The sequence below is a fragment of the Dermacentor albipictus genome, unplaced genomic scaffold, assembly GCF_038994185.2.
Source record: "Dermacentor albipictus isolate Rhodes 1998 colony unplaced genomic scaffold, USDA_Dalb.pri_finalv2 scaffold_16, whole genome shotgun sequence".
NCBI classification, from domain to species: Eukaryota; Metazoa; Arthropoda; class Arachnida; order Ixodida; family Ixodidae; genus Dermacentor; species Dermacentor albipictus.
Genome location: NW_027225570.1, coordinates 7,485,660 through 7,774,017, shown reverse-complemented (window position 1 = coordinate 7,774,017; position 288,358 = coordinate 7,485,660). Strand labels below are relative to the sequence as shown.

Sequence of the window (288,358 nt, the reverse complement as noted above, 5' to 3'; positions counted from 1 at the left end):
CTCCGACGCCGACTGTTTATCGCGCGCCCCCATCGATCGCCCGCCGCAAGACGACGAGGACGACGACGCCTTCCTTGGGATAATAAGCGCGGAAGACTTCACTAAACAGCAACGAGCAGACCCGGAGCTAAAAGGTCTCGTCGAGTATTTGGAAGGGAACACCGACGTTGTCCCTAGGGCATTTAAGCGCGGGTTGTCGTCATTCACGCTACAAAACAACCTGCTCGTGAAGAAGAACTTCTCACCAGTCCGCGCCAGCTACCTTCTTGTTGTACCGTCAGCGCTGCGTCCAGAAATACTGCACGCCCTACACGACGATCCAACCGCTGGGCACCTCGGATTCTCCCGGACGCTGTCGAGGATACAGGAAAAGTATTACTGGCCGCGTCTGACCGCCGACGTCGCCCGTTACGTCAAGACATGCCGAGACTGTCAACGGCGCAAGACACCACCGACAAGGCCAGCAGGATTACTACAGCCGATCGAACCTCCTCGCCGACCATTCCAGCAGATTGGAATGGATTTGTTGGGGCCGTTTCCGATATCAACATCCGGGAATAAGTGGATCGTCGTGGCGACGGACTATCTCACCCGCTTTGCTGAAATTAAAGCTCTACCAAAAGGCAGCGCAGCCGAAGTGGCGAAATTTTTCGTCGAGAACATCCTGCTGCGACATGGTGCCCCAGAAGTCCTCATCACCGACAGAGGAACGGCTTTTACAGCAGAGCTCACCCAAGCCATTCTGCAGTACAGCCAGACAAGCCACAGGAGGACAACTGCCTACCATCCGCAGACGAATGGTCTCACGGAGCGGCTGAATAAGACCCTCGCCGACATGCTAGCGATGTACGTGGACGTCGAACACAAGACGTGGGATGCCGTCCTGCCGTACGTAACATTCGCTTACAACACGGCGGTGCAAGAAACAACACAGATCACGCCGTTTAAGCTGGTTTACGGCAGGAATCCGACGACGACGCTCGACGCCATGCTGCCCCACGTCACTGACGAGGAAAATCTTGACGTCGCCAGCTATCTCCAGCGCGCCGAAGAAGCCCGACAGCTCGCCCGCCTGCGGATCAAGAACCAGCAGACGACCGACAGCCGACACTACAACCTCCGACGAAGCTTTGTCGAGTACCAGCCCGGTGACCGTGTTTGGATTTGGACCCCTATACGCCGACGAGGACTAAGCGAGAAGCTTTTGCGTCGCTATTTCGGACCGTACAAGATCATCCGACGTATTGGTGCACTGGACTACGAGGTCGTGCCAGACGGCATTTCACTGTCACAGCGGCGCCGCTCACGACCTGAAATTGTCCACGTTGTGCGGCTCAAGCCGTACCACCAGCGTTGACGAACTTTGGGAGTTCGCGTAACTGACCCTTGGACTTTATTTCTTTTCGTTGTTTTGTTACTTATGTTTAATAAGTGTCCCTTTGTGTTTCTCTCTTTTTGTAGCATCGGGACGATGCTTTTTAAGAGGGGGGTATTGACACGTGTATTTATATTTATCGGGCGACCAGGTTTCGCCGCCTAACAAATCTTATCGCACAGCGCGGGACGCGCTTGCATGTATCCGATGTTTCTGGAAAGTTATCGATGCTTCTATCCGCAGCCTGTTGTCGCCGAACCTTGCGTTATCTGATTTATTCGTCTGACGCGAATGATGTAGAACTTTATGGAAGGCACGCGGGTCCCAACGATTAGTCTGGAACATTCGACGATTGTGTATAAAAGCCGACGCGCTTGAACCGCTGATCAGATTTCCGACGATCGCCGACCGTGTTCGCCGCTATCGTTGTGCTATAAGTGTAGCCTGTTTTTGTGGGCACAGGTTCGCCCAATAAAAGCTAGTTTTCTATTCCACCGTATTCTTGCTTTCTTCACCGTCACTACCCCGTGACAATACGAACTGCGTAAAATTGCTGAGGCAGCAAACTACTCCCGAATGCTCTATGGCCTGCCATACGTTGCACTTACACACACGCAGACCAAACGGCTCGAGGCTTCTTTGCGGAGATGTCAGCGCATTGAAATGGGTGTTCCCAGGTATGCGCACAGCTTCGATGTTGAACGCCTTGGATGCAAAGGTTCAAGCCTACCGACAGTCTCAGCATCTCCGTCTGAGCACCTCGTCCCAGAGACGTGTCATCCGTCGTATGTTGGGACACGCCACTGCATGAATCCTGCCTCTTTACATCGACTAACTACCACTATCCGTCGAATCGAAGTCGGATCGATATCCCGGAATAAGCACCCCGAACACAATGCAGGCAGGCACGGGCAACCGACCTAACCCGACGCCGAGATCCTTGGAATACTGGAAGCCGTTACTATTCCCCCTCACTCCACACCAACCACTACCGTTCGCTCAGACAGCCAGGAAGCCCTTCATTCTGTCACAAACAACCTCTGTCAACACAAACAACCAACTTCCCTGTCATATTCGGGCACCCCTCGCACTACACATGCAACAGCATCCCTCGCTTCACGTCCTCTTGGTGTCAGTGCCGGGCCATCAGGTGATACAGGAAAATGAGCGTGCCCCTCCCTCGCTCGCGAACCTAAAATACCGAGCGCTCCTATTCCATGGCCCGACACCTATTGCGCCAGAGTGCACCGCGCTGAACACCGCAAGCAAAGCCGCGCTATGCTCCGCGAACTGCGCTCATCTACATGTACCCTTCCGGCTTCCGATCCCTCCTTCACCCGCCATGATGCCTCCCTAATTCGTCAGGCTCTAACAGTGGCGAATGACGCCATGCAACACATTATTAATGGACAACTCCGCGGCCAACCGGCATGCCCAGTGTGCGGTTCCGACGTTCGCCACGCGTACTGGACCTGTCCCCGTGCACAGTCCTCGCCTTACTATCTCCGCACCTCTTCGCTGAGCCCGTTTATTCATTTCTGTTGGGAGAGCTGGACCACTCCGCCTGAACCCCACCAAGCCGCGTTTTGGTCACTCCAGGTGCACCACATAAGGCACGTACAGGGCGCCACCACACAGCCCGCTCCGGGTGCTACTACATAATCACACGGCACCGAAGCGGCGGACGGCACCTGCAAGTTCCTTCTGGTGACATCACTTGGTCTACTGTCATACTTCCAAGAAGGTCTAGCTGCAAAAATGTCAGCATTTTTACATCCGCTGGTTAGTTTGGGCTTAACATAACATAACATTGCCACAAGGCAGTTTATATGACAATTTCGTTGTCCTGTGCAGTGCTCTCAAAGTTGTGCATAGAATATATATGAAAACTTGCATGAAAGTCTCGCGTACACACACTGATAAAAGACAACGTAGATGGACAGCACAAGTTTTCTTGTGTCCACCTTCTTGTGCCCGTGTCTGCATGTCTTTCTTGTAGCATAAATGAAACTTGAGCTATAGTTGGTACAAATAGCTCAAGTTTCTAACGTACTCCTTATATCTGCCGTTTGTCTTATGGTACCTGTGTCACTTTAGGTTTGATCTTTAGGTTAGGCTTTTGGTGGCTCAGCTTGATCATGAAGAACATCTATGTGTCCATATATTGCAGTTGCTGCAACAAGGTTCCTGCATTCTTAGTGTTCTGTGTCAGGATCTACATCATGTCTGCTGTGCGCTGTGCATGGTATTGTATGATATGCCTGTTGGCACAATTTATGCCTGCTGGCATAAGTTATGTCTGTGTGCGCCCTTGTACGATATATGCCTGTGTTTGTTATCTGGGTCCCAGATGTACTCAAGCTATTTTTTTATAGTCTTTCTTGCCTGAGGTCCGTTCCGCAGTTGACTGGGACGAATAAAGAACTAATTTACTCTCGCATATTACTGAACAGCGTCTCAGCAGTTGTCAGTCCTGCCATCAGCCTGTAGTAAAAGCTTATGCCTACCAGCACTTTTTATGCTGTCATCCACTGTGAAAATGTATGCGATAACACCTTGAGGATTTAGTGCAGAAACTGTCAAAGCAGCTCCATTAAAAATGGATGGCACCTGTAGTTTTTAAATTCTATTTGACGTTTCAATATATTTGGCATTTTATCTGCCCTTCAACCACAGATCGGTTAGACGTGGATACTTCCAATAACATTTGTTCTTCACCTTATAGAATGCAGCAAAGTCTCTGGAACATCTCTCTGGCTGCAAGTACGTGTTAGTCTTGCAATCTATATGAAGACACAACAAGCCACCTTGGCTGAGGCTGCAAAAGAATGGCTTTGTCAGTTTTATCACTGCGCTTGTCTCATCCATGCCTTGTGAATTTCGCAGCGGCAAGCCCGGCCCAAGCCAGATTGCTTTGGTTGGGCCAGTCTACTTTTTAACTGACCATGGGCGTCAGCCCGATCAACCGCCGAGCCCCCCCCTCCTTTTTTTGCTTAGGTCATGCTACCCCATCTTAGCTTAATATGATGATGCGGTGCAGCCAACGACTACTCAACTGAGTGATTGGCCGCTCAGGAGCTAAAGATTCTGGGATGACTCGCTACATCGAAAGACACCAGGGCCTGTATTTTGTAGCGATGCCTTTTCCGACTCTATGCTTTTTCAGGCTTTTCGCGCTTGGCCAATGGTCAGAGCGATGGTCTGCCCACATTATCAACGGGATCAGGCGGCGGTGTGTGGTGGATGATAAGAATAGCATAGAATAAGACATAAGGCATCGCTACAAAATAGCGGCCAAGAGGTGTTTCCACTAAACGCATTTCCGTCGACTTGCATGATGAATTGCATTTTGTTCGGTTGCTGGTTGCCATGGCACTCCGGCGATAAAAACACAGTAACAGTGCAGGATAATTTCATTTCCCCGGTGCACTTTGGAAACTAGCCATGTCGCGGGTACTGGAAAAAGAAAGACGACGCATTGTAGATCTGTGCCTACAAAACTATTCTCAACGCGTTATATCAGAGATGACAAAAAGGCCCCTGAAAACTGTAAATAGAATCGTACTTACAAGAAGGATAGAAGAATTGCGGATGCTCCCCGTAAAGCCCGGCAAAGAGTGACTATTGTTGCGGCGGCTGCTGCACACCCGACCTCCACCGTTCGAGAAATTAAGAACAGCCTCAGGCTGGGTGACGTCCCTGACAAGACTATCAAGCGTCGCCTCTACGTTCCAGCCTAATAAAGAGCGCGACAAAATGACTGTATTTTTACCCTCATCACTTATAAAAAACATGCTATGTGATTTATGTGGTGAAAAGCTTGTTTCTGTTTATGTATATTGATTAAGCAGGCTGTTCACAAGCTGTTGACGGAACCAGCTGGAAAATGATCTTGTTAGTGAAGTGCACCTTCCCGCGATTTCGCCTCGGGCACTCAGTCACCTGGGTCTAGTGAAGTGTACGAGTGTACTTTACAGCAAAGCAAGAGGCGGCGCGCTCCAGCGCTGTAGCAGACTACGCGACGCACCTCCCCTGGGTCCGTGTGCGCATGCGCAGCTTCGCTTCGATGCGCAGCTTCGCTTCGATGCGTCGCCGCGCCGGACGCACTGGCGCCCCGTGGAGCGCGGACACGGTGAGTAAGAGTGGACGAGACTACATAGCAGACGACGGAAGCGAGAAGCGTTTTCGACGGAGTAATCGTTGGCTTAAAGCTAGCTGCTTTATTTTTTACTGAGGAGGAAAACTGTTTTGCTTTACCAAGAACGTCAGGCTAGGTGCCTTCATTTCAGTTTCTTAGGCAAAACTTCTAGTTTGCGTCACGTTGCGAAAGCAAAACGGGGCTATCATCGCCATTTTGAACGCGTCGCGCCTACGTCACGCCTCGAAGAAAATGGCGGAATGTTCAGCATAGAGCTCCAAAAGGCAGAAGCCAAAAACTGAAAGCGGTTGGTTGTGGCTTGAAGCACATTATGCATCCGGTGAACTAGGCCGCAAGCGTTGTGTAGTCTGCTGCAATCATGAGGTCATGCCTACATTGTAAAGGTGGGATTCTCTATTAATGCGAAATTAGGGAGATTGAGGACCATGAGTCACTTGTGTCAAACAACCCTACCTCACACATTGTCAAACACTGCAAAGAATGTGGACTTGTGTTCCACGAAACTTGCGTTGTGGCCAGGTATCATGACCAGGCAACATGCAAGGTAATTGTGGCTTGAAACATTTCAAAAGAATGACAAATGCATTAAGATCCATCAGTTGCACTGACAAAAAAATTTCTTTTAACAGATAAGACTACATCATGTCTCCACATGTTATTAAATATTGCCTGTTTCCTGATTTTAAAGCTTGAGGTGAGAGCCAGTGCTTGTGTCATATGTGTAGATATCTTTCTTCGTTTACTTTCTGTGGTGCCAATACATCCGAATTTGTATAACCAAATGGTCACACACTGCTTTCGTCACGTTAAAGTGGTGCTCACAAAGCCTCGCATACATCAGCCTATTTGGTCGGAACATGCTTTTGTACATATGCTTTTCCAAGAAAAGTCGAAAAGCTGCCAGGCCAAGAAGGTAACAAGAATCAAGAGGATTAGGTTAAATCCACTGCAATGCTTTACTTTTTCACCTGTATTCCTTATACGCAAGTGGATAAGCCAGACTGTGAATATTGCAGAACTGCGCCAAATAAGTTCTTGAAATTTTGCAAAAATGGTAATGCTACTAAGCATACATTTACATGCAATAAAAAACACCAGTCTCGGTTTCTTTCTTATGACACAGACATGGTATATTTTATTCTTTTGGCATGAAGAAGAAGCTATGAGGACAAGACAAGTCTATGTTTGAATGAGAGCCTTCACAATTAAGCACCATTATATTGTGACCATTAGGGTACATACATTGTGCGCAGTGCTGATGACGGCCTGAATTTCAGAAGTGCAACTTGTTAACAAAAGCCGCAACCATTAACCCAGAAAGTAATCGAACCCAACAAAATAACAATGAAAGAGAAATGTGTCACTGCAGCATCTCTTTTGTGAAGGCATGCTGGTTGACAAACCTACCACGAGGGCACATTTGTGTGTGACTACCCCTTTTATTTATTTATTTATTTCAAAATACTGCAGGCCAACGTGGTTGCCCAAGCAGGTGTGGGTTACATCCAACATGAATGTACAAAGCAACAGACAACAAAAAGCAAGCAAGAAAGGAAAAAAAGCAAGAAGAAAAAAAAGAGAAATAGAGCTTAAGAGAGAAGGTGACACTCCAACTCAGCGAGGAAATTATTGGAACCAAAAATATCAGACGGCAAAGAATTCCATTCTTCCACAGTTCTTGGAAAATAACTGAATTTGAATGATTTTGATCGGGCAAAGTTTGGGTTAGTGCAAATTGATGGACATGGCGTGTTAGGGGTTTTATACTGTCAGGCATATCTATTTTTATGTTACCAAACATACAATTATAAAGAAATGAAAGGCGACTAAATTTTCTGCGGGCTTCTAGGGTAGAAATACAGTTTAATTGCATTAGGTTGGATGGGGAATCAAGTCTACGATGTTTGCCAAATATAAACCTAACAGCCTTTCTGTTAATACGTTCGAGTTGCATGATATCTTTCTTTAAATAGGGATTCCAAATGATAGAAGCATACTCAAGTTTAGAACGAACACACGTATTATAAGCTAAAGGCTTTGATTGCGAGGGTGCGAATTTCAAATTTCTTTTAAGGAACCATAACTTACGTAGTGCAGATGTTCAGATATCAGAAATGTGGTTGACCAAGTTAAGTTGCTTGTGAGGGTGACACCGAAGTACTTATATTCTCCTACAATCGAGATACTATTGTTTCTAAGGGTAAAACAGAACTGGCTCGGATTTAGTTTCCTGGTGATACGAAGTAGTACTCTTTTCTGAGTATTTAGTTGCATGCCCCATTTTTGACACCAGTCGTCAATAACATTCAGTGCATGTTGCAATTCAATGTGATCTCTGGGTGATACAATTTGTTTAAAAATGATACAATCATCCGCGAACAAACGTACAGACACATTTTCGGGAATAACATCAACCAAGTCATTAACATAAATTAAAAACAAAAGTGGTCCCGATACACTTCCCTGTGGAACTCCAGACGTGACATGAAGAATAGCAGATGATGAATTATTAATTACCACATACTGTTGTCTGTTGTGAAGGTAAGCCCCAATCCATTGAACTGTTTTTCTTGGTAACCCCAACCACTGTAATTTGTACAGCGATTTCCCATGTGGCACTTTGTCAAAGACTTTACAGAAATTTAGAAAGCGAACATCTATTTGACCTGGTGCATCAAGCACTCGTGAAAATTCATGCACAGTTGTAACTAGTGTAACAGTGGATAACCCTTTTCTAAATCCATGCTGAAATTTTGATAGTACATTGTTATCACTAAGGAATTCATGAATGAAGTTTGCAATAACCTGCTCGAGAAGTTTACAACAACTGCTTGTAATAGAGATAGGACGCTAATTCTCAAACGACAAGTAGTCACCTTTTTTATGAATCGGCTTAACGCGTGAAATACCCCAGTCAGCCGGTATTTCCCCTGAAGACAGTGAACAGCTAAAAAGAGCAGTTAGAAACCCGGATAAATACTCAGCGTATCGGTTAAGAAAGGCATTAGGGATACCGTCAGGCCCAGCAGATTTTTTAGGATCAAGTTTTAACAGCATATGTATTACTCCTTCCCTCGTTACTTCTATGTCAGTATCAGTTTCAACGACTGAATTCTGAAATTCGTAATCAACGGTTTTAGTAAAAAATTATCCGACGATTACGATACTCCCTAATGCGAAATTTGAGCGCAGCTCTATACGTGTTTCCATTTCGCGATATTTTGAAGCAAAGAATTTGAGAGAGACATGTAGCAGAGTCGGTAATGGTCGAAAATTTGATCTGCGGATCAAGCGAGCCGGCGTTTATACATGACTCGTCAAAGATTCCAGTGTGATCGCTGGTGCCGCATGGCTTCCAGAAAGTACTATACAATTCGCATAGCGCATACAATCAGATTAAGAAACAATCTCACACAATAACAACCAAAACAAGCGCGAACGAGACCGACCCAACAGAACCAAACAGGCGCGGGCGAGAGCTTTGGCGCGAGCAGACGATAGTACGAAACGAGCGGATCGGCTGAGACCAGACACGAGTGCGCATCGAGCCGTAGGGAGGGTCCGCATGACACCAGCATCGCGCGCGCACGTCACTGAAGGGGCCGCTCTCATTGGTCTCCGCCATTCGCGGCTCGCGTCCTTCGTCTCCCACTCCAGCGAAGGGGGGCGGAGCTGGTTACGAGGCCGACGCCGACGACGACGCGAAACCCAGGAACGGACGCCAAAGAGCTGCGCTCTAAAACAGTCTGGAAATATGCATTAAAATGTTCAGCAATAGCACAGGAGTCAGTCATCACCAAACCATCGATATTCATTTTGCTAATCCCGGTTTTCGACTCACTTAAGTACCGCCAAGTATTGTATTGAAACTTAAGTATTGCCTCTCTGTGTGGTTTGACAAAGTGTTCCTGCATATTTAATTGCCTGTCTGTTGCAGAAAAGCTGTATTACCAATCAGTGCACAGTGCACCGAGCCATTTTTCTACGTGGACTAACTTTGTGTCCTTAGCGCTGCTCTCACCAGTTGAAAACTAAGAATCACAAAGAGATTAGTTCTATGCAAATATACATGCCAGAATATGTGGGTTCTGCAGTTGAAATAGGGTAAATATAAGTGAAACGAATGAGAATATTCTGATGAACTTTGTTTTCATAATCTATTTATTTATTTGGGCACCTAGTCAGTCTCATCATTCGTGCTAAAACAACAAAACAAATTCAACAACACACAGGTTTATACTGGTTCGTGCTTTATTGACTTTAGCGCACAAATTGAGCAAAGGACAGGGAATAAGAAATACCAACAACTACTAACTTCCAGATGGCATTATTAGTCACACTTGCGCATCATGCAGCTGTGAAAACCCAAACGAAAGTAAACAAAGGGTGAAGTGCATCGTAACAGAATAGGAACTGGATGAAACAAAGAAAACAAAAATTTTTTTGGTAGCTAAGTCACAATCAAGATGCAAATGAGAGCCGTACTTGGGCAAGCGCATGTTAAGTTATTTCTATGTCCCTCGATATCACGATAGCTTCTTCGACAGCAATGCAAACGAGACATTTCTGCATATATTTATTGCACATGCAATTCTTGCTGCCTCAAAAATCTTTCTTTTGTGGCTATTTATTTAGTACCTGCTTTGCTTGTACTGGCATTGCAGTCGGGGTCATACATTCTCTGTAATGTAACGAACAGTCAAATCAAACACAAAACCAGGGAGGGAATTATTATTGGACACTATGCAAACATTTGCAGGCGGAAAAACATTCCAGTTCCTTATGGCCCAAGAAAAGAAGACAACGTAAGGCGTCACTTATACGTAAGAGGGAATCAATAAATTTATTTAGTTCCGTATGTAATAGCCTAATATGAATTTCTCTATCTGTACATAGTGTAAACAGTATATGCATGAAATAATTTTATTTGAAGCCATTTTCTAGTATTTTAAATTCTGTCATTGCAGCTTACCCTTACTCTCAGTAATACAAATCCTTTTAGTATAACTTCCTATTACAAATCAACTGCCATATTGTGAACCTTTTCAAGCATGCCAGCTAACTCAACAGTATGGGGATCCTAGCAAACATATGCTTATTCGAGTACTGAACGCACATAAGCTAAATACAGCTGTTTTTTAGGTTTTCGGGTAACCTAAAAAATGTATCTGGGCGGAGACATGACAGCTGCTACATCAAGCAATATATGTAGCGAACTAAAATTAAGTTTATTCCTACAGGCGCGGGCACGGCAGAGTGTAAGCAGATGATAGCCGGCTTTTTCTGGAGGTACGTATTGTTAAACTCCGACATAACGAAGTCACTAAAATCAGCAAGCTGGTTTAATGTACTGGAATTCCAACTTTTTTGTCAAATAAGTACATTTGCAAATTGACTGTTTTCACTCTGAAGGGGTTGCAGTCGGGAAAAGCAAAATTGAATGAGAAAGAAATTTGTATATCAGAGTCGGCGACCAAAGATATGGCTTCATGTTGTGTCAACGATACCTTCACATAGACAGTATGAAGCGAACCCAATTCTGCTTTTTCACTCACTCTGCCCTCATTGATACTGTCACGCGCAGTGGGACGACGCCAGCAGCGAGGGCGATCCTTTGTCTCTCGCTTCAATGCATCTCTGAAACTATAGATTAGGCATCCTTCATCTGAAACTTTAGATTATGCAACCTCCAGTACTAAACACGCGGGAAGACTGTGCACATAATGCCACGCCATGTCAGAATGTCCACTCTTTGCACACACAGCAGGTTGCATATGTGCTCAGCTGTGCTCGCAGCCATGTGCAGGGACGGCTGCACTGGAAAAGAGGATGCACACTGATTGGGCCCCTCTGAAGGCCCCTTTGAAATTGTTTGTCATTCTTTGTTTCTGCTATAGGCTAGTGCTAAAAGTGAATTTGCTTCATTTTCATTATTAATTTTGTACATAACGTAGAAAAATTATGAAAGCATACAACATTCCATTACTTTTCACCTCCCAGTCTTAATATTGTCACGTGGTAGTGACGGTGAAGAGAGAACACAGTAGCAGTACTGTGAAAGGCAAAACTAGCTTTTATTGGGCGAACCTGTGCCCACAAAACAGGCTACACTTAAAGCACAACGATAGCGGCGAACACAGTCGGCGATCGTCGAAAATCTGATCAGCGGTTCAAACGCGTCGGCTTTTATAGAGCAGTCGTCGAATGTTCCAGATTAATCGTTCGGACCCATGTGCCTTCCACAAAGTTCTACACCATTCGCGTTACGCGATGAAATCAGATAACACAAGGTTCGGCGACAACAGACAGCCGGGTAGAAGCATCGATAACTTTCCAGAAACATCGGATACATTCAGGCGCGTCCCTCGCTGTGCGATTACAGTTGTCAAGCGGCGAAACGTGGTCGCCCGATAAAGATAAGTACACGTGTCAATACCCCCCTCTTAAAAAGCATCGACCCGATGCTACATACAAGCGAAATAAAAACACCCGTAGCAAAGAAAACAACAACAAAAAATAAAGAATTTCGTCAGCGTCCGTAAAAGGGTTTAAGGCGCACCACGTGGACCACTTCAGATCGTGCGCGGCGCCGCTGTGAATGCGAAATGCCGTCTGGCACGACCTCATAGTCCAGAGCGCCAATACGTCGGATGACCTTGTAGGGTCCGAAATAGCGTCGGAGTAGTTTCTCACTGAGTCCTCGTCGGCGTATCGGTGTCCAAACCCAAACACGGTCGCCGGGCTGGTACTCAACAAAGCGTCGTCGGAGGTTGTAGTGTCGGCTGTCGGTCCTCTGTTGGTTCTTGATCCGTAGGCGGGCGAGCTGTCGGGCTTCTTCGGCGCGCTGGAGGTAGCTAGCGACGTCAACATTCTCTTCGTCAGTGACGTGGGGCAGCATGGCGTCGAGCGTCGTCGTCGGGTTCCTGCCGTAAACCAGCTTAAACGGCGTGATCTGTGTTGTTTCTTGCACCGCCGTGTTGTAAGCAAATGTCACGTACGGCAGGACGGCATCCCAGGTCTTGTGTTCGACGTCGACGTACATCGCTAGCATGTCGGCGAGGGTCTTATTCAGCCGCTCCGTAAGACCATTCGTCTGCGGGTGGTAGGCCGTTGTCCTCCTGTGCCTTGTCTGACTGTATTTCAGAATGGCTTGGGTGAGCTCCGCTGTAAAGGCCGTTCCTCTGTCGGTGATGAGGACTTCTGGGGCGCCATGTCGAAGCAGGATGTTTTCGACAAAAAATTTCGCCACTTCGGCTGCGCTACCTTTCGGCAGTGCTTTAGTTTCAGCGAAGCGGGTGAGGTAGTCTGTCGCCACGACGATCCACTTATTTCCGGTTGTTGACTTCGGAAAGGGTCCCAGCAAGTCCATCCCGATCTGCTGGAATGGTCGGCAAGGAGGCTCGATTGGCTGTAGTAATCCGGCTGGCCTTGTCGGCGGTGTCTTACGTCGCTGACAGTCTCGGCATGTTCTGACATAATGGGCGACGTCGGCGGTCAGGCGCGGCCAATAATACTTTTGTTGTATCCTCGAGAGTGTCCGGGAAAAACCGAGGTGTCCAGCGGTCGGATCGTCATGTAGGGCGTGCAATACTTCTGGACGAAGTCCTGACGGGACAACAAGAAGGTAGTTGGCGCGGACTGGTGAAAAGTTCTTCTTCACGAGGAGACTGTTTTGAAGCGTGAAGGAAGATAGTCCGCGCTTAAATGCCCTGGGGACAACGTCGGTGTGCCCTTCCAAATATTCCACCAGGCCTTTTAGCTCCGGGTCTGCCCGTTGCTGTTCAGCGAAGTCTTCCGCGCTTATCATGCCAAGGAAGGCATCGTCATCTTCGTCATCTTGCGGCGGCGGGTCAATGGGGGCGCGCGACAGGCAATCGGCATCGGAGTGTTTTCGTCCGGACTTGTAGGTTACAGTGATATCGTATTCTTGTAGTCTGAGGCTCCACCGCGCCAGTCGTCCTGAAGGATCCTTTATACTCGCTAGCCAACACAAAGCGTGATGGTCACTGACGACTTTGAATGGCCTGCCATAAAGATAAGGGCGAAATTTAGCTGTAGCCCAAACGATGGCGAGGCATTCCTTTTCGGTCGTAGAATAGTTGCCTTCCGCTTTTGACAGCGACCGGCTAGCGTAAGATATCACCTGTTCGACTCCGTTTCTCCTCTGGACTAGAACGGCACCGAGGCCTAGGCTACTGGCGTCAGTATGGATTTCTGTATCGCCGTACTCGTCGAAGTGCGCAAGTACCGGCGGCGACTGCATGCGTCGTTTGAGTTCTTCAAATGCGTCGGCCTGCGGCGTTTCCCACTTGAACTCAACATCACATTTAGTTAGACGTGTCAACGGCTCGGCGATGCGTGAAAAGTCCTTGACAAAGCGCCTGTAGTAGGCACACATGCCAAGGAATCTACGCACTGCCTTCTTGTCGGTGGGCGGCGGGAACTTTGCGATGGCAGCTGTTTTCTGCGGGTCGGGGCGTACTCCGGATTTACTGATGACGTGGCCTAGGAACAGAAGCTCGTCGTAAGCGAAGCGGCATTTTTCTGGCTTCAGAGTGAGCCCTGATGACTCGATGGCCTCTAGTACTGTGGCAAGCCGCCTAAGGTGATCGTCGAAATTTCCGGCGAAGACGACGACGTCATCCAAGTAAACGAGACAGGTCTGCCACTTCAATCCTGCTAATACTGTGTCCATGACTCGCTGGAACGTTGCAGGCGCCGAACACAGCCCGAATGGCATAACCTTGAACTCGTAGAGGCCGTCTGGCGTGATGAAGGCGGTCTTTTCGCGATCCCTTTCGTCGACTTCTATTTGCCAGTAGCCAGACTTGAGGTCCATCGATGAGAAGTATTTAGCATTGCAGAGCCGATCCAATGCGTCGTCTATCCGTGGGTGGGGGTATACGTCTTTCTTCGTGATTTTGTTCAATCGACGATAATCGACGCAGAAACGTAGGGTTCCGTCCTTTTTCTTCACTAAAACAACTGGAGACGCCCACGGGCTTTTCGACGGCTGGATGATGTCGTCGCGCAGCATTTCGTCGACTTGGTGTCTTATAGCTTCGCGTTCTCGCGTCGAAACTCGGTAAGGGCTCTGGCGGAGTGGTCGAGCGCACTCTTCGGTTATTATGCGATGCTTTGCGACTGGGGTTTGTCGAATCCTCGATGACGTCGAAAAGCAGTCTTTGTATCGTCGAAGCAGACTTCTGAGCTGCTGTTGCTTAATCACTGGGAGACTTGGATTAATGTCGTAGTCTTGTTCGGGAACCATGGTCGTCGGGGTAGATGCGGCGGAATCCGAGAGGACAAACGCATTACCGGTTTCCAGAATTTCCTCGATGTACGCGATCGTCGTGCCCTTGTTGATGTGCTTGAACTCCGGGCTGAAGTTTGTCAGCAACACATAAGTTTTCCCTCCATGCAGTCGAGCGATCCCTCTTGCGATGCAAATTTCACGGTCTAGCAGGAGACGTTGGTCGCCTTCGATGACACCTTCTACGTCAGCGGGTATTTCGGTGCCGACCGAAATAACAATGCTGGAGCGGGGCGGGATGCTCACTTGGTCTTCGCGCACACTCAAGGCGTGGTGACTACGAGGGCTCTCTGGCGGTATCGCTTTATCTTCCGACAGCGTTATTGACTTCGACTTCAGGTTGATGACTGCGCCGTGTTGGTTCAGGAAGTCCATACCGAGAATGACGTCTCGAGAACACTGTTGGAGGATAACGAAGGTGGCAGGGTAAGTCCGGTCATGAATGGTAATTCTTGCCGTGCAGACTCCAGACGGCGTGATGAGGTGTCCTCCAGCGGTTCGAATTTGAGGACCTTCCCACGTAGTCTTAACTTTCTTCAACTGGGCGGCGATGTGTCCACTCATGACGGAGTAATCAGCCCCTGTGTCGACTAAGGCAGTGACTGCGTGGCCGTCGAGAAGCACGTCGAGGTCGGTGGTTCTTTGTCTCGCGTTGCAGTTAGGTCGTGGCGTCGGATCACGGCTGCGTCGTGTTGAACTGAAGTTGGAACGTCGCGTCGTCGAGTCGTCGTTCGTCGGTGTAGTCTTGCCTTCCTGACTTCGTCGGGACGGCGGCGTGTCGTTGTTATGACGTCGAGATCGTTTCGTCGTCGTCTTCGTCGGCGGCGGAGGATCTTGGTCAGTTCGACGAACAGCAACCGCACCTCCATCGGTTGCTGCTTTTAGTTTTCCGGATATGGGCTCGCTGACCGGCCCCGGGCTGGGCCAGTGTATGGTCGGCGCTGCGGCGACAGGTAGCGGCCTGGTGATGGCGAACGGGACGGTCGTCGAGGGCTCCACTGAGTAGCGGCGAGGTAATCGGCGATGTCACGTGGGCGCTCGCCAAGCTGTGGACGCGGCGCGTTGACGGCGAAACCTCGCAGTCCCATCTCCCGGTACGGACATCGTCGGTAGACGTGACCCGCTTCTCCGCAGTGGTAGCAGAGCGGGCGGTGGTCAGGAGCACGCCAGATGTCCGTCTTCCTCGCGTAGGTGCGCTGGGCGACGGGTGGTCGTGCTGGCGGCGGCGGCGGCGGACGACGAAACTGTGGCGTGACAGGGCCCTGGCGCGGTCGCGGAGGGGGGCCTTGACGGCGTGCGACGGCGGCGTAGGTCATTGCTTGCGGCTCGGGCTGCGGCGATTCAGGGGCTACTCCAAGTTGTTGTTGGAGTTCCTCACGCACGACATCGGCAATCGAAGCCACCTGAGGCTGTGATGATGGGAACAGCTTTCGTAGCTCCTCCCGCACGACAGCTCGGATAGTCTCGCGCAGGTCGTCGGTAGCCAGTGACTGAAGTCCGGCGTAGTTTGTCGCGTTCGTGCGGCGGTCGAATTGCCGGTTTCGCATTTCGAGTGTCTTCTCGATGCTGGTTGCCTCGCGAAGGAACTCTTCTACGGTCTTCGGTGGGATTCGTACCATTGCGCCGAAAAGTTCTTCCTTCACACCACGCATGAGAAGGCGGACTTTCTTCTCCTCGGGCATATCCGGGTCGGCGTGGCGGAAGAGACGCTTCATTTCCTCCGTGAAGATGGCAACGTTCTCGTTCGGTAGTTGCACTCGGGCGTCCAGCATGGCTTCGGCCCTTTCCTTGCGCACGACGCTTGTAAAGGTGCGCATGAAGCCGGTACGGAACAGGTCCCATGTTGTCAATGTCGACTCCCTGTTCTCGAACCACGTTCTGGCGGCGTCTTCTAGGGCGAAGTATACGTGCCGCAACTTGTCGTCGGAGTCCCAGTTGTTGAAAGTCGCGATTCGCTCGTACGTCTCCAGCCAGTATTCCGGGTCCTCAGTTGCTGCTCCATGGAAAGTTGGTGGGTCCCGAGGTTGCTGTAGGGTAACGGGGGACGCTGGGGCAGCCATTGGAGTTGTTTTGACCACGATCTTCTTTGTCGACTCAGGTAGAAGTCCGTGCTCTGGGGGCAGTCCTTGCAGTCTGCGGCTAGCACGCTGGTCTTCGGCGATGTTAGTTTGGTCCTCGGGCTTCGGGCTCGGATCGCGGCTTTGCGGGGGCGTTCGGTACATGAACGCACTAGCACCTCCACCAGATGTCACGTGGTAGTGACGGTGAAGAGAGAACACAGTAGCAGTACTGTGAAAGGCAAAACTAGCTTTTATTGGGCGAACCTGTGCCCACAAAACAGGCTACACTTAAAGCACAACGATAGCGGCGAACACAGTCGGCGATCGTCGAAAATCTGATCAGCGGTTCAAGCGCGTCGGCTTTTATAGAGCAGTCGTCGAATGTTCCAGATTAATCGTTCGGACCCATGTGCCTTCCACAAAGTTCTACACCATTCGCGTTACGCGATGAAATCAGATAACACAAGGTTCGGCGACAACAGACAGCCGGGTAGAAGCATCGATAACTTTCCAGAAACATCGGATACATTCAGGCGCGTCCCTCGCTGTGCGATTACAGTTGTCAAGCGGCGAAACGTGGTCGCCCGATAAAGATAAGTACACGTGTCAATATAGTACAAATGCATAAACCGTACTTTTCGCCTTGTTTCATCTAGCATTTCTTTTCCACGCAGAAAGAAAGGCACGTGTTTAAAGAATACGCTTGGTTAAAACGTGTGAAGCAATTCTGTCATGTCACATGAAGGGTTGCTGAAATCAAAATATAGTCGCGACTTCTTTGTGACTGAAACACACTAAAAAGGAAAATGACCTTTTAAAAAACAGCCTCACAAAAAAAAGCCACAGCACATGCACCCATACAAAGCCAGGGACTGTATCAAGCTGAGATAAGAAAAGACTTTCCAAGAATGTTGTCTGGGTTGATAATATTTTTGAAACGGTGGCTAACACCTAGCACCACGCCTTAAACCTATAGGGAACGAAGTTTTTAGGTTACTCTGTGTTGTTTCTTGAACCCAAAAAAACGTGCCCAGAAAAATGAATCACGTCTACACCTGCGGCAAGGAGTGAACAAGAAACTCGCTGTAGCTGGCTGCAGCGCTCCCTGCGATGAATATTAAAGCAGAAAATTGTTGCCCCAATATGACTGTGCCAAAAAAATGTAGTAGATTACATCACATGCACATAGAAAAATCTTTAGTCTGTGCTTGCCGGTACCCTGTGTCTGTACTTGCCTTGAGGAGACATTGTGGCACCCATCTGCTGAAATATTTCCGTGGCATAGAAAACAACATTGTGTGATACCAGCTGCAAAGTGTTAATCAGTTAAATCAGTGGTTCGTCACGGCAGCAGTTTAATCACGGTTACTTTCGAGTGTTTCCACGTTTTAAGCGTTTCACGTGGGTGTCTTGGTTACAGAACAACCTAGATCTTACATCCAAGTCTAGTGTGTAGGGCAACAACAGCTTTTAATGAGCAACGTGATGCTTTTATATTGGTTATTCAGTTGCCATGATCTTTCACAAAAGAGCTATAGGCAATTTTGCTGCAATAACAGTATTGTTTTCACAGAAATCGTCCCGAAGAGTGCGGCTTGCCCCCTTTGCCAGAATTATCACTAAACGATGACTTATTATCGGTCATATTGGAACTTCAACAGCTTATATTTTTGTCTTCTCAAACAACACTTCTGCCAAACTTATGCCAGCATCTCTGCACGGAGTGTTTTGACTGATCCCACACCAAGTGAGCACACTACAAGCCGTGTGTGTATCGTTTGTATGACTCTTTCGATGACCATATTATTTCGTTTTCAGTGACTTTAACGAATATGCATCTAGCGGCGGCTTCAATTTGAGAACGCCTGAGAACTCATGCCAGGCTTGATCGAATACGCCCGACACTACGGCACTGAGCAGTAAACCATTGTGTAAAAGTTGGCAATTAAATTGCTGCATTGGGAATGAAATGTTAGTTAATACCTTACAATCAAGGTTTCAACTGCCCAGCCAGCGAGCTGCAGCAAAGGTGTGAACTTGAGTCATGTGATGTCACACTCCATACCATAATGGTAGCAACCGACCTCTCCAGTGGTGGCCGTCAAGGCGAATAGGCATCCCTTTTCTGTGCACGTGCTTGTGTAAGAGTAGGAAGATGGTATCAGTTTGTTCTTCAGTATTAGCGCTGTGTTGACACTGTATTAAAAACACATTTTTTTGCACAATTCGGTAGACCTTGTACCTATATATTTACCACCAAGAGCCCTTCCTCCACCAAGCTTTCCTTTTCTATGTCTTTCGCTTCTACCTTGATGTCATACAGGCACTTCAGCTGTCTGAAGCAATGATGGTGTTTGAGTACCCACCCAGCCTTGCTGTTTTCCAACATGAGCATTGCTTCAATAAAAACTCACATGACTTGGTCTTAGCAGACAGAGGTCAGTTAAACAGAACTCTCATAAACTTCTTTTGAAGTCATTCTAACCGTGTCAATAATCTCATGTCTTTTGATGCGTCCATTCAGCAGTGGCCAAGGCAAGTTTTCTCTTAAAAAATCAAAATAATAGCTTTGCAAGGCCAGCTACTAGGCTACCACTGTCTCTTCAGCCTGCCTGAAGTGTATCGCTGCCAGCAAGGCAGGAGTGCAAAAAACGACAAAGGAAAGTGTGGCAGACAAAACGTTGTTCGTGGAAATCCCATATGTATGTGGTCTATTACACTGACTGAAAAAGACAGTGGCTTCCCAATAAAGTCTTGATGTACGTAGTTGTTTCGGACACGAACAAACCACCAGTTGCCCAGTCCCGCACAAGCACTGCATACAAATGCCCACAGATTAAAGTTTGTTGTGTGTGCATGTGGTGCAGTGTCATATGGTCACCATCAGCCTGTCTTATATCCACTGCAGGCCAAAGGCCTCTCCCTGCAATCTCCAATAACCCCTGTCATGCGCCTAGCGATTGGAACTAGCGCCCGCGAATTCCCTAATTTCATCGCCTCACCTAGTCTTCTGCCTTCCTCGACTTCGCTTCCCTTCTCGTGGTACCCATTCTGTAAGCCTAATGGTCCAACGGTTACCTAGCCTGCGCATTACATGACCTGCCCAGCTTCATTTTTTTTTCTCTTAATGTCAATTAGAATATTGTCTACACCCGTTTGCTCTCTGATACAAACCGCTCTCTCTCTGTCGCTTAACATTATGCCTAGCATTTCTGTTCTATCACTCTTTGCGCGGTGCTTGTTCTCAAGCTTCTTTGTCAGTCTCCAAGTCCTTACCCCATATGTCAGCTCCAGTAAAATGAACTGATTGTACACCTTACTTTTCAATTATAATGCTAAGCATCCTGTTAGGATCTGACAATGTCTGCCGTAGGCGATCCAACCGATTTTTATTTCTCTATGAATTTCCTTCTCATGATCAGAGTTCCCTGTGGATAATTGACCTAGGTAAACGCACTCCTTCACAGACCCTAGAGGCGGGCTGACGATCCTGAAATCTTGTTCCCCTGCCCGGCCATTCAGCGTTATCTTTGATTCTGCATATTAACCTTCAACCCCACTCTTACACTCTCCGTGTTAAGGCCCTCAATCATATGTTGTAACTCGTCTGCAATGTTGCTGAATAGAACAATGTCATCTGCTAACCGAAGGTTTCAATAGTAGGCTACTTCAGTAGTAGGTCCTTATAGTATCGCAGCCCCTTCTTCACATTTTGCTGCAAAATGTACCAAATACGAATGCCAGTTGCTTTGCAAGACAAATCAGTTAAGTTCAAGCGACGTGACAGAGTAACCGAAGAAATAGTTTAAACCTCCAAAAATACTTCTCACTCTTAAGAAACGGTCTCTCTCATGACACTTTAATACAGTCCCTAGTTTAGTAGAGGTTTTCATATGATGTTTAGCGGTTCCAACTACGGGCTCCGAGAATGCTGGAGGACGTTTTCCGTCACGAGCTCTAGTATTTGTTGCTGGTGTTGACTGTTTCTCTGCTCGAGTTCCAATATATTGTTATAAGAAAAATGTCTTGCGCTCTCTCATATACTCGGCCTTGTTCGCTCATGCTGGTCGTACACGGTTACGTTGTACCGCCGATAGCAAAAGGTTGTTCGTGAGCGTTTTGAACAAGGGATCATTGCTCACCTGCAACAGCGAACCGTCCTCCGTGGAAAAGGCTTGCTACGCTCGTGTGTCTGTCGCCGTCCGTGCAGATTTGCATAACGTCGAAGCAAATGGTCCTCGGTGAAACGAAGCGGATGAGGTGCAGAACACAGGTTAGAATCCTCTCGGCTGCGCCAAATTTGTATTAAAACTGAGATACGTCAATATGACAAGGCAGCCATACTTGTTTATTGGCACTTCTTCCTCTCCTCCCCCCACCTTTCTTCGTCTCCCTTACAACAGTGACTGCTGTACTATATGACTAAGGATTGTACTGGGAGGGACTACTGTATGCGTTATGATTTTCGTGTTAATACCATCAAACCGGAACTTGCCGATAATTTGAGATTGTTAATCTAGCGATTCCAGTGGTTGTTACGGTAATTGGAGTCATATATTGGTGATCAAAGCCTGTCATCTTTGGCATATTGGAATGGCCTCCCTTTGTGAACGTAGAAAGGAAGTTGTCGAAAACAGATGGCGCAGTGCTCTCGCCGTACGAGAAGACCAGTGCTATTCACCAGTGCGGGAGGGTCAGTGCTGTTTGAAGGAGATGTGGTTTTCCAGAATTTCTTGGGAATATTTTTGATTGATAAGTGATTGAAGGTGATCAGAAAAGAATTTATGCTTTGCATGACGAAGGGAACTGCAGTAGGCTTTTTCACAGATTTTATGTTTATTCCACGAATCTAGCGTGTTGATACTTTTGGCTGCTCTGTATAAACGTTTCTTTTTGTTTTTTAACGCATTCAAGGTTTTATTAGGCCATGGTTTGGAGCAGTTGGCGCGAAATGAGATCTGAGGTATGTATTTATTTGCTAGATCTAGTAGTTCTTTAAAAAGGCACCGATTTTTGTTGACTGATCGTTGAGAAAATGCTGCAATAAATCTAGATGAAAAGCTTTGTAAATCACAGTTGATGGCACAACAGTTTGCTCTCTTATAGTCAAATATTCGTTTTGCACTCAGATTACGCGTACATGAAGGTGTGACAACTGTAAATTCCAATAACGAGGGGTCACTGAACCCCTCAGTGATTGAAATGGCGCTTACTCTTTCAGGTGCTGTTGTTGAAACAAGGTGTAAGGCGTTAGTAATGCGCGTTGGTTGGAGAACTAGTTGCTCAAAGGAAAAATCGAGGACGAGCTGGACAAGGTCATTACATGCACGCGAATTGCCTCTCATGTTAGGCTAATCTACATCCGGGAAATTAAAATCGTCAAGAATGAATATATCAGCTTTAGGGAATTTGGAACAAACAACAGTAAGGTTCTCACGCAAGTTAGAAGCAAAGTTATCAGTGCTCTTAGGAGGCATGTAACACACTCACTCTAAAGTGCCTTTGATAGTGTCGATGTTATAAAAACCCACACTACCTCAATAGCGGAGGGTATCGGTGCTATAAGCGAAGTGATGTGTTTCCTTATTGCCAACAAGAAACCACCTCCCTTTCGATTATGCCTGTCTCAGCGATAAATGACATAATCCTCCGCATCAGGAAAAACTTCGCTGTCATTCACGTCGCCCCAGAGCAAAGTTTCCGTTAGTGCCAAAATGTCCCAGTTATTGTTTTCTAAGTACGAGACGGTTTCGGTGCGTTTAGAAATTATACTAAGAATGTTCGTAAATGATAAAGCGAGGTACTAAGGGTCGATGTGTGTATGTTCCGCAGCAGAGGGGTTGTCAAATACGCATGTTACCGGGTCAAGTTCTAGCTATCGCGAAAGTGGTACCACGGTATCGGACGGGGAGTCATACCTGTAAGTAGCGTTATCTACTCGCAGTTTTTTCAAGGGTTAACTTCAACGGCATGCCCCTGATTTTTGCGAAGGCACTGATCTTGCGTCGGGCGATGCGCGTTTGGAGGGAAAATCTTCGCAAATGGCGAATTTCAAGCCTTTGAATTTATAGCCATTTTTTATTATGCTTTGTTTATCTTTCAAAAATGTAAATTTAACAGTTATTGGCCTGTTTTTCTCTCTATTGAACTAGCCAAAGCGGTGTGCGCGTTCTATTTGGGTGGGTTCGATGGCGATGCCAAGGTGTTCACTGCGCAAGTAGATAACTTGATTCAGATGATGACCATGATTCGTTTCGATCATCAGAGATGCGAAAGACGAGTACATTACGTCACCGAAGTCTATTTTCGGCATCCTCACAAATCATCTCTATTGTTTTAGGCTGCCTCGATATAGCATGGTATTTTTCAGAAGACTCGGGGGACGAGGTATTGCCAGAACTTTTAATCTATACCAGATCACCCTCAACAGACTGAAGCCTAACGAATAACTGCTTCACTTGATCGGCGACAGATGCCTGCCAATTTTTGAGGGCTCGCAGGTCGTTTCGAATTTCATCCTGACCGGTTTCGACACGCCGCAACGACTTCAAAATGGTACCTAGATCACCGGGACCAGGATTTGTTTCGACATCTCCGGAAAGAAGTAAGCGTACCCGACATATGAACAAGCACACCTAGTTCTTACAGCGTTTGATAGCAAGTGGCAGCTCGCTGGGGCAGGACACCACAAAAAGACAGTGATTGCTGCTCTTTAGGCAAGAACAGCGATTCAGGTAACTAACCTGGAACAGAAGCATTGGTGAACGCTCCATGCCTAAATTGGTGTCGTGCCCCAGCGGGGCGGCGCCAAATGATGGCTTATAAGCTGCGTATCCCGTGCAGACAGCGGTGGCATGTCGTCTTGATACTCCTGGTTGCCAGCAGCAGGCAGGAATGAATCCCAACTTTTGCGATGGCGGGCATTTCACGGAGCGATTAGTTGCTGGCATGCTGACTGCTTCCCGAGTGGCAGATGATGCGGTAGACAAGGGCAAAGCCAGTTGAAGAAGGTGCACCTGGAACAGAAGCATTGGTGAATGCTCCATGTCGAAAACGTACCCCAACCTGCGAGGACTTTAGCAAATATGCACAAAAAATAGTTTATTTCATGACTTTATTTCAACGCGTTGTGAAGAAACTGTGCATCAATTTAAGGTTCACAGGAATAAAGTACATAGTATTCTGCGTCGCGAGAAAGGGATGTACTTACAAAATTGATTCAATGTTGACGTTGTGAAAAAGACAGATATTGTTTGCGAGCGTATTAACGCAGTTCTTGGACGACGCTGTTGTAATGAGACTATTGGGGAAATTAGAATTGATGGCAATGCAATATCAGAAAAGGAACCAGCCGAATCTTTTAACAAGCATTTTACCAATTTAGCAGAGTTCTCACGATCCAAATTGTTCGCACTGTCTAACTACAAGGACCAGCCAATCTGCATTTTGACTCCTACGGTAGAAAAGGAAATATTATACACTTTCTTATCTCTCAGAAATAGTAAATGTTGCAATGCCGATGGTTTTGAAATTGGGCCTGCAAAGTTTGTACTAGATGAGATGCAATCACTTCGGCGTTGACACACATACATAATTTTTTTTCATTTATTACACCCCTCAGGGCCAATGGCATTACAGAGGGCGAGTGGTAAATACAAAAGAATGAAGAAGACAAATACAGTTGGTTACATGAGTGTCTAAATGAAACCTGTACATACAATATTAGCTAAGGCTTCAAGGAACTGTTCATAATTAATAAGGCCTACAACTTCAGCGCGAAGATGGTTCCGGTCACGTGAAGTTTGCGGCAGGAATGATTGTGAAAAACGTTTAGTGTTGCATGACAAAATGCCGACTTTGTACTGATGATCAAGGTGACGGGATACATAAATTGGATGGGGGATGAGGTGATCTCGTAGAGTATGATGATGGTACAACTTGTGGAAGAGGGCAATACGAGACACTTTTCTTCCAGATGCCAGCGATGGGAGACAAAGATTAGATTTCATGTTAGTTTTACTCGCTGTGCGGATGTAGTTAGCAAGAATAAAACTTGCAGAGCTATTTTGAAGCATCTAGAGGTCAGTGATTAAGTTTTCATGAGCAGGGTGCCATACCGGAGTCGCGTATTCGAGTTTGGCTCGTATTAAAGTTTTATATAGCAAAAGTTTCAAATTAGTAGGTATGTTGAAAAAGTTGCGACGTAGGTAGCCGAGCATGCGATTAGCTTTTTTAATTATGTTCTCAGTATGAAGAGACCAACTTAGGTTAGAAGTGATGTAAACACCAAAATATTTATATGAAGGAACTGATTCCAACGACATGTTGTTAATGTAGTACGACGGTTTGGCAGATCTTTTCCTAGACACACGCATGACTTTGCATTTGTTAATATTTAGCTCCATTAGCCATTCATTGCACCACTTTCCTATAGCGGTAAGGTCCGACTGAAGTAATTCCATATCGTTGGCATTGGCAATTTCTCTGCAAATAACGCAATCATCAGCGAACCGATGTAAATGGGAGTTGATAAGCGAGGGAATATCATTAATGTAAATTAGGTTGCAGCGGTGGCGTAGAGGTAGAACACCCGCCTCGCGTGCAAGAGGTCCGTGGTTCGAATCCCGGTGCCGGCAATTTTCCACCGGAATAAAAAAAAGAAAAAAAATCCGCGTGTTGATAAAATTGCACAAACAGGCCTGGAGTGTGGCCTGATCCCGGTGACCGGAACCGGTAACGTACTCCCTCACCAGAGCAGGGTTGGCCACCCTGGTGCAGTACTTGGCCACAACCTCCTATGAACACAACAATCAAACCCCGGCCCTCAGTCCCCAGCAGCTGCGAAGCAACTGACCACGGCGGCGGTCAGACCTGCGACGCTGCACAGGGTGCTAAGAATCACTGGCTCCGGACAGGCCGCCATTGGAATATGAACCTGACAACGTTTAATGCTAGAACGTTATCTAGTGAGGCGAGTCTAGCAGTGCTACTGGAGGAATTAGAGGGCAGTAAATGGGATATAATAGGGCTCAGTGAAGTTACGAGGCCAAAAGAAGCATATACAGTGCTAAATAGCGGGCACGTCCTTTGCTACCGGGGCTTAGCGGAGAGAAGAGAACTAGGAGTCGGATTCCTGGTTAATAAGAATATAGCGGGTAACATACAGGAATTCTATAGCATTAACGAGAGGGTTGCAGGTCTTGTTGTGAAACTTAATAAGAGGTACAAAATGAAGATTGTACAGGTCTACGCCCCTACATCAAGTCATAATGACCAGGAAGTCGAAAGCTTCTATGAAGACGTGGAATCGGCACTGGGTAGAGTGACAACTAAATACACTATACTAATGGGCGACTTTAATGCCAAGGTAGGCAAGAAGCAGGCTGGAGACAAGGCAGTGGGGGAATATGGCATAGGCACTAGGAATAGCAGGGGAGAGTTATTAGTAGAGTTTGCGGAACAGAATAATATGAGGATTAAAAGTTATTGCGCGACATAAAAAACGACACGGACGTGAAAGAAGACACACCAAGCGCAATGGTGTGTCTGCGCTTGGTGTGTCTTCTTTCACGTCCGTGTCGTTTTTTATGTCGCGCAATAACTTTTAAGCAATGGATTACCAACTTGCCCGGAATGTTGCTCTCAATATGAGGATAATGAATACCTTCTTCCGCAAGCGGGATAGCCGAAAGTGGACGTGGAGGAGCCCGAACGGCGAGACTAGAAATGAAATAGACTTCATACTCTGCGCTAACCCTGGCATCATACAAGATGTGGATGTGCTGGGCAAGGTGCGCTGCATTGACCACAGGGTGGTAAGAACTCGAATTAGCCTAGACCTGAGGAGGGAACGGAAGAAACTGGTACGTAAGAAGCCGATCAATGAGTTAGCAGTAAGAGGGAAAATAGAGGAATTCCAGATCAAGCTACAGAACAGGTATTCAGCTTTAACTCGGGAAGAGGACCTTAGTGTTGAAGCAATGAACGACAATCTTGTGGACATCATTAAGGAGTGTGCAATGGAAGTCGGTGGTAACTCCGTTAGGCAGGATACCAGCAAACTATCGCAGGAGACGAAAGATCTGATCAAGAAACGCCAATGTATGAAAGCATGTAACCCTACAGCTAGAATAGAACTGGCAGAACTTTCGAAGTTAATCAACAAGCGTAAGACAGCTGACATAAGGAAGTATAATATGGATAGAATTGAACATGCTTTCAGGATCGGAGGAAGCCTAAAAACAGTGAGGAAGAAACTAGGAATTGGCAAGAATCAGATGTATGCATTAAGAGACAAAGCCGGCAATATCATTACTAATATGGATGAGATAGTTGAAGTGGCTGAGGAGTTCTATAGAGATTTATACAGTACCAGTGGCACCCACGACGATAATGGAAGAGAAAATAGTCTAGAGGAATTCGAAATCCCGAAGGTAACGCCGGAAGAAGTAAAGAAAGCCTTAGGAGATATGCAAAGGGGGAAGGCAGCTGGGGAGGATCAGGTAACAGCAGATTTGTTGAAGGATGGTGGACAGATTGTTCTAGAGAAGCTGGCCACCCTGTATACGCAATGCCTCATGACCTCGAGCGTACCGGAATCTTGGAAGAACGCTAACATAATCCTAATCCGTAAGAAAGGGGACGCCAAAGACTTGAAAAATTATAGACCGATCAGCTTGCTGTCCGTTGCCTACAAAGTATTTACTAAGGTAATTGCAAATAGAATCAGGAACACCTTAGACTTCTGTCAACCAAAGGACCAGGCAGGATTCCGTAAAGGCTACTCAACATTAGACCATATTCACACTATCAATCAAGTGATAGAGAAATGTTCAGAATATAACCAACCCTTATATATAGCTTTCATTGATTACGAGAAAGCGTTTGATTCAGTCGAGACCTCAGCAGTCATGGAGGCATTATGGAATCAGGGTGTAGATGAGCCATATGTAAAAATATTGGAAGATATCTATAGCGGCTCCACAGCCACCGTAGTCCTCCATAAAGCAAGCAACAAAATCCCAATAAAGAAAGGCGTCAGGCAGGGAGATACGATATCTCCAATGCTATTCATAGCGTGTTTACAGGAGGTATTCAGAGAACTGGATTGGGAAGAATTGGGGATAAAAGTTGATGGAGAATACCTTAGTAACTTGCGATTCGCTGATGATATTGCCTTGTTTAGTAACTCAGGGTACCAATTGCAATGCATGCTCACTGACCTGGAGAGGCAAAGCAGAAGAGTGGGTCTAAAAATTAATCTGCAGAAAACTAAAGTAATGCTTAACAGTCTCGAGAGAGAACAGCAATTTACAATAGGCAGCGAGACAATGGAAGTCGTAAGGTAATACATCTACTTAGGACAGGTATTGACGGCGGATCCGGATCATGAGACGGAAATAATCAGAAGAATAAGAATGGGCTGGGGTGCGTTTGGCAGGCATTCCCAAATCATGAACAGCAGGTTGCCATTATCCCTCAAGAGAAAAGTATATAATAGCTGTGTCTTACCAGTACTCACTTACGGGGCAGAAACCTGGAGGCTTACGAAAAGAGTACTACTCAAATTAAGGACGACACAACGAGGAAAGAAGAATGATAGGTGTAACGTTAAGGGATAAGAAAAGAGCAGATTGGGTGAGGGAACAAACGCGAGTTAATGACATCTTAGTTGAAATCAAGAAAAAGAAATGGGCATGGGCAGGACATGTAATGAGGAGGGAAGATAACCGATGGTCATTAAGGGTTACGGACTGGATCCCAAGGGAAGGGAAGCGTAGCAGGGGGCGGCAGAAAGTTAGGTGGGCGGATGAGATAAAGAAGTTTGCAGGGACGGCATGGCCACAATTAGTACATGACCGGGGTTGTTGGAGAAATATGGGAGAGGCCTTTGCCCTGCAGTGGGCGTAACCAGGCTGATGATGATGATGATGATGATGAGGAACAATAGGGGTCCAAGGCCAGAACGCTGTGGAACACCTGAACGGACCTCTGTAAAATCGGAGTTAATGCCGTTAGTTCAAAGAAATTGCGAGCGGTTGAGAAGAAAACACTCGATCCATTTCAGAAGTTTAACGTCAATGTTAAGTTGTTTTAGTTTGTGCAGCAATAGTTTGCGACACACCTTGTCGAATGCTTTTGAAAAATCTAAGAATATACAAACAGCTAGTGATGGTTTGTCAAGAATATGGTGTAGTGCATGTGTGAACGATATTAATTGGTTTCACAGCAGTAAGACTTCCGAAAACCGTGTTGTGCTGACGTAAAAAATTAGTTCAATTCAAGGAAATTAACCAGGTTGGTAAAATGATATGTTTGAGCATTTTACACATGTACTGGTAAGAGGAATTGGACGATAATTATTACGGAATACTTTGCTGATGGATTTTTGCACAGGAATCACTTTGCCTATTTTCCACTCATTAGGCAGCGTACAATGGTCAAGGGATTGCTGGAAAAGTTTAGATAGTACGATATAAGAATAATGTGAAGTGTTTTTTTTAAGAATTGCGAGTTAATACAATCGTGTCCGGGAGCCGAATGAATGCATAGTCCATCAATAAGCTTACTGACACCGGATGCAGCAACAATTATGGAGGGCATGGTAACATAGGTAAAGTGCTGTGTACTTGGCATATGTATGCTAGATGTTACTGTGAAATTTTCTGAAAATGTACGGTTTAGTATTGTGGCAGAAAGGTTGGAAGGGAATTGGAACACTGGAAGAGTCAGATAAGACAACGCTATTGTCAGTCGAAGGAATAATTGCACGCCAAAATTTTTTTTAACATTAGTGGTAAGCATTGAAGGGAGAACATGTGAGCGGAAGTGCTTTCTGGCGTCTTTGAGCGCTTGCGCACATGCGTTTGACGCCGCAGTATGCGATGCACAGCGTTCAATTGTGGGTGATAGCTTTGCAATGCGGTAGAGACGCTTCTTCTTAGTTGATAAGCGCTTAATGTGATTGTTGTACCAGGGAGAGCTTGTGCGAGTTGTAATGGTGCGTTGAGGCATGTACTGTTCAGTTTGACGGTTGACAATAGCTGTGAACATGTTCCAATTAGTTTGTACACTAGGGTGTTCAAAGCCATCAAGGAAAACGCCGATAAAAACAGATAGTGAATTATTTATGGCCTGATAATCTGCTCTGTAGTATTCTCATATTATTTTTTATTCTTCTTAGCTTTCGGATGGTCTAGTTTAATATGAAACTGTAGAAGCAAGTGGTCGCTAATTCATGGCAGGTGCATTACAGGCAATACTATGTCGGGTCGATTAGTGAAGGCTAAATCTACTGTGTTCGCCGTGTTAGCTGTTATTCTAGTTGCCTGAGCGCAGATCTGCACGAGTGAGAATACGGAACACACAACTAGAAAGTCACGAGCTTGAGATGAGAGTGGGAATAATAAAGGGGGGTCGGTATTCCATGTGATGTTTGGTAAATTAAAATCACCAAGTAGGAACAGCGGTGATGGAGGAAAGCGACTTGCGACGATGTTAACAGCTTCATAAAGTTCGTTACTAAAGTTAACAGGGAGAGGCGGGCTAGTTGGTGGTCGGTATTGGAATGCATCATGTAACCGCACAAACGACAACGGAGGAAGGCGGAAACCACGCCTGTCCTGTGTATTTCCTTCTTCGTCCGTTGTCGTTTGCGCGGTTACATGATGCATTCCAGTATCGTTACTAAAGTTAGGGGACGGCGAAGATGGACGGTAGCATGCCCCTAATACAACTTTCTGATGATTAAGTGTTATGGCTGACGATACTAATTCTAGTTAAGTCTGCACGTGTATACATGATGATGGTATATCATTGGAAATTGCGAGAAGCACGCCGCCGCCTATCTGCGTGCTACGATCACAGCGATAGAATGAGAAGCGATGAGCATTGACGAAGATATCAGCGTCGCAGACATGTGCAGTAGCCATGTTTCCGTTAGTGCAATAACTTTAGCAGAACATGTATCGATTTCTGATGCGAGTGAGTTGTACTTGTTAAGGACCCTTCTGATATTAGTCAAAAGAAGCGATACTGAAGCCGAGGATGTCTGGCCACTACCCCTCACTCGTCCTTAGGAAGTGTTGGCAGAGATAGCGGCGGAGGGCGAGCTGGCATGTGCGCTTCTCGTATCAGTGAAAATGACAGCAGCAGTGATAGAGTCATACATGTAAGATTTCTTGTTCATAAGTAACTTGTGGCGCACTTGGTGGGTTGGGGATCCAAGTTGGGTTTTCGCAAAGTCGAGCAACTTTTTTCGTGCCAGACATGCTGCTACCGAGTAATCTTCACTAACGGTGACCTTACTTTCCTTCAGGCTGTTGCGTTTGGCAAGTGTTAGGTCTTTCGTTTTGAAGTTCAAGAGAGAGAGAGAGAGAGAGAAAAGAAACATTTATTCGAACCATCGAGGTAGTTGCTCTTGAGGTCGAGTGGGTGGTGTCCTCATTCCAGGACTCCACTGGTTATGGCTGCTCGACGTACTTGCTGGACGAGAGCTTCTTGTCCCGCCAGGGTAGCGCCGGTCAGCTGTACCTCCCACCGCTCAAATGACATGCTAGGCGTCTTTAAGTGTTGAGGTTTGCCCCCGCACCCCCACGAGATGTGGAAGAGTGTAGGGCGTGTGTCGCCGCACCAGGGGCAGATGCCGTGTAATGTATGTGGGAACATTTTACTGTATTTGTGTAGGTTAGGAAATGTGTTTGTCTGAATAAGTCGGAGAGCTACGGCATCTTCAGTGCTGAGCTTTCTGTGAGGCGGACAATAAATCCTCCGCCTCACAATTTTGCAAGGATAGGACGGCATTTGTTAGGTGTGAATCTTCCTAAGCGGTGCGCGAGTTTGATTCCGTGAGGGGTTCAGTTAGGCAGTCACTAAGAATAGAAGTAAATTTTTCCTCAGTCGCCTTCCAGGTTTCATCGAAATCTGGGATGCCATAGAAATTAAACTGACCTCGTTAGTTGCTGCAAGTGTTGCTGCAGTACCGCTCTAACAACTAACTCTAACTCTTACTAGCAACTAACGAGGAAACCAGACGTCATAATGATTCAAGAAACACACAGCGAAGAAGCGCCGAGGCTACCAGGCTGCCGGTCGCGCGATAGCCCGCCGGGCAAAAGGGACACGTTCAAGGGCAAGGGCAGAGGGGTCTGCACTTTCGTAAAGAAAGGGATGACCTTCATGGAACACAAAATGGTCGGAAGAAGCGCTATCGAACACTGCACGGTGGAAGTAATCACGGGCAAGAAGAGGAAGGAGAGCACTTTCCTGGCGAACATGTACAGCAATCCGTCGCACGGACAACAGAAATTCAAGGCACTATTTCACAAGGCGAGTTCAGTCGCGGGGAGCAATACGCTCGTAGTGTGCGGAGACTTTAACGCTCCCAACCAAGACTGGGGCTACCACATAACGACGGTCAAGGGGAGAGAGCTGATGCATGACGCCACCGACGTGGGACTGAACCTAATCATGGATCCGGCCTTTCCCACCAGGATCGGCACATCGCTTACGAGAGACACCACTCCGGATCTTACCTTCGTCAAAACCAACGGAGGATGGAGAGAAGCAAAATTGAGAAACACGGGCCAAGAGCTGGGCAACGATCACTACATCGTGGAGGTCGTCGTACCGATCGAAGGCCAAGGCAACAGCGGCATAAGGAAGCATCGCATTACGGAATGGGACGCCTTTCGAAAGGCGCTACCCGCGGTGCAACTGCACATTACGGACATCGAGCAATGGGCGGCCAACGTTGTTGAGACAATGGAAGGAGCCACCAAAGAGCTGGAGACGGACGAACGGATAGACAACATACACAGTCGGCTGGCCCACCTGATAGAAGCCAAGCAGTCCATAAAGGCGAGGTGGCAGAAGCAACGAACCAATCGAAGTCTAAGGAAGAAGATTGCCGAGCTCAACACGCAGATCGAGGTCCACTGCAGGGTGCTGTGCACACAATAGTGGAACGAGGCCTGCAACGAAGCCGACGGACAGATGCACAAGGGTAAGACGTGGAACATGCTGCGGCACCTCCTCGACGAAACCAAGACCAAGGGCCACCAACACAACAACCTGGCCAGGATCCTACACAAGGCAGTCTGCGAACACGGGGAGGACGAGGTCAAGCGGCGCTTGGACGCCAAGCACTTGCAAACCACCCCCACGGAAAGACACCCGGATTACCAAGGTAACGAGAATGAGACGCCAGATCGCGACATCCAGACGTGGGAAGTCAGAGTTGCCCTGCAGGATCTCAATGGCAGGTCCGCCGTGGGTCCCGATCGAGTGACCAACAGCGTTCAAGAACTTCAACGAAGTGGCCATCAAAACGCTCACGAACTTCTACAATGGCAAGAACGAAGGCTGCCCAAGCAATGGAAAGCAGCGAAGACGATCCTCATCCCCAAGCCTGGCAAGCCGCCCAACATAGAGAACCTCAGCCGATCTCGCTCACTTCTTGCGCGGGAAAGGTCCTCGAGCACGTTCTCATTAACAGGTGGCAGCGTTACTTGGAAGAATTGGAGCTTTACCCAAATTCCATCGTCGGGTTTCGGAAGAAGCTCGGGACGCAAGACGCCATGATCTTACTGAAGAACGAGATCATCGACGATACGACGGGCACCAAGGACAACAGAGCCATACTCGGGCTGGTCTTGCAGAGCGCCTTCGATAAAGTGAGGCACTCGGCTGTCCTGGCCCAAGTATCCAGGCTAAACATGGACAGGAGGACATACCAGTACATGAAAGACTTCCTGACGGAACGGGCCACCGAAATCAGCACGGGAGACCTGCAGCTCGAAGAGAAGAAGCTGGGCAGCGTCGGAGCTTCGCAGGGCTCAGTGATCTCCCCGCTACTCTTCAACCTTGTGATGATCGGGGTGGCCAACTGGCTAGGAAGAGTAGCGGGAGTTCGGCACACCATTTACGCCGACGACGTTACGCTATGGGCGCCGGGAGGAAGCGACGGACACATCGAGACAACGCTGCAAGAAGCGGTCAACGCCGTCGAGCAGCAGCTGGGCTGGTCTGGACTCGTTTGCTCTCCGGCCAAGTCAGAACTGCTGGTGATTCCACCGACAGGAGCGGGTAGGAAAAGAATATGGAAGTCAAATGCGATCGTACCAAGATCACGGCCAAGACAGCAGGAGGACAAGTAATACCGGAGGTCGAGAAGATTCGAGTGCTCGGGCTGCTCATCCAGCGAAACCGAGTCAACGGTGAAACGGTCAACAAGATCGCGGGCAAAGCGGCCGCGGCAATCAGACTCATCAAGAGGGTGTCCAACAGAAGAGCGGGGATGAAGGAGGAGAGCCTGACTAGGCTCGTTCAATCCTTCGCAGTTAGCCACATAACGTACGTGGCCGCCTTCCACAACTGGAGGCCGAGCGAACGTAACAAGATAGACGCCACCATACGCAAGGCCTATAAGGCGGCACTCGGTCTCCTCGGGAGCATGAACACCGAAAAATTCATGACGCTGATAGTCCACAACATGCTAGACGAAATAGCCGAAGCACAGAAAACGGCGCAACTCGAGCGCCTCTCTGAAACGAGAACTGGAAGACAGATACTGCGGGACCTTGGCCTCGAGCCGAGGGAAGGCAAGCAGCAGAAAGACGTACCTATACCGGATAGCATTAACAGAATGCTCAGAGTCTGCCCGATCGCGAGGAACGTGAACCCCGAGCACAACAAGGAGCGGAGGTTGGTGAGGGCCAGGGCTCTCGTGGACCTCCACGCCAGAGAAGAAGGTGCCGCCTACGTGGATGCAGTGGAGTATCGAGGGAGCAGCGACGCACACGCGGCGGTGGATGTCGGGGCATCGACGGGTGCAACGAAGACCGCGGCGAGCGTCCAGACTCGGGAGGCGCACCGGGCGGAGGAGGTGGCCATCGCCTTGGCCGTCTCCGACCCCGGATGCACTACAGTGTTGTGTGACTCTAAAACGGCAGTGAAGAACTACGCCAAAGGAAGGGTATGTAGTGAGGCCGCGCGCATACGGCGCAAGGCCGAAAACATCGGACGCAAAAGTGCTGCGGTGATCAAGTGGTTTCCGGCCCACATGGGCAGTGACGTGTCGGAACGCGGGAACGTGAACCACAATGAGACGGCCAACTCAGCCGCGCGAGGACTAACCAACCGCACAGCTGCAAGCACGGCCGACTCGGAGTGTTGGTCGTGGTGCAGGTGCCAAGGACAAGATGACCACCTTGAACAAAATAGTGATGCGGTACAGACTGAACAGACAGACTATTTCGCCACCTCACCCGGGGCTAACCCGGAAGGAGGCAGTGTTATAAAGACAGTTACAGAGGGGGTGGGGTCCCTGCTCACCCCGGTGCTAGCTAAGCATGTGTGTCCGAGTGTGTACGCGAGTGACGTGTGTAGACTGTGCGCGAAGGAAAGAGCAACCGCGGCTCACATCCTCTGGGACTGTAGCATAAATCCGCGAGAAGCCCGCGAGAAGACGACGATCCCGCCGCAGCTAGAGGCTGCAGCGAGGAGTTATGACCAAGAGACACAACTCAAGGCTGTCCAGCAGGTCTCGGCAGCTCTAGAGAGGCAGCGACCGCACGAAACCGAGGAGAAGGGGAGTAGCACCCTCAGGAAGGGGGCGGCGGCCCTCTCGGACCCGCGGAAGTGGCGAGAAACCAAGACCTCGAGGAGCACAACGCACGAGACTGACGTAGTGGCCGCGTCACGGTAAAAGCTTGTCCTCCTGCGTGGAGGGAGCCTAACCGACTCTGCAGGCATTTTCACTAAAGTTGTTCTCTCTCTCTCTCTCACGCCGTGACCCGGTCGTCAAGTTCATCTTGCCGTGGTTGCAAAGTGGTGGCCAGTGCGGAAAGCTCGTCTGTTTGAGAGTGAATGGTGGCAATATCCTCGCTGAGTTCGTCTAAGCTTTTACAGTTTTCCTCTAGCTCATCTAACCGGTTTTTATTCGCTGCGATTTTGGTTTCAATGGATTTCTGTCCCGTTTCAATAGCTTTAACGTCAGCCGCCGATTCCGTTTGTGTTGTAAAACTATGCAGCGAACGATTCAGGACAACATTCATTTGGGCTAGATGGTGCATACTTGAATTAGGAAGGAACAGTGCCAACTAAGACGGGTGTGCACGTCCTTTAGCAAGTTGCTTTCATATGTTCAGTGGAATCGGAAGGTAAAGATTCAATGTCCAAAAACGCTTCCGAGCGGCTGGTGGTGGGCCCAGAGTTGCTCTCAACATAAACCGCGCGCAACAATAAAAGGGTCAGAGAAATATTCACAAAAAAATTCCCGTAACACTTGTGGACACGGGAACAGCAATAAGCAGACGTGATTTACTTATTTATTTATTTATTTATTTATAATACTGCCAGTCTCATATCGAGACCATAGCAGGTGGGCATGTGATTATAAATATAAGTCTTGTTTCATATACCGAATCGTAACAACATGAAAACATGTAAATGGAAATACATCAAACCGGTTCAATGCACAATTTTACAACACTAATAATATGAATAACAAGAGAAACTCACAGAAATAATACGCTTCAGGTTACATATACGTAAGGATTATTACAGTGTAATTAAAACAAAGAAAGAAAAAAAGGGGGTAAATGTTTAGCTATAGGTCATAAAATGGGAGTTGTGACGATTATATGCGCATAAGAACTATTCTTTCCTAACTATTTCATCTTCTTATAACTTAACAAAATTAGACTGCGATACTGTGTTAGTTACAGATGCATCTAGGTTATTCCACTCGCGAATAACTCGGGGGAAAAAGGAAGACTGAAAAGTATCGTTATTACAAAGAAACTCGTTTAGTGTATAGGCATGATTATGACGAAGTACGTGGGATTTAGGAAAGATAACGTATGCAGAGGCATTTATTTTTAGTTGGCTGTGTAATATTTGATGCACAAATTTTAGACGTGCTCGTTTTGCTCGTACAGCCAAAGTTGCAAGCCCTGACTGTGTTAGAAGAAGATTAGGGGAATCACTGCGCCGGTATTTTCGGTGGATAAACCTAATTGCCTTTCTCTGGATCCTTTCCAGTTTAGATATGTTTGTTTTAGTGTACGGGAACCATACGACATTAGCATGCTCAAGGACAGGTCTCAGAAATGTAATGTAAGTTAAATGTTTGACGTTAGTTGGTGCCAACCGCAGGCACCTTTTGAGAAAGATGAGTTTTCGTAATGCACAAGAAGTAATGTCGGTAATATGTGCTGTCCAGTTAAGGGCGGACGTTATTGTTAAACCAAGATACTTATACTGTTGAACTCTAGTTACGAGGCTGCCGTTAAGTGTGTAGTGGAAAAACGATGGGTGCTTTTTTCTCGTTACTGTCATGCAAGCCGTTTTGTTTGTATTAATGGTCATTTGCCAGTTACCACACCATTCGGTTATTTTTGCTAGTGCATTATTGAGCAGAACTTGATCTTGGTGGTTACGTATTTCTCTGTATATTATGCAGTCGTCTGCAAACAGTTTGATTTTACAATCAATGTCATTGTCATTGATAAAAAGTAAAAATAATAGCGGACCTATTATTGAGCCCTGTGGGACCCCTGATGTGACAGGCACCGGAGCAGATGGGATGTTTTCGATGACAACAAATTGGGATCGGTGAGATAAAAAGTTTTTTATCCATGCAGTAATGGGTCCATTGCCAATCGCAGCTGCAATTTTGGCAGTTAGTTTAGTATGGCACACACAATCAAACGCCTTACTGAAATCTAGTAAAAGTACGTCAGTTTGATTATGATTATTATACTTAAAGCAAGATCGTGTACGACCTCTGTTAGCTGAGTGACTGTCGATAAGCCTCTTCTAAAACCGTGTTGAACATCTACTAGAATATGTTCTTCGAAGTATGCGGTTAAGTGTTTGAGGATAATGTGTTCCAAAATTTTACATGATGTGCTGGTAAGCGAAATTGGTCTGTAGTTAGATGGCAGGTTAGTATCGCCTGACTTATGAATCGGTACAATTTTGGCAATTTTCCAATCTTCAGGTAGCTCTGACGTCAAAAGTGACTTGCGGTAAATAAGGCCAATATATTTAGTGTTACATTCAGCATATCTTTTCAAGAACTCGTTGGGAATGTTATCGGGACCGTTTGATTTCTTCGCGTCTAACTCAAGTAACTGCCTAAATATTCCGGAGTCGTTCATTGTTAATGTGTCAATAGCGTGAAACGATGACGGTGGCGAATATGGAATTGTGTCGTTATCTTTAGTAAAGACTGATTGAAAGTGTTGGTTAAATTTATCAGCGAGTGCCAGCTTTTCCTTGCATGGAAGAGCTGGTGTCGTTGTGGGGCGTGCGCGAAAAAAGTTCCAAAAGCGATTAGGGTTGTGATTGATAAGGTTAGGCAATGTTTCATTGAGATATATATGCTTCGCAAGCTTGCTCTTTAACTTGAGTTCGTCGGCAGCGCGGGAGAGTTGCGATTTTGTCTGTGTACTTGCAGCGTTCTTTTTCATCTTACGCCGCAAACGTTTTATTCTGCGCTTGACGTGAATTATATCGCGCGTTATTCAAGGATTCTTTTTTTATTTTTTACTTTTTTTCGGGATGTATTGACGCATGCAGTGCGATACTATACGCTTGAAATGAAGCCAGAGATCATTAACGTGAACAGAACTTTCGTAGGCAGTTTCGCAAAATTATTGATATTCATGCGCTAAATAGGTTAGTATAGCGGAATCATCTGCTTTTTCAAAATTAGGGACTCTAATTTCAGTAGTTTTTGCTCTTGCAGTGCATCCGAGGGGCAGCTGGCATTTCGGTATGTTGTGGTTTGAGATACCGTTTATGATCTCCGAGTTCAGTAGATCAAGGGGGAAGTGGTCACTAATCAATATTAAGTCTAGGATGTTAGCGCTTGTTCCTTGTGTTCGCGTAGGAGAGGTTACAACTTGATGAAGCCCGAAATTCAGCATCACATCAATGAGCGAATTTGATGAGAGTGAAGTGTGGTGCATGGTATTCCAGTCAATATCAGGTAAATTGAGGTCTCCCATAAGAATAACTCGGTTATTTGCTAGCATGCTTATGCATAAACTCCTGTACGGCAATAACACTTTCGTGACCAGAAAAAGGACTTCTGTAAAAGCAACCAGTAAATATAGCAAAATCATCGCAAATAATCCTGCAGAACACAGCCTCGACATCTGGAACGTCGGGCTATAATACAAAGGGTAAGTGCTTCTTAATAAGCAGAGCTACGCCACCGCCTCGAGTTGGTCGATCTTTACGGAGAACTGAGTAATTTGGGGGTGCTTTTTCGTGGCTGTATATTTCTGGTGAAATCCATGTTTCAGTAATAGCAACAATGTCAGGGCTGTGCTCGAGTAACAGGTTTTCGAATGCTTCAGTTTTATTTACAATACTTCTCGCGTTCACATTTAGCAGTGTTATTTCTGTGAATGTTTGTGGCTTCGAGTTACTGGTCGACTTCTTTCGGTGTTTTTTTGAACTGCGACCCTCACATTTCTTTCGTCATCCCAGACAAGCATGCCATCGTTTATGTACAGTTTATCAAAGAATAGGGATACTTTTTCGCCTTTCTCACGGTTTGATTTAGCGCTTTCCCAGAGATTTCTTCTATTTCCCGCACTCTACGACTGAAGCCTTCACCTATAGAGTACTTAGTGTTCTTGAATTTATAGCCTTTCTTCAGTATCGCTGGTTTGTTACTTGAGTCAAGTAGGTTTAAGATTACTGGTCTGTTTTTGTCTTTATTCGGCCCCCTTAAGCGATGTATTCGTTCGATGGCAACTGGCTCCAAGCCAAGGATTTCCTTGACGATTGTTTGATTAACACTGTGTTCCAATGTAGAGCTGTTTTCACCCTCATCTTCGGGAAGTCCGTAAACAATAAGATTTGATCTTCTGCTGTGGTTTTCTAGGTCATCAACCCTGCTTTCTAATCTCTTAAAAGCTTTTTCCAACTGCAATATGTTCCTTTCGTATGAGATTACTTTTTCTTCAAGTTTGGAGAGGGCGTCTATCTCCTTTGCAATTTCGGTTAGCCGGTGTTCTTTGATATCTTTTATATCGGTTGCGATATCCTTTAGATGTTTAGCAATCTGGCTTAACTCGGGGCCTGGATTCTCTTCTACATCCCCACCTACTAAAAGAAGTTTCCATAGAAACAATACAGCATCGGCAACTGCAACAACAAGCCGCTGGCACGGCAGCACCAACAAGAAGGGGTTACTAGATCTAAAGCACTTATCATGACGCCTCCTCACCTGCATGAAGAAGGACAGCGGGTCAGACGTCTGCATTCTTGTGGTACTGCCGTGCCCAATGGCTCCCGCTGGCGAAGAAAGACCATATATAGACGGTTGTATAGATGGCGCTCTATGCCGGTCATGTGTCCAGCAGGGCGCGACGGTCGTTGAACCACCTGGCCAGTTGTTCCAGCACGGATGGTAGGAGCAATCTGCCACGTGGCAACCGGTGTTGTTGATATGCGTTCCGCTGATCCCCTCCGGCAGCAGCCCGGTGTGCGCATCCCCACCGACAAGGAGTATGCTGACCGCAAACTGCATGAAGAAGGACAGCGGGTTAGACGTCTGCATTGTTGTGGTACTGCCGTGCCCAATTGCTCTCGGCAGCGAAGAAAGACCATATAAAGACGGTTGTATAGGTGGCGCTCGATGCCGGTCATGTGTCCAGCAGGGCGCGTGTGTCGACGAACCACGTGGCCAGTTGTCCTAGCACGGATGGTAGGAGCAATCTACCACGTGGAAACCGGTGTTGTTGATGTGCGTTCCGCTGATCCCCTCCGGCAGCAGCCCGGTGTGCGCATCTCCACCGATAAGGAGTCTGCTGACCGCAAACTGCATGAAGAAGGACAGTGGGTTAGACGTCTGCATTCTTGTGGTACTGCCGTGCCCAATTGCTCTCGGCAGCGAAGAAAGACCATATATAGACGGTTGTATAGGTGGCGCTCTATGCCGGTCATGTGTCCAGCAGGGCGCGACGGTCGTCGAACCACCTGGCCAGTTGTTCCAGCATGGATGGTAGGAGCAATCTGCCACGTGGAAACCGGTGTTGTTGATATGCGTTCCGCTGATCCCCTCCGGCAGCAGCCCGGTGTGCGCATCACCACCAATAAGGAGTATGCTGACCGCAAACTGCATGAAGGACAGCAGGTTAGACGTCTGCATTCTTGTGGTACTGCCGTGCCCAATTGCTCTCGGCAGCGAAGAAAGACCATATATAGACGGTTGTATAGGTGGCGCTCTATGCCGGTCATGTGTCCAGCAGGGCGCGTCGGTCGACGAACCACGTGGCCAGTTGTCCTAGCACGGATGGTAGGAGCAATCTACCACGTGGCAACCGGTGTTGTTGATATGCGTTCCGCTGATCCCCTCCGGCAGCAGCCCGGTGTGCGCATCCCCACCGACAAGGAGTATGCTGACCGCAAACTGCATGAAGAAGGACAGCGGGTTAGACGTCTGCATTGTTGTGGTACTGCCGTGCCCAATTGCTCTCGGCAGCGAAGAAAGACCATATAAAGACGGTTGTATAGGTGGCGCTCGATGCCGGTCATGTGTCCAGCAGGGCGCGTGTATCGACGAACCACGTGGCCAGTTGTCCTAGCACGGATGGTAGGAGCAATCTACCACGTGGCAACCGGTGTCGTTGATATGCGTTCCGCTGATCCCCTCCGGCAGCAGCCCGGTGTGCGCATCCCCACCGACAAGGAGTATGCTGACCGCAAACTGCATGAAGAAGGACAGCGGGTTAGACGTCTGCATTGTTGTGGTACTGCCGTGCCCAATTGCTCTCGGCAGCGAAGAAAGACCATATAAAGACGGTTGTATAGGTGGCGCTCGATGCCGGTCATGTGTCCAGCAGGGCGCGTGTGTCGACGAACCACGTGGCCAGTTGTCCTAGCAAGGATGGTAGGAGCAATCTACCACGTGGAAACCGGTGTTGTTGATGTGCGTTCCGCTGATCCCCTCCGGCAGCAGCCCGGTGTGCGCATCTCCACCGATAAGGAGTCTGCTGACCGCAAACTGCATGAAGAAGGACAGTGGGTTAGACGTCTGCATTCTTGTGGTACTGCCGTGCCCAATTGCTCTCGGCAGCGAAGAAAGACCATATATAGACGGTTGTATAGGTGGCGCTCGATGCCGGTCATGTGTACAGCAGGGCGCGTCGGTCGTCGAACCACGTGGCCAGTTGTCCCAGCGTGGCAAGAGACATACCTCGAGGAACTACTTGCGGGCACTGTCCGAAATTTAGGATGGGAAGACATGTCTGATTGTCCACAACAGAAACGATGGTGTGTGGGAAGGAGACATTGTGAGAAAGCAGCACTGACGTCGCGGGAGTAAGGACATTGTCTCCGTCAGGTACAGGTGGGCTGGCTAAAACAGGGATGAAGGTTGCTGCAAGAGATGGCAGGCGTATAAAATCCGCGGAACAAAGCTGAGCTGGAGCTTGAGCAGGAAGATCACTGGGAACAGTAATAAGGTAGGGGTAGGTCAAGTTGTACAACACCAGCGGAACAGTCAATCAGAGCAGAATGGGTGGACAAAAAGTCGAGTCCGAGGATCATATTGTGAGGGAAACGTTTAAGCACACTAAACAAAACGGACGTGTGGCGATCGGTGACCCTGACACGAGCAGTACACATTCCAAGCACAACCGGAGTTCCACCATCGGCGATCTGGAGCAGTCGTGTCGGAGCAGGAGTAAATACTTTCTTCAAGCGCGTTCGAAGCTCCGCACTCATGATGGAAATTTGGGCTCCAGTGTCGATGAGTGCTGTAACGGGCAAACCATCCACGTTCACGTCCAGAAGGTTCCGATTAGTAGGCAGGGTCAGGAGAGGAATTTCAGGCCGGTGTTCTAGAGCAGCGTCACCTCTAGGAGCTGCCCCAGTTAGTTTCCCGTCGGAGAGCGGCGACGGTAAGCTGGGGATGGACAGTGACGCAGCTGGGGCGAAGGGGAGCGGCGGCTGTGTGGTGATGGCGATCGGCTGGTCGCAGTGGCTCGAGCGTTGTCAGGTGCGTATTCAACCTCGGTGGAGAGTGATGGCGGGCGAGGATTCAGTGGGGAGTGGCGGTAGGCGGGAAAGCTTGGTCGAGAGTGGGCTGGCCAGGAACTTCGACAGTGGCGAGAGATGTGGCCCACACGTCCACAGTAAAAGCAGATGGGTCTATCTTCATGGGTGCGCCATTCGGCCGGGTTGCGACAGCTCGGATATGGACCGTATTGGCTCCGGTGAACAGGGGCAGAGGGAGCAGACGAAGCAAAGTCAGGACGGCTGGCAGAGAAGATGGATGGAGGACCTACATTGGCAAGCACGGCGTGACTGGCGTGGAAGGAGACGCTGCTTCGATATCTCGCCGCAAGATACGGACGACGTTCTCGCAGGAGGTGGATTCACGCGGTGGACAAATGTCTTCGCACGTCGACGAAGCTGCGGTATTAGGTAGACGCGTAAACTGTCGAACTATGCGGCGACTCTTCGCGTCTTCAAAGCGGCGACATTCGTTAATGATCTCATTGACCGTTGTGATGTTCTTATATACAAGCAGGTTAAACGTGTCGTCCGCGATGCCTTTTAGGACGTGGCTGACCTTGTCTGCCTCTGAAATATTGTTATCTACTATGCGGCAAAGAGCAAGAACGTCCTGGATATACGCCACGTAAGATTCAGTGGACGTCTGTACACGGGTCCCAAGGTCCTTCTTCGCTGCACGTTGGCGGCCGACGGGTATGCCGAACGAATCTCTCAGCTTCTGTTTACACTGGTCCCAACTCGTAATCTCTTCTTCGTGTGTTTCGAACCAAACCCGTGCTGTTTTCTTGAGGTAGAATATTATATTAGCCATCATAAGCGTGTTATCCCACCTGTTGCGTGCGCTGACCCGTTCATAATTCTGCAACCAGTCATCGACGTCAACGTTGTCAATCCCAGAAAGCATGCCAGGGTCGTGAGGCTGGGCCAGGATGGCCGTCGGTGGCGACGACGGGGCCGCGGTTGAACTCTCTTTTTCGGATGACATGGCGGCCAGTTTACGTCCGCTGCGGAGCTCCGTCTTGCTCAAGTGAGTACCCCGCACGTCCACCAATGATGTTACCGGAAGGAAGAAGCGTTCGTCTATTTAAAGATGGCTTTTAATGGCTGAGCCAACAAGCGTAGAGCATCGATACTGCTAAACACTTCTTTGTCGTCTCCAAGACCACCATCAGCGTCGTCTTCTTTCCACATTACCGACTGTGACAATATGATATCAGCGTGTCATCCCTTAAGAATGACTCTGGTCTGCCCACTCTTTCGTCTCGCCGCAGGATCGCCACACTATCGCTTTACCACAAGTTGTATCACAGTTCTTTCAGCCATCCACCTTACATCGCTCCCGCAGCACGCACTCCCCCCCGCACGGGCCATCCACTTCAAGTCACCCGACCCCGTTCTGGCACCACTACTTTTCCTGCATCATTTTTTTGCCGCGCAGCTTTAGAATGGAACGGCCTTCCCCACGACATTGCTTCAATCACCTGTCCATCGCGTTTTATTCAAAGTGTATCCATATACCTGTCTTGTTAAAAACCTGTGGCATTTGTAGCATCTCTGTACAACCCACCCCGTATGTAACACCCCTTGTGGGGTCTTTAAGGAAATAAAGTGAAGTGAAGTGAAGTGGTTTTATTCCCGGTAAAGGTACCCAATCGCTTCTTGAAGATGTGTCTGACGTGTTGAACTTGTCTTTCGAACGTAATCAGATCGTCTGTGCTGTCCTCCTTGACGTCAGCAAAGCTTTCGATAGCGTGAGTCATGGCATTCTGTTAACCAATCTTTCAATATTAGGATTTCGTGGCACATTCCTGACGCTCCTGGAAAACTTTTTGCATCACAGGCGCCAGCAAGTTTCACTAGGGCGGGCTAAGAGCGATTTCTTTGTAATAAAATGTGGTGTCCCCCAAGGGTCTATACTCAGTCCACTGTTATATAATATTTATGTGAATGACCTTGCTGATATGGTGCCTGTTGGATTGTATCAATATACAGATGATACTGTCATTATAGCTCAATCAACAAACTTTATGCATGATATTACTTTCTTAGAAGCAATGGCGACTAAAGCTATGGACTGGTTTTGTGGTAACTTATTCAATAATAATACGTCAACGACAAAACTTATTTCTTTTCACAATCCTCTGAAAAAAGTGGACATCGATTATCCGTTTGTGCTACACAATTCAAAGTGTTCTCCATGTCTGTGTAAACCTTTAGATTATGTGACTTAGAACGACAGAAAGCTGAGCTAGTTGGTAAGGATTCATTATGCAAAATGAAGTGAGGCGTGCAGACAGGACAGAAGAGTAGAGAAGTCCACTTTTCTACTCTTGTGTCCTGTCTGCACGCCTCATTTCTTTTTTTGCATAATGAGATTATGTGACTTCTGTAAAATACCTTGGTTTGTACATCGACAGTGATCTTTCCGGGAATTCCCACTTAGATTATGTATGCAAACGACTTCGTGCGGTATCTTGTGTGTAACACCGTTTGACATATTATATGCCCCTCTCTGTTCGAAACGTTGTTGTACATGCGTTGTGTTACAGTGTATTAAGGTACGGCATAACAGTTTATGGTCATTGTGCAATTCGTTGGCAAACTAGGGTCAACTCTATTCTCCGTTCTATTCTGAAGAACATCAGCTATGTTCTAAATCTTAATGACAAAAGCGACGCTTTCAAAACCGTATTTATGCCGGACTTTAATCAACTAATGTTGGAAACTTGTGCTAAAGCATTTCTGGGAAAGTAACTTCAAGGACAAGTATGTTCCCTCGCGTTGTTTGCGGCCTAAGAATCTTTACCTCGTACCCAGGGCGTTGTACAAGATAGGACAAGAGAATACGAGACTACTATGTTCCTGTATATTTTAACAAATTGTCTCAAACCATCTGGGGCGTGCATACCCAATACAAGCTAAAAAAGGCACACAGGCGAATTGCCAACTAGTCGCCCCAGGGAACTAACTATTCGTCTCCTTTTCTTTTTTTTCTTCATAGAATATTTTAAATGCGAATTGTCAATGTCAATTAAATAACTGTTCGGTTCCGCTGCCTGCCAGGCACTGCCGCTCAAGCCCTGTGTGGCTTTGGCAGGCCTGATATGTACGCTGCTTTCTTGTAACTTTGTGGAATAAAGTATTATTTTTATTATTAAACAAATCGCCCAGGAAACAGACGAAAAGCGTGCCGAACGACTGGTTAAACTCCGCAACATAGCTAGACAACCCGAGTAACCTGGACTCGCAATCCATATTAACCAAGGCTAACCATGCTACGCCTTTGCTTTCGCTACGTATATCCTATATCTAGCTTTAGCTTAGCCTCTAGCTATGCCTTAGCTTTCCTACGCATATCCGTATTTTTGTACTGAACGTATAAACTCCTTCTGTATATGTCACCGTATGAAAGATTTTCATATTGAGTCTTATAATAAAGAGGCACATAATGCTGCATTTTAACGCGACAGCGTTAAGGAGCTCGTGTCGCAGAAAAGCCGGTGTCGTCGGTGGCGTTGGCCGTGAGCGAAATACAGTGGACGGCAATTCATAAATAAAAACAACTTGCAAGATGGGCTGGGTGGGAATCGAACCAGGGTCTCCGGAGTGTGTGACGGAGACGCTACCACTCAGCAATGAGTTTGATGGTCCAAAGCGGGACACAAGCGCCACTAGTAAATGCGGTCTTGCCTTAGAAACGTGCCGTAGAAAGTTATACTGCGGTGTATATCGGCAATTATGAGCATGTAAATTACAGAAGTCGCAGTTAAACGCGTAGCGAAATACGTTTCCACTACATTTCTTCTGTGCTTGGCGCACACGCAGAGCAATCTTGCGGCAAACCCAGAAGACCCCCTCCTCGCAATGTACTGCGCTGCCCCGACAGGTGGCGTGCCACTCGCTCGCTTTTCCCCTTCATCTCGTATGAGCGCATTGGGGCCGCGCGGGGACCGGTGCGAGGATGCCCCAATACCTTTGCGTTTAATAAGTTTTCTCGCTCTCTCCCGTTCCTACTTTCAGCGTGCGTCACTCGAACCCTCGTGTTTAGGCGACGCGGCTCCTCTTTCCGCTCGCAGCGCGATTCCTAGGTGCAGCGTCCGATGCGGGACGCATCTGACGTGATCGCTGCGCCGTAGCGCGTCTGGTGGGAAAGCGTCCCCTGCGATGTGTGCCGTGCTATTGGCGAGGAGTCATTCGTATGCGTGGTGCGCCTAAGCGAGATAGAGACCGATCCCACCAAGGCGTCAGCCCCATGACCACGTCCGCCTTCATGGCGCGTCGCGGCCCGGCTGTCCGTGCCGATCACGACGTTTGGCTCGCGCAGATCGTTTCTCCCTCCGAGACACCGAGTTCTATGGTTCATTCCGCTTGCTCAGGCGCACGTTTCGTCTTTGTGTGACTCAAGAACACACTGGACGAATGAGTCGGCGGTGCGAACGGGGTGCGATAATGCTATCGCGTTCCACTCTTGAAGGCTAAGCTTAAGCGTCCTCTAAGTTTTTTATTATTTCTTGTGCATCTTGTGGTGGATTCATGACTAGCTGTATTTTTGAGAATTACTCATCATGTATGCTTTACATTTTTTCTAATACTTGCTCATAGTTATCCTGAAAAATGTTTCGCAGTTATTAGTGCGAGAATACTATTTTTCTAATTTATCTTGTATTTAACTGTGCTCATCCTTTGCTGTATTTGTTGATACCTGTAAAGCGGGGCGATGGACCACGTTAAGCCTTCCTGGCTTTTTGTCCACGGTCCTCAGCATCAATTGTATGTTGAAATAAATTTGATTTGATGTGATATTGATGTATAGTAATTGTATTTGTATGTAAAACAGTTTTGCATTATAGCTGAGCAAGGTGAATGTGACGTCCTGTGACTGTAAGCCAGTGCTACCCATGGCAATGGTTGCGAATATGGCACATCGTTTAAAGCGCAAATGCGGGTAACGAATTCAAAAGAACTTAGGCTCACATAATACATGGTACCTGTGGTTATAAGGATGTGTTGCATACAACACCAAGGCCACAAGTCGCACTGCGTAAAACTTCCAGTGTCAGACTTTGCGCACACAATGTGCAACAAAGTGAACAGGAGGAGAGCTGCTGCTGTAATTCAATTATTCAAAGATTGCATGCATTATGCAGATGTGAATGCAGCTTCCACCATAACCGAGTTGTCCTTTGGTCCACTTCTCTTCCTCTTTGGTCTTAATTGTTTACTGGTCCCAAACGGTAATGACGAACAAATACCAAGCACCTCAGTTCCCATTCTTGTTTTACTACATGCTATAAAGTCATCCAAATGTGCTTAAGACTGTTACGGGTATACTTTAATCATTTTGTTTTAACAATATTTTTCTCTTCGTTTCACTACACCTTAATATACAGCGAATTCTAGACAATGCTTTACAGAAAACCCTATATCCACACAATGACAACTCCGAATAATATGTGTACATACACACTTTATACACGCCTAAAATAAATATATAAGCGACTGTCCTAATACGCACACTTTGCACAATGCATAACAATCACCTGGTTCCAAAATGTTTTCTTTTTGTTATCCCACATAGGACGGTTACAACTACAAAGTTAATTCTGGAAGGGATTCAAGACACTCCCAAAACCTTCATAAGTGCAATGAATGAAAATTTTCGAATTTAGAGCAGATAGACATAAATAAGGTAAATAGTTGTATAGTTTTAAATAATGAACTGTTATGGCACATGGCGGTGAAAAGCCATGAGGCTGAAACATAGGTACTGTTTATCATAAATTCACATTCTTATATTTTTACTTTCATAGTGATTGCATCAAACCATTTGCTTACGTGTAAATTTTGCTACCTGGCTGTATCATGTTGTCACTTGTCTTTTCACATTTGTCTTAATGCTAATTTATGTGCGTGCAAATGGCCCAATGCTACGAGGGTTGTTGTAAAATATGGCCCGAAGTGTGATCACATGTCATCACCTTGTCACATCTTTTTATATCTCCCCCTTCAGCGCCATATCTCCTTGTATATAAGCGCGTTCTTTAACAGTATTAAACAGTTGGTAGTTTGCGCTATGTACGTCCACGTCTTGTCCTTCACTTGAAATCGTCAGTGTAACACTAAGCGCAATATAATCATGAACGTCCACCAACTAGCCCCCTTCATTGCTTTATTAAATGTAAAATATGGTTCCCAATACTTTCTCACAACGAAAAACATGTTTATTGGCGTTGAATAAGACATCTTGGAAAGCTTTGACTTTCCTCTACCTTTGAACATAATCGCCATTGAGATCAATGGATTTTTTTCGTTTGGTGCACAATCTTTTTCAAGCCTCAATCGTAGAACTTTCCCGCTGTGCCATGAAGGCAGCTTAAAACCTCTTCTTTGAGCTTCTCTCTGGTTCTGAAATGCGTCCCACCCAGGTGTTTCAACTAAAGGAAGAAATGGTAGTCATTTAGGGCTATGCCTGGGCTGACAGGTGCGTGACAGTAACCCATCCAAATTTGTTGATGAGATCGTTTGTTACATGGGCGATGTGCGGACGAGCTTGTCTTGATGGAAACGCACTCCCTTTGTGAGCATGCCTTTCCTCTTGTTCTGAATCCCGCGGCGAGGGTTCTGCAATGTCTCACAGTAGCGGTCCGCATTGATTGCTGTACCGGTAGGCATGAATTCGCACAACCTTAACCCCTTCCTGTCCCAAAAGACGCTCACCATCACTTTGCTGGCGTTAGAACTTCCGCGGCATCGGCAACTGGATGTTTCCACTGATGAGATTGTTGTTCTGTTTCCGGTGTCATGCAATGGACCCAGGCCTCGTCCCCAGTGACAATAGAGTCTAAGGATTCGTCGCCATCGGTTCCGTGGGCCTGAACAAATTCATGGACCGCTTCAAGACGTTGCCGTTCGTAGCCTTCCGTAAGCATTTTTGCGACCCACCTTGCACAAACCTTGGCATACCCTAAAGGGTCTGTCAAAATTTTGTCAACGTAGGAGTGCAGATTTTTGATCTAGTTGGTTCACTGCATCAATTGAAGCCATAGCGCTGGATTGACAGGGACATGAAAGACGACAGGACGCGCGCTAACTATCAACTGAATTTTATTTCAGAGAAACATGGTATTTATACCGGCTCACACAAGTGAAAATCATCGCACGCGCAACCTTTTATATCCCTTTTACGTGCGGCAAAGTGTAGGTAGGGCAGACAGGCAAATGCGCCAACGACAGGCTAAGAGAACGCAAACAAAAATTGAACTGTTATCGAGATGGACATATATCCGTGCATTGTGATGATTGCGGCTGTAAATCACTGTTTAATAATCGTATAATTGTGTTTAGAAATGCAGACAAGGATAAAAGAGAGATTGTAGAAGCAAGCTTGATTGAATAAGGTGCGAACTGTATCAGCGCCCCGTCGATCTCTCTGAGCAGAAAGGAAATCACTTATCTGGAGAATGCTGGGTTGCGTGTGCGATGATTTTCACTTGTATAAGACGTTATAAATGCCATGCTTTCCAGAAATAAAATTCACTCGATAGTTAGCACACGTCCTTTCGTCTTTCATTTCCCTATCAATCCAGCGCTATGACTTCAATTGTTGTCAATGTAGGTCCTGCTGACGCCAGGGATCATCTCACAGAGCTCCCGAACCATCACCCTTCGATCTTTCAGCAATGTTTCTTCGACTTTCCCAATCCTATCGTCCAAAACCGATGGCCTTCCAGAACGTTGTTCGTCATGGACATCTCTGCGTCCGTCTTTGAATTCTCAGCACTATTTGCGCACGTGTTCTACGATCATACACCTTTCTTCGTAGACTTCACACACTTCATTTCATTTCACTTACTTAACCCTCAAGGTACACAATACATTATAGAGGGGAGGGGCTAAAAGAATACAAAGTAAACATCGGTAAAAGTAACTCAAACAAAATAAATAACAACAGTAATGATTCCAACTTTCGAGTTGACATCCGATGATAACAAACAGAGCTACAAAAGATACAAATACAAATGGGATGTACACGATGGTAAAGAGGTTCAAAAACATTATGTACAGTAGATTTACAAAATGCATTGTTAACTTTTTGATTACGATGCTGATGAAAACCCTGCAATAGATACATACACATAGGCAAGAAAAATGGTAAGCACATTACAAAAGTTCGTTTTCAAGTGCGCTTTTAAACATAAGTGGACTAATTTTACCTGTTTCTAGTCTTTGCTAGTCAGTGGTAAGACTGAATTCACGCCCATGATAGTATAGAAATGCGCCTGCTAACTTCCTGATTATGATCACGGCGAGAAGAAATTAAAGGTACTTGCCTGATGCAAAGAGTGTGTAAAAAGGTGTTGTGATAATAGATTTTGTGAAAAAGAGAATCGCGTGATTGTTTTCGGTGGTCGGATAAGAAGAGAGGTTTAATAAACATTTCATGTATGTTACCCTTGCTGTCCGTTTGAAGTTATTTAATATGAAATGGGCTGAGCGGTGTTGTATTGCTTCTAGAGTAAGTATTAATGTTAAATGCCAGGGATCCCATATTGATGAAGCATACTCAAGTTGCAAGCGAACCTAAGTGGTATACAGTAATTGTTTTAATGACAATGGTGCATGAGAAAAATTTCGGCGCAGGTACCCTAAAGTGCGGTTAGCTTTGGACACTATATAGTATCAATATGAGATTTCCAAGACAAATTGTTAGTTATGGTCACTCTTAAATAGCGATACGAGGTCACACATTCCAGTGATATATTAGTGAGAGAATAATTGGGAGAACTAGAGTTAGTACGAGAAACCCTCACAGTTTTGCACTTCTTAATAAGTTGCGTTTTCCACGTGCTGCACCAATCAGTTATTTTATTTAAGTCAGTTTGCAGACCTGTTACATCACAGTCATTGCAAATTTTGCGGTATATCACACAATCGTTTGCACATAAACATATATTTCATGAAATATTATTAGGTAAGTCATTATAGCATATTAGAAACAAAAGTGGGCCCAGGACAGACCTTTGATGGACGCCTGAGCCGACAGGGGCTAAAGAGGAATTAGATGCATTAGCACAAACAAACTGAACGCGCGATGTAAGGAAGCTACAGATCCAATTAAGTAGTGTAGGGTCCATGTTTAAAATGCTTAGTTTGTGTAAGAGCAGCGCATGACACACCTTGTCAAATGCCTTAGCGAGATCCAAAAATATACAGTCCGTCGTGAAGCCTGCGTCAAGGTTAGAATGTAAATCGTTTGTAAATGTTAGAAGGTGTGTTTCGCAAAAGAAGTTTTTTTCTAAACCCATGCCGGTGAGGAGCAAAGAAATTATTCTCGTCAAGGAAGTTAACACGATGTGTGTAAATTACATGTTCCATAATTTCACAAGGTACTGAGGTAAAATAAATTGGTCTATATTTAAAGGGTCATGAGTGTCACCTGATTTATGTATGGGAATGATTTTTCCTGTTTTCGAATCTAGCGGAAGCATGCCAGAGTTATATGATTGCGAGAATGGATATTGCAATATGATAGACGAGTATTCAACTGCGCTAATTAAGAATTTGGGGGTGATTTCATCGACACCGCAGGAAGATGTAATTTTCAAATTTTCGATTATTTTTTAAATTCTTGTTGCATCAAATATAATAGGGTCATAGGACGAAAGCTACAGCACTGAAGGACGGGACAGTCGTTGTTAGGTGCGGGAAACGAAAATAATTGCAGAAACGTGGTGTTCAAGACGTCTGCGCAAAGAAAGCTGGAAACCTGATTGCCAGGCTGTGATAATGCAATCTTATTCTCATGTTTCCATTTTACTACACTCCAAAAGCGCTTCGGATTGGTTTTTAGTAGTAATGGCAGAGTTTTGATAAAATATGTATACTTAGTATTGTTAGCCGTAATTGAGTAGTTAGTAGCAGCGTTCTTATATACAAGCCAATGTGCACGCTTTTTCGTCCTTTTAGCATTGCGAAAAAGGTGTCTTTTCCTATTTGAGCGCGTATAACAAGGAAGCAGAACTGCATTGTTCTATCTCTAGTTTCTCTTTTTTGTTAGACGCTGTCATGTTAACTGAAACTTGGTGTAAAGACGACCAGGATAATTTCGGTTTTGATGTTATCAATCCTTCTGCTTAAATCGGAAAAATTGTCGTGGTGGTGAAGTCATGCTATTGATGAAGCCGAATGTAAAGTGTGAACTGCCTCCTTTATTTTCTGTGCTATGTGATGATTTTGAAATATTGCCAGTTCGTGTAAATAAGCATGTGTTTTCTGTTTGTTACCGGCCCCCACATGGAAATGTGTCAAGCTTTCTTTTGTTTTACGGGCAGTTTCTCGATTTAGTTTCTGCAAATGGTTACTCTGTCACGTCAGCCGGCGACTTTAATATAGGTATGTTAGCAAACACTAACGAACAAAGAAACATGACAATGCTTATTAGATCAAATGGTTGCGATAATGCAATCACACTACCGACCCGAATTACGAAAGACAATAAAACACTGCTACACCTTTTTGTGACAAATTTTGATAATACAGACATCACAGCAGAAGCTATATCATATGGCCTTAGCGACCATCTTCCGATATTTGTTATGGTAAAGAAGCACAATTTAGAAGGATGCAAAAGGCGACCACCCAATCTTTTTTCAATCTATTACTCTGTCAAATTTAGACAGCTTCAGGACTGAACTACGGAAGTCAGATTTTACATGGGTAATGGAGATAAAAAATGCCGATGAAGGGTATGAAAAATTTATGAACCAGTTCCTGCAAGTTCCCAAGCGACATTTTCCAATAAAACCTTTTAGGCTGGGTAAAAAAATCCGCAAACCTTGGATAACTCGAGAACTGCGCCGAAAAATCAACAAGAAAAATATGCTTTACCATCAGTTTATTAAAAGAAAAGATCCTGATACCTTAAAGCAATTTAAGGCATGCCGAAATAAATTAAGCAATAGGTTAAAAAAAGCAGATCGAGTTACATTTACTCTGAATTCCAGAGTTGCCTAAAGAAAAGTGTCCTCGCATGGAAAAAGTTGAACAATGTTTTTAAACGCACGAAACTTTCACCTTGAATCGAGCAGTTGTAAATAAATGACTGTGAAGTGTCTGGCTGCGCCCTTGCAGATTCCTTTAATGAGTATTTACTTCATTATTCTGATCATGGTATACTTGAAGATTTTTACAATTTTATGCCTGTTAGAAATAATTCGTATGCTTTTCTAAGCCCTGTAACAGAGGATCAAGTTACATCACTTTTTTCTTTTTTAAATAATAGTTCAAGTTGCGACGCTGAAGGAATTCAGACACGTCCGGTGAAATATGTGTTGGATGTCTTATGTCCATATGTAACCCATATTTTAACCTTTGCCTAACAAGTGCATGCTTTCCAAAGGGAATGCAAATCGCTAAAGTAACTATGCTCTATAAAAAGGGTGATCCCAATGATATGAATAATTACCGACCCATCTCCGTCTTACCCATATTTTGCAAAGGCTTGGAGAAAGTTATCCATTATCAGCTCTTTTACTTCTTTGATTTACACAAACTTATTTCAGATGCTCAATATGGATTTAGGAAAAACAAATCGACCGAATTAGCTTTGCTGGAAGAGAAAGAAATTATTTTGTCCGAATTTCCAAAAAAAGAACTTTGTACTAGGTATTTATGTCGACTTTTCTAAAGCATTTGATTGTATTCACCACTTAACTTTGCTGAAGAAACTGGAAATTTATGGAATCCGAGGTCATTTTCTTGAACTCATCAAATCATATCTCAGTTTTTGACAGCAGTTCGTTCAAATCGAAACGTATCGTTCTGATTTAAAATCCATAGTTAAAGGTGTTCCTCAGGGCAGCATTCTTGGTCCGCTTCTTTTTAACATTTACATCAATGATCTCACTAACCTCTCTACTAAACCTAAATATGTTTTGTATGCCGACGACGCTACTATATTTCTATACTGCTCCAGATTGCCATATCTTACACAATGACGCGAATTCCTCCTTACCAAGCTTAAAACGTGGTCAATAGTAAACCATCGAAACATAAATGTTAAGAAGACGAAAGCTGTAATATTTAGACCTAAGTCGAGGCAGCTAAATTCTCATGTAAGCTTAAGTTATGGTGACGCACCAATAGAAATCACAAATAATATTAAAATTCTGGGTGTTACATTTTCTCAGAGCATGCTATGGGATATTCACATTGATGCTGTTCTAACTAAGTTAGCTCGAGCAGTCGGCAATATTTCACGTTACAGATCTTATCTCCCGTATCAAGTAAAGATTCTGCTTTATAATTCCCTTTTTTACTCTCATCTTAATTACTGTTTCTTGGTCCGGGGCACAACCACGTATACAAATTCGCAAAAGATCTTTGTACTTCAAAAAAGCTTTTCAGAGTACTTTTTAATCTACCATACAACAGTCACTCACAATATCTTTTCTCCAAAGCATACATAATACCAGTATTCAATCTTTGCAGTTATAAGCTAGCACTTGCATTCCAGCGCGAACTAAAATATCATCTCTGCACGAGTCGTCATTACTGAAAAAGAGCACTGTGTTTTACCCTACCCGTCATAAAGAGGAGTGTATTGTACCAACTCCTAGAACCAATTACACAATGGAAAAATTATCCTTCACACTTCCAACTCTATTAAACAACTGTAAAAAATCTGGGACTGATCTACTTAAAATACCTAAACGTGAATTACGACAGCTTCACTGCACACATTCTTAGTAACTCCACCTGTATTCCTATAATCTGTATACTTAATCCTGTGTTTATTGTACAGCTTTATACCCTCTGTACTTATTGTATTGATTGTTGTTCTATTTTCTTTGTTTCTATTTTTATTTCATTTATGAAATGTTCCTGTTATTTTTGACTTTGCTAAATTGCGATGAGATTATATGTATACTTTTGTGTGTCTTTCCCTGCTTTGCTGTTGTTGCCCTGTAGAAGGGGGCTGTGGGCCTTTGTCAAGCTGCCGTTTACGAGCACCTTTTACCCACAACCTCCTCCATCATCCCGATGGAAATAAAAATTATTATTATTATTATAGAACCTGTTACACCAGAGGGCTTGATTATTAGAATAAACACGCTCGACTGGAACATGCTGACGGATTCATTTCAAAATTTTATTCTTGAACATACACCAATTTCTTTCAACTGATCGTTCGAAAAACTTCGGTAAGAAGTCGTCAAGAAATACACATAGGCTGGAGTTTATGGCAAGAAAATTGGCTCTTTTGAAGTTTCTGATTGTCTTTAATTGTTTGCATTGATACTGCGGGGGGAATGTAAGCGTAAAGTGCAAAATGTCGTGATCACTGGGACCAGGTAAGTGAGTTATGGATGAGACGTTGTCGGGTGAAGATGTGAGCACCAGATCAAGAAGTGAGGTTGAGTGCCGAGTTATTCGCGTTTGAGAGATGACCATTTGTGAGAATCCGAAGTCAGAACAAAGTGTAATGAACTCATTCCATTCAGTAGATGAGGGATCACAAAACGGATTGATGTGGAACGATACGATGTTTGGAAAATTAAAGTCACCCATTAGATATATTGGCACTCCAGGATAACGTATTGTTAGCTGTTTCAAATTGTCATACACGTCATTGCAAAAAGACGAAGGAGTTGAGGGCGATCGGTAACAAATTCCTATTAGTAGATTTATAAAATTTTATTTTAAGGCAGCACCAGATGATTTCTAAATCTGAAACTACCGTCAAACAAAAGCCCTCAAATCGGTCACTGATTGCAAGAAGCACACCACCGCATACTTCCCCGGTGCGATCGCTCCGAAAAACAGCGTATTTATTTTTGCAAAAGAACAACTCAGAGTGGGCTATTTTAGATATCAACCAAGTTCCAGTTAACTCAATATTGTCAGTGTCACAGTCATCAATAATGGCACACAGTTCGTCCTTTCTTGGCAGACAGTTCACTCAATAATGTCAGTGTCACAGTCATCAATGATGGCACACAGTTCGTCCTTTCTTGGCAGAAGACTACGCATGTTCGAGAAAGGCACTGAGCGAGAACAAAGCCGAGAACCGCCTCCCCGTTCGTTCCCCTATATTTATTTCAATGGGAATTCGCGTCCAGAGCGAAGAGTACGAGGGCTGAGGTCGTTATGTGCGTTATCGAAAGCTTCTATTTCAGTTACAGTATTATCAGCTTTATTGTAAACATGTTTTTCCACTGAGAATCAAGTTTTTGTAATGCAACTTGAATGACTTGGTGTTTTTTCCAAATTCGATCAACTTTTTGCGGCAGTGTCTTGTTGCTGGGAAGTAATCTTCGCTTACGGATATTTTCTTTTTTCATCCTTTAGCACTTGGCGCTTGGAAAGGACTATGTGCTTACATTTGTACGTCTCAAATTTCACTATTAGTGGTCTTGCTTTCCCTGTGGCAAATCGCCCGATTCTGTGCGCTCAGGAAATGTTGTTACTTGAAATATCTACTTTTAGAGTATCGGCGAAAATTCTCAGCATTTTCTCTTCTGACTTAGAATACGTTTCATCAGTGGAGTAAGGAACATCGTAGAACAACAAGTTATTCCGGGGAGCGCGGTCTTCGGCGTCGTTTAGTCTTGAGTGCGCGCATGTGCTTTTCAGCGCGGGCTACGCAATCCCGCACGTCGTCGAGATCTGTCTGCTTTTGCTCAATAGCAGAAGTTTGCTGTTCAACATTTTCTAATCTTGCTTTTATATCTGGTATCATCTGACAAACTAATTCCTGTTTTTCTTTTAGGTCTGATATTGACGTAGCCATAGATTTCTGCAGGGTTTCCAGTCTTATAGATCGCTCGTCTAGATCCGTTCTAGATCCGTCTAGAACCGGGATTGCTCTCAACGTCACCACATAACTACAAAAGCAAAGAATAGAAAATATCAACCAAGGCTTTTGGGCACCGAAGCACGACATGCAAGGAACAGGTCATCAGATTCAAAAGAAGCGTGAGGTAATTCTGGGAACTTGCTAACCTGCACAATGAAGAAAAGCGTGCGTAAGCCCATCGTTGTTTCTCTGTCGTACCACCATGCCCACTGACAAGGGATGCAGCCGGGCCTGGTTTTATGTCCTCCGCCCCCAATGCTATACACGATGTTGCAGCTGTGCAGTCGTGAACATTCTGCACATGTACGAATGCGCGCATGTGCTGTCTGGCTGTCGGTAGTATGACGGGCGAAAGATAGGCGAAGTCGCTCTCGCTTTCCAGCAGAGTGGATGCGTTGCCGGTGGACGGGCCCCGGTGCTGGAGAACCGCAGCGGAGTCGCACTGCCGTGCAGGCGCCAAACTGACGAACTGTACCATGAAGAAAAGCGTGCGTAAGCCCGTTTTCCCTGTCGTACCACCATGCCCACTCAAGTTGGGAATGAATGTCCACCGGCGCTGTGTTTTTGCACACACATACACAAAAAAAACTTGGAGGAAGCTTAAGCTTCGCCTTCAAGAGTGGAATGCGATAGCATTATCGCACCCCGTTCGCACCACCCACTCATTCGCTCGAAATGCTCTTGAGTCACACAAAGACGAAACGTACGCCTGAACAAGCAGAACGAACCAAAGAACTTGGTGTCTCGGAGGGAGAAACGTTCTACGCGAGCCAAACTTCGTGATCGGTATGGACAGCCGGGCCGCGACGCACCATGAAGAACCAAGCTACACGCCCGTGTCGCCGGATCCAACCGAACAGCATTCCTCACGACTACGGCTCCTTGGGGAGATGCTGTAAAGCAGTGATTTGGGCTTGTTGGTAAGACATCGTGAGGCTTATAGCGCGTTAAAAAAGACAAGGACGAAGGTGAGACGTGACACACACGTCCTTGTCTTTTTTAACGCGCTATAAGCCTCACGATGTCCTTGGGGAGCTTATTTTACGGACAACCGTCATACCTTCAGCTGAAAGCCAGACAGTATGCCAACTGTAGCGTCGCGCCCCAAGCGCGCTCCCGATTGCAACGCCAGCACCGCGTTGCGCAAGACGCGCGAAATAAAGATACGTTGCACCTCTGCGTTCGTTGCGTGCTGACGTGTGTTCCACCGCTCGTATATACGTGGCTGTCTATAAGCGTCGTATATCGCGACCCCTATAGCTTGGTGACCTGGACATACGTACGTGATGGCTACGAAAATAAGTCCCACGTCGGCGGACAACGGTATTCAACAGCGACCGCAGTCAACGCTGAGCAACGAGAACCATTCCCTCGCCATCGACATGGAAGTAGTCTCAAACGGGCAGGCGCGTCTAACGCCATTTTGGCCGAAGAATTCGGCAGTACGGTTTACTCAAGTCGAAGCGCTCTTTGACTTGCGCCGCATCACTGCACAGCACGTGAAATACCTTCATGTAGTTTCTACACAACCATCTGAAGTTGCGGACGAATTCGACGACGTGCTGAGCCTTCACACGCAACCCACCCATACGACCATTTCAAGACCATTGTTCTGACGCGCAAAACGGTTTCGAAACGAAGCCGGTTGCACCAATTTCTCAACACGGAGGAGCTGCGAGACCGACGACCACCTCAGCTGTTGCACAAAATGCGCCAGCGACTTGGCGACAGCATGCAAGATTCCGAAAATCATCTACTTCATCAGTTATTTCTGCAGCGTCTGCCACAAGACCTTCTTTCTGTCCTGGCTGCTGCAGGCGACATGCCGTTGGAAACTAGCCGAGCTCGAGGATCGCGTTGCAGAAAATTGGCAGTGGCTTAGCTCGGCTATGCCAGGATATACGTAGCGAAAGCTAAGGCATAGCATAGTTAGCCTTGGTTAATCTTGGTTGCAAGTCCTGGTTAGTTTGGTTGTCTAGCTATGTGGCGGCGTTTTGCAAGTCGTTCGGCGCACTGTTCGTCTGTTTCCTGGGCGATTCGTTACCTCTTCATATCGTTCCGATGTCGATTCCAGGCCTCCTCCTGCTTATCAGAATTGTCGCCGTCCATACCGCTGCCTCAACTGTGGTTGCGGAGCACGCGAGCTCTCCTTTTCAATCCTCCGACATGTTATCAGGCATGCGACGCAGCTGGGGAAGCGAGCGGGGGCGACCGCAACGACGATGAACGCGTTGTGACGTCATACCAAACGGCGGTGGCGGAAAGGCGCGGCGCTGCGCCGCGGCGGAACACCTGTGACTCGGTGCTACTAGTGGCGCATGCGCTGTAGTGATTAGGGAGTGAGAGAGAGAGAGAGAAATATCCGCGGTGAATAGCGCGTTGTGACGTCATGTGCCTCCTCGGAGCACCGCGACGGCGAAATCACAAGTTCGCGGCGAGTAAAGCTTCCGCTTTAATAATCCATCGCTGACCCCATGGTTGCAGCAGCGACCTCCGTGACACCGGATACCCAAGCGTGGCACTTTCGCCTCGAAAGCCTCGAAAAAAAATTGAGCAGCTCACTGCCTCCATCGCCGCGGTGCGGACTTCGACCCATGTCTCTCACGGCAACGCGCTTTCGCGTTCTCGTTCCCGCACTAGAAACAACTGTAAACGGCTACTGCTGGTGTCATGTCCGTTTCAGCGCCAGCGCTAAGAAGTGTCGGAAGCCCTATCGCTCGCAGGAAAATACGAACGCGAGTTGCTAATGGCGGCGAGTGACTCGCTTGACCTCACAGCGAAACGCAGCCGCCTGCTATACGTATGAGACAGAATAACGGGACGTCGTTTCCTGGTCGACACTGGCGCTGAGGTAAGCGTTATCGCTGCCTCACGTCACGACCAACAACGCGCTGAAAGGACTGCGTCGTTACAAGCTGTAAATAGTTCCACAATTGCCACATTTGGACAGCGTTCACGCACCATCGACTCTTGACTGCGCCGCACATTTCGATGGATATTCACCGTCGCTGATATTCGCTTCGCCATTCTTGGAGCGGACTTTCTTAACTTCGGCATGAACGTGCACATCCGCTGACAGCGCCTTGTGGACAGTACGACCAATATGTCCGTGCAGGGAATCCTCGCACCTTTGTTGACCCCTGTGCAAACGGCTCTGAACTTACAAGCATGCTCGTTTGGCTCAATTCTGTCTGTTTTTACTGAACTTACAAGGTCCAGCAACTTAGAACTACCGCTGCAACACACAGTCACGCACCACGTCGTCACAACCGGACCTCCCGTGTTCAGTAAACCACTACGCCTCGCGGGCGACCGCCTTGCCACGGCGCGCAGTGAAATTGAACATATGCTGCAACTTGGCATCATTCACCCATCTTCAAGCGGCTGGTCCCTGCACATGGTTCCGAACCGTGACCCAGGTGATTGGCGCCCCTGTGATGACTACTGTGCACTGAACGCGCGCACTCTGCCTGATCGGTATCCACTTCCCCGTATCCACGACATCGCCACCACACTATCTGGTACGACCATATTCAGCAAAATCGACTTAGTCAAAGCTTACCACCACATTCCTGTTGAGTCATCGGACAAACGTAAGACTGCCATTGCGACACCTTTCGGCCTCTTTGAGTACGTCCGCATGCCATTCGAGTTGAGGAACGCCGCCCAAACGTTCCAAAGATTCATCAGTGAGGTGACCCGCGGCCTACACTTCGTCGTCGTCTGCCTCAACGACTTACTTGTGGCTAGCTCTTCACCTGAACAGCATGCCGATCATCTGCGTTTGCTTTTTACATGACTCCACGAACACAGCTTGAACATTACCACAGCAAAGCGCGTTTTCGGCGTCAACAATATCAAATTTTTCGGCCACCTCATCACACCTGAAGGAGTCCAGCCCCTGGACGGCAAAGTTCAAGCACTGCGCAATTTTCCTCGTCCAACTTCACTTCGAAAGTTGCGCGAGTTCCTAGAACTGCTGAACTTTCACCGTCGCTTTATACCTAATGTGGCTCGTATTGTCCTACGGCTGACCGACATGCTCAAGCCAACTAAAGCACCGTCAGCACCTCTCGAGTGCACAAGTGCAGCTGACGCACCATTTGAGGAAGCCAAGAATGCTCTGGCCAGTGCGACAATGCTTGTGCATCCCTTACCCAATGCACCAATGCGGCTGATCACCGATGCTTCCTCCAACGCCGTTGGTGCCGCCCTTCAGCAGTTCCAGCAAGACTCGTGGTTCCGTCTAGCCTTCTTCTCCCAGAAAGTAAAGCCAGCCGAAACTCGCTACAGCACGTTCGACCGTGAACTTCTCGCCGTCTACCTCGGAATTCACCATTTTCGCCATCAGCTGGAAGGTAGCGTATTCCACGCGCTCACCGACCATAAGCCACTGATATTCGCTTTCCGTGGAAGCCACAGTGTTTATACATCCCGGCAAATAAATTCTGCATGTAAGTTTCATTTCGGAGTTCACCGTATACCTAAGGTACATCGAAGGCCCCGCCAACGCTGCTGGCGACGCTTTTTCCTGCCTAAGTGTCGCAACATATGATGCTGTGAACTTCGAGGCAATTGCAGGGGCACAGCGTAGTGAAAATGAACTTCGCGACTTGCGCGCAAGCTCTCATTCTTTCGCATTGTCTGATGTGCCGCTGCCCTTCTGCTCCGTACAGTTGTGTGCGATGTGTTTTCTGGCCGCACGTGCCCTTTTGCGCCGTCCGAATATCGTCGTCAAATCTCCACTAAGCTGCACGAGGCAAGCCACCCTGGCATCCGCGCCACTCAACGCCTCATCACGTCTCGTTTTGTGTGGTCCGACGTCAACAAAGACGTGCGCCGCTGGGCTCCGAGTGCCTGCAGTGCCAACGTGCGAAGACGACGCGACACCAAATCTCGCCTTCAAACCTTCCGCTCGCCAGACTGTCGCTTTAACCACGTGCACATTGACATCGTCGGTCTACTCCCATCATCGCGCGGAAAGCGCTACATATTCACTTGTGTCGACCACTATACATGCTGGCCCGAGGCATTCCCGCTTCACGATATCATGGCATCCACCGTATCCTCATATTTCGTTGCCGGATGGATCTCTCGCTTCGACTGCCTCAGTATTGTTACTACGGGCTATGGCTGTCAGTTTGAGTCCGAAATATTCAGAACACTGACACGTATCCTTGGTGTACGGCATGTCCACACAGCTCCATACCACCCCTCAGCAAATGGAATGGTCGAACGACTGCACCGACAGTTGAAGGCTGCAGTCATCGCTCGCAACGACCGAACTTCATGGGTTAATAAAATAGCCTGTGGTTTAGCTCTAGTTAACCCTAGTTAAATTGCGAAAGCAGAGCTGCATGGCTACGCTTGTGGTGTTAGCTTGTAGTTAAGCATTTGGTTTAGCTCCATTGTATAGACAGGACAACACACACTGTTCAGGTAACGACTAGGCTAGGAAACGACTAGGTAACGGCTACGCAGTGTCTCATTCCGACGCTCTCGAGAACTCAAAGCGGTCTCTTCCGCAGTTGAAGAGTCTCGCCGGGACGTGGCACGACTTCTAGCCGCATCTTCAGTTGTTTTTAACGCGACAGCGTTAAGGAGCTCGTGTCGCAGAAAAGCCGGTGTCGTCGGCGTCGGTGTCGGCGGCGTTGGCCGTGAGCGATAAATCCCACCAGGCACTTCATTATTAAAAAATTACCGACGATTACGTTACTTCCTAATGCGAAATTTGAGCGCAGCAAATAAGCTGTTTCACCTTTTCGATAGATTGAGGCCTCGGCGGTGCGAACGGCAGGGTCTTCTCGGCGGCGGCGACGAGCTTCTGCTTCAGCCTCGCTTACTGCTGGTTGCTCTCGACGGCGGCGATGAGCCTCCGCTTCGGCGGCGCGAACTGCAGGGTCTTCTCGGCGGCGGCGATGAGCTTCTGCTTCAGCCTCGCTTACTGCTGGTTGCTCTCGACGGCGGCGATGAGCCTCTGCTTCGGCGGCGCGAACGGCAGGGTCTTCTCGGCGGCGGCGCTTAGCCTCTGCTTCTACGACGCGTACTCCTGGATCATCTCGACGGCGGCGACGGTAAGCTTCTGCTTCGGCGGCACGCACCTCTGGATTCTGACGGCGACGGGCCTCTGCTCTGGCAGCTCGTTTAGCAGCAGCAGCAGCAGCAGCAGACGGAGGACTTCCATCGGTCGTCTCGCTCATGGCTCAGAAAGAACTGGCAGATAATTTCGCAGTGGCGAACGGCAGCGGCAATTTCGGCTCGGGCGGTGCACATATACAGATCCGCCGCCACCGATCTGGCTCTCTGATTGCCACCGCACAGGGGTTGCATTGGAGGAGGAGCGAAGAAAGGAATTAAGTTCGAGCCGGCGCTTTGACAACCGGAGACTCGCAGGAAGAGGGGGGAGGCGTGTACACCCAGCGGCAAACGATGGGGGCAGAAGCGCGCGCAGCAAGCGGACAACACGATAAAGGGAGGAGGGAAGAGATAGCAGTGACTGACTGATGCCGATAGTGAGTCAACCCCAGCTGCGGAGTTGGTTTCAGGGACAACGCCGCCGATGCCGACACAAACAATATGATACCCTCGCTTCCGCAGCGCTAAGAACCAGGTCTAGCCGTGGGAAGGTGGTCACGTATTCGTCGACGTGCAGGGGCCTACGTGAAATAACCGGCGCGTCGGCAACTGAAGCGCACCCTATCCGCCACACAAGAACAGGGGGGGGGAACCCTTTCCTCCTCTTTCTGCATGGCGGCGACGGTGTTCTATGCAGTCACGTTATCTTGACTCTCTAGCGGCGTCAGCGGCATCCAGCGGTATCAGTCGGTCGCTGCTAGCGCTGGGGGGATGAAAGGGGGGCGGAGCTGGTTACGAGGCCGACGACAACGCCGACGACGACGCGAAACCCAGGAACGGACGCCGAAGAGCTGCGCTCTAAAAACAACTTGCAAGATGGGCTGGGTGGGAATCGAACCAGGGTCTCTGGAGTGTGAGACGGAGACGCTACCACTCAGCCACGAGTTCGATGCTTCAAAGCGGTACAAAAGCGCCTCTAGTGAATGCGGTGTTGCCTTAGAAACGAGCCGTAGAAAGTTATACTGCGGTGTATATCAGCAATTATGAACATAGACTTTCTAGTATGTCTTTGAACAGTAAGCAATGTTCTTGGACACTGCGGGAATGAAAACGTGACGAGAAGACTTGAAAAAACGCGCTAAGTTCATTATTTATGGCGGTATAATTTCCTTTGTCATAAACACGGTTCGTTTTATGGTATTTGCGGCGCCGGTATGGCGTAAGGAGAAGGTTAGCGTGAATTACTTTCTGGTCGCTTATTTCAGGTAGCTTTGTAATGCTCGGAACGCTGTCTGGGTTATTGGTTAATAAGAGATATAAAATATTTGCACAGTTTTGTGTTACGCGGGTAGGTTCAAGTATTACCTGAGTAAGGATGAGGTTATTGCAAAAATCTAGGAATTTCCTTGTTTCTCTATTGTTAGCTATAGGTGCGGGCGGGTTATGCCAGTCAATATTCGGAAAATTATAATCGCCGAAGAGGAAGATATGTGAATTAGGATGCTTTGTGCACAGTTGACTTAGTACGTTATTAAGCTGACGGGAAAAATCCTAGCTACTATATGGCGGCCTATAACAAACGCCTAGTAAAACTGTATTAGATACTGCGTGAAAGATTAGCCACAACACTTCGAGGTCAGATGAATCTTGTATTAAGGAACATGATAAATCTTGGCTGGCGGCAATGAGTACGCCCCCTCCTCGTGAATCTTTACGGTATTTCCGAAAAACATGAACGTTTGGTGGATGAGTCAGTATTTCGTTGTCGGTCGTCTCACTGCTCAGCCAAGTCTCAGTTAGTATAAGTAGGTTGCTGCTTGTTGACGAAACAAGGCTAGAAATAATTTCACGCTTAGGAATGAAACTACGAATGTTAGTGTATATAACGGAGAGCGAGAAGCTCGATAAAGGAGCGTTCTTGGCATGGTTTGCAGACGGTTCACAAAGAGTTGATTGTTAATCTGATTGTGAAGAACCAGTTACTATTTCCTTGACTGTTTGCGTGGTTTCATCGAACACGTAGCGCTTGGGGCCAATATGTAATGTCGCAAAATTCCGTGCAAACTTTGTTGACCTTGCTTTAGCGAACGCGACTAGGTGCTTTCGCGCATTACGTATTTTGAGGGAAAAGTCTTCGCCGACGCTGAAGTTTGTTTCCTTAAACTTATGACCATTCGATAATATGGTGTCTTTAATCATAGATTAAGTAAACTTGACGATGATTGTACGAATGTGGTTAGATTCTTAACGCCCAAGGCGATGGGTGCGTTAAATGTTCTCATGGTTAATTGTTATACTCAAGTTCTGACAGCAATGGTTGGTGACTGTTTCCTCAGAGACTGCAAAATTTTCGGATGGGTTAGTATCGGGAATGCCATAGAATATAACATTATTGCGGCACGAACGATTTTCTGCGTCCTCAACTCGCGCATCTAGAATGTCTAAATGTCGAGCAATCCCAGCACTCTCCGATTTAATTGCTTCGAAATCGGTTTGAAGATCTGAAAAAGCTCAGAAATAGGCCTCCAGATTGGTCATTCGCTTAGTCAAGCCGGCTATGGCAACTTCAGTGGAATTGATATGAGTTTTGAGGTCTTGTATTTCGAAAATTAGCTTGGTTTGACCGGCGGATATATATTTTAGTTCAGCGCGCACATCGTCGATAGTGTTAGGGCCTGGGTTAGATTCGACACCACCTGCGAAAAGAAGCAAGGCACGCAAAACATTGCCGCAATCAGCTACAAGAAAAACGCAGCACTGCGGGCTCGGCAGCTGCACTAAGAAATAGTTTCTAGTTTTTTTTTGCGCAAACCGTGAATACTTGTTACCAACCTGCATGATGAATACCACAGGATTAGTGACTTGTGCGGGAGCACAGCCACCGAAACCACAGAGCGGCGAAGTTGGTTGTAGCGCTGTTATATCGGCGGGTGATGACTGTGGTTATGCGGCTTTCCATTGAGCATCCAGGAATAAAAAACCGGGTAGTGGCGTTGTCGGACAGGATGAAGCGTTGATGTCGGGCGGAAGCAGGAATAAGGTGCCGTTATAACAGCATTTCGGTGCTGTAGCCGGCACAGTAGCGGGGCAAAGGGCGAGGAGGACAGCAAAGAGCGCGTTGGCAGCGACGGCAAACACCTGCATGATGAAAAAATTGGAGGACGCTTAAGCTTCGCCTTCAAGAGTGGGACGCGACAGCGTTCCCGTCGACCCGCCAAGTGGTATAAGACAATGCGCTACGGCACAGCAATCACTTACGATGCGCCCCGCGTCGGACTTAGCACCCACCTATCACGCGGTGAGCGTCGAGCAACGCAGCGTTCGGCGCGGCAACGAAACGTGCGCCTGAGCGAACGAAACGAACCAAAGAACTCGGTGTCTCGGAGGGGAAACGATCTACGCCAGCCAAACGTCGTGATCGGCACGGGCAGAGAGATAGATAGTAATCTAAACCGGGAGCACGGCGAAGCGTCGTCAGGGGAGAGGGAGTCCCGCGACGCGCCTGGCAGCGGTCCCAATGCGCGCGCGGCGCGCTTCCTGTCGGGGCAGCGCCGTACATTGAGAGGAGGGGGTCTTCTGTGTTTGCCGCAAGATGGCTCTGCGTGTGCGGAAAGCGCAGAAGAAATGCAGCGGAAACGCACTTCGCAACTCGTGTAATTGTGACTTCTGTACGTTACATGTTCATAATTACCGATATACACCGCAGTATAGCTTTCCACGGCTCGTTTCGAAGGCAACACCGCATTCACTAGAGGCGCGTTTGCACCGCTTGGAAGCATCGAACTCGTGGCTGAGTGGTAGCGTCTCCGTCTCACACTCCGGAGACCCGGGTTCGATTCCCACCGGGCCAATCTTGGAAGTTGCTTTTGATTTATGAAGCGCCTGCCGTGATTTATTGCTCACGGTCAACGCCGCCGACGCCGACACCGACGCCGACGACACCGGCTTTTCTGCGACACGAGCTCCTTAACGCTATCGCGTTAATACGACCGGATTAGTGACTTGTGCGGGGAGCACAGCCACCGAGCCCACCTGGAAGTTCTGGAACCATTACACCTTTCCATATACCTGGGCGCACATCGTACCTATTGTATCCGCATAGCGCTCTGTGCTTCATTATGGCAGCATTTCTCTTCCCCTTCACTCTTATTGTTTTTTCATGTGTTTCCATATACATATTGCATTCGTTTCCCCATATACCATGGTATTTATATTCTGTTACCCGAGGTATTTCTTGGCCCTGTATTTCCACTGTCTGTTCACTGTTTTCATTGAATACCATAACACCTGATTTTCTAACACTAAATTTCAAACCTAAATTGTTGCCTTCCTGTCCACAGATATTAGCCAGACGTTGCAAATCACCTTACTAATTAGCTAGGAACACAATGTCGTCCGCATAAAATAAACCTGGGAGTTGCTGCTCTACTACTGTACTCGCCTGTTTGTATGAGAGATTAAACCCGGTGTTATTACCTTCTAGCACCCTCTCCATCCTCACCATGTACATCATAAACAGCAGCGGGGATAGAGGGCACCCCTGCCTCAGACCCTTGTTGATATCAACTTCTCCTCGCTCCTCATCCCTTCCCATTCATGCACAAACGCTTTTTTCTAGGTGAATCTCTCGCAAAAGCTGTGGACAATCGTCACCCTAAGCCTTCCCGTTCCAGAATATCCCACAAAATGTTACTGTCTACGTTGTCATAGGCTCCTGTAATATCCAAAAAGGCAACATTCAACGGTCTGCTTTCTACTTTTGATATTTCAATACAATGAGTAAAGACAAATAAGTTATCATCTAAACGCCTACCTATTCTGAAGTCATTCTGAAGTTTTCCCAAAATGCCATTATACTCTGCCCAAGTTTGAAGCTTTTATTTGATTGCCTGCATTGCTAGCCTTTACATTACCGATGTAATGGTCAATGGTCTATACGAGTGAATTCTCTCTCTCCCCCTTACCTTTATAACTTAAATTCATTTTACTTTGCCACCAACTGTCTGTTATTAACGCGATAGCGTTAAGGAGCTCATGTCGCAGAAAAGCCGGTGTCGTCGGCGTCGGCGTCCGCGGAGTTGACCGTGAGCGATAAATCACGGCAGGCACTTCATAAATAAAAAGCAACTTCCAAGATGGGCTGGGTGGGAATCGAACCAGGGTCTCCGGAGTGCGAGACGGAGACGCTACCACTCAGCCACGAGTTCGATGCTTGAAAGCGGTACAAACGCGCGTCTAGTGAACGCGGTGTTGCCTTAAAAACGTGCCGTAGAAAGTTATACTGCAGTGTATATCGGTAATTAATTAGCCTGTAACTTACAGAAGTCGCATTTACACGATAGCGAAGTGCGTTTCCGCTACATTTCTGCGCTTACTGCACACGCAGAGCCATCTTGCAGCAAACACAGAAGACCCCCTCCTCTCAATGTACGGCGCTGCCCCGACAGGTGGCGCGCCATACGCACATTGGGGCTGTGCGCGGTCTGGTTCCCTCTCCCCCAACTCCCTCTCCCCTGACGACGCTTCGCCGTGCTCCCACGCAGGTTGCAGAATCAAGCACCGTTCCTTTCTTTAGATTACTATCTATCTATCTCTCTGCCCGTGCCGATCACGACGTTTGGCTGGCGTAGATCGTTTCCCCCTCAGGGACACCGAGTTCTTTGGTTCGTTCCGTTTGCTCAGGCGCACGTTTCGTTGCCGCGCCGAACGCTGCGTTGCTCGACGCTCTCCATGTGATAGGTGGGCGCAAAGTCCGATGCGGGGCGCCTCGTAAGTGATCCCTGCGCCGTAGCGCATTGTCTTACACCCCTTGGCGGGTCGATGGCAACGCTGTCGCGTTCCACTCTTGAAGGCGAAGCTTAAGCGTCCTCCAATTTTTCGTCTTTCTTTTAAAGTTTTTTTCACTGCTTTTACCAGAGCTTCCTTACTTTTTGGTCCTAGTCTAACGGGAACCTCTTCCAGCCCTGTGGCTGTGCGCTTAGGAATTTTCTCTTTGGCTTTCTTCAAGTTGACATTTGTCAGCACCAGCTCCTTTTCCACCTGGGTCTCTTTCTTGTTTTTCTTCTTCAAATACAACCTCGTCATTTCCTTGGAAATATTCGGCTGCCATTTTTCGTATGTGATTGCCACTTCATCTTCCAGTCTGTTTCCGTCTTCGTCTAGGATATATTGTATTGTTGTTGACTACCTGCCTAATAATGTTATGTGGTTCCAAAATATTCTAGGTGCGGCCTTCTTTTTCTCACGTATTTCTTCCAACCAAAGTTCACATTCTTTTGAAGTAGCAAATTAGCGCGGATAATTCCACGGAATCAAGACGGACAAGAACAAGCGCTGTCCTTGCCCGTCTTTCATGTTTCCGTGGTTTTATCCGCGCTAAGTTACTACTTCAAATAAGGACGACCAACTATCCCAACAGTAAACTCTTTTAACGTTCACTTTCACGTTTTATCTTTTGAATTGAATTGAAGTTTATTCCGCAACATGAAAAAGCTACGAGGAGGACAGGTAAAAGCTGTAAAAACAGCTTGAGGAGCCCAGACCCCCATCACACTGGGAAGCATAAAAGCGTGCGGCTAAGGGAGTCCAACCTACTCAGAGGAAAACACTTACAGGAGACATAAAACGTCACTTGTAAAGGGGATTATACAGTATTAAAAGAAATAGGAAGTCATCGTAAGACATCATTATACAAACATTAAACGGAGTTGTTTTGGTGATGCACAAGGTACGTCAATCATATTATGCGAAGCATACTAGTCGCACAACCACGCTCTTCCTTGCTGCGCCGCGCGTGGCCGCGTAGCTACCATATGACGTCATAACAACTGCAAAAGCGGAGGCTCAACTCGTGCGCTCGCTTGCGGCCGCGTAGCTACATAGCCGGGTCTCAGCTCGTGCGCTCGCCTGCATATGAGTAGTTTCTTCGTCTAGCCGAACCAAATATAGCCAAGGAACAGCAGTTCACCAGGCTAAACAGTGGTTCAACAACTAAAATAAAGGCTAGTATGCTTCGCATCCTGGGCTTAACCTTAGCTAAGCCACAGCCATTTTCTTTCTTATATTATGTGGTTTAGAAGTGTAGGCAATTGAAATTTTAACATTTGATTTCCGTAATTGGTTCTACATTTGGCGACCTACCACACTTCAGGATGGCGCACATTATAAGCAAGGAAGTGTTTCTGTAGCCTTGCTAGGTTTGTCATGGCATCATTATTTTTCAGCAAACCGAGTTTATATAAACGGCATAGCATGTAATCATACATTGATGGAACCTGAATGACGTGGTGCTTCTTAAACAAGTCTGCACTGTGGTAGCGATATGACACTTTACAGGCTAGGCATAGAGCACTTTTTGCAAGACGGAAAGTTTGCTAATGTTTGAAGTTGTTGTTGACCATACAAGAAATGCGTAATTCAATAGAGAAGAAAATAAAGAGTTATATATGAGTATGTTAACAGAGGTAGGAAAATTGTAACAGTGACGGCGCATAATGCCGATTGTCCTAGACAATTTGTTAGTAATGTAGTTCACGTGATCATCCCGTGTCATGTTTTGTGAAAAATACACGCCCAGTGATTTGACGCTTTTTACCACCTCAATTTAGAGTTATTTAACGAAATGGTGGGTAACTGGACATATGTGTGGCGGGGGTGAAATAATACAGCCTTAGTTTTATTAATGTTTAGTTTTAGGGAGTTCATTTGAGCACATGAGCTGAGCGCATGAGCATTTGAGCTGAGCTAGCTAATGCATTTAACAACTTCTTCCTATCAGTTGGTGACGCTACCACGAGCAGCGCTGACCTAAGATATATGAATGATCGAATTAACCAAACCATATTTCTAGAGCCAGTTTCGGATGGGAAGCTTGTAGCTAAATTTCTAACTCTCAGCAATAGCGAAGCCGCTGATGCGGACAGTATTCAAACGAAACCAGTAAAATATGTAATTGATATACTGGCACCCTGTCTTACCTACATCTTTAATATGTGTTTATCTACGGGTTTTTGCCCTCGAAATATGCAGATAGTTAATGTAACAGTTGTATATAAAAAGGGTAATAGAAATGACATGTCCAACTTCCGAACTGTATCAGTTCTGCCTGTATTTTCCAAAAGCTTGGAGAAAATTTTGAAACGCCTGACCTCTTTCATTGACCGCTTCAACTTCAGCAGTTCTGCGCAGTATGGTTGTCGGAGAAACAAATCTACAGAACTCGCACTACTGGCCCAAAATGAATTCATTCTAGAAAATTTCGAGTACAGAAATACGGTACTTGAGCTTTTTTAGACTTTTCAAAAGCCTTCGACCTCATTAATCATGATATTCTGTTTCAAAAACTTTATCACCATGGCATAAGAGGCATCGCGCACAAATTAATCAAGTCGTACTTACTATACCGTACTCAATTTGTAGTCATTGAAGGAAAACATTCCTCAATAAAATCCATTAAAACAGGTCTTTGCACCAGTATTTGAACCATAGACTTTTTCTCCCGGAATACTTCCCATTTACTGGCTACTTCATCCTGCAGCAACTGCGCCTTCTTTGCCAGCCTGTGCTCTCGGGATGCTTTCTGTCGTTCGGCGATCGCTTCTCGTATCTCCCTGTTGCAAAAGCTGGAAAATAGTGAGCGCCATCTGGCGCACAACAGGCAAAGTTGAACGCTTTGCGTGCGAGAGTATGTGGTGTTAGATACGGACCTTTTTCCTGGCATCACTCGAGTTCACCAGACCACATCGAGTCGCCGTCGCACCCAATTAAGGTGCGCAGAAGCGCGTCTAACACGTTCCCGGACCTGTCAGACAGGTTGGCAACCCCCAATTCGTGCTCGGAGCCTGGCACGGTTTGCAGCTCGGTAAGGTCGCTCGGAAACAATCCGTCTCGCCCCGCTGAGCACTTGCAAGAGGCAACGCCGTGGCAAGTCACCCCTCTGACAATGGAGCCCTTGGAGCCACCCCCCTGAGCCGATTGTGACGGCACTTGCGCGGGCGCCTACCATTGGAGGAAAATGACGACACCTGAGCGCGCTTGACGATTGGCCGAAAATGACGTGACCCCGAGACACCGAAGGGGTTAAAAGCGAAACAGAGAGCAGAGACAAGTATTCCTTCATTCATTCATCTCTTTCTGGCTTCTTGCCACGGGCCGCAGCATCCGATTTGCTGCCTGCCATCAATGCCTTTATATCTGTTAACTACTTTGTGTTATTACTGTAAATATAGTAAATAAGCCTGCAGTTTCATCTCAAAATCCTCCTCAATGTCGGCGTACTCCCGTACTCAACGGCAAGATCCGATAACTGGTTGCAGCGATAAGGATGAACCTTCGTCTAAGGAAGTGCTGAGGAATTGGGAACAGTGAAGAAGGACGAGCCTTCGACTCAAGGAGTGCTGAGGAATTGGGAACCGATGAACCAGATGGCGTGGTAAGTGATCCGTAAGTGAGCGCATGGTTTTTCCCTTTCGATATTGTGTGTTTGCACAAATTATTTAAGGAAAACAGTTCTAACCACCAGTCGGGACAGCAGCCATAGATCTTAGAAGGTTGATGAGGTCAGACTTGTTGTGCAACAAGTTGGGATTTGAGGCGGACGAACAGATGAAAAAGCCAGTTATCATAAAGGCAATTCAAGATAGCGGCAGTGATTATGAAAGCATTGACATTGCTTGGGAGGTGATATAAGCAACACGTGAGCGTGAGCGTCAAGAACGTGAGAATGAATGGGAGCGTGAGAGTCAAGAACATGAGAGTGAGTATGAGCGTCAGGAACGTGAGCGTCAGCAACGTGAGAATGAACGGGAGCGTGAGCGTCAAGAACTTGAGAGTGAGTATGAGCGTCAGGAACGTGAGCGTGAGGGTCAGGAACGTAAAAATGAAGGGGAGTGTGAGCGTCAAGAACTTGATAGTGAGTTTGAGCGTCAAGAACGTGAGCATGAGCGTCAGGAATGTGAGAATAAAGGGGAGCGTGAGAGTCAAGAACTTGAGAGTGAGTGTGAGCGTACGGAACGTGAGAATGAACGGGAGCGTGAGCGTCATGAACTTGACAGTGAGTGTGAACGTCAGGAACGTGAGCGTGGGCATCAAGAACATGAGAATGAATGGGAGCGTGAGCGTCAAGAACTTGATAGTGAGTGTGAGCGTCAGGAACGTGAGCGTCAAGAACTTGAGAGTGAGTGTAAACGTCAGGAACGTGAGAAGGAAAGGGAGCGTGAGCGTCAAGAACTTGAGAGTGAGTGTAAAGGTACGGACACACTAGCGTCAAAACGCGCGCTGCACGCCGCACGGCAGAGAGGCCACATCGGTTGTGTGCGCGGCGGCCGCCGCCGAGTCACGTGACAGCGCTGATCTCGCCTTGTCTCGAACTGCGCGAGCATAGGCGCGACATCGCCGTTGTCGCGCGCTTTTTCCTTGCTCGGAGCAGGCCAGCTCCTCGTCCCTCGTCATCTACCGCGCCGATCGCGTTGATTCCTGCAATGGCAGATGCAGACGACGATGTTCTGACGACGATGAGCGTTTTGGTCATTGTGTGTTCTCTGCTGTTGCGACGGCGGCGCGCGCAAAAGGCACGCAGACGAAGGTTTTGGGTGCACCCCTGCTGGCGCTACCGAGACGTCGAGGGGCAAGCGAATGTTTTGCTCCGCAGCACACCGCTAGAGCACTCTAAACAATTGTGCTCACTCCCGCACATTCCTGCCGACGTGAACATTCAGCGGAAGCTCAGATAAAGAATGAAAACAACTCACCAGTCAGATCGAATGTTTTGCCGATGATCACCCACCGGTTCATTTTGGCGTCCTTGTCTTTATAATCCGGATGGGTTTTATCATATAGAAAGGAGAACAAGCGAACAGTCTCTAGAAATTGCTTCATCATATTCTGCCGGTTCAAATTCATTTTTCACCGTGGATGCACACGAGCACGTGGATGCACGGAGCGCTCGGTCATCGATCGTTGTTGCGCCGCCGCCGCTGGAAGTAACTTCGGCAGTAGCCAAGAGGTGGCGCTTAGGAGAAAGCCCGGACGTCTCTCATTGGTTCGCGGCACGCGGCAAGCCGCCGAAAATGGGTCCTGGACCCATCCTCTGCGCGGCAGACCAAACCGGTTCCGCGGCACGCGGCGCGCCGCCGGCGGCGCGCCGCGCGCGTTTTGACGCTAGTGTGTCCGTACCTTAAGTGTCATGAACGTGAGAATGAACGGGAGCGTCAGCTTCAAGAACTTGAGAGTGAGTGTGAGCGTCAGGAACGTGAGCGTGAGCGTCAGGAACATGACAATGAACGGTAGCGTGAGCGTCAAGAACTTCAGAGTGAGTGTGAGCGTCAGGAACGTGAGATTGAATGGGAGCGTGAGCATGAAGAACTTGAGAGTGAGTGTGAGCGTCAGGAACGTGAGCATCAGGAACGTGAGAATGAACGGGAGCGTGAGCGTCAAGCACTTGATAGTGAGTGTGAGCGTAAGGAACGTGAGCGTTAGCGTCAGGAACGTGAGAATGAACGGGAGCTTGAGCGTCAAGAACTTGATAGTGAGTGTGAGCGTCAGGAACGTGAGAATGAACGGGAGTGTGAGCGCCAACAACTTGATAGTGAGTGTGAGCATCAGGTACATGAGCATCAGAAACGTGAGAATGAATGGGAGCGTGCGCGTCAAGAACTTGAGAGTGAGTGTGAGCGTCAGGAACGTGAGCGTGAACGTCAGAAACGTGAGAATGAACGGGAGCGTGAGCGTCAAGAACTTGAGAGTGAGTGTGAGCGTGAGGAACGTGAGCGTGAACGTCAGAAACGTGAGAATGAACGGGAGCGTGAGCGTCAAGAACTTGAGAGTGAGTGTGAACGTCAGGAACGTGAGCGTGAGCATCAAGAACATGAGAATGAACGGGAGCGTGAGCGTCAAGAACTTGATAGTGAGTGTGAGCGTCAGGAACGTGAGCGTGAGCATCAGGAACGTGAGAATGAATGGGATTGTGAGAGTCACGAACGTGAGAGTGAGTGTGGGCGTCAGGAATGTGAGCGTGAGCGTCAGGAACATGAGCGTCAACATGAGAGTGAGGGTGAGCGTTAGGAACGTGAGCGTGAACGTAAGGAACGTGAGAATGAACGGGAGCGTGAGCGTCAAGAACTTGAGAGTGAGTGTGAGCGTCAGGAACGTGAGGATGAACGGGAGCGTGAGCGTCAAGAACTTGATAGTGAGTGTGAGCATCAGGTACATGAGCGTCAGAAACGTGAGAATGAATGGGAGCGTGCGCGTCAAGAACTTGAGAGTGAGTGTAAGCGTCAGGAACCTGAGCGTGAACATCAGAAACGTGAGAATGAAAAGGAGCGTGAGCGTCAAGAACTTGAGAGTGAGTGTAAGCGTCAGGAACGTGAGCGTGAGCATCAGGAATGTGAGAATAAACGGGAGCATGAGCGTCAAGAACTTGAGAGTGACTGTGAGCGTCAGGAACGTGAGCGTGAGCGTCAGGAACGTGAGAATGAACGGGAGCGTGAGCGTCAAGAACTTGACAGTGAGTGTGAGTGTCATGAACGTGAGAATGAGCGGTAGCGTCAGCTTCATGAACTTCAGAGTGAGCGTGAGCGTCAGGAACACGAGAATGAACGGGAGTGTGAGCGTCAAGAACTTGAGAGTGAGTGTGAGCATCAGGTACGTGAGAATGAATGGGAGCGTGAGCGTCAAGAACTTGAGAGTGAGTGTGAGCTTCAGGAGCGTGAGCATCACGAACGTGAGAATGAACGGGAGCGTGAGCGTCAAGCACTTGATGGTGAGTGTGAGTGTCAGGAACGTGAGCGTGAGCGTCAAGAACTTGATAGTGAGCGTGAGCGTCAGGATCGTGAGAATGAACGGGAGCGTGAGTGTCAAGCACTTGATAGTGAGTGTGAGCGTCAGGAACATCGGCGTCAAGAACATGAGAGTGAGTGTGAGCGTCAGGTGCGTGAGCGTGAGCGTAAGGAACGTGAGAATGAACGGGAGCGTGAGCGTCAAGAACTTGACAGTGAGTGTGAACATCAGGAGCATGAGCATCAAGAACATGAGATTGAATGGGAGCGTGAGCGTCAAGAACTTGATAGTGAGTGCGAGTGTCAGGAACGTGAGCATCAAGAACTTGAGATGAGTGTAAACGTCAGGAACGTGAGAATGAAAGGGAGCGTGAGCGTCAAGAACTTGAGAGTGAGTGTGAGCGTCAGGAGCGTGAGCGTGAGCGTCAGGATCGTGAGAATGAACGGGAGTGTGAGCGTCAGGAACATGGGCGTCAGGAACATGAGAGTGAGTGTGAGCGTGAGGTACGTGAGCGTGAGCGTAAGGAACGTGAGAATGAATGGCAGCGCGAGCGTTAGGCACTTCATAGTGAGTGTGAGCGTCAGGAACGTGAGCGTGAGCGTCAGGAATGTGAGAATGAACGGGAGCGTGAGCGTCAAGAACTTGAGAGTGAGTGTGAGCGTCAGGAACGTGAGCGTGAGCGTCAGGAACGTGAGAATGACTGGGACTGTGAGCGTCAAGAACTTGACAGTGAGTGTGAATGTCAGGAGCGTGAGCGTGAGCATCAAGAACATGAGAATGAACGGGAGCGTGAGCGTCAAGAAATTGATAGTGAGTGTGAGTGTCAGGAACGTGAGCGTCAAGAACATGAGAGTGAGTGTAAACGTCAGGAACGTGAGAATGAAAGGGAGCGTGAGCGTCAAGAACTTGAGAGTGAGTGTAAGTGTCATGAACGTGAGAATGAACGGTAGCGTCAGCTTCAAGAACTTGAGAGTGAGCTTGAGCATCAGGAACACGAGAATGAACAGGAGTGTGAGCGTCAGGTACGTGAGAATGAATGGGAGCGTGAGCGTCAAGAACTTGAGAGTGAGTGTGAGCTTTAGGAGCGTGACCATCAGGGACGTGAGAATGAACGGCAACGTGAGCGTCAAGCACTTGATGGTGAGTGTGAGTGTCAGGAACGTGAGCGTGAGCGTCAAGAACTTGATAGTGAGTGTGAGCGTCAGGATCGTGAGAATGAACGGGAGCGTGAGTGTCAAGCACTTGATAGTGAGTGTGAGCGTCAGGAACATGGGCGTCAAGAACATGAGAGCGAGTGTGAGCGTCAGGTACGTGAGCGTGAGCGTAATGAACGTGAGGATGAATGGGAGTGTGAGCGTCAGGAATGTGAGCGCGAGCGTCAGGAACATGAGTGTCCAGAACATGAGAGTGAGCGTGAACGTAAGGAACGTGAGAATGAACGGGAGCGTGAGCGTCAAGAACTTAAGAGCGAGTGTGAGCGTCAGGAACGTGAGGATGAATGGGAGCGAGCGTCAAGAGCTTGATAGCGAGTGTGATCGTCAGGAACGTGAGCGTGAGCGTCAGGAACGGGAGAATGAATGGGAGTGTGAGCATCAAGATTTTGAGAGTGAGTGTGAGCGTCAGGAACGTGAGCGTGAGCATAAGGAACGTGAAAATGAACGGGAGCGTGAGCGTCAAGAACTTGAGAGTGAGTGTGAGCATCAGAAACATGAGCGTGAGCGTCAGGAACATGAGAATGAATGGGAGCGTGAGCGTCAAGAACTTGAGAGTGAGTGTGAGCATCAGGAACGTGAGCGTGAGCGTCAGGAACGTGGGAATGAAAAGGAGCGTGAGCGTCAAGAACTTGAGAGTGAGTGTGAGCGTCAGGAACGTGAGAGTGAGCGTCAGGAACGTGAGAATGAACGGAAGCGTGAGCGTCAAGAACTTGAGAGTGAGTGTGAGCGTCAGGAACGTGAGAATGAACGGGAGCGTTAGCGTCAAGAACTTGAGAATGAGTGTGGGCGTGAGGAACGTGAGTGTGAGCTTCAGGAACGTGAGAATAAGCGGGAGCGGGAGCGTCGAGAACTTTAGAGTGCGTGTGAGCGTCAGGAACGTGAGCGTAAGCGTCAGGAACGTGAGAATGGACGGGAGCGTGAGCGTCAAGAACTTGAGAGTGAGTGTGAGCGTCAGGAACGTGAGCGTGAGCGTCATGAACGTGAGAATGAACGGGAGCGTGAGCGTCAGGAACTTGAGAGTGAGTGTGAGCGTCAGGTACGTGAGCGTGAGCGTCAGGAACGTGGGAATGGACGGGAGCGTGAGCGTCAGGAACTTGAAAGTGAGTGTGAGCGTCAGGTACGTGAGCGTGAGCGTCAGGAACGTGGGAATGGACGGTAGCGCGAGCGTCAAGAACTTGAGAGTGAGCGTGAGCATCAGGAACGTGAGAATGAACGGGATCGTGAGCGTCAAGAACTTGAGAGTGAGTGTGAACGTCAGGAACGTGAGCGTGAGCGTGACCAAAGCACGAGAAAGAGATGGCAGCAATGTAAAAAACAGATACAAGATTTTCGGCAGTTAAAGGCGCAAAGACAACGGCTGTCTGAAAATTCTGTAGGAAGTACAGTGCAAAAGAATGAGGAAGTATCTTGCGGATTTTCGCCAAAAGCCAACGAAAGAAGTATTGCCTGCGAAATCTGCAGAACATTCAAGGTGAACGGAAAGGGCTAGCTGCTAACGATGCCTTAGTGGCAACAGAGGCCATTAAAGGCCGTAGTGAGAGTGATGAGGTGCTGTGCCAACAGAGCACTGTAGAGACAGCTAGGCCAGCTGTGAATGAATTGGCACAGTCACCCCGCTGTGCGTCGCATGTAATGTTAACGAGGTCGTTAATGATGAACAGAGTACTGCTGACCCGGCAGACGCGAGCACCCATGTCGAGTCAGATCGGCGTGCCGAAGGGAAGTACCAGCTGGACGATGCAGTTGAGGGCAGTTCGCAGGATTGTGAGCTGCGTAGCTCAATGGAAGACAACTGCATGGTTCAGGGATCGGTGCAGCTGTCCGCCAGTCTAGGTAGCCAAGAAAGCGATGATTTAGTTGGGAATCATTCGGACTGTGCGCGTGAGACAGTGATCGAGATCGACGAGTTGTGTGCCGATGCACAGCGTGAGCTGGGCAATGCAGTAGAGGGCAGTTCCCTGGAGCGCGAGTTGCATAGCTCGAGTAAAGACTGCTGCATTGTTCCAGAGTCGGTTGAATGCGCCAGTCGAGGAAAAGAGTGAGAGTTGATTTAATGGCGTATTTCACTGGTCTATCTGGAGCGGCCGCCGAAACCCTCGAGTGAGCGCTCGGGTTTCACAAATCCGAATCTGCCAGCGGAGCGCAATAACGCTCCGCGGCGGATCACACAGTAATGTTGAATTGCAATGGCGGAGTCGGAGCAAGTTTTTCTGCTCGTTTCGGATCAAGTTTGTTCCAATGGCAGAGTGAGGGCAGGAGTAAGGTGTTCCAATGAGAGAGTCGGAGGGGATTCAGAGCGGGAGTCGGTCCGTGGAGCAAAAAAGATGCTCCGCCAAAATCGGCGGAGTGGACCGGAACTCTGCGTGACGTATTTGCTTTACCACCTTTGTCTGCTGGGAGGTGCCACCGCTCACGACTCGTGAGGAAACAAAAGCTGCTGCACGCTTGGCGAGATATCCATTCCGAACTTTTAAAAAAACAACAGGTGAACGGCGCTGAAGAGACAAGTGACCGGTGCGGCGGTGCTGGGAGCAAATAACGGAAGGAAATGACAACACGCAAGGTATCCTGGATAATTCGGTGATAGAAGTTCCGCTTCCGCCTTGCTCCGGCGGCGCAGGTTGTGTTCCACTCGCGGATCTGGAGGCGTTGCTCTGCGCCAGAGTCGAGTGCTCGCTCGCGGAGTCCATCGGCTGCTCCGACTCCGCCATTGGAATTCAACATAAGTCTGCGTACACGTTCCGTACATGCAGACTCCGTACACGTACACGAACCGGTTCCGAAAACCATGCCCGACTTCCATTCTGTACGTTTCCACGGCAGCCAAACTCGCCGTCCCCCGTGTGTAATTTGACCGTGGCAGTTGCATAGTCCGTCGTTTCCATGTCGCGCCCGCAAGGATTGTGCATGGACAACGTGCATAGAAGGCTTCATACAGCACCTGCGTCACTTCGTAATCGCTGTCGTCCGAGCTCTCATCGCTAAACGCGAGCGCTGCAGCAGCACCGAACGCAGCCATTTTGCGAAGCAACACAATGTTGTGCGTACCAATCGGGTACCGATTTCGCTTGAAGACGGAAGTGACGCGTGCTATATCCGCCCGAATCCGCGCCTCACGGGCGGAGCAAGTGAGAGAGATCCGGCGCGGAGCGAGTTGATCCGAAATGACCAGTGGAACGCGCGATCCCGCTCCAGATCAACCAGTGAAATTCGGATTCGTTGCCGCAGAGCAAGCAATCCTGCTCCGAACCGACCAGTGAAGAACGCTAAAAAGAACATCACTCAGACTGTCGGGTAGGAGGGCGATCCAGGCCGACGATATGTGTACCGGCCATCTGGAGGCGCGAGAAGGCGGCATGAAAGGCAGTTCGAGGAAAAAGCGCCGTAAAGATCGGAATGCGGTGGATATTGTAGAGCAGCCAAAGACGGCGACAGACGCAAAAAGGCAGGGTGCGAAGAAAAGAAAGGTGCGGTCGTCGTTGACGACGTGTGCGCATCAAGCACGTTCGAGCCGCCGGTCAAAAAGAGACCGAGAAGCATGTTCTGCGTGGACGCCTACAAAGGGCACGGGGCGGTTATGTTCCTCGTCGTTCCGTCGTCTTTTTTTTTAAGAGTGCAGCATGTAGTGCGAAGGAGCGCAAGGTGGCAAGACGAGACGAGGTGGTGCGAGTCACGGCACGGTCAGTCGAATTCATGATGAAAGCCTAGCGCCAGGACGCAAATTGGCAAGACACTGCAACATCTTGAAGGAGCTGATAGGGTGTTGGTCCTTTTGTTGTTCCTGAGCAGCTAGAATACCTTTCGAACCACGACAACCTCGAGTGCGGCTCAAAAGTATGAATCCGTCGTAAACGTTTGGAACGGGAGACCAAGAGAGCTTCCGTAGAAGTGAAGCGTGTTGTGTTGTTTTCTTTTTTTTTTAGCATAGGAAAATTTTCGCGATTTAGGACTAAAGTGTCTTTTAATATGTAAGGTAGGAGCTTTGTTTATGTTTTCGTTTGAGAAGCTCCGAGATTTAAGAAACGCACTTTATGTAAACCTTTAGTTTCGCGAGGTGTTAATTAATGTATAGATTGGCTATTTTGTGCGTGAATAAACTGAAGCGTGAGGTTAGGTCTTACCAATACTCACCTACGGTGCAGAAACCTGGAGGCTTACGCAAAGCGTTCTACTCAAATTGAGGGTGACGCAACGAGCTATGGAAAGAAGAATGATAGGTGTAACGTTAAGGGACAAGAAAAGAACAGATTGGGTGAAGGAACAAACGCGAGTTAATGACATCTTAGTTGAAATCAAGAAAAAGAAATGGGCATGGGCAGGACATGTAATGAGGAGGGAAGATAACCGATGGTCATTAAGGGTAACGGACTGGATTCCAAGGGAAGAAAAGTGTAGCAGGGGGCGGCAGAAAGTTAGGTGGGCGGATGAGATTAAGAAGTTTGCAGGGACGGCATAGCCACAATTAGTACATGACCGAGGTTGTTGGAGAAGTATGGGAGAGGCCTTTGCCCTGCAGTGGGCGTAACCAGGCTGATGATGATGATGAAACTGAAGCGCCAAGGTTATCGATGAGAAGCCTATGGTAACGCGCGTGTGTATTAGTTAACCTTCTTTATTTTTAGAAGTGTTTTCAGCCTTTCCAAGGTTACGCGTGTAGGTTTTCAGTAGGTGCATAATTTGCACTGAGAAGCGTTCTTTGTTCCATTAGCGCATGTCTTGTGAGGACGGAAGGAACCAGAATGTTTATGACTGGGTCGCTCGTGTGTGTTGAGGACGGCCGCGTTCTGACTTCTCGAGTAAGTATGCGCGGAACTAGTTATTAGAAGGCGCATTATTTTAAGGGTTCTGCGGAGCGCGTAAGTCACGCAACTTAAGTTGTTCGTTTAAGGTACGTGTCCTGTGTGGACTAGAGGAAGAAACGTGAGTAAGCGGGATGAAACGTTTGCGCACGACGCAAGTACACGTTCTGAATAGGAACCACAAGGCTAGCGCGATCGTGATTACGTACCTGTGGAGTTGACCAGACTGTTCAGTGGCACCAGTACGTGCGATAATACGCTGCTGCGATGGGGTAAGAACAGGCTGTTCGTGAAGTTAGGCCGCTTAAGTTATGTTGGGTAGTTTTCCTTAATTGTTTAACTTTCTCTCGTTTCATTTGCAACGACAATACCACTCTGGCCTTGTCGGCATCCGAGGAGATATGGAAAGATGTTTACGAAGGGGGTTGGAACTGCTTTATCAAAATTGGGGGAAACTCAGGGTTCAGTTTGACTTAGTAATAGCCTGGAGAGTCAGGGGTGAAGAGCCTGCGCTTGCACGTGGTGCAGCGCTATGTTGTTTCGTTTGTGTTACGTACGTTCTCCAGGGCCCGGGATACCGAAATTCGTGACACGAGGCTCGTCACCAGTACTCTACATGTTCTATCAGCGTTCCTCATGGCCAGCGAATTGAGTTCACCGGCCATTCCGAACTTCTGTGGCGAGGAGGAGCTATTAGATACGGACCCTTTTCCTGGCATCACTCGAGTTCACCAGACCCCATCGAATCACCGTCGCACGCAGTTACAGAAGCGCGTCTAACACGTTCCCGGGCCTGTCAGACAAGTTGGCGACCCCCACCTCGTGCGCCGCACGTCGACCTATTGTCCCTATTCATGGCTCTCCCAGAAAGCGCAACGATGACAACTGGCGATGAGATGAGAATGCGATGACAACTGGCTCTGCGAGGAGCGAGCAAGTTGCATGCTGTGACGTATTTGAACCGCACCGATGGCACCGGCTGTTGGAATCTCAGCGCTGCCACCAGCTGTTGGAACCTCAGTGCTGACACCCGTTATTGCAATCGAACCGCTGGCGCCCGTTGTTACAAATGGGTCGCAAGCCCCAAGGGTAGCGTTGGCCTGGCGGCCTGGGGCACACTGGAAGCATCCCAAGGTCCCGGCAAAGCATGAGTCGACTGCTAACAGAACAACTTGTTTATTCTATCATCGCAAAAGAGCGGCAGGTCAGGTCGACCGAAGTGGAGAGACGGGAGAGCACGTAGCTCTACAGAAGAAATCGGAGCCTCTCTCCTGGCGTCCGGGGGCAGCTGCTCTTATACTCTTGGCGTCGCGGGCAAGAAGGAAGGTCACGGGACGACACCACGTGACAGCGACGACGGACGGACTCAGAGACACCTTGGGACAAGGAGGTGACGCATCAGCCGGGCCGGCGCCGGTCAGACCTCCTCGCTTCACACTGGGGGAGCTCTTCTCCCCGGCTGCCGCGCTTTGACAAGCGTGGGCACACACACACACACACGCACACACAAAGACACGTGGCACTGAACATGCCGGGACGCGCTCGGCGGGGATGCGTCGCGGCCGCTCCGAACGGGCCAAAAGGTCCGCCGCTTTGAACGAAGCCCCGACGTCCGTTGCATCCGCGCCGGCCATATCGCGCGTCGTAGGCGAAACGTAACAGACGGCATCTCCGGCCGTCACTTATCCATGCTGCTTTCCTCTCCGGACAGCTCTTCTCGGACGGAAACCGAAATAAACCCGTGCTGCTTTTGCCACTGTAGAAATCTGTGTACAATAAGCAGCACAATTACCTGGCCTTTTCACGAAAATACCGCGATCGAAATCACCACAAACTGGCGTCTCAAGGAGCGCAAAGGCTGCGTTGGTTGTTCGTCTGCTTCTCGTTATTTACCATGTAAAGGGCGCTCGTGACAACCGTGTTCGCGTATGCGCAACACTATTTTTGCAAACCGTCCATTAAGGGTAACACTGAACTTAGTGTCCCAAGTGGACGGCGGAGCACTCCCCGTCTGTCTTCTGAATTGGATTGGTGCAGCTCGCTACGTGCTTGCGCGCGATTTTATGAGCGCAGATCAATGTGCGCCTGGTTTCTCCGCTGGGCTTCATAACATCGCTTGTCGCTCCTTTTCTTGCCTGTAGATTGCATTGGCGCAGGTAGCTAGGTGTTTGCGCCCGCATTTCCAAGCAGATTTGCGGATGCTTATCGCACTGGTCTATCAGCAGATCACTCGCTGCTCGCGCCTATATACACTAGACCGTTTTATTGAGGGCGCGGAGTTAAACTACCGGTTCGGATGCTAGCACACGTCTTTTCCTGGCGCTCCGTTTATTTTCGACAGTTACGCGCGCTGTTCGCGTTTCATTTTCTTCTGTCGCACATCCTCTTTGTCGGTGTCGCTTCCGCCACGCGTCGAGACAAGCTTAGGAAAGGTGGGTTGCTTATTGGCCGTTCTGCAGCCGCTTCTACGCAACAGCAGGTGCCCTTGCTAAGCCTAATGCATGGCCACGACAGCATTAATGAGAAGCCCGGGTATTCAAAGCTACTTCCATCTGACGACCATGAACAACACCAGGGACAATCAGCTTGATGACGCCAATCCAAGACTGGAGCCAGGAAGCGGCTACGCAACGTCCCGAAAGCATTCCGGAAGCGTCTACCACTGAGCGCTCTGCTGGGATGCACGAAGAACGCTGTAAGCATGCTACCGCTGACCAACAACATAGAGGCGAACGCCAAAGATGAAAGAACAATCGGGAACCGAACTAACGCAGCCGCAGCCGCCTCCGTCGTGATAGAGACCGCTCTGCAAGTCTGTTAACGACGGCCAGCGCGGTATCGGAACGAACGCGGCGCAAGTCTTTCACGTCATCGGCCTGCTAAGACGTGTCCGCCCCTTCCAGTGACGAAGACGACATGCAAACACAAGCACCACCGACATCCTCAAGCCTACAATCTGATGTGACAACGCCACGTCAAATAGAGACTGAATTGCACGCGTCTCAAGAACAGTTTCCTTACGGAAACTCAGCTGAAAAGCTAGAGACAAATCGAGACGCCGAAGCCCTCTCCCAGGATGCGTTTGAAGACTGCGGTGACGAAGGAGCATGGAAACTGCAACACCGTAACACAACCAAACATGGCCCGAGAAGGAAACACCGCCAGAAACCTTCGCGCTACTCGTGAAACCACGGGTAAACGTGGCGCTCACGACTCTATCGAGCAAAGACGTCCACCGCAACTTCGTGATGGCCACAACCGCTGCCGTCAACACCAAGCCTTTTACGTACACATTGCAACTAGCATGTAACACCATAAGATTGCTCGTTTACAAGAGGCAAGCAGACGGGCGTCTCAAACTTTCACCCCTTGACGTGAACCACGGACAGATACCAGTACAAGTGTGTCAGGCACCTGGACAAGACATGTGCGGAGGCGTCATATACAAGGTTCACTTCAACGAAACAAAGGCTGAACTCCTGGCAGCCTTGATCTGTGAGCACCGACGTATCCTTGACGCGCGCCAAATGTGAAAGCGTGGGACATGTCTATTGACTTTTGAAGGACGCCACCCCCTAACAAAGTCGTGTATTACGGCCACATCACCCGAGTTTCAATTTAGGAACCTACAAGCATCGTATGTAATGTTGTCATTGCTTTGGTCACAAAAAGGATGTCTGCCCGAACGACGCGGTATGTCCTACATGCGGCAAGACACACGAAGGTAGCACTACTGGCGACGAATGCAAACTGATGACGCCCAGGTGCGGCAACTGTGAAGATGGTCACATGGCGACTAAGCCGAAGTGTCTAGCTAAACTGAAGTCCGACGCAAAAATTGCAAAGAAACTCCGTTCACGGCCTACTCTCGTCGTAGAGGGCACCGTGAACACAGATCGAGAAGTCGCACTAGAACTGTCTAGTTCCATAACGTCAAATCAACGCAGCAGCTACTTGAGCGTGAAACGTCTCAACGCAGCCACGTACCATAAAGGAAGCAGCGAACGAGATTGTTTCAAGGAACTGCACACGACCAACGGCGGGAGGAAACGGCTGCAGCCTCAACTCTACGCAGCAGCGCTCAAGCGAACTCAACCAAGTGGGGACAAACAGGCGAACTCTTCACCTTATACCACACCTATGCTACCTTCACCATCGCAGCTAGTCGATACATCGAATGACGGTGTAAAAGCTGAGATTGGAGAATTCGCACGACAGAATGCTGAACTAAGGCAGAAACTAGAAGAGAACGAAAAAAGGCATGCAGCACACTCGAACGGGTTAGCGCTAAGCGACAACAGCAGCCGTGCAATCCGCAGGAGCTCACTGAGATGCAAAAAACAGCCTCTACAACCACACAGCAGACAGACCCTGGCTCCGCTGGTACAACAACTTTTGCATCGTCTCCTCCAAGCGCCGGAGAATCACCTGCAACGACAATATGGCTTGCTCCAACAGCTCTTCGCCTCGCGTCAATTGCCCACCCGGCTTCGGGTACAGCCCTCGACAGTCCTACTCCACACGTGCTACAGTGGAACTGCCGGGTGCTCGGCACCTGTGCCACAGAACTGAACCTCTTGTTTGACTGTGGCGCACGCCCTCTTGCGCTTTTACTTCAAGAGATTAATAACACAGATCGGAGACTACGACAGTTCAATGTTTATTACCAACCATCTACAGAGCATCAACGAACCCCGGCCCTCAGTCCCCAGCAGCTGCGAAGCAACTGACCACGGCGGCGGTCAGACCTGCAACGCAGCAGAGGGTGCTAAGCATCCCTGGCTCCGGACAGGCCGCCATTGGAATATGAACCTGGCAACGTAACGCTAGAACGTTATCTAGTGAGGCGAGTCTAGCAATGCTATTGGAGGAATTAGAGGGCAGTAAATGGGATATAATAGGGCTCAGTGAAGCTAGGAGGCTAAAGAAGTATATACAGTGCTAAAAAGCGGGCACGTCCTGTGCTACCGAGGCTTAGCGAAGAGACGAGAACTAGGAGTCGGATTACTGATTAATAAGAATATAGCTGGTAACATACAGGAATTCTATAGCATTACCGAGAGGGTGGCAGGTCTTGTGAAACCTAATCAGAGATACAAAATGAAGGTTGTACAGGTCTACGTGCCTACATCCAGTCATGATGACCAGGAAGTCGAAAGCTTCTATGAAGACGTGGAATCGACGATGGGTAAAGTCAAAACAAAATACACTATACTGATGGGCGACTTCAATGCCAAGGTAGGCAAAAATCAGGCTGGAGACAAGTCAGTGGGGGAATATGGCATAGGCACTAGGTATAGCAGAGGAAAGCTATTAGTAGACTTTGCAGAACAGAATAATATGTGGATAATGAATACCTTCTTCCGCAAGCGGGATAGCCGGAAGTGGACGCGGAGGAGCGCGAATGGCAAGACTAGAAATGAAATAGACCTTATACTCTTCGCTAACAATGGCATCATACAAGATGTAGACGTGCTCGGCAAGGTGCGTTAAAGTGACCATAGGATGCTAAGAACTCGAATTAGCCTAGACCTGAGGCGGAAACGGAAGAAACTGGTACATAAGAAGGCGATCAATGAATTAGCGGTAAGAGGGAAAATATAGGAATTCCAGATGAAGCTACAGAACAGGAATTCGGCTTTAACACAGGAAGAGGAATTTAGTGTTGAAGCAATGAACGCGAATCTTAAGGGAATCATTAAGGAGTGTGCAATAGAAGTAGGTGGTCACTCCGTTAGACAAGATACCAGTAAGCTATCGCAGGAGATAATATATCTGATTAAGAAACGCCAATGTATGAAAGTATCTAACCCTACAGCTGGAATAGAACTGGCAGAACTTTCGAAGTTAATCAACAAGCGTAAGACAGCTGACATAAGGAAGTATAATATTATTACTTAGGAAGACACCGACGAAAAGCTATTTACAAGTATATTTACAAGGCAATACGCGGCAGTTGGTCAAGAGGCAACAGCCCGCACTAGCGTCCAATCGTCGTCCTCGTCTTCTTACTGCTAGGCTCTTCATCATTGGAAATACTATCCCGTATCACTACTTCCGGTGGCAAAAGTGCCGTCCCGGAGCAACTAAAGGCCGGACTCTGAAGCAGTGTAGTAGGTCTTGAGCCTGCTGATGTGCACGACATCACTAGATGCCAGAGTAGATGACGAGGTTGAGCTCACAGGAGCAATTTCGTACGTCACAGGCGTCACCCAGCTGGCGCAGCACGTGGTAGGGCACTGTGTATCGCGAAAGGAGCTTTTCGGAAAGTCCGACGTGACGAGAGGGCGACCACAGGAGCACGAGTGCACCAGGCGAAAACTACACGTCACGGTGGCGGGCGCTGTACTGACGCTTCTGCGTGGTTTGGGAGTCCGTCATTCGAGCACGGGCAAGCTGGTGTGCATGGTCGGTGAGGGCGATGGCGTCGCACGCATACTCCGTTTTTGAGATCGTAGCAGGAGGAAGTACCGTGTCAAGGGGCAAGGTCGGTTCGCGACCGTAGAGAAGATAAAATGGAGAAAATCCGGCGGTGTCGTGCCGGGAAGAATTATAAGCAAATGTGACGTAAGGAAGGGCAACGTCCCAGCCGTGGTGGTCCTTCGAAACGTACTTGGACAGAATGTCGGTAAGAGCACGCTTTACCCGCTCTGTCAGGCCATTGGTTTGAGGATGGTATGAGGTAGTCAGCTTGTGTTGAATAGAGCAGGAAAGCACAATGTCGGCGATAACTTTCGAGAGGAAGTTACGACCACGGTCAGTAAGCAGCTGTCGCGGGGCGCCATGCACTAAGATAATGTCACGCAAGAGAAAGTCCGCGACGTCAGTGGCGCAACTGGTAGGGAGAGCCCGTGTGATAGCGTATCGGGTGGCGTAATCAGTTGCGACGGCTACCCATTTGTTCCCAAAGGATGATGTGGGAAAGGGACCAATGAGGTCTAATCCAACACGAAAGAACGGTTCCACAGGGACGATGATCGGCTGGAGATGACCGGAAGGCAGCACCTGAGGTGTTTTCCGACGCTGGCAGGGATCACAGGCAGCAACATAGCGTCGGACGGAGCGAGCGAGACCAGGCCAATAGAAGTGGTGGCGGACGCGGTCGTACGTGCGGGTTACCCCAAGATGTCCTGCAGTGGATGCGTCATGCATCTCAAAGAGCACAGTCTGTCATAGATGTTTTGGCACGACAAGAAGATCAGGGCCATCAGGGAGGAAGTTACTTCGGTAGAGAATGCCGCCCTGGAGGACATATCGGCGATTGGATGCGTCGGTAGGTGCAGAGCGCAGGCGCTCGATGAGTGCTCGCAGCGATAGGTCTCGGTACTGCTCATCGGCGATGTTAGCGAAGGCAGAGACAGAGAAAATGCCACGGGCAGTACTACTGTCAGCGTCGTCAGGCTGGTCTACCGGGTAGCGAGACAGGCAGTCAGTGTCCTTGTGTAGTCGGCCAGATTTGTAGGTGACAGAGAACGAATATTCTTCGAGGCGTAAGGCCCAGCGACCAAGTCTTCCTGTTGGATCTTTCAATGAGCATAACTAGCAAAGCGCGTGATGGTCTGTGACAACGAAAAAGGGTCGGCCATATAGTATGGGCGGAACTTCGCAACCGCCCAAACTAGGGCCAGGCACTCACGCTCAGTGATGGAATAGTTGCGCTCCGCCGGCGAGAGGAGCCAGCTGGCGTAAGCGATAACACGGTTGTGGCCACGCTGGCGTTGTGCCAGTACTGCGCCAATTCCGTAACCGCTGGCATCAGTACGGACTTCGGTAGGCGCAGAAGGATCGAAATGGGCCAGAACGGGAGGCGTTGTGAGAAGGTCGATTAGAAGCGAGAATGCAGAGGCCTCGTTATCGCCCCACTAGAAAGGGGCGTCTTTTTTCAAAAGCTCGGTTAGTGGTCGTGCTATGGCCGCGAAATTTTTCACGAAACGGTGGAAGTACGAGCAAAGGCCGATGAAGCTGCGCACATCCTTGACACACTTTGGAACAGGGAAGTGCGTAACAGCATGGATCTTGCCTGGGTCCGGTTGCACTCCGTTCGCGTCAACGAGATGTCCAAGGACGGTCTGGCGACGGCCGAATTGGCACTTCGATGCGTTGAGTTGCAGACCGGCTCGCCGAAAAACGTCCAGGACTGCTGAGAGGCGCTCGAGGTGCGTAGCGAATGTTGGGGAGAATACTATAATGTCGTCCAAGTAGCACAGGCACGTGGACCATTTGAAACCGTGAAGAAGGGAGTCCATCATGCGTTTAAAAGTGGCAGGAGCGTTACATAGACCGAACGGCATCACTTTGCATTGATAAAGACCATCGAGTGTTACAAAGGCAGTCTTCTCGCGGTCGAGATCGTCCACAGCAATCTGCCAATAGCCGGAGCGAAGGTCAATAGAGGAGAAGTAGCGAGCACCGTGGAGGCAGTCAAGGGCGCCATCAATCCGAGGTAGGGGATACGCGTCCTTTTTGGTTACCCTGTTAAGGTGCAGATAATCCACGCAAAAGCGCTATGAGCCATCCTTCTTTTTTACCAGCACAACAGGTGACGCCCATGGACTACATGACGGTTCAATAATGTTCTTGGCAAGCATTTTGCGAACTTCGGTGTGAATAACTTGACGCTCAACTGGTAACACTCGATACGGGCGGCGATGAATAGGAGGCGCATCGCCGGTATAAATGCGATGTTTGACAGCTGTAGTTTGGGCCAAAGGACGATCGTTAAAGTAAAAAATATCGTGGTAGGAAAACAGAACGCGGTAGACTTGACGAGCGTGCTCGCACGGCAGGTCGGGCGCAATCATTTTCTGTAAGTCAGCCATGATACAATTTGCCGACTGCGATGGTAGAGAAGTATCGGATGAAGTATCGTTACTGCAATGGATGCTACTGAGTGATCCTCGAATTAGCAAAGCTGGGCCAGAGACATCACGCATGTCAGCACTTGTGTCGTCAAGCCAAAGTTGACCACTAGCAGGCAGACGCAATTCGCCGTAATAGATAAGACTGTATAAGGTACTGTGATCCCGTGTGTAAGGAGGACGTCTTGCATAGGAGCCGCGATGTAGTGACCGTCGGTGACTGGTGGGGATGACACTAGGTCAACGTAGGTCAGTGCCAAAGGTGGCAAGCGAACGAAGTCCACGGAACTGAGGCGACTGGGGTGTGGTTCAGCGGGATCCAGAACAGGCAGGTCGAGGCGGAGAGTACTGGCGGAACAATCGATGAGAGCAGAATGTGCGGAGAGGAAGTCTAAGCCGAGGATGATGTCGTGGGCACAGTGGGCGATGACTGTGAATAGCACAATTGTTGAGCGATCGGCGAAGGAGACGCGGGCGGCACACACACCAATTACGGGGGCTGTTCCGCCATCGGCGACATGGACAACAGGCGTCGTGGCGGGCGTGATAATTTTCTTGAGCCGGTTACGAAGGTCAGCGCTCATTACGGACAAATGCGCACCAGTGTCTATGAGTGCAGACACAGAAACACCGTCGACTTGCACGTCAAGAAGGTTTAGTTCATGAGTGGGCAACGTCAGGAGAGGATTTGGCGGCGTAGGGAGAAATGCAGTGTCACCTCGAGGCGCTGCATCGTCTAGTTTTCAGGCTGAGAGCGGCGTCCGAAGGGAGTCGGCGAATAGGAGTGATGGGGCTGGGGAGAGCGAGATTGTTGTCGTGGGGCGAAGGCGAACGAGAATAGGAGTGGTTCGGTGCAGGAGAATCAGCGGCGTCGTTATCGGAGCGTGGGGCATAGGGCCGAGAAGGGCCACCTGGGGGCGAGAGTAGGTAGTATAAGTAGACCGGGTCGGGAAACTCCAGCGAGTGCGACAGTGCCGAGAAATGTGCCCGATTCGGTGGCAGTGGAAACAAATGGGCTTGTCGTCAGCAGTGCGCCATTCAGATGGGTTGCGGAAACGTGGTGGGTAAGAAGATGCGGGACAGGGAGGAATCGAAGAGCCGAGCGGGTATTAGGACAGTGGGCCGAGCAGATGGTGTGACGAGCCATGTTTTTGAACTCTTGGCGGACAACTGCCTGGATCAGTGAGACCGTGACTGCAGATGTGTTGGTGGGACTGGAGTCGAAGGCAGCCGGATAGGCGGCCTCGATCTCATGTCGGACGATCCTGGTAACATCGGCAGTGTTGTTGGAACGATGAGTGTCGGCACAGGAAGATGTCACTGGGGTGTTGGGCAGACGGGCAAGTTGCTGGTCATTACGTCGGCTTTTAGCGAGTTCCAGGCGGCGGCACTCTTTTATACCAGCATCCACCGTCGCTACGTTGTTGCAAACGAGCAAGTTGAAGGCGTCATCGGCAATGCCTTTGAGGATGTGGGCAACCTTGTCTGACTCAGTCATGTGGGTGTCAACTCTGCGGCACAGAGCCAAGACATCCTGAATGTACGTGACATAGTGCTCTGTTGACGTCTGCGCACGGCCGGAAAGCGCCTTCTGCGCGGCAGGTTGGTGACCGTAGGGGTTGCCAAACAAGTCTCGAAGCTGTGTCTTAAGGGAATCCCAACTGGTGAGCTCATCTTCGTGCGTGCGATACCAAACTCGAGGTGTGCCACCGAGGCAAAAGACTACGTTGGCGAGCTTAATAGTAGGGTCCCACCGGTTATTGCGGCTGACGTGTTCATACAGGCTGAACCAGCCATCGACGTCTTCCCCATCTTTGCGCGAGAATACGCCAGGATCACGGGGAGCGGGGAGAGTGATGTAGGTCGTCGAAGTGGCAGCGGGTGTCGGAGCCGGCGGAGTCGGGTTGTCGTCGCCGGGAGCCATGAAGGAAGGCTCGACGCACCATCCACTGCGAAGCTCCGTGACGAGGTACAGGGAACGTCCACCTCCACCAGATATGTTAGGTAGGAAGACACCGACGAAAAGCTATTTACAAGTATATTTACAAGTCAATACGCCGCAGTTGGCAAAGAAGCAAAAGCCCGCGTTAGCTTCCAATCGTCGTCCTCGTCTTAGTGCTCGGCTCTTCGTCAATGGAAATACTATCCCGTAGCAATATGCATAGAATTGAACATGCTCTCAGGAACGGAGGAAGCCTAAAAGCAGTGAAGAAGAAACTAGGAATAGGCGAGAATCAGATGTATGCGTTAAGAGACAAAGCCTTCAATATCATTACTAATATAGATGAGATAGCTTAAGTGGCTGAGGAGTTCTAGATATTTGTACAGTACCAGTGGCACCCACGACGACAATGGAAGGGAGCATAGCCGAGAGGAAATTGAAATCCCACAAGTAACGCCGGAAGAAGTAAAGAAAGCCTTGGGGGCTATGCAAAGCGGGAAGGCAGCTGGGGAGGATCAGGTCACAGCAGATTTGTTAAAGGATGGTGGGCAGATTGTTCTGGAAAAAACCGGCCACCCTGTATACGCAATGCCTCATGACTTCGAGCGTACCAGAATCTTGGAAAAACACTAACATATTCCTAATCCATAAGAAAGGGGACGCCGAAGACTTGAAAAATTATAGACCGATCAGCTTACTGTCCTTTGTCTACAAAGTATTTACTAAGGTAATCGCAAATAGAATCAGGAACACTTAACACTTCTGTCAACCAAAGAACCAGGCAGGATTCCGTAGAGGCTACTCAACAATAGACCATATTGTCACGTGGTAGTGACGGTGAAGAAAGCAGCAATACGGTGCAATACAAAACTAGCTTTTATTGGACGAACCTGTGCCCACAAAAACAGGCTACACTTATAGCACAACGATAGCGGCGGTCGGCGATCGTCGGAAATCTGATCAGCGGGTCAAGCGCGTCGGCTTCTATAGAGCAGTCGTCGAATGTTCCAGACTGATCGTTCGCACCCGCGTGCCTTCCACAAAGTTCTACACCATTCGCGTCAGGTTATGAAATCAGATAGCATAAGGTTCGACGACACAGACAGCGGATAGAAGCATCGATAAGCATCGAAACACAAAAGGCCACTTATTAAACATAAGTAACAAAACAACGAAAAGAAAGAAAGTCCAAAGCTCAGTTACGCGAAGCCCCAAAGTTCATTAACGCTGGTAGTACGGCTTGAGTGGCACAACGTGTACTATTTCAGATCGTGAGCGGCGCCGCTGTGATAGCGAAATGCCATCTGGCACGACCTCGTAGTCCGGTGCGCCAATATGTCGGATGATCTTGTACGGCGCGAAATAGCGACGCTAAAGCTTCTCGCTCAGTCCTCGTCGGCGTATAGGCGTCCAAACTCAAACATGGTCACCGGGCTGGTACTCGACAAAGCGGCGTCGGAGGTTGTAGTGTCGGCTGTCAGTGCTCTGCTGGTTCTTGATTCGCATGCGGGCGAGCTGTCGGGCTTCTTCGGCGCGCTGGAGATATGTAGCGACGTCAAGATTTTCCTCGTCAGTGACGTGTGGCAGCATGGCGTCGAGCGTCGTCGTCGCGTTCCTGCCGTAAACCAGCTTAAATGGCGTGATCTGTGTTGTTCCTTGCACCGCCGTTTTGTAAGCGAATGTTACGTACCGCAGGACCGCGTCCCACGTCTTGTGCTCGACGTCGACGTACATTGCTAGCATGTCGGCGAGGGTCTTGTTCAGGCGCTCTGTGCGACCATTCGTCTGCGGATGGTAGGCCGTTGTCCTCCTGTGACTTGTCTGGCTGTATTGCAGAATGGCTTGCGTGAGCTCTGCTGTAAAAGCCGTTCCTCTGTCGGTGATGACGACTTCTGGAGCACCATGTCGCAGCAGGATGTTCTCGATGAAAAATTTCGCCACTTCGGCTGCGCTGCCTTTCGGTAGAGCTTTAGTTTCAGCGAAGCGGGTGAGATAGTCCGTCGCCACGACGATCCACTTATTTCCGAATGTTGATGTCGGAAACGGTCCTAACAAGTGCATCCCGATCTGCTGAAAAGGTCGGTAAGGAGGCTTGATCGGCTGTAGTAATCCTGCTGGCCTTGTCGGTGGTGTCTTGCGTCGCTGACAGTCTCAGCATGTCCTGACGTAACGGGCGACATCGGCGGTTAGGTGCGGCCAGTAATACCTTTCCTGTATTCTTGACAGCGTCCGGGAGAAACCGAGGTGCCCAGCGGTCGGATCGTCATGTAGGGCGTGCAGTACTTCTGGACGCAGCGCCTACGGAACAACAAGAAGGTAGTTGGGGCGGACTGGTGAGAAGTTCTTCTTCACGAGTAGGTTGTTTTGAAGCGTGAACGAAGAAAATCCACGCTTAAATCCCCTAGGGACAACGTCGGTGTGCCCTTACTCGACTAGGGCTTTTAGCTCCGGGTCCCCTCGTTGTTGTTCGGCGAAGTCTTCCGCGCTTATTAACGCGATAGCGTTAAGGAGCTCGTGTCGCAGAAAAGCCGGTGTCGTCGGCGTCGGTGTCGGCGTTTGCGGCGTTGATCGTGAGCGATAAATTACGGCAGGCACTCCATAAATAAAAAGCAACTACCAAGATGGGCTGGGTGGGAATCGAACCAGGGTCTCCGGAGTGTGAGACGGAGACGCTACCACTCAGCCACTAGTTTTTTTTTTCTTTATTACCGACATGGCAACAAGGCTACAAAACAAGACATTTTAACAATAGACAGCGGTCACGACAACATCTCTGCCATTGGTTGGCAGTCACAGGGCTAAAAACGCTTGAAATTCGCTAGCTCAGTCATCACACTGAGCCATGTTGGTTTTTCTTTTTGCAAATTATACATTTCCTTAATATGACAAATGCTTTCAATGAAGTATTCTCTAACAGGCCGGGCATTTACTTCGGCATGTCTCACGGCCATTCTAGTTTTCCATAAACTATGTAAGGACACCAGCATGAACATGTCATAGGGTAATTGTCTTCATTTAGAGTAGGCAAGAAACGAATCCCATATGGTGTAATCGGCAAGTCCTTCTTTAGTGTTCTCTGTAAGATGTCCCAATGGAACACAGCATCCCAGCAGTCAAGAAAAATGTGTTCTATTGTTTCGGGTTTCCGGCATAGTAAACAGTTGACGCTCCAAGGCACGAAAAGACCTTTTTCATCTAGCCACGGTTTGACAGGTAAAGTATTGGTGTGGAGTTGGAAAAAGAAGGACTTTACCGACGGGCGAACTGGCATTCGTTTTACTCTTTTTAGTACGTCCTTTTCAGGTCCAATGCAGAACATCGAGCGATACAATGGCACCGGCAACATTGTGTCTACCAGGTCCTTATATAAGCGCTTTCGTGGTACCCTACGTAGGTATTCCATGGAGAACCGAACCTTTAACAGCTGAAAAGCCAAGACTACCTCTTTTAGGAAACCACGCGCTCTGCCTTGACTGCACCGATGTGACGATACAATAAACTCAGGTATAGCTTCGCTCAGCCTTGTTTGAAACATAGTTAATAAAAATGGGTCATTTTGGTCCCGTAAGAAAACAAACCTCGACACAATCTGCCTAATGAACAAATGTGCCAGACCTAATCCCCCATTTTTAACCGAGAGAAAGAGATTAGTGCGACTGGTGCGCTCCCAGCTTGAACCCCATACAAACACTGCAAGTACTCTGTGTAAACGTTGTATGTTAGCCCTTGACATGCACAACGCTTGGAGCACGTAAAAAATTTTGGCAACAGCAAACAGGTTGCAACTCAGCCACTAGTTCGATGCTTCCAAGAGGTAGAAACGCGCCTCTAGTGAATGCGGTGTTGCCTTCGAAACGAGCCGTGGAATGTTATACTGCGGTGTATATCGGTAATTATGAACATGTAACTTACAGAAGTCGCAATTACACGAGTAGCGAAGTGCGTTTCGCTGCATTTCTTCTGCGCTTTCCGCACACGCAGAGCCATCTTGCGGCAAACACAGAAGACCCTCTCCTCTCCATGTACGGCGCTGCCCCGACAGATAGCGCCACGCGCGCATTGGAGCTGTCGCGGCTCGGACTCTCTCCCCTGACAACGCTTCGCCTTGCTCCTTCTGCAGAATCAAGCGTCCTTCCTCTCTTTAGATCACTATCTGTCTATCTCTCTGCCCGTGCCGATCACGACGTTTGGCTGGCGTGCATCATTTCCCCCTCCGGGATACCGAGTTCTTTGGTTCGCTCCGCTTGCTCAGGCGCACGTTTCGTTGCTGCGCCGAACGCCGCGTTGCTCGACCATATGGCTCGACGCTCACCGCGTCCGATGCGGGGCGCCTCGTAAGTGATGGCTGCCCTGTAGCCCATTGTCTTACACCCCTTGGCGGGTCGACGGGAACGCTGTCGCGTTCCACTCTTGAAGGCGAAGCTTAAGCGTCCTCCAATTTTTATTCCAAGGAAGGCGTCGCCATCCTCGTCATCTCGCGGCGGCGGGTCAATAAGGGTGCGTGATAGGCAATCGGCATCTGAGTGCTTTCGTCCGGGCTTGTATGTTACAGTGATGTCGTATGCTTGTAGTCAGAAGAGGCCCCACCGTGCCAGCCGTCCTGAAGGGTCCTTTACGTTAGCTAGCCAACACAACGCGTGATGGTCGCTGACCACTTTGAATGGCCTACCATAGAGGTGAGGGCGAAATTTCGCTATAGCCCAAACGATGGCGAGGCATTCCTTTTCGGTTGTAGAATAATTGCCTTCCGCTATTGACAACGACCGGCTAGCGTAAGCTATCACGTGTTCATGTCCATCTTTTTCCTGGACTAGGACGGCACCGAGGCGCTACACACTGACGCTACTGGCGTCAGTGTGTATTTCGGTATCGGCGTGCTCGTCGAAGTGCGCAAGTACGGGCGGCGACTGCATGCGTCATTTGAGTTCTTGAAATGCGTCGGCCTGAGACGTTTCCCACTTGAACTCGACGTCACATTTAGTTAGCTTTGTCAGCGGCTCAGCGATGCGTGCGAGCGCGTAGACAGTCGAAGGTGAGGTAGTTGCGGGGGTGTTACGAGAGAGGGCGTGGGGAGAGGAGTTCAGTGGGGAGAAGGGCTTGGCCACCTGCATCGGCGCGCTGCGCGCGACGATCTACGAGGCCATGCAAGGGAAACGGATTTTTGCGTTTGCCCATTACAAAGATGACGCCAATTTCCTGTGCCACCGAAACCCGGGAGTGCCCCACCCCTGTGTTCCAGACTAATCGTTCGGACCCGCGTGCCTTCCACAAAGTTCTACATCATTCGCGTCAGGTGATGAAATCAGACAACATAAGGTTCGGCGACAACAGACAGCGGATAGAAGTATCGATAACTTTCCAGAAACTTCGGGTACATGCAAGCGCGTCCCACGCTGTGCGATTACATTTGTTAGGCGGCGAAGCGTGGTTGCCCGATAAAGATAAGTACACGTGTGAATATTTACACTATTAATCAGATGATAGATAAATGTGCGGAATATAACCAAATCGTTACATATAGCTTTCATTAGTTACGAGAAAGTGTTTGATTCAGTCGAAACCTCAGCAGTCATGGAGGCATTACGGAATCGGGGTGTAGACGAGCCGTATGCAAATATACTGAAAGATATCAATAGCGGCTCCACAGCCACCGTAGCCCCCCATAAAGAAAGCAACGAAATCCCAATAAAGAAAGGCGTCAGGTAGGGAGATACGATCGCTTCAATGCTATTCACAGCGTGTTTACAGGAGGTGTTCTCAGACCTGGAATGGGAAGAATTGGAGATAAAAGGTAATGGAAAATACCTTAGTAACTCGCGATTCACTGATAATATTGCCCTGCTTTGTAACTCACGGGACCAATTGCAATGCATGTTCACTGACCTGGAGAAGCAAAGCAGAAGAGTAGGTCTCAAAATTAATCTGCAGAAAACTACAGTAATGTTTAACATTCTCGGAAGAGAACAGCAGTTTACGATAGATAGCGAGGCACTGGAAGTGTTAAAGGAATACATCTACTTAGGACAGGTAGGGCCCGACGATCCGGCTCGTGAGACTTGAATAATCAGAAGAATAAGAATGGGCTGCGATGCGTTTGGCAGACATTCTCAGATCGTGAACAGCAGGTTTCCATTAACCCTCAAGAGAAAAGTGTATAACAGCTGTGTCTTACCAGTACTCACGTACGGGGCAGAAACCTGGAGGCTCACGAAAAGGGTTCTACCTAAATTGAGGACGACGCAACGAGCTATGGAAAGAAGAATTATGGGTGTGACGTTAAGGGATAAGAACTGAGCAGATTGGGCGAGTTAAGGACATCTTAGTTGAAATCAAGAAAATAAATGGGCATGGGCAGGACATTTAATGAGGAGGAAAGATAACCGATGGTCATTAAGAGTTACGGACTGGATTCCAAGGGAAGGGAAGGTAGAAGGGGGTGGCAGAAAGTTAGGTGGGCGGATGAGATTAAGAGGTTTGCAGGGACGGCATGGCCACAGTTAGTACATGACCGGGGTTGTTGGAGAAGTATGGGAGAGGCCGTTGCCCTGCAGTGGGCGCAACCAGGCTGATGATGATGATGATGCTGTGGCTTGGCTGCTGGCTCGCGACCCCGGAGACACGCGGGCGTCGCGAGCGCATGCGTTGGTTGCTTCGGAGGCCACTACTTCCCTTCGTCGTCTGCTTGGCGTTCCTCTTTCGATGTCGACCACGGCTGGAAGTGCGATACGCGTCCGAAGAGATGACGGATAACTTGCACCGACCCTGCATGCCGGCTTTCTAAGTGGACCTTTTGCTGGCTACGCTGTCAATTGCAGGAGACTCGGGCGCAAGCGTACTAGTAATCATTACACGCAGAGGAAGGAATTGTGCGCTGCGGTTCACCGCCACCGGCCTGTAGCTCCCAGAGGTCGGTCGGAAACGAAGCATTCCTCAGAATGGCCTAGACCTCTGCTGCGGACACTGTCCACGAAGTTGCCCTCGCAATTACTGTGTTCACCGGTGGAAGGGCTGGGTCAGCGTTCCCGTGACCTCAGCTTCAAAGCCAATGCCAAGGAGATATTTGCATGGTGAGATCGAATTCCCAGCGCTATCGCCAGCGTGAATAGCTCGCAAATCACCGTGCAGCAGTCAGAAGGGTTCAACCTATGCTAGTCTAGCGCTTCCTTCGTTAGGCTGGTAAAACTATACAGTCAGGACGGGAAGGTATTGTGGAGATCTCTTATTTGGCTGCCCTTTATTCTCTAGTTCGGAGGTGCCACACTTTGTTCGTCAATTTCACGGCACAGCGCGCATCATCAGCACGATACTCTTCGATCTTACTTCGCGCAGGCAATGCAGGGCCCGTATAAGGTAATGTTCGATTTCAAGTTCCATTGCTTCTATCACGCGACGCGCCGTGGGGAGATCGCAGGGATAGCGGCAGCGCGGCGGCGAGCAAGTCATGTCCGAGCCGGTGACGAAGGGCGAAAAAAGAAGGAAAATTGGTGTAGTCGGCTAGTACAGGTGTCCCTAAGAATCAGTTCACGGTTTTGTCGCGCCCGCTACTCAAGAAGTGATGGCAGTGCGTTCCTGTTGCGCGCATCGTGCGAGCTCCGGGTAGCAGACGACATAGCGCTGCGCTCTGCCAACTCATTTACGCTTGCGATACCGCCTGTCGGCTGAGAATGAAAAAGAATGACATTAATAAATTACTTCTGCATTACGTAAACGCCCGGCACCACAAGTTTATACTTCAGAACTTGGCGTATAATATGTAATATATATTTCACATTTATTTAGCAAGTAGAAACATTCTGCAGTTCCTCGACTAGCTCGTCATATAATGACGTACACATCAGAGGTGGCACCCTCTGATCTATTGGTCGCCTCTTCCCCTTGTACCAACACCGCCTTGGTAGTGGCACATTTAGCGACGTAAGCGGCAAAGTGAACGATCCGTTTTCCGAACCCTATATAAGATTCCGCCCTTGAATCGCCACCAGATATCCGCGAAATTCCAGATGCGTTGCACTGGATTACATGCGCTACTGCTCACTTTCTTTTTGAAGCGCTAACGTCGTAATGTAGCTGCCAAGGACCACAAAATGTATTAGTCGATAAAATTTGCAGCTTCACGTCACGTGTGGTCATCTTTATGAAAACTCGAAATTGCATCTTGCAACACTTCCGCTCCTCGGCACAAATTTTAAACATGCGACGTTTTGACAGCCAATGAGAGAGTCAACACGGCGGATAATGGCGGCCGTTCAGCCGCCTGTGCGTGTCGAGAACAGAGCCCTAGTCCTCCCATGTTTTTTTTTTTTCTGGTCACTAAACTGCCGCCTCATTTTCACACAGAGCCAGCGCCCGCCGCTAGAAGTGCGCATGCGAACGCCGTGGTTGTGTGTGGGGCAGCCTCGGTGTTGTAGCTTTCTAAACTTCCGCAACCGCCGCTTTACTTTCACCTTTAACATTGCACATGCATCAATAACTTCCTGAGCGCGTCTTCTGCCACGAAATGAGCACCCGGGGAAAAATATACCCGCTCAAGACATGTAGCTTGCCGCGGTCTGTCATGGAATAAAAAAGGTTGTGCTATTTTACGGGCCAAAACCACGATATAAACATGAGGCTGGCTGTAGTGGGGACACCGGAATAATTTTGACTACCTGTGGGGCTTTAACGTGCGCCTAAATATAAATAAACGGGCGTTTTTGAATTTTTCCCTCATCGAAATGCGGTCGCCGTGGCCGCAGGCGCTCTCAGTGCAGATTCCTTTCTCAGCGTCGTTCGTGCTCGATAGGTTGTGCATTTTAATATTTGCCTGAAATCAAACACCGCTCATTTGTGACGAAACGCCAGTGGTGCCACTTGTACAAACAACATCCGGGCACTCAACATGGCACCCGCGTGTTCACCGAGAGGAAGCTCGGGCCGCGGCCTACTAAAATACATGTGAAACGTAAAAACACTTTTCTGAGATAACCCCTGGACCGATTTTAATTAAATTTGTTGCATTTGAGAGAGAAAGTTGAGTTCTAGTCCTTGCCGGAAGCGCAATTTCTATTTAGGGCTTGAATATTCTGCGAAGGATTTTCAAAAATTCGAAAGTTCGAGAACTATAGTCGCACAATGTTTATAAATTAATAGCTCTGCATCAAGAACACATATCGCGGTTCTGTAAGCGTAACTCATTAGATCACTCAACGTGCACAGATTAAGTGTGTCAATTTACATTTTACGTGAATTTCTTACGTTGTGTACGAGGATTCTGGAAAAGCTGCATTTCCATATTATCGAACTTCTTTAGATTCATGTCGAACACATCAATCTTGGACGCTTTACATCTAATATGAGATGCAATTCACAGAATTGTGATATAATTTTTCCTTGCTGAGTTAGAGAATTGTAAACTTGACAGTTCTGTTTTATGAAAGCTTTCTATTTTCGCCAATTTTTAATAAGAAATTGACGATCTAAATCAAAAATTCGAAATTAGCAATCACTTCACTAGCAATCAACACTAGCGATCAACACGATCTTCACTAGCAATCACTAGCAATTAACAAAATTCGATAAATTTGGTGCAGTGGTTGCTGAGAAAAACGAATTCTCCTTTTACGTATATTTAGATTGGAGCACGCGAGCTAAAGCTACCTTTAAACCGTGAGCTTGTCAGGAGATCAAAACAATTAAACCATTACTGCGAAGGCTGCTCTCCCAACAAGGACTTCGTTTAATGACAAAGAAAAGGAAACTGAGCTGCTTCGTGCGCTTCGCATTGCTCGGCAAAATAAACCGATGACATTTCTAAACGAGATTTAGGTAGGCTAAACGCAAGGCAAACCTCACAACTGAATGTTTTCGGTGCAGATTAAGGCAAACGTAAAGGACCTGTGCAGTTGAAACTTCATTGTAATTAGACAACTGTCTTAGCAAGCCGTCGTTTACAAGCGTCAGTAACCCCAGGACTTATTTATGTTGCTCGTGGTTTCCACGCAGAAACGGCGAGACTAGCTATGTTGCTTCCTAATGCGGAACTATTCACAAGTGATTAAAATATTCTAATCACCAACCCTGATAATTTTGTCATAGTCGAAAAATGAAAACAAAGAGAATCGTATAATTCAATCACAAAAAGAAATAAAACGTGTTGGGTCTAAAATATCATGCAAGTACGATCATATCTTATTATGTAAAATAGGTGTCACAGAGACAACACGAGGAGTCGTCCGGTAAGAAATGCTCCGCCATTCACAATGTAAGAAGTTCGTTAATAACATGGCCCTGATATAACAAGCATAAAGAAAGAACATCAAAAGATGGGAGAAATGCATTAGGGAGCAGGAAACACAAACAAAGGAATGGCAATCGATACAGAATGCATAATCGGTTGTTTATATGCACAAGAAAGCGTAAAGCCTAAGCATTACATAACACTCAGCAAATCAACTTTTGAACGAACACAGCACTAATACCGCAGCTTTTTCCTACTCAGACAATATTTTTTTAATTTAAAAATCGCCATGCAAATATCTCCTTGGCATTGGCTTTGAAGCTGAGGTCACGAGAAAGCTGACCCAACCCTTTAACCGGCCAACACAGTAATTGCGAGGGCAACTTTGTGGACAGTGTTGGCAGCAGAGATCTAGGCAATTCCAATGAATGCTTCGCGTCCGACTGACCCCTGGGAGCTACAGGCCGGTGAGATGAACCGCAGCGCGCAATATTCCTTCCTCCGGGTGGAATGGCCACTCGTACGCTTGCGCCCGAGTCTCCTCCATTTGATAGCGTAGCCCGCAAAAGGTCTACTGAGAAAGCCAGCAAGGGCGGTGCAAATAATTATCCGTCATGTCTTCGAACGCGTATCGCACTTCCAGCCGTGGTCGACACCGAAAGGGCAACGCCAAGCAGACGACGAAGGCAAGCAGTAGGCTCCGAAGCAACCAACGTACGCGCGCGCGACGCCCGCGTGTCTCCGGGGCCGCGCGACCGGCGCGTGCAGCCAGGGTCACAAGCCAACAGCCAAGCCACAGCAACAGAACCCAAAGCGGACTACCCCTTCGCCGGTTCTTACGACCGGTTCGCTTTGAAGATGATTGACAGATGCGTGACGTATTCAAAAATTGCGATACCGCACCGCTGCTTCTGACGACCTGTGACGTAATCAAAATTTTGGCCAATCAGGTGAGGCCAAAGCAACGGTTCCCCAAGCGAACCCTTATAAGATTCGGCCCCTGGGCACCATCATGGGCCGACCGGGCAGCGTCATCCGCAGTCATTTCCCGAAATTCCGCAGTGACCCGGTATCCACAGGTAGACGATGCTGTGTCCCTTGTCGATTGCGTAATGGTGGAGTAGTCGGATGTCTGCGACTAATTGCACATTTGGTCCGTGGTTGAAAGGGGACAGCAGACACTGGAGAGCTGCCTCTGAATCGCAAAAGATGGACCATGAATGTGGTGACTTGGGACCAATAAACTCCAGAGCAGCATGGATAGCCGCGAGTTTTACAGCCGCAGATGATGTGACGTGAGATGTCTTGAATTTGATAGTAACAGATTGAGCGGGAAGTACCACTAATCATGCTGAACTTTTAGAGGAGACGGAACCGTCCGTGTGAACGTGGGTGTGTTCGTTGTGTTTGTCATGTAGGAATGAAAGAACGGTTTGTTTGAGGGCGAATGATGTCTCCGTTTTCTTTTTGAAGCCGAGAATAACAAGAAGGGCCTGGAGTGGATTCAGGTACCACAGTGGTAGAGATGGTCGTGCTGCAGGTGTGAAGTTTGACGGTAAACTTCCGTGGTTGGCGGCAATAATTCTGCTAAACGTTAAACGAGGTCGAGCGGCAGGAAGGGAGGCGAGAAGATGCGATGGAAGTCGGGCGAAGTGCCTGATGTGCATCCTTGAAGAGTCGACATGAATGTGGTGGTATTGATAGGGTGGTCATGCGCGATGGCTATTGTTGTTTCCTTCGATGCACACCTGGGAAGGCCAAAACAAATTCAAAAGGATAGAAAGTTGGGCGAGTTGGTACGGTAACATGATCTTGGATTGTAGCGCGGAGTGACACGGACACAGACAGGAGCAGACAGGACGAGCGCTAACCCTCAACTAAATTTGTATTAAAACGAAGAACATATATATATATACATATATATATATATATATATATATATATATATATATATATATATATATATATATATATATATATATATATATATATATATATATATACTTCCAGCGCTTACACAGGGCTATAGCAGGAGAAGCAATACGAACATTTACAAATCAAATATCTTGTACATGGAAAATTTTACATTGAAACACAAAATGGGACAATAAATTAAAATTAATAACACCAAGAGGTGACCGCATAAGCCGCTGAAGATAACAAACACACAAAGTAAAGTATATTACTTACAAACTAGGATATTTCCAATGTGTTTTGCGAAGGAATCAATTGATGAGGATGAAGCAGCTTCTTCCTACGAGGAGTTCGATTCTTTGATAGCTCTTGGAAAATAGCTATACTTGAAACAATCGGTATGAATAAAAGGGGTACGAATAAACATTGAATGACGATGTCTAGTGGTTTCACCGGAGAGAATTAAAAAAAAGTCTGTATACCTAATATGAACATGATGATGAATTATTAGGTAAATATATTTAAGTCTTTCATATTTAGTTCTAGCCTGCAATGTCGGTAGGTCTGCCTGTACACAAAGTTGAGAAGGGGAGTCCGTCCGCCGATATTGAATATGAATCTGACAGCCAGGCGCTGTATTCTTTCGATTTTTGATATGTGTGAGTGGAAGGGTCCCAGACAACCTTAGCATATTAAATTATAGGTCTAATTATTGTTTTAGAAGCTAGAAGTTTTGTTTCTTGAGTTGCGAATGGTAAATTACGCCTCAAACACGAGAGTGACTTATTGGCCTTGACACACACATAATCTATATGGTGGTTCCAGCGGAGATCACTTGTCAAAATCATGCCAAGATACTTATGCTCATCAACTCTTATAAGTTCATGATTATTAATAAAATAAGAGTAGTTTAAGAAATCGAACTTTCTAGAGACTGTCATAACTACAATTTTTAACGGGTTTAGTACATTTTGCCATTCATCACACCATTTCTTTAACTTCTGTAAATTTGCTTGTAATTTAGCCTGGTCTCCTACTGTACCAATTTATTTTTTTATTTCATAATACCCCTAAAGGTCCCCGAAGGGGTATTACATTGGGGGTACAGATACATGAAAAAAATGTTAGCTTTGCGCGTTACGGAAAAAAACAACTGAAGTACACAAAAGTTATAAAAATTTTTTACAAAAGAAAACACAAAAGCTATACAAAAGTACGATATTTAGCAAAATACACAAGTAAAACAAAATACGAAATCCATTAGGCAAGTGAAACTCAGAAAATACAAAGCTGTCTGAGAAAATAAATTAAGGGAATTAAATAGGTACAATGTAAAGGAAGTAAAACGGGGTGTTGCTCGAAACTGCGTCAGTTGTCACGTTAACAAATTAATGAGACATGAATTCACTTGTACAATGTGCACGCAGAATGGTAAGACAAATGATCAAAACAATATATACACTGAACAACGTATGAAGAAACGGTACATGATGGATATTTACACGTAACTATTGCGTAAAAGTTCCTGAAAGGTTGCGAAATCGGTTTGAGTAGCAATGTGTGATGGTAGGTTATTCCATGCAACAATTGTTCGGGGAACAAAGGAGTTAGCATAGTTAGCTGAGCGACAACAGATGCGTTTTATCTTGAAGATATGGTCTGTGCGTGGAAAGAAGGCTGTCGCTGGTTCGAAGATACGGTGAAGGTGCGGATGATGATAAAGTTTGTGCAGCAGTGAGAGGCGGGCAATTCTGCGGCGATGCGATAAGTCGTCAAGTTGAGCGCGAGCTTTTAGTGCTGAAATGCTAGTATAGGGTGCATAATCAGAAAAAATGAAACGGACCGCGCGGTTTTGCAGTGATTCGATTTCTTGGGTGATATATGTTTGAAAAGGATCCCAGATGGCTGATGCCTACTCGATTTTGGGGCGTATTAATGTGATGTATGCTAGTCTGCGTAGTTTAGCTGGAGCATGCTTAAGGTTGCGTTTGAGGAGGCCTAAAGAGAGGTTAGTTGATGCCAACGTCAGGCGGATGTGATGATGCCACGTTAGATCAGACTGTAAGTGAACACCAAGGTACTTATATGAAGTTGTCAGTTCATTTATGTTGTTAGATATTACATACGATGTTGGAATACGGTGGTTGCGCCTAGTAAATGATAATAACTTCGTTTTAGCTGTATTAAGAGTCATCAACCATGTTGAACACCATGTGTTAATAGCGTTGTATTATGCTATTATTATGTATTATTAGCGTTATTATTGTAGTATGTCTTATTGTATACAATGCAGTCATCTGCAAAGAGCCTGATGGAAACGTCTATTTCATTCGGGCGGTCACTTATAAATAAGAGGAACAAAAGGGGGCCCAAAACACTGCCTTGGGGAACTCCCGACTTAACACATGTAATCTGAGACCTTGTACCACTAATTTCGACGTATTGCTCGCGAGAAAGAAAATAGGATGAGAACCATTGTGTAACAGCAGCATTTTTTGAACATAACATCAATTTTTCTTCGTAGTTTATGGTGAGACACTTTATCAAATGCCTTCGCAAAGTCCATGAAAATCATATCCGTCTGTTCCCGAGAGTTAATAGTTTCTGAATGATCATGGGCTAATTCGATGAGCTGAGATGTTGTGTATAGGCCTTGACGAAAGCCATGTTGGTGGATAGATAACAAGTTATATTCATTAATATAATTTAACAGATGTTTCGACATAATATGTTGAAGCATCTTTGAACAGGTCGATAATTTGTTAAATTGTCAGCACCGCCACTTTTGAGGACAGGAATCACTTTATAAAGCTTGTTTCCATACCTTTGGTAAAAAACTGCTATGTAGTGAAGACCTGAAAATTAATGCAAGATATTCAGAATTCAATTCGGCGTATCGATAAGGAAACTCGTTAGGGGTGCCATCGGGTCCAGGGTTTTTCTTTATGTTCAAACGAAGCAAAAGGTTGAGCACACCTTGTTCAGAAATTTCAACGTCAGCAATAGGCGGCCTGTCAGATGGAGTATCAATACTCGGCATAATCCCTTTGTCTTCTGTGAACACAGATGCAAAATAATCATTGAAACCCTCAGAAGAAGGATGCTCCTTAGATTGTGTCGTTGAGCGAGCATTCGATGATAGAATAATATATCTGCAAAATTTACCCCATGCTTCTTTTAGACATTTTGGGATTGTGATAACAAAATACCTTTGTTTGGATTATTTCACAAGTATTTTAAGATTCCTTTCGAGACATTGAATGGTGTAACGAGTCTGAGTGCTAGGATTCTTTTTATAATTCTTACGTTCTCGTTTTATTAGTCTCTCTAAGTGTATTATTTCTCTATTTATCCAAGGGCTTCTATTGCTAGTTTTCTTTATACGCTTAGGTATATACAGTTTTATAGAAGACATGACGAAATTAGAAAAGTACTCCCAAAGACAATCAGGACCCTGATTATGCATATAAAGTTCTGAGGATCTCTCATAAGAGTCCTCTAGCAATTCTAGAACCCTAACATCATCAGCTCTAGCAAAGTTTAACACGACGTTTTTGCGGGGATGGTTTACGGTATTGGCGGAAAGGCTCAAAGACAGTACTACAAGTTTATGGTCAGAGATACCATCACTGGTCTCACAGTCTATTAGTAAAGGCAACAGGTGATTAGACACGAAAACAAGATCAAGGATCTTGTTTTAGATCTTGATTAGGATCTTGTTTTAGATCTTGATCTTGATTAAAGAACGAGCACTGATTCTAGCATAGTCAGTCACCACTTGGTCAAAACCTAAACAAAAAACAAAATCAAGAAGCTCATTGCAGTTAAAAATTTCTGTATCTCCAGGAGAGTAAGCATTCCAGTTTATTCCAGGTAGGTTGAAATCACCCAAAAGTATAATATGGTCTCCTTGTTACATATTGCACTCCATAAAGTGCCGGAGACAAGAAAGAACCTGGACTCGTGAATTTGGTGGCCTATATATACCGCCCCTGTGGACTGAGCGATTCTTACAAATTTTCTTAATCCATACTGCCTCAATATCAGCGGGGACAGGAAGTATAATAAAATATATGTTATCGCGAATAATTAACGAAACTCTACCATATCTACCATCCCGGTCCCTTCTTACCATTACATAAGACTTTGGAGTTACCTCGCTATCTAATATATCTTTATAAAGCCATGTCTCAGTAACATTGTAATATCCGGGTCATGCTCTAAAATCATAGCTTCGATATCCTCGGCCTTATTTAGTAAGCTTCTTGCACTCACATTCAATATCCTGAATGAATCGCTTTCCAAATTCAAGCAGCGTCATCCTAAGGGCGTGCTTTGACACTCATAGCGCTCTTTAGTGATTTCATTCCAGGTATAAAGGACATTGTCAGTATAAAGGGATTTTGTCATATACCGTAGTAGTTTAACCTTTGCTCCCTTTGATCTTTCCTCCTGTGTAGAAACCCATAGAGATTTACGTATTTCAACAATCCTTTTCGAATAATCCTCACAGATGCTTATATTCGTACCCTTAAGCATAGAGCAATGACGCAATATTTTTTATTTGTCTCTGAAATCAGCCATCCTCATGATTATCGGACGGTCTCTACCTTCAATCTTTTTACCTAGGCGATGGATTCTTTCAATTGAACTGATTTTCAGCTTCAAAATGCCGCTAAACACATCATCGTTCAGCTTTTTCAACAAAACATCATCAGTTTCTCGTGCGTCTTCACCAATTCCTCTTAATATCAAGTTATTTCGCCTGGACCTGTTTTCAAGTTGATCAACCTTTCGATTGAGAGCATCTCAATTCCGGTCATGTACATGCGGACAGCCCTCAACTTTAGATAGTCTCTTATTAACAACATCGAATTCCTTCAAACTTTCTTCTGTCGAAGAAAGCCTGCTATTCATTTGAACCAACTTTGCTTCAGAAGAGGCCTGTTTTTCCTGGATTTCAGAAAATTTGCCCAAAATCACTTTCTGCGTAGCAAGAAGTTCCTTGATCATTCCTGTGTTAGTAGGCCAATTTTTTTTAACATCCCCTGATAACGACAACAACATCCCTGCCAAGGAGAAACATTCGCCGATACAACTCACAATAGTATGTGGACCCGGCAGCACGACCAGACAACGGTAATCGCTACGAAATACATATTTCTTATCACTAACCTGCATGTACAAAGGTACGTGAGCCAACATTGTCACGGCCGTGCCGCCGAGTCCACACTATATATAGGTCATTGCAAAACCCGCAGCATAAGAAGGAAACAACACAACAAAAAACAACGAACAACAAACAACAAACAAAAAAGGAAACAACACAAAAAAGACTACTTCAGATTAAAACACGTATTGTGAAGATACTGAAATTCGCATTCTAACAGAGCCAAAGATGCATGGCTAACGCAAGTGTCTCCTCATCTTTTGATGTGGAATGCCTCGATTATTTTCCGTGTGGTTTGGCGCTTGTGTCTGGAAAGAATTTTTGTGTCTTAAAAGAAAGGTTTACAACCACAATTGAAACAATGTGACGCGAAATGTGATGCATTAGGGTTGTTTAGTCCATGTTTATGTTCTTTTATCTAATATTAATGCACCTGCCGCTCTGTCAAATGTAAGGTTTCCTGCACTTGAATGAAATCTGATAAACTATACCAGTGTTACAAGGCACAAAAGGGGACACATGTCTAACGCCGCAATCATCTTTTCTTTAATCGAGGCATTCCACATCAAAAGATTAGGAGACACTTGCGTTAGCTATGCATCTTTGTCTCTGTTAGAATGCGAATTTCAGTATCTTCACAATACGTGTTTTAATCTGAAGTAGTCTTTTTTGTGTTGTTTCCTTTTTTGACGTTCATACCTCCTGATATGTTTAACTGATGTTTTTTACCTCGTCAGGTTCTTATGCTGCGGTTCTTGCAATCACCTATATATATATATATATATATATATATATATATATATATATATATATATATATATATATATATATATATATATATATATGTGTGTGTGTGTGTGTGTGTGTGTGTGTGTGTGTGTGTATGTTCGTTTTAATAAAACTTTACTTGAGAGTTAGCGCTCGTCCTGTGTGCTCTCCGTGTCACTTCGCGCTACAATCCTAGAATAAGCCAATTTCCCAGAGCTTGAGCTTGTACAGACTGGAGGGCTCGGAGGTTGGTCTTACCTTTCCCACCTAGTACAGGTATTACGTACTGTCCTTCACTTAATATCGTCAGTGTAACACTAAGCGCAATATAACCATGAACGTTCACCAACCAGCCCCCTTCATTGCTTTACAGGCAAGCTGTAGCGTAGGAGACCCAGGAGCAGTGCATTATAGAGTTGGAGCATTGCACTCACAGACGCACCCCATGACTTTTCTGCAGGAAATCTGAGCACGTCTGTTATCATCACTAGTTTCCTCTTTAGGTAAGAAACGTGAGGACTCCAGGAGAGGTCTCGATCTATTATCACTCCTAGTAAACGGTGCGTCTTCTCGTAGGCAATAGGCTGTCCAATAATTCTAACAACGTATTGTCCATTGTTTTTATCTCTTCCTCGTACTTTTATTCCCTTTACCCCTTTCCCCAGTACAGGGTAGCCAGCCGGTATTTACACTGGCTAACCTTCCTGTTTTTCCTTCCCTTTTGTCTCTTTCTCTCTCTCTAGAAGTCTAGAAGAACAGATACTTCATGTAGCCTGTCATTGGTAACGCCTGTATTTGTCTAAGACAAAAGGCGCTGAGTATAATGGAGTAACATTTCTTGCGGAAGATTTTGTATTATAGCAGTTTTCAGAAGTACTTCATATTCCTTTTCTTCTACGCCAAGATTATACAGAGATCTCACGCGAGTCTGCCCTTCTTCAGGAAACCTTTGAGGCTTTTCGAAATGTTTGCAAGAACGAGCTTTACGCAGGTTTAGAAGACGACGCATGCGGCACGTCGTTCACAATCAGCGACTTGTGACGGAATCTTCCTTTGAGAAGTTCTATAGCTGTGCTATAGCTTTCGGTAGTTGTTGACAGGCCGCTGATGACACCTTCCGCTTTACCCATCAAGCAGCTCCGAAGATATTTCCATTTGTCTACGTCTGTGATATAGCGGTTCTGGTGAACGGTAGACTCAAAATGATCCAGAAATTCTGGCCCTTTAATGGGGTAATCCTGAAACTTCGGCACTTCGAACTTAGGTAGCTTAACGTGTGCGCGTGCTTGATGAAAGTCATCGTGAGATGCGTGCGTAGTCATAATTTGCAGAGCGGATAAAACGCGTTCAGCGCGGGATTTCACGAGGACGATAGATTCTTGATACTGTCCGATGCTTTGAAGCTCATCCTCAAGGTTATCATCGGTAACAAGAGGCGCTATAACGCAAAACTATTCCAAATTCTTCTATTCATATTCTGCAATCAGCCCACCGTGATTGGACAAAACGTTTTTGGACCACACCCACATCACCTGTAGGTCACGCGAAGTCACAAAAACCGCGATAGTTCCCCATCTGATATGACGTGTACACACTGATTATGCCTAATTTGAACGGACAAAGAAAATAGTTATTTCTGATTCGACGCCTTTTTGGCATTAGCCCTCGGCTATTGGTCAAAAGCTTTCCGGCTGCACCCACTTCACCGGCCTCTCACGCGACGTCACAAAACCGCAAAAACCTCCGCGTCAAAGCGACGCGTACGCGTTAAAGATGCATTAGTATGCCGAAGAAAACTGAATTTTCTTCTGAATAGCCGCAGGCTGCCCCGTTGCGAAAGGAATAAAAGATGGCTGTCGCCGATCACTCCGGCGCTGGCTACTCGCCCCTGCCGGAGAGGATGGGTTTATTTGCGTGTAATAAAACTTTTTGCGTGGCCGTGTAACGTTTTCGAGAACGTTCGGCACGTTTACGACCTCGTTCTCACAACTGTTCTTTGCTGAGGATCCGTTTTAGCGTCATTCTTAAGCTTACGTTGCATGCCGCCGCGTTTTTGGCGAGCCGTCGCAAACTAAGTACAAAAAAATTGCCGACGATTACGTTACTTCCTAATGCGAAATTTGAGCGCAGCAAATAAGCTGTTTCACCTTTTCGATAGATTGAGGCAAAGAAATCGAGCAACACATGTATGCGCTATCACAGAATTTTTTTTTTATTTTTCACACGTATTCCTTTAACAAAGACTCCATTAACAGTTCTTGACAGTCATGAAGGAAGCTTTGTGGTCGGAGAAATAGACTGATATATGTTCGACTTGGTACACCAATGCTTGATTCTCAAAGACGAGATCTATACAAGTGCCTCGCGAGGTTGTCACAGCCGTGGGACGCGTTACGAGCGAGAGGAACGGGATGTTCTCCCGCATAAGTGTTAGGAAATTGCTGTTTGTCTTTATGTCAACATTAAAGTCCCCCACTACTAACATCGGTGTGGATCGATGGACGGTTAATGCGAGTTGCAGGAAGTGCACGACGTCTTTCGTGAGTGCGGTAGCGGACTCACGAAAGCGGTATCAGTCGGTCGCTGCTAGCGCTGGGGGGATGAAAGGGGGGCGGAGCTGGTTATGAGGCCGACGACAACGCGAAACCCAGGAACGGACGCCAAAGAGCCATTTGTGTAGCCAGCCCTCCTCCACAGTCTCTCCTCCTCCCTTCCATCATCCTCCCTCGCCCGGAGAGCCGACAGCGCGCATGCGCGGCGGCGGAGCAGCGGCGCATGCGCGGCGGCGGAGCGCGGCGGCGGAGGCGAGCTGGTTACGAGGCCGACGCCGACGACGACGACGCCGACGACGACGCGAAACCCAGGAACGGACGCCAAAGAGCTGCGCTCTAAAAAGAAAGCGGACCGATCGCAGAAGCCGGCACCACCCTCTTCATCCGGTTATCGATATTCAGTGCAGTGGCTCGGTCCCATATAATCCCTCTCCACTTGAGCATGTTCTTCGCCTCTTGTCAGCCAATTAGATAACACAAGCCGCTCAGTGCAGGCAATGTTATTCGTTTTTTAAGAAAACAAAAGTGACCTCCTATAAACGAGGGGAGCATTTGATTGGTTTGTTCAGACAACCCTGCGGGTGACCCCCCGATGCTTGCGTCGGCGGTTACGCAAATCTGACGTCAGGAGATTGGAATAAAAACATATTGGAATAGTTTTACGTTATACGGCCCATGGTCTTCTACTTGGTTATCAAGGCCCGTAAGCATAGTTTCCTTTATCTTCAATAGGTTAAGATGGCCGGTCAGCTCACCAGATGGTGTTGGTTCCGTCTGCGTAAAAGTTGTCGTTGATGATCCTGGTGACCGCCGCTCAAACGGTAGCACACTTCCGTCGTAGACTTTCCGTGTCGTCATCGGGAATCGGAGGCCTCTTGATGACGTGGACCGTTCTTCCATTCTGTCGCACCGTCGATCGCGCCGGTCGGTCGTCCTCTCCAGGGAGCTCACTTCATCGTCTGGGGTCTGCAACTGTGGATCTGAAATCCTGGTCACGGCACCATACTGTTGAAAACCAGGAAGTGGAGTCGAGGAGGAGGAAGTAAAATTCATTGCTCTAGAGAGAGTAATTCAGTGGTCAGGCCGGATGTCTTCATCTTCTATTGGTTGATGACGACCTCCGACCTGCATGGTTGGCGCCCCTATTCCAGGGATTCACTGAGCGTGGCTGCTTTTCGGGCATGATCCACCAGCCTCCGTTGGATGCCGCTGGAGAGCATGCTCTCCCGCTGCTCCGCACTCAGATTTTCTATTTTGTGGAATGTCTTATTCGTATTGCACTCCCATGGGATATGATAAAGTGTGGGTATTGCGCCCCACCACGGGCATGTGTCCCTGTATTGACTTGGGAACATTTTGCTTAGTATATGTAAATTTGGGAAAGTTCCTGTCTGCAGCTTTGGCCAGTAAACTGGCTGTTGTTAAGTGAGTGTATTGTGGGGCGGGGATATCTGATCCTCGTCCCTCTATGGTAATTCAGTATGTCAGAGTACGTTGGGATCACTGTCATGAAATCCTCAGGATCTCTGTTTAGGTCCGCTCGGCTTGTGTGCTCGCGAGCGATTCTATCAACCCTTTGGTCGCCCTCAATCTCAGTGTGTCCCGGTACCCTAAAGATGGTGCGTCTAATGCGTTTATTCTGTCGGACAGCGCGGAGGAAGATTTGGAGCGCTTTTGGCCGATTCTGCCGTTAGTGTAGTTTCGGCATGCTTCCTTGGAGTCTGCTAGAATCGTAAGGGATCTATTTCTGCGGTAGCCCTCCACAGCTGCTAGAACAACAGCCATTTCCTCTCCCTCGGTTACCGTACAATCCCGTGCCGACGCGCAAGCGATTTCCCTATAGTCCGAGTCTATTGCTGCCGCGACGACTCTTTGTTCTGTTTCCCTTCGTTCTCGAACGGAGTCGAAGTAGAAAACGTCTTGTTTATTTGACGCTTGCAAAAACACCTAAAGAAATGCAGGCGCGCGCTCGTGTCGACGCTCGCTTCTAACTTCGTCTTCTTCACCTCTTTTTCGGAGCACAATATTTAACAGCTGCATTACCGACCTGTGCGCAAACTCTCCTGACCGCACTGCCGACTAGACATAACATAACAGACGTTAAAGTGGACGGTGTACACGTCGCTGCTCTCCATTATAAAATATGAAGCCGCCAAATAATAAGACACACACAAGAGAAGAAAACGGGACAGGGCGCCACTCGCACCTGTTTCATTTACAGAACGCAGGCACATATATACTGTCAGTCAACACATGCGCACAGAGCAAACATTCATTCACGCATCTAATCAAACATTCATGACGCACCACGCTGACGTTGACACAGGCGCACAGATATATGTGATCCGTTCAGAGCTTCGTCATTGCTTGAAGAAGGTCCTCACACCGCCCACGCAGTCAAACATCCGTGTCGCCGATGGTAGAGCACTTCCTGTCATTGGGATTCACTCATTACGCATAAGTGTCGCCGACCGCTCCACGACCGTACTGCTTGCTGGGCTCAAGCAGTGCTCCCATGAGCTCATCATCTACACAGATTTCCTATCAACTCATTCCGTAATGTTTAATTGTGGAAGTGGTGGGCTTCAGCTCCACCGGCCTCTTCACTCTGACATTCCGCCCACACGTCAACCGCGTTTGCGCTCCGTCGATCACGTTCAACTGCCGCCTCAAGCTGCTATGTAGGTGAACTTGATGTCCTCCCATTCCATTTGCGATGGTGAATACCTGTTGACTCTAATATCCCATGCTCTATTGGCCCGAAACATTACCGTTCGCCACATTCTCGTTACCATCACTAACAACACAGTGTCACTGCCCATCGTGAACTTTAGCTGGTGCACGCAAACTACCCCGGTAGGCACGGCTCTAGCCAATGTCTCTTCTGTCGATGAGCCTGCCATTTCTGCGTTCGCTGCCGACGATTCCTCGTCTTCCGCTACGGTCACGTCATCATCCAGTTCCGCCGATGTCACTTTTGACAGAATGATAGCGCCTCATCCCTGCACACGCTGCCCATCTACGGCACCTGTTGATGTCCTATCGTGACATCGTTGACTCTGATGACCGCCCGTAGGGCCAGACATCCGTTGTAATTCATCGGATTCATATTGGTGACGCCAGCCCCATTTGACGACGTCCTTATCGCGTGACTCATGCTGAACGGCAAGTGATTTAGCACGAGGTGAAGATGCTCAGCAAAAATGTCATTGAACCTTCCTGTAATCCCTGGACATCACCTGTCGTCCTAATAACGAAAAATGATGGAAGCTGGCGCTTCTGTGTCGACTACCGTCACTTGAACAAAGTCACATTAGGTTCGTCTACCTAATGCTGGAGATTGACTGTATTCACCGGTCTAACTACTTCATATTGGCACGTGAACTCGTTTATCTTTTACGGGTGAGTGCTTTTAACGTCTAAGGAATGTTATCGCTCAACGCAGGACGCGTCTACATGAATCGGAAGTTTCTCGGATGTTATCGATGCTTCTATCCGCTGTCTGTTGTCGCCGAACCTTGTGTAATCTGATTGCATGTATGCGCGACGCGAATGGTGTAGAACTTTGTGAAAGACACGCGGGTCCCAGCCGTTACTCTGGAACATTCAACGACTGAACTATAAAATCCGACGCGCTTGGCCCGCTGATCAGATTTTGACGACAGCCGACTGTGTTCGCCGTTTTCGCCGTTCTTTAAGTGTAGCCTGTTTTTGTGGTCACAGGTTTGTCCAATAAAAGTTAGTTTCGTCTTTCACAGTATTGCTATTGTGTTCTTCATACGTCACTCCATGTGACAATATCGATCGACCTCCGCTCATCATATTGACAGATTTCTTTTGACGACCTGGACCACGAGAAGATCGCACCTGTTACGCACGACGGTCTTCGACAATTTAAAGTTGTGCTTTTGGCTTATGCAATGCCCCCGCCACGTCTGAAAGAATGATGGACTCCCTGCTTCATGGCTACAAACGGTCGACATGCCTATGTTATCTTGATGATGTGACCGTTCTTGCACCAACCTTTGAGAGCTTAGTTGACTCGCCTATCGGCTGTGCTTGCCGTTTTTCGATGTGCTGGCCTTCGGTTGAACTTTTCAGAGCGCAGCTTCTGCCGTTTTGAAGTTAGTCTTAAGAAACCGTGTGAGTTCTCGTGGCGTCCAACCTGAAGCAGGGGCCCAATAACGTAGAACTACTCTAATATGTTTTTATTCCAATCTCCTGACGTCAAATTTCCGTAACCGCCGACGCAAGCATCGGGCGGTGACACGCAGGGTTGTTTAAAGAGACCAATCAAATTATTTCCTTGTTTATAGAAGGTCACTTTTGTTTGCTTTAACAACGAATAACATTGCCTACACTGAGCAGCTTGTCTTATCTAATTGGCCGATAAGAGGTGAGGAGCACGTTTCAAGTAGAGAGGGCTTCGAAGGGGCCCAGCCAATGCACTGAAAATCAATAACCGGATGAAGAGGGTGGTGCGGCGTCTGCGATTGGTCCGCTTTCCCTTACTTAGCTTGGGGTAGCTCGTCGAAAATCGCGGCGGAATGCAACGGAAGGCTAAGAATGCCGCTAAAAAGGATCATCAGCAAAGAAAAGTTGACTGAGTGTGGTTGTAAACGTGCCGAAAGTGCTCGAAAACGTTACACAGCCACGCAAAAAAGTATTAGAGTACGCAGATAAACCCATGCTCTGCGGCAGGTGCGAGTAGCCAGTGCCTGACCGATGGGCGACAGCCATTTGTTATTCTTTTTTTTTCTTATTTGTACATACTGCAGCCCGTTAGAGCTATGAAAGGAGTGGGTGTACATGCGATGAAAACTGATTATGAAATGCAGAAACAAGAACATAGAAATATAAAAAATGTGAAGGAACTATACATCAGCAATATCATTTAAAAATTGAGAAATGGGTAACAAACGAACTTCGGCAGGTAACAAATTCCACTGTTCAATCATGCAGGGGAAAAAAGTTTATTTGAAAGTGTTAGTGCGTGGATAGAGTGGTCTGATATTAGAGGCATGATAAGCTCTAGTTGAAGTCGGGCAAGCAGGCATTAAAAGGGAGGGATCTGATAGATGCCAAAGAGAGTTCTTATGAGAATACAAAATCTTCAGAGATTCTATGTGCCGCCGTCTAGAAAGAAACTGCAGGTTTAATTCCGCAAGAGCAGCTGACGGTGAAAAGTCTCGGTCGAAGCGACGGTAAACAAAATAGCCTTCCTCTGGACCGACTCAATACAATCAATTTCACATTGTTTATATGGGTTCCATACGGAAGAAGCATGTCCTAAAATTGGGCGAATCGGTGTTTTGTATGCTACTAATTTAGTGTCCCTCGGAGCAGCAGACAACGTCCGGCGGATGTAACCAAGTTTTTTTAACGCTTTACTACAAATGTAATCTATATGTTCAGACCAAGACAAGGTCGGTGTAAAAATTAGGCCCAAATATTTGTATTGAAAAATTCGTGTTAGTAGTACACCGTTGCATATACAATCATACCGTATGGGCATGTGTCTTACAGTAAAAGACATTATAAGAGTTTTATCAAAATTTATGCTCATTTTCCAAGTAGCACACCAGTCATAAAATTAAACAAAGGCATCTTTAAGGCTCTGGTGATCAGCGAATGAGTCAACTGGGCTATACATAACACAATCATCTGCGTAGAGGCGTATTTTTGAAGTAAAATGGCCTGGAAGGTCGTTAATAAATAATAAAAATAGTAGAGGGCCAAGTACGGATCCCTGTGGGACTCCTGAGGTGACGTCGACTACAGACCGATCCGCAGAATCATAGCCTCCGACAAGCCGTGATCCAAGCCCAGACCTCAAAGACAACACCAACGTCGTCACAGAAAATCGAGCAAGCCGCCGGCTACAGTAGCTGCCCCCGGAACAAAGACTTCTACCAGAGACGACCATGAAGACCATGGCCAAGACAGCCCCAATTGCAGCCGCAGCGTCCCCTATAGTTCTGCAGCACCACAAGGAGCCACCGACGTTCCGCGGTTCCACATTCGAGGACCCGGAAAGCTTGCTCGAGACGTAAGAGAGGATCGCTACGTTTAACAGTTGGAACAGCGACTACAAGTAGCGACATGCCTATTTTGCATTGGAAGGCGAGAAGCCACCATAACGATGTGGGACCTGTTCCAAAGCGGCTTCCTGCAATCATTCACAAGCGTTGTGCGTAAAGAGCGCGCACAAGCGCTACTAGAAACCCGAGTACAGCTTCCCAATGACACCATGGCGATCTTCACGGAGGAGATGGCCCGTCTTTTCCGGCACGCTGACCCGGAAATGTCGGAGGAGAAAAAAGTACGTTCCCTTATACCAGCTGTCAAGCAAGAACTTTTCGCCGGACTGATTCGCAACCCGCCATGACCGTAGCTGACTTTTGTACAGGGGCATCGACGATTGAGAAAACTGGGGCCCTATAACGTAAAACTATTCCAATATGTTTCTATTCCAATCTCCTGACGTCAAATTTGCGTAACCACCGACGCGAGCACCGGGCGCTCACCCACAGGGTTGTCTATACAGACCAATCAAACGCTCTCCTCGTCCATAGGAGGTCACTTTTGTTTCCTTGAAAAACGCATAACATTGCCTACACTGAGCGGCTTGTCGTATCTAATTGGCTGACAAGAGGCGAGGAGAATAATCAAGTGGGGAAGGATCCGCTTGGGCAGAGCCAGTGTACTGAAAATCGATAACCGGATGAAGAGGGTGGTGCCGGCGTCTGCGATTGGTCGGCTTTCGCTTACTTAGCTTGTGGTGGCTGGTCGAAAATCGCGGCGGCATGCAACGGAAGCTTAAGAATGCCGCTAAAACTGACCCTCAGCAAATAAGAGTTGGCAGAATGAGGTGGTGAACGTGCCGAAAGTGCTCGAAAACGTTACACAGCCATGCAAGAAGTTTTATTATACGCAAATACACCCCTGCCTCCGGCAGGTTCGAGTAGCCAGCGTCTCAGCGATCGGCAGCAGCCATCTTTTATTCCTTTCGGAACGGGGCAGCCTGCGGCTATTCCGAAGAAAATTTACTTTTGTTCGGCATATTAATGCATCTTTATCGCGTACACATCACTTTGACGCAGTGTACGTGTTTGTGCGGTTTTGTGACGTCGCGTGACAGGCAGGTGAAGTGGGTGGAGCCCGAAAACTTTTTACCCATATCCGAGGGCTAATGGCGAAAAGGCGTCGAATCAGAAATAACTATTTTTCTTTATTCTGTCAAATCATGCATAATCAGTGTGTACACATCATATCAGATGCGGAGCTATTGCGGTTTTCGTGACGTCGCATGACAGACAGGTGAAGTGGGTGTGGTCGAAAAAAGTTTTTGACCAATCGTGGAGGGCTGATAGCAGAATTGGAATAGAAAAGTTTGGAATAGTTTTACGTTATAGCGCCCCTGGAATGCGCACTCGGCAGTATGACCGACAAGTGCTCACGCCGCCGTGCGCCATCCAAGTACTGGGTTTCAACGACCTTCAAGAGACCATGAGACCCATTGCGCGCGAAGAAGTGCGTAAGGCCTTGCCTCCGTCGCTGCTTCACGTGGCCTCGATCGCCGACATCGTAAAAGAAGAGGTTCAGCGATCGCTTGGAGTTCCTGCGGTGCAACCACAATTACCGCAGCTCCAGCCGGAAGCGATGACCTATGCCGCCGTGGCACACCGTCAAGGTCCCCCACCGTGGCCGCACCAGGGCCCTCTAACGCCGCCATTCCATCGTCCACTACAGCCGCCGCCGGGAGCACGCCTTCCCCTGACCCAGCGCAGCTACGCGAGAAGGACGGACATTTGGCGAGCCCCCGACCACCGCCCACTCTGCTATCACTGCGGAGAAGCCGGCCATGTGTACCGGCCGATGCCCATGCGGCAACTTGGGACTGAGAGCGTTCGCCGTCAACGCGCTGCATCCACAGCTTGGGGAGCACCCACATAACATCACCGATTGCCTAGCCGCCACTCAGTGGAGCCCTCGACAACCCTCCCGTTCGCCGTCAGCAGGCCGCTACCTGTCGCCGCAACGCCGTCCATACGCTAGCCCAGCCCGGAGCCGGTCCGTGAGCCCATATCAGGAAAACTAAAAGCAGCAATCGATGGAGGTGCGGTTGCTGTTGGTCGCACTGACGAAGATCCTCCGCCGCCGACGAAGACGCCGAAAATACTATCTGGACGACATAACAACGAAACGCCGCCGTCTCGACGAAGTCTGGAAACAAAGAATATGCCAACGAAAGAAGACCTGACGACGTCACATACCAGCCACAGGTCAACGCGGCGCAGCCGTGATCCGACGCCAAGACCTAACTGGAATGCAAGACAAAGAACCACCGACCTCGGCGTACTTCTCGACGGCTACGCAGTCACTGCTTTAGTGGACACAGGGGCCGATTTTACCGGGATGAGTGGACACATCGCCGCACAGTTGAAGAAAGTTAAGCCTGTATGGGGAGGCCCTCATATTGGGACCGCTGCAGGACAGCTCATTATGCCGACTAGAATCTGCAAGGCAAGAATTACCGTTTACAACCGGACTTACCCTGCCACTTTCGTTATCCTCCAACAGTGTTCACAAGACGTAATTCTCGGCATGGAGCTCCAAAACCGACACGGCGCAGTCATCGACCTGAAGCTGAAATCGATAACTCTGTCGAAAGATCAAGCGATATCGCCGGAGAGCTCTCGTAATCACCACGCCATGAGTGTGCTCGAAGATCAAGTGAGCATCCCGCCAGGCTCAGCATTAGTATTTCCGTCGGCAACAAAACACCCGCTGACGTAGAAGGCGTCATCGAGGGCGACCAAACTCTACTGCTCGACCGTGAAATTTGCGTCGCAAGAGGGATCGAATTTCAACTTGGCTAACGAACTTCAGCCAAGAGTTCAAGCACTCAGCAAGGGCGCGACAGTCGCGTACATCGAGGAAATTGTGGAAACCAGCAATGCCTTTGTACTGTCGGATTCTGCCACATCTGCCCCGACAACCATAGTTCCAGAAAGCGGACTTCGACATAAATTCAAGTCTCCTGATGAGTAAGCAGCAGCAGCTCAGAAGTGTTCTCAGGGGATGCAAAGACTGCTTTTCGGCGGCATCGAGGATTAGACAAACCCCAGTCGCAAAGCATTGCATAATAACCGAAGAGTGCGTTCGACCACAACAGCGGAGCGCTTGCCGGGTTTAGACGCGAGAACTCGAAACTATCAGGCAACAAGTCGACGAAATGCTGCGTGACAACGTCATCCAGCCGTCTTAAAGCCCGTGCGCATCTCCTGTAGTCCTGGTGAAGAAAAAGGACGGAAACCTACGTTTCTGCGTCGATTTCTTGTAAGTTGCACGTGCACATTCTTGTTTGAAATTGTTTGACTGTTTGAAATTTGTATATTAGTTGGTTTTTATACCTATTCACAATGTGCTCATCACATGTATATTCATTTCGTTCCTTGTAAGTTGCATGTGCACATTCTTTACTGTTGCTTGACTTCCTTTTTATTGTTCCTTTGAATAATGTTCATTCCTTCTTCTTCTTGCCCTCGACTCCGAGAGTATAAAAGCAGCTGCCCCCGGACGCCAAGAGAGGCTTCGATTTCTTCCGTCGAGTAACGTGGTCTCCCGTTTCTCCACTTCGGTCGACCTGACCGGCCGTTCTTTTGCGATGCTAGAATAAACAAGTTGTTCTGTTACCAGTCGACTCATCCGTTGCCAGGATCTTCGGATGCTTCCAGCTGTGCCCCAGGCTGCCAGGCCAACGCTACCCTTGGGGCTTGCGACCCATTTGCAACACTACTTACGAAAGCTTATTTCTTGTACTGCGGATGTGTGCGATGCTGATGTTGCCTGGTGGTGGCCCCCTGGCCTCGTCAAGCTGTATGCTTACAGCTTTCTTGCCAGGGTGGCCTTCAACACTGTACTTTGTACATGTTGTAAATAAACTTGACTTGATTATCGTCGATTGAACAAGATCACGAAGAAGGACGTATATCTCCTTCCACGGACAGAGGACGCAATGTATCGCCTCTGCACTGCTAAATACTTTTCGTCATGGAGCTCAAGTGTCATCATCAGCAGCAGCAGCAGCAACAGCAGAAGCAGCCTGGTTACTCGCATCACAGGGCAAATGCATCTCCCATACTTCTCCATTTACCCCGGTTATGTACTAATTGTGGCCACGTTGTCCCTGCAAACTTGTTAATCTCATCCGCCCACCTAACTTTCTGCCGCCCCCTGCTACGCTCCCTTCCTTTGGAATCCTGTCCGTAACCCTTAATGACCATCGGTTATCTTCCCTACTCATTATATGTCCTGCCCATGCCCAGTTCTTTTTCTTTATTTCAACTAAGATGTCAACAACTCGCGTTTGTTCCCTCACCCAATCTACACTTTTCTTATCCCTTAACGTTACACCCACCATTCTACTTTCCATAGCTCGTTGCGTCGTCCTCAATTTAAGCAGAACCATTTTGGTAAGCCTCCTGGTTTTTGCCCGTACTTGAGTACAGGTAAGACACAGCTGTTATACACTTTTCTCTTGAGGTATAACGACAGCCTGCAGTTCATGATCTGAAAATGCCTCCCAAAAACACCCCAGCCCATTCTTATTCTTCTGATTATTTCACTCTCATGATCCAGATCCGCTGTCACTACCTGCCCTAAGTAGATGTATTCCCTTACCACTTCTAGTGCCTCGCTACCTATTGTAAAATGCTGTTCTCTTCCGAGAATGTTAATTATATCACGATCCACCTGGGTTCGTGAACAAGGGAGGGCTCGAGACAACCTCCGTTAGACGGACGCTCCGCAGCGTGCTGGTGCTGAACGATGACTGACGACCGAGCAGCCGCGCACGCCGGTGTTTATTGCGGTGCTGTGACCAACGTTGCCTGCCGAGCTTGGCAGGCCGCCGAGCCTGGGGGCGTCACATGCTTGCTACACCCCCTTACCCTCAGTTTGTTTGTTAAATAAAAGAAACAAACATCCATGTTCAGAGCAGAAGGCTTTTCCACCGTCCCAGCAAAGTTGACGGTGCCTCCTACCCAGGCGAGTAACGGTCCGGGGGCCTCCGCCGTCGAGTACTCCGCCTGGGCACCGGTGTTGATTGGTCGGGTGTGGCAACGCCGGGTGCTGCCTGAGCCAGCCTCGCTCCATCCGGAGGGTCCGTACTGGTCGGCCTTGCGAGTGATGCCGGGCTCGACACCGGTCCAACGGGCGCCACACCACTGGCTACGGTTGCCGCCTCTGAGGTGGGTGGTGCTGTGCTGGAAGCGACTGGTGCTGCCGCTAGTCCTCCTGCGGGGTGGAACTCAGAAGTGGCAGTCGAGGGTGCTTGCCAGGTCCCGATGCGAGGCCTGACATGGTCGGCGTGTCTGTGCCACATGGCCCCGTCTAGCATGCGGATGAGCACAGATTAGGCGCTGGCAGGAGACACCACCTGTCCAGCAGACCAGGGTGGGCCAAGACGGAAGTTCCTGGCGAAAACTGGAGCTCCCGACTCTGACAAAGGCCCGATACGGCACCCTTGGTCAGCAGCCAGCTTCTGTTTCAGCTGCTTCAACAGCACTGTAGATCGGAGGTCCGGATGCAAGACGTCCAAGGGTGTCTTGACCATCCCACCCAGCAGCAGCTCACAGGGAGCACGGTCAGTGACATCGTGGGGCGTGGTCCGGTACTGAAACAGTATCCGGGCAATCTGCGTCCGGAAATCCCCAGTCTGCCTCTTCTGGAGATTGTCTTTGATGGTTTGCACCACCCGCTCGGCTGCACCATTTGAAGCAGGGTGGTACGGCGGAACCATCATACGGCGGATTTCGTTCTTCGTCAGCCAGGTCAGGTACTCTGCGCTGGGGAAAGCAGGACCATTGTCGGACACGATGATATCCGGAAACCCCTGGGCGGCGAAGACCTGTGGCAGCGCTGCAATGGTCGCGCCTGCTGATGGAGTGGTGGCAGGTAGAACCTCCTCCCACTTCGAAAAGGCGTCCACCAGCACTAAGAAGTAATGGCTCTTGAAGTGTCCCCCAAAATCCACATGTAGGCGGGATGAGGGTCTCTGTGAGAACGGCCAGGGGGTGCTTTCCACATGACGCGAGGCTCGCTGATGCTCCTGGCAGATTTGGCAGCTCTGCACCATATGCAGGCTGGCTTCCGGGTACTCCGGCAGACGAACGCCCAGTGCATGAATCCGGTTTCGGCGCAGCAGCGTCGGCGACGACCCCTTCGCTAAATAAAGGGGAAGGGTTGCCTCCCTGTCGCCAAAACGAACGCTGACATGTGCCTGACCCTGGATCTGGGAGAGTTGCCCGGAGGAGCTGCGCAGCGTTACGCCCGAAGCCTCGACGGACACGCCGAGGCAAGTACGCTTGAAGAGTTTCCCGGCCATTACTGACACGCTGGCCCCTGTGTCCACCTCCATGGAAATGGGGTGCCCGCAGATTTCGACGGTCAGCATGTACGGCGGCATAGACGACGGTACAAAACCTGTGCGCCACATGTCGAATATTGGCGGCTCCTCGGCCACGACGTGGAGCCTGGCCGCGGAAGAACATGAGCCTGCTGCTGCTGTTTGCTGTTCATCCTCCCCTTCGGCATACACGTGCCATGTGCCCAGCTTTCCCGCCCGTATTGTGCTTGAGCGAACTGGCACTGTGAGGGGGAGTGGGCGCCACCACAGCGACCGCAGGTACTGCCCTTTGTCGCCAAATCGTTGACCGCCGCTTCTGCCGACGGTGAGTCAGTCGCACGGGAAATCTCGCCGGCGTCCTTGGCGGCAGCTTCCATTGCCATGGCTGCCTTCACGACGGCCTCCAGCGTGGGGTCGGGAAGCTCCAGGAGTCGCGTCTGCATGGCAGGGTTGTTGATGCCGCAGACGAAACGGTCCCGGAGCAGCGAGTCCAGCTGGTCCCCGAAGGCGCAGGCACTCGCTAACCCTCGTAGCGCACCAACGAATTGCCCGAGGGTCTCTCGTTCCCGGCGGCTCCGGTTATTGAAGCGGAAGCACTCCATTAGTGTGGACGGTGCTGGGTTGAAATGCGAGCGCAGTATGGCGAGCAGCTCACCCAGCGTCTTGACGTGCGGCGTGTCTTGAGAAGTTGACGTGCGGCGTGTCTTGCGGCTTGAGAAGTTCGAGCAAAAGGCTGAAGACGCGGGTCCCGCAGCGGGCCAGGAAAATGTCCCGCTGTTTGTCCTCGGGTTTGTCGTTTGCCCCGAAGAACACATGGACTTGCTTCTCGTACATTTGCCAGGCGGATCCATCTCCCTCGAACGGCTAGGGCCTCCCGTACAGCGGCATGGCGGCAGCAACAGGGGGCGGTGTTTCGGCGCTAGCAGCGGCGTGGGACGATCCGTGGGTACTCGTCGATACATTACTTTTGTTTTCTGCAAATTAATTTTCAAACCCACCGTTCTTCTTTGCCTCTACAGGTAGGTGAGCATCCATTGCAATTGGTCCCGTGAGTTACTAAGCAAGGCAATATCATCCGCGAATCACAAGTTACTAAGGTATTCTCCATTAACACTTTTAAGCGTTAATTAACATTAACATTAAAACTCCATTAAGTCTATTTCATTTCTAGTCTCGCCATTCGGGCTCCTCCACGTCCACTTTCGGCTATCCCACTTGCGGATGAAGGTATTCATTATCCGCATATTATTCTGTTCCGCAAACTCTACTAATAACTCTCCCCTGCTATTCCTAGTGCCTATGCCATATTCCCCCAAGGCCTTTTCTCCTGCCTGCTTCTTGTCTACCCTGGCATTGAAGACGCCCACCAGTATTGTGCATTTTGCTTTGACTTTACCCATCGCCGATTCCCCGTCTTCATAGAAGCTTTCGACTTCCTGGTAATTATGAGTGGATGTAGGGGCATAGACCTGTACGACCTTCAATTTGTACCTCTTACGTTTCACAACAAGCCCTGCCGCCCTCTCGTTAATGCTATAGAATTCCTGTATATTACCAGCTATATCCTTATTAATCAGGAATCCGACTCCTAGTTCTCGTCTCTCCGCTGAGCCCCGGTAGCACAGGACGAGCCCGCTTTTTAACGCGATAGCGTTAAGGAGCTCGTGTCGCAGAAAAGCCGGTGTCGTCGGCGTCGGTGTCGGCGTCGGCGTCAGCGTTTTTGCGGCGTTGACCGTGAGCGATAAATCACGGCAGGCACTCCATAAATAAAAAGCAACTTCCAAGATGGTCTGGGTGGGAATCGAACCAGGGTCTCCGGAGTGTGAGACGGAGACGCTACCACTCAGCCACGATTTCGATGCTTCCAAAAGGTACAAACGCGCCTCTAGTGAATGCGGTGTTGCCTTCGAAACGAGCCGTGGAAAGTTATACTGTGGTGTATATAGGTAATTATGAACATGTAACTTACAGAAGTCGCAATTACACGAGTAGCGAAGTGCGTTTCGCTGCATTTCTTCTGCGCTTTCCGCACACGGAGAGCCATCTTGCGGCAAACACAGAAGAGCCCCTCCTCTCCATGTACGGCGCTGCCCCAACAGATGGCGCGCCACGCGCGCATTGAAGCTGTCGCGGTTCGGACTCTCTCCCCTGACAACGCTTCGCCTCGCTCCCTCCGCAGAATCAAGCGTCCTTCCTTTCTTTAGATCACTATCTCTCTATCTCTCTGCCCGTGCCGATCACGGCGTTTGGCTGGCGTGCATCATTTCCCCCTCCGGGATACCGAGTTCTTTGGTTCGCTCCGCTTGCTCAGGCGCACGTTTCATTGCTGCGCCGAACGCCGCGTTGCTCGACCATATCGCTCGACGCTCACCGCGTCTGATGCGGGGCGCCTCGTAAGTGATGGCTGCCCTGTAGCCCATTGTCTTACACCCATTGGCGGGTCGACGGGAACGCTATCGCGTTCCACTCTTGAAGGCGAAGCTTAAGCGTCCTCCAATTTTTAGCACTGTATATGCTTCTTTTGTCCTCCTAACTTCAATGAGCCCTATTATATCCCATTTACTACCCTCTAATACCTCCAATAACACTGCTAGACTCGCCTCACTAGATAACGTGCTAACGTTAAACGCTGCCGTTAAACGTTAAACGCTGCATATATACACGAGAAGAAGGAGGGTTAACCGAGGGGTCCGATTTTCATTAGTCATATCGTACGAAGCCAACAAACACTGACACCAAGGACAACACATGGGAAATTACTTGTGCTTAATAAATAAAATAAAGAAGCGATAAATTAACGGAAATGAAATTGGATGACAAAAATTGCCGCAGGTGGGGTGCGATCCCACAACCTTCGCGTTTCACGTGCGATGCTCCACCAATTGAGCTCCCACGGCGCCGTTTCCCCATCCACTTTCTTGGTTGTTATGTTTTCTAGTAGAATCCTGGGAGTGTTAGCCAGTGCCACCACTCACAGACCTCGTCGGCGGATGTAGGGCATCCTTTCTGCCACAGGCGTCACGAGAACGTAATATTTTTGGGTGAAGGCAACCGGTCAATAAACCCACACATGCTACCTGAAGGCATCAATGTTGCCGGATTCGAGACCTTCGTTATCTAATAAACGAGAAGAAATAGAGTTAACCGAGCGGCCCAATTTTTGTTAGTCACATGGTACGAAGCCAACAAATACTGACACCAAAGACGACACATGGGAAATTACTTGTGCTTAATAAATAAAATGAAGAAACGATAAATAATTGGATATCAAAGCGGATGAAAAAACAATTTGCCGCAGGTGGGGAACGATCCCACAACCTTCGCCATTCGCGTGCGATGCTCCACCAATTGAGCTACCGCGGCACCGCTTCCCCATCTACTTTCTTGAGTATTTATGTTTCTTTGTAGAACCCTGAGCGTGTTAGCCAACGCCACCACTCACAGACCTCGCCGGCGCATGTAGAACATCCTTTCTGCAGCAGGCGTCACGAGAACGTAATATTTTTGGGTGAAGGCAACCGGTCAATAAACCCACACTTGCTACCTGAAGGCATCAATGTTCCCGGATTCGAGAACCTTCCAGGGTTTGGCTAGGAAACATAAAAACCCAAGAAAGTGGATGTAGAAACGGCCCCGCGGTAGCTCAATTGACATTAAATTGGTGTTATAAAATTGGAGGACGCTTAAGCTTCGCCTTCAAGAGTGGAACGCGATAGCGTTCCTGTCGACCCGCCAATGGGTGTAAGACAATGGGCTACAGGGCAGCCATCACTTACGAGGCGCCCCGCATCAGACGCGGTGAGCGTCGAGCCATATGGTCGAGCAACGCGGCGTTCGGCGCAGCAATGAAACGTGCGCCTGAGCAAGCGGAGCGAACCAAAGAACTCGGTATCCCGGAGGGGGAAATGATGCACGCCAGCCAAACGCCGTGATCGGCACGGGCAGAGAGATAGAGAGATAGTGATCTAAAGAAACGAAGGACGCTTGATTCTGCGGAGGGAGCGAGGCGAAGCGTTGTCAGGGGAGAGAGTCCGAACCGCGACAGCTACAATGCGCGCGTGGCGCGCCATCTGTCGGGGCAGCGCCGTACATGGAGAGGAGGGGCTCTTCTGTGTTTGCCGCAAGATGGCTCTCCGTGTGCGGAAAGCGCAGAAGAAATGCAGCGAAACGCACTTCGCTACTTGTGTAATTGCGACTTCTGTAAGTTACATGTTCATAATTACCTATATACACCACAGTATAACTTTCCACGGCTCGTTTCGAAGGCAACACCGCATTCACTAGAGGCGCGTTTGTACCTTTTGGAAGCATCGAAATCGTGGCTGAGTGGTAGCGTCTCCGTCTCACACTCCGGAGACCCTGGTTCGATTCCCACCCAGACCATCTTGGAAGTTGCTTTTTATTTATGGAGTGCCTGCCGTGATTTATCGCTCACGGTCAACGCCGCAAAAACGCTGACGCCGACGCCGACACCGACGCCGACACCCGACGCCGACACCGACGCCGACGACACCGGCTTTTCTGTGACACGAGCTCCTTAACGCTATCGCGTTAAAATCGTTGTCACGCAGGCACCGCCACTTGCTATCGCGCCTACCTTGTCCCATCGTCGTCATCATTCCATCGTAGCCGTGCCATTGCCGTCACTCCAGCTGCGTTATCCACTCTCGTCATGCCGTCGTCGCCAAGTTTTCGTCGTCATATAGGCTTCGTGGTGCAGTCATTGTCGCCTCATTGTCATCACACTCATCGTCGTCTCATTGTCGTCATGGTGTTGTCTTGCCATCGTTGTCACTGCAGCGTCGTCACACTGTTGTCGCCCTGCCATCGTCGTCGCGCTTTCTTTTCACCATCATCACTTCAGTAACGTAATGCCATCAGCGTGAAACCACCTTCGTCGATCCATCGACATCCATGTTCGTCGTTCTGTCGGGATCATGCTATCGTCATTCAATCGTGATTAAGCCGTCCTTGCCGAGCTGTCGTCATTGCGTCGTCGTCCCACAGACGCTATCGTGCATTTGTTGTCATACTGTCATCACCATGCCGTCTTTATCATACGATCGTCGACATTCTCCCTTCTTCATCCGGTTGTCCTCATACCGTCGTCATCACACTATCACCCTCATTTTTGTACTGTACTCATGCGGCCCTTGTCAAGCTGTCGTTATATTGCTACGGAACAGCCGCCACAGTGAGGCTGCACTGTGGAGGAAGAAGACGACGTGGGCCCCGCTTGATATAGCGTCGCCATTTTGGCCTTCCGTTAGCTTCTCTGTAAATACATTGTATATAGTATTGGGCTCCAGCTACACCTAACATTAATTTGGTGGAGGTGGACGTTCCCCGTACCCGTCATGGAGCTTCGCAGTGGTCGCAACGGCGACAGTGCAAATTCGGCTCCGGCCGGCGGCACTTCATCTACGCAACCATCTCCGCCTGCAGCCCCGACCAACGTCGCCGTCTGCCCCCTCGTGATCCTGGTGTTTTCAACGGAGTCGGCAGTCCTGATGTTGACGACTGGCTCCGCTTATACGAACGTGTCAGCACCAGTCACAGATGGGATCCGACTATTATGCTTGCGAACGTTCTTTTCTACCTCGACGGAGCTCCACTTGCATGGTTCCAGACTCACGAAAAGGAGATCTCGAGCTGGGATCTCTACAAAGACAAGCTCCGCGACCTCTTTGGCAATCCGTTCGGTCGCCAAGTCAATACCAAGAAAGCCCTTGCCACACGTGTACAGACGTCGACCGAGTCCTACGTGTCGTACATTCTCGACGTTTTGGCCCTTTGTGCCAAGGCTGACCCGACCATGTCTGAGGACGATAAGGTTAATCACGTCCTCAAAGGCATTGCTGACGATGCCTTCAATTTAGTGGTGTTTACGAACGTCACCAGCATCGATGCGATCCTCAAGGAGTACCGCCGTCTCGAGCACGCTAAAAGCCACCGGGTTTCCCAGCACAACACACGACTTCCCAACACAGCTGCTACGTCATCCTGTCACGACCTCTTCAACCAGCCGTCACGATGTGACAACTTGACCCGCATCATTTGTCGTGAGGTCGAAGCGGTACAACCGGCGGCCCCTTCATTCGCGTCACCTGATCATTCTCCGGTGACAATCTCCTTGATCCAGGCCGTCGTCCGTCAAGAGTTGTCCGACGTCCGTCTCCAATCCATTCGTTCCATACGCTCGGAACCTGTTTCTCCGCGCACGTCCCCACCACGTTCTTCTTACTCCTCTTACGGACAGCGCAACCCCTCCGAATGGCGAACCGTGGACGATAAGCCGATCTGCTTTAACTGCCGACGCATTGGACATGTCGCTCGCCACTGCCGCAGCCGCTGGACTTCTCCGATACGCTATTCTCCTGATTACCACCCTCGCCCCTCTAGCACGTGCTTTTCCTTTGCCCCTCCAATGCCCGCTTCACTACGTGACCCTGCGGCACCTTTGACACGACCCCGCTACTCCCAATCGCCTTCTCCCTCCCGTCGTCAATCTCGTTCGCCCCCGTCACGCAGTGCTTCTTCTCCGACCTACTCGCCGCACCCCCGACCGGAAAACTAGACAGTGCAGCTTCTGGAGGTGAAGCTGCAAAGATGACATTGGCGCGAAATCCTCGCTTCACCTTACCCACGAACAAGAATCTTTTGGACGTTCTCGTCGACAATGTTCCTGTGTGCGCGTTGATTGGCACCGGGGCGCATGTGTCCATTATGAGTGCTGCTCTTCGCCGTCGGCTCAAGAAAGTTCTGACGCCCCCCCCCCCCTCCCCCCCGAACCGATTTGTACAAGTCGCCGACGGAGAGACTGTCGCTATTGTTGGCGTGTGCTCTGCCCGACTCACCATTGCCTAGAGACACACCGTCGTCCTCTTCACCGTCATCGAGCATTGCCCTCACGAACTCATTCTCGGTCTGGATTTCCTTGCCAATCATTCGGCCCTCATTGACTGTTCGTCCAGCTCACTTCGCCTCGACTTGCCTCTTCTTGCCGACCCTGTGGAGCCGCCTCCAAGCCGTTTGAGCTGCATGGATTTTATTCACCTACCACCTCAATCTGTGACGCACGTCGACTTGTCCTCACCAGCTGTACCTGACGGTAATTACGTGGTTGCACCCATTCCGGCAGCTATACTTACACATGGTGTTACCGTGCCGCACACTGTGCTGACAATTACTGGCAACCGCACCAGCCTTCCCCTCGTCAATTTCGCGCTAACCGCGCAAGTTCTGCCTCAAGGGATTTCATTGCCTATAATCAGCGCTTTACAGGATGATGATATCGAGCCATTCACAGTGGAAGATCGTCACAGCTCAGCCCATACCATGACGTCATCGCACGGTACTGACGTCGACATTGAGAAGATTGTTTCCTCTGACCTTGCACCTGTTCAAGCTGAAGCCCTTTGCCGCGTTCTTGACGGCTATCGCGACATTTTTGACTTTGACAATCGTCCCTTGGGTCAAACATCCGTCGTGACCCATCGCATAAACACTGGCGATGCGAACCCTATTCACCGACGTCCATATTGCGTTTCTGCGCCCGAACGAGCTGTTATCCAACAGGAAGTCAAAAAGATGCTTGCAGAGGAAATTACCGAGCCTTCCTGCAGTCCCTGGGCTTCTCCCGTCGTACTTGTCAAAAAGAAGGATGGAACGTGGCGCTTTTGTGTAGATTATCGCCACCTGAACAAAACCACGAAAAAGGACGTCTACCCTTTGCTACGTTTGATGACGCTCTAGACTGCTTGTACGATGCCACCTACTTTTCTTCTATCGACTTACGGTCCGGCTACTGGCAAATATCCGTCGACGACATGCACCGAGAGAAGACTGCATTTATTACCCCTGACGGCCTTTATCAGTTCAAAGTGATGCCTTTCGGTCTCTGTAACGCGCCCGCCCCCTTCGAACGTATGATGGACTCTTCGCTTCAGGGGTTCAAGTGGTCCACCTGTTTGTGCTATCTGGACGACGTCATCGTTTATTCCCCCACATTTGACAGGCACCTAGACCGTCTTTCAGCGATTCTTGACGTTTTCCACCGCGCCGGTCTCCAGTTGAATTCGTCAAAATGTCACTTCGCTCGCCACCAAATCACCGTCCTTGGACACCTCGTCGACGCCAGAGGCGTGCGACCTGATCCGGACAAAATTCACACCATTACGAACTTTCCTGCTCCGAAGTCTACCGAGGACGTTCGTAGTTTCGTAGGGCTGTGCTCTTATTTCAGACGCTTTGTGAAGGATTTTGCGACCATCGCACGTCCTCTTACCGACCTCTTGAAGAAAGACATCCCATTTTCTTGGGGACCTGACCATGCCGCATCTTTTTCGCAGCTCACTACTCTCCTTACCACGCCTCCAATTCTGGCCCACTTTGACCCGTCTGCCTCAACGGAAGTTCGAACTGATGCCAGTGGTCACGGCATAGGAGCAGTGTTAGCACAACACTAGCGTGGACATGATCGCGTAATAGCCTATGCCAGCCGACTTCTATCACCCGCTGAGCGCAATTATTCAATCACAGAGCGCGAGTGCCTCGCTCTTGGGTGGGCTGTTGCGAAGTTTCGTCCATACTTGTACGGACGCCCCTTCTGTGTCATCACTGATCACCACGCGCTCTGCTGGCTATCCTCGCTCAAGGACCCCACGGGACGACTCGCTCGCTGGGCGTTACGCCTGCAAGAATATACCTTCTCCGTGGTATATAAGACGGGACGCTTGCACCAGGATGTCGATTGTTTGTCCCGCTACCCCGTCGAAGAACCGACTGATGCGAACGCCATCGCTTGCGTTTTCTCTGTGTCCCAGTTGCTTGAAATCGGCAACGAGCAACGCCGCGATCCTTCATTACGAGCCCTCATCGACAATCTGGAGTCAACGCCTGGCGACGCCTCTCTCCGGATGTTTCTCCTAAAGGAGGGGACATTATACCGCCGCAATCTCGATCCACACGGCCTTGACCTTCTGCTCATAATTCCATCACACCTGCGTTCGACTGTCCAACAACTTCACGACGCCCCCTTGGCTGGCCACTTGGGCGTCTCGTGCACATACGACCGTGTACGCCATCGATTATTTTGGCCGGGCCTCGCCCGCTCCGTGCGGCGCTACGTTGCCGCTTGTGAGCCCTGTCAGCGCCAGAAGAAGCCCTCCACACCTCCAGCTGGATGTCTCCAGCTGATCGACATCCCACCGGAACCCTTTTTCCGTGTTGGTCTAGACCTTCTTGGACCGTTTCCTCTCTCGGGCTCCGGAAATAAATGGGTCGCCGTCGCTACTGATTATGCTACGCGGTACGCAATCACCAGAGCCCTTCCGACAACTTGTGCTATTGACGTTGCGGACGTTTTGCTCTATGACATCATTTTAGTACACGGTGCTCCGCGCCAATTACTCACTGACCACGGCCGCAGCTTTCTGTCGGCAGTTGTCGAGGACATCCTCCGCTCCTGCTCGACAAAGCACAAGTTCAGCACGTCCTACCACCCACAGACAAACGGCCTCACGGAGCGCCTCAACCGGACCATCACCGACATGCTTTCAAAGTACGTTGCGACTGACCACCACGACTGGGATCTTCACTTACCATATGTGACGTTCGCGTATAATTCATCGCGTCACGACACCGCCGGCTATTCACCATTCTATCTCCTATATGGCCGAGAACCCGCGTTGTCCTTGGACACTTTGTTGCCCTCGGCCACACGTTCAACCAGTGAATACGCCCGCGACGCGATCGCACACGCCGACCACGCGCGCTAGCTCGCCCGCACCCGTCTCGAGGCCTCACAGGAGCATCAGGGACGCCTCTATGATTGCCACCATCGCGACGTGCACTTTACTCCGGGTTCTCTGGTGCTTCTCTGGTCACCAATTCGACGTGTGGGCCTTCCCGAAAAGCTGCTGTCGTGCTACGCTGGCCCATACCGTGTGGTGCGATAAGTGACCGATGTCACGTATGAAGTCATCCCCGCCGACCTGTCAGCGTCATCGTCGGCTGCAAGTGACATCGTTCACGTGGCGAGACTAAAGCCATACCAGACACCTTTCACCGCGGATGTGTAGATTAAGCACCGGGACGGTGCTTCTACTGCCGGGGGTGATGCTACGGAACAGCCGCCACAGTGAGGCTGCACTGAGGAGGAAGAAGACGACGTGGGCCGCGCTTGATATAGCGTCGCCATTTCGGCCTTCCGTTAGCTTCTCTGTAAATAAGTTGTATATAGTATTGGGCTCCAGCTACACGTAACAATATCATCGTCATAATTTAGGAATCGACCTGTCATTGCCGTCACGCCGTCGTCGTTACACGCCTTGGTCGTCCCATCGACACCGTTCCTTTTACCTCATTTCATCGTCACTGCGTCAGAAAGTCAACCGCATGCCCCCAGGCTCATGGGCAACCTTGGCAAGCTGGTGCCATAGACAAGAACGGCACCGAGAGCGGCGCTGTGGCGCCGGCGTTGAGAGCGCCGCATGTGAAGCAAAATTCTATTAGCGGGTGGTACCCCTCTCCCACTTCTCGTTCGCATCGCCTTGATTGCCTCCTGCACTGCGCGTGTTTGGGCACGTTTCGTGCCGCGCGTGGTGTGTGCATACGAGTGTGCGCGTGGACATTTCATTCAAAGGGCGATGTACTGTCCGTTTCACATTTAGGGGAAAACTCGGAGCGCATTGCATCGCGATGCGGCGAGCGCTTGAGTCAGGCGGCGGCAGCAGCTCGCGCAGGTGCTTGAGGGGCGGGTTCTTGAACGGCGTCGTCTGCTACGGCGGCGCGCACTGGCCGCATTGTCGGGAAGCGTTCTGCTGTCAGTTGCAGGGCGCCGATCTCATCGTTACTGCGTGAAATGAGCCGGTATTCTTTACTAAGCGTTGTGCGACGCCCACTGACACGCCTAAAACGTAAGTTCATCGCTGCAGGGCAGCCATAGACGTCGTACCGATTCCATACATTCTTGACAGCCCGTTTTTGGAAGGCGACTATATATTCTAACGCGATAGGTCGCCGATCCACACTGCTCGTGTTGTGCAAGAACTGCTGGAAGAGCGCGCAGTCACTCTCTTGGAGTGGCCCCCTCAATCCCCGGCGCCAACATCATTTAAAATGTCTGGGGCTCGTTGAAAGTATCGCTGCCGCACCATCCCCTCTATCTGCAGTCGCCCGAGGATAGCCTTCGATCCACCATCGTCAGCGACTGAGACGTGCTGCGAATGAACACATCCCTGATCAAGTCATTCTACACTTCACTGCCTTCCAGGATGAGCGCTGTCATCGCTGCCGCTGGGGACATGACGAGATACTAACTGAATTTCCGAGCGTGACGTGTCCAATTCCCCACCGGCGGGCGGGGTCTGCCTGGTGTAGTGAATGATTGTCGAGAAAAATCACTTCCAGCTCATTATCTTAACCTAAAACATTCCTTTAATAGTATCCGTTTGTTTCATCGTGTTCGACCCCCATAGTTATCATTGTTGAGTGCTTTGTTTTCCTTTCAAGTCAAACAAAGACTGAGCACGTTGCGCGCACATCTAGGTGCGTTTTGTCGCTGCTCATTACGGTAGCACACACAGTGAAGAAATATACGTGCACGCGCTCAGTACCCCGGCCTTTCGAAAGAACAAGCGAAGCATGCTGTCAAAAGAAGTTTGTGGAACTCCATTATCGCCAAGGAAGGCTCAGAGTTTGGCGACGCACAACGTTTAGTAAAGAATATCAGCTCAGTTCCCATAGTACCTATGAAATCGGTGCACTGCTCCTGACAGTAGCACGCTTCCCGACAATGCGGCCAGCGCGCGCCGCCGTAGCAGACGACGCAGATCACGACTCGGCCCCTCGAGCGTCTGCGCCTGCTCGAGCTGCTGCCGCCGCACGACTCCATTGCTTGCCGCGTCGCGATGCAATACGTTCCGAGTTTTCCCCTAAGTGTGAAACAGACTGTACACGCTTCTATTTGCCTTTAAGAAGATCGGTACGCTTGACGATTATTTTAGAGCGCAGCTCTTTGGCGTCCGTTCCTGGGTTTCGCGTCGTCGTCGGCGTTGTCGTCGGCCTCGTAACCAGCTCCGCCCCCCATTCATCCCCCCAGCGCTAGCAGCGACCGACTGATACCGCTGGATGCCGCTGACGCCGCTAGAGAGTCAAGATAACGTGACTGCATAGAACACCGTCGCCGCCATGCAGAAAGAGGAGGAAAGGGTCCCCCCCCCCCTGTTCTTGTGTGGCGGATAGGGTGCTCTTCAGTTGCCGACGCGCCGGTTATTTCACGTAGGCCCCGGCACGTCGACGAATACGTGACCACCTTCCCACGGCTAGACCTGGTTCTTAGCGCTGCGGAAGCGAGGGTATCATATCGTTTGTGTCGGCATCGGCGGCGTTGTCCCTGAAACCAACTCCGCAGCTGGGGTTGACTCACTATCGGCGTCAGCGACATCAGTAAGTCGCTGCTATCTCTTCCCTCCTCCCTTTATCGTGTTGTCCGCTTGCTGCGCGCGCTTCTGCCCCCATCGTTTGCCGCTGGGTGTACACGCCGCCCCCCTCCCCCCTCTTCCTACGAGTCTCCGGTTGTCAAAGCGCCGGCTCGAACTTAATTCCTTTCTTCGCTCCTCCTCCAATGCAACCCCTGTGCGGTGGCAATCAGAGAGCCAGATCGGTGGCGGCGGATCTGTATATGTGCACCGCCCGAGCCAAAATTGCCGCTGCCGTTCGCCCTGTGCGGTGGCAATCAGAGAGCCAGATCGGTGGCGGCGGATCAGTATATGTGCACCGCACTTGTATAGATCTCGTCTTTGAGAATCAAGCATTGGTGTACCAAGTCGAACATATATCAGTCTATTTCTCCGACCACAAAGCTTCCTTCATGACTGTCAAGAACTGTTAGTGGAGTCTTTGTTAAAGGAATACATGTGAAAAATAAAAATAAAAAAATTCTGTGATAGCGCATACATGTGTTGCTCGATTTCTTTGCCTCAATCTATCGAAAAGGTGAAACAGCTTATTTGCTGCGCTCAAATTTCGCATTAGGAAGTAACGTAATCGTCGGTAATTTTTTTATGGCTGCAATGCGGCGAAAGGGCAGCGTCTGCTTAACCATATGTAAGTGACGCTTTGCAGGTAATTGGAAACGACATCGTATGTGCCGCCGGAAAAATCGTAAGCACATACTATGCGGCACATACATACGGCACATACGAGCTAAAGTCATTTTTGCAGTTTCTCACAATATGTTTGCTACAAATCCGTGTTGTCTCTGATGGCGACAACGAACTTCCATCGACACTGTGCGGAAATAAACAAAATATGTCGCTGCATAGCACAAGTACGACATGCGCACACAACTTTAACTAGTACGCCCCTTACAATATGGAATAGAGGCAGTAATGCAGACAGCTTGGCCCTTTTTTTAACAGTACTCAAGAGTCCGAAGTTGAAAGTATTAGTAATCCTTCCTGCTTCAGCAATGCCGGCGCGACCAAGACGCGGGCGTGTATCGTCCATTAACTCGATCTATCGGTGCAGTGGTGAAGCGGGAACGAACTACGGTCATGTTCAATGCATCGTGCACATATTCAATTTCTCGGCACACGTGAACTTCGGCCAGTGCTAGCGCATACAGGAGAAGTGGTTTCCATTCTTGGGCAGCGCACACACAAACGAAACACGAGAAAGAAGACAGCACAAGCGCTCGTCGAACAACTTTTATAGAAAAGTTTTATATGAATGAAATGATTATGTACCGAGTAATTATTAAATTCATGTGGGTTACATATAAAAACCGTTGTACACTCAGGAGTGATCAATGAACGAGCTCGCTTCGTTTGCCAGTTGTTTACTTCGCTCGGCGCACCGCAGTAATCCATGTCTGTCGTCTGCTTTTTTCATACCATTTTCTTGTGAATCGGCAGAATTTCACTGGTATCATCAACCCTTTCGTGTTTACGTTGCTGTCGTGACAGTTAACAACACAATAATAATTTCCGGTCATCCGAAGAGGCGCCGTCGCAAACAAGAGACGTTTCGTGCTGCGCGAACTGAACGCGAGCGCGATCGTGAAGGGAAGCGGCGGCGGAAACCTACACCCGCTGGAGATTAAATCTTTCCGCCAGTGGAGAAACGAGCGCTGGCGTCTAGGATGAAACTTGGCGTGCGGTCGTCCATAGCAATGTAGGGCGATATCGGAGTACGTACGTGGCAGATGGCCGAATCCACGATATTGACACGTGTACTTCTTTATCTTTATCGGGCGACCACTTCTCACCACCTAGCAAATGTTATCGCACAGCGCAGGACGCGCCTGCATGTAAAAGAAGTTTCTGGAATGTTATCGATGGTTCCATCCGCTGTCTTTCCCCGCAACTTGTGTAATCTGATTGCATGTATGCCCGACGCGAATAGTGTAGAACTTTATGGAAGACACGCGGGTCTCAGCGGTTACTCTGGAACGTCCGACGACGGGTCTATAAAAGCCGATGCGCTTGACTCGCCGATCAGATTTTCGATGATCGCGGACTGTGTTCGCCGCTATCGTGCTTTAGGTGCAGCCTGTCTTTGTGGGCACATGTTCGCCCAATAAAAGCTAGATTTGTCTTTCACAATATTGCTGCTGTGTTCTTTAACGTCGCTACCACGTGACATGTGGTGGAGCTGCTTTTCGTCCATGTACCGGACGTCCCCGACAAGCCGTCATCCAAGCCCGGACCGCAAAGAGAGCACCAACGTAGTACCGGACCATCGAGCAAGCCGTCGTCTGCAACAGCTGCCCCCGGAGCACGGACTTCTACCTGAGAAGACCAAAAGGATTGTGGCCTAGACAAGCACAATGGCAGCCCCAGTGTCACCCGTCGTACTTCAACAACCCAGAGAGCCCCCTACCTTCCGTGGAGCTACGTCGGAGGATACGGGAACCTGGCTCGAAACCTTCGAAAGGATCTCGACCTTTAACAACTGGACATCTGAGGATAAACTATGACATGTGTACTTCTCCTTGGAAGATACCGCGAGGACTTGATTCGAGAACCGGGAGTCCACCCTTGCAACATGGGACCTGTTCCGCAGTAACTTCCCGAGGACGTTCACGAGCGTTGTCCGAAAAGAAAGGGCCGAAGTTCCGCTGGAAACCCGAGGCCAACTACCCAATTAGACCATCGCCATCTTCACAGAAGAGATGACCCGTCTTTTCCGGCACGCCGACCCGGAAATGTCCGAAGAGAAAAAAGTGCGTTTCTTGATGCGAGGGGTAAAGCAAGATCTTTTCGCCGGACAAATCCGAAACCCACCGAGAACCGTAGCTGAATTCCTGACAGAGGCTACGACGATTGAGAAAACTTTAGAAATGCGCACTACGCAATATAACCGCCAAGTGCTCACGCCTCAGAGCGCCATCCAAGTGCTGGGCTCCGTTGATCTCCAAGAGACTATCAGGGCAATTGTGCGCGAAGAACTGCGCAAGGTCTTACCTTCGTCGCAGCCTCAAGTAGCTTCGATCGCTGACATCGTGAAAGGTAAGGTTCAGCGATCGCTGGGAGTTCCTGAGGTGCAACTTCAATTACCGCATCCCCAGCCAGAAGCGATGACTTACGCCGCAGTCGCACGCCGTCAAGGCCCCCTCCACGACCGCGCCAGTGCCCTGTAACGCCGCAATCCCGTCGTCCGCCGCCGCCGCCACCAGCACGGCCACCCGTCGCCCAGCACACCTCCGCGAGGAAGACGGACATTTGGCGCGCCCCCGACCACCGCCCGCTCTGCTACCGCGGTGAAGCCGGCCATGTGTACCGCCGATGCCCATACCGCGACCTGGGATTGCGAGGCTTCGCCGTCAACACACAGTGCCCTAGGGAAGGTGAATGCCCTCGTGACATCGCCGACTACCTCGCCGCTACTCAGTGGAGCCCTCGACAACCCTCCCGTTCGCCGTCACCAGGCCGCTACCTGTCGCCGCAGCGCCGTCCATGCACCGGCTCAGCCCGGGGCCGGTCAGCGAGCCCATATCCGGAAAACTAAAAGCAGCAACCGATGGAGGTGCGGTTGCTGTACGTCGAACTGACGAAGATCGTCCGCCGCCGAAGAAAACGCCGAATAAACTGCCTCGACGAGATAACGACACGCCGCCGTCACGACGAAGTGTGGAAGAATACGATGACGAAAGACGACCTGACGACGTCCCATACCAGCCACAGGTCAACGCGACACAGCCGTGATCCGACGCCAAAACCTGACTGTAACACAAGACAAAGAACCACCGACCTCGACGTGCTTCTCGACGGCCACGCAGTCACCGCCTTAGTCGACACAGGGGCCGATTCTTCCGTCATGAGTTGACACATCGCCGCCCAGTTGAAGAAGGTTAAGACTGCATGGGAGGGCCCTCAAATTTGGACCGTTGGAGGACACCTCATTACGCCGAATGGAATCTGCAGGGCAAGAATTACCGTTCATGATCGGACTTACCCTGCCACGTTCGTTATCCTCCATCAGTGTTCACGAGACGTCATTCTTGGCATGGACTTCCTGAACCAACACGGCGCAATCATCAAGCTGAAGTTGAAGTCGATAACGCTGTCGGAAGACCGAGCGATACCGCCGGAGTGCTCTCGTAGTCACCATGCCTTAAGCGTGCTCGAAAGTCAAGTCAGCATCCCGCCTCGCTCCACCATTGTCATTTCCGTCGGCCCCAAAACAACTGCCGACGTAGAAGGCGTCATCGAGGGTGACCAACGTCTACTGCTAGACCGTAAAATTTTCGTCGCAAGAGGGATCGCTGAACTGCACGAAGGAAAAGCAAAAGTGTTGCTGACAAATTTCAGCCAGAAGTTAAAACACATCAACAAGGGCACTACGATCGCGTACATCGAGGCAATTCTGGAAACCAGTAATGTGTTTGTTCTCTCCGGTTCTGCTGCATCCACCCCGACGACCATAGTTCCCGAACCAGACTTCGACGTAAATCCAAGCCTCCCCATGAGCAAGCAGCAACAGCTCAGAAGTCTTCTCCAACGATACAAGAACTGCTTTTCGACGTCATCGATCGAGGACTCGACAAACACCAGTTGCAAAGCATCGCATAATAACCGAAGAGTGCACTCAACCACTCCGCTAGAGCCCTTACCAAGTTTCGACGCGAGAACGTGAAGCTATTAGGCAACAAGTCTGCACGCAGTCATATAGTCATAGTCAGTCATAGTCAGTTTCCTAACACGATTAGCGATTGGAATGAGCTCCCTAATGAAGTGATGGCAGCTTCTAGTTTTGAAAATGCTATTGAGAGCCATATTCTTTTATTGGTCTGTTATTCATCTCTGCACATACGGTACCTTATTTTTTTGTGTTTTGTTTGTTAGTTACTTTGTCACTCACTTTGTTTTGTACTTTGTTAGTTTATATTCCGCTTTTGCGAATTTCAGTGCTTAAACTATGTTGTATTTACTGATGTATTCTTTTGATGTTGCTCAATATGTTTCCATTGTGACCACCTGTATTTTAACCCCCCTACGATAATGCCGTACAGGCGATGTAGGTATACCGAATAAATAAATGAATAAATAAATAAATAAACAAGTCGACGAAATGCTCTGCGACGACATCATCCAGCCGTCGAAAGGCCCTTGGGCCTCTCCTGTTGTCCTGGTGAAGAAAAAGGACGGAACCCTACGTTTCTACGTCGATTATCGTCGACTGAACAAGATCACGAAGAAAGACGTATGCCCCCTATTGCCACCACGTGACAATATTCTAAGAAAAATACCGCTACATGTGTGAAATAATCGGGACTTGGGGAATATGTGCTGTCGCTACATTGCTCAATTGGTATTCGCATTACCGTCAACAGTCATCGTGAGATTTGTTGTGCCATCACTTTTTTTTTCCTTAGATCTCATGCTGTATAAACTTTTGACTGCGATGATATACGTTCATCACTTTGTGATTTTACATCGTGAGCTACACCCATGAGTGCCGTATCTGCTCAGAGCACGTGTCTGCTCAGTGCGGACTTACTCGACAACGGGAGAGATAAACAAGGTAGGGGGGCGGATAACATGGCAACCGCGTCACGCGGCATATACGTCTGCCACAATCGCTGCCGTTTTTTAGGAGAAAAAAAAGTAACAGACGGCGCTGTCTCAGATTACGCTTATCAGGGCACGTTCGCCGTCCGTGCAAGAGCAGTCGAGTGGCAGCCGCGCATCCCTCGACGCCCTGCTTCAGCGGGGCGAGCTGCCGAGACTGTCACCTTCGTCGTGGGACAACGAGCAACATGGATTCCTTCTGCGGTTCGCCGCTTTGGGTGAGTTACTCGGGATGAACGCGCGGGCTCTTGCCTGCTTCTCGCGTCGCCGGGGCGCTTTCCATCCAGCTAGAATTTGAGCGGCGCGAGTCGAGGACGTGCGAGTTCGCCGTATCGGTGCACAGCGGACTAAGCCGAGGTGCCCTGAAGGTTGTCACAGGTGCCCTCGTTGTCGCAGTTGTCTCTTTCTCGGAACGATTCGCGTGAGAAGGTGCAACGGTCCGAAGATATGCTCACTAGCACTTGTACGAGATATCTCGGTAAGCGGGTGACAGTAATGTGCCTAGTTGGCGCAGTTTCTGATGAAGGGTTAAGTGCTGACATACAAAAAAAAATGGCAGTTTCACCCGAGGGCAAAACACTGACTGCAATACAAAGGTCTAGCCCTGCACTTGAACTTCGCGGATGTTGTTCCAACTATACGCGTGTACGTCGAACGCGACATACGCGGGTGCACCCAAATTTCTAGCGCCCTTGAAAGCCCTGCTGTACGTGGCCTGTAATGACATCGCACAAACTCCGGTACACTGCCTGTAAAAAGCCGCGCCCGTAGTATAATCTGATTTGAGCTCCGATATTGTTTTGCACTCTTCAGATTTATTAGTCTGAGATTTCAAATAAAGGCATGCGTTGTGAGTGTCTCATTAATTTATTTGCGGGCTGCCAATTTCAAAATTTTGAGCAATAAATTGGTAGAGAATGCAAGACCTTGTATAGCCAACTTTGGTGATAGACTAGTCTAGGAATATAACCCACATATACATCGCGGCATATAACATACTACAAAACATACCTGTACCGAAAAAACAAATTTACTTTTCACTTCGTGAACGCGGGTAACGCGCAAGCGTATACGTGGGTGCCATTCATATAATTGCAATAGCGATTGCATGGACACTCTAAGCGCGTTCTGCCGTCGTAGCTGCCCATGTCGGGTACAACTTTGGGAAAAAAGGGGGCGTTTACTCCTCCGAGGCGGATGCGCACGAGCATCCACCAGTGGGCGCGCACTCTGGACCGACGTCATGCGCCGGACGGCCGGTGACCCTGCCGTCGGAGAAGATGGCCGCCCACGCTTCGAACGGGGCCAAGTCGCGTCAGCTGTGCGCGTCAACGCCTCGTCACAGTGAATTCCCAAACTCTTGGTGATTGTCTGTCACGCCGCAAGTATGACTGCGAGCTTACCATTCGGCATATGTGCCGCGTGCGTTTATTCTAAGCCGTGATCCGGCGAAGAAAAATTGCAGCGAGCATCGCTGCGCTACGTTTTGCCTGAAAACAGGATCCCGCGGCGACCGCTGCAAAGACACATCCTGCTAGCAATTGCGCGTCGCTCATCCGCTGTGAGTCGGGGAGCCATTCCGAATAAATTCTGCGAAAAGGTTTGACTTCTATGTCTAATATAGGCAGCACGCATGCGATGTTGCTATTTCATTGGCCAATAACATTATCTGGGATTGGTGAAGCAATAGTTTTTCATATCAAGTGCCCTGACAGAATCGCACACGCTATCACTCACGTGCGCAATTCCCTTGTCATCGCGCGTAGTAAGATGGCGCCCTCGGGTAATGCGCACAACCGGCAAACCACGTGCGCTTGCCAACATAATTTCTGGTTTAAAGCAGCGTGCGCCGACCTTCATGTCTATTAGGCCGCGCATGCTCCTGGGCACAGTGCGTCAGATCCCGCAACTGCCGCACGGTGTCGCCCCGCAGAGCAAGGCCGTCTGCTCGCGCGCTCTACACAGGCGTGGCTGCGGCTGTACAATGCGTGCTGTGACACAGTCACGCATAAGGTGTGTTGTCAGCGCTCGATATGGTTTCCCACAACAGTTCCGCGCTGCTTTTCGATTCTCGTGATATGTGGCAATTAAACATTTCCAAGACAGTGTTAAGAGAACGGTAAAATGAAAAACAAAACATACGAGAAGGTAGGCACAGCAGCTTGTGAACCCACTCGTACCTCTACCCGCGTCTGTTTGTAAATGTGTGTTTTCTTCTATTTGTATAATTTTTTTTATTTCCTACATTTCTTTATATTTGAGATTGTCTTAGTTTTAGCGTTTGTGTGTGAATACGTGCCTGCTTCCACGCGTGTTTGCGGCTACTCTAATTTCTGTTCTTTTATTTTATGTCAGCGTTAGTTTTTTCTAGTTTTCTTTCAGCAAAGCCTTTTTACAGATTTTCATTAACCAATCTCATTCAAAGCGCAAACTCCTGTAAACTGCACGGCTGGCCTCTTCCATCTCATTAAAGCCGTACTCACTGTTCTACCTCCTCTTCTCAATCTGTCTACTGGCTGTGTTTTCTGCCCTTACTCTTGTTGTTGCCGCAATGTGATTAACCAACTTGCTCAAAACAAATTTTCATCGCCTATGAAAACAAAAAGGTTTAAAAATTTCTAAAAGCGTCATGTGGGTTGCCCCGTAACTTTGCCTCTTAGCTCTCTTCACGTTTATGCATCAGTGCATGTGGCAGCTCGCCAAAAGTGCACATGAAAGGGTGCATATTGTGAAACAGCACCTTGCTATGCTGTTGCATTTTTCACGCTTTCAGTCTTGCTGAAGAGACGGTGTCGCAGCCCATCACATGCTGGTAAACATTTTCTACACGGATAACATTGTTCAGTGGGGTGTCATTTGCTGTCTGACGCTTTCATCCTTACAAAGACATTTTTCAGTGAATGGAGCCCAACAAAGCAGTGCACCGAGCACTTTTGCAACTTTCACCATTTTCATTGTCTGAACCTGGCCGTCGCTATGCCCATGGCTTGTGAATGAAATAATTGTCTCAATAAAACACACCCTTTACTCAGCATTTTTTAGTACAAAGAATGCTAGCACAGCTATTCAGGGTGAATTACTCTGCTTATATTCGTGTTACCTGCTCAGTCAGATGAACAAATAAAACAATGGCTGTGGCATGACTGCAATTTGATGTTCTGTACAAAGTTCAAGGGCGATGACGCCGTCCGCGTGCGCCGTATGCTACACGTGCGAGTGAAGGCGTGCGAGCCATTGGACCGACAGTCGTTCAGCTGCAGGCTCACGTCGACATGCGCACACATCCAATACTGACATAGCCATTTTATTTACTAACATACGCAGTGTTGTTCACAATCTGGGTGACTTGCCAAGTTCCACTGACGCCACATCAGCTGATATCGTAATTTTGAGAGACTTGGCTGAACGATTCTGCCGGGAATAGAGAAATTTTTATCCGCGAAATTGCTACTCAGTTTTTAGATGTGATCGTGCTGGTCTTGATCGTGGTATCAGATAACTTTCAGTGTTTTCCGTTAGATATAGCTACAGCTCTTGAGTTCATTTCCGTGCAGATCACAATGTAATTCCACAAGTTTTTGTTTTGCGTATGTTATAGAGCACCGTCACCTCCCAGTGGTTCTTGCACTGACCTGCATGACGCTTTTAACACCGTGCATAGTATGTTTCTTAACCTTTAATGTTCCTTTTTGGAGACTTCAATTACCCTGAAATAAGCTGGTCCGACCTCACCTGCATCATAAATTACAGGTCCTCAGAATCGTTAAATTTTTTATCGGTATGTTCGGTCTTTTCTTTGACACAGCTAATAAGTGAACCAACAAGGGTTACCTCATCCACGTCCAGCATATTGGATTTACTGGTAACCACATCCGCACATATTGTTTCAGGTATCGCCTATATGCCAGGAATTTGATCATTGCCTAATACATGTTATGTTACGTTTACGCGCTCGGACTTCAGATAAGACAAAAACAATATATAATTACGCGAAATCCAATTTTCCGGCAATGAATAATGACCTCGAGGAACTTATGAATAACTTTTTGGCCAGTTTCAGCAAATGTTCCCGTGAAGAAAATTGGTGTAATTTCAGGAACTGCAGGAATTACTAGACACATACATTCCACAAAACACCATCATCACAAATCCCCATTCCCCATGGTTTAATCAGACGTTAAAACGACTGGCAAACAAGAACCATCGACTATTTCATGAAGCAAAATCGTTGGAAAGGCCTGAAGCTCGGTCAAGAGTTCGGGAACATGTCCGTTTTATAAGAGCGCCCTTAAAGAAGCTAACAAGTTTCACAACGTCACTTTACCGTCAGTGCTAATAACTAAAAAAAATTCTGGAGCATAGTAAACATGACAAATTGCCCATATCTCTAGATTGCGAACTTGCTAAATGAAACATTCAGACGAGCCTTTCTGCCGGAATGCAGTCGTGGCGACACACTCCGCCCATATTTCTGCGCACCCTCCGTCTTCTTATCATCGGGCCCAGCATAACACAGCTGCACGCTGGACTGCATGGTCGATAAAGCATAGCGCCACCGCCACGTCACCCGAGGTATGCGTCACTGGCGGTGGCTAAAAAACAGGCTGCCTGGCTGAGAAGGACGGCCTTCTACCTTCCGCTACTGGGACGAACGTAGCGTTGGTATGCCCGTCCGCTGCCATCGTTAGTCGAATAAAGAGTCGTTACATTTTTATGTTGGGATTCGTCCTTCGGCAGACACGACATCCGACACAGTTGTGAAATTAGGTTTCCGATGGATCCAATTACTTTTAACTTTGATGAAATTACTGGAATAATCGACCGTCTGAAAGTGTGTTCCTCTTCTGGACCTGACAGTATACGCCCTAGAGTACGAAAACTTGTAAAGCTTACGCTGCTATCATTTTATGTAAATTATTTGAACAATCTCTAAATGCCGGTGATCTACCCGAAGACTGGCTGATCGGTAAGGTGGTCCCACTTCACATATCTGGAGATGAGCACGTAGCCGTGAATTATCGACCAATATCTTTCACCAGGATACCTTCCAATATCTGGAACATATAGTATAACGGATAACAAGTTTCCTAAAATGTTTTTTTCGCACCCGTTGAACATGGATTGAGAAAGTTATTTTCGTGTGAAACACAGCTATTAACATTTACTAACGATATCCACTCTATCTTAGACAAATGCTCAGAAGTAGTTTGTATTTATTTGGACTTTAGCAAAGCTTTTGAAAGCGCTCTTAAAATCATGCTCAATCATGCTTAAAATCTTGCTCTTGAAATCACTGAATATCGATCCAAAAATACTAACCCGGATTGAATGCTTCCTAGTCGCTCGCAGTGTACGTACTCGCTAACGGACGCTGCTCGCGCTCTTTCTCTAGCACCTGGTGCACCACAAGGAACGGTGCCCACTCCTATTCTTCATTCATGACCTGCCTAATAACATAAACCCTTCAAACCTCTTGCCGTTGATTGCGTAATCTACCGTGAAGTTAAAACTGCTAACGATTCCGCAGTACTACAGGTTGATTGAGCCTTAACACAACTAAATGCAAAGTAATGCTCTTTGCACGTCGACCTGCGTCAGTTTCTCCTGATTATACTATTAACAGTTCTCCACTATTACTTACCTCTTACAAATATCTCGGCGTCTTTTTACAGTCTAATTTTTCCTGGAACAAACATGTAGTGCACATTATTTCTAATGCCAAGTACATGCTAGGCTATCTGAAACGAAATTTTAACGCTGCAACGCCCTCTGTTAAGCTTCTTTATACCTCCCTGGTCCCATCAAAACTCGAGTATGCTGCGCCAATTTGGAATCCACATACATTATTAACACAAGCAGTAGAAGCCATCCAAAACCGTGCAGCCCACTTCATTCTTCGCAATTATAACCGTCTATCCAGCGTAACCGTTCTGCGGAATACCTTAACGCTACCACCATTTGCTTTGCGCCGAAGGACATTGCGTCTGTGTCTGCTTTCAAAATTTATTACAAAATCGTGAACTAAGAAATATCCTCATAATTTGCCAAGGTTGACGACTGGGCGTGTTGGTATAGCATATTAGAGGTTGGACTGCGCAACATTTTGACGAGACACACAGAAGCTCTCTGTGGTGCGTGTTTGTCTTCTGCGTGTCTCGTCAAAATGTTGCGCAATCCAACCTCTAATATCCTCATAATCCCTCCCAGTTACATTACACTGTGCATTGATCATTTGTGCAAGGTCCGCATTCCGCGTTGTCACACATCTGCATAATTGTACTCATTTTATCCAAACACAGCATTGGAGTAGAACCACCTACGCTTACTAACACTTTCGAAGAACTTAAGAAACGGTTAGACAATCTGTATTCTGTTAGCTAAATTGCGTATTGAAGTTTTTGCTTCTTTTGTTGTGATAAACGACGATGTTACCATGTGTTATGCATTGTTGCTGCAGTATCTTTGTAACTAGTTTTGCACAATTACTTGTTCGTTCGTAAAGTATACCGGTTCGTTTTCATGTCGTCACTAGTATACCTTTGAGTATGTGTATGCACGTGTTTCAAAGCTGTATAATTATCTTTCTTGTACTGTGCCACTCCCCTCAATGGTGTTCCTGTGGCCATGAGGGTACGTGTAACAAACAAAGAATAAAGCAGAGGCACGCGCTTTCTGCCATTCTGCACATTCCGCGGCCGGCCGCATTATTTTGAAAACGATCTACAGAGTAGGTGTACCGACGGTTCATGGGTGCTGTGTTCTCGCCGTTAAGTTTGCGTAGAAGCGACGGACCGCACGATGGTCACTTCGCTCGCTGCTGCAGCCGCACTTCTCCACGGGCACGTCCTCCACCAGCACCCGAATGCCGTATTGCCCACCCAGGCACGTACCCAGGATTTTTTTTCGGGAGGGGCCCACAACCTCCATCATCATCATCATCATTTCTTAATTTCATCGCTCCACTTAGTGTTCTGTCGTCCTCGATTGCGTTTTCCTTCTCTTGGTACCCATTCTGTAACCCTAATGGTCCAACGGTTATCTAACCGGCGCATTACATGACCTGCCCAGCTACATTTCTTCCTCTTGATGTCAATTAGAATATCGTCTATACCCGTTCGCTCTCTGATCCAAACCGCTCTTTCTCTCTCTTAACGTTATGCCTAGCAATCTTCGTTCGATCGCTCTTTGTGCGGTCCTTAACTCATTCTCAAGTCTCTGCCCCATATGTCAGCACTGGCAAAATGCACTGACTGCACACCTTACTTTTCAATAATAATGATAAGCTTCCAGTCAGGAGCTGGCAATGTCTGCCGTATGCGATCCAACCTATTTTTATTCTTCTGTGAATTTCCTTCTCATGATCAGGGTTCCCTGTGATTAATTGACCTAGGTAAACCTACTCCTTCACAGTCACTAGTGGCCGACTGGCGATCCTGATCTCTTGTTCCTTTGCCCGGCTATTTATCATTATCGTCATCTTCTGCATATTAATATTCAACCCCACTCTTACACTCTCTCTGTTAAGGTCTCCAATCATTTGTTGTAACTCGTCTGCATTGTTGTTGAATAGAACAATGTCATCGGCAAACCGAAGGTTGCTGAGATATTTGCCGTCGATCTTTACTCCTAAGCCTTCCCAGTTTAATAGCTTGAATTCTTCTAAGCACGCAGTGAATAGCTTTGGAGAAATTGTCTCCCTGTCTGACCTATTTACCTATAGGTATCTCCCTGCTTTTCTCGTGTAGAATTAAGGTAGCTGTAGAACCTCTGTATATATTCTTACGCGAAGGACGATCCAGTAAGACGAGAAACTATTTACAGATTATATTTACAACAACGGTTGCAGCGCTGACCGGTTAGCTTCACAGCACGAGCCCAGTTCGTTCTTCCTCCTCTTTTCTGGAGTGATGGCACCTACGCGCCTCGTTCAAACAAATACCACACGCATGTAGCAATATTTTCCAAGCTTTTTACGTAAGCGTTCTGTAGTCCTTGATTACGTAGTGCCTCTAGACTGCTGGCATCTCTACTGAATCAAATGCATTTTCGTAATCTATATAAGCCACATAGAGAGGCCTGTTGTACTCTGCAGATTTCGCGATAACCTGATTGATTACATGGATGTGATCCATTGTAAGGTATCTCTTCCTGAAGACAGCCTGTTCCCTTGGTTGACAAAATCCAGTGTTGCCCTTATTCTATTGGAGATTATTTTGGTAAATATCTTGTACAATACTGGGAGCAAGCTAATGGCCCTATAATTTTTCAATTCTTTAACGTCTCCTTTTTTGTGGATTAGTATGTCTGCATTCTTCCAGTTTTCTGGGACCCTTGCAGTCGCTTCGTATAAAGAGCCGCCAGTTTTACAAGCATTGTCTCCTCCATCTTTGATTAAATAGACTGTTATTCCACCTTCTCCTCCCGCTCTTCATCGTTTCATGTCTTGCAGCGCCCTTCTGACCTCATCGCTAGTTATAGGAGAGTTTCTGTATCCTGTTCATTACTGTTTCTAAGTGAGGTATCGTGACTCCTCTGGGCACTGTATACAGGTCAGCTTAGAATTTTTTCGCTGCTTTTACTGTATCTTCGAGATTGCTTATGATGTTATCCCTCTTATCTTTTAGTGCATACGTCATAGTTTGTCCTATGCCAGGTTTCTCTTTTACTGATTTCAGGCTGCGTTCATTTTTTTACGGCTTCTTCAGTCTTTCACATGTTATAGTTTCGAATATCAGTTATTTTCGCCTTGTTGATCAGTTTTGACAGTTCCGCGAATTGCGTAACGCTGTGCGGCCGCCAGTCCCATACAACCGCGTAGAGCGCAGAACTCTGCGATTCTACACGTACTGTGCTCACCGAGAAAGGTTAGAAAAACACCCACATAAGCACAGCAGGGAAGTGGCTACGTGAGGCGGTTCGACCGATAACTGTAGAAGCGTCATTCAAAGCAAGTAATTATTCTCCACTTCCGGCAGCGTTTTCACTACTTCCTTTTTAAATAAAAAGATGTTGATCCATAAATATTATCATAAACAACGGTTAACATTATCATTCGCTTTTGCTTGCAGTTTGGTTGTTGCGTTGGCTCTCTCCCTTAGTAGGTCACTTAATTTCTCAACTCCTTGCGATTTTTCTTTCCAGTTTCCAATTTTGCACGAAAAGTGCTATACAATTAAGGAAAAACAGACGAGGTAACGGGCGACAGTCATCTTGCTTATGGGTTTAAGGGTTATTGCAGGGTTTCGTGATAGACGCTCTTTCACATCATTTTATTTCCCACCTTATCTAACCCATATCACGTGTATATGGTTCCGGGCATCTGCCAGCGTCGCGGCGAGCCGTAACTCAAGGAAATAATGAAGCAAAGGGAAAAGTTAAACGCAATTGGCGTTTTCTCCGGCCGCAACTCGTTCCATGAGAGTACAGACCAGCTGAGTAACAGCCGCATCCCTCTCCTGGTCCCAGGATCAGCCTAAACAAAGAAGGTTGAACTAACAAAAGCAACAGCTATGAGCGTGACGGTTGAATAGATGGTGACAACTGAACGCATCTCGAGTTAATCGCGCGGGTGCGGAATCCATGAGAAAACTGTCCTTCACATTACAAGAGATGCCGATAACTACCGCCATCTAGTGAAAAAGGCAGCATAAGGCTGACCGATGAACAGCTGCCAAGTCTCAACATTAATCTGGCGGCGCTTTAGGAATGTGTGAGGAGTGGTGGCGTGGGTGGGGAGGGGGGGGTATGCCACTTGATTTCGGGGGGGGGGGGGGGCCGGGCCCCCCCCCCCGGGCCCCCCCCGGGCCCCCCCCCTGGGTACGTGCCTGTGCCCACCATTGTAGAGAATCCGCCGAATTTGCACAAACTGTGTCCGGGGGTGATCTCAGCCGCTCCGCAACAGAGTTCAGCTTGGGCAATTGAGGTGACTTGAGGTGATTGAGGTGAATTGGGCAATTGAGGTTGGAAGTGCAGAACGAGGGGACCTGACCCTTCCGGAGTGAGCCTTGGCAGGTGTTGCAAACGTTGAAGGTTGTAAAGTCAGTCTCAGAGCAATCTTGCTCAAGCACGGGAACCCAAGCCTCGTAGGCGGAAGCGATGTCTCGCAGATGCCAGAGGCAATCCCACGCACTTCAGACGCTCCCAAACAGGTTATTGCTGAAATATTTTGCCGGCGCACGTGTGAAGCCGGACATTCTGTTCGTGGTTACGGGCTTCGCGCACGACGCTGCACTGGGCGTCCGAAAATCTTCGCGTCGTTCAATCTCTAAGCTACGGCCTGGTACACCGTCGCAAGTCACCTAGCCCGTTCCTCGCGAGTCTCTTGAGCACGCGAAGCCTTCTGCCGGACTTGTTCAGCCCGGCGACTGCGCGGTCGGCCTGCCGGCGTTTGCGCTGCTGCTCCGTCATTCTCTGTCGGCCACTCGATCGGGAGACGAACCCGGTAGCTCCACACACAATTTGCCGCAACTGCAAGAGGAGGTCAACCCAGCGCGCCTATGCCTACCTTCCAGGCGCTTTCCTCCTTCGCGGCTTCACATACATTCGCCGATTTAACTAGCTGGCCGGTTAGCTTGCGCGTAATATATGCGGAGCCTCAGGACAACGCCGACGGTTAAAATTCTCCTGGAGTGTCCATACGATTCCTATAGCAGGAACTGGAGATCCACGGTCAATAAAGGAACCGACTCGTGCGGACATCGCTCGCACGCATCTCTGGTATTATGGAACTCGTGTGCGCATGCATGCTCCATGTAAACCTGCATTCGTGATCTGTGATGATTGCACAAATAAGTCAATATATCCCGAATATTTTGTTTCCGAACTGTACTTTGATTCGATGTTGCCTTTCGAGTGATCATACTGGTTTATGCATAAAAAGGGTGCGCAATTTTCAGAAGCGTTAGCGCACATTCTCGCTTAGAATATATGCACAGCAAAGCAGGCCGATCAAAAATGTCAACCTAACTTAAAAACCAAGCTATAGTTGCAGCTACCACGCATTCAAAGGCGTCTTCACCTTTAAACCACGATTGATTTGTGTTGGTGCAAGACATTTTAACGGTTCAGTGACAGGAAGCAAGAAAAAAAATTACCGACGATTACGTTACTTCCTAATGCGAAATTTGAGCGCAGCAAATAAGCTGTTTCACCTTTTCGATAGATTGAGGCAAAGAAATCGAGCAACACATGTATGCGCTATCACAGATTTTTTTTTTTATTTTTCACACGTATTCCTTTAACAAAGACTCCATTAACAGTTCTTGACAGTCATGAAGGAAGCTTTGTGGTCGGAGAAATAGACTGATATATGTTCGACTTGGTACACCAATGCTTGATTCTCAAAGACGAGATCTATACAAGTGCCTCGCGAGGTTGTCACAGCCGTGGGACGCGTTACGAGCGAGAGGAACGGGATGTTCTCCCGCATAAGTGTTAGGAAATTGCTGTTTGTCTTTATGTCAACATTAAAGTCCCCCACTACTAACATCGGTGTGGATCGATGGACGGTTAATGCGAGTTGCAGGAAGTGCACGACGTCTTTCGTGAGTGCGGTAGCGGACTCACGAAAGCGGTATCAGTCGGTCGCTGCTAGCGCTGGGGGGATGAAAGGGGGGCGGAGCTGGTTATGAGGCCGACGACAACGCGAAACCCAGGAACGGACGCCAAAGAGCCATTTGTGTAGCCAGCCCTCCTCCACAGTCTCTCCTCCTCCCTTCCATCATCCTCCCTCGCCCGGAGAGCCGACAGCGCGCATGCGCGGCGGCGGAGCAGCGGCGCATGCGCGGCGGCGGAGCGCGGCGGCGGAGGCGAGCTGGTTACGAGGCCGACGACGACGACGCCGACGACGACGCGAAACCCAGGAACGGACGCCAAAGAGCTGCGCTCTAAAAAAGTTCTCTGATAGTTGTTTCGCAGCAGATTACTGAGCTGGGTTGACACGCTTGATGTAATACTGCACAGTCGCACTCAAAGAAAATGGGCTTGCTTTCGTGACAGAAGTAACGGGACGATGAGTAAAACGAGAAAAAAGTGAAAGCAGGAGCAACGTTTCGACAAGTGGTCTTGCCTTCTTCAAGGCGGCATGTGCTTTCCTCGCCGCAGTGCATTCTAAAAGGGAGAGGGCGTAAGACGGGTGGGTGCGGCAACGAGCGAAGGCGTGCTAGCGGCGAGGGTGTGAGGATAAAGGAGTGCGGTGCACAAGGCCAGTGGCACGGCCGTCTGTCAATCACGTGTCAACGCCCGTGTGTCAGCCGGCGTGTCAACGGCGCGCACAGCAGCCCTCGATTACCTGTTTCGCTGGTGGTCGTGGGCTATCGTGTCTCCGGAAGAATTAATAGAAGGAGCGGCAGAAACCGGTGCTCGTGAAAAAGAGAACCTACTAAAGGCACACAGCAGAATGCAATTTGACACACAGAGGGAGAGTGGAGACTGTTGCGCGTTGCACCCCAATGTTTAGGAGGACGTTCTGGTGGGCTATTTGGTTCATAACATTAAGCGTTTTTTGTAAATGTGCGAAACGAATGAGGGCGCATAGACCACACCACGAGCGCCTACTGCCAACTGCTTATTTTTTTATAAACAAGCAATATGCATATATCTCATTCAGGAACCTGTACACGTGTCCGCATTGCCACCCTCACATGTGCCGATAAACACACGACATAAAGTTATCTGCTGGGTAACGGGGTAGACCGAAATTGCGACAAGCTATCAGCAAAATAACCGTGAGCCCTTCTTGCTGTATTATAAGATAGGGAGGTATAAAATAAGAAAAAAGAACAGGAGAAAAAAGCGGGAAGAGACCGCGAACATGTGCAACAATATGATATGGCACTTAACGAATAACCAGTTTAAAGGTGTAGGATGAGGGCATAAAATCGTTTGAAAAAAACAAAGACAAAAACAAAAAGAAAACATAATGGAGGGGAATATCACTCCGATCAACAAATGTGGCAATGACGTCATGAAAGCATGAAGGCTGAAAAAAAATTACCGACGATTACGTTACTTCCTAATGCGAAATTTGAGCGCAGCATATAAGCTGTTTCACCTTTTCGATAGATTGAGGCAAAGAAATCGAGCAACACATGTATGCGCTATCACAGAATTTTTTTTTCATTTTTCACACGTATTTCTTTAACAAAGACTGCACTAACAGTTCTTGAGTCATGAAGGAAGCTTTGTGGTCGGAGAAATAGACTGATATATGTTCGACTTGGTACACCTATGCTTGATTCTCAAAGACGTTCGATAGATTGAGGCGAAGAAATCGAGCAACACATGTATGCGCTATCACAGAATTTTTTTTTATTTTTCACACGTATTCCTTTAACAAAGACTCCACTAACAGTTCTTGACAGTCATGAAGGAAGCTTTGTGGTCGGAGAAATAGACTGATATATGTTCGACTTGGTACACCAATGCTTGATTCTCAAAGACGAGATCTATACAAGTGCCTCGCGAGGTTGTCACAGCCGTGGGACGCGTTACGAGCGAGAGGAACGGGATGTTCTCCCGCATAAGTGTTAGGAAATTGCTGTTTGTCTTTATGTCAACATTAAAGTCCCCCACTACTAACATCGGTGTGGATCGATGGACGGTTAATGCGAGTTGCAGGAAGTGCACGACGTCTTTCGTGAGTGCGGTAGCGGACTCACGAAAGCGGTATCAGTCGGTCGCTGCTAGCGCTGGGGGGATGAAAGGGGGGCGGAGCTGGTTACGAGGCCGACGATAACGCCGACGACGACGCGAAACCCAGGAACGGACGCCAAAGAGCCATTTGTGTAGCCAGCCCTCCTCCACAATCTCTCCTCCTCCCTTCCATCATCCTCCCTCGCCCGGAGAGCCGACAGCGCGCATGCGCGGCGGCGGAGCAGATTCGTCGGCGAGCTGGTTACGAGGCAGACGACGACGCGAAACCCAGGAACGGACGCCAAAGAGCCATTTGTGTAGCCAGCCCTCCTCCACAATCTCTCCTCCTCCCTTCCATCATCCTCCCTCGCCCGGAGAGCCGACAGCGCGCATGCGCGGCGGCGGAGCAGCAGATTCGTCGGCGAGCTGGTTACGAGGCCGACGCCGACGACGACAACGCCGACGACGACGCGAAACCCAGGAACGGACGCCAAAGAGCTGCGCTCTAAAATGGCTTACAGAGAACGATAGAAGTGAGGGTGACGGCGACCGAATCAACAAAAGTGGCTACGGAAAGAGCGAAACCTCGTGGAAAAATTAACGCTCGGCCGCAATCGCAGCACAACGCCAACCTACAACAAAAGACAAAAATCCAGGAAATCTTAGACCATCAAAAGAATTCTTTTTACAAGGCGTATTCCTGAAAATTGACTTCTTGTAACGAGACAGATGGCGTGCTAATACATTTGTTGCCATTTTTTGTTATGTAGAAGGCTTCCACACTCTCCCTTTCAATCTTATCCCTCGAATGGTACAGGCACGTTGTTATTAAAATTTGGTTTACAAAGGTTGTTTCTTCCGCCCTCCTCTTTTCCTGTGCATCTGTCGCAGTGTAGCGCCAAAGTGCCTCCTGCCTTGTTTTACATGCCACTGATGATCCCGTGCACTTTCATTGAAACACCTGCCCGTTTTTCCAAATACATGTGTTGTCACATGTGAAGGGGATCGAATACACTACGCCACAAACACAATCTGTGTAGTGCATTTCGTGTCTAATTGAACACTGAGGCCTGCTTTCTCTTGCCTACTCGGCTACTCCATGCACCCCATCCAAGCTACTCGGCTTGCATGGGGTCGAAAAAACGACGTGGACCCCGTAGCGGCTTGCCACTTCGATGTTGTGCGACACTCGATGAATATAGGGCATGACCTGTAGTTTATTTCCTAATAGCCTCTTTCTGTTGCTTTTTACCTTTCAGTTTTTGCAAGAAGCTTTCGCAGGCGCCAGTCATTAAACTGAGTGTAACCTGCCGAGAGGAATCGCCTAACTTGCTGATTGAAACTGATTTCTAATTTATGCTCGCATGATGTTTCGAGGGCGGACTTGCAAGCTAGGGTAGTGTTGGCTCTCTTAGCTAACTTGGAATGTGCGCATTCAAACGGCAACGGGGTCTTTTTGTCCTCGGGTGGTAATACCAGCAGATGTGTTTATCGTCAAAATGAAGACAGGTCCAAAAACTGAAAGGCAGGAACAAGCAGAAAGGCAGGCAGAGTTACTCAGGGATAACCCTGAGTAACTCTGGCGGAATGCGAGAACACCTGTGTGCCCAGATTTAGGTGCACGTTAAAGAACCCCAGGTGGTCGAGATTTCCAGAGTCCTCCACTACGGCGTGCCTTATCAGAAAGGGGTTTTGGCACGTAAAACCCCGTAATTTAATTGTAATCCCTGACTAACTCGTCAATGAATGTGAGCGCCCCCCCCCCCATCCCGCCCGAAACTGATTGGAATATCTAATACTCTATCTGCGGTATTATGAAGCTTATCTTGTGCGGACACGTGAAGCATGACTAAGTCGTCATCGGCATGCGGAAAACGGGCACGACATGATGCCCGAAAATTTGTTGTTGAACTTGTTGATCAAACGCCGACAGATATATATCGCAAAGAATCGGTGCAACTGATGAACCTCTACAAATTCCAGCCTTCTGCACATCGTATTTTTCATCATACTCAATGGCTGTGGAACTTAAATAGAAGCTTTACAGTTAAAGGAAGTGCTCTGCGCTCACCCCTACCGTATTCTGAAAGGTTCTGGTCTCTTTAATTTATTGCCTGCGCTCGTGGTGTGCGTTTCTTTCGTGTGCGCTCGTTTTTCTTCTTCGCGCACTTATAAGAAACATCTAAAGCATCTACAGGGGCACACTCTAGTAGTGGAAGGCACAGCGCAGAACACACTTTCAGAAACAGCAGGTGGCTGGAAATCATGCAATATACGGCCTAGAATTCCAAGAGTGGAAACCACGTTGCGCATATTTAAAGCATGGAGAAGCTTAGCGTTTTGTCCAATACACACCAAGGTCTTTCATTTCATCGGCTGTGGGCAGTGGTGCATCCAGAAAGCTCTGTACGCCCGATATATGCATGGAGTTGCGGTGTCGGGCCGTACGGGCATGACGGGGCTCAGGCTGTCAAGAGTCATCAGTCACCCTGCAGAGAAGGCTGCCTAGTGCAATGTTGCGCTGGTATTGCAGGGTGTGCCACTTGAGTGATGGCTTTGAGGCAATCCTCTTAGGCTGGCATTAGCTAGCGACGACCGTAAAGACTGTAGTAGAGGGTGCGTGTTGCCCGGCGCTGCACAAGCTCAAGTTTGTCAGCGAGGTGAGTTTGGCACAGGGGCTGTACTGACGAGCAGTACTCAATGCGTGGAAGAATGATAGGAGCGTAGAGTGCTCGGAAAACCTCATATCCACAGGGAAGGGAGACACGGCACACAAGGCCAGGAATGCGATGATCATCAGATAGTGCTGCTGACACATGCGTCGAGAGAAGGGCTGAACGTTACACCCAGAACGGGAAAGGCCCGAACAGGGGTGCCTCCGAGGAAGTAAAGTGGACACGCAGAAGTTTTGCTGTGGACGATACACATTGCACCACATCTTGCAGTGCTACTACAGTTTGTTATTGCAGGCCCCGTCACTAAACTTTACAAAACATATTTCTTGCAAGCGCATAAGCTGTATATCAGCATAATGTTACAGTGAAAGTGTTGTTCATCAAACACATTCTGCAATGGTGCATTATGGAGTTGGCTTTGAGTTGATCTTTTTTTCTGACTGCATTATAGTATCGCAGCGAGAAACATTTTAGTGGAAGCTGAAGATATTTGGGCAGTTTGGGCACATTGACTGCGCACTGCACTGGTGACGCCTTTCCCCGTGATGCACTCGCACCATCAGCTCTTTCCACAAATAAAGAGAAAACCAATTGCTGCTTCTCTCGCAGGCATCTAAGCACTCCTGGTGTGTGCACGCATAGCTCTTGCACGATGAAGGTCCTGCTTTGCACTGCACACGCTGAAAAAAGATTTCTTTTTTGCAGTGCTGAAGTATGACACACTGACTCGCACTACTGCAGCACTGTGTCATGTTTACTTCAGTGCGTCAGCATTCGTGAGTGCTGCGCAAGCGATTTATCCCCAACCAGCCCGTAAGACACATGCACTTGAAAGAAGTGAATGAAGTACTGTGAATTTCTACTGAACTCGATTCACATGCCGTATCGAAGAGCGCGCTGTCAGCTGAGACGGAAGGCATGGCTGATGGTTCACGTTCTTTCCATTTTTTTGGCTACTAGTGTATTTTGCTTTCGAAAATTATCTTTGCCGCTGGAAACAGCGAGCTCACCCGTTAAAATTTCAGCCACCTGATACCACACGAAACCCGCCGCAGTTCACCACCCGAAGTTTCACACGGTTCATTCACCACACGAAGTTTGGAGTGCCATATTTTCAAGCGGTGCAGCACCAAACGGAACTGAAAATTCCTTTCCTTCGACAGAATTTCTCAGCTGGGCTCGTTCACTCGCCAGTTACGAACTCGATAGACGCGCCAGGCCTACGCCTAACGTAAACATCCGCGGTAAGCGAGCGCTGATTATCCGGGCTTCGGAGTTCGTAAGCATCTATCCATTCCTTTCTAGCGCAACAAATTACGCATACACCAAACAGTCGCATAGCCAGAAATTTCGTTATACACTGGCTTTAACGTGGTTGCGTGACATAATGGACGCTCCAAAAGTTGAACAGCGGGGTGTCGTGAGGTTTTTGACGGCTGAAGGTGTTTCCCAAACAGCAATTAGTCACCGTATCGCTGCCCTGTAGGTTTAAGATTGCATTTCATTGGCCACTGTGAAGCGTTGGAGCAGACGGTTCAAAAACGACGTGAATGTGGCAAAGACGATCCAAGGCCGGGCCAAAGCCACCGTGCAGTCACCCCCAACGCAATTGCAAAGGTTGATGAGCTGATTAAACCAGAACGGAGGATAAGCATCGATTAATTGAGAGAGCGTGTCAACATCAGTCACGGTTCGGTTCACACTATAATTCACGAACACCTCTGTTACCGGTTCCGATTTGGTCAATGGATGCCCAAGATTTTGAACCACCGCCAGAAGACGGAGAGGTTCGGCGCTGCCTTGACTCATCTGATCCGATATTACAATTATTTCCAGAATGGCTTCGAGAAAGGACAATGCACTGAAATGGCACTTATCAAAATGAGAAATTTATTAGTAATATTGAAAATAAGTTTATTACACTTTTGTTATTTCTACACTTCAAAAAAGCGTTCGATTCTAAAAAGCATGACATATTATTACGTAAATTATCGTTTTATGGAATAAGAGTAATTGCTCTGGAGCCATTCATCGTCAAGAATACAGTGCACAGTTGTAAACGGTGTTCCGTCTGCTTTTGGCACAATATGTACAGGGGTTCCACAGGGCTACTTTAGGGCCCTTTTCCTACTTTATATTAATGATATCAATGTACTTCATTCAGCTGATATAATTCTGTATGCAGATGATGCTATCATATTTCTCTGGTAATGACCTCTTGAACACTATAGCAAATGCAAACTAATATTTGTCTGATCTATCATAATGGATGAAGGCCGATGATCTTCAGCTAAGCTTGCAAAAAAAATAGTGTTTAAACCTGAAAATAAACTAACTTTCGAGCCTCTCCTCAGTTTCAGAGAGGAAAACGGGCGAGAGAGAGAGAGAAATAAACTTTATTTTGAGACCAGGCTTCTTGAGCCCAAAGGTGGGTGGCCTCCTCAGTCCAGGTAGCCATGGCTCGCTGCCGCCGCCCGAGCCCTGTTCACCAACCGCAGCTGGCTGTCAGGGTCTTGCGTCACCAGCAGAGCCTCCCACTGGTCTTCCAATTCTTCTTCCGAGTCCGCCTCTTTCTGCATGTTATCGCCTGATGGCGATGATGATGGTTGTGCTTCTCGATTATTCTTGCATCCAAGCACCATATGGCGCAAGGTGTTGGGCGTGTCCGGCGGGCAGAACTTGCAGTCTCGCCCGTAGATGCCCGGGTACATGGCGTGCAGCAGTGTTCCGTGTGGGTACGAGCCTGTAGTCTTCTCCAGGTTACCGCTTGGTTCCTACTCATCGTCTTATGCGCGGGCGGGTAGCGACGCCTCTGCTTCCTGTAGTGCGCCAAGATATCCGAGTACTGGACTACGTTTTTAGAGCGCAGCTCTTTGGCGTCCGTTCCTGGGTTTCGCGTCGGCGTTGTCGTCGGCCTCGTAACCAGCTCCGCCCCCCTTCGCTGGAGTGGGAGACGAAGGACGCGAGCCGCGAATGGCGGAGACCAATGAGAGCGGCCCCTTCAGTGACGTGCGCGCGCGATGCTGGTGTCATGCGGACCCTCCTTACGGCTCGATGCGCACTCGTGTCTGGTCTCAGCCGATCCGCTCGTTTCGTACTATCGTCTGCTCGCGCCACAGCTCTCGCCCGCACCTGTTTGGTTCTGTTGGGTCGGTCTCGTTCGCGCTTGTTTTGGTTGTTATTGTGTGAGATTGTTTCTTAATCTGATTGTATGCGCTATGCGAATTGTATAGTACTTTCTGGAAGCCATGCGGCACCAGCGATCACACTGGAACCTTTGACGAGTCATGTATAAACGCCGGCTCGCTTGATCCGCAGATCAGATTTTCGACCATTACCGACTCTGCTACATGTCTCTCTCAAATTCTTTGCTTCAAAATATCGCGAAATGGAAACACGTATAGAGCTGCGCTCAAATTTCGCATTAGGGAGTATCGTAATCGTCGGATAATTTTTTTGGTGTAGTCTCCAGTGAGCAGTTAACCTGGACTGAGCATAATAATTACTCGCGTTCGAAAGCATCACGCTCAGTCGGACTAATGCATAAATTAAGGCTTCAACCAACCTGTCTAAAAGAAGTCTAAATATTACCCTTATCCAGTCGATTCTCCATTACTGCTAATTCGGATGGAGTAGAACATCTACAAACCTAAACTCCTTATTTATCTTTAAAAAAACCAATTCGAGCAATCGTTAATGTTGCCTTCACTTCAAGTACACGAGAATACTGGAGACCACTGGGCCTTCCGAACATCTATAAGTTAATAACACTTCGACAGGAAATACAGGCTCATTGTTTGATCCAAAGCAAACCTAACCTTAGTTTTTGCTCAGTAGAATGGCCTCTCTCGCATAACTCCTGAGGTTAGAACTAACTATGGGCTTCAGACTTTTGAACATACCATTATAACTTTCTTGAATGACAACAAAGATATCGAAATGCTAATACACGAGTTCCCAAGTAAAATATTTTACGAAAACAGTTATGGATCTATTGCTTGGGTCATAACACACAACTTCGACCTACTGTAGTCTTAACGTGGCAGATTATTTACAGCGTTGGTAGATAACGGTGGTTTACTTATAGATTTTCTTGTGCTCTCTTTCTTGTTTCTTTGCACAGCTGTAATTTCAAGAATTACTATGTGGAAACATTTATAGATTGTACAGAGTTCTGGATGTTCCTATTTTGTGCTATTTTAATGTTACCATAGAAGAAAGCTTGTTTCAAATGCAGTGTTTGTCACCACCAGGAGGGTAGGCCTCGTCAGGCATACACATCATTTAGCCTCCCTCCTGATGTGGCGATGTAAGTTTAGATGCTGTATATAAAATTAAAAAAGAATAAGCTTGAAACTTCGAAAGGTGACGACTTGTCTGCATTTGCGACCGGGGACGAATCATGGTGCCACTACTACGAGCCTGAAAGTTGACAGCAAAGCTTAAAGTAGAAACATACGAAGTCACCACCCCCAAGAAAAGCAGAGGCCGTCATTTCTGCCGGAAAGGTGTTGACTATTTTTTTTTTTTAGATCGTCAAAGGCCATTAATTTGCTAATCCTCGAGAGACTATCAATCGTTTCCGATATTGTGAGACGCCGGAGCGGCTGCGTGTCGCAGTCAAGAACAAACGACGTGGAAAATGTAGTCTGTTCTGCGTGGGGTACGTGTTTGTTCGAAGCATTCTGAACGTCAGGGCTTGAGGCCTGGTGAGCTTATTGTGAGGTGTGCTGTATATTCTGCGGTCTAGGCAAAAGTGCTTTATGATCTCGTTTTATGTGGAGGGAGGGTCCCGATTCTCGCTGGGATGGTCACGACCAGAATAGGTGGCGTCGCGGAAGGTTAGGTCTCGCGCGCTCCTGTGAGCCATCTCATTGAGATTTCGAGGGGCGTCCTCGATCTCTCCGAGGGGTGCTGGGAACCAGCAGATAGTGTGATGCTGCAGCGGGGCGGATCTATTGATTATTTGTAGTGCTTGTCTTGCAACTGCTCCTTTCTGAAACGCTTTGACGGCCGAGCGTGAATCGCTATAGACGTGGGTGCTGGTCGGGTCTGTGAGCGCGAGTGCGATGGCAACCTGTTCTGCTATCTCGGACTTGTGGGTCTTGACTGTGAGAGCGTTTCTCACTTGACCTATGACATATGTACAGATGAATACATTTCTTATGATGAAGACTGTAGGTTCAGTAGTTGTCTGAATTTATCATTGCTCCTTTGAGCGACAGCGCTGTTAAGAAGCGAATTCCATAACCGAATCGCTCTTGGTAGAGCCGACAAGTTAAATGCGTTTGTGTTGCCATAAATGCGAGTGAGGCTTAAATCATTATAAAGTCATCGTGATGTGCAAGACGCGCGTTCCAGTGGCAAGTTTGATGGCTTCATTTGGTGAACGTATCTATGGAGCAAGGACAGAAGTGCTATGTCACGTCGGCTACTCGGTGCTTGAGTATTTATGAACTATTTTTTACGTTATTAACCAAAGAAATGGAATGTATGCCCCCGGTATAGAAGTATAAATGCAATTTAAACAGTCCCGGCACTTTACCTTGGCAATTCATTACAAATATTTGGCACTTCTTGTAAGTAATCTCGAAACCAGAAGCCTCTACCGTTACACTTCTTTTGGTGAGGCGCTCCTCCGCAGGGAAGGCGAAAGGAAGCTTTTAGAATTCGCGGTGGCCTTCCAAGGGCACCTAAGGTTTAGGTAGCATGGAGCAATCAATGCTAGCGATGGCTTGCTAACGCAGTTATCTTCTGCGATAGCCGCTGCCTGAATGATGAGTCTAGTGGTTTCCTGCCCGTTGCTTGCTATTATTTCTCTTTTTTTTTCGAGTGGATGACATTTGCATTGGGAGCAATAGCTCCCAAGGAAACCCTCTCACTTTTTGAACTTGCTTATTATGTTCCTGTAGTCTCACGTTTAGGCACCTTACCATTTCTCCCGCGTAACGCTGCCCGCAGGAAAGAGGTATGCCATACACTACTCTTCAGCATTCGATGGAACCCTTTCTGGCCGCAATGTTGCATGATTTTGATTGTCTGCTGACAGGGCGGGTGTTTGCGCATAACTGAGGTAACTTGGGTGCGGAAAAAAAACGACCGAAACTCACGCCCTTTGGCCTAGTTTCTTTAGCTTATTCGAGATAACATGGCTGTATGGGATGACTGTTAGATTAGTGCGAACAGTATCACGTGGGCCAGGGGGGGGGATTACAAGATTGCAAATTCCTACGCAGCGTCTGTGAAACAGAAACAGTAAGGCAGCTAGGATAGCGAACAGCCTTCAAACGAGATATCTGCGAGTTAAAGCGTTCTTGTACTGAGTGGTAACAGAATTTCAGCAAGGCATTCTTCAAGCATGCTTAACAATGCCGCGTTTGACCACTTTGCTATGGGCTGATGCAAAAGGCAGCAGGGGTTTTTAGCGCGGGGCTCATATTTCGAAGAGACACGCTCGCCTAAAAAGGACAACCTGAAATCGAGAAACTTCAAGGCACCATCTTCAGGACGTTCGTGCGTGAGAGTGAGAGCTTCCAGGCATTCTCCCAGTGTCGTCTGGATGGATGAACCAAAAGCCGACATCATTACATGGTACAGACGGGAAGGTGCCTGAACGTGACTACGGGGACATAATCAGAAAGTTCAAAAAGGGAGAGAGGGTTTCCTTGGGATCCATTGCTCCCAATGCAAATGTCATCCACTCCTTCAAAAAACAGAAATAATAGCAAGCAACGGGCAGGAAAACACTACTCAGCATTGAGGCAGTGGCTATCGCAGAAGACAACTGCGTTAGCAAACCATCCCTAGCATTGACTGCTGAAGAATTTGCATTCCTGGGAACTGTGTGTGAGGCCGCCATAGGCCTTCGCGCGGCCATGGTGCGCTCTTGCTAGTGATGCACGATTGCAACTGCTTATGTTCAAGTGCGCGAGAGTATATATACATACCTTTTTGCAATAAACACTAGTTGGAATTTTGCGCTTGTCCTCGTCGCCTTTTTAGTGTCCCGCATCCACTCTTGCGCTTGTCACTTCAGCATGGAATACCAACTAGCCCGGTCTCACACCCTCCCCCACTACGGCGTGTCATATAAAATCCCAGATATCCAATTACGCCTGCAATAAAATCCAATTACGCCTGCAGTCTCACGTAATAGCGAACGGTTTCCGGCATCTGACTGGCCGATCTGAAGTCTACAAGTTAAAAATATGCTTAGAAAGCTATTCGCTTTTTAACCTTTCCAAGTAAAACCATCGGTAATTCTAGCGATAATCGGTGTCTTCGAAGGTGGGGTGGATCGACGTAATGGTTACTCTTGCAGTGCAAGAATTGTCATACGTGATTATTTGCGCTTCTATTGCGTGGGCCTTTATTCGCGCTTGTAATATCTCCACACCCGCAAAAAAAACCACCGCGTTCAGTGTTCTTCCTGTAATCCGTTGGTTTGTCCGCAGCAGTACACCACCTTCTTTGACTAATATCACTCGCTGGAAAACTGCTTTCTGGGCTGTGCTATCCTGGTGATAACTCTAGCGGGTCAACGTAAATGCCCGTTTTACAAAGTTTCCACCATTAACTGTGGTAGTTTGCGTAATACGAAAGCAACGTACTGTATTTCGCGATGCAGATAAGCCCATTGCAAGGTTTTTCTGTAGGCTTACATAGCGTGTTTTCAAATTCTGACCGATATTGAAGCCAGTGTACAATGACGCCTAAAAGACAGATAAGCCCAAGTATTGTAACGCATAGGGACCACGTCTGTTCGACTTGACGGCACCTCGCGCCAGCAAAAAAACAATGCAAAGGAAATTATTAGTATATTTTAAAACCTTGCGTGCTCGGACCTTAAGCAGTGTCGCGGCTTGCTATAAATGAAAAAAAAAAGCATGGACTTGTGCGCCGACGTATCCGGGCAGGATGTTCAGCCGCCATTGCGTTCGGAAAGCACAGTAGCCTGCATCGTAACCTGCGGCGCAGTCTTCGCGAATATCAAGCAGCGTTGTCGGAATTGGAAGGAGCCTTGTCAGGAAGCTCTACCTTCAGACCAACTCGCCTCGCCGCTGAAATACACATGAAACGTAGAAATGTTGTAAGCTGGACTGACTTGCGTTGATTTATTGTTTTTGAGAAAATGAGAGTAGTCCCTCTAAGAGGAGCTTCGAATATGTTAAACATCCCGAAAATTGGTAAACTAGAAAAATTAACAGCATCTTTCAAAGCGCCTAATGCGGACGAATCTGCATTATTTTTGCAGCTTGTCACAATTGATACGTTTACGAGTATTTTGCGAAATCGCTACTCGTAAGTTAGTGATATACTTCAGAACGGTATCAAACGCATGAACTTTGTCCGCTTTAGACCTCTCTATAGGCGCATACAGCTTGCAGAATTCATATCGTCATTCATTACTGAGTTACAAAGTTGAAAACTTTGCACTCGTGTTTAAATGTGAAATTCTGAGTTTGTAAAGAGTGACGGTATAAATGAAAAATCTGCTTTGTACAGTCACTAGACTTTACCTGTTCCCCTAAATGCGGCAAACCTCGTCAAACTCGGTGCCGCCATTGCCTAGGGAAGAGCTTTCGGCGCGCATGCTCTCCAGGTGGCGGCCGCCCGCTTGTTCATCCGCCTACGGCAAGTACGCCGATCCGCTCCTCCAACAGAAAGGCCGCTGGCTCAAAACGGGGACGATGCGTGGATGCAGCACCGCCACAGCGGGGAAGGCGACGGCGGCGATTTTCTCGACACTGCTGAAGCGCCTCAAGTGCTCCCCTATCTAATCCGCTTTGCCATGCGGGAACCGTTATCTGGTTTAGCCTTCGGTTTCGCGTTGCTCACCCGGGCGCTCGCCGTTCGTTGTAACTCGGGCCATGGATGCAGGCATTGTGAACATTATCAGTGCGATATCCACATGAAAGGCGACAATCTGTGGAAGCTTGGGCAAGTTGTGTGTGCGCTCGTTTCGTCCTTGTTGAAAAACACAGGCAAGAACTTTCCGGTTCAGAAGGTTGGCGAATGTTGAGACGGCATGTTCTAACACGACCGAGCGTTCACGGAACAAATAGCGACACTCCGGTGTAAGGTGCCCTCATGCCTATTCCGTTAATCACTGGAATATTTCTTGCTAATTTCGTTGTAATATTTTTGGAGAATGCCACACTCTTCCATACGTCATGTTTCGCATCACTGACAATATATGCTTAAGGGGGTGGGGCAAATCCCAGATTTTCTACTTCACTTAGCACTGTGCAAGCTATTTTAAAGCCACCCAGCTTTTGCTGCTTGCACCGTTGACTTTCTAACGCATCGTGGCTGGTGCGGCATGGGCTATGTCGCTGTTGCGAAAGGGCACCAGGCTTCAAGCGTACGATTTCCTCGTGCGTCCTTCCCTGGAATATAAATCACCCATTCGGTATCGCTATGAGATCACCCTTACCAATGTGCACGAAGCAGTCCAGAATAAAGCAGCGTGATTCATCTTGTCATCCTACTCGCGATTTCAGAATTACATATCTGAAGGAAACGCTAACCATGCCGCCGCTCGCAATGCGCAGAAAATTGGCTACATTATGTTTTTCCCACACTATCGCAGCAACAAGTCTTTGCCCGGTCACACATTTTGCCGCCACCTCATATTTCACATCGCATCGATCATGCCTGCAAGGTTAACGCTATCTTCGCTCCGGCGGAAAAGTACAATTCGCCTTTAACCTTATGAATAGATGGGAAGGAGTTTCCCTCCAGAATTGCCACGACAAGCCTTCATTTCATTCAGCATTGGTAAGGTTCCTAGAACCCTAGCACTTTTCATAACAATACTTTCTCCCAGAGCACTTTCTCGCGTCCACTATTTTGTTCTTTTTTTGTTAATTGTGCACATTTGCAAGAATATTTACCCTGTTACTATATTTTATAACTTGCTGTAACAAATGGCTCTATTAACCAATGCTCCTTCGTTTATAAAAAAATTGTGTTCTGCCTTGTGCAACACTCCCCCCCCCCCCACCCCTACCGAATGTAATGACCCTTGTGGTCCCTTAGAGTATCTAAATAAATAAATGCAAGCTGTTCTGTATCTTGTATGCGTGATTTCTAAGAATGTGGGCACTTTTCGCTTCACTTTTCTGAGTGCTCGAAGCCTGCTGCACCTCCGACGAGGGTCGGCCCGGTATTGTACTATCTCCGGGATCGGCTTACATATTTGTCCACGGAGGCGGACACGAAAAAGGCCAACCACCGAGAGGCTCGCAGCTTCACTGTAAAACTTCGCGTTAACGTGGGCACCCGCGTGTTGCAGAGGCATGAAATTGCTTGAGGTTACACGATGCAGTGGATTAAAATCAAAACGATTATAGGCGTCAATTTGTGTGGCATTTAATTCCCTGTTTCAAAAACGTTCTTCACATATTCAAATCCATTCACATACATTGTGACATGTGCGCTTCATCTGCATAACTTGAGTGCATTTAATTATATACGAAGGTTTCAAGAAACGTTCACACGAACGAGCGCTTTGGATCTGTCATGATTATTTCTTCAAACCTAGAATGACATCGAAAGTAGCAGGATGCAATAACCCTCGTGCTCTCGTAAGAAAGACTTTCTCAGAAGAAATTGAGTGCAGGCAAGATGAGGGACGAAGAAAGTGACACTCACACGCGCACACTTTAAGTTTCTTACGAGAATAAAATATTGTTATGCCCACGAAACGCGTTTATTGACAGGGCAGGGCAAGTAGAGTTAGACGCGATGGCCTTGACCAGCTGAGCGCCTATCGAGATTCGGCTAGCCAGCCACACGTAGTCTTCATCCTCCACCTGTCTTGTATGTCCCAAATACTGTTTAGGCGTAAACACTCTACGCACATAAGAGTGTCACATTTCCCTCCGCGCAGACGAAGCCCGCCGGACAAGTCAAACAGGCTGTGAAAAAAAGGGCGTTAAATGAGCGGCATGCGAAACATCAGTCATTGCTGACCGTTGGCCATTTTACGTGAGGCGTGCTATGCGGTAGGTTAATTCGCTTATGTGATCAGTAATAACATAGGGTCACACATAGTGGACCAGCAGATTTTCACATAATCCACGTTTTCTGGTTGGTTTCTAAATCCACACTGAGTCAGCAGGGTCATATCAAGTGTCGGCGGTGTTAGCGTGCCTTCGAGCGGTCTTGTGAAACAAGAGTGCGCAAAGAAGGAAATCGTCGGGCCCCTTCAGCAAGTGACGGTCTTGGATATACAAAGATTATCGTGGCTTGAAAACGGGAAGATAGTGTCTGGTGTCTAGTGTATAACGATGAGGACAGCTAAAGAGGCTTGTTAATACAGCCTATCTTATCAGCGAGGCGAACGAGCATAAGAGACTGCAGCCCGTAATTTCGTGCTGTGGGGTGTTAAATGCGTACGTAAGTAAAGGTAGCTCGCTGTCCCAGTTATGATCTGACGCCACATACATCTACAGCATGTTAGTACGAGTTCTGTTCATGCGTTCCGTAAGGCCATTGGTTCGTGGATGATGCGGGGTAGAATGCCGAGAATTTGAAGCACATAGACGAAGCACCTATTTGACCACGTCTGCAGTGAACTGCCGCCCACGATCACTGATGATGGCTCTGGGAGGTCCATGCCTGAGAATTGCAAAATACCACCGAAAGTATCGCAGCTGCCTCACAGTAGCGTGTCAAGTGATCGGTACACACGACAATCCAGCGATTCCTACCAGATTACCGCTGGAAAGGACCGAGAAGGTCGATGCCGACTTGTTCAAAAGGAGGGCTGGGGGTTAGCACTGAATGTAGTCGACCAGGAGGAGCACTTGTCCGAATCTTTTGACGTTGACACTCTCTGCAGCTGGACACGCACTTATCGGTCCTCTGACGCATTTTAGGCCAGTAGAAATAGAAATAGAAACTTTGTTGCAATGGATGGATGGATGGATGGATGCAAAACTTTAATAAAGTCCTGAGGTACACGACTCAGCGCGCTGCGGGCCGCTCCCACGTTGGGACAGTCAGGCCTTGCCCGACCGCCGCATCGTGGGCCCTCTGGACAGCCCATAGTTGCGCCCCGGCATCGGGGCTCTTCATAGCGGAGAGCCACTTGTCCTCGTTGATTTGCAATGGAAAATATTTGAAGGAGGGGTGGTCGGAGCCTCTCAGTCCAGGGCCCCACTGGCCTCTGCCGCCTGCCTGACCTGGCTAATTAAGGACTTTTGTCCTGCCAGGTCGGAGCGGGCGAGCTGTGCCTCCCGCTCCATTGGGAGGCACAGCTCGCCCGCTCCGACCTGGCAGGACAAAAGTCCTTAATTAGCCAGGTCAGGCAGGCGGCAGAGTCCAGTGGGGCCCTGGACTGAGAGGCTCCGACCAGGCCAGTAGAAAGTTTCTTGAACGCGATTAGAGCGTTCGTGCCAATCCCAACTGGCCAGATGTTGGATCGTCATGCATAGCGCGTAGGATGGAGACACGGCGACTCTCCGGGACCACCAGAAGATATCGTGGGCCTGCAGCAGAATAGTTATTTTGTAAAGAACCCCATCACGAACGCGAATACGAGTGGATGGTGCTGATTCCCTTGCAGTAATGAGCAGTGGCTCTAAGGCTGTCTTTTTGTTGTTCGCCCTTGAAGGTATTTACATCAGGAAATCCTGGATCTAGTGATGAGAGATAGCAGACGAAGTTGTCCGCGTCGCAGTCCGTCCTTGGAAGCGGCATGCGCGAGAGGCAGTCAGCGTCGGCGTGCCGTCGGCCGCTTCTATAAGAAATGCTCAAGTCATATTCCTGTAAACTGAGTGTCCAACGCGCAAGCCGGCCTGCCGGATCACAGATTCAGCAGCCAGCAGAGAGAATGCTGGTCTGTCACAAGTATGACCGGAAGCGCTGCATTGCGAAAATCACTGCAAGATATTCTTGCTCTGTGACGGTGTAGTTTATTTGATTTATTTAGCAATACTGTAGGCCTTGGCAGGCCCATACAGGGGTGGGGTAGAGGGGTATTCAGTTTCGATCACTAAATACGATACATTTGCACATCAATGTACTCTTCCGCAACACATCATTCTGGCCAAGTATCAAAAGCGCACATACAACTTCCGTGTTATGGCACTGGATGAAAAAGATTCTAATTTGGTTACAAAGCTGGACACATTCACTGTCAACATCCCGTGGCAAAGAACTCCATAACTCGACGGACGACGGAAAAAAACTTAAATGCGTTGAAACGGGTGACGTATGCTCTGAAGTGCTTATCGTGATTTATTCGTTTAGTGTGGCGATGTGCTGGTGCTGATCTTTGATATTCAGACTCATGACAGAGCACAAGCTTCATGGCGGAAACGCGACGCCGACTGGAAAGTTTGGGAATGCCTGCTTGCTTTCCGAGTGCAGTGACGCTTTCGTACTGAGAATACTTAGAGTACATAAATCGTAATGCTCTATTCTGCACCCTTTCCAGCCTATCTGCTAATTACTGTAGCTGAGTAGTTCCATACCACGCTACCATACTCTAAGATGGGTATGACTAAGGTTTTGTAGGCGTTCAACTTTACTTCAGCAGCTGTCATGGCTAATTTCCTTCGTAAAAATCCTAGTGTTTTAAACGCTTTTGCACAAGTATTATTAATATGCACATCCCATTTCGAATTACGCGTAAGTGTTATTCTTAGATATTAGACGGTGTCTGTTTGTTTGAGCTCGGACCCATTTAATGTGTAGTCAAACTTCAGTTGCGATTTCTTATGACAGGCTCATACATTTAGTTTTTGATACATTCATTTTCAGGCCCCACTTCTCGCACCACGGAGCAATGTTATTTAACATGTTCAGTTTCAGTTGATCATCTAGTTCCCGCACAACTGTGTAAATCACGCAATCATCAACGAAAAGACAGATTTTCGCCCCATCATCGACGCAAGAGCTGTATAATTAATATATATGAGGAATAATAGTGGTCCAAGCACGGATCCCTGTGGTACACCGGAAACCACTTAGAGGTTCTCCGATTCACTGTAATTTATCATGACATATAGTGTGCGGTTTGATAGGTAAGCTTCTATCCATGCTATTACTGTCGAATAATTGCCGATTAGTTTTAACTTGTCGATTAATTGGCAGTGCACGACACGGTCATAAGCCTTAAAACAATCAATATACTGTCAACTTGTTCTCTGCTATTTATTACTTTCGTGAAGGCATGTGTTATTCATAGTGACTGAGTTACTGTCGATATTCCTTTCCGGAAACCGTGTTGCATCGATTTATTAAGTTATTTACTTCCAAATAACTCATAATCGACTTATTAAAAATGTGCTCCATAAGCTTGCAGCAAGCAAGAGGTATGGGTCTGTAGTTGTCAACCAGCTTTTTATTTCCTGCTTTGTGAATGGGGATTTGAGCGAAGCCAGTCAGTAAGAAGCGTGGCAGTTTTTAGTGAAGCGACAAAAAGTGCGTGCCGGAAAGGGGATATTTGTTGCGCATAACGTTTAAAAAAAACATTTGAGATAGTCTGGACCAGGTGACTTTTTCGAGTGAACGTGTAAAAGCAGGTTTAGCACGCCATCCTCAGTCACTGCTATGTCAGGCATCAAAGAATTAAAGGTTGTTTCGGGCATTCTTACCGCAGTTCTCATGAAAACAAATTGGAAATATTCGTTGAAATAACTTGCTATTTTGTGTTCATGCTCAACGACTACTCCCGCAACTACTAATTTTTGGCGTGGTTTTTTGGCTCCGCCAAATAGCTTTCATTGATTACGAGAAAGCGTTTGATCCTGTCGAAACCTCAGCAGTCATGGAGGCATTACGGAATCAGGGTGTAGTCGAGCCCCATGTAAAAATACTGAAAGATATCTACAGCGACTCCACAGACACCGTAGTCCTCCATAAAGAAAGCAACAAAATCCCAATAAAGAAAGGCGTCAGGCAGGGAGATACGATCTCTCCAATGCTATTCACAGCGTGTTTACAGGAGGTATTCAGAGACCTGGATTGGGAAGAACTGGAGATAAAAGTTAATGGAGAGTACCTTAGTAACTTGCGATTCGCTGATGATATTGCCTTGCTTAGTAACTCAGGGGACCAATTGCAATGCATGCTCACTGACCTGGAGAGGCAAAGCAGAAGAGTGGGTCTAAAAATTAATCTGCAGAAAACTAATGTTAACAGTCTTGAAAGAGAACAGCAATTTACAATAGGCAGCGAGGCACTGGAAGTCGTAAGGGAATACATCTACTTCGGGCAGGTAGTGACGGCGGATCCGGATCATGAGACGGAAATAATCAGAAGAATAAGAATGGGCTGGGGTGCGTTTGGCAGGCATTCTCAGATCATGAACAGCAGGTTGCCATTATCCCTCAAGAGAAAAGTATATAATAGCTGTGTCTTACCAGTACTCACCTACGGGGCAGAAACCCGGAGGCTTACGAAAAGGGTTCTACTCAAATTGAGGACGACGCAAAGAGCTATGGAAAAAAGAATGATAGGTGTAATGTTAAGGGATAAGAAAATAGCAGATTGGGTGAGGGAACAAACGCGAGTTAACGACATCTTAGTTGAAATCAAGAAAAAGAAATGGGCATGGGCAGGACATGTAATGAGGAGGGAAGGTAACCGATGGTCATTAAGGGTTACGGACTGGATCCCAAGGGAAGGGAAGCGTAGCAGGGGGCGGCAGAAAGTTAGGTGGGCGATGAGATTAAGAAGTTTGCAGGGATGGCATGGGCACAATTAGTACACGACCGGGGTTGTTGATTGCAGCCTCTCTCTCTTCGCGCAGGACAATTCCTTGACGTGGGACGCCGAGACGCCAGACTTCACGCCGTGCTTCCAGGAGACCGTGCTCGTGTGGGCGCCATGCCTCTTCCTGTGGCTGACGTCGGGCTTCGACGTCGTCGCCTTCAAGCGCAGTCGGAACCCGCCGCTGCCATGGACCTTCCTCAACATCGCCAAAGTGGTCAGTGCGAGTTCTCGATGCAACACGCGCACGCACGCGCACGCACGCGCGCACGCACGCGCACACGCACACGTGTGTGTGTGTGTGTGTGTGTGTGTGTATTTGAGGTCGAGACACACACACACGTGTGTGTGTGTATTTGAGGTCGACACACACACACGTGTGCGTGTGCGTGTGCGTGTGCGTGTGCGTGTGTGTGTGTGTGTGTGTGTGTGTGTGTGTGTGTGTGTGTGTGTGTGTGTGTGTGTGTGTGTGTGTGTGTGTGTGTGTGTGTGTGTGTGTGTGTGTGTGTGTGTGTGACAGACGGAATTTGCTTCACAGAACACTGGCGGCCGCGAAGTGGCATATAAGCACGGAAGCTTCGGCGACTTTCAATGACTGCCTGTGCAGCACGTAAAAAAGTGGACGCAAGCTAATGAAAGCTTATAACGTCACCTTACGTTACACTGCCGTAAATGCGGGTGTGAACCAATTCTATGAGACGCATCGGTTGTCTTTAAGCATCGTTATTAACTAACAAGTAGTAATAGCGTAATCCTTCGTAGCCCTGAGGAACTGCGACACTGGCGTTAGCCAACGGTGACTGGCTCCGTTCAAGAGTGAAATGGATCGAGTACTTCACCTCCCGTTTTCGGCCCATGTTCGCGCGCGTGGGTTTTGTTCTACTCTGGTGTTATGCTTGTCCACTATTTTGTGTATAAGTTTGAGGTCGGCGCTCGTCCTGCCTCTTTAATCATTTTGTGCTGTGCAGCTGCATCTCGAGCTGTCGCTCGCTCCAGGAAAATTCCGCCCGAGTGCACAGATGGCTCTTGTGCTGCTGACCCCGAAGGTTCAATTTCTTTCAACGCAGGTCGCTTTCAGTGTGGTCACAGTGGGTCAAAGCAGCCGTCTGCTTATATGCTACATGCGTATGCTCCACCTAGCCATAAGCATAAGCTTTCATATAACCCCCAAATTAATGCTGCAATACAGAAACTTGCCAGTGTCCTTATTCATGAGCCGGTGGGTGCTCAAGTCGTGTCTACAGCCGCCTGTATTGCGCGCCGCGTTGCGGCGCGCAATACTACCCGCCGCTACCCGCTACCCGCTACCTGCTACTACCTGCTAACCGCCGCGTTGCGCGCGCCCCGCTTCCGCGCCAGACCTTAAGTGAAGTCATGGGATGGACACGCCACAGAAGAGGGGCTCCTCCGTTGCTAGGCAACATTAGGATGGGCGGAACATACGCAGAGCGGCCCCTTCAGAAACTTACTCTCCAGAACTTTTCTCGCTCAAAAGTCGAGGGAAACTGGGTGTCGCTGTGACGCGTTGAACGCTGGGAGTTATTGCTTCTAACAGCTACGCAGTTTGCACTGTCATCTCATAAGAGGGCTTATGAAGTCAAACCTGTCTTGTACTAGGGATTATGGGCTGCCACATTTACTTATGCGGCCGATTTTCAAACAATTGTTACTCATGTATAAATTCCGAAGAAACTCTGTAGGAACAGATTCGACCTTACTTGGATACCGCCAAGTCTTTCATTGTGTCGGGCAAAAACCGGATACTCGAAAATACGTAACGTTTCTTGTTGGTTGTGCAGCATTCTGAAAAACGTCCGCGCAGTCTAAACACCCAGACTGAGCGCAGGTTAACAGATGTTGTATCGTATAGGACAAGCGACGTGCCTGCGTGCAGCATCTGCGGCGCGCATGCCCAGAACTTGGGTACCCCTTCCTGTGGCTGGTATAGCGCGAATAAACGCTGCGGTGCTTTTTGTTTGCTCCGAACTGATCCCTGCTGTCATTATTACTTCAACAACAACCTTCGCGAAATGCGAAGGTTGTGGGTTCGGTTCTCACCTGCGGCAAGTTGTTTTTTCATCCACTTTAATTACCTTTAACTTATCGTTTCTTCATTTCGTTTATTAAGCACAAGTAATTTCCCCTATGTTGTCCTTGGTGTCAGTGTTTATCGGCTTCTTATGATATTGCTTCAACTCTAATGATACATGGTGTCAGAAGGGCTCCGTTTGCACGGCCGTGGTGCTCGTGTTAAAGAAGCCGCACGGAACATGTGAAGCCAGCGGAGCCACTCCACTTCACTAGCCAAATCACTACACAGTGGGAGCTTTTCAAGCAAAAGTTTGAATGATTCTTGCTTGCTTCAGAGCCCGACAAGAAGCCTCGACAGGATGCCACGACGATTTCTTTGCTGCTAACTGTGGCAGGCGACGATGCACTGGAAGTTCACAACTTCACGTTTGATGACGGCGAGAGCCGGGAAAGTCATACAACTGTCGTCGCCAAGTTCGATAGCTACTGCGCGTAGCACCTCAATGAAGTGCGTGAGCGCTACCTGTGTCGGCAGCGCGTCCAAGCTCAAGGTGAACCAGTAGAACAGTTTGTCAGAGAGCTCCGGAAGATGTCGCACTCCTGCAATTCTAGCACTATGGCACAGCCGTTCATACGTGACCAAATAGTTTTTGGAACAAATACTAAAGAAAGACGAAAGTTGCTGCAGGATAACAAGTTGACCTTAGCTAAAGCGGATGAAATCTGCAAGACTGCGGAAATGACTGCTGCGCAAAACGAAATCTGGTCTCGAGAACAAAGATAGATCAACGCCGTTAAAAGACAGCAGCAGCAGCGCGACGAACAGACGTCAACGTGCAAATGCCGTAGGTGTGGACGTAGGCACGGTCCGCGAAACTGTGCTGCATTTGGAAAAATCTGCAGTAAATGGCAAGGGCAGAATCGTGTTGCTACACGTTGCGACGTGAATAAGCCAGTTCGTGAAGTAAGGACCAGCGAAGCGGAATCGGACATCCTTGACGTATCTGTCAACAGCTTTGGAGCAGCGCGTGACCGCGACCGGGTGGTCCGAGTGAAAGCTGCGGCTACGACGCTAGCCTTCAAGGTTGACACAAGATCGCAAGCCAACCTGCTGCCATTTTCAGTGGACAAGAAGCTGCCGCCACGGATACCCTTGACTACGAGCAACAGTATCCTGCGAGTGAAGGAATTACGGTCACTGACCAAGTTTGATGAATAATCTGTAGTTTCGGAACGTCAGATTATTACTGAGCTGGACAGGAAATCGTCGTCGCTTATATAGCCAGCACATGACGTCATGAACGTGCGTAAACGGCAGGCATAGTCCCTGGTGTCCGGTTCATTGTAGCTGGCGTCGATTGAATGATTAGAGATTCTAGCAGCCGTCGGGATGACACGTTCTTTTCTTTGGCAACAACAGTGGCAGTGTCCCAGTCAATCTTGTGATTATGTTCATGCGCATGCTCGGCAATGGCGTTCGTCGTGTGGCTATTATTTCTTACATCACGTTTATGTTCCTTGAGGCGTCTGTAGAACTTCCCTGTTTCACCAATATATACTCTGTGGCTATCAGCGCATGGTATCTTATACACAACTCCTGGGAATGATTCAACAGGTAACCTGTCTTTCACATTCATGAGCTGGTTCCGGAGCTTGCTGGTCGGGATGTGGGCGATGCGCAAATCGCATTTCGAAAATACGCGCGACAGTGCCTCGCTGATTCCTTGGACGTAAGGGATGGCTGCACGTGCACGGATTGCCGTGTTGTTCTCCGAGCTAGGCTCTAATATCCGCTTCTCGGTCCTGTATATGAAAAGACTAGGGTAGCCGTTGCGGGTTAGTTCACGGGGATCGTCCGTAATTCCTTTTTTAGCGCATCGTCGCCTGAGCAGACGCGTACGGCGCGTGTTATCGTTATCATAAGTTTAATTCTTGTCACCCTGTCGGCCATAAGACATCCGTAGTGTCGTCACTGATAACACGCGCCATTCCAGACCACTCTTTCAGACAGCCTTTCTCGCTGCGTGTGAGGGAGCTTAGTCATGAAATGCATGTTCCACTCCTTGAGCTTCGCCTAATGCATCCAGCCAAGCCGCTACCTCCTTGAGAGTGGCAGCTGATACAATGCAATATATCTTTCATGCAAGTTACAAAACACGCTCCAGAGATAGAAATCCACATGCATTTCCGGGAACTCCAGCACAAACACTCCTGCACGGAGTTCTACACAGACGCATCGAAGTCACACGACGGGGTGTCCTACGCAGCCGTAGGTCCATCCTTCTCGGAAACCGATGTACTGCATCCGGAAACTAGCATCTTTACGGCTGAGGCCTACGCACTATTGTCGGCTGTGAAGCATATCAGGAAATCAAAACTCCAGAAATCAGTCGTATATACGGACTCCCTTAGTAGTGTGAAGGCCTTAATGTCATTCTCTAACCACAAAAATCCGGTAATGAATGAACTCTATTCCGTTCTGTGTAAAGCGTATATAGGTAACCAGCATATCATCATATGCTGGGTGCCAGGTCATAGGGGCATCGAAGGTAACGTTCTGGCGGATCAGATGGCCACGTCAGTTGCATAGCATTCTGCTAATCTCACCGCTGCAGTTCCTGTCACAGATGTGAAGCCCTTCTTACGGAGGAAACTACGGAACCACTGGCAACTCCTATGGGACGCGGAAACAAATAAGCTCCACGTGATAAAGCCAGAGTTAGGATTCTGGCCCTCTGTAACAAAATCACGCCGAACAGACGTCCTATTCTGTCGTCTCAGAATAGGACATACATTCGGCACCCATAATTTTCTACTCACCGGAAATGACCCTCCAACCTGCGGTAGATGCGAGGAGTGGCTTACCGTCCTCCACGTCCTCCTGGAGTGCCGGAAAGCCGAATCTGAAAGAAACATTTTCCCTTAGCATACCGGCAGCACATTCCCCTTCATCCAGTAATGTTACTCGGCCCAGAACCGCTATTTGACACCAACACAGTCCTAAGTTACCTGAAAGATGTGGTGTTGCATGTTGTTAGCCCCACATGTTCGTAGCGTCTGCTCTCTTCAGAGGATGGCGCTGTGATAATTCTTTCGTATAGCACGTGCCTCTAGGCCCTTGTGTTTCAAGGGCTCCGGCGAGGCAACAGTGCTCCAGGTATTTTTACTATCTCATATATTTTCTATTCTGCGTCATTCCTTTACGATGGATTTTGATGTTCATAGTATGCGTCATTTGTCATCGACATAATCTTATTACAGAAAGATTTTACGCACTATACAGCGACTATGTTCAAGGGCTCTTTACAGCCACGCCACACCAACTTCATAGGTCTCATACCTACATAGCAAACCCATCACCGCAGACCTGGCGCTCTTTGGCCATATCTGGCCCTTGCGCGCCAATAAAAACTATACATTCATATTCTCTCAGATCGTTAAGACTGACATGTTACCCGCCGTGGTTGCTCAGTGGCTATGGTGTTAGGCTGCTGAGCACGAGGTCGCGGGATCGAATCCCGGCCACGGCGGCCGCATTTCGATGGGGGCGAAATGCGAAAACACCCGTGTACTTAAATTTAGGTGCACGTTAAAGAACCCCAGGTGGTCGAAATTTCCGGAGTCCTCCACTACGGCGTGCCTCATAATCAGAAAGTGGTTTTGGCACGTAAAACCCCATAATTTAATTTTTAATTTAAGACTGACATGTCTTATCTAAGGCTATCTTACGATTGCTTGTTAGTGAGTATTCAGCCATTAACGGTTTGAAGTTCCACAATTGAAATATGTGCTATCACGTTGCCATTTACCATTTACCCATATTTATAACTTGGCAATCTTTTTTGAAACCCTTAGCATTTGTGCTGATAGCCGAAACACGGTGCGCCCTAAGAAAATCTGATTTTTTTGCTGTGCCGCGTAAGTATTGCATTCTATTTAATGCAGTGCGCGTTTCTCTCAGTTGAAGAACCGCGTTTTCACTTTGAATAAATGAGGTTCCTCAAAGCGGCATTTTAAAAAAATGTCAACAAATGTCTCGAGGGACGAATTTCATGTATCACGTTTGAGCGGTACACATATATCTATGGCATGCCCTAAGAACAGCGTCTCCAATGAGTTCATGCATTGTGAGGCCTGGCTATGACACCCTAATTTTGCAACCGTTGCCCTGATGGAACAGCTCTTAAAGGTGAAACAAAGCAGCCATTTATTTCTAACCCCGTGAAGATGTTGCCATCTTGCCTAAAGCCACACGTTTCGTACAAGTGTGACCACTGTTTCTTCTTTGCAATTGCAGCTGCTTTCGCTGGTCTTGGTGGTCGTCTCTGTGGTGGAGATTTCTCAAGCCCTCACTCGCTACGCAGAAGGACAGATCGTGTTTCCGGTCGAATATTATGCACCTGTAATACGTATGGTGACCTTCGTAAGTTATTTTCCTGATTTTTGCGCAGTGACGTAGAAGGATGCCCGTTTTGCTGTAATGCGGGCTATTATAGGTTATTCCAAATGGGATTTAATAGTAATGTCTGGTCAATTTTCTTCTATCCATTGATCTTAGAAGTAACTGGATGTATCTGCGGTGTATTGATTTCACTGTGCCGTCAGAACGTCTTAAGGTCATAACGCTATATATAGCGTTATGACCTTAAGACCTTAAGACGTTCCAGAAAATACCCGTATACGGGTATTTTTCTGGAAGTTAGAATTGAAGACTGAAGCTAAAGACAAATGTGGGACAGCGACCCTTGTATTTGGTTCTAACTGGTGGCTTACCTGGAGGCTTACGAAAAGGGTTCTACTTAAACTGAGGACGACGCAAGGAGCTATGGAAAGAATGATAGGTGTAACGTTAAAGGATAACAAGAGAGCAGGTTGGGTGAGGGACAAAACGCGAGTTGGACATCTTAGTTGAAATCAAGAAAAAGAAATGGGCAGGGCATGTTAATGCGGAGCGAAGATAACCGACGGTCATTAAGGGTTACGGACTGGATTCCAAGAAAGTGGAAGCGTGACAAGGGGCGGCAGAAAGTTAGGTGAGCGGATGAGATTAACAAGTTTACAGGGACAACTTGGTCACAATTAGCACATGACTGGGGTAGTTGAAGTATGGGAGAGGCCTTTGCCCTGCAGTGGGCGTAACCAGACTGATGATGACGATGGTGGCACTGCAAGGTCTCAAAACACTATTTTTATCGCAAGAGTATATATTCATGGCTGGAAACGCAATTAGAATCCTTCGAATTCTCAATGCGACCGCTTTTTTCCCAGGTTCTGACCCTTGTGCTGATAACAACCGCTCGTAGACGAGGCGTCTATACATCCGGCCCACTGTTCATATTTTGGTTGCTGATGTCTCTGGCTTCCATTGTGCGGTACCGGTCTGTTATCTTGCAAGTGTTCAGTGAGGTGAGAGCTTGCCATTACTCCTTCGAAAAAGCGTGTCTAGTACGAAGCGTTTCGAGTTGAAGCAGAGAAAAACTAGACAATGAGTGTAATTGGAGAAATGCTTTCGCATATCTATAGCTGTAAGGTATTTGATTGTTCTTATACGTATCATAACCACACTGCAACTTTTGGTGCTATTTCGGCTGCATATGAAATATTACCGCGTAAGGTCCTAACTTTACGTGTGCTTGACCACAGCTGCGATTACAGCTGCGACATTGTCACCAGCACTGTTCGTGAACAAAGTAGAAGGTGCTCAAGAATTTCTCTCTCGTAATGTCGGTGCGAACGATTGCTTAGCCTGAGTCATTAATTTATCTTGCTCGATGCCGGCAGGATGTGGGAAGTATATCGGATGACCAGATGGAGTTTCGTTTCATCACTATCGTGGTCTACTGTCCTGTCCTCGTGGGACAATTCCTGCTCAGCTGTTTTGCAGACACTGCTCAGCCAATCAGTAGCAAGAGGGCGCTGGTGAGTACCTGACGCCGTCACGACCATGGCACTCCTGCGTGACGGTAACAGCGTTTCCTCCTTTTCAGAAAATATGTCCCGAAAGCAGTGCGTCCTTCTTGTCCAAGCTCCTCTTCTGGTGGTTCAACGGGTGAGACAGTTCGAACCGTCCCTACGGGATGGTTCTATGCAGCGTAATTGCTGTGATGCCAATAGATAGCTATTCGTGCACCGAAGCTGGTGCATGAAATATTTCGAGAAATATGTCAGCTTACTTGATACCATACAAATTGCGTAAGGCTGCGCAAATGACCAGGCAGTAAAGAAACGTCAAATACGAGAGCTCGATGTTTGTAAGGTGCCACTGAGACATTTTGGGTGCGCATTTACCAATAGAAAAAAATTGCAGATTTCGATTCAGTTGGATAACTATATTGGCTAAAACAGGAAAACCCCGTTAACTCAAAGTTGCAAATAATATACGGAGTTTCGAAAAAACAAAACCACAAAATATAAGCCCCGGGCTGCGCATACGCCCCGCAGAGCCATTCAAAAGAGGTCCGAGTAGCCTAGAAGCTGTATTTTCGGGAGATTGCGAGATAGGCGACTCGGCAGCCAGAACGTCGGTCGGGCAACAGCGATCTCCGCACAGAGCCTGTGTGCAACAGCTCAGCCTGTGTGCAACAGCGCACAAACGCACACAGGCGCCCACGTTGTCCTGAGCCCAGAAAAATTATACGCCGGGAATAACGCCCCGAGGCCGGGATTTGGTGGCCATGCCTACCGCTCGATTTTGTGGCACTCTTACATTCACCGTTCTCGGCTGGCTTATTCCATCAATTACGCGGACGGACCGTTGCTATGACCACTGACAAGGTGCATAAGAGACGCTACAAACTCGTGGCCCCAAGCCAAGAACATTCGGCGCAGCTTGCTTAGCGCGCACATAACGCGGCATTGCGTAACGCGCTCATTCACTGACTCAGAAGCACGGTGAGCGAGCAAGCTCTCGCGCACACGCGAACATGCGTGTTCCAGAGGCCACGTGTACCTTGCGCGCTTATCGCGCTCATTAGAGTGACCCAGGATGAGATCGCAGCCGGCCGTGGCAGGTGCACACGAGTGCGCCTGCCGTGGAGCCGGATTCGCTGCAAACTTGCGGCGTTGTCACTTTTTGGCGACGTCACCGCTGTGCACAAAAGTGCGAAAACGTTTGCGCAGTTACTTCTTGCGCGGTGGAAAGGCGGTGATGCCGGTTTCGAGTACCGGACCAGGACGAATTTTTCTTGAACTGCGAGGCTTTTCTTTCGAGGAAGCCGTATGGGTTTTCTTTGTAGCAATTGCTACGGTCGGGTAGACCTCTCATTTTCGCTTAATTAATTTTTCATACGTTTTCGCAGTCGAGATGTCCGGAGTACGGCGCTAGAGCATTTCGACACAAGGGGAGCCAAATACATGGAGTTTACACGAAGCCTAGAAAAGATTTCGCATTGACCGATTTTTTCGAGATATCAGAGTTCGAGCTAACGAGGGTTTACTGTAATTTCCATTGAAGCTAAATTATATATATATATATATATATATATATATATATATATGCAGATAATTTTGTACAATTGGCAACTCTGTGTACATTTTGCACAGTACTAGGTACTCCTGCCTCACCGACTATGCGTAACAGCGCAGTTGTGGGTCCTGCAAGTTGTGTTAGTATTCAGGATATCCTACCAGAATAAACGTTGCAGCAGCAGACGCAGCGTAGATACCAGTAAGAGCACGCAGGCACTGTCAGCATTCCGTGAAGAGCCTTCCAAGTTTCTAACAGTGCCCGGCTAATATGCTTTTGCCAGAGTGAGAGATGACATTGAAGTCTAGAGCGCAAGCTAAAGGCTGCGCAAGTTTGCCTGCTAAAAGAGTTGAATACAAAGCTAACTTAACTGAACCAGTTGAAACGTGTACAAGCATTGCCAGGCCATCACCGGCAGTTTGCCGCTATCCTTGAAAAGAAGTGTACAGCCATTGTATTCTACCACTCCTGACGTATGGGACAGAAACTTATAGGTTAAGAATGAGCCAGGATTGAAATGTGAAGGACTGGGCCACGACTTATGGAACAAAAAATGTGAGGTGCTAGATTAGGAGACAGTAACGAGAGTTAGAGAGCATACGGAGGTCACCAGTATTCAAGCTAGCATTAAGAGAAAAAAAGTCTATTAGAGTCGGTGCCGATTGAAAAGAGCTTTCGAGGATGCCAGGCCGAGTGAAAATAACAAAACTTGCAGGCCTAAGACTGGGTCAGCTAGAGAAAGGTAACTGGGAGAAACATTTGTCCTGCGTTGAATCTGAACAGGCTGATGATGATGACCTGAGGCTTTTGGCAGTGTAATTCTTTGTCACCACAACGTGAGGATATTGGCACAATTTCACATCAATATAAAAATGATCAATTCTTTAAGGTCTGTGTTTTCTTCGATAGGATCGACATGATACCACTGCTAACATATGGCGTCTGAACTCACGTTTTCTTGAGGTATCAATAGCGCACGAAAAGAATTATTGCATCTAGACATGATTTATAAGAATTTATGGAAGCATCCCATTTTTTTCTCCCTCATCTCTCAAATCCGTTCCCGGTGTCTATTTTTCCACTGCAGCATAAATGGCTGATCTCTCCGCTTTTCTGTACAGAGTCGAGGATGTTTATCGGCTCATTGTCGTTGATTGTTGATTATTTTGTGACAAATCAACCAGTAGGGATTTTGCCCGTGTTCGTCTAAATATCACAATGAGAAAAACTTGTGATTTGGGCGTTGCTCAGTGGCAACAACAAAATGTCGTCACATCACACGATAATGTAGGCGGGATTTGGAGCATCGTCTTTAAGGAGACACGGTGGCCCCTGGCACCAAGCTCGATGTTTTTACCTTTGTGTTATGTCATGCTCCGACTATTAAGATTCATAGTTCGAGCTAAGATAGTTCCAGCTAACTTACGCTGCGGCGGTGTTTCCTTCAACAGCATGGCCATCTTGGGATTCATAAGACCCCTGCAAATGTACAACATGTGGTTCCTGGATCAATCCAATCAGACGGCCACGATTGCGGAGAACTTCTCCTACCACTTCGAGAAAGAGAAGCAGAAGAGGGGGTACGTAAGTTCTCACTCGACTGAAAACTTGTGCTTGAACTTGAGAATGGGATGTCTGAATTAACTACGTGTATAAAAATTAAACACAATTTTTTCTTCCGTAACCTTGCCCGACATATTTGTAGGTCGGAAAAAGCGAAAAACACAAAGTACACAAGCAAGATAACGGGACGAGGCTGGAATTAAATGAATTCTGATTATGGATAATCACAAATATTTACCCCTGGCAGTCTTCCGCTGCATGCAAGAAAATCATCGCAAAACCCACCGAAAAGCCTAATGAAGAAACAGATCATCGCGTAATCGGGAACCTTAATTGCTTGTCACCGATGCCGTCTGAAGGTATAAAAAAGCCTCCCTCTTTGTATTTCCTTGATGCGTACGTCCTTCACTGGTTTACACCTTCACTCATGCACATAATTTTTCGCGATCAAGTTCTTTCAAAACCTTTCAAAGCATTATTCAATGAGCCGCATCATAAATAGAGAGCTTTAGAATAGGGGCCCCAAACGTTTTGGGGCCCCAAAGAAATAGCGTCGAAGCCACTGCGCATGCGCGAGACGCAAACTGCGTTTGGGTTTTGCGTTGGGAACGCTATTTCACCGATTTAGCGGTAGCTCAAATAGCGTTACCAAAAGCTTTGCGTCAACAAACATGGCGGCACCCATCGAAGCGACGGCTCTGACCTAGCACCAAACTGGGTTCGATTCGCGGTAACGCGTGAAGTTCGCAAGCTAGGAGAAGTGATTGCAGTTATCGCTTTCTCTCAACTAGCGTGTGTTATGAAGATTGATTCATTAGACGCCGCTGATTCCGAATTCGAGTGTGGATTTTATGGCTCGTAGGCCCAACACGGCTAAGCTTGGCTGGTGAACGCACGTAAAGTTGGTTTTGTTGCTCAAAACTAGGCACAGCCAATTGTTTGCTGCGTGAAGAATAACCTCTAAATTGTAATTAAACTCGAATACACGCAAGTCAAAATTACTATTCATATCATAAAATGGTATATTTTATTTAAATATTTTTAATCGTTTTTCTCAGACGCCGCAGTGGCGCTGTCAGCGCAAGACGCTATCCGCAAACGCAAAGCCCTATTCCAAAGCTCTTCACTCCTACGTGCCCCAACGCTAACACCCGCAAAGCTCTTTGGGGCCCCAAAATATTGGGGCCCCTATTCTAAAACTCTCTAATGTTTACTCCCGATAAGCTATGATTAAAAGCTGCGTAACTCTCGAAAAAAAGTTGGAGGACGCTTAAGCTTCACCGTAAACAGATGAGCGTGATGTCGTACAAAGATCCCCGACTACTACTCGCGTTTCCCGGCAACTGAAGCTTACGTGACCATGATGCTTACCGGGGAACGCTGGCGGTGAACGTTGTGCACGAAGGCGAGCGGCAGAAAGTCTGCCTCTTGCGTGGGCGCAGCCTCGTCAATAAAATATCATTTTCAAATTTCTGTTTCGCAATTTGAATATTGAAGTCCGAAAAGATTTGACATTAAAGACGCGAGCTGTCGGTGTTCTGTGTCATGAGATTTGTTTGTGGGCTGACATTCTCAAAATTCCGAGGAATAAGTTTGTCAAGAGTGTAAGGCAAGGTATCGGCAACCTTAGTGATACAATGATGTGGCCCGCATGTCATAGCAAGGCGCGGCATATACTTATACGTAAATATATACGGCAATTTTCGCTCACGAACAACTCGGCCGGCACCCGATTTTCTGCGCCACGGTGCCATTAACACTGTCGCGTTAAAATTTCTCTGCAGAAGGCTAAAGCAGGCGGTACTTTTTGCGCGATGACCACGAGCGAAAACAGTTAGCGAAAAGTCTCCCCTAACCTTTTCATAGTCTTGTTCCACCATTTTCCGAATGATCCCGCTGTCCTGCGATAAATTGTTTTGCTTACTAAGCTCCCGAGCTGGTGTGTACAACGCTCCGACTGGATCAGTATTGTACACACCGGAAATTGCAGAAAATACGTTTACCTTTTGCTCTGGGAGAGTTGTGTTAATAGCGACAGTTACAAGCATAAAAAGTCGTGCAAGCTTTCGAGGTGCTCTCGCGATTGTCTACTAAGCAGGTAAAGCTGCAAACGTTGCGTAAGTTCAAAAGCACTTGTGGCTGGCAAGTTGTTTCGGTTTTCTAATTCGTTTCAACCGCGCGAAAACAGACGCTTGCGCGTGTCGTGTTTTCTATGGTGCTGCTTTTCTTGTCGTAAACCCTTCAAGGGTCAATAGCGTAAACATACGGGGCCGCGGACAAGTCCAAAAATGGTCGATGCCGTATGGCGCCGTCTGTACGTTTAAAAAGCGCGCCAATTTCCTAATTTTCCTTTCTGTCATGTGATGCCACTATGTGGGAATACAGGGAATTTTCGCGCGCCTCCCTGTTTCTGTTGTCGTTGCATGGTTTGTTTTGGCGTTAGTTTGCTCCCGCGTGTCTACCGCTCGCGCATTGGCGCGGGCGGGCGGCGTGTCAGGTTCTGTTCCGCGGGCGGTTTCGGCATCTTTCGCTTGCAAAACTGGTTACTCGTTGCTCAAACGACGACCACCTCTTTCTCGCTCGTTTAGTGCTCACAGGGGTGTGCATAGGAAGGATGCCGCCGTGCATGCGTTTCCGCTGCTTTTTTTTTTTTTTGACACTCGCGAAAATTAATTGCCTGTGGTTGGCGACGAGATGGAGATTAGCTGAAGCTTGTCACACGTTGTGCTTTATTGACGGGCACACCACACCAGTTTTCTTGAGTACAAGTAGCTACGCAGTTCGATTACGCTATAGATGTACATATTAGATTAGTGTAAGAGCAGGAACATTTGAGTCTTGCGAAATATTCTCGTGTGCGCATTTTCAAGGCCTTGAATTTTGTGTATAAGCATGCACCAAATTTTTAATTCCTACAAGTTTTTTTTTATTGTTTTTATTCATGAATGAAGAGTACATAAATACCAACGCAGCATATTTATTTCCCCTGCCTCAGAGAGCGCTCGCCGCACCTTCCGCCGCCTCCGTTCTCTGCGCAGGGCGGTGCCGAGCAAGAAGCCCGACGCCGACGGCCGCCGTCCCGTCGTGTCCATGATCGGCATAATGACTCCGCTGTTCCGCACCTTCTGGGTCGAGCTCACCCTGGTGGCCCTCGTCAAGCTTGTCTCGAGTGTCCTCACATTCGTGAGCCCCCTCATCCTGGAGTGAGTGCGGGAGCTGTGTGGTTTCACTTGCGAAAGGTCGTTAGCCCGAAACTCCCGAGCGTATTCAACATTTGAGTGAATTATGATCCACGGGAGACGTAAAAGAAAACGCGGTAAAGAAGCATTCATGGATGCGCACTTGGTGGGGTAGCAAATTAATTATCGCAAAGAGTCTTCTTCACTAAGCGGAATAATTTCTGGTTTTCATGCGAAGTGCTTGTTCTGGGTGCCTCGTAAATGTTAAATGAACATCCTAATATACTTAAAACTACCTTGTCAGCATTATATCACGAGAAGCCAACAAACGAAGACACAAAGTAAAACATGGGGGAAATCACTTGTACTTACTAATTGAATTAAAGAAAGGATAAATAGTTGCAATGAAAGTGGATGAAAAAACAACTTGCCGCGGGTGTGAAACTATCCCACGTCATCGCATTACGCGTGCCATGCTCTAACCAATTGTTCCACATCCACCGCCAATGTTTGGGAGTGGTGACGCTGGCTAACACTCCCAAGGTTAGTTCTTGAAGAACACATAAATACCCAAGAAAGTAGATGGGGAAACCGCGGTTAGAGCGTCGCGCGCGTAATGTGAAGACGTGGGGATAGTGTCCCACCTGCGGAAAGTAGTTTTTTCATGCACTTTCATTGCTGTTGTTTATCATTTAATTCAGTTGGTAAGTACAAGCAATTTCCCCTATGTTCTCCTTGGTGTCTTTGTTTGTTGGCTTCTCATATGATAAGTAAAAATTGGGCTCCTCGTTTAACCCTCTTCTTTTCGTTCTGATCGGCATGAGAAATTCGCCAGTAATAAACTGCCACTAAAGCAGCTTGCGCTGTCAGATTACTACGCCCACTCGTTGTTAAACTGAGTCTCCAATGTCGCACCTGGCAGCATGCTGATCGCGTTCGTGAGCTCGGACGACCCTCTTTGGCGTGGCCTGCTGTTCGCCTTCACCATGTTCTTCTCGGCCATGTTGGAGTCTATACTGAACGGCCAGTATGACTACCGCATCTACGTCATCTCTATGCGCATGCGCTCGGCCATGATCAACGCCATCTACAAGAAGGTGCGTGCCCCGTGCGCTGGTGTTGCTCTGCTCGCTGTGGCCCGACGGTCCGTCGCATGTCGACCTTTCAAGTTTGCACGTTTTTCTGGTGGCACTTGTGTGAGCTGGTACGGGTCCGTGGTAAAGCGAAGGTAGCGCGAAAAACAGCGACCAATAGAAACAACAAGCGATTTCTCGGAAGGGAAAATTTAATCTTGAAAACTAAGTGCAGGAATGCCTAATAAGTAGTACTATAACGTCGCATTCGCGAAAATTTCGCCACAAATATAGTCATGCCGCATACCTTCAAAGTGTCGCACAGTCGCCAAAAAATGTCGCAGTTTGGCCTCGATTGTGATAGGAAATTAGTAGACAGCTCTACGAAGTAAGGACAATATTAATAAAAACGCGCTGAAGGCGAGAGGAATACACACGACAGGACTGGTGCCAGCCCGCCCCGTGTATTTCTTTTTCTAAGTCTTTAGCGCGCTTTTATGAAAACTGTCAAGATGAACCAACTCGCCCAAGCCAAGGTACTGTTGCAATAAGGATAGTAGTTCTATCGGCCACATAAACATTGGCTTACTAAATTAACAAGCATGGTGTCAGCTCGAACAGGCAAGCACGCTCCACTCGATGACCGCGGACACTCGCTGTCAAAAAATTGGAGGACGCTTAAGCTTCGCCTTCAAGAGTGGAACGCGATAGCGTTCCCGTCGACCCGCCAATGGGTGTAAGACAATGGGCTACAGGGCAGCCATCACTTACGAGGCGCCCCGCATCAGACGCGGTGAGTGTCGAGCCATATGGTCGAGCAACGCGGCGTTCGGCGCAGCAATGAAACGTGCGCCTGAGCAAGCGGAGCGAACCAAAGAACTCGGTATCCCGGAGGGGGAAATGATGCACGCCAGCCAAACGCCGTGATCGGCACGGGCAGAGAGATAGAGAGATAGTGATCTAAAGAAAGGAAGGACGCTTGATTCTGCGGAGGGAGCGAGGCGAAGCGTTGTCATGGGGAGAGAGTCCGAACCGCGACAGCTCCAATGCGCGCGTGGCGCGCCATCTGTCGGGGCAGCGCCGTACATGGAGAGGAGGGGCTCTTCTGTGTTTGCCGCAAGATGGCTCTCCGTGTGCGGAAAGCGCAGAAGAAATGCAGCGAAACGCACTTCGCTACTCGTGTAATTGCGACTTCTGTAAGTTACATGTTCATAATTACCTATATACACCACAGTATAACTTTCCACGGCTCGTTTCGAAGGCAACACCGCATTCACTAGAGGCGCGTTTGTACCTTTTGGAAGCATCGAAATCGTGGCTGAGTGGTAGCGTCTCCGTCTCACAGTCCGGAGACCCTGGTTCGATTCCCACCCAGACCATCTTGGAAGTTGCTTTTTATTTATGGAGTGCCTGCCGTGATTTATCGCTCATGGTCAACGCCGCAAAAACGCTGACGCCGACACCGACGCCGACACCGACGCCGACGACACCGGCTTTTCTGCGACACGAGCTCCTTAACGCTATCGCGTTAAAAATGGCGCGAGGAAGCGATCGCTTCAACGCGAACTGTGCGGCGAGAACACATCGCGCACAAAGGTATACGCGCCGTCTGCAGATCGCTTTCAATACAGCCAGGGCGGGCGCGCTGGGCCGCCCAAAGTACGCAGTTGCTGCCGGTGCCCTGCCTCTCTCTCTCTCTCTCTCTCCTCCTCAGACCGCGCGAGATTTAGTCGCGATAGTCGCTTGCACGCGCGAAATGCGAAGTCCCTGCCGGAGAACAGCGTCCCCTCCCCCCCCCCCCCCGCAGCCTTTCGCGCGGCGGAAGACCAGGCGGAGCCCCGCGATCGTCCACTCGCACGCGCGGCGACGCTGCTTGTCGCCCTCGGGCGTTCTGCGGAACATCCCGGCGATGCCGGTGGCAGAAATGCGCCTGGAGTATCCATGTAATTGCTACCGCAATACAATTCAGGCTGCCGTTTCGGTGCACAAGTGGTCTTCAATGCACCAAATAAGCGTGGCCTTGTCTGTACTGCGGTCCACGTGAAGGTGGACAAGCTACTGGCTCCTTCGAATAAGGACTGCACCATTAAGCTCCTCAGAAGAATCGTTCTACGTTCAAGTGGCGCTGTATACCAAGTCGCGCTGCGGGCTGGAGTACACGGGGCGATGCTTAAATGCGAGGGCATATAACAGCTACCGAAGCGCGTATTACGGGTCGCGTCTAGGTGCGCAATTGTTCGCCGTTGTTGGACACGACAGTTCCATTGTATAAGGGCACTTATCATGAGAAATCGCTTGTTCAGTCAGAACGCTTGCGACTTTCTTCAGTATGCGTTCCGTGGCATAATCGCGCAGTGATATAAATCTTCTCTACGCCTCAGAAACCTTTCCTGATGAATATGGTCTCCCCTATGAATTTCGGCATCTGCGCTGTTCCTCAGTCTGTTTCATTTACTCGCTTTGTTTTTGGTATTATTTTTGCCGACTTTCATCCGTGTGAAGTGGTTATCGTACAGTTACGGCGACTGCGCAGTTAACAGTACGTAGTTTTAAATACTCGTATTAAAAATACGTTGCGTTAAAATACTGTTTTAAATACTTGTTTTAAATACTTTTAAATAAGTATTAAATACTTACATACTGCGGCAATCGATGTAAGCGAAGCTTTGTTCGCTTTGATTGACGATAATTGGAGGCGATGTTGGCACAAATGTTCAATTTCTTCGACGCTTAGTCCAGTATGGGAGTGTTGAGTTGATGTAAGGCACTCGAATCCTCAACTTTTGGTGGGAGTCGAACCAACGACCTTGCGTTGTGCACACCTTGTGACCAACACCATTGGTCGCGCCGCCACTCTTCTGCTGAGGTGGCCGCAATGCTTTCGCATTCATCCGCCTAAGGGATTACTAGGTGCCCGTCGAGTTTTCGCATTACGCTCCCGTCGAAATGCGGCTGCCGCAGAAGGGGTCAAAACTGCGACTTCGGCAAGGCCACGGCGGGCACAGAAGTGTTGGTTTGACGTGCGACGGCCTCCGTAGTGTCGCCGAGACCCTACGATGATTTATTGGGGCTTTGCCTCTGCGTGCCCAGCGTCAGTTGTGCGCTTGACAAATTTGCGTGGTATTTATTTTTCAGAAATAGCCGAAACGTACCGTACCGCACCTCCAGCTAGCCCGCAACCGCTGTCGTGCGTATAACAGTAGCTTTTTTTGCCTTCTCACACCCACTTTTCTCTGAAAGACATTCAAGACTGAGTGTAAGGAAATACAGAAGTACACTGAGACACGTTATAAAAAAAAATGTTAGAAAGCAATAATGCAAAACAGGGTTATAAAAAAGCTACTGAGGACCAACTAACTTAATACCAGAATACAGTGGAGGCTCACGCAAAGAGCAATGTATAATTGTCACGAGCATTGCTCCCACACATAATCAAACAACGTCGAAATGCAGTATCGTTTAAAAAAGCATAAAGGAAAGAAAATAAACCAGCATGACGTCACATGCCAGATGCATAGACACGGCATACTGATAACACAATTTCGACAAAAAATTCAGGATCAGGAGTCCCCTAAATTTGTTTGTCCGTTCGCGCGGCAGTGCTGTCGGAAATTCCACAAGCGAATGTCTCGTGGCAATCCCGAGAAATTAAACGCATCTGCGATTCCATAAATGCCAGTAAAATTTATTTCATCATTCCGTCGTCGTGAAGAAATGAAATGTACATCATGCATGTTCCGGCCATAAGCGTGATTGCATAATTTGATGAGTGTATTTAAGGATAATCTTGATGCAATAATGCGAAAAACACAAGGACACGTTGACACATGAAATGTAGACCACAAGCACCAACTTTTAACCTATTCCGGAAACGGCCCACACATGCTGAAAATCCACTAACAGCGTGAAGTTTCTTTTGCCGATAATAATTAACACGTGGCTTGCCACGCATACAAGTACCACTACATATCAATTTTTAAACATGTATTTTTAGAAAGTCAAGTTCGCTTTGCGACAAGTAAATTGGGGTACCAGCACAATATTTCTTTCGTTTTTTTTTGTCTTCGTGTCGAGGTCGTTCTCTGGCCATTGCCAGAAAGTTAACTATGTACAAATTAGCCTAAGCATTGTTGCTACAGTAAGAGTATTTATGGGGCAAGGACAGGAGTGCCACGGTACGACTAGTACTTAGTGTACGAAGCGAAAGGTCACGTTTGATTCAAGTTTTGCTTCACTGGCGATTGCAGTTGCGAGAAATGAATCGACTAGCTCGACTTTGGATAGGTTCCAACATGCAGATTAAGTACTTATGATGGGGAGATCGTATCGAGGACGCAAACTCGAGCTGCAGACGGACAAATGTTAGGAATGCTAATTTGCGGGTGTTAGATAGGGAGTTACGCAAGTTGCGACGAGTGTAACCTAGTGATTTTGATGCATTGGCGCATATGGTTGTGATATGAGAGGTCCAGGAGACTATGGATGTGAGATTACCGCCTTCATATTCGCATGGTGACGCTTGAGATACTGATCAAGTGTTATGTCCGGGGTACTAGGTCCGTACTAGGTCCGTAGGTCCTTTTCTGGTTCGCGACACCAGGAAAGACTAAAAATGTTCTACTTAATTTACCATAACCAGCTCGAAATAAAAAAATGCCTATTTTCATTCCATTACCCAGCGACAAACCCGTTCTCTTCATTCAAAGGTGTGAGAGTTCTTGCGCAGAATGTGTTCAAGGGCTCATTTTTACCTAGCACAATTCGCACATGGAATAACCTTCCTGCCAATGTGGTTGAGTGTTCGACGGTGTCTTCTTTTTTGAGTGCATTCCGCAATAGCTGACGATGCTTCACATTGTCGTGGCGCATTGTTTGTACGTCGTTTGTACGTAGCGTTGTACGTCTTGTGTGGGCTCTTCTAATGCCCTACTTGCTGGACCAAATGTACACCGTATCCCTATACTGTACTGCCATGTACCCCCACTCCTGCCTAAAGCCTTACATCGAGGCTGGCAGTATGTAATAAAGAAATAAAGACATACGTAAATAAATAAATAAATAAATAAATAAATAAATAAATACGGATGGATGGATGGAATGGATGGATGGTGGATGGAAGGGATGGATGGATGGATTTGCGTTTTTACGTATGAAAGACGGCACCTTGCTTTTGTATTGAACTGAAATTGCTATTCCTCCTAAGCTACGATGATGAAACCAGAATAGCATTATTTTTGTGAATATTTCGTAATCTAAAGAACCCAGAGCGAGCGACCGGGACAAGAATAGCACAAGCGGCCCGTTTCGAGCCTCGGGACAGCCGGTGATGCCGCCCTTCTCCTCGTCCCCGCAGGCCTTGGCCCTCTCCAGCGTCGCGAGGGGCCAGTTCACAACCGGAGAGATCGTGAACCTCATGTCTGTGGACACGCAGCGCGTGATGGACTACATACAGGTTTACAATCTCATTTGGATAACGCCGCTCCAGATTGGTCTCGCCATCTGGCTTCTCTGGGGACAGCTTGGCATTGCAACCCTGGGTGGCCTTGGCGTCATGATCATTTTGCTTCCGGTGAACGGCGTGGTGACCGCTTACATCAGGAAGTATCAGGTTGGTAGGCCCTCACAATTCACTGCTTAGTGAATCTTAGCATGCTGAGATGTCGCATTATACCTCTTGCGTTCATTTGTACTTATTACTTAGCCGCTCTTGCCGGCTTAGGAATTGCTTGGATTGTGGCCTCAATTATAGGCTTCAGTCGGCTGTGCAGCAACTTAGAGTTGTAAAGAAGGAAAGCTCTTGCATATCGTTGGCTCTTCAAACTGCCGAGGGGAAGGGCTGGCACATTACATTTCAATTTTTTTACATTTTACATTTTTTTCCCGGTCCCTGTGGTGTACACGGCAACGAACTGGCCAGAGCGAAGAAGGCACTCAACGAACCAGCGCAACTGGTTGCAATTGCTTTTACAACGAAGCTGTATATGCCTAGGCGAAACACTCGTGGTTTGACCACAAATCCTACTGCGGGGTATTTGCCATTGTTTAAGGGAGTATGAGCTATTGCACTCGTCTTACGTGACGGACGGACAAAGTTCGTGTTAAGTAGGCATAGAATGCGTTTCTTACGCTAGGCGCTCGTGGTCCGATCACGGAAACTGTCGTTATTTAAATAAAATGTGCGGCCTTCGATGAGCCCGCTGGATTAGCACAATGACCCGCCCATTGCACCCCTCCACGATGGTGATTGTGCGAAGCGCAAGGTGCGGCATTTCAAATAAACACTGTGATAAACCCAAGCCAAACGTGTGCTCAACCCTAAGAAACACAAATACGTAACCAATAATTAAGAGTTTACTAAACCGTTGGAATTACCCCATCGACAAGCATCGGGGCCGCAAATTTCAACTTCGCTGGTTTACCATCTGTATTGGGTGTATGGGCGATGTTTTTTTTTTTCCCTAAGATCGGACGCCAACTGCCTTCTCTCAGGTGTCATCCGAAAAGCGGCAGAGAAGCACTGAGACAATCTGGATAATCACTACAGACGACTCCAAAGATTAGGCCCTGCCGTGAAATTTAGGCTAGTACCAAAAATTAAATGCAGCCGAGCCAGTGCACAGACTTAGGCTGGAGGTGGCGGTTACGCGTGGGTTTGTACACCTCGTGGGACGCATCGAGTCTCCGGACTGTCAATGTGCATGAGACTGTGGGACTACGCGGAAGAACGACAAAGGTTGATCAATGACATTACACGCCTCGACAGCCCACCGCTGTTGGAGGACGTTATTTTAGGCCCTTGGCCAGACGTTAAATCGAGTTTAAGGCCATAAAAGCCTTCCTTGACTTTTTAGGAAGTGCAGGCATGGACCATAGGCTTTGAGTAAACCAAGTTGCTCGCTTTACGTTTTACATCATCCTTTTCTCGTCATCGTCACCCATCATCCGCCATTCCCTTCCCTTTCCCCCTCTTTTGCATACTCGAGCAAATGCATTGCAATGAGGAGTTCCAATGAGTACCAGCTTTCCTTTTTACGATTTTTCTCTGAACGTCCATTAAAGCACTTGCATTGATTTAACAGGGAAACATAATGCATTGTTGTTCAATAAGGTCGTCTCTAAGAGATTTTGTCTGAAGTATTGTCATCTAGTGCACTCCTGCAAAAGCGGCCCACTGCACTTAGCGAAACAGCTTGAATTACCACTGAACACTTCTTTTGCGTGATTTGCAAATGGTACAAGACCGTTTTTGTGTCCCACCTGGGTGGTTATTTCCACGTGCTAATGACGAGCCTTTCTACACTTTACAGGTTCAACTAATGAAACACAAGGACAGGCGTATTAAACTGATGAACGAGATCCTGGGTGGAATGAAGGTGCTCAAATTGTATGCCTGGGAGAAGTCCTTCCAGGAGCGCGTGCAGGGCATCCGGAACGACGAGATGCAATCCCTGAAGGTGCAGGCCTACCTTAGCGCCGCCGTCATATTTGCCTTCACCTGTGCACCATTCTTGGTGAGTGTTGACAATAATCCAATGGAAGCTGTGTCCTATGTCCGCTGCAGGACGAACACCTATAGTGTCAATCTCCCGAACCCCGCTGTTTTGTACTAGCTGATTCCAACTGGTGCCTGCCTATTTCCCAATTTATTCACCCCACTTTATTTTCTCCTATACCCTCGACTGCCTTTCCCTTCCCTTTCTGCAACTGGCATTTACCCAGTGCATTACGTGACCTGCCAAGATCCATTTTTTTTCTCTCCTAATGTCAACTGGAATATCGGCTATCCACGTGTGCTCTCTGATTCACGCCGCTCTCTTCGTGGCTGTTGTGCCCGACGTTTTTTTTTTTTCTTTCGATCGCTCTTTGCGCACTCCGCGACTTGTTGTCAAGCTTTTTTAACCTCCAAGTTTCTGTCTCTTATGTTAGCAGCGGTATGATGCAATTATTATACACTTTTCTTTTCAAGGATAGCGGTAAGGCCTCCGGCCATTATTTTGTAATGCCTGCCTTAAACCCATTCTTATTATTCTGTAAATTCCCTGCTCGTGATCAGGGTCCCTTGCGAGTAATTGACCTAGATAAAAGAGCTTCCGCACAGATTCCAGAGGCTGACTGGCGACCATCCCTCGCCAGGCTACCGAACTTTAATTTTTCTTGCTCAACTTCAACCCTACACTTTCTCGGTTATGGGCCTCAATAATTTCTTGCAATTCATCCACAGCGTTGCTGAACAGGACTGCGCAATGATTTTCTGGATGATCTCATTAATCTGTGCTGTTTCTAATGGTCCCAGGAATATCAATTGAGGAAGTTGCTGCGTCTAATAACAACGAGCCAGGAGTCTGCAGCGCAGGTGTACGAACTTTACAAAAAGTGTTGAAGTGCTGGTGAACAAATTCCGGTCAGCTGAGCTATGTTTCCATGTATGTTATACATCACTGCACATGATCAATGCCACACAATCACACATTTTCGGGTACATAGTAACTCATTTCTTTTCAGTTCTCTTGAAGCTCTACCCGCCACGGTGGCTTAGCGTCTATGACATCAAATCGTGGTTTTGGCACGAACGGGAACCCAGAATTCAATTATCTTGCAGCTCGTCACAATCTAGGTCCTTCGCTTTTAATTCTTTTCATCTGAGAAGGGGTCACGTAATGTATTCAGGCTGGATGTCAAGTCACACGAATGCGAAACTGTATGCATCTGACTTTATATTCCGCATTGCAAGTTTGCTCTTTTTAGAATTTCAGGCTACTTCATGTTACTTTTGAAGTACACACCTGAAACCAGAATTTTGGAGCTTCATCAGCAGTTCTCTAAATGGCACTCAAATACCATGCTGCTGCACAGAGAGAGAGAGAGAAAGGCAAAGGAAAGACAGGGAGATTAACCAGAGATTATCTCCGGTTGGCTACCCTGTACTGGGGGAGGGGCAAGGGGATGCGATAGGTGAGAGAGGATTAAAAAAAATCTACACACACACACACACGCACGTAGACACACACTGTTTCTGTGGGCACTGTCACGCAGCCCGCAAAGGCGTTCCTAGTGTTATGCAGTGTCACCGTGCAATCCTGCGTCCACAGCTTCGTCCAGCGTATATCGCTAATTCGCGCCACCCCTCGCGCGACTGGTGGCGCGACTGGGCTCTGGTGACGACGGCAATGCGGTGGCAAGTGTCGCTCATTGCCCAGAAGTGTACCAGCTTCAATCTGCTCCGAAGAACAATATTCAATGGCAATATTGCGACTACAACGCCAGGTGCTCGGGAGCTTTTGTTTGTGCGTAAATTTCCGATGTCGAAATATGTAAAATACCGCTCACTATACTTCCGGTGACATTTATTCCGAAATTAAAATCTTGCTCAGTTTCATTTGTGTAGACCAATATACTTCAAAACATGTGTTTTCGCTTTTTGGCTTGGATTTAAAAAGTTATTCGTAGCATGAGCCGTGTTTGCCTTCGACATTGTATATTTTAAACTTTATACGAATCTCACAGTCGATTTCAAGGAATTCCAGCTGTCACGTCACATTTACTAACCCTAATCAGGAAGGCTTATGCAAGTTGTGCCTCATTGTAGTCAAGGTAACCTCGATAGTGTTGGCTCTGTGCAAGCTGCAATAAAAACTAAAGAGCGGTGCGCCATAATTGCAGCGTATCGTTTCTGGCACCTCCTCTTCAGTAACAACCTTCAGCAAGGTTTGTTTGCTTTTTCTGTAATTTTCAATATTTTAGAAGGCAATCTGGACGACACGTATGAAATGCCCGACGAATGAATCGAGCCAAGCTAGCTGAGAGCCACGACGCATTCTTCTCCCGCTTAACAGGTGGCCCTTGCGAGCTTCGCCGTGTTCATCACCATCGACCCGGCGAACGTCCTGGACGCCAACAAGGCCTTCGTGTCGCTCTCGCTGTTCAACATTCTTCGCGTGCCGATGGCCTTCCTGCCGATGCTCATCACGTTCACTGCTATGGCTAGTATCTTGGGTGGCTTTTGTGACGTCCTTTCTTGTTCTGGTACCTAGGGATCAAATATTTTTAACGCAACATTCCTACCGCAGACGTTCTGCACATTTCACCGACTACCGCCCCGTCAAGCGCAAATTTATGGATGTGTCTTCAGTAAAACCACCCCGCACCAACGCATTCTCCGAGGCCATTGCTTTTCGCTCTCCGTCACGCTCCGCCCGCGTTATCAATGTGACCAGCTGTGCGCGAGTCGAGCGCATGGAATCGCTCCACGACCGCCGCGCTGTTCTGTCTTCTCTAACCATAGGCGCTTTACCAAATTTTCAATGCGCGTTAACTTTAGGAGCAATAACTGAAAGCTAGTTGTTAATCAATATATTTGCTTCGCATTCTAAAATGCCTACATTTTCACTACGTCTCATTAGCCGCTATGACAGCTACAAAATGTTTGGGGCACGATGCGCTTTTAACAAGCACTTTATTTCTTTAAATGATTGCACACGTAAACTACTGATATTGTAGAAAAACAAACCGACTAGGCTACGTGCGAGAGAAGTACATCGCGTTGCAGTAAGTGAAAGTTCTACGGCCGTTGTTGCGTCTCTTCGAGATCCGCGGCCAGGAAACCCAAGTGGAACGTTTTTCTTTTCTTGTCTGAGCACGCCCGCATCATAATATTGCAAAGAATCAGAGCACGAAATCAATTCACGAGAAATTTCGTTAAAGCAAAGCTGAGTGTATAATTAGCTTCGAAATAGAGGAATGCCAAGTGATGAGCTCACATTAAAACTGCTCGTCTGACACGACGTGTGCTTCAGCGCATTTTAACTCGGGAATCGTAGAATATCTCACTAAAAACCCATGACTGTTGAGAGCTATGCGTAGGCTTTTCGTGTGTTATAGCGCTTGCTCTTTTTCAGTTCTTTGTGTCTCTGGGCCGCATCAACAAGTACCTGCGCTCGGATGAGCTCGACCCGAATGCTGTGCAGCACGACGCAAGTGAAGGTTTGTGAGCTTTTCTGCTGATGCAACTTGATGCATATTCGAACGCGTCGTGGTATCTAACAGGCTACATTTCAGGCACGCAATAGAAAAAATGTCGATGTGACTAACTTTACGAACGCTTTAGGAAAACGGCTAACCACCACTAATGGATTTCTAGTACTCTTAAAGTTTTGTCAAAAGGCATATCTGCCATATTTTTGAAATACTAATCTATCAATTCACCGGCACACTAAGTGGTTCGCGCCGAATCTATCAGTCTCGATAGGTGACAACTTTAGTCACCATTCTGACCACGGTATTGCGCGTCCTTGCAGGCGATCCCTTGGTAATCAAAGATGCCAGCTTTGCTTGGGAGAAACACTCTCAGCCCGCGCTGGATGATCTCAACATCAGCGTTCCCAAGGGCGCCCTGGCGGCAGTCGTCGGCTCGGTTGGCTCCGGGAAGTCATCCATGCTATCCGCTTTCCTTGGTGACATGGTGAAACAAAAGGGCTCGGTGAACATCAATGTGAGTGAATTTTGCGAGAAAAGGATTTTCCTACGCTTACACGAAATAATTAGAATTAATGTGCGCGGTTGGTTTCAAGCAACGGTGGGCATGAGTTTGTGTCCGAAGTTGAATGTGATCGATTCAGGATATAGCCTTGAGCCAGAGATGAATAATACCATGTCTGCCACTCATCACTGTTATCAGTTTTGTCACCACCTACTGTTAAGAATTGACAATCTGTTGCTGTCGATGGTAGCACTCTTTTATAATGCAGGAAATATAAAGTTGGGTTCCAGTGCGACACCCGAAATATAGGTTGCCGAACAGGTTATGAATTGCTATAACATTTACTCTGCCGAGGAAAGTAATGTCGCATTGAAGAAGACAAATCCACTTGTCGAAACATTGGCTCCCACTTTTACTTTGTTCTCGTTTTGCTCATCGTCTTTAATTTTCATGACCCACCATGACCGCGTTTGCCCTTGAACATTTTTGTATTTGAGAACACAATGTCAGGCCCGCCACAAATTGACACTTGCCCCATTTAACTGGTGGGTTTTCTCAAGGACTTCCCTTTGAGAAATGGTAGTTTCATGAGTTGGAGTAGCACAGTCAGCCGAATATGTAACTGTACGAATTATCGATTTCCGATTTAGTGGAGGCATTTGCATTATCTGAACTTGGAAGTTGACCTGACCCTAAAGACATTTAAATTTGAGCACGCTATGTGAGCAAGCTCTAGACGAGGCTATTGTATTTTAGTATAAAACCTAGAACTTGATGGCCGCATCGATACCTAGGGTTTTTTACGGTGCGCCATGGTGCGAGCGAAGATTGCACGAGACAACCGCCACGGTGGTGTTGCACTGCTAAACCCGAGGTTACGGGATTGAATCCAGAATTTTGGCCGAAGACTGTAGGTGAGGCGATGAAATTAGAAAATTCGTAGGCGCTATTTGGAAACGGGTATCAACGATATTCTAATTGAAATTAAGAGAAACATATGGCACTGGGCAGGTCATGTAATGCGCAGATTAGATAACCGTTGGACCATTATGGTGACAGAGTGGGTACCAAGAGGAAGGAAGCGCAGTAGAGAACGGCAGAAGACTAGGTGGTGCGACGAAATGAGGAAATTTGCGGTTGCTAGCTGCAATCGGTTGGCGCAGGACAGGCGTAATTGGAGATTGCAAGTAGAAGCCTTCGTCCTGCAGTGAACATAAAATATGATGATGATGATGATGATCACCCCAAAAGTTAGTTTTTTTCTTTTAGAGTGCATGACACCAGTGCTTGCATGTTGCTGCTCGCAGGGTTCTGTGGCTTACTGTCCTCAGCAAGCTTGGATTCAAAACGCCAGCGTGAAGAGCAACATAACTTTCGGTCAGCCCTTCGACCGCGACCGATATGAGCAGGTCATCGAAGCCTGTGCCCTTAAGCAGGACTTGGACATTCTTCCCGGTGGCGACGACACGGAGGTTGGCGAGAAGGTACGCTCGGTGCTTCATGCGTACGACCGCAGAGAGTGGCGGTGTCCCTTCTGTCTGCGTGACGTTCACTTTGGTAGACCTTCACACGAACGCAACCCAACTCTTGCTATCCGCCACTTACGTGCTTTTACTGAAGCGTTAAAAAACAGTAGGCTTGCATCATTGCGTGCACTTGCTGCACTGGTATCTTATTTTCGATGGCGTTCTTAAGGAGCACCTGGAATGCATTTGTCAGTAGAGGGTGCCGCGATCAAGGCGTAAATTAGCCCCTTTATTCAGTGTAACGATAAGGGTGTGCCAACGGCGCTACGCCTGCACACACCGAGCCCGCGGTTGGCCTGCCCATCAACCGCGGTGCACGCTCAAGTGGACGGCCACCCCGTGCACACTCGGGCAGTATCTACTGCCATTCAAGCGGACACCTTGAGCAGGCCTGGCGTGTCTGGCGTGTCGTCTCTGGCGTGTTGAATAACCGGAAGAAAATGTTCTCCATTCGCTAATGTCGACGTTACAGTGCCCCTTAACTAACTGACGTAAAAATTTTGGACATGATGAGCGGTTTCTGTGAGATAACGGGGTTAATTACACTTCCGCTGTACAGCTAGTTGACATCACTGAGTGTTTCCCCGAAGAGAATAGGTTAACGAGAGGGTTCCTACCAGGTGTGGCACGGGTGGCGGGGGAAAACAGGGCGCCGGCGGAGACTTCCGTACTCGCCGCTGGCTGGTGACCATGGACGAAGGGAAAAAATGAGGCCCGCCCGCTCGCTAGGAGAAAATTGGAACATGTCACGTCGTATTTTGCGCTGTAGTGGCCATATTCTCTGGGCACCGCTGTTCGGTGGATTCATGCTAACGTGTCATCAGACTGAAACCGCTGTGCTTCAGACCATGTACGATAAACGCCTTGCAGGTCAATGACAGCTACGCCAATTAATAGCCACGTTCAACGCTCCAGCAGCCCTCAAGGAACGTTCATGCTCGTGCAAGCGAATGTTAATGCACCTACCGGTTTGTGCAATGCAGTATCTGCCGCTCTTTAGTGGAATCTTGGATATGACACGTGTCGTGCAAGGCACACGCGAATTGGTATGCTTGATTTCACAGGATGCCCAGCCCGTGGTTCCCCTTTACCACCATGCTGCACAACTTCGAAAGTTTCCGAGGTGCTGAAAGGGCATCATCATGTTGGGGATCAGCGCTATTAAAATCATGTACCACAAACAGCTTTCTAGTTCAACTTCAAGTGGCATATCTGGAAAATGCTGGTTTTCCTACCTTTTTGCTTCCAGTTGCCGATTAATTGCTTGTCAATCTTCGGAAAAAAGACCAAACAATCAATTTCTAACGAACAGGCTAGTAAGAATTGTGCAGTACTTCCTTGTATACAGTAAGGCCTCCAATCATCTTAAAAAGATTTCTCGTAAATATGGGGTTGATGCCTTTTCAGCACCTCGGAAACTTTCGAGGTTGTGCAGCATGGTGGTAAAGGGGAACCACGGGCTGGGCATCCTGTGAAATCAAGCATACCAATTCGCGTGTGCCTTGCACGACACGTGTCATATACAAGATTCCACTAAAGAGCGGCAGATACTGCATTGCACAAACCGGTAGGCGCATTAACATTCGGTTGCACGAGCATGAACGTTCCTTGAGGGCTGCTGGAGCGTTGAACGTGGCTATTAATTGGCGTAGTTGCTTGGGCTGCTCTTCTTTGTTTTCAAAGATAGATTATTGGCAGAAAAAATGGCCAGCTGGAAAGAGATTGTAGAGAGGGTGGCCATGCGACGCTTTAAAGGATGGTGATTGCGTTAGCTCGCAGGCAGTTGCGGTTTCTCGGAAAGAACTCTTTTTTTCCATCCGACACGCACGTCCTCGGTGCCTCAATCCCTGAGCGTTTATCTTAGTATTTGTAAAGCACCCTTCTTTAAGGTGGCTCTGTATATTTTAGGGTTTTAACGTTGCTTTTCGGCTGCACACGTATAAGGTTGGCGTTCGTTTCATTAAATTATTTGTCAATACCGCTTCGTGTTTCTTTCTACAAGTCTCGTGTTTTACTTGCAGTAACTTTCCAAAATCATGAATCACCAACTGGCCTACACAGCTATGCTATGTTACGAGGAAACATGTTAGCACCACAGAATGGCTCGATCGTTTTAGTCAACAAAGTGTTCTTTGTAAACGCGTAAACTCTACCCTGTAAAATGTTTTTTTACAAATGCACGCAAATAGAGCGAATTATCTTTAGAAGATGTTTAACCAGGCTTTTTTCAGATTACGTCCTCGCCTTCGCTTTGTTTCGGTTTTAATGCACAAGTAAATGTTAGCAGTGGTCTATTATTACGTTGTCTAATCACCTTGCACACCTTCATTCTCTCATCAGGGCATAAACTTGAGCGGTGGTCAAAAGCAGCGTATCAGCCTCGCCAGGGCTGTGTACAGTGGTTCAGACATTTACTTCTTCGACGATCCCCTCAGCGCTGTGGATTCGCACGTCGGCAAGCACATCTTCGACAAAGTCATCGGCCCCAAGGGACTTCTGAGAAACAAGGTGGGCAAAGCAAGCTTCATCGCGCAGTTTCGGAGGCAAGATGCGTGTTGCCGCATCCACCGGCGAGCTGTATGTGGATTAGTTTCACGACGTGTACGCCACGAGCCGTAGGCATTGTTTAGTACAATGACACGCAGTTCTGCAGCAGATCTGCACCAGAGCCAAAGTGAGCCGCTACGGCTGCGCAAAATTTGTAATAAACAGCAGTTGTGCTTTAATGGGTGTTACATTATTCGCCGTAGGCAGGAAACAGACAACTCAGCGGACAGCCGCCATCCTAAGTCTCGATCCAATTCTGACGAAGCTGGCAAAAGTGAAATTAGCGAAGACAGCATCGAAGTGAAAAACTATGCAGATTACATTGCTTTCCGGGGAAAATGGCGGCTGAGCAGAAGGCTAGGAAAGAGATTTGTTGCTCGCAGGAATACGTGGTTACGCTTTCTTAGGCGCCTAATGCAAGCTACGTTTTCATGGTTCGCCCACGCAAGGCGTTAATTACAGCAATATGCATTTTTCTTAGTTTTCTCTTTTCGAAGCACTTGCACCTCAAGAATTTTATTCAGGCAGTTCCAGGCACGTTCGTGTACTTGGGCTCGAAGCTGTTTTAGTACTCCATGTAAATTGTCTAAAATGCTGGCCAGAATTGGAACACCCCTGATTTATCTAAAGGTTCTGGTGATATGGCGTGCCACCCGCAATTGGTGCTGCCCTCAGAACTGAGTCGTTAGGGTTGAGTGGAATCCACCCGTACCCGATACGAGGACATGTGAAAGGCCCAGACAGTCTTGCTTTGTTAAAATTCTTGCCTATCCTGTCCGTAGCGCGCTCTTGCAAGTTATGAATCACCACCACTAGCAGAGTTTAAGTGCGAAGGAAAAGGGGTGATAGGACAGACACGAGCAAGCGCTACCAATGAATGAACTCCAAAATCCCATTCAAAATTACCTAGTTAAAATTAGTCCGGAGTCTCCCACTGCGGCCTGCCTTAAAGTAAGATCTTGGCTTTGGCACGTAAAAGCCCCGAGTTTACTTTTACCTTTTTTTTCTGACATAGCTGCGTTCATACAGGGTGTTCTAGTGAATTTTCACAATTTTTAAACATTGCCTGTGGTAGATAACAGAATTATAGTTCACGAGCTTGTCTACTGGTGAGGCGGACATAACTGCACCAAAAACTGAAATGCACAGTCGAGTAATTAACAAATTCACCAATTAAGATTACAGTTAACTCCCTGCCGGACACTTCCAGTAACAGATAATACATTCATTTTGTTACAGTACCGAAAGAGAAAGGTGGACTGCATCGCAAGTGTGGCGTATTTGTTTGCCCTGTCGTCCTTGCAGCAAAATTTCAAGCGTAAACTTTTCCGCAATTTCTGCGCAGCGAGTTTTACCAGTCGAGGGTACACGCAATCTAATAAGTGCACATGCAGTTTGCACGTGACTGGTGTGGTAGTAACAAAGTGGTAGTGCTGCTCTGATGCATGGATTGCACCGAATGGCGCGTATAGACATGCTAATCGTATCAATGCTTATTTTCAGAACCTGTTTACACAAGGGAAGTTGAATTTCCCTGACAGAGTTGTCGGCTGTGGTGGCTCGCAATTCCGAACTTTTTATTTATTTATTGGTACTGCAATCACCACGGGGATTTTGGCAGGGTGGGATAAAATACATGAAAGAAAATACAACATAATGGCAAACAAAATATATGTACATACATATGTCACAGTCAAGAAAGAACACAAACTTAAAGAAATTATTTATGAAATGTGCAAATGAAACCGAGGAGCAATCAACGCAGGTATTATATAGACAGTCACTATAAAAATAACCAATTATTGTTTCAGCCATCAAGAAGGGATACGAAAGCTGACCAAGAGTCTGCTTGAACGATGCAGCTGTTGAGGTTATTGCAGTCTGACTGTTCCTGGAAAAAATCATTACTTGAAACAGTCGCTATGGGAACGAAAAGGTGTTATTGTTAGTTGGTCTCTGGCGTGTTGAATAACCGGAAGAAAATGTAATCCATTCGCTAATGTCGACGTTATAGTGCCGCTTAACTAACTGACGTAAAAATGTTGGACATGAGCGGTTTCTGTGGTATAACGGGGTTAATTACACTTCCGCTGTACATTGCTAATGTATCCTTGGATTGGAGGCAGTCTATACCTACACTTTATAATTGCGCGCTGAATATTGGTACTTCATCTCGTAATTATAATCACCACTCCGACATAGCTGGCCGCGGCAACCACGTTTCGATGGGGGCGAAATTCCCATGCACCGCGCGCTGGGCGGCCGTCAAGGGTGCTCCCCCACCCCCCACCCACGTGACCTCATCTTGGCTGTGGCACGCCCCGCGTCTGCCTTCTTTTCTGACGCTCGTACAGGGTGTTCTGGTGAACTTCCAAAATTTTTGAAATTGCCTGTGGTAGACAACACAATTTAGGCAATGAGCTGATCTACTGGAAGAGGCAGACATTACTTGCACAAAAAAATGAAATGCACAATCGATTAATTAACAATTCGTCATTCAAGTTGACTAATTAACAGAAAACAGAAAAAGCTGTTTATGACAGATTGTTTCTGCAGCTCTCCCTGTCTGTATTTTTTTAGGCAGGAATAAAATTAATATTACTATTATTATAGTTCCTTATTGGCACATATTGCAGTTTGCAAATTCTAGATGGTGAGACTGCAAGGCATATCTAATTGAAAATAATTGTGTGGATGACACCATTTACGAAATATGCGCCGTCAAACTTGCGCTAAAAATGCGTTGTCGTCGCACTTAATTTCTTTGAAAAACATCGCTTTATGCATTGAAGCAAAAAAGTAACTGAAACGCCAAAGCATTCTTCCGCAAAGCTCGGTAATTAATATCTCGAAACTGGTGTCATCCTGAGGATTCGTTCCAAGAGGATACGCCTTGCGAATTTCCCGGTTAGAATTTGTAAATTGGAATATGTGCCGTAGGGTAATTAGTTAGATTAAATAAATGAATTTCTGTTAACTAGTCGATTATGAATTTCATTTTTTTTGCAAGTTATGTCCGCGTACTCGAGTAGACCGGCTCCTGGACTAGCATTGTTACCTGCGAAAGGCAACTTCCGAGCGCTCGCCGACCCGCTCGCCGTGTTACCCTCCGTGAGCGGGACCCTTCGGATGCGAGGGAGCGCATTCGGCGCGCGTGTTCCTTGTGTGTCTCAATGGTCGAAGAAGGAATGTCTCAGGCTAGCGCGAACACCGGGGCACTTGTCATCATCAGGGCCAGGAAAGAAGCACGCATCCTTGTTGGCTGCAACCTATGCTGACGCCATCTTTCTGCGAACCTCTTTCTTGAGTGCTTGCGCCTTAATATTCATCATTATCCTACATCAACAGCCCGCGAAAGAATTACTTCACACACGTATAGCTGCTTCAGGCTGCTCTTCAGCAACAAAACGTCCGTGCCCCCCTGTGCAGGGGTGACATGGAAATACATTACGTATGATAAAGATAAAAATACAACTATATAATGACACATGGCAAATGTCACAATGCATATATCGCATGTGCGATACATGCAGTCTAAATACGATATGTCCGACTTGTCACAAGAGGCAAAAGTGGACAATGTAATGACCTTGCAAATACTGCAAACATTACCAGTGCAATACAGATGCACAAAATGTCACGTGTGAGACAAATACGCACAGTATAAAAATGTACAATGCGCATGCCTGCACTATTCTAGCCCGGCAATACTCGCATGCATTTTCTACGATAGCACTACTCCGCAACGTCAGAGACCTCCCAAAACATGACGGGAATCCTGAGCGCATTCCTGCTCACCAGCAGCTTCTCCTCGGGGTTTCGATCGCGCCCGACTACAGCTTCGCACCGCGTGTGCCATGCCGCGTTGCTGCAACGCGTGCCCGTGCTTGCAGACGCGCATCCTGGTGACTCACCGCCTGGCCGTGCTGCCCCAAGTGGACATGGTGATCGTTCTCAGCGACGGCAAGATCAGCGACGTGGGCACCTACGACGAGCTGCTCACACGCGGCGGGGCCTTCTCCGACTTCCTGGTGCAGTTCTTGCAGGAAGGAGAGGAGACCGAGGGTGTCTCCGACGAGGACATGCAGCTGCTCAGCGAGATCGTGTCCCAGGTTGGAGCATCCTCCGAATTGGCCAGGTGCGCGTCGAATAACCGCTTGGAAACGCTTTCATTTTGACTGCTGCACCAATTTACTGCACTAAGGAAAAAAGTCATTCACGCTGAAGGTGAAGCATCAATTTCAGTTGTAAATTATTACACTGCTATATGAAGTAAGAACAGTAGCTTTATCGGCGGTATAAACATGTAAGCATTCGCTTACTAAATTCACAAGCATGGTGTCACGCATAGAACATGGAACATGAACCTGGCAACGTTTAACGCCAGAACGTTATCTAGTGAGGCGAGTCTAGCAGTGCTGTTGGAGGAATTAGAGGGCACTGAATGGGATATAATAGGGATTAGTGAAGTCAGGAGGCCAAAAGAAGCATATACAGTGCTAAAAACCGGGCACGTCCTGTGCTACCCGGGCTTAGCGGAGAGACGAGAACTAGCAGTCGTATTCCTGATTAATAAGAATGTAGCTGGTGACATACAGGAATTCTATAGCATTAACGAGAGGGTGGCAGGTCTTGTTGTGAAACTTAATAAGAGGTACAAAATGAAGATTGTACAGGTCTACGCCCCTACATCCAGTCATGATGACCAGCAAGTCGAAAGCTTCTATGAAGACGTGGAATCGGCGATGGGTAGAGTCAAAACAAAATACACTATACTGATGGGCGACTTCAATGCCAAGGTAGGCAAGAAGCAGGCTGGAGACAAGGCAGTGGGGGAATATGGCATAGGCACTAGGAATAGCAGGTAAGGGTTATTAGTAGTTTGTGGAACAGAATAATATGCGGATAATGAATACCTTCTTCCGCAAGCAGGATAGCCGAAAGTGGACGTGGAGGAGCCCGAACGGCGAGACTAGATATGAAATACACTTCATACTCTGCACTAACCTTGGCATCATACAATATGTGGACGTGCTCAGCAAGGTGCGTTGCAGTGACCATAGGATGGTCAGAACTAGACCTGAGGAGGGAACGGAAGAAACTGGTACATGAGAAGCCGATCAATGAGTTAGCGGTAAGAGAGAAAATAGAGGAATTCCAGATCAAGCTGCAGAGCAGGTATTCGGCTCTAACTCAGGAAGAGGACCTTAGTGTTAAAGCAATGAACGACAATCTTGTGAGCATCATTAAGGAGTGTGCAATATAAGTCGGTGGTAACTCCGTTAGACAGGATACCAGTAAGCTGTCGCAGGAGACGAAAGATCTGATCAAGAAGCGCCAATGTTTGAAAGCCTCTAACCCTACAGCTAGAATAGAACTGGCAGAACTTTCGAAGTTAATCAACAAGCGTAAGACAGTTGACATAATGAAGTATAATATGGATAGAATTGAGCATGCTCTCAGGAACGGAGGAAGCCTAAAAGCAGTGAAGAAAAAACTAGGAATTGGCAAGAATCAGATGTATGCGTTAAGAGACAAAGCCGGTAATATCATTACTAATATGAACAAGAACGAACTTTTTTTGTATCTATACAACGTACAGATAGCAGGGGCACAGACAAAAAGCCATAAAATCGGTTTGATGCGATAGTTCCAGTGGCTGAGGAGTTCTATAGAGATTTCTACACTACCAGTGGCAACCACAACGATAATGGAAGAGCGAATAGTCTAGAGGAATTCGAACTCCCACGGGTTACGCCGGAAGAAGTAAAGAAAGCCTTAGGAGATATGCAAAGAGGGAGGGCAGCTGGGGCGGATCAGGTAACAGCAGATTTGTTGAAGAATGGTGGGCAGATTGTTCTAGAGAAACTGGCCACCCTGTATACGCAATGCTTCACGACTTCGAGCGTACCGGAATCTTGGAAAAACGCTAACATAATCCTAATCCATAAGAAAGGGGACGCCAAAGACTAAAAATTATAGACCGATCAGCTTACTGTCCGTTGCCTACAAAGTATTTACTAAGGTAATTGCAAATAGAATCAGGAACACCTTAGACTTCCGTCAACCAAAGGACCAGGCAGGATTTCGTAAAGGCTACTGAACAATAGACAATTTTCACGCTATCAATCAGGTGATAGAAAAATGTGCGGAATATAACCAACCTTTATATATAGCTTTCATTTATTACGAGAAAGCATTTGATTCCGTCGAAACCTCAGAAGTCATGGAGGCATTGCAGAATCAGGCTGTAGACGAGCCGTATGTAAGAATACTGAAAGATATCTATAGCGGCTCCACAGCCACCGTAGTCCTCCATAAAGAAAGCAACAAAATCCCAATAAAGAAAGGCGTCAGGCAGGGAGATACGATCTCTCCAATGTTAATCACAACGTGTTTACGGGAGGTATTCAGAGACATGGATTGGGAAGAATTGGGGATGAAAGTTAATGGAGAATTTATTTATTTATTTTATTTATTCAAATACCCTAAAGGCCCTCTAGGATAGGGTATTGCATAAGGGGGGCGCACGAAACACACTAATAAGAATATGCGAAAAAAAGAATTGTAAGAATAAACAATTCAGCAAACATAGTAAGAACACCACAAATTACGCATACACCAATATTGGAAGTGGATTAAAGTTCGAATAAAGATAAGAATGAAGTGTGAAAATTCAAACACCGGGGGTTCAAGGATAACACAAAAAGATAAAAAATTGCAATACGATGTCAAACAAAATGCAAAGGTATTAAATTAGCCCTGAAAAAAAAAATAGCCAACACCAAAGATGCACAGAGACGTCAAATTCTGATATGAGTCCACAGCATTTGATGAAATTGGTCGGTGTTAACTTCAGTGGCAATATCAGATGGTAGGTAGGTAGATGGTAGGTTAACTTGCGATTCGCTGATGATATTGCCTTGCTTAGTAACTCAGGGGACCAGCTGCGATGCATGCTCACTGACCTGGAGAGGCAAAGCAGAAGAGTGGGTCTAAAAAGTAATCTGCAGAAAACTAATGTTTAACAGTCTCGGAAGAGAACAGCAACTTACGATAGGTAGTGAGGCACTGGAAGTGGTAAGGGAATACATCTACTTGGGACACGTAGTGACTGCGGATCCGGATCATGAGACTGAAATAATCAGAAGAACTAGAATGGGCTGGGGTGCGTTTGGCAGGCGTTCTCAGATCATGAACAGCAGGTTACCATTATCCCTTAAGAGAGAAGTTTATAACAGCTGTTTCTTACCAGTACTCACCTACGGGGCAGAAACCTGGAGGCTTACGAAAAGGGTTCTACTCAAATTGAGGACGACGCAACGAGCTATGGAAAGAAGAATGATAGGTGTAACGTTAAGGGATAAGAAAAGGGCAGATTGGGTGAGGGAACAAACGCGGGTTAATGACATCTTAGTTGAAATCAAGAAAAAGAAATGGGCATGGGCAGGACATGTAATGAGGAGGGAAGGTAACCGATGGTCATTAAGGGTTACGGACTGGACCCCAAGGGAAGGGAAGCGTAGCGGGGGGCGGCAGAAAGTTAGGTGGGCGGATGAGATTAACAAATTTCCAGGGACAACATGGCCACAATTAGTACATGACCGGGGTAGTTGGAGAAGTATGGGAGAGGCCTTTGCCCTGCAGTGGGCGTAACCAGGCTGATGATTCTGATGATGTCACGCGTGCACAGACATGAACATGTCTCACTCGATGACCGCGGACTCTCGCTGTCAAGACGCTGACGCGAGGAAGCCCGGCAACAGCATTGAGCGCATTGACCTTCGTGTTGCCTCTCGCTTCAACGCAAATAAAGCGGCGAGCACACACGAAGCTATCGGCACTCGGTGCACTCTGTCCCCGTTGCAGACCGTTTTCGCGATGGGGCTCGCACGGCAGCCACCGAAGTAGGACGCCTGCCCCACAGCCTGGTGCATTGTGCGCGATGGAAGACGGCGCGCTTCCTCCCCGCCGCCTTCACTTGCGCACGAGTGATCTATAACCACCATCGCCAGCCCACCCTCGCAAGCACTCACTCGCAACTACGGCAAACGACGTTGTCGCAATTGGGAACGTCACGGCGACGGTGGAATTGTGCCCGTCCACGTAATTGCTATCTCAGTAACTGTCCCGGAAAGCGGTCACATTTTTTATTGCTAAGCAATTATATGGACAAAGTCCAAGTGCGGTAACATCGCAACCGCGCGCCGTGCGTGCGAGTGAAAGCGTGCGAAGGCGAGCGGAGGACGCTGGCTCGCGCGTGAAGGAAGGCGGGGAAGAGGAAGCCCGCTGTCTCCCATCGAGCGCAAGGCACCGGGGGGAGGGGTTCTACTCTGGCTGCGTACAGTGTGGCTGAGCGCGGCCGCACGCACCCTATCTTGAAAGCAGTGTGTGGTAGTGTAGGTGCGCAGAGGGTTGATAGTTTCATGATGGTAAGAGCGCGAGCAAAACGACGACGGAGTGAGAGGACACAGGACTTGCGCTGGTCCTGTGCCCTTTTACTTTGTCGTCGTTTTGATCGCGCTGTTACCGCTATGAATATAGACCAACTGTCCAACAGGGGGCTGATAGCTTCGTGTGCGCCTACATAGCTGTGTTATCGCCACTTAGTGCGCGTTGAAGCGAGAGGCAACACGAAAGTCAATTCGCTCGCTGCTGCTGCCGCGCTTCCTCGCGCCAGCGTTTTGGCAGCGAGTGTCTGCGGTCATGCGTTCACGTTTTCCTCTGGGCGCGTGACACCATTCTTGTTAATTGAGCTAGTAAGCCAACGTTAACAAGTTTATATGGCCGAAAGAACGCTCCTTATTTCGTATAGCTGTCTAATATATTGCTACTGCAATTGCGATGCTTTGCCTTTCTGGTGAAGCTGCGACTTTTCTGTATTTACATGACTACTTCCTTCGAAACCTCTTGTCTTTATTTTCGCAATATTTCGTTAAGGTGTGGCCTCCGAAAGATCCACATGTGAGCGTACTAAAGTTTTTTATCCCAAGCTAAACACTATTGCTCAAATAGACATAGGTCAACAATACAAAGGCAGACAGCTTAACTAGATAACCCGGTTTGCTACCCAGCAATAGGGAATGGAAAAAGGAGGTAGGCGAGAGCATCTTAATTGGTGTGTAAAGGAAAGATTTGCCTTTTTATGTGCTGACTTTGTTAACGGTATACGTGTAGCTCAGGTAAAAGCGGGTCTCCTAGCTAGTTTCAACGATTGCCGACCGCAGTAGTTGATGTTTGGTTGCGCTGATGCCGTCTACCTTCCATTTCGCTCGACTCTCCTCGCAGGCAGTACTCTCGGCTGAGCGCCAATGAAAGTGACTCGCCGTCGGACACCGAGCGACGCGCGCGTCGGCGTCGTGCTTCCTCCGCTCGCAGCGCTGGCGGCGAGAAGTCTACTCCCAGCAAGGGGAAGCCGGAGAAACAGGAGAAACTGCCACTGGCTGCCGGAGCAAAGCTGACTGAAGAGGAAAGCGCCCAAGTTGGATCGGTAAGGTTTGCACCGCCGCCATGCATAGAGAGTTGTGGAGGAGGCCGGCTTTGAGAGAAAGGGAAGTACTTGATGGTGCTTGAAGAAACATTGTCATGTTCAGTAAGCTGCTTATGCTGTTTTTGTACTAATGTCACTATAGTTGAAAGCTGAGGTCATGACTAGTTGGTTGCCCATATTGAATCATTGCAGCGCGCTACTGTGATAAAATTCGAGGGCACCTAAGCACTTATGAGTTGTGTATGAGACCGCATTAACGTCCAACTGAACACCGCTGGGCAGTCCTTCGAGTTTTGCGCTGCGAGTACTGTATCATAGTGGTGTGCGCTGCCCGAGCCAGCCAGCAGCAGCAGTCCGCCTCGTGCCGCCAACGTCCTCCGCAACGAAAGACCGAGGAAGCAGCCGCGGTCACGTAGGCCGGCAGGCGCGCGCAGCAGCTAAGCCCAACGGGGATGGACCGAGGGTGACATGGCAGTGATTCCCTGCTAATGACAGCAGCAATCCGGGGAAGTTGGTAATCCTCAAGTACTATTGCGCAACAAAAGAGAGATGCGCGTAAGACACACTAAACGCAAACTATCAATTGCATTTATTCTACCACTGAATCAGTTTACACAGAAGAACTTCAGTTTGGCCTAGTTGGTGTTTACTGCATATCATATTGACCGCCAACAAAGACGGGGACGGCGGAATAGAACACAAATGCAACACGGGCGGTAACTTTCAACTGGTTTATTCACGGCAGCCCGTGGGCGTATAGAGACAAATAAAACATGCGCAGAACGCAGCTAACAAGAACACTCATCAGCCTAGCGGGGCAACCAGTTATCAAAAGAATCTATTTCCGATTGAAACAACGTAATGAAGTGTCACTAACACAGTCTTGGCCTTTCTTTTTTATGTGATAAGCCTCCATCAGTTCGCATGCAATCTGGTCCTGGCTTCTCCTCAGAATCTTTATTTCCTTAAAAAGAGGTGCACAGCGACAGGCATTGCAGTGCGCAGGCAAGTGCGCCAATTCATCTTTCGTTAACTTTTAACGCGATAGCGTTAAGGAGCTCGTGTCGCAGAAAAGCCGGTGTCGTCGGCGTCGGTGTCGGCGTCGGCGTCGGCGTCAGCGTTTTTGCGGCGTTGACCGTGAGTGATAAATCACGGCAGGCACTCCATAAATAAAAAGCAACTTCCAAGATGGTCTGGGTGGGAATCGAACCAGGGTCTCCGGAGTGTGAGACGGAGACGCTACAACTCAGCCACGATTTCGATGCTTCCAAAAGGTACAAACGCGCCTCTAGTGAATGCGGTGTTGCCTTCGAAACGAGCCGTGGAAAGTTATACTGTGGTGTATATAGGTAATTATGAACATGTAACTTACAGAAGTCGCAATTACACGAGTAGCGAAGTGCGTTTCGCTGCATTTCTTCTGCGCTTTCCGCACACGGAGAGCCATCTTGCGGCAAACACAGAAGAGCCCCTCCTCTCCATGTACGGCGCTGCCCCGACAGATGGCGCGCCACGCGCGCATTGGAGCTGTCGCGGTTCGGACTCTCTCCCCTGACAACGCTTCGCCTCGCTCCCTCCGCAGAATCAAGCGTCCTTCCTTTCTTTAGATCACTATCTCTCTATCTCTCTGCCCGTGCCGATCACGGCGTTTGGCTGGCGTGCATCATTTCCCCCTCCGGGATACCGAGTTCTTTGGTTCGCTCCGCTTGCTCAGGCGCACGTTTCATTGCTGCGCCGAATGCCGCGTTGCTCGACCATATGGCTCGACGCTCACCGCGTCTGATGCGGGGCGCCTCGTAAGTGATGGCTGCCCTGTAGCCCATTGTCTTACACCCATTGGCGGATCGACGGGAACGCTATCGCGTTCCACTCTTGAAGGCGAAGCTTAAGCGTCCTCCAATTTTTGTTCATGTTCACTGGCTCGATCATTCAGCCACCGTCCTGTCTGCCCTATGTAGGACTTGCCACACGCCAGGGGGATTTCGTACACAACTCCTACGTCTCATTTTGCATACGGCTTGGCGCGGTTCTTGCCACAGCCTTCCCTTCTTTCGGAATCACGGGAGGTGCAGGGGCAGAGCCGCGCCAGCTTAAAAGGGGCTGAAAAGACAACGGGGATTTGCGGTCAATATGATGTGCGGTTTATACATGTGCAGCAGTGTAGACTGCGCATGCGCTAACATGAAAACGAACTGCGCATTCGTGTAACATAGTTATGAGTCATGTGATGCCGCCTCCAAGAAACTTGGTTCTTTTTATGTGAGAGCCAGTGAAGGGAAACTGATGTTTATCACCCAATTTTACAATCATCTGCGCTTCACTTATTTCCCGGATGAGCTGCGTGCTCCCACGGAACACAATCATGCATTCGACCTCGATAGGTTTGCAGCAATGATCGCGACAGTGAATCGCCAAGAACCCACCGGTTCCATTTTTTTATTTTTTTACGCTGTTGATATGTTCCTGGAGCCGATCATTGAGGCAACGCCCAGTTTGCCCGATAATATTGCTTCCCACATGAAAGCGGGAGGTTGTCACCCACCCGGTGAACACACTCAACGAACTTTTTGCGGTGCCCAGGTAGCACATAGTCTTCAAAACGTCGTATTAATGGATTAAACAGCTCGCAGATTTATTACCAAACTCGACGCATTAGAAACGTCGCAAGCAGGATAGTTTAAAAACGAGAGGTGAATACGTTTCGAAAACGTTTTCACCGTATGTGTATGTGGCCGTATGTGTCTAGTTAGCGTGCTAAATTTTCGACGGCGCCGTTCTTGGCGGGAGAATTCTCCACTTATCAAGCGGCACTCGTGTCAATTGTTGCTGTATTCGCCCTGCGTTAGGATGAGTTCGGCTAGGAAAAAGATTTTTGTGGTGTTGACCCCACGTCAGAAGAGACGGAACGATTGCAAACGAAGTTGACACCGCAACAGGCCACGAAGAAATGGTGCGCGAGTGGAGTAATATTGAAGCCGCTCTTTTCGACGCGGAGCTCCACATCGACTTCGGGGGAGCGCTGCCATTCAGTAAACCCTGCGGATGTTAGTGCTGACTCTGACAGCGCGTCCTCTACTTCATTAGCTTCGGCTTTTTCATAAACTTTATCATCATTCAATTCTTTTGGCGATTTCTTTCAGCGCTAGGCTATTTCCTATGCGCTATTTTTTTTTTCATGACGACTAGTGCAAATGTGAAACCACCGATATGTCACTCTCATCGTTTTGCAAATTCATTCATACCGCGGCGATCGTAGTATGAAACCACTTGCCATCGTGCACAGGCACTGAAGGATACGCAACAAAATCCAGAACTGCTACACACTGAGCGCAGTGCCCGACCTAATTGATTTGTTTACTTCTTGCGTCTTGTTTTCAGTTTCTTACGATGTTTTACCGATCGCATGTTAATCTTTCCCCTGTTCCATTTTGTAGGCATTCTCATGCGTGTATTTACAAGACCTTTTCTATATTACGCATGAATAAAGGGATCGAGTTAAAGAGCGAACACCACTTTCGATGGCGCCGAAGGGATGCATCGCTACATCCGTTACTACAGGAACGGTGCTCTGCAGAAAGTGCTGCGGTGAATTCTGCTGTGAGCAGGATGTGTACAAAAACATTGTGCAGAAAACACCATCAATGAATCTCGGTACATGCGAATAGCCTGAACGAGCGAGCGAGCGAACGAAAGAACGAGAGTGGGCGAAATATAGTTGGCGAGAGAGCAATAGAATGAAGGAACGAACGAACGTGTTCCTTTAACATCAACAATGTTTACGACCGACCACTGACCTCTTAAGAAGCACAAAAACAGCTGGAGACATTAAGCTATTCGCTTTAATATTCATGGGACTCAACGGTATGGTCTCGGCACGCTTGGCCGCACAGCTTGGTGTGATCACGCATGGCCAGACGCGCCGACCGTCTAACCACAATGATGCGGCACCGACGTCGTCCGACATGAAAGGCCTGCGAAATGTTCAACGAGGACGGCCAGCCCACTGCACTGGTCTGAGTTGGAGCGGCATATCGAGCAAGCGAGCCGGCGCGCGAGAGAACCACGAAGGCGTCGTCTGGCTCTGCGCGACATGATCCACAGTCGATACACAGAAACGCACAACTCGCACGACACGCCGACATCCGCGCACCAAGCGCTCACACCGCGGCGCTTCAACAGCCCGTCAACTAATGTCGAAGTAAACAGGGAAGTGAGAAGTTGTAGTGGTTTTAAACGAGACGGGATCCACTTCAATTACAGGTTAGCACGAGAAGTGGGCTGGCCACTTGGTGGTCGCGCTGTTGCTTTTTTAGGGGGCCCGTGGGCGCTCAGGAGGTCAGAGTAGGTAGTAATAAAGAAGGTCCCCTAGGGGAACAGCAGAAGAGCATCGCCGTCGATAATAGAAAAAGGAGGAAAACAAGAACAAGAGCTCGCCATGCAATAGGTTACATAAACATGCAGGGCGGCAGAAGAAAGGAAAAGGGGCAGAGATTGAGGAGTAGTTACACAGAGAACAAATAGGGGTGTATGCGGTTACAGAAACGCACCTTAGAGACTCAGAAGAGCCACCAGTTATTGACAATTATGTTTGGGAAGGGTGCAACAGAACTAAGTCGGAAAGAAAGGGAGGGGGAGTCGGAACGCTCATCCATCAGGGAGCCAAATGGAAAAGAGTAAATTCACAATGTCAAGAGCATCTTTGGTAATCAGGTACAACGAGTGGGAAAGAAACTTGGCTTGGCGTTACGTATTTGTGGCCCGGAAAAAATTGCACAGAGAAAAATAAAAAGTTAGTGGAATGCATAAGCGCTGATATTAAGGGTTTCGGGAGTGGTGCTGAATTTGTCCTGTTAGCTGACATGAATGCCCACATACAGGATTTAGATGGCTATACCGACAATAACGGGAAGTCAATGCTGGACCTTTGCGAGCAACATAACCTCGTGATCGTGAATGCAGGGCCTAACTGTGAAGGACAGATCACGGGGGAAGTGGGAGACCGGCAATCGACCATTGATTACTGTCTGATGACAGAAGGACTTCATGATAAGTTGAGAGAAATGGTCATCGATGAGGAAGGGTTTAACAGCACAGGGAGTGACCATAAACGCATAATTTTGAAAATGGGATATGTAGTTGGGAAAGAGAGCAAGGAGAGCAAAATGGCCAGTCCAAATTTGAACGCTGAACAAATAGCAAATACAGTCACTAGAGTTGAGGAAGAACTTGGCAAATGGCCAAGTAAAGAGAGGGAATATGGTGAGCTTATAAGTGTAATAAAGACAGAAATACGGAAAGAGAACCAACATGTTCGTTGGAAAGGAAAAAAGAAACCGAAAAGCTGGTGGAACAAGGAGATACGAGAAGCGATCGCCGAACGACAGAAAGCATCTCGAGAGCACAGGCAGGCAAAGAAGGCGCAGTTGCCTCAGGATGAAGTAACCAGTAAATGGGAAATATACCGGGAGAAAAAGTCTATGGTTCAAATACTGGTGCAAGCAAAATTAAAAGGTGAAAGTGAACGTTGGTTGTCAGAAATACGCGAGAGACAGAAGGCCGCACCTAGAATATTTTGGAACCACTTAAAATTATTAAGCAGGAAGTCAACAACAATACAACAACATATCCTAGACGAAGATGAAAACAGACTCGAAGGAGAAGCGGCAATAAATTACATCCGAAATGCAACAGCCGAATCTTTCCAAGGCAATGACGAGGTTATACTTGTTGAAAAACAGATCATGAAAGAGACCCAAGGGGAAAAGCAGCTGGTGCTAACAAATTTAAACTGGAAGAAAGCGGAAGAGAAAATTCCTAAGCGTACAGCCACAGGGCTAGACGAGGTTCCCATTAGGCTGATAAATGAACTAGGACCAAAAAGTAAGGAAGCTCTGGTGAAAGCAGTGGAAAGAACTTTAAAAGATAGACGAATACCAGACAGCTGGCGACAAAGTAGAATGAATTTGATTTATAAAGGAAAGGGGGAGAAAGACAGAATTCACTCGTATAGACCGTTGACCATTACATCGGTAATATACAGGCTAGCAATGCAGGCAATCAAATTAAAACTTCAAGCATGGACAGAGAATAATGGCATTTTGGGAGAGCTTCAGAATGGTTTCAGAATAGGTAGGCGTTTGGATGACAACTTGTTTGTTCTTACTCAGTGTGTGTAAATATCAAAAGCAGAAAGCAGACCGTTGTATGTGGCCTTTTTAGACATTACAGGAGCCTACGACAACGTGGACCGCAACATATTGTGGGATATCCTGGAAGGGGAAGGCTTAGGTAACGATTGTATGCAGCTTTTGAGAGAGATTTACCTAGAAAATACCGTTTGCGTTGAATGGGAAGGGATGAGGAGCGAGGAGAAAGTTCATATCAACAAGGGACTGAGGCAGGGGTGCCCTTTATCCCCACTGTTGTTTATGATGTACATGGTGAGGATGGAGAGGGCGCTAGAAGGAAGTAATATCGGGTTTAATCTCTCATACAAACAGGCGGGTACAGTAATAGAGCAGCGACTCCCAGGTTTATTTTATGCGGATGACATTGTGTTGCTAGCTAACAAGCAAAGTGATTTGCAACGTCTGGCTAATATCTGTGGACAGGAAGGCAACGATTTAGGCTTGAAGTTTAGTGTTAGAAAATCAGGTGTTATGGTATTCAATGAAAACAGTGAACAGACAGTGGAGATACAGGGCCAAGAAATACCTCGGGTAACAGAATATAAATACCTTGGTATATGGATAAACGAAGGCAATGGATATACGGAAACACAGGAAAAAACCATAACAGTAAAGGGGAAGAGAAATGCAGCCATAATGAAGCACAGAACGCTATGGGGATACAATAGGTACGAGGTCCTCCGAGGTATGTGGAAAAGTGTAATGGTTCCAGGACTTACCTTTGGAAATGCGGTTGTTTGCTATAAATCAGGGGTACAATCAGGACTCGACGGGAACCAAAGGTCAGTGGGTCGCCTCGCATTGGGCGCTCACGGGAAGACTACAAATGAAGCTGTGCAGGGTGATATGGGCTGGACTAGTTTTGAAGTGAGGGAAGCTCGCAGTAAACTTGAGTATGAAGAACGGCTGAGAAATATGGAAGAAAGTAAATGGGCTGGGTGAGTGTTCAGGTATCTGTACAGGAAAAACATTGATTCACAGTGGAGGAAAAGAACTAGGAAGCTTACCAGCAAGTATGCGGCCTATGGGGTGGGCAACACAGCAACAAAGGTCAAGCGGAAAGTCAGAGAAGCTGAATTAATCTCATCGGTGGCGGCAATGGAAAAGAAACCTGCCATGAGTAACTACTTAAGAGGAAAAAACGAAATCAGGAAAGAAACCATTTATGATAACTAAAAGGGAAGCTCATTACTTTTCGATGCGAGATCAGGATGCCTTAGAACACGCACCTATAAAGCGAGATATAAGAAGGAAGAAGCATGTGCTTGCTGTGGTAAAGCTAGGGAAACTACGGAGCATGTTTTATTAGAATGTGAAGACGTCTACCCAGCGGTCGATTTAGGCACCACTGGCCTCGTTGAAGCCCTTGGGTTCAGAGGGAGCAGTGGTAAAGCAAACATGTCCGCAATAGACATTAGTAAGAGGCGACTGGAGGATTGGTGGAAGAAAAGTAGGGAAACGACAAAAGACGGAGACGTACAAAACCAGTTCGCAATAGGGGATCAGAAAATTTGGGCGTGGTAGTTCATAGTGTTTTTTTTTCTTTTTTCATTGTTTAACCTAGGTAGATTATTAGGCAGTATAGTAGCAAGAGCTTGGTGGCGCAAACCACCGCCCCGTTCCAAAGGGGACGCTCATAACATCCATCCATCCAACTAAAGCCCCTCAATCTCCCAAAGTAGCGCCATTCACTTCCCTCCTGCTCCGCTCGGCGCGGCCTCGACGGTGGCGCTGCCGGTGGTGGGCCTGCCGTAGCAGACGACGGCTAACACGCAACGGGAGGAAATCCGCAGAAAAGTTCGTGCGAGCCCTGCGGAGCAGTTTTTTCAATCGAGATCTTTCTTCGACAGTTGGTAACTGGCCTTTAGAATTTCGTCTTGGAATTGCGGAAGAAATAGAGGAAATGACCATTATTCAAGGCGTATTTAAGGCGTAAAGCGCGCGACGTTGAGAGTTCGTCTTGCTGAAACACGGCGCAAGCACGTGGTGTACTCAAACACGCGCGTAATTACCAAAGTTTCAGGCGTTGACAGCGTGAAAGTATGTGAACATGGTTTCGTAGGTTCGTTGACGTACCTGCAGGACACTTTTGTTCGGTCGGCGCGTCAGAGATTCCGGCTGTGTGCGGTCAGCAATGCCTGGCAACAGGGGTGTTTTTTTCATTGCGGGGTGCTTTGGTGATCGTGACGATATATTGTTTTTTTTTTACAAGTACTGCTCCAGGAGGGCACATGTAATGGCTAACGGAGGCCTCTGAAGAGCACGTAACATTACACTAATGCAGGCGTCGCAGGGAGTGTTCACATACAAAATTGGCTGTCCGCGATCTTATACCCCCTTGGCATCCCAGGTAGCACAAAAGAGATACGTAACGTTTTCGTAGCGTTTATCCAAGACGATAAAAACAGGTTAAAGAAGACACGAATGAGAGAACTTCGGCGGGAAAACGTCGTATATTTCTGCTAATGTCCGGCTTAATTACTTTCTTGAGACGATCTAGAACAGGTCTGCAAGACGTATTCGAAAAGCTGGTCTAGAAATAGGATTGGGAAAGACACAAGTAATCCCTTTGCCAAAACTATTCGTAACCAATTTCTAAACGTTTTTAGGAGGTTATCAAAAAGCTGGTCTAGAAGTGGTCTTTAAAGGTTTACGATCATCTGAAGCTAATTTTCGCGGGTGACGGGTGGGATCAGACATCGTTGTTCAAAACACGCGTTTAGTTTCGCCTCACGCGACTGGCCTATGCCGCGCAGACGTCGTCAGCCGCACCCGTCGGCACGGCCTAGGCCAATCGCGTGAGGTGAAACTGATCGGGCGTTTCGAAAAACGATCTCCAATCGCGCCCCAGATGAGTAGAAGCGTCGGTGTTGACTGCAAGAGCCATGGCGCAGTGCCAAGCACTGTTCCCCGCATGGCCGGCGCATACTTTACCAAGTCCCACGAAAATAAGTCTGTTAAAAATAATGAATCCCTAATACCACCTTTAGTAAGCTACGATGCTTACAACCAAAACGGGAATGACATCCTGCAAAGAACAAATGGTCACGACTTTGCAGGCGGCAAGACCAAGCTCTTCATGCCAAGAGTGCATGAAATGAGAACATTGTGACCAAGCAAAAACACTTTATTAAAATGTAATGCTTATGCAAGCTTCGAACAAACTGTGAGAAATGCAAATAGAAGTAAAAGTACATCAACAATGACAAAAGTCGCAGAAAGGATTCGTGATGAACTCGAAAGTGAACATTCACTAGCACATAAACAAAATTCCAAGTACACATACAAAAATGAACAGAAGAACCTGGAGTGTACTAATGTTTCTCATTTATTACAGTAAAGGGCACGTGCTATTAGATGGACTAGTTATGCAGAAGTGACATCGGAGCGAATGGAAGTAGACTGAAAAATGCAAGAGTATGAATCGGATGGTAACTGCCTCCAAGCAATGTTACCAATCAGCTAGAAGCTTGAAAAGAGCACAAAAAGAAATACCACCGCATACCATCATAAAATAATCCCGTGACAGAAATAAAAAAAATGGGAACAATGCAAAATTGGAATATCGCCTTTAGGATATATCAAAGAAGGTAATGGCGAGAAAAATAACCATACAACAAAAAAGCAATAAAGTGAAATCACTACAGAATACTTAAACGGGGGATTCAGTGTAACAAGTGAACACTATACTGTAGTACAGCGAACGATGAGACAGTAATGCTGCATCTTGCCACTCCAGAACGTGAGAAATGAATATGCAAGCCTCATATTAGTAACTTACATAAACATGGAAATAAACTGGAATGCACTGGAAGCTGCATTTGTGTAACAAAGGAAGCAATGGTCGTAATAAATAGTAAGTGTTTTATCTAAAAAGCCCTGTACAAGAGGCAAAGTTGGACCTCTCTGGCAAAAACAAAGTTGCAACGAATAATTTGCAAACCAGCAAATACATTAATTAGCACACTGACATGTCACACTTTGCGCATATCTTCAGTCTCCTAAAGTAAAAAAAAGCACTCTGAATGAGAAAAACTTTTAACACATGTAGCCCAGAGCAAATTCTTTGCCAGTTCACCCACACTTTCACATCCAAAAACATTTGCCACAAAGTCCAGGAACAGTTCCACTGATGTTTACCAATTCACCCCCACTTTCACGTCCAAAAATATTTGGCACACAGTCGAGGCAGAGCTTCATAGATAAACAACTTGAGCGCACCCTACTGATTATACTGCAGTCCCGCTGGAAATAGAACTGCCGCACAAGCTGGTAGTGGTTTAAATGTAGACACACTTGCTGTCCTGGACAGGTATGCTCAGATATCTGCACTGGTGCTCCGGTTTGTGAAGTAGACACATTGATGCACTACGCTGGTAGTTGAAATGTTTTGAATGCACAAGTATTGGCTTCACCAGAAAGACTTGCCCACATACCACCACTGGCATATATATGCACTTTCTCTTCACTCAGTAGCATTGAACTTAAAGTGTTCCCTATGTGGGAGCCATGTGTAAAACCGGTGTCACACGACCACTCTCGATCGCGATCAAGCCCGATCCAGATCGAAATTATCGATGCGACTGGCTCGATCACTCTCGTAGCTTGCGCAAAGGAGCCAATCACGACCGAGAAATTCGATTTGTAACGGATTGGATAGCGGTTAAAAGAGCCCCGTGTGAAACCGGTATCAAATAATGCACAGGCGTACGCTAGGAAAATGTGTTGCACAAGGACAAAGAACTGCGGCATGCCCTGCTGTGCGAAGCGCGCGAACAGAACACATATAAAAAAAAAACCGCGCGAGCGCTTCGCAAACTCCATGCGCACACATTGCACCCGCACGAACTCGGCAGGCCACCGACTAAGTAAAGCGCGAAGGGCGCACAGCGTACATTCCGACACATGTCCCAAACGGCAAACAATCGTACTACCTAAAGCATACTCGACTCACGTATGCAGTATCCACAAGCGAGTTATGCAGCGTACATGCTACATCCATTCGCCAAGTAGTAAAATTGATAACAAGCACAAAGCTACAAGGGACTCAATACATTAATACCATTTGAATCGTCAAATAAAATAGAATTGGGCCGTTTCATATATTGGACACAATATATGGACACGCGTGGTACCCCGTAAGACCATGAAATACCGCTCACGTGGATAAAGGGGGCGAAAACACAATCGAGAACCTGAAGCGTAAACGACAAAAGCACGGTGTATATGGTGCACGCAAAATTCTGTCAGTGCGCTGTAGCGCGAGGGAAGAAAATAGGGCGAGCACTTGACCTCACCTTTTGGGATACCGTACTAGTACAGAAACATTAAAAAAAAAAGCCTGTTTGAACCAGTTATATTGTCTGCAACACTCTTGCTAAACGGGAGACTAAAATACCACGATGACGGCTCTATTGCGGAGATTGGCAAGGTGCGCACAGAGAGCAATTTTGCCATCTTTCTTCGTATTCTGCAAAATGCTTTCTTGTTAGGATCACGCATAGCGGCCGATCCCGACGCTAGGGACACACAGGCACGATTTCTTCCCTCTAACTTTCGTCCTTATACTGCCCTTAACGCCTGCATTACAGCGTCAGTGAAAAGGCGCCTCAAATACCATGACAATGAACTTGGAGAACTGATTAGTGCCCTCCACTCGGCGCCCTGCAAGTGAAAACACTACTGATTTACAAATTAAAACTACACAGACAGATCGCACAACCCAAACTAGTCACAGAATGTCGTTTTCTTGACGGCAAAACACTGCAACACTTACATGACAAAGGGCAGCGGCAGCACATTCAGAACAGCCGCAAACATACCACAGCGCAATGCAAGTGCGATAGCGCTATTATGCCCGGCTCACAGATCGCACAACCCAAACTAATCACAGAATGTCGTTTTCTTGACAGCAAAACACTGCAACACTTACATGACAAAAGGCAGCGGCAGCACATTCAGAAGAGTCGCAAACAGACTATAGTGCCATGCGAGTGCGATAACGTAACTATGCCAGGCTTCACGAATAACATGGCCGCCTTGGTCAGATAACAATTGAAAACACTACTGATTTCCGAATTAAAACCACACAAACAATTTCGCACAACCCAAATTAATCACTGAATACCGTTTTCGTGACAGCAAAACACTGCAACACTTACATAGCAAAGGGCAGCGGCAGCACATTCAGAACAGCCGCAAACACACCACAGCGCAATGCGGGTGCGGTGACGCGACGACGCGACTATGCCCGGCTCGCCCGGCTGCCCGGCATCACGAATCACGTGGCCACCTTGGTCACATGATAACTAAAGAGATAGAGCGAGTCATATGAAGTCGTTTTCAAAACGTATTCACCCCTCGTTTTTAAGCTGCCTGGCTTCCAACGTTATGAAAACGTATTCACCCCTCGTTTTTAAGCTATCTTGTTTGGAACGTCTTTGATGCGTCGATTTTGGTCAAAAATCCGTTTCAGACGTTGAATCCCTTAATACGACGTTTTCAAGACTTTGTGTGCTACCTGGGATGCACAACTTCGGCGAGCCCCATCCAGCCCTGGTTCTAGCTTTGGTGTTCCCGTTGCCGCTTTGGTGCCCTAGAGGCGCCGTCAATAATATGAAATAATGACAAGTTGTTACAACTAGTAAATAAAATTTATTGAAGAAATACAATCGCGCCGAGGCGCCAACTTCTAAAGCAGCGCTAGCGCGCGAGTATTATGAAACGCCAACGAGGAATTTACTGGCCCACGTACGACTCTACGATCAAAGTGCATGTTAAACATCCCCAGGCGAGCTAGATAAGGTTATCCGGAGCCATCCACTACAACCTCCTAGCTTTAGTCGCTTCGGAACGTTAAAAACGTTAATCACCAAAAACCGAATCAATACATGCGGGCGTACATTCGAAGCTAAAAGACTGCATCGTAAGTCATAGTGAGCCTTGCAAAAGCGTCGAGAATGTGCTAACTTCTGGTGGAGCTCAAAACACACCCTGAATAAAGTCGCTTTTATGTCACAGGCCAGCTGCAGATGCGTGCATTTCACCGCAAGACGAAACTACATGAAACAAAGAGAGCACATTCGAAAAAAAAAGTCAAACAACGCGCTAAAAACCACGCAGAACATGAACACACACTTTTTCGAAGCGGAAGGCGTGAACTAGGCTCAAATAAGAGGTTGTGAGTAGCCGTGGCCCCTACTTCACTAAGCCGTGCGTTCTTTGCCACTTCCTCGAAGTCAGCCCGCCCGATCCTGAGACTCCACACTTCTTTTTGCGTTGCGCCCGCCGGACGGCAAAGCAAAAAGATTTTTGCCCTCGCTGTGTCTGTTGCGGCAATTGAAGGCGCCGGCCCGGCACATTCCATTACGCTAACGCACTCCGTCAGTCCTCCTGCCGTACTTTCGTCACGCAGGCCCAACAATGGAGGTCGGCGCGCGCTGGAAAGAATATACAAAAGCGCGGCGCCTGCTCCGCGCTGGAAAGAAAAAAATATACAAAAGCGCGGCGCCTGCTTCCACGTGACATATTGGCCAATGGGGGAGCGGAGGAGGCTGGGGAGACAGGAAGCGTGGAGGAGGACGCGCCAGGGTGAGCGGGGTGGCGGAAAGATCTAAGAATGGCGCTACTTTTGAAAAATTGAGGGGCTTTACCGTCAACACAATCCAACCTTATGCAAGGTGGCGATACGATACCGTCGTCACATCGGTCACATCACCAAGCGTGTGGCGAAGGCTGCCGTGGCTGCATGGCGCTGTGGCTGTCGTGTTAAAGGGACACTAAAGGTTACTGTGAAGTCAAGTTAAGTGATAAATCAATGCACTAGAACGTCTAAGGCGTCAATATAATCGCGAACAGAGCTTTAGTAAACGAGAAGTTGACGTAAATGCACGACACGATTTGAGACCCCCCAGCGACATTCCGGTACTAGCCCGATGACGAAGGCACTCCTCATAATTTGTCACTAGTACTCAACTACACGTATTAAAAATTATTTCATTAGGTTATAAGACGGAAGAAAATGCTACTTGTCTACTTCTGTTCGATTCTAAGAAAAAATAACATTTGGACGTTACCCTTCAGTAGTATGGGGGGTCGAAAGATTTCGTTTTCGCTCGACTCTGTGCTGCACGCGCTTTGGAGTTTCAGTTGTTTCGTTATCGCGTAGTGCTGCGCTGGTTCTGCTGGCTCGCGAAACTTGCATTTGGAACAAGCAGCGAGAATGCCACGTCCATGTGATGTCGTGGGATGCGCGAACGGTCCGCGGAACTTGACCAAGGGCAGTTACAGCGGCGAATCCAACGTTACTTATCACTGTGTGCAACGAGTGATCGTCTCCTTTCGAAGTGGTTAAGTGCCGTACCTTTGCCACAGCGCTTTGGCAAAGAGCCGAAAAATCGCATAATGTGCTCGCTGCACTTTCGTCCAGAGGTTCACGAGTTCAACGCCTACTTACTGAAGTCGTCTGGAGTGCCTTTCAAAGCAATGCATTCCCGTAGCGCTGTTCTGTTGGTGTTGCCTGCGTTCTCCGGAGCGCAAGAACAATAGTGCGCCATTTGGTTTTCACGAAGGAAAAGCTACAAATGTGCGAATATGTACAGCCATGACATACAGTTGCCGTCGTACGCAACGACGCTGGCAGCACGAGCCCTCAGCAGCAGGTCGCGTTCGTCAGTGCTTAAATCGCTGAAGTCGAGTCCAGCATCGCGAGCCAATGTGTCGTTGTCAGGGTCGTCTATTGCAATGAGCGTCAAAGTTGGCGTCATAAAATAAAGAACCAGCTTATCGTCGCGCGCTTTCCTTGCGCTAGCCACCATAGTTCCGCTTTCGCGCTGCTGTCGGCTCTGTCTAGGCTCTGTTCCTGGCCGCGCGTTTGCGTTTTGCGCAGAAAAGCCGTAGCGCCGTCTGCGGGCGCCGTTTTACTCACCAACGGCGCAACGTCACCATGAGACCATGACGTCACCACTCCTCGATCGGAGGGCGGGCGATTTTACCTTGGCTAGAGGTACGCGGACGCTTCAGAACGCATTATCTCTTAAAATAAGTCTCTTCTTCGCATGAGAGAAGCGTTTCGAGGTTTCTGTAATGCTATTTCAAGACCACGTTGACTTAATGTTAACGTTGAGTGTCTCTTTAAAGCGGGCTGTTCAAGTTACAAATTTGTGCTCGTTTGCGCAGTCGTGTGTTTCTCACTGTTTTCTGTTGCTGTCCATTGTGAAGCAAGTATTGTCCTTTGTTGTCGTACTTCGCACTGCGTGCGCAGCGATTTGTTTGTATGATTTTCATTTGGAGTGCAGCTGAGCCCGCTGAGCTTTGGCATAGTTCCGAATTTGTGCTCGTGTGGGCAGTCGTGTGTTTCTCACTGTGTTAGTTCGCACTGTTCTTTGTCAAATAAGTATTGTGCTTTGTTGTGTTACTTTGCACTGCATGCGCAGCGATTTGTTTGTATGGTTTTAATTTGTAGAGCAGCTGACTTTTTCATTCGAGAGCGCCAAGTGGAGAGCGCTAATTTGCTCTTCAAGCTCATTGTCATGTCCCTATGGCTAAGTGAGGCGCCTTTTCAGTGACGTTGTAATTAAGGCGTTAAGAGCAGTATCAATATTAAAGTTAGAGACAGTGTTGATTTTGGGTGCCTGGCATCTGGATCGGCCGTCACGCGTGAAACTAGCAATTTTTGCAGGATGCGAAGAAAGGCGGGAATGCCGTGTCTGCGCACATTGCCAGTATCCTCTAGAAGGCAGCCATTGTGGCATTTGTCTTGCGTTTAACAAGAATGTTGGAGACAAGAGAACTGCAAACGGTCTCTTTGTTGATGTTCACCACGAGTACGGTAGCGCAAGACAAGAGCTGAATTGCCCTTCGCATTTCCGTGCCCTGGCCTACAGCGCACTCGTAGAATATTACGTGAACAACACCGTGCTTTTATCGCTTGCGATTCAGCTTCGATTGTGTTTTGGCCCCTTTTATGCCACGTGACTGGTATTTCATGGTCTTAAAAGAGGAATTTTGTGTCCAGTATGAGACAACCGAATTCGATTTTCTTCGGCGCCTCAGAATTCTGGCAATATCTTTCGCTGCTTCTAGCTTTGTCCTTGTTAGTTTCCGTATTTCGCGATCAGATACCGCATATAGTATGTATAACTCACCAGAGGATACCGCATTCGGGAGTCGTGAATCCCCTTGGCGTAAAATATCCTGTTACTCCAGGTAGTCATTATCTTTAGCTGTATGTGACTAGTGGCGGTCTCCACGCTGCGTGGCTTCGAACTATAGGCAGACGCCGGGTTCGTGCGTGTGCCATGTGTACGCACGGAGTTTCGAAAGCGCTCGCGCGGTTTTTTCGATTTGTGCGCTGTTCGTGCACTTCGTGCAACAGGGCATCCGCTGTTCCTGGTCCTTGTGCAACAGTTCCCAAGCGTACGTCAGACGGAGGAACTTCTTAGGCACTTAGAGATGTCCGTTCATTAACTATGTTGCCGGGTAAAGGTACATAGCACTTGCTGCTTAGAGTTCATGTAATATTGCCATGTAATGCCGCAGAGTGCTTTCCTCATTGCTGTTACGAGCATTCTCGTTAGTGCGCTTGTTTCTGGCTTGGAGAGCGTGCTCTGCCTTCTGTCGTCAATCGGTGCAGGCATACGTGGCAAGCAACTGTCTTCGGAATTCTTCCCATGAAGATAGAGCCGCTTCATGATTCACGTACCATGTCCTCGCTGACTCTTCTAACGCGAAGCACACGTTGCGAAGCTTCCTCGCCTTGTCCCAGCCGTTGAAATATGCGACTCGCTCGAAGTGTTCTTACCAGCCTTCCACATCTTCGGAACGTATCGCCATGGAAGTACTCGAGCGTGCGTGGTGGGTACACGATGAGCTGAGACGATGCCACCGGGCTGGTCATGGTTGCACCGTCGCTGGTAACTGTTGCCCGCACTGCTGCAGCAACACAGTCCGAACTCGGCCGGGTCTCCTCCGAGGAAGCAGCTTGTGCGCCGGTGTACTGTGTGGGGATTTGGGGAATTCGACGCGCCATTGCGCGGGCGCATTTCACCTTGTTCTGCAATCCTTAAACCACATCGTCCTCGCTCCAAATCAGTCTTTAGCGGTGGCGCTCCACTCGTGGTGGTTCGCGGTGAGGACGGAGCTAGTGACGTCAGGCAGCGGCCCCTGGTGGCTACTGCCGTGACGGTAGTGTCTTTCTCCTTCCTCTCGTCCGCCGACACCTTTGTGACTAGGACTGAGCTCACGCACGGCGCCTTTGCCCGTGCGTGGAGGGCGTACCTCGTGTTGATCTTATCCCAACGGTAAGCCGAAGAACGGGTGCCTAGTGCTCGCGCGAGGTCGCACCACGCCGAGCCGCACTGCCCGAGCTGTCGCGAGTTGGCCCATTGGTTATCGCGAGAGCAAGTAGCATAGCCGCCGGGACTTTTCATAGCGGCGTGTCCCAGCTTGAGCTTGTGCTCTCGCAGCGACCTGCTACAGGCGCCCCTGACTGTATTTTTCGCCCCTTTTTGCGGGACCACTTTGGTTCCCCGCCGTCCGGGACTGGGCGTTTGTGCAGTGTCGGGTGCCGTTGGAGACAATAAACGGTTTCCGTCAACTTAGGGCAATACCGTTTTTTTGCGTGCGTCGCTCGGTAGCCCCTTGTGGCCTGAGCTTGCGCGCGCCGCGGCGCTAGAGGCTGACGGCTGACGCGGCCCTGTGGCTCGCTAAGCTCGAACCCACGGTGGTCGGTACTCCTGTGAGACCTTTAAGACCCCACAACTGGAGTCAGTTCTCTGGATTCAAATCGCTGAGGGTCGGTGCTCCGCTCTTACGAACTGGAGACTCAAAATCAAACCCCGCACCTCCACCAGAAATGTAGCACTCTTCGATGAAGCACACTAAACAAACTGGTCTATTGTGGGCCAACATGTGCACGGAAACTTAAGCCTAAAGCACCTTCACGCAATTTGCAAACAGAGTTAACAGGAGCCTATCAACAGAGAACCGCGTCTCCACATCGAAGACACTTTCCCGTGCCCCGTAGAGCCACGCCGTGACTTTTCACTGGACGAGGGTGCTGCCGTGTGCGCGTGCACGAAAGCCATGCGCTGTCTCGCCATCCGCGAGACAGCCGTTTCTGGCGCTCTTCTAATGGCGATGCGATGAGTAATGCCTAGGGGCTTTAGCGACGAGGCGCTTGGAAGGGCACCTTACGAGAGTGCTCGTAACTGGCGCGTGGAGAGCTGTCTGCGGCAACATGGGTTATTTGCACACCAATTTTAGCCTTGTATTGCGGAGTGGACTTGTGCCTAATTGCACATATTGGTCCCTCCTGGAGGTCTTAGTTACAGATGTGATTACAAGACGACAGTGTGCCAATAAATGCAGCAATATCGGTCTAACGCTTGGTAGCTTAGCGTGGTGCTTTGAATGGTAGTAAGCGCATGACAGGTGACATAAAACGTGATATCTTAAGTACATAATGGGCTTTAATTCTTGCTTAATTGCAAAGTGCCAACTGATCGTTCTCATCCAGACCACTGGCACCAACACAGTGGCCCCTAGTGTAAGGGCGGCAGAATACGTGGATATATATCGGGGCATTTCCCCTCATCGGCCTATAAAGGCGTCCTCTGCAAGCAATCAGACTGCTAGCGCAGGAAGAGCGAGTGAACGCAATTTACATTATCATCACATAGTTAAATGCTTCTTATACTTAATGTGGAATCTACAGATTATGTGCCCATTCAATTGAAAGCCTGTTGAAAACAATTTCCGCTATACATTTCTATAGTTAGCATTGTCTATGTTCATTTTTATGATCTGGATACAGTGTTGTAGTTGCATATCTTGTGCTCATGCCACTTTCATAAGTCATAAAATTTAGCATACCTTTCACATTGTAGCTTAAGTGTGCTGCTATATGTTTAATTGGAAGCTGCAAAAATCTGAGTGTGAGGTCTGCCCACTTATCTGGCAAGCACACCGAATGAGAACGCTAATTTCAGTGCTACCAAGTGAAGAGTGAGCGCATACATATGTCAGAGATGGTATGTGGGCCATGTTTTGTATGTGGAAATGTTTTGAATGCAGATTCAGTGGCGAAGTCACTGAATCTGCATTCAAAACATTTCAACTGCCAGCGTAGTGCAAAATGTCACGTCCACTTCGACGAAATGGAGCACCAGTGCAAATATCTGGGCATACCTGTCCAGGGCAGCAAGTGTGTCGACATTAAAAATATTTCAAGTATCACCATGTACGGCAGTGCTTTTGCCAGTGGAACTGTAGATTACAAAGTAGTGTGCTCCGAAGCTTTTCATCAATGGAACTCTGCCTGGACTCTGCGCCAAATATTTTTGGATGTGAAAGTGAGGGTCAATTGGTAAAGCATTGGCTTGGGGCTACATGTGTGAGAGGTTTTTGTCATTCATAGTGTATATATAGCGAAGCTGTTAGCACCAAGTTGGTCGGCATTTTGGGTCTGTGTCCGTTACCGAAAATGTGGGCCCATCGCGGCGGCAGTGCAGGGCCAGAAGCAATGACTCTTACCTCCGTAAGGCAGAGGCTTCAGCACAGTGAAGCGCTCGGTGCATACATTCTTTGGAAGCACGGATGCAACATGTAGAACAGCGCACATTTCAATAAAGAACACGCGCAGAACAAGCATCCGAGCGACCTAATTGATAAGGTGCGCCTGGTAAGAATGCAAAGCACGTGCGCGGGGAATGCCCCACACACGTTTCCCAATAACGATTATACTGCTGCGCAAGCAGCCGCGGCGATGGCAGCTTGCGACGTGGGAAGTGACGTTCACCTTGCGTTTATGGAATAACCAGCCTAGCACCTAATTTTAGTGTTGTTACAGCACCGCTACGGGCGGCGGCGTGCCGTCAAAATTCCCATCATGAAAGCAGAAAAGCAATGCGTATACCCCCAAGCAGCTTCGCTGGACATCCACTTTCGCAGGGCCGGGATGGCGAGCCAATTTCTTTTACTAACTTTGGGAGACTGGAGATGTGTGCAAGGTGTACTAACGTACTCGTGGGTTTGCAAACGATTCATTGCATCCTTATGCCTGTTTTTGCGAGAGTGGTACACATGTGCGTTTTGTACAATGCTGCTTATATAAACGGACTCGTATATATTAGGACCATTGCCCCCTTGGTTACTGAAGCGCAGCTTCATGTGCGTTACAGCTAATCTCCAGGTTCAACAATTCATTGTGGTTTTACGTGCCAAAACCACTATCTGATTATGAGGCACGCCGTAGTGGGGGTCTCCGGAAATTTGAACCACCTGGGATTCCTTAACATGCACCTAAATCTGAGTGCATGGGTGTTTTCGCATTTAGCCCCAATCGAAATGTGGCCGCTGTAGCCGGGAAATTTCCATGTTTATCATCAGCAGCAGCAGCCTATTTTATGTCCACTGTGGGACGATGGCCTCTCCCCGCGATCTCCAATTACCCCTGTCCTGTGCCAGCCGATTCCAATTAACACCAGCAAATTTTCTAATTTCGTCGTACCACCTAGTCTTCTGTGGTCCACTGCTGCACTTCCCTTCTCTTGGTAACCATTCTGTCACCCTAATGGTCCAATGGTTATCTACTCTACGCATTACATGAACTGCAGAGCGCCATTCTTTTTCTCTTCATGTCAATTAGTATGTCGTCTATACCCATTTATTTTGATCCAAATCGCTCTGTCTCCTAAAGTTATGCCTAGCATTCTTCGTTCCATCGCTCTTTTAGCAGTCCTCAACTTGTTCTCAAGCTTCTTTGTCAGTCTCCAAGTCTCTGCTCCATATGTCATCACCGGTGAAATGCACTGATTGTATACCTTCCTTTTCAATGATAACGGTAATCTTCCAGTAAGGAGCTCACGATATCTGCCGTATGCGATCCAACCCAGCTGACCTAGGTAAACGTACTGCTTCGCAGACACTAGAGGCTGACTGGCAATTCTGCATTGTTCCCTTGCCCGGCCATTCATCACCATCCTTACGCTCTCTGTTAAGGTCCTCTAGCATTTGTTGCAACTCGTCTGCAGTGTTCCTAAACAGAACAATGTCATCGGCTAACCGAAGGTTGCTGAGGTATTTGTCGTCGATCCTTACTCCTAAATCCTCCCAGTTTATTAGCTTGAAAAATTGTTCCCTTGCCCGGCTATTCATCACCATCTTACTGCATACTAATCTTCAACCCCATCCTTACGCTCTCTCTGTTAAGGTCCTCTAGCATTTGTTGCAACTCGTCTGCAGTGTTCCTAAACAGAACAATGTCATCGGCTAACCGAAGGTTGCTGAGGTATTTGTCGTCGATCCTTACTGCTAAATCCTCCCAGTTTAATAGCTTGAATATTTCTTCCAAGCACGCAGTGAATAGCATTGGAGATATTGTCTGCTTGTCTGACTCCTTTCTTTATAAGTATCTTCCTACTTGTGTAGAAGTCAGGTGGCTGTGGAATCTCTGTAGATATTTTCCAAGGTATTTACGTATGCGGTGTGTACTCCTTGATTACGTAAGGCCTCTATGACTGCTGCTATCCCTACTGAATGAAATGCTTTTTCGTAATCTATGAAAGCCGTATAGAGAGTCTCATTGTACTCTGCGGATTCCTCGATAACCTGATTAATAACATGGATGTGATCCATGGTAGCTAATCCCTTCCTGAAGCTTGCCTATTCCCTTGGTTGACTAAAGTCCAGTGTTGCCCTTATCTTATTGAAGATTATTTTGGTAAATATTTTATATAATACTGGGAGTAAGCTAATAGGCCTACAATTTTTCATTTCTCTGTCTCCCTTTTGTGGATTACTATCTTTGCATTCTTCCAGTTTTCTGGGGCCCTTGCAGTTGATAAGCATTTCGTATAGAGAGCTGCCAGTTTTTCAAGCAATATGTTTCCTCCTTGTTTGATTAAATCGACTGTTGTTCCATCTCCTGCCGCTTTTCCCATCTTCATGTCATACAAGGCCCATCTGACCTTATCTATAGTTAAAGGAGGAGTTTCTGTATCCTGTTCATTATCGTTCCGAATGAAGTTCTGAGTCCTCGGTACTGTACAGGTCAGTATAGAGTTCTTCCGCTGCATTTAATATACCTTCGAGATTGCTGATATCACCCTGCTTATCTTTCAGTGCATACATCTTAGTTTGTCCTATGTCAAGTTTCCTTCTCACTGATTTCAGGTTGCGTCCATTTTTATGCCTTCCCTAGTCTTTATCGCGTTATAATTTCTAATATCACTTATTTTCGCCTTGTGGATCAGTTTTCACAGTTCCGTGAATTCTATCTTATCTCTCGAGTTGGACACTTTCATTCTTTGTCATTTCCTTATTAGGTCTAATGTTATTTGGGAGAGCTTGCCTACTGGTTGCCTTGGTGCCTTGCCTCCCACTTCATTTGCTGCCTCTGAAGTCAGCCTCGTTACTGTTCTATTCATTAGCTCTATGTCATCATCATCTCTCTGTTGTAAGGCTGCAAATTTGTTTGCAAGTACCAGCTTATACTTGTCTGCTTTTACCCTTACTGCCTCTAAGTTGACCTGTTTCTTCCTGACCAGTTTTATTCTTTCTCTCTTCTAATTAAGGTGAATCCTAGCCCCCACTAACCTATGATCACTGCACTTTACCCTACCTATCACTTCTACATCCTGCACTATGCTGAGATCGACAGAAAGTATGAAATCAATTTCATTCCTTGTTTCACCATTATGGCTTTTCCAGCTCCGCTTTCTGTTGCTACGCTTCCTGAAAAGGTGTTCGTTATTCTCAGCTTATTCCTTTCTTCGAAGTCTACCAGCGCCTCTCCTTTAGCGTTTCTATAATCGGTGCCGTAGTTGCCAATTGCCTGCTCGCCCGCCTGATTTTCCCCCACTTTTGCATTGAAGTCACCCATTACTACCGTATAGTGAGCTTACACTTTCCTCGTCGCTAATTCAACATCTTCATAAAACTGATATACTTCATCGTCGTGGCTGGATGTTGCAGCATAGGCTTGTACTACCTTTAATCTATACTTCTTAAGTTTGATTAAGACTACAGCTACCCTCTCATTAATGCTGTAGAATTCGACAATGTTGCCCGTTTTGTCCTTATGGATTAAGAATCCTACTCCGTATTCGTTCTTATCAGGGAGACCTCTATAGCTAAGGACATGGCTGTCATTCAGCAACGTATAAGCCTCACTTCTTCTAATCTCACTAAGGCCGATGACAACCCAAACAATGTCTGATAGTTCCTCGCACAGTACTGCGAAGCTAGCCTCGCTCGACAGAGTTCGGTAATTAAAGGTTCACTAGGTCAGTTTCCATTGGCGGCCTGTCCGGACCCAGAGATTCTCAGCAACCTCCGCTGCCTTACAGGTCTGACTGCCGCCTTGGACAGGTGCCCCGCAGCTGCTGGCGGCTCAGGGCCATGAGTTAATTGTAGATGTCATTGGAAAGGTTGTGGCCGAATACAGCACCAGGGAGGCAAATTCCTGTTCTGCTGAGGGAGTGTCTTTGTTCAAGCTTAGTGGGCCTTCCTAGTTTGGTTGTACCTCCTCCAGTGCACTACATCTGCAGGCTTGGAGTGGCGCCTGACCCCGGCGAACCTGAAGCTTCACCTGAAGTTTAGGCTTCTTGCCGACTATATCTCCTGCTCGGGGTCCCTCACCCATTATAAAACACGGGCATCGATCTCTTAATTTATTAGGTTCTTGGTTAGAGAGTAAGCCCAGGAAGGACCTTGTGTTTCCTGTATTCATTTTTTCTCTCTTTATGCACAGGTGAAGTGGTGGGTGTACCTGGCGTACGTCAAGGCCATGGGCAAGTGGCTGACGGCACTCACCTTCGTGTCTTACGTGTTCTCGCACGCCTTCAACATAATGGGCAGCTACTGGCTCAGCCTGTGGAGCAACGACGCCCTGGACCCCGTGCTGGCCACCGACCCGGCGCAGCGCAATTTCCGTCTCGGCATGTACGCCATGTACGGCGGCGCCGAAAGTGAGTGCGCGTACATATTGGCGCGTTCGCTGTCTTTGAACTTCGCGTGCTAATGCCGCGACGACGGCTCGTGGAAATGCAGGACCGGCAAGCCAAGCTTGTGACATTAGCGAGATAATATTTGCGGCAATATAGATTTGTGAACCAAGGCGGAAATACTTGAAAAACAGAACCAGGAAGCAATGGCTACGCACCGAGATTTCCAGCTCAGGCACCACATCTTCGTCTAATACATTGATCAAAGCAACGAAAATAGCAGGCACATCCTGCACACAGCCAATGAAACGTGGATTACTCGTGTCATGGATGTCATGGATGGATAGCTCGTGCGCGTTGTGCATGCATGCAACACGATGTGTGAGGTGCACTGTCATTCGCTTGCGTGCTGTCACATTGCAAACAATATTCCTGCAGGGCTTTTTTTACGTACCAAGAATCGGTAATGCAAGGTTGTAATGGTTCCAGTAACAAGTGAGCAAACAGGACATCAGTGGCCTCAATTTGGCCGAAATGTTTTTTTTCGCGACCTAAGGAGAGCGAAACTTGCAGATGTTCCATGCAGGCTTGCTTTGCGGCTCAAAGGGCAAAAGACGACGAATACCGAGTGCAGCACGTACTAGGTTGGACTGTACGCGAATAAGCCACGTTGACAAAAAGTCAGGATGCCAGAAAAAGCACACTGGACAGTACGTGAAATGTGCGACGGGCGTTATTTACGAGTTACAGCTGAAATGCGGGAAATCCTACGTTGGACAAACGGGGAGATGTGTTAATGACCGGGCCCGGGAGCATGAATTGTCTGTAATCAACAAAGGTAATGCGCAATTAACAGCGCATTGCACGGTTTGCCTGGAAGGCAGATGCCAGCCACTGCTGCGTGAGATAGGTACTTGTCAGAAGTGGTGATACGTTAGCAAGAGAACTTCTGGAGGCATATCACGTTAAAGAGAGAGGCACGAGTTATATTAGTGACACGTCTGTTTTAGAGCGCAGCTCTTTGGCGTCCGTTCCTGGGTTTCGCGTCGTCGTCGGCGTTGTCGTCGGCCTCGTAACCAGCTCCGCCCCCCTTTCATCCCCCCAGCGCTAGCAGCGACCGACTGATACCGCTGGATGCCGCTGACGCCGCTAGAGAGTCAAGATAACGTGACTGCATAGAACACCGTCGCCGCCATGCAGAAAGAGGAGGAAAGGGTCCCCCCCCCCCTGTTCTTGTGTGGCGGATAGGGTGCTCTTCAGTTGCCGACGCGCCGGTTATTTCACGTAGGCCCCGGCACGACGACGAATACGTGACCACCTTCCCACGGCTAGACCTGGTTCTTAGCGCTGCGGAAGCGAGGGTATCATATTGTTTGTGTCGGCATCGGCGGCGTTGTCCCTGAAACCAACTCCGCAGCTGGGGTTGACTCACTATCGGCGTCAGCGGCATCAGTCAGTCGCTGCTATCTCTCCCCTCCTCCCTTTATCGTGTTGTCCGCTTGCTGCGCGCGCTTCTGCCCCCATCGTTTGCCGCTGGGTGTACACGCCGCCCCCCTCCCCCCTCTTCCTGCGAGTCTCCGGTTGTCAAAGCGCCGGCTCGAACTTAATTCCTTTCTTCGCTCCTCCTCCAATGCAACCCCTGTGCGGTGGCAATCAGAGAGCCAGATTGGTGGCGGCGGATCTGTATATTTGCACCGCCCGAGCCGAAATTGCCGCATTTGCTGCGCTCAAATTTCGCATTAGGAAGTAACGTAATCGTCGGTAATTTTTTTTCTGTTTGAAAACGAGTTGCAACTGTTAAAGACGTCACCGTAATCGCTCTAGGCAACACTGATGTACGCATGCGCATTTGTTCATTCTCCCTGCCCTGCTGTAAGAATATCAGTTGAAGTTCAGCGCTCAATCTGTCGTTTCTTACTACCCCTCCCAAGTCTTCATTTTCCTTTTTTTTGGCGCAGTATGTATTCGTTAGATGTACTAGGGACCATCGCCAAACTTGGTACTAGCCGTACCATAACGGATGTTCGAAACTATACGCCATACGCAAACTACACGAGTCATGACAAAAGCGCAAGGCAGACAAGCTTAGTCAAAATTGTCTTTACTCACTCTCGTAGTAGCACGCTTAGCGGTCACGATGAATTCGAACGGCATTCATCTTAGCCGCCTTCTCTAAATGGAAGGATACCAACTCGCCTAATTTAATACCATTGCCCAAAGAAGTTGGTGATAAAGCAGGAAGTGCTGTTTTATCAGAATCATGTACCGAACAATACGCTGGAAGGTTCACTGGGCTAGCAGCCGTCAGACAGCGCCCAGGTGGCATGATAGCAGCTACGTAAATTGCATATGTTCTGATACGTCGTGACGAAGGCTGGATAAAAACAACCAAAGCACAACGTATAATTTAGCATACTTACAAATCGCACAGTTACATAAAATTACAACACAGAACAAAAGACGATGAGCAAAACGAGAACAAGGAGAAAGCAGGAGCCAACGTATCCACAAGTGGACTTGTGTTCTTCAAATTGACAAATGCTTTCCTCGCCGCAGTACATATAGGCAGTGTTCTTCTAAAAGGGAGAAGGCGTAAGACGGGTTGGTGCGGCAACGAGCGAAGGCGTGCTAGGTGTGAGGATAAAGGAGTGCTGTGCACAAGGCCAGTGACACGGCCGTCTGTCAATCACGTGTCAACGCCCGTGTGCCAGCCGGCGTGTCAACGGCGCGCACAGCAGCCCTCGGTTACCCGTTTCGCTGGTGGTCGTGGGCTATCGTGTCTCCGGAAGAATTAATAGAAGGAGCGGCAGAAACCGGTGCTCGTGAAAAAGAGAAAGGAAAGGAAGTACTGAAATGGTTTAAATAAACTTTTAAAAAAACGGAAAGAAGAAAAACAGAAGAAGGAAGAAAAAAAAACACTAAGAAACCAAACTAAGTGTTGCCTCTAACTTGAAATTTAGCATAGCGAATACATTTTAAAGCTCCCTTTGAAACGTTTATACCTATTGGTTTCAATGTTAATACAAAATACAACACATTTATAAATCACAACACGCCTAAATTGTAGCAAATAAAAAAACAATGCTGTCAGCCCGAGGGCCTTTACAGGAGTGGAAGACCACATACAATTGATACACTATGAAAAAATAAGCCAACTAAATGAACAGCACAGGCGTCTCAGGAGTGATGCGAATCAATTTAACTTCTAGGCACTGTACGAATCCTCCCCCCCCCCAACACAAATAACAAGCTATATATTTGGCAAAGTTATGATTTACACCATAGTTAGCGGCAAAAACATCGTATACACGTTGCAAAAATTCAACGCATGAGACTGATATTACAGATTAAGGGAGCGCGTTCCATTCATTAATACCTATAGGAATAAAGCTGTACTTAAAGTAATCATTTCTTATTTTAGATGTTGTAATGTACTGGCTATGGCGATGTCTGGATATTTAATTTGTTACCATTTTAGAAGACTTGTGTTTGTCGACAAGCAAGCGTCCATTAATGACGAGGTAAATATATTTGAGTCGCTGAAATGTTAGTGCTTTTATAGGCCAGAATAGGAAAAAATGTAGGAAGAGAACTGCGTTTTACTCCAACTGGTTGTATTTTCACACGCATTTAGTGTATGAGCGTTGTGGGCCAAAGTTGCGTACTTACAACTTGTAAGGAACTAAGGTACAAGATCTATATCGGTGTTTCTTGTAGAATAATGGACAGAATAACCTAATAAGTTCACTGTTCTAAAAGTAAACAGTGCATAACGCAAGGGGGGTAAGTACTGAATTCCTCAAATGCTTTACAAGTGGTTCCCGGCAGTTACGTGGCGAATTATCTTTTTTTGCCACCTAAGAATTTTGTTTGTTGCCATGCTCCTTATGGTACGCATTCCTTTTCAGCTATATTCATCTTGGTAGGCAGTATTTCACTGAATCTTGCGGCACTGCGAGGAAGCAAGATCTTGCACACTGGAATGCTCGAACGTGTAATGCGTTCTCCGATGTCCTTCTTCGACACTACACCTATGGGCAGGATTCTAAACCGGTGCGTACGATAAAATTGCTACTTGTATTCAAGTGAATTTTGTAAAGTTGACATGCCATGACAGGAATGCGACATGGCATCTCGGCAATTTTTACAGCACATCGTCTGCAGGTTGTCCGTTTCTTGTGAGGAAGACATTGATGGCGAATAAGACAAAGTAATTGTCTCTTTAGCATGTGCATTTTCACTGAACATATACAATACAAATTTCCATGAAAACATTAAAATGGAGTAGGCGGGAAAGAAATTCACCGATGATTACGATACTCCCTAATGCGAAATTTGGGCGCCGCTGCATAGGTGTTTTCATTGCGGATGCCTGTTAGGTACACGGTTTATACTAGCGATAGAACGCTGCGAGTAGCGTAGCTGGCGCGGACAATCTGCCTCGTGTGGCACACTGCAGACGGAGCGAAGCGGGGACTGCCTCGCCCACTGGGCGCTTTTGGGCGCCGTTCACAGCAGGCTTGCTTTTGCTCCGGCGCCGTGTTGCGCGGCACTGCGCTTCTCTCGTTCCGCCAGCACAGAGAGCGGCTAGCGGGGAAATCGTGCCGCCGGTGTGCCCAAGGGACCTCGAGCCGTACTCGTAGCCTCTCGCCACCACCCTTTGGAGTGGCAGTGGTCTCCGCCACACGCTGGTACCTCGGACTGACCTCGGCCACTGCCAACGCGGACGAGTGCAGCCCTCCCCACCTCACGCCACCCCCCTCAGAAGCGCAGATGAGATCGCCCGCGGGGCGGCAGCTGGCGCCGGCAAATCGGCGCGTGCCGTTAGCCCTGCTCCACTTCCCGCGTCCTCCGCTCCTTTCATCTTCAGCTGTGCTCGGCTACGAGGCCGGCGCACACCGACGCTCGGCGCAGCAACGGGCGCCTGAGAGCTGCGCTCTAAGAGAAGCGCGTTTGGCGAGGCTCCCTTTCCAGTCCGCAGGGGACGATTGACGTTCTCGTTCTGAATAACAAAGGAAATGAAGTTGGAATATATACTAGAGCATTTCTGCCTACATTGTATCCTATCACGCAATTACGTACGAAATCCTATTCTAGTTGCTACAAGTGCGTACAGAGAGTATCTATTGCTATGTGTCTGCATTTGTGAGCTAGGTGCCTGAAAGTGCGTCTTGTTAGGATCGGCCTGCCGGGGTACTGCTCTGCAAAGCTATTTCATCCCGCTGCACGTGTTTCGATCGACCCGCGGTGGGGACGCCCTTCAGATAACCAGCGAGGACAGCGCTAACCAACCATGAACTTACTTCAGAGAACTGCGGGCTACGGCGGCAGGAAGATTTGGGAGCCACGCTGGACTGTCGAATGTATCTTGTTTAAAATGTAAATACTGTAAATAAACCCTGTTCACCTAGTTCTTCCCAAGTTCTTCTCTACGACCTTCAACCCTTACAAATAGTGGCAGCGGCGAGGTCGTCTGACAAATCTGTCTTAGACATTCTTGATGTATGCTATGCTAGCAAACATGGTTACTTGCTTACGTCATTGTGTGTAGACCTCGGACTTCCTTTTTCGTTACTGTTTTCCAATTATAGCTACTTGCGGTAATTTTCTGTTCCTTCTAACTGCCTTCATCTGTGTAATATTTCTTGACTCATTTTGTTGTTTTCTTCTATATTCAATTTCTGTTCCGAAGCATAGACAGCGTATGTGCCCCGTCCTGTGGCAGCTTCCAGCCTGGTCTTCGTTTCTTTTTCTCTGTCGGTCTAGAAATTCTATAATAAACCACCTCACCTAGTTGTTAGATTGGAGCAAGAGACGCGCAAGAAATTATTTGATAAATATAAGCCTAAAGGGCCCCCCACTAGGCCCCGTAGAAGTATTTGGTTATACGCTGGAAGGTACGCGTCGTCTAGGAAGCGTTCTGCCGCAAAAACTCAAATCTGCTCATTAATAGCCGAAATAGAAATATTTCAGTGCCGCGAACCCATGATTTCAGGAGGCGAGCTTCACTGCCAAGCGAGACTGTCTTCACTCGCCCCGTGGTGGTGGTGGTAAACATTTATTGCTTCAGTCTTTTTACAACATTACTTGTGAGGGGGCTCAGGAGCGCGTAGGGTGTCCGGGAGTTTGTGGCCCTCGGCGACCCTCAGAGCCCAGTCCACCAGCCGTATTTGGTCGGCTGGGTTGGAGCTAGACACCGCAGTCTCCCATCCCTCGACGTCGGTGAGTTGCCACTCAGAGGGTGGCTGGAGCTCAGGGCATAGGAACATAATGTGATGGAAGTTAGCTCTAGGTGCGCCGCAGAGCGTACATTCCTGTTGATATAGGCCTGGATGAACCGGGGCGAGAAAAGCTGGAGAAAGAAAAGTTTGTGCCTGAAGCTGGCGCCAGGTACTTTGTTGGAATTTTGTTAAGGATTTATCTGGGGGAGGGTATCTCAACCGCATTTCGCGGTAGTGGAGGGTGATCTCGTGATATTCGACCAATCGGTCTCTGGCGTTATCCAGGTCATCGGACGGCGTGGCTCGGTTGACGGCTACTCGAGCGATAGAATGGGCCATCTCGTTGCCTGGATGGCCTGCGTGCGCGGGCACCCAGATGAGCTTAATTGGTCTGAGGGGGGGTCTGATGATTGAGAATTTTCAGTGCCGGTTCATGAACTCGGCCTTTTGAGTAGTTGCGGATTGCAGTTTTGGAATCACTAAGGATAACCTCGGCAGTCGTGGTTGAGATGGCCAGCGCTATGGCAGCCTTCTCCGCCTCTATGGACGTGCGCGCGTGTATTGTGGCAGCTGTGATGTAACCAGGTTGATGGGACACTGCACTTACGGCATAGGCTGATTTCTGTGGGTAACTAGCGGCGTCGACACACACGGTGAGGTGGTCTTGTTGGTGTTGTTTGTAGAGGGCTTTTGCCCTGGTCTGCCTGCGTGCCTCGTGATGCGCGGGGTGCATGTTTTTAGGCAGGAGGAGAATAGTGATGCAGTTTTGTATGTCCGATCGTAGAGGACATGTCTGATGGGCCTGGGAAGTCGGGATTAGTCCTAGTTTGTCCAGGATGTGCCGACCTGTGGTGGTAGAGGACAGCCTCTCAATTTGGGCTGTGCGATGGGCTTCCGTGAGCTCATGAAATGTGTTATGTACCCGTTTGTACCCGGTGTTAGGCGCTCGTTTGGCGTGTGCCTGGGGAGGTTAAGTGCAGTCTTATACGCTTGACGTATAAGGGCATCCACTTTTTCCGTTTCCGTCCGGTTGAGATGTAGGTATGTCCCGTCGAGCCTCCGCAAGCGAAACTCCTTGCCTGCGTTCTCCCATACCGGACCTCGAGAATCGCATGACTTATACGTCACGGGCAGTGGCGTAGCCAGAAATTTTGTTCGGGGGGGGCTACGCCACTGGCCCAATATATATATATATATATATATATATATATATATATATATATATATATATATATGTATATATATATATATATATATATATATGTATATATATATGTATATATATATGTATATATATATGTATATATATATGTATATATATATGTATATATGTATATATATATGTATATATGTATATATATATGTATATATGTATATATATATATATATGTATATATGTATATATATATGTATATATGTATATATATATATGTATATATGTATATATATATATATATATATGTATATATATATATATATATATGTATATATATATATATATATATAGCTGCACGTTGCAGCTCAGCCTCCTCCTTAAGATGAAGCTTTAGCTCGGGTGCTCCTATTTAAGTACATGTAGAAGGGGAATTTGTTTTTCCCTCCAACCACTTCACCAAATTTGAGGAGGTTTGTTGCATTTAAAAGAAAAAGTTTATTTCTAGTGACTACTGGCTTCGAATTTTTCATTTAGGTGGTCAATTATTTATTAAAAATTGGCCAAAATAGAACATTTTCAGAAAACGAAACTATCAAGTTGAAAACTCCGTGACTCAACAATGAAAAATGATATCACAATTGTGTGAATTGCATCTAATAGTACATCTACAGCGGACAAAATAGATATGTTACACATGAATCTCAAAAAAATTTAGTATTGTGGAAATACGGCTTTTGCAGAACCCGTGTACACAACGTAACCAATTCACGTAAGATACAAATTGACACAGCAAACTTGTCCGCTTTGACTGTTATAATAAATGCCGTTTACAGAACCACAATATCTGTTCTTCATGCATAGCTATTAGTTTGTAAACGTCGTGCTTCTATTTTTTTCAAACTTTCGAATTTTCCAAAATATTTTAAACAAAATTCAGGCCCTAAATAGAAGTTCTGTTTCCAACAGACACTAGGATTTAACTTTCTCTCTCAAATGCAACCAATTTCAATAAAAGCGATTAGCAGGATTATCTCAGAAAAGCGTTTCTGCGTTTTACAAGTATTTGAATAGGCCGCGTCGGATTGGGCCCGAGCTAAAGCTTCCTCTTAAACAATTTATCGAGGCATCAAATACATGAATAATAACTGCATTGTCATTGCCAAAGATGCTGCAAACGAATTCTTGAAAGCTACGCACTGTAAATACAAGTAAAATATGTATTCTTTCATAAAATAATATACTCGTATGTGCCAAAAATTGTGCCCAACATAACTGACGTCAATGCTTCCATGTTTTTTGTCTATTTATTAAGCAAAGAAAATATCACATGAACTTTAGAACTATATCAGTTCGAAACCAGGAAAGCAGTGCATGCCGCTGATATGAAAAATTAAAAGGCAATGAACTGAAGAAGTCGAGGACAAATATGTTAATGAAACTTTGTCATATAAGAACCGTGCTTACATTCTTGTATATATGCAATGGCCAGTGAAAAATCTCAATGACGCTGTCGTTTGTTCCAATGTATTATGCAGGAGCAGCTGTCCCTTGTCGTGTATCGTAGTAATTGCACCGAAGTTATAGTCGCGACAGAGCTCGTATAAAAAGCAGGAGTTCTGCAAGATATATGAGGGCAAGTCAAATGAATGAGCCGACAACGGGGTACTTTATTTAAAAGTAGTCTTCATGAGAATTTAGACATTTGTCCTATTGACTAACGAGTTGCGTGATTCCCGTCTTATAAAACTCCTTGGGTTGCTGCTTCAAAAAGTCTGTATCTGGTTCCCTTGAGCTGTTTTTTCGGTTGCCCCAAAATGTAGAAGTCGCAAGGTGACAGGTCTGAGATGTATGGCGGATGTTACAGCGTTTCCCACTTGAACTTTGCCATTTTTGTATTAACCACATAAGCGACGTGGGGACAGGCATTTTCGTGGAACAAGATGACCCCATTCGTCAATTTTCCACGTTGTTCGTTCTCGATTGCGACACGCTGCCGTTCTGGCGTTTCACAATATCGGAAACAATTGATAGCTTCTCAAGATTTAGCAAATTCTATCAGTAATGGACCCTGTCGATCGAAAAAAAAAGTCAACAACACCTTTCCAGCGGAAATGATGGCCTGTACGTTCTTTGGGCGTGGTAAATTCGAATGTTTCCACTGTAATCTTTGTCGTCGTGTTTCAGGCTCGTAGTAGTGACACCAAGGTTCGTCCCCGATCACAGTTGCAAACAAGAAGTCGTCATGCTCATTGTGATACCCGATCAGATGAGTCAAGGCAGCGCGAAACTTCTCCGTCTTCTCGCGATGGATAACAATCTTGGGGATCCATTGCGCACCAAAGAGCCGATAACCGAGAAGCTCATGAATTATGGCGTGAACTGAACCGTGACTGATGTTCAGACGGTCTGCCAGTTCATCGATGCTTATCCTCCGTTCTTGTTTCAGCAGCTCACGAACCTTTGAAATTGTGTGGGGAGTGATTGCACGATGGTTTTCGCCCGGTCTTGCAATGTCTTTGCAACGTCCTTTGAACCGTTTGCTCCAACGCTTCACAGTGATCAATGAAATGCAGTGTTCAACGTACACGGCAGTCATATCGTGATTAATTTCTGTATTGGAAACACCTTCAGCTGTCAAAAAATTAGCGACACCGAGCTGTTCAACTTTTGAAGTGTCCATTATGTGACGCAACCATATTCAACCCAGTGTATGAGAACATCAAAGAACATTTATCTTCACACCTGCGTGTCACTTTTGTAAATGAGACATGCCGTTCTCCTGCGCGCATGCCTCGCAGATAATGAACCGAACCATTATTGCGCGGTTAGGGTAGGTTCACTTTCATTTGACTCGCCCTCGTACATTAGAAATGCAAAGATACAATGGGATATGCAAATGCGAAAATACGGCTTGATAAAGGACAAAAAAGTGTCGCTGGAAACAAACTTCACTGCATGTATACACAAAACCTGGCAACAAGATATTTAAGTATACGTATAAGTCTCCAATGAGTCTATGTATGTAAGAAGAAGTAACTGTATATAATGCTTCAAACAAGGCAAATAAACATATTGCACAATCACAGATTCACAGAATCCTAGATTCCGCCCCCATTCCATCCACTCCCCCCGATGTATTGCGCCCGACGGAAGGCGGCGCGCTTGCTCCCCGCTTTTCTCCTTTGCGCACACAAGACTGAGCCACCATCGTTGGCTCACCCATTCCACCTTCCCTCCTACGCTTTCACTCGCACATACAGCATGCAGCGCGTGGTCACGATGTTATCACCCTTGGACTTTATACGAAACATGAGGGCGATGGCAGGAATGCGCCATGAGTGTCCATATAATTGCTTTCGCAATAATATAATAAACGTATCCGGCAACTGAAGCGTCCCGTCGCCCATTACTTTCGGCAAAAGAAGTATCAAAATCGAACTTTCCCCATGCGACAATTCGCTGCGCCGAAACAATGTATTTTTTTTTTCTGTGAGGCGGAGGCACCAAAATGAATGAAAAAACGTATAGGAAAGTATGTTGGCCAGAATCTAATGCCTACTTCGGGCACCTAATGGGGCTACGGAAGGAATACCGAAGAAAACATGAGACACTTGGTCCACTGAGCACCATACGCATACTGCTCAGTATCCTACAGCGGCGAAACAAGACTTTCCGGAAAGGTTCCGCTCAAGGAATGCGGTGCAATCCTTCGAGTCGCCACAGTGATGGCGGCGAGCGACCATAGTTTTTTTTTTTCTCGTCTGCTAGCCAGAAAGCGTTCAAAACCCTGTCCGGTGAAAATCCACTCGGCCAGAGCAAACCGAACGCGCACCGAAGTGCACGGCAACGTGGTCGGGGCCATACGAGAAGAACGTTTGCGCTCTGGCTGGCTCTGGCAGCCCGCGGGTAGGGTAGCGAGAACAAAAAAAAAAGAGGCTCAATGTGTCCTCGCGAATAAAAGTCAAAGTAGAAAAAATAAATAAGAACGTAGTTACGTTGGCTGGCTTTAGTGTCTTGACATGGATGTTCTGGCGTAGGCTAAAAAAATGTTGATATTTTTTTACGTGACATGACGGCACAAATGAACCACCCCAACGCTTCGTCTCATTGGACCTCGCTGCCTGCTTTGTCAACTCGTCTGCTAGTGTGTTGATTTGGCTTGTCTCGTTGTATGTTCCCATGTAAGACTTTAGAAAAGTCAATAGACCTTTGGCGTCAAATGTTTATAACAACATTAAACCCACAAAGTTCCGCAATTGAAAATCTAAAGCACAACTTTGGAAATGTCAATGCACCGTTCACATCAAGAGCTTATGAGATTTATACCCATAAAGTTTCGCAATTGATATCTATGCGCTCCATAGATTCCGTGGCCTCAGTGAGATGCCGCGGCAAGCCCGCTCACCATCAAAGCGCCCTTGAAACTTTGTGCTCGGATGGGACTGCTTGGCGTTATGTGACTCCCGGTGTATGGGCGTTGCCACGAAATCCAGCCCGAGTTTGCAGTCTTCGCGGTTAAATGTCTTTTCGAGCATCAAAAAGACATTCTAGACAAAATCCAGAGTGATTTCCGGCGCCGGGGGTCGCTTTGGTCGGCGGTGCATGAACAGCACGAAAAAATTTCGGGGGGGGCTGAAGCCCCATAAGCCCCCCCCCCTGGCTACGCCCCTGGTCACGGGCCTCGCCTTCATTTTTCTCCCCGCGTTTTTGGGGCCCGACGCACTTCCATTGACGGCGTCGCGCGCGAGCTGTTGTAACTGCATCGTTTCGCGCAGCGCACAAGGAAACCTGACTAGCGGTATAAGTCAGGGCTATACTCAGGCAGACACAAGCGGATCACAGAGCATGATTCCCAGCTAGAATACGGCAGGAAATGACAAGAGGCTGAGTCCCCTGAGGGCAATGTTGTGCACGATGGCTTCGAGCGACAAAACAGGCCATCGCTTCAACGGATCACTCGGCCTCGTCGCTGGATCGCTCGGTTCTGGAAATCTAGAATTCGTCGCTCGGCACCCGGAAGTGCTATGAGCGACTAGCCAATAGCGCGAAGCCGGAGCTGGATGTACATCACTCCAATACTGATTGTCGCACGCAACGAGAAAACTATTGAATTTTACACGTGCAAGAAAATGAACCTACTGCAAGACCTTCGGAAATATATTATGTTGCGTTTTACAGTAAAATAAATGAACTTAAAGTAATAAAGCACGCGTCACGCTAGTCCCGGTGCTGTGCCCCCGCATCTTCGGTGAAGGTCAGCGTGGTTGCAAAAAGCAGCATGAAGATGTCTTCGTCAGGTGTGCCCTAGGAGTGGTTTACTTTATTCCTCTGTCCTGCGAAAGTGCTGTATCGGGCAGACGGAGCGTTGCTTCAATGACCGCTTAAGGGAACACTCTGAAAGCTTAACAAAGCAAGACAAACCTGCGAATTTAGTTTCGCATGTGATGGTTTGCGAGTGCGTACCGCGGTTCAAAGAAGCAAAGGTTCTGGGCAGAAGTGCAAGCGCTAAAGCTAGAGTTTTGCTGGAAGCTTTCCACATACAAAAAAAGGCGGGTCTGTGCATCAGCGATGCTTCAATAAATTTGTACTCGGCTGAGCGCACACTTCTGGAGAGATTTGAAAAATCGTAACATATGTATTTTCTTCAATTGGTCATGTGCTCACTTCTTGCTGCTTACGTGGTCTATCATTTTTCACTTCCCGTAACTGTTTGCGATTTTGCGATAAAGAAGGCAGGCGCAGTTGGGTTGTATGCATGTGTTGCGATTCTCTTAAGTATTGAACCCTTGCCAAAAAATAAACCAGTTGTCAGTAGCGTTTCTTCGTCGTTGTGTCGTCTTTTCACCGTGTGTTCGTCCTTTTAAGCGCTACCTTCAGTTTCAAAGGTAGGTCACGTTTAGCATGGGCTCAGGTTCAGTTGCTCTCTGTAGAGAGCAACGACGTAGACCTTTACGCGTCGCCGATGATGACGTGACCATCCCACCGCGCTCATAATCCCTTCTGTCGGTGACATGCGACATACGGAGCAACTCTGACGCTGTCGCCGAACAAACTCGGGCGCTGCTATTCAGCCATGGCATATACATTGCAGGAGGCGTCGTCAAGATTAACTGTGGACACACAAATTCTTATAACAAACTTTAGCCATGAGTGCCGGCATCTTCCAAGAGGTATAGTAGTCGCGTGCGTCGAAGAGTTCACTCAAGTCGCAGATTGTTTCACTGGAGGGAAATGTCATTCCACTAGTCTGCCTCCCGTGCCTCGAGATCTATCCATCGACGTCAGCCCATGCTTGCTGCCTGCGCAGAAACAAAGCCTCCTGGAGCTTGCGCATCTGTTTCAGGCCTGCTTCTCGTCGACGTCGAGGGTTGGCCAAAGCATTTGCCCAAGCATCGAATAATCACTGATGATGCAGTTAGGCCCATACGGCAGAACCGTATCGGGTGGCCCCATGGGAACGCGAAGACATAGAAAGTCAGGTGAAACGAATGCTGGAAGACGACGTTATTCAGTCGTTGAAGAGTCCTTGGGCGTCGCCAGTGGTGTTAGTAAAGAAAGGGATGGCAGCTTACGTTTCGGCGTTGATTACCGCGAGTTCAACCGGGTCACACAAATACTTTTACCCGCTACCTCCTATAGACGATTCCCTCGATAGATTGCGACATGCCCGTTGTTTCTTGTGGATGAATTTGGGGAGCTGGTACTGGCAAATTGAAATTGACGAGAAAGACCGAGAAAAAACTGCATTCGTGACACCTGATGGCCTCTATGAAATCAAGGTACTCCCATTCGGCTTGTGCTCCGCACCGGCAAAATTTGGGCGGCTAATGGACACAGTGCTCTCAGACCTCAAGTGGCAAACGTGTTTAGTATACTTCGTCCATGTGATTGTATTTTCTGCAACTTTTGACTAGCGCCTGAGGTGACTACATGTGGTTTTTCAAGCCATCCGATCTGCCGGTCTGCCGCTAAAGCCTGAAAAATGCCACTTAGTCTTTGAAGAGCTTCTTTTCCTCAGTCATGCGGTCAGCAATGAAGGTGTACGGCCTGATCCCGACAAAATAGCTGCCGTTGCAAATTTCCCAGCGCTGTCTGACAAAACGGCAGTTAGACAATTTTTAGGACTGTGCGCCTATTACCGACGCTTCATTCGAAACTTTCCGCGAATTGCGTCACCGTTGGCATGCCTCACCAGGGAAGACGCCGCATTCGTATGGGGCGGACAACAGCAACAAGCGTTCAACGAGATGCGGCAACGCCTCCAAAAGCCCCCCGTCCTCAAACAGTTAGACGAAGACTCCCTGACAGCGCTTCACACCGACGCCAGCAATGTCGGATGAGGAGCAGCACTCGTTCAGTGACAAGACGGCGCTGAACGAGTAATAGCTTATGCAAGCAGAACCCTTTCCCGTACGGAATACCCGCCGTGCTTGCTCAGAGGCTATGGTGTTGGGCTGCTGAGCACGAAGTCGCGGGATCGAATCCCGGCCACGGCGGCCTCATTTCGATGGGGGCGGAATGCGAAAACACCCGTGTACTTAAATTTAGTCACACGGTAAAGAACCCCAGATGGTCGAAATTTCTGGAGTTCTCCACTACGGCGTGCCTCATAATCGGAAAGTGGTTTTGGCACGTAAAACCCCATATTTTTTTTTTTACCCCCGTATGGAAGCGAATGATTCCTCCGCGGAAAAGTGCCTTGCGGTGGTATGGGCCGTTATGAAGTTTCGCCCGTATTTGTACGGCCGCTACTTTAATGTTGTCAGTGACCACCACTGCCTTCTTTGGCTGATGAACCTAAAGGGTGCGTCAGGACGATTGGCGCGCCATGAGCTTCAAGAATTCGACATGGTTATTCTCTATAAATCGGGAAAGCGGCATGCGGGTGCCGATTGGCCTTTCTCGCGCCCCATTTGAATCTGCCAATGTTGGACATGACGACGATGCAACCTTTGTCGGAGTTGTCAACACAGCTACAATCGCGCGGCAGCAACGCGACGACCCGGAATTGCAACCCATTATAAATTTTTTGGAGGGTCGCACTTCCGTTGCCCTGAGGCTTTTTGCAAGATGACTAGCATAATTTTGCTTGCTTAACGACGTCCTGTATGAGGCCAACTTCTCTCCGAACGGAAACGCCTATTTGCTCGTCGCCCCAACAACACCTCTCAGGAATCATTACAGGCACACCATGATGAAGCAACATCCAGTCATTCGGGCTACACACGGATACTGTGTAAGGTGAGGCAAAACTATTAATGGTTAAGACTCACAGCGACTGGTCAACAATAAGTCCGGACGTGCCTTGAATTCGAGCGGTGAAAAACGAAAGCTTTCAGACTACAGACTTCCTCCACCCTGTTGAAGTGCCCGAAACTCCACTCGCTCAAGTTGGAATGGCTCATCTAGGCCCATTTCCAACTTCAGCTGCGGGTCACAGATGGATTATTGTAGCCACAGACTACCTTACTGGCTAAGCGAAAACCAAGGCTCTGGAGCGTAGCACGGCAATTGTAGCAGCCCAATTTCTTAGAGAATGCTGTACGGAGGCACGGCGCTCCAGCAGTACTGTTAACTAACAGGGGAAGTGCATTTACAGCCGAGATATTACACACAGTATTAAGACTTAGTGGAACAGCTCATCGGCGAACAACGGCGTACCGTCCTCAAAGGAACGGACTGACAGAATGCCTCACTAAGACGCTCGCGGATATGCTCTCCATGTACGCGTAGATGTGGAGCACAAGAACTGGAATGAAATCTTGCCGTATGTCACCTTCGCGTACAGTACGGCTCAGCAAGAGACAACGCGGACGACACCTTTACGTCTCCTACATGGTCGTGAAGTTACAACAATGTTAGATCCGATGCTGCCACATGAATGCGATGACGTCGAAACGGATGCTGAAGACTTCACTCGGCGTGCTGAAGAAACGCGACAACTTGCTCGCATACGTATTCATAGGGAGCACGACTCGAGACGCTGTAACCATCGTCACCCATCAGTCTCCCACGAGCCCGGAGAGGGAGTTTGGGTTCGGACTGCCATTCGCCGTCGAGGCCTTCCGGAGAAACTGTTAAAGCGCTACTTAGGGCCGTATAAAGTTCTTCTGCGGCTCACTGATGTCAACTGTGAGATTGCTCCCCATAGTCCGCATTGCTCAAGGCGTTGACGCCACCTACCGGAGGTTGTGCACGGGGTCCGGATGAAGCCCTATTTGCCAGAGTGAATTCACCGCACCGCAAGCGTGTCCCGGTCCTGTTCTCTTGACGATAAAGCATCGGGACGATGCTTTCTAGGAAGAGAGGCTAATGTCACGACCAAACAATAGCAAAGAAAGAGAAGAAAACAAATATAGGCACACGAGCAGCAACCACGCTTGCAGTAAAACACGTTGTGGGGCTAGTTGGTGCATAACTTTCATTAGGTGAAGCGCCAATAGTGACAGCACACAAGAAGGAATACAGACAGGACATGTCAAGGCGCTACTAGCAACTGTTTATTGAATTCACAGGTGGCTGATTATATAGCCATGAGGAGAGGGGAACAAAAAAACTTCATTGCAAGGCCTGCGGGAATGAGAATGAACAATTCTGTCAAGCAAGGCTTCATGATACGACAATCATGTTTAAAGGTAAAGATTCTGTGGCGCGTGAATTGTTGGAGGCCAACAAGATTAAGAAAAGAGGGGACAACTGTGTCAGCACACCGTCTCTGAATATATACACGAATGAAAGCATGTTTTTAGATAAGTTTTCATCATCATCAGCAGCAGCAGCCTGGTTACGCCCACTGCAGGGCAAAGGCCTCTACCATATTTCTCCAACAACCCCGGTCATGTACTAATTGTGGCCATGCCGTCCCTGGAAACGTCTTAATCTCATCCGCCCACCTAACTTTCTGCCGCCTTCTGCTACGCTTCCCTTCCCTTGGGATCCCGTCCGTAACCCTTAATGACCATCGGTTATCTTTCCTCCTCATTACATGTCCTGCCCATGCCCATTTCTTTTTCTTGATTTCAACTAAGATGTCATTAACTCGCGTTTGTTCCCTCACCCAATCTGCTCTTTTCTTATCCCTTAACGTTACACCTATCATTCTTCTTTCCATAGCTCGTTGCGTCGTCCTCAATTTGAGTAGAACCCTTTTCGTAAGCCTCCAGGTTTCTGCCCCGTAGGTGAGTACTGGTAAGACACAGCTATTATATACTTTTCTCTTGAGGGATGATGGCAACCTGCTGTTCATGATCTGAGAATGCCTGCCAAATGCACCCCAGCCCGTGATTCCCTTTATATGTATCTTCAGTGCTCTCGCTCGTGGACATTCGCATAGCCAGTGTCCCTCTTTTTATGCGAAGCATATTACGAGGGCTCAACCCAGCTCCTCAGGCGCGGCGGTGACCATGAAATCACGTGACACCGTGACGTCACGACAGAGGAGAACCGGCGCTCCAACTCCCGCCGTCGCTCGCGGCGTCGCGCCCCGCATCGGACGCGGTGCGCGTCGAGCAACGCAGCGTTCGGCGCGACAACGAAATGTGCGCCTGAGCAAGCGCCGCACGCCTGAGCCGACGTTATGCGAAGCATATTACGAGGGCTCAACCCAGCTCCTCAGGCGCGGCGGTGACCATGAAATCACGTGACACCGTGACGTCACGACAGAGGAGAACCGGCGCTCCAACTCCCGCCGTCGCTCGCGGCGTCGCGCCCCGCATCGGACGCGGTGCGCGTCGAGCAACGCAGCGTTCGGCGCGACAACGAAATGTGCGCCTGAGCAAGCGCCGCACGCCTGAGCCGACGCCGACGACACCGGCTTTTCTGCGACACGAGCTCCTTAACGCTGTCGCGTTAAAATAAAGGCTAGTATGCTTCGCATCCTGGGCTTAACCTTAGCTAAGCCACAGCCATTTTTTCATTCCCCTCTCCTCATGGCTATATAATCAGCCACCTGTGAATTCAATAAACAGTTGCAAGTAGCGCCTTGTCCTGTCTGTATTCCTTCTTGTGTGCTGTCACTATTGGCGCTTCACCTAATGAAAGCAACCACGCTCCTTTTTTTGGAAAGAATACGAAGTTCGCGCGTTAGCTCTGGTGGTCCTTGAATACAGAGCTGGTTTTGTTTCTCGCATCCTCGTCCGGCGTCCTGTGTTTTTGACGCCGTCACAATATTTCCGCCTATACCCATCTTTCCAGGTGACCGTCTTTCACAAGATAACAAATGTTCAATGTTGACGCCCAGAGCAAGACGCGCCTTTCTGCATCGGGAATTTCTCGAATGTTATCGCTCATTCTCTCTAGCCTGTGCTATCTCCGAGCTAGTGTAATCAGGCTACATGCGATACGTGAGCAGTGGTGTATATTCTAAGTTTGTGCAAGCACCAGTGATTACGCTGAAGGCTCAACGAATCGTGCATAAAAAGCTGACGCGCTTCTCGATGACCACCGATTTTGCTGGCCGCTATCGTTGTACTTGAGTGTCACTTGTTTCGCTGGGCACAAGTTCGCGCAGCATTGTGCTCAATTGGTGACTCCATTTCGTCAACTGTGTCGTTCTTCACCGTCACTACAACGTTCCTTACATCCCTGAGAGCTTCCTAACAGAATTGCGAGAACTAACCACCGGCCAGGCCCAGATAATCACTGAAATTCAGGGTCCTAAATCTCAACTCACTTGCACGGACAAAGCAATTACTGAGGTAAGCTAGCGAATTAATGGCCTTCAAAGGAAACCAGACGCTTTTGAGAAACCGAGAAATTCGAGAAACCAGACGCTTTTGCCATTCGAAACGAAGTGCATGCAATGCGCACCATGACTGAGCAGGCCACTGATCGTACTTCGAGCTGGGAGCACGTATCGACAATGCCAACAATCGTTCCCGGCGGGATAACTTAATTTTAACGCGATAGCGTTAAGGAGCTTGTGTCGCAGAAAAGCCGGTGTCGTCGGCGTTTGCGGCGTTGACCGTGAGCGATAAATCACGGCAGGCGCTTCATAAATAAAAAGCAGCTTCCAAGATTGGCTCGGTGGGAATCGAACCAGGGTCTCCGGAGTGTGAGACGGAGACGCTACCACTGAGCCATGAGTTCGATGCTTCCAAGCGGTGCAAACGCGCCTCTAGTGAATGCGGTGTTGCCTTCGAAAAGAGCCGTGGAAAGTTATACTGCGGTGTATATCGGTAATTATGAACATGTAACTTACAGAAGTCGCAATTACACGAGTTGCGAAGTGCGTTTCCGCTGCATTTCTTCTGCGCTTTCCGCACACGCAGAGCCATCTTGCGGCAAACACAGAAGACCCCCTCCTCTCAATGTACGGCGCTGCCCCGACAGGAGGCGCGCCGCGCGCGCATTGGGACCTCTGCCAGGCGCGTCGCGGTCCCGACTCCCTCTTTCCTGACGACACTTCGCCGTGCTTCCGGCTGCAGAATCAAGCGCCGTTCCTTTCTTTAGATTACTATCTATCTATATCTCTGCCCGTGCCGATCACGACGTTTGGCTGGCGTAGATCATTTCCCCTCCGAGACATCGAGTTCTTTGGTTCGTTCCGTTCGCTCAGGCGCACGTTTCGTTGCCGCGCCGAACGCTGCGTTGCTCGACGCTCACCGCGTGATAGGTGGGCGCTAAGTCCGATGCGGGGCGCCTCGTAAGTGATCGCTGTGCCGTAGCGCATTGTCTTATACCCCTTGGCGGGTCGACGGGAACGCTGTCGCGTTCCACTCTTGAAGGCGAAGCTTAAGCGTCCTCCAATTTTTTTTTACGACTTCCGGATCCTTTCAGCTCGGAAACCACTTCTGACTCAGAACGATTGATCGTGGATCTGTGCCGCGATAGGTTGCAACCGATTGCTGATCAAAAAGAAATAGAACGTACACATCGCATGGGCTGTCACACCCCAAATCGCCCTCGCTCTCTTATAGCAAAATTTACATTCCCTAAAACCAAACTAAGCATTCTTTTGAATGGTCGAACGCTTGAGGGAACTGACTACAGTATTGGTGAGTTTTCTCGGCCAGTTAGAGATTCCCGAAAACATCTCGTTGCGTTCGCAAAAAGTAAAGGCGTTCCGTATTCTCACCGCTATAAGACTTTGTTGATTGGTTCAAAGAGGTACATTTTTGATGCCGCCTCGAATAGTGCCAGAGAGGTAGCGTACCAGTTGCATCACCAGAAACGGGAACACAGCACCGATTTGCTCCAGAAATAGTGCTTCTCTTTCTATAATAAACATCAACGTGCACAGGTTCCTCCCAAAGCGCGAACTGGTGTCGAACGTAGTCTTATCAACCGCTAGTGATATATTATTACTAATTGAAAAGTGGCTGACCAGCAACGTTACTGATAGCGAAGTTCTAACAGACCTTCCCGGTTTCTGCCTGTATCGGAACGACCGCGCAGGAACTCGGGGTGCTGGTGTACTAGTCGCAGTTCACGAGCAGTTACCATGCTCGCTAATCAACGTTGTCAGATCTTGAGATGTTGTGGGTGATAATCTGTGCTGCTCTAAAAAACGTCCTACTTGGTGTCTGCTACAGACCACCGAGTGCCACTGCTAATTTCTGCCATGAACATACCGTCTTAAGCGAACTGGTAACAGCTCCCCAGACACGCAAATTCTGCTCTTTGGCGACTATAACTTCCCGCAAATAGATTGGCGTAACGTAAAATTATTATCAGTATCCGGGCACACGGAGACTCAGAATTTTGTCGATTTCTGCCTTAATTTGAACTTTTCTCAGCTGCTAATTTAGCCAACCAGGATTTCACTGCAAACGTCCTCAATCTAACTAACCGACCACCCTGATAGCCTTTCATCCAATTGCTATTTACCCGAAATTAGTGATCATAAAGCCATCCATGCCACTTTCTCGCTCAGTTTGTTGGTACGGGATATTTTTAAGAAAGCAATATATCTATACGACGAAGGAAATTGAGAAGCCATAGAAGAAGCTATGAATACATTTTTTCCCTCTATTTGAATCCATTTTCCGAAACCATACCATTAGCAGCAACTGGGCACGCTTCAACACCAAACTGAGGGAACTTACAAATTCATTCCTAAAGGGACCTTTCATTCCTCTCAGCAAGATCAATCGTTCACAAAAACTCTAAGACGCCTAGAAAATAAAAAAGCGGCTTTATCGCGTTGCCAAGCAAAGAGGACATTTAACCCATGCGCCGGGGTAAATGTGGCGATGCTGAACAGAACTGCGTTGACGCACTGCGTCATGCGAAACACTGCTTTTACCACAATGATCAACCAAACCTACTAATAAATAATTCGAGGCAATTTTAGAGTCATAAAGAATAATGAAATGCGCACTATTAAGATAACTAACGAACCGAACGAAATTAATTACTCCGATTGCGCTGACGTGTTTAATTCTGCGTTTGCTACTGTGTTCACTAACTAATCTGATACACCTCGGATTTCGCCATCGCTTAGTATATAATCTTCAATGCCAGCCATCGCTTTCAATGTAGGCCGTATTTGTGCTGTCATCGACAAAATCGTGTTCATCATCTCCTGGCATGGACGAGATAAATTCAAATTTTGAAAAACACTAAGAATATTGCCGCAGCATATCTGCATTTGATATTTGCCCAGTATTTTCCGTCAGGTTTCATTCCAGACAACTGGAAAATTGGGAAGGTTATTCCAGTCCAGAAATCAGGCCACAGAAGCTCACCGCTAAATTACCGCCCCACATCCCCAACAAGCGTCCCTTCCAAAATCAAGAAACGCGCCACCTACTCTCTTATCATAGATTTTCTTGCCTCGAATCACGTTTTTCATCCCGCTCAGCATGGATTCCGCGAAGATTTCTCGTGTGAGACACAGTTGGTCACCATTCTGAACGACGTTCACACTATCCTTGACACTAACATACAAACTGTCATTTTTTTTATTTTTCTAAGACTTTCGATAAAGTACCTCATCGCAGCATCGAGTATTGAAACTTACAAGGCTTAATTTCCATCCTGATGTTTTGAATTGGATTATAGAATTTCTTAGTAACCACTCCCAATCTGTCATTAAAAATAGTCGCCTATCTAGCCCTGTACCAGTAACATCAGGCGTCCCTGAAGGATCTGTTCTTGGCGCTATATAATTTTCAATACATAATAATGACTTACCTTCACATGTGTCTGACATCCGAATGTTCGCCGATGATTGTGTCATTTATTGCACTATATGTAGCACCTCGAAACAAACAGCCCTGCATAACGACTTCGCAACATACCAACATGGTTTGATGAGTGGTTATTGACACTTAATGCAAAAAGGATGTAAGACTACGTCTGTAACTTGCAGCAGTAATCCCCTGGTATTTCTTTACCAAATCAGAAGCATGCCTCTCGAACTAGTTGAGTCACACCACTACCTAGGTGTCACTGTGTGCAATGATCTGTCGTGGAATCAACATACTTCTAACATTATCTACTCTGCTAATCAGACACTAGGCTTTTTAAACCGTAATCTCCGTGAGGCTCCACAAAACGTCAGATTGCTTGCCCTTGTTCGAACAAAACTGGAATCTGCATCTGCAATCGGGAACCCAGATCAAGCATGTCTTCTTAGCTCACTTGAATCTTACAGAACTGCGCCACTAGGTTTATTCGCTCACAATTTTGACACGATGTCAGTATTTTTGCTCTTAAAGCAGAGTCCGGATTAACGATACTGCATAATCGCCGACGCATTGCTATTCTTGAGCTCTGTCACAAGCTCTTTTTCAACACCCTTCATCGTTGCCGCAGCACGCATCTCTCACACCGCACCAGCCATCCGCAGCAAGTCGCACGCCTGCGTGCCCGGACCGCTAATTTTCCCGCCTCCCTCATTCCTCGAGCAGCTAAACATTGGAATGGCCTTCTTGCTGACAATGTTGACATCGCTTGCATTTCTTTGCTCCACCAGCGTGATTGGTCACATTTTGATAGCCAATGATGCATACATAACGTTGAATTTGGGTAAAACCCACCCCTTATGTAATACCCCTACCGGGGTCCTTAAGGGCAATAACCTAAACTGAGAATATCATGCTTGCTGGGCAATCGGAAATGTGCTGCTCTCTGCGCAGGTTTTCCAAGGATATTGACACGGCTGATGTGACGCTGCGGTTCAACCTAAGAATGCTCATGATGCAGTTCTTCAGGACTGTTGTGTCGTTCATCCTGATCTCCATGGAGAATCCGATATTCTTGGCTGCGGTCATTCCACTGCTCATAATCTATTACTTCGTACAGGTAACCAGCAAGTTCATTTTGCACTTGGCAAAGCGACATCTACTAGCTCTCTTTCAGTTGGGTTTTAAAGTTGTTTAACAAGCTGTGAGCGTTCGGACCTAAAAAAATTTCAATATTTCTGGCTGTGACATGTGGTGCGATTTTTCCTCGGAGGAATTTTTTTACTTCCCAAGAGAGGTACCTTTTGACAGTTCAGGGAAGTAATGTGGAATATGGAAGATGAATGCAAAATTGTCTTAATTGTTAGACCATGTTTCTAGGGTATGTTGTAGCTAATGGTTCGAAACAAGCGTTCGCTCAGCATGCTTCGAAATAAACTGTGCAGAATAAAAAAAAACGTTTTCACTCCTTGGGGTTGAGCGTACTGTGCCCGAGATCGTTCTCCTCTGTGCTGGGGCTGAAGACCGGGAGGAGCGCTGTGTCGAGGCTGCTTCCTCGCAGTCTCGCGCACCACACATCCCGCTTGCCCATTGATGCCAGAATGAGCCAGCAAATGTTTGCGTTAGGTGCGTAAAATGTGGGCCTCTTTTGCGAATCTAGAGCGTTTATTTGAATACTTCCGAATTTGGGAGCGGTTTCTTCGCCTAAAAGAGCACAGTGCGTGGAGGTACGGATTGAAATTCCAGCGCGTGCCTGTTTGTGCTGCTTGAAATGAAGCTAAAACAAGGCGCTTCTGCATTCCAGAAATTCTACATAGCCACGTCGCGCCAGCTGAAGCGCTTGGAGTCCATCTCTCGGTCGCCGATCTACGTGCACTTCTCGGAGACGGTCTCCGGCAGCAGTTCGATCCGGGCGTACGGCGCCGGCGAGCGGTTCGTGGCTCGCTCCAACGAGCTGACCGACATCAACCACAGCAGCTTCTTCCCCAGCATCGCGGCCAGCCGGTGGGTGCACCAACGGTCCAGATTTACGCGGGACGATCGCTGTTCAGGAGCCTGCGACTACGTGCGTGCCAGCATATCTGCCACACGTAGTCCCGGACTCCACTCATGCGATAAAGAAAATAAATACATCAGCAGCAGCATACACTGAAATCACTCAGCTGTACCAGAAAACAAGTTTTTCTGGGAAGCTTGAAAATAGAGGGAAAGGCGGTGGTAACAAATGCGAAAGCGATAAATAACACATAACACTAGAAAACACGGAATTTTCACAAACTGAGAGCTAGATCCAGAGCAAGAAGTTGTAAGGGTCGAACTTGTTTGAAACGCAAAATAAGAATACAAAAATAGGAAGACGAATTTAACGTGGTCACATGTGCATCCACGTCACCACATTAGAAGATACAGATTCATGCAAGGAAAAAACTTGTTAGCTTCGTATAACTTCTCATTAGGTAATAGGAATATAGTACGCAGAGTGAAAAAAAAGGTTTGCACGTATTCTCATTGGAATTGTTCATTACCTTAGTATATGGAGAAGCGAGGACAGAAATAAATTGTCGTCAGGGCCTGTATTCATATTTAACGAAATGCGCTGCTCCTTATTTGTGAAATTTGTCAGGGGTCTGCTGTGTATTAGCAGATAATGAATGCCGTGGTGGTTATGCTTTGAATGCTTATTAGCTTCTTAATGCGATTTATTTTCCGAGCGTGCTGCATAATAAAGACGATTGGATGCTGTCGCCCTGATGTTCTCTACAGGTAATCGTTACTCTGTTGTAAACAAATTTTCTGACACGTGAAGGTCGTAGGTCTAAGCAGCCATTGTCATCGTCGTCGCAGGTGGCTCTCGATCCGGCTCGAGTTCCTCGGCTACAGCATCGTGTTCATAGCCGCAATGCTGGCCGTTCTCACCAGGGAAACCCTCTCGCCAGGTCTCGCTGGCCTCTCTGTGAGCTACGCGCTCACGGTGAGTGTTTCGATTCCGCTTTGCGAATTTGTTTCTCTCGCCATGACTTGCAGCAGCACAAACAGTTTGTTGCACTAGTGATTGGAAAGCGTTATTTCCCGCATAAAGTTGAAGAAGTAGCGGGAACGTCGCCCAGTAGGGAAAGGCAATAAGGGAAGTAATTTGGTAAGTGTAGACATTTGGGCCTGTGGGTGCAATGTTTTGCTTTTTTTTTCTCTCTCTAGTGCAAAGACCAGATACATGCACAAGCGCTGTGTGTGTCTGTTATTCTTCTACGACCTTGCGCTATTTGCGCTACAGAAAAAGAAATACTTGGGAAAAATCCGTGGTTTTGAAAGGAGCAGAAAAATATAACTAAGACTGTGTTGGAGCTGGTTGCGCGATTAGGAAACGTCGTTGCACCCTCGGCACTGTCGCCCCACCACATCCGACCACGGAGTGAGCCAGGTAGGCCGGAATGTGAAACACGTGTATGAAGGCTCTCTAACAACTGCGTTATTTCGCAAATAAACACGTGGGAATGGAACGCGTGCGAAGAAAATACCTACAGAAGACTGAGCGGAGGACTGTGGGAACGTGAGATGAACGCGATTAACGTTTCCGGACCGCGCCCATTAGGCATAGTTACCCCGCTATCGATGGTTTAAAACGTAAATTTCGAGACCTTCCGCGCCGCTCACGGACAAACTGCGTATCGGACGTGAACTATATTTTGTTTTCTAAGCCGTTCGATCTTTCCACGCCAGGCGGTAAGTTTTGAACGCGCTCCGAAGTTTCGCGATCGTCAAAGTAGAAAGTTCTTTTAGTACAAGGTGAGCGCTATCGGGACCCGGGTTAGACTCGATGTCTCCTCACAAGAGAAGCAGGGACCGAATGGCACAAACACTCTCAACAGCAATAGCGACACAGTACCGGGGGCTCGGCAGCTGCACCAGAAGATAATTGCTAGAAAAAGAGAATACTTGTTACCAACCTGCGTGGCGAAGAGCAACGGGTTAGTTGTCTGCATTGTGGTATAGCAACCGAGCCCACAGGGCGGTGTCGACAACTGCGGCAGCTTTATACTCGGCGGCAGCTCTAGTGTCACTGCCGTGAACTAGTATTCATTGGAATCAGTCTCCGTTGCGATATGTTGGTGTGCCTCTCTACAACTTCCGGAATAGTGGACCTCATTGGACGTCCACGATTACCGCTATCCGTAGAAAGGTGACAACCTGGCAGTGACGTGATCCCTCCACCTTTTGCGAGAGCTAAGGCATGCAATATATGTCTCGCTTCTAAGCCTCTTTATGTTCTGCAGGTCTTGCACTGCTCACGTATCGATGTTCAGGCATTTCATAGAATATTTGTACGTTTTATTTGGCGTTCATCATGGAAAGCCATGAGAACGGAAAACCTTTTCCTTCCGCTTCTAAAGGGAGGCCTGAGCCTTGTGCATTTGTTTGCGCGACAGTTGGTCACGCGATTATTTTACCTTAAAAAGGTCCGTCATCTATTTCTTCTCGCAGTTAATCGAACACGTCCTAATTCACACCTCCCTTTTCTTTTTGTCATGGCAAATTTTGCTCAAGAACTGCCATTATGGTGCTTCCTAAAGGAACATGTCGGCACTATTTCATTTTAAAAGCCAGATTCACTCTAGAACATTTGTTTACCGTTGATCGAACGTCGCTAAATGTACCACTTACAGATAGCCTTTTCCCTGAACCTATATAGCGAAAGCCGTATCTGTCTCTATTTGGTAAAGATGTACTTTGCCATGTCCGTAGAATGTGCATTACGCCAGCAGCGAAAACGTTTTTTTTTTTTTTTTTTTTAAGCTGCACACCTCCACTCTGCCAGTTAAAACGTGGCTTCAGGAAGAGACTATGTACCCTGGAATACAAATTGTAGACTTTGCAATCAACCCGAGATAATAGAACACTGCTTTATACTTTGTCGTGATGCATTTCGTTTTCGGGATATTTTACAAAGAACTATCAGAAATGACCCTCCCACATCTTATGGTATCCGGTTCCTTCCTTTCAAAAAGTCAGCCAGTAATACACCACATGATTTCTTCGTATTAGGACTTCATTCATTATGGAGAAGCCGAATGACCGACACATGCCGGGCCACCTCGCTCGACAAGGTATATCTTTCGAGAAGTCTGCTCAAGTGCGTAGTGTGGTTGCTACCTTTCGTCCCGTACCTGAATGGATTTTGCGTCTGGACGCTTGTTTGTTTGCCCGAATTTCAAACTTTCATTGGCCTGCGTACCATATGTGCATTTCTACCATATGTCCATATGTGCGTACCATATGTGCATTTCATGTAATGTAGCAATATTGGTTTGACATTTCTCATAATTCTATGCAATAAAGAAAAAAAAACCTACAGTGCATGGTTGAATCGGTTAGCGTGGTGGTGTCGCAACGCGGAGGTGGGTGGTTCGAATCCGCAGCGCGAGGAGCAATTTTAATTTTCGCGTGGCTTGAGTTTTTTCGTACGGAAACACCGACGCCAACACGTCTGAGCCAATACAAGCTTCGCTTGAAAACGTATAGATTAAATGTCATAGAAGACACGATTTCCCAAGTACGCACTAGGAATTTTCTTCTGTCGCCGCAATGCTGTCATCTGGCTCGACGACAATGCGCATGTTCGTGTAATTACTGCACCGCGTTTTCCAGAATAGCGAATACTTCCGGCAGGACGGCAACACGTGACTCACCTGACCGCAGATTGCAGCATAACTGGCATTGGCGATTACTAAGGCGGCATACTCGCTGCGGTCGATTGCGCTGCTGAACAAGAGGTCGCAGGCTCGATTACTGCCTCACTGTGATTGGGGCGGAATGCTAAACCTACCACGAACTTTTGTGCATGCTATCTCACCGCAGGTGGTTAAAATGAAGCCCGAGTCTCCCGTAACGGCGTGCCTCATAATCAGATAGTGGATTTTGAACGTAAAAACCCAAGCATTTATTTTAAGCATCTTCGAGGTGGGCCTACTTATTATGTCACTGCGTGCGGGACTAGCCCACTTTACTAGGCGATAAACATGCCGAGCAGTCGCTGCAAATCCCGCGGAGGAAGGAACAGTGGTCGTCACCGAAATTAAGTACGTGCTTCGATGCGTGACTTTGTTGCTGTAAAAACATTTAGGCACTTTTTGTTCCATCGCGTGATTCTTTAGAGAAGAGCGCTGGTCAGCGGTACACTTTTATGGGTACGCACACAGATAGCTATTTAAGCCACTTGGTTGTCCATGCGGTGTCCTTCGCTTTAACACAGGTTGCCAGTCAGTAGCTGTCCCGGGTGCTTCCAGTCATGTTTCGCTGCATTGCCTCCACCGCGGTGGACATAGCAAGAACATTTTTAGTTATTACTGAAATGAATTTCTGTAGTAACTAAAAATTACAATTTCAGTTACGAAACTAAAATTTCTAGAAGTTAGCGGCTTTGTTTCTAAAAAGGCCTCTTGCGCAACGTGCGTACATATTGTGAATGCGCCCGCTTTCTTCTGTCCAGGTGACCTCGACGCTGAACATGCTCGTTCGTGCCACCTCCGACACCGAGACGAACCTCGTCGCCGTCGAGAGATGCTTCGAGTACACGCGCACGCCGCAGGAGGTGAGCGGACGTCCATGCTCTAGCTGCCCGGTGGCTCGAAGGCGGCGGGAATTCCCGGCACGGTTTCGACGGTCGCGCGTGTGCACTTACATTCTAGCGCGTGACAGTGCGTTGTCAGCCAAATGCTACCGTCATGCACAGCGTGGTCGCTGAAATGCAACAGACAAAAAAATGTGAAAATGTGAATTGAGGAATGGTTGATCGGGAGGGTCTTGCATACCACACTTTGAGCTGACACGGCCTGGTGAGAAATAAGCGCGGAACCTGTGCTTTATCACACAACGGAAGCGTCTTTAGTCCCACGCTATTTCGTATTATACGTGCGGAGTTTGTGCAGCTGAGACCACTGTTGTGACGTTTGCGTAACTATTCACTGCTCATCCTCGATTGGCAGGCTCCGTGGGAGCGGCCTGACATGAAGCCGGACGACATGTGGCCGACTGCGGGACGTGTGGTGTTCGACAACTACTCGACCCGCTACAGGGATGACCTCGAGCTCGTCCTCAAAGGCATCAGTTGCGATGTGAACCCAGGGGAGAAGGTAAGTGCTCGCCTCTGGCAGCGGTATTTCGCTCGTGTCTTTCTCGAAACATCACATCGCACTCAACAGTTGAGCGCGAGGTAGCGCAGCCGCACCGTTGCGTTGCTTCGTGGTGTGCTGCTGCTGATGCGCGTGCACCGTTCTGTGACGATTTGGAATGAGTTTCGACTGGTTCGGTTCCTTTTCGCATTCAGTGCTGTGTTGGTTACATGTTCTTCCGGTTTGCAGGCGTGCCTATGCAACACACTCCTTCCTTCAATGCCGCGCTATTGGATCCACCAAAGCAAGCATAAAGAACCATTAATTGTCGTGCGTTAAGCGACAAAAACACGAAGAATATCCAACCTTCATGCAACACGCACGCCGCAGTGGGCAACTCGCATCTTCCACATACGCGCGTGCGTACTGTGCACGCCGCTTGCTGTCGGTGACTCGCCAACACGGGGCCACATATATGCGGCTTTGTGCAGTTGACCTCGTGCTGATCATGTTGGGTCTGACTTGTGCACGCGTGATCTCTAAGCGTCCACAACAAAATGCTAATTGACCATGCTTCAGGGAGCTGCAGAGAAAGTAATACTTTGAGCTGGGACAGCACAGTGTACTCGTTGTACTCCATGAACGTGCTCTCGCTGGGCCCACTACAGGTCGGCATCGTCGGACGAACTGGTGCCGGGAAGTCTTCGCTTACGCTCTCGTTGTTCCGGCTTATCGAGGCAGCCGGAGGCGCCATCTGCATTGACGGCGTGGACATATCCTACCTTGGCCTCTACGACCTTCGCTCCAAGCTGACCATTATTCCCCAGGCAAGTTTGTGTAAAACGCCTATGAACTAGCAAGATCGTTAGATTGCCCTGCAGATATTTTTGTCAACACGATCATCTCGCTTTTCAGATAAAACCCATTCGTAGTTACAGTACTTAGCCTCCCTGTACACTTTTTTCTCCTTCAGTCTTCCTCTTTGTTATTGCTTAATAACTGCACACCAATGGGATGGTAGGCTACATAAGGGCCGGCTATCACAATACACAGTTGAGAAATACGCACATAGGCTGTCTAGAAAAAGCACTTGTAAACACGAGAAACAGACTAAACTAGAAAAAGCAACCCATATATAACCGTGTTCTGTGAGAGCTCATGTACACTGCACAATAATAGCGTTGGTCAACGGCTCTTTAGTGAAACGCCACATTAGTGTGTAAGTTAGTATAATTAATTAGTTGAGGTTTTTGTAGCTAATAAAGTTTGAGTTACCCAAAGACTGGCAAACCTAGCTCACGCAAGGTGTTCCAGGGGATAAGTGTGAAAATGGCTACTTTATATCAGACGAGATGGTTGAGCGACGTCTTCGGAGCTTGCGTTGCATGTACCATGCACTCAGTCTGTTTATTTGCATAAATGTTGTGGTTGTTCGCTTTTTCACGCCAATTTATTTGTTCCTGTCAATTTGAACTTATTTGCCCATGTGCCTTCGCTTCTATATTTTTGTCGTACAATGTTTCTCTCCTTCAGTGAAAGTTTTTGTAATGATTGTTAATACCGTTATTTATTCTCGCGAACTGTCATCGATAAGCACACTTACCGCATGCTGCTTCCGCAGTAGTGTTCTCAAAACGAGATATGTGCCCGATTCAACGAATGATAGATTTGTTTCCTGCTCTTGTCAGTATTGTCATGCTATCGGGACGATGACGAATAAGACGCTGCCGAAGGCGTAACCTAAACTCCTTCTTTCACCCAGACGAAAGAAAACACTCGGATAGCGGTGAGCACGATCGCCGGTCGAAGCACGTCGCCCGCTTCCGCGTCCAGGGCGATCGCCGGTGTTCGCGCACGCACCAGGGTGTGCACCATGCACTATTCGCCTCGTGCACGCGATGTGTGATTAGGCACGAGAATTGGCGACAACATTTGGCCAAGTTCCGACACCTGTAGGCCGAGCGCCTTGTAACAGTGAGAAACGATCAGCAGAGAAAATATGATGGCCGCGGGTCGTTATGTAATGTACGCATACCTATACGCGCGCTAAATGCCTTGCTCGATTGTTCTATGCGCACTTTTACGTGAAAACGGATGCTGAGATGCGGATACATGCGAGGCAATGTAATTTTATACGATGACTTCAACATCGTGCACTTTTGCTACGCCGTTAGATCGGCAATAATCAGGGTTATTTTTGCACAGGTAAGGCTTCTCATAAAGCTATTAGTGGGCAGAAGGTACAACAAGAATGTGACTTCCAGCTGCACAGTGCTTCACCAAGCATTGGTGTTCCGACGTGCTTATGGGCACTCCAGCGCTGTTCAAAAGCCGCAAGGATTTGAATGCCAACGTCGCTTCCGACGTTCGCTGCTCCCAGTGACCGATTTCCTTCTACCCTCAGGACCCAGTGCTGTTCAGCGGAACTCTTCGCTCCAACCTGGATCCTTTCGACAAGTTGACCGACGACGAACTGTGGCGTGCACTCGAGCACTCGCACCTCAAGGAATACGTGGCTGGCCTGGAGAAAGGGCTCGAGCACAACATCACAGAAGGCGGCGAAAATATCAGGTGCGAAAACCGACTGCTTCGCTAGTGGGCGCTGTTATGCGGAAGCGGGAAAAACAAGCGAAAGTAATTTCGGCAAAACGAAGGTATACCCGACTAGCTTAAAGTATGTATGTCGTAGTTTTCACCACAATGCGTGGTAGATAAGCACTACGTGAAGGAAAACAACAGTCACAAAAGACGAGAGGTTCACACCACAATGACTGGAGTATCAACTTTAGCTTTATTAGAAACGGCTATAGTCCCAGCAAGGCCAGCAGAGCATGCGCAACAACTGCATCGCTAATCACAGAGCATGGAAAGGCGGGACATCTATCGTGAACGACCTAAAGAAGCAAATTCTTTTTTCAGGTAAGCGCGCCGATGTTGTACTAATGCAGTCATCACCTAATAAACTGACGTAATACTCTTCCAGGATTTCTCGCTCTTTGCCCTTGCCCCGACCAGGAATCGATCTTAGTTCACTTGAATAAAAAGATAAATATCTGGCAAGAAAACTAAAACTTCAATCCTGTGAAAGGTTTGCTGGGAGAGTCTACAATTGCGTGCTAAGAGGTAATTGATCTTGCGCAATTGTGAAAGGTCGGAGAAATGATTTTCGTGTCTGGGTAATTGGGAATAACACCCACGTGCCCGTAAGCAAAATTGATATGAAGGCTGGGCTGCAAAGAAATAGCGAGACTGACGTAGCTTGTCCGGTAAACTGGAAGTACCTATACATATCGGATAATAGAATGCTACAAAAGTTATGTGGTGGTACATATGTATACATTGCAACTGCACCACACCAGCCGATACACTAAAACATTAGCGTTAGAAAATTAAGCCTTATTAGGATGAAACATATCACAACTGCGGGGATATTGCGTGGGGCTTATGGTGACAATGTAAGGTATCTGGGCAATTGGCTCGTGCGAGAATATTCTGCAGTGCTCGACAAAATCCTTTATGATGGGGTAACACTGATAAAGATACTGCAGCCAACAGGAAGGAAATCGGGATCTGGGAATTAGCACTGGCATCCCACCAAGGGCAAGCGCGCACTAACAATCGACAATACCACGTCGTCACACGCAGTTGTGTGCATTCGTTGGCGTCACGAGAGCTGCGCGTGTTGCGTGACGGAACAGTGTCACGATAATCTTTGCACTCTCCGGAGAACAGCGCAGCTCCCAAATTTGTTGAGGCGGCATTAGTCTGCGGCCATTTAAATAGGCCCTTAAGAATCTTCGTTATTTCTCAACAAGAGAGAAGACTTTCCAGTCCAACGTTTCCTTGTATCGCAGCGTCGGTCAGCGCCAGCTGGTGTGCCTTGCGCGAGCTCTGCTTCGCAAGTCTCGCATCCTCATCCTAGACGAGGCCACGGCTGCTGTGGACATGGAGACGGACGATCTCATCCAGGCCACGATACGCCGGGAGTTTTCCGACTGCACCATCATTACCATTGCGCACAGGCTGAACACTGTCCTCGACTACGACCGGTAAGTGGGACGAGCCGAGTCGTCGCAAGTCCGGTAGTTTCAGCAGCTCCGGTGTCCACTATTGTGCGCCTTCTTGTGCCCAAACATATCTAACAGATTTCAAGTTGAGAGTTCGGACTGCGATCTGCAAAACGGCCCTGGTTTTTATAGCTGTATCATTTGTGAGCAAGGGAGGGCGGCCGATCGTGTTTGTTCGTTTGGTTAACGCATCAATAGACGTTACCTAAATATGCGTATCTAATCAGGTTTACTTGGGATCAAGCAACTTACCATTTGGTATCAAGTCGAGAGGAAATTACGTCGCGACCACTTTGCACAAGTGAACAGGAACATTGCATTATTGAGAAATGCCCGCAGCGAGCGAAACTAACGGTGTGGCAAGCGAAGAGCGTGCGTAGGATGTACGGAAGCATAGTTCTCGGCTGTGACGAAAATTGCATGGGATAACTGCTTTCAGCGTTTTGTCCTGTTGCCATTTATATGGGCATTTGAGGCGACTTTTCACAGTTCGCCTCGCCGCGATGTTCTGTATGAAGTCAAAGTTCGGAAACCTCGCGCCATGTGTGCCGCACGCTGTTAGTGGATACAAGGGAGAGCGTGATGGGAGCGCGTGTCACGCGTTCGAGCGTGCTAGGAGGGCTGGCCTCCTCCTTGCCCGGCCGGGGCTGCGCACGACGCGGCCCGTGTGCCCCAATCTGGGGGCGAGGTTAAGCGGTACATCTGGGTGCTTCGTGTGCGTGGTTTTCCCGCCCCCCGAGTGTTGGAGGTCGCGTAGTCTCAAGTTTGAGACGAAGCGAGAGACGGCACGCTCGCTGCCCTCTGCTCTTCGTCAAACCGGCGTTGCGACAGCGAATGTTCGCGGTCATGGACTGTGAGGTGTTCATGTTTGTTTGCGCGCATGACACTATGCTTGGTACTTTAATTAAAAAGCTAATGTTTACTGCAGTTTGTGCGGCCGATGAAAGTCTGAATGTTATTTCGTGTAGTTGCTTCATTTCTTTTTTTTTTCTGTCCCATAAATGGTTCGCCTTCCAGCAGAAACTGCGCTTTTATTCAGCTTCCAAAAGTTTCTCAGACTTATGCGGGTTTTAATAGGAAAGCACCGTAGTACCCATTACGCGAAAATCCGGCGTCGCCGTCGCCACCGAGGGACGGTATCAAAAATGTCCAACGGCGCAAATAGCAAAAGCACGCCATAAATGTTTGGACTGACGTCATATTCAGTGGCTTTGAAAATATTTCGTAAAATTCGGTCCGGGAAGCCAGGCTTCCATGGTAAAGGAGCCACGGCGGTTCCGTGGCCTGAGCGTGCTTGGTGCGTCATTGGGCGCGTCGAGTCGCAGCGCACTAGAGGTGCGTGCATCATCGGGCACGCGACAGCGCGGCCAATGAGGAGGAGGTGGCGCCACGTCATGTGTATAAAACTAGTGAATAAAATAAAAATCATGTCCAATTCAACGTCCCTGAACGGTCATTTGATTATGGGCTCCTCGCATGCAAGCGAGTGCATTGAGATGCTTACGTGACGAGTTTTATTTGACCTTACCTAGGCGCAATTAGAACGCAGGAGAGAGCTTGTGCGGGCAAGGAAAGCGCGGGAAAGAAAAATTTCACCAGAAGCCGCTATAACGCTTTCGCGTTCCTACACATCAGTAGTGTTCCTTCAATCTTTTTTTTTATTTCCACCTAATAATTCCGTTTTCCCGGTGAATTTAGTGTTCCAGACAATCTCACTCATGATATTTCTGCGGATAAGTTTTTGTCTAGAGCTTCGAGCTCTTCCTTTAGAAGTATTTCTGATTCACTAACTTTCTTAACAATGAGATGTGCTTTAAAGTGCAGATCGTGCACTTCAACATTGTAAATGTATCTAATACAAGGACTAAGTTTTCTACTAAGAGTCTATCAAGTGCACAACGCCATGCGGGTTAAGAAGGTCCTTTCAGTACGCGAACACAAATACAACGCCACGTTTTTTTAGTAACGGAACCTGACTTCAGAGATAAAGTACAGCAGAAAGACTTGAGTAGATTAGATATGCGTTCCCATCTCTTGTCTTGTTCACTTAATTCCACAGCAAGGCAGCACCTGGGCTCCCCTGCCTCTAAGCCTAGCTCCCTCTTCTTCGATTGTCGTATTCGTTGCACCGGCAGGAAAAATGAGCGCAAATAAGATTGCCTCAGCGACAGGCTGACGCGTGACCTTGAGCTTACCCGGCTCCTTTCATAGAATTCCATGTAGTAAATTTCCAAATAACCCACGATATTTTCTGTAAATGAAACGCACTTTCCGGTGAGTGAAATGCATGAAGGCTTGATTGATTAGTAATTTATTCGCGCGACGTGGCTGTACTATAGTTTCTCACCATATGACAGCTAGAATAGAACTGGCGGAACTTTCCAAATTTATCAACAAGCGTAAGACAGCTGACATAAGGAAGTATAATATGGATAGAATTGAGCATGCTCTCAGGAACGGAGGAGGCCGTGAAGCAGTGAAGTGAAACTAGGAATTGGGAAGAATCAGATGTATGCGTTAAGAGACAAAGCCGGCAATATCATTACTAATATGGATCAGATAGTTCAAGTGGCTGAGGAGTTCTATGGAGATTTATACATTACCAGTAGTACCCACGACGATAATGTGAGTGAGAATAGTCTAGAGGAATTTGAAATCCCAAAGGTAACGCCGGAAGAAGTAAAGAAGGCCTTAGGAGATACGCAAAGGGGGAAGGCAGCTGGGGAGGATCAGGTAACAGCAGAATTGTTGAAGGATGGTGGGCAGATTATTCTAGAGAAACTGGCCACCCTGTATACGCAATGCCTCATGACCTCAAGCGTACCGGAATCTTGGAAGAACGCTAACATAATCCTAATCCATAAGAAAGGGGACGCCAAAGATTTGAAAAAATTATAGACCGATCAGCTTACTGTCTGTTGCCTACAAAGCATTTACTAAGGTAATCGCAAATAGAACCAGCAACACCTTAGACTTCTGTCAACCAAAGGAACAGGCAGATTCCGTAAAGGCTACTCAACAATAGACCATATTCACACTATCAATCAGGTGATAGAGAAATGTGCGGTATATAACCAACCCTTATATATAGCTTTCATTGATTACGAGAAAGCGTTTGATTCTGTCGAAACCTCAGCAGTCATGGAGGCATTACGGAATCAGGGTGTAGACGAGCCGTATGTAAAAATACTGAAAGCTATATATAGCGGCTCCACAGCCACCGCAGTCGTCCATAAAGAAAGCAACAAAATTCCAATAAAGAAAGGCGTCAAGCAGAGAGATACGATCTCTCCAATGCTAGTCACAGCGTGTTTACAGGAGGTATTCAGAAACCTGGATGGGGAAGAATTGGGGAAAAGAGTCAATGAAGAATACCTTAGTAACTTGCGATTCGCTGATTAGTAACTCAGGGCCGCTATATTGTAGCGATGCCTTATGCCTTATTCTATGCTATTGTTATCATCCACCACACACGGCCGCCTGATCCCGTTGATAATGTGGGCAGACCATTGCTCTGACCACTGGCCAAGCGCAAAAAGCCTGAAAAAACATAGAATCGGAAAAGGCATCGCTACAAAATACCGGCCCTGGGGAGCATGCTTACTGACCTGGAGAGGCAAAGCAGAAGCGTGTGCCTAAAAATTAATCTGAAGAAAACTAAAGTAATGTTTAACAGTCTCGGAAGAGAACAGCAGTTTACGATAGGTAGCGAGGCACTGGAAGTAGTAAGCGAATACATCTACTTAGGGCAGGCAGTGACTGCGGATCCGGATCATGAGACAAATAATCAGAAGAATATGAATGGGCTGCGGTGCGTTTGGCAGGCATTATCAGATGATGAACAGCAGGTTGCGATTATCCCTCAAGAGAAAAGTGTATAACTGCTGTGTCTTACCAGTACTCACGTATGGGGCAGAAACCTAGAGGCTTACGAAAAGGGTTCTACTTAAATTGAGGACGACGCAACGAGCTATGGAAAGAATGATGGGTGTAACGTTAAGGGATAAGAAAAGAGTAGATTGGGTGAGGGAACAAAGGCGAGTGAATGACGTCTTAGTTGAAATCAAGAAAAAGAAGTGGGCATGGGCAGGGCATGTAATGAGGAGGGAAGATAACCGATCGTCATTAAGATGCTTTAGCTCGGGGCGAACTCCGACGCGGCCTATTCAAATACATGTAAAACGCAAACGTTTTTCCGAGATAACCCCTGGACCGATTTTGATGAAATTTGTTGCATTTGAGAGGAAAGGGTAGGTTCTAGTGACTGTTGGAAGCGGAATTTAGATTTATGACCTTATTTTTGTTACAAATTTTTTTTTTAATTCGAAAATTTGTAAAAAAAATTGAAGCACGAAGTTTACAAATTTATAGCTCCGCATCAAGAGCAGATATCGTGGTTCTGTGAACAACATCCATTAGATCATTCAAAGCGGACAAATTCTATACGTCATATTATATCTTACGTGAATTTGTTACGTTGTTTACAAGGGTTCTGCAAAAGCTATATTTCCATATTACTAAATTTTTTGACATTCATGGTAAGCTATCAATTTCGACCGCTTTAGATGTACTATTAGATGCGATTCATGGAATTGTGTTAGCAATTTTTGTTGCTGAGTTACCCAGTTGTAAACTTGATGGTTTCGTTTTCCTAAAATTTTTGATTTTGCCAATTTTTTAATAAACAATTTACGACATAAATCAAAAATGCGAAACCAACAGTCACTAGAATTGAAGTTTTTCATTTAAATGCAACAAACCTAGTCAAATTTGGTGCGGTGATTGCCGGGAAAAACTAATTCTCCTTTTACATGTATTTATATAGGAGCACCCGAGCTAAAGCTTCCTCTTAGGAGTTACGGACTGGATTTCAAGGGAAGGGAAGCGTAGCAGGGGGCGGCAGAAAATTATGTGGGTGGATGAGATTAAGAAATTTGCAGGGACATGGCCACACTTAGTACATGACCGGGGTAGTTGGCGAAGTATGGGAGAGGCCTTTGCCCTGCAGTGGGCGCAACAAGGCTGATGTCAAGAGGTACTTTTCCCATGATCATGTCCGTGTGCTTACAGAAAACTATCACCATCAGAATTGGCTCGTTGGCGTCCTTCGGCGCTACCACGCGAACGCGCTCGTGCCAGTGCTACCGTGTTTGTCGTCGTCATTACTTAAGAAACACGAACACGTAACCATTTTACAGCTTAAAGCAAAACTGTTAAGGAATAGTTGCCCCAGGAATCATGTTGGTGTGTGCACACAACTGCCCATACATGGGCCGATCCCGAAAATAGTGCAATACCGGGCCGACCCGCGGTGGAGGTGCAGTTCGCCATTAAGGGGCCCACATACAGATTCGCTGGTCGTCCTTCACAGAGTGGAAGGGCACTGAGTTCTTTTTTAAAGGATCCATGGCTCGTTAACACGACAATAAACGAAACAAAAAGGTAACGATTTTGGTGGCATCACCTACATCCCAATCCGAGAGGGATGTTCGCAAAATCAGTCGATCCATCAGTCCATCCAATTCCACTGCACGGAATCTGAGCACAGCTCAGACACGATATATCCTTGACCAGTACCCGTAAGGCGTATTTTTTTATAGCAATCCGTGCACGTGTGCAGCTCCGAGAGCAGCTGGTTTGTTTAGCGCCGGCTACATATACGAGCTTCACTTGAATAATCCACCTCCACTCCGCCCCGTGAAAGTGGATGTACTACAGCGAAGCTGCAGACAAAATGTATCGAACGCGTTCTTGGTCGCTGTGCATGTTCGCGGCGTCTCTTCTTTGCATGTGTAGCAAAAAAACGGAAGACACTTTGTCGAGACTAGAAACGGCGGAAGCCTGACACCATTGCCAGTGGCGGTTTGTTGCGTCGGAAACACCACGGAGGCACACAACTCGTACACTGTTATGTGGATGTTTGTTTGTTTATTAAATGCCTGCTACGTCATTCTGGATGAAGTGTCTGTTAAATTAGTTTGTGGCCGCCTAGGACTGTTGCAGCGCCGTTTGTAGATCAGGAGGAGACGCGTCTTCCATAGCGGTGTTGGAGTATAGTTGGCCATCCTCATCATCCACTTCGCTCGATTGACTTGAACTCATACTACTGATTTTAATGTTTATTTGTTTGTTAGGCAATATATTGTTGAAAATCAGTTAAAAAGTGAAAAGGGCCGCTTGAAACCAGAAGCACGAAGTTTAAGCAAATCCACGTACTTTCCAGAATTCCCATGCTGGTACAACTGCTCGCATTGCAGCTCCCGTAGACACTAGCGCCAGAGTTTCCTCTTCTCTTCTTCTTCTTTCTCCTTTTATTCCCTTTACCCCTTTCCCCAGCACAGGGTAGCCAGCCGGTACTTACACTGGCTAACCTCCCTGTCTTTCCTCCTCTTTGTCTCTCTCTCTCTTCCCTCTCGTAATTATTGTGTGAAACTCTATGCGCCACAGGACAAGGCCACGTCGGTCCACGTTCCTCGGTCGCGCATGCGTGATTGAACCGCGTTCGCCGGCTCACCCTCGCACGCTTTGACTCGGCGACGCCCGCGGCAGCAATGCGCCTCGAGTGTCCGTGCAATTGCTCTCGCAATGAAGCAATCATGTTACTCCGAAACTCAAACACACAGCCTTCCAACTGCCGTTTGTTTTTGTGTGAGTCAAACTTCGCACGTGGCTAGGAAAAATCCCGACTAACTAGAGGTTACCAGCTTTGCTGTAAAAGCGGCACGGCGCAGGTGTACAAAGGGAAGAGGGCTGGTATGGTTCATGCCTGCGTAAAAGCGTGTAATAACATGCATAATTAAATGGTTGGGGAGAATCGGGGAAGAGCTGGAAAGGGAGGAATTGGGGAGCTTAAAATTCTGTTAGCTGGTGGCATAACGTGTTTTGTGTATTTCTTAATGATATGAGAATTTCATGTTTAAGTTACGCCTTTTAATCATTATAAGTTGCCACGTACCACATTTATTCCCGTGGGGAGTAGGAATTTAAACTCCGTATATTTCCTTTTGCGTGGTGAAGGGGAATTTATGTGTAGTATATAGAGCTTTGTTCTATCGATTATATGGCCATGTTCCTTGAAGTGGCTGACTACTTCTTGTGATAAATTTTGTTTGTATCTGCTCGATCGCCGTATAGTCTTGCATGAACCTGTTGTCCCGTCTCGCCTATGTATTTCTTGCTACAAGTGGCACACTCTAGACAGTAGACTACATTAATTGATGTGCAAATGAAACTCGAAGTCACGCTGCGAAGGTAATGCGACGCTGCACTTTTTAGTGTAGTGGTCAATTTATATGCTCGGATTTAGAGCACCTCGGGCCGCCAGAGGGACCGCGTGTTGGCGTCGTCCTTGTCCTTAGTTTGGCATGTACATGAGTGTTCTTGAAGTTAATGTTGCGTCTGTAGGCTGCTCTGGGCGGGTCGGGAAAGATCTTTGTGGTTGCTCGCGAGAATTGGGCCGTGTTTACCGAGAACGTTCACATCCGGAGATTGTGTTTGAGAATTTGTTTGTTATAGGAAGAGGCGTTGTCCTTGTGATCATAGGGCGGGGTTTGATCATCTCCTGCTCGCTCAAATTTGGTTGTATCCGTGTGTGCTTTTTGAAGGGCACTGTTCGGGTGGTTCCTGTTTGAAAAGGTTTCTTTAGGGGTTCGAGTCCATCTACATAGTCTTGGTTTTCAACGCAAATGCCACGGTTGTGTGGCTTCACCTTTAAATATACATTCTTTGCAATGTCTGGGACGATTTGTTTATTCTACGCTCAAGGGGAGGGGAGGGGGGGGGGGGTCCTATACAGCGCTGCTCTGTGTCAATATATATTATCTAAAAAGGTTATGCGCTCAGTTGAAAATTTCAGTGTGAATTTCATTGTTGGGTCAAGAGAATTTAGGAATGTTAAAGATTTTTCTGGACTGTCCTCACCACGTCCCCATATTATAAGTATGTCGTCTATGTATCCTAGGTAGGTGTGGGACTTGTCTGTGCAGCGAAATAGGAAATATTATCGAGTGCCAATAAATATGTTCACCTATAGGCTGGCGCAAAAGGTGTACCCATACTTGCCCCATGTACTTGTAGGTGGTAATTGTCCTCACACTCAAAGTAGTTGTACGTGCGAAGTAGAGTTTGGCGTAACAAGTAAACGAGACAAGTAGGCTTAAATAGTGTTGTGGAAATCGTACAGCATTTCTTTTATCAAAGATAAACAGTCAGGGAATGGAATGTTGGTGCGCAGTGCCGTGACGTCCAGTGTTGCGAGAATTATGTATTGCGATATTGTGCCTTTAGAATTAATGTTTTCCATAATTCTCAGCAGGTGGAGGGTATGTTGTACAAATGACAGAAGTGTTTTTGGTAAATCACCGAGGAAGTGGCTAAGAAATGTGGAGAGGCTCTCTGTTGGCGTTTTATTTGATGTTATCGGACGCTCTGAGGTATTAACGGCATAAAATTCAGTGGGTGGAATGTTACGAATTTTCGGAAAGAGGTAGGATATTAGCCGTGTGGTATTAGCAGCAAGGATCCTGCAGTTTGGTTGCTTGTTTTTAGGAAGTTTAATTCTGACGGTGTTATCACTTGACCAGCAAAAAGTGATTTCAGCCTGTTGGTAATCGTCATTGTGTATGGTCATGTGATATCGTTGTCCAGTTTACGGTAAAGTTTAAGGTATTTCAGCTGTTCGTAAGCCTCGTGCTTGTTATCTACTGGCCAGATAACTTCCATCATTATCTGCTTCCTAAAAGGCAATGTCGTTCCGGCGACTAAGATTTGAGATACGAATGTCTGGGGCAGTTATGTTTTTAGATCGCTTTCTATTTGTTCCGTATTTTTCTTCTTGCATTTTATCATGGTGGCAAATGTTTGGACATTTCTACCGCCACCGTGATGTTCCGCATGGTCTCGGTGGGCATCGCGCGTCGTGTGCGGCGGGTGCCAAGCCGACGATGGCGGCTCAATCTCAAGCACTCGCGGGCGGAAGGAGAAGCGGGCCGTCGTGCGCGAGGCGTCCTGCTGCTTCAGCATGTGGCCGCGCTATCTCGAAAGCCATCTGCGACGAGTTCAGATGCGCCGAAGCCTCGTAGCTCCGTGTGAGCTGCGTTCTCGCCGCTTAGCGCGTGTTCAAGCGAGAGAGGCACGAAGGCCAATTCTATCGCTGCTGCTGCTGTCGCGATTCCTCACTCCAGCCTTTCGGCAGCGAGTATCCGCGCTCGTCGAGCGAGATGTGTTCATATTTACCTGTGCGCGCGTGACACTGTGCTTGTTAACTTAGTTAAAACACGTTGGCTGGCTACATGGTCTGAATCCATAATGGAATGCGTAAGCGCGACTGAACGTGGGCGCAGAAAGAAACAGGCACACCGAGACGGCGCTGTCCCTGCGTGTCAGTTCCGTTCTACGTCCTCGTTCAGCCGCGCTTGCGCGTTCTTTCATGGATTCAAAGCAACTCGAGTCGCCTCAAGGCGACGCCGACGGCAGAAACGCGCCTGGAGTGTCCATGTAATTGCTGTCGCAATACTTACGGCCTACAAACATTAGAGCATCGGTTTGTAATTCCGATATACGAAAAACCGTAATTTTGTTACGCGAAAACTAAAAACACCAACTCCTTTTCCAGTTGCCGTCTTCTTTTTTTTTTTTTGGTTGAGCAAGCCACGAAAAATTCCCAAATATAGATTTTTTTTATATGTATAGAGGCGAACAGCCTCGCTGTAAAATTTTTGGTGCCGCTCTTACGCGGCGCGCCGTCTGCCGCCCGCAGGCCTCGCCGTTGCAGTGATGCAACGAACATCTGAACATCTGCAGCTGACTCTCAATGGTGGCGTACTGATTACCACAATGCAAAGTGGGTCGGCTTCCTGGCCATATCGGTTGCGTTCCTTTTTGTGGCTGAACACTGCAAAAGTGCTCTCGCTTCGAGTGGGAGCTTCTGGTGATTGGTACTTGTCTCGCAACCACAACGGTGGCTTGAATCTGTAGTCCGTGAAATTGCCACAACGGTAGCTCCGAGATCTCGTGTTAGAGTAACACTTTGTCGTTGAGTGCGCACGTGTAACGCTCCATCGTCGTCTTGCAGGATCATGGTCCTGGACCGTGGACACATCGTGGAGTTCGATGCGCCGCGTGACCTGCTGAAGCAGGAGACCTCGGTCTTCTACCAGTTGGCTAAGGATGCCAACCTTGTCTAGCCTTGTGCACACTGTTTCCCAAGGATTGTGTTTTACTCATGGCTATTGCCAATGTGTTCGACCTCAGTCGTTAGTTTTTTGTAGCCTGAGAAAAATAGTCCTGTTTACATTGCTTCAGCTTTAAACTGAAATATGAATAAGCCTATGTTAATTGTGCACCTACTGAGTCGTAAAGAAAATAAAAAAAAGTAAATGAAACCGACTGGATATTTATTTGCCCGTATAAGTCACCGACAAGGTTTTGAAGGGGCTTCGAGTTAATATTGATGCTGGAACATTTGTAAAAAACTCAGAAATGGTGTAGTGAACTCCCTGCTCTAACATCGCGACATGGTGACGCCATTTTGGAGGACACAACTAGTACAGCCCAAGAACCCAGCTGGTGTGCCTGTCGGTAGGCAGAATTTACAGCGCTCACACTGACTTCGTAGGCGGGGCAGGAGCTTTAATCGACATGTAGGCGAACTCGGGCGATGGACAGCAATATCTCCGACTCACCCGCTAATGTCCTGAACATTGAGACGTGCATTGACGGCGCGGTGGTCACTTCTCATAAACGGTGCTACAAATTTTGCAGGCAGGAGGCTCCTTCGCCGCCAGCAGCACCTGTGGTTGACCTGTTCATTTTTATTGCCTCTGATTTGGAAAGTAGACGTTTAGAACATCGGATGTAAGGTCATGGTCGCCTCAGCGCACAAGCGTCCGGCAGTGTTTCTTTTCGCTGAATGACCTAAGCCGTCAACCCCAAGAGGTCAGGAAGCGTACAAATTGGTTCCTGTTGTCACACAATTGTTCACCAACTTTCTACTCGGTATGACTACAGCTCAAATTTGCTTTCGTGGTTCTGTCATCGCAACAATATAAAACAGGGCATGGACCTTTTAACTGGTAAAGCTGAAGTTGAAACAAATGTAACAGCCAAGAGTTGACGTGCCAAGAGTTATATATATTGCAGGTGCATTGCGCAATCCAACCATGCAAAATGTTACTCGTACTTGAAACTTCTGCTTCTTCCTTAATTAGCTTCATGTCTCACCTGATTTGGAAAAAGCTGCCACGCATACTAAGTGATGGCTCCAAGACTTTATGCAGCGAATATGTATGTTTTGTCCTTCGGAAAAACGTCTAATCTGGCGCTTTGCACCACTGAGTGCACCAGACGATTTGGCTCTTATGCGCGCCCATAATTGAAATGCCAGGATGAGGCATCACTGATTTGTGTTGACATCTCGCCCTTCGAGCAGACGCTACGTTGCAGCTAGAACCGACAGCTTGGCATCGGTCGCCGCCCGCTAGGACAGTCACTAAGACATTGTAAGGCAGGCGGAGAGAACCACACCACCGTAAAAATTTACGTGGAAAGTCCTTGGAGTTGTCCAAGTCTGCGTAAGTATTGTGCCACTTGCTCATTTCGACGCAACCCGGTGCCATTATCAGTGTTATGGGACTTGATCTAACCAGTACAAACGACAGCGCTGTGGCGACACGAACTGCTGTCGACGGTGGCCCGAGGTGAATTGACGACGCAAGCCAACTACTGCAGGGGGCGGCGCCAGGTGTGATGACCTCCCGATAAGCTGCTATCGCTCTTTAGCGCCTTATCCATGGGCGTCGAACCGTTATGAACCGTGATCAATCGCACTCCGGCTGCGTCTGGCGCGTGTCGAAAGTGGCGACAGAGCGCTGACTACTGACAGCCTCGTGTACTCCGTGTTCTCGCCGCGTAGCTCGCGTTGAAGCGAGGGGCAGCACGACGGCGAATTGGCTCACTGTTGCTGGCGCTACCTTGAAAGCGATCGGTTTACGGTATGGACGGACGGTTTTTCTCCTTGGTTAAGCATAGAAATGACCAGCCGTGGTTGCTCAGTGGCTATGGCGTTCGGCTGCTGAGCACGAGGTCGCGGTATCAAATACCGGCCACGGCGGCCGCATTTCGATGGAGGCGAAAACACCCGTGTATGCCAGGTTGTAAAAATTTCCCGAGTCCTCCACTACGGCGTGCTTCATAAGCAGAAAGTGGTTTTGGCGCGTAAAACGCCATAATTTTTTTGCAGGATATATAGAAATGCTTACGCATTCATACATATTCTGTGAAAATGTGGAATAACAACGTTTACCTCTCGTGCCACTTCTGGTTTCCGTCTTCTGTTCGCGCATGCGAGAGGTGCTTTTGACTTTTAAGATCCTCTGCGACGTACCGGTCTGCAGGCTTAGTCCCTAAACAACCTCCAACATTTTTTCTGGGTGCTCCTGCAATAAACTTTAAGCTTGGCGCTGTTTCTGTCCTACTTCGTCCGGTAATTTTAACGTAGCGCTTCAAATCCTTCATTCTATGCACCAACTCGTACTACGCACCAACATCGTACTCTGAAATGTGTAAAATAGGTTAGAGACTCGAGTAGCAAACAAACGAACGCGACGTGTAGAGAATCCCGTCAGTATATCAAAGGTAATGCGGCAGCGCTACAAATGCAAAGCGATTCCGTGCTTCTTTCATGGACTTTCCGGTACTTCTTTCGCTGGTCAACAAGTGACGTCCGCACGGTGCACTCTGAGGCACAATTATGCCGGTTGGGTCACATCTTGCCACACAATAGCCATCATCTCTCTTGTCCGTACTTAATTTCTTTAACGCTGCGAGCTCGCTACTTCCGAGTCGCAAATGGCATGCGCGTTATCAGCATGACAGAGTATTCTCCGAAGGAAAGTAGAAGCGCTGTCTTTTCAAGAAAGGAAACGCAAGCAAGACAGATGACGATTATTGTATGGCAAGATTCGACCTAAAGGGTGAGCATTTAAGAGTGTAAAAAATTGGCCGACGATTACGCTTCATGGTAATGCAATCTTTGCGCGCAGCTGCTGCCTTATTCCAACAGGCAACCGCGTACAGAACACGCAGTGCTGCACAGTGGCCGCTCTGCGTTTCGGACTGGGCAGCCCCCACCGTGATCCGTTGCTATCGAGCCGGCACTCCGGCCCGGCGACGCGCCATCGCGCCATATTCTAGTGGGTCACATCCCCGGAGAGGAGGTGGGGAGATTATAAATTACTATTGAATAGTTCTTCCGAGGTGGGACGAGGAAACGGCTGGAGAACAAGGGTATTGAGTAGAGGTCACACAATCATTCTCTCACACACAGGCCTCAATGTATCCGCACAAGATTTCCAACATGTGCCCTACAGCAGACGGCAGCCTCTTCCTCCAAGAGGCACTAGGGGACCACCTTCACATCTTCGTCGATGGATCCGTGACACCCGAGACGGGCTCATCCACAGCAGCCTGCGTTGCACCGACCCCGCAAAAGAGCACACTGTGCCGTCTCCCGCGGGACATGCAAGCTCTCCCCCACCCTGCTGGCTCAGCGCCAGCGGGGTGGGTGCTGGCTCAGTGCCAGCCTGTCC

General features: G+C 47.9%; 4 protein-coding genes and 1 long non-coding RNA gene across 5 annotated transcripts; 2 read left to right on the top strand and 3 right to left on the bottom strand.

Moving 5' to 3' along the window:
- Positions 1-21,055: 21,055 nt before the first annotated feature.
- LOC135901707 (uncharacterized) lies at positions 21,056-44,026 on the bottom strand. The gene is made up of 3 exons (XR_010564230.1): positions 40,156-44,026; positions 23,651-23,923; positions 21,056-21,196 (listed from the first exon to the last, which is right to left on the bottom strand). It is a non-coding gene; the product is annotated as an uncharacterized lncRNA (long non-coding RNA).
- A 31,013-nt stretch (positions 44,027-75,039) lies between these two features.
- On the bottom strand, positions 75,040-75,489 carry LOC139051944 (NADH-ubiquinone oxidoreductase chain 2-like). Its single transcript, XM_070528993.1, has one exon. It carries the CDS (start codon positions 75,487-75,489, stop codon positions 75,040-75,042), a length of 450 nt encoding a protein of 149 aa, XP_070385094.1.
- Positions 75,490-75,508: 19 nt separating this feature from the next.
- Positions 75,509-79,912, top strand: LOC135901700 (trichohyalin-like). Its single transcript, XM_070528992.1, has 6 exons — positions 75,509-75,541; positions 75,580-75,817; positions 76,325-76,384; positions 76,496-78,590; positions 78,729-78,987; positions 79,532-79,912. Exons 1-6 carry the CDS (start codon positions 75,509-75,511, stop codon positions 79,910-79,912), a joined length of 3,066 nt encoding a protein of 1,021 aa, XP_070385093.1.
- Positions 79,913-125,508: 45,596 nt separating this feature from the next.
- LOC135901699 (uncharacterized) lies at positions 125,509-127,352 on the bottom strand. The gene is made up of 2 exons (XM_065431543.1): positions 126,785-127,352; positions 125,509-126,743 (listed from the first exon to the last, which is right to left on the bottom strand). Exons 1-2 carry the CDS (start codon positions 127,350-127,352, stop codon positions 125,509-125,511), a joined length of 1,803 nt encoding a protein of 600 aa, XP_065287615.1.
- A 17,285-nt stretch (positions 127,353-144,637) lies between these two features.
- Positions 144,638-285,154, top strand: LOC135901675 (multidrug resistance-associated protein 1-like). The gene is made up of 29 exons (XM_065431518.1): positions 144,638-144,796; positions 176,652-176,828; positions 182,940-183,065; positions 183,911-184,048; positions 184,424-184,561; positions 184,630-184,691; positions 187,559-187,687; positions 190,709-190,873; positions 191,772-191,946; positions 197,276-197,530; positions 199,230-199,433; positions 201,756-201,902; positions 202,818-202,902; positions 203,217-203,410; positions 204,706-204,882; positions 207,265-207,432; positions 211,365-211,609; positions 216,760-216,961; positions 240,902-241,118; positions 245,003-245,147; positions 264,554-264,719; positions 265,404-265,603; positions 266,444-266,570; positions 270,084-270,185; positions 270,580-270,726; positions 271,374-271,532; positions 273,110-273,276; positions 274,560-274,754; positions 284,845-285,154. Exons 1-29 carry the CDS (start codon positions 144,767-144,769, stop codon positions 284,954-284,956), a joined length of 4,554 nt encoding a protein of 1,517 aa, XP_065287590.1. The 5' UTR covers positions 144,638-144,766; the 3' UTR covers positions 284,957-285,154.
- Positions 285,155-288,358: the final 3,204 nt, after the last annotated feature.

Bases quoted from the DNA above. Each gene is read 5' to 3' on its own strand.
- LOC139051944 (XM_070528993.1), bottom strand. From the start codon at position 75,489: ATGTACCTGATGCTCACACTCACTATCAAGTTGTTGGCGCTCACACTC.
- LOC135901675 (XM_065431518.1), top strand. From the start codon at position 144,767: ATGGATTCCTTCTGCGGTTCGCCGCTTTGG. The intron at 184,562-184,629 runs GTGAGTACCTGA...CCTCCTTTTCAG, and splicing joins TCAGTAGCAAGAGGGCGCTG to AAAATATGTCCCGAAAGCAG. The intron at 264,720-265,403 runs GTAACCAGCAAG...TCTGCATTCCAG, and splicing joins TAATCTATTACTTCGTACAG to AAATTCTACATAGCCACGTC.
- LOC135901699 (XM_065431543.1), bottom strand. From the start codon at position 127,352: ATGGATCCGCCTGGCAAATGTACGAGAAGCAAGTCCATGTGTTCTTCG. The intron at 126,744-126,784 runs GTACCTGCGGTC...TCCCCCTCACAG, and splicing joins CGATTTGGCGACAAAGGGCA to TGCCAGTTCGCTCAAGCACA.
- LOC135901700 (XM_070528992.1), top strand. From the start codon at position 75,509: ATGAATGGGAGCGTGCGCGTCAAGAACTTGAGA. The intron at 76,385-76,495 runs GTGAGTGTGAGT...GTGAGCGTCAAG, and splicing joins TGAGCGTCAAGAACTTGACA to AACTTGAGAGTGAGTGTGAG. The intron at 78,988-79,531 runs GTACGTGAGCGT...AATGATGAACAG, and splicing joins AAAGTGAGTGTGAGCGTCAG to AGTACTGCTGACCCGGCAGA.